Source organism: Astatotilapia calliptera, chromosome 1, assembly GCF_900246225.1.
Source record: "Astatotilapia calliptera chromosome 1, fAstCal1.2, whole genome shotgun sequence".
Lineage (NCBI taxonomy): Eukaryota > Metazoa > Chordata > Actinopteri > Cichliformes > Cichlidae > Astatotilapia > Astatotilapia calliptera.
Window position 1 is genome coordinate 11628852 of NC_039302.1, and position 254708 is coordinate 11883559.

Here is a 254708-nt window from a genome sequence, read left to right on the forward strand (position 1 = left end):
CCCCAAATTTTTTCGAAGGTTCCATATTTCCCTTTTACACTATGCAATATCTTCTCAGGTGTGCAGTAGGACGCTAGCTCATTAATCCAGTGTCTCAGTGTTGGAGCGTTTTCAGATTTCCAATGTAGCAAAATACATTTTTTCACTGCAGTACTCGCAAGTAAAATAAAATATTTCTTATGATAATTCACATTTATAGAACCTGTGTCACCTAGAATCCATAGTTTTGGGTCCAGTTCAATTTGGATCCCCATTACCCTTGAGATTATTTCAATGGCCCGTCTCCAGAACTCTTCTATCACTGGGCAATTCCACAGCATCTCAAACATTTGGGGGAATAATTAGTATCAATTTTATGTAACCTATAAGGGGTGTAATATATCCTATGAAATATATTAAATTGCATTTGCCTGTGATTTGTAGAAATTAACATGGTCTGTGCCTGTTCCAATAAATGGTGCCATTCTACCTCTTCATAGACATAGCCCAGGTCTGTCTCCCATTTTCTTTTTATAGACGCTTTATTATGGTCAGGTAACTTTTCATTGATAATAGTATATATAGAAGATGCTATTCCTTTTATTGACTTCCATGGTTTGGTGCAAAGATGCGTTTCAAGAGGAGTTTCTTTAGGTATCTCGGGGAATAATCCTTTGGATTTCTCTTTGACCCAATCTCTTATTTGTAGGAATTTGAAGAAACTTTGTCCTGGGAGTTTGAATTTTTCCTTTAGTTGTTGAAAGTCAATAAATGTATCATTATTGTATAAGTCGGCAACAGTTCGAATATTTCTGTCCTTCCATCCCCGCAATATTGGGTCAGCAATATGATGAGAGAGATCAGGGTTGCCCCATAAGGGTGTCCTTCTAAGAAATGAGATATTTATTTTCAGAAGTGAGTGGGATTCCTGCCAGGCACAGAAGGTGTTTAATATTATCAAATTGTTTGTGAGCTTGGATAGACATTTTTTTGTACCTAAAAATGGAACATCTTTTAATGGTATGGGGTTCACCTCATGTTGTTCTATTGGAACCCATCGAACCTCACTCCTCTCTGCATGTAGCCAGATCCAAATTGATCGGTACTGGGAGGCAAGATAATAGTTCCTAAAGTTTGGTAACTTAAGTCCTCCCCTTGAATATGGGGCCTGTAGTGAGGAGAGTTTGACTCTTGGATTTTTCTTTTGCCATATGAAAGAAGTTATGAGTTTATTAAGCTCTTTGAAGAAACTTTTAGGAACATTTGTAGGGAGACATTGAAATAAGTAGATAAACTTAGGCAAAGTGTTCATTTTAATAACATTAATTCTCCCTATAAGAGATAATGGAAAATCCATCCATCTCTGAATATTAAGTTTGGTTTGCTCCAACAGTTTGATATAATTTAGTTTGAATATTTGATCCTCGGATTTACCAATTTGTATACCCAAATACGTAAATCCATTATTACACCACTGTAATGGGTCAGTAAGAGCTCTAATACGGTTATCTTGTATATTTAATAACATAATCTCACTTTTGGTATAGTTTAACTTGTATCCTGAGGCTGCACTGTATTCTTTAAGACACTTCATTAAAGAGGGAATTGATTTAAGAGGGTCCGTTATATACAGTAGGAGGTCATCTGCGTATAGAGAAAGTTTACGTTCACTTGTGCCAAATTTGATTCCAGATATTAGTACGGATGGCAACTGCTAGTGGTTCGATCGCAATCGCGAAGAGCAAGGGGGAGCTTGGACAACCTTGTCTGCAACCTCTAGTTTAAGAGAAAGTGCCTGAGAGCACATTATTTGTTATGATATTGGCTCTGGGGGCATTAAAAAGTGTCCTAACATAGCGGGTGAACTTTTCTCCAAAGCCCATGGCTTCCATTGCCTGAAATAGAAAGTTTGGCTCAATCCTGTCAAATGCTTTATTAGCGTCCATGGAGATTATTAGCAGTGGGTCTTGGTTTTTTTGAGCAGTGTTCAGTATATGGAGCAAACGCCGCACATTATCTGCTCCATGTCTGTTTTTAATGAAGCCTGTTTGGTCGGTATTTATTATCTTAGGCATAATGTCCTCCAATCTGAGTGCAATTATTTTAGATAATATTTTAAAATCTGCATTTAAGAGGCTGAGGGGTCTGTAAGAGTCACATCTCTGTTTGTCCTTGCCCGGTTTTGGCAGTAATGTGATTGTTGCAATTTCCAATGATTCTGGTAATTTATTTTTTTCTAAAGCTTCTTTAATCATATTTGTAAGTGGTGTCAATAATTTATTAGAAAAAGCCTAATAATCAACTGGGAATCCATCTGGTCCAGGGGTCTTATTATTTTGTAAACACTTGAGGGCTCGAAGAACCTCCATCTCAGATATATCTGCATCAAGCAGTTCTTTGTCCTCATTATGTAATTTAGGAAGGGTTATTCCATCTATAAATCTTTTTGCAGCAGTACTGTCGATCCCTTGCTCCTTATACAGATCTTCATAGAACCGTTTAAACTCGGCATTTATGAGTGCTGATTCATCAAGAAGTTTATCATCTTCCGTTAATATTGTCCGTATAAATTTATCAGATGTTTCTTTCTTAATTTGCCAGGCCAGTAGTTTACTTGTTTTGTTTCCAAATTCGTATTAGTGATATCTAGTTCTGGCCATGGCTGCTTCTGCTCTGCTGGTGCATAAATTATCATATTGCAACCTTGTTTTTGTTAATATATTGAGGTATTCTTCCTTTTTGGTAGCAATATATTCCTGCTCCAAGTTTTTAATGTCTATCTCCAATTTAGTTATCTTCTCTCTAACCTTTTTAACCTTATTGGCACCGTATGACATAACCATACCTCTCATATAGGCTTTGAGAGCTTCCCAAATATTGGCATGTGAAGAGGAGTTTGAATTGGCATCTAGGAAAATTTCAATATTAGTGTTCATATATGAAATAAAATCAGAGTCTCCTAGCATATAATTTTTAAACCTCCACCTGTGGGTTGCACTTTGCGACATATTGGTAGCCCAGGAAAGTTTAATGGGATTATGGTCTGAAAAAGTAGTTGCTAAGTAGGAGCAATCTATCACTGTTGCCGTCATATTTTGTGGTACAAGAAACATATCAATTCTAGAGTGTGTATTATGTACTGGTGAAAAAAAGGAGAAGTCCCTCTGGCCTGGATGAAGGTTTCGCCTCACATCAATTATGCCTATATCCTTCATACCTTGGTTCAGTGCTGTTGCTGCCTTGGATAGTGAAGCTGTTTTGGGTGAGGACCGATCCAAAGAGGGATTTAGGACCAAATTAAAGTCTCCACCCACAATATACTGGCCCTCAATTGTAGCCACTTTCATTATTAAGTTGTTAAAGAATAAAGGGTCGTCGTAGTTGGGCCCATATATATTTATCAAAGTTATCTTATTTCTATTTATTTCACAAGCTACAAGTAAGAATCTGCCATTTTTGTCCTTTTCAACTGAATTTAGTTGAAAGTTCAGGTGTTTATTAATAAGCAGGGTGACTCCTCTTGCTTTGGAAGTATATGACGAGTAAAAAACATTGCCTACCCAATCTCTTCGTAATTTTAAATGTTCAGCGTCTGTGAGGTGACTCTCCTGGATAAAAGCGACATCTACACGCTGCCTCTTTAAGTATGTCAGCATTTTTTCCCTCTTAATAGGTGAATTAATCCCTCTAATATTCCAAGATATACAAGTTAGATTACCCTTAATTTAAGTTTTTTTTTTAATATGAATGTCTTGGACAGGTACGTGTCATGGTATTCAACTCTGGGGATTTCTGAACACATTCCTGCTTTTCTGAGTTTCGATGTGGTGAAGCTCTGTCCATGGGTATAATAGTAAGATACAGCCTAGACCAGGGAGCTATCTGAACAGTTGCGTAAGTATGAGTAAAATTTTTGGTAAGAGACCATACATAACCCCAAAACGTTAAAATAAAAACCTGCCTCATAAAACCCCTATAACAAAACCACATTAGGTAGGTAATTCAGCTAAACAATAGTGGTGGCCCAGGCAGCTGTTAAGGTTGAAACTTTAGCCACTCTTGGTGAGATATTTACAGCAAAGTACTAAATTTTTACAGTCGGATACAGAACATAACTGTGTAAGGGACAAATAAACTGGTTGATCAAGATGTAATCACACTCATCCAGTAGGGGGTTGATATCATGATCATAAATGCACACAAAATCTGTACTTTTATGAATTCGTACACATTATTTTAACTGAGAAACGAGCAAATATTTATATTAGTTATCAAATACTGGATTACTATAAATCATATCTCCAATTCGTCTGAAAAGTGGAGGATGGAGAGTTTCTATGTCAATGCTTGATGTTATAGTCTTTAACAGTGGAGGGCTTCTCATCTGAGAGTACAAGAGTGAATTGCTTTGTTGAAATCCAATTAGATCACTTTAGTCTACTCACTCGGAAGATCTTTCAGATAACGTTGTGCTTCAGCAGGAGTGGGGAAAATTTTGATAGATCCCTGGTGCCTGATGCGAAGTTGCGCTGGGTACATCAGAGCATATTCAATCTCCTTCTCTCGCAGCCTCTGTTTCACGTCATGGAACTCGTCTCTTCTGCGTTGCAGGTCTACGCTGTAATCCGGGAAAAAAGATATTTTCTTATTCTCATACGTCATCTCTCCCCTACTTCTAGCCAGTCGGAGGACTTTCTCTTTGCCTCTGAAGTTCAGAAACTTAGCAATGAGGGGCCGTGGTCTGTCAGACTTCTTCCTGACGTGGTGTACTCTTTCAAGGGTAATGTGTGAGGTGAAGTTATCATTCCCCAGGATTTATGGTATAAATTTCTCCAAAAATCCCACAGCGTCGCAGCCTTCTGCTTGCTCAGGGATGTTCAGTATCCTCAGGTTGGACCTTCTACTGCAGTTCTCCAAGTCGTCAATTTTGTCTTTGAGTTGCATTGTCAATTTCTCCATTTTATCGACACGGTTGTGTGCATCTTTAATGTCGTCTTCGTTTGCGCTCACTCGCGCCTCCATCTCCTCAACCTGCTCGGAAAGCGCATTAAGAGAGGATTCAATTTTCGTCAGGGTTGCTTGTATATCGGCCGTTTTTTTGTCAATATGTTTCGTGAGGTCCTCTTTAGTTTCCTTGATAGCATTGAGTAATTTGCTAATTGGCAATTCCTCCTCCCCATCCACCATATTTCTTGTTGCCAATGTGTGCAGGTGTCCTGAAGTTTTAGCCGTTTTCTTTCGTTTTGAGTGTCGCAAATTATAACTTGCCATACAGAAGTTTCCTTAGTAACTTTGCCTCTTGCTATGGTCCGGAATTGTATGAGGGCAAGTCAGGATAAAGATAGATTCCTGGGCCTACCGCAGGGAGCTCACGAATACACGTCTACTCTCGTCCGCTGTCAGCCATCTCCCTCCGCCCCGTTTCCTGGTTCTTGAGAGGTACAGATCCTGGATGGAGGGCAGGGGGGCGCCGATGATTCTTTCTGCTGCCCGTACAGTCCGCTGCAGTCTGCTCTTGTCCTGTTTAGTGGCTGCACCATACCAGACTGTGATGGAGGAGCACAGGACAGACTCGGGTAGCTGGTGACACACTGAGCTGAGAGAGTTTTGAAGAGAGAAGTTCAGGCACGATGGTGTTAAAAGCCGAACTAAAGTCCACAAACAGGACCCTGGCATAAGTTCCCGGGGGGTCGAGGTGTTACAGGATGTAATGCAGCCCCATGTTCACTGCCGACCTGTTTGCCCAGTAGGCAAACTGCAGAGAGTCCAACTGGTGGCCTGTAATATCCTTCAGATGGGCTAACACCAGTCGTTCGAAGGATTTCATGACCACAGACGTCAAGGCGACAGGTCTGTAGTCATTCAGTCTTGTGATGGTGGGTTTCTTGGGAACAGGGATGATGGTGGAGCGTTTGAAGCAGGAGGGAATTTCACACAGCTCCAGGGATCTGTTGAAGATGCGAGTAAAGATGGGAGCCAGCTGTTCACCACAGGTTATGAGGCAGGAGGGTGAGGTGTCTGGTCCGGGGGCTTTCCTGGGCTTCTGTTTCTGAAATAGTCGGCTCACATCCTCAGTGTGTATTCTGAGTTTCAGGGAGAAGGAAAGGGGGATGAGAGGTGTGATGGAGGTCGTTGAGTCTGGATTGGAGAGGGTGGTGGTGGTCGTTGAGTCTGGAATGGGGAGGGTGAAGGGGGGAGAGGTGGAAGGTGTGTTGGTGGTCAATGTCTGAAGCAATGTCTCTGGGGAGGGGAGGGTGAGGCGTGGGAGTCTGTCCATCTTAAACCTGCAGTAGAAAGTGTTTAACTCGTTGGCCAGGTCTTTGTTTACTTCAACAGTGGGTGGGGGGTGTCTGTAACTGGTGATTTCCTGCAGGCCCCTCCACACTGACAAAGGGTTGTTGGCTGAGAGCCGTTCTTCCAGCTTCTGGGAGTAGCTCTGGGTCAGTGTGATCCTGGCTTGCTTGTACAGGGCCCTGTCACCACTTCTGTAGGCGTCCTCCTTGGCCTTACGAAGATGTTGGAGTTTAGGAGTGAACCACGGTTTATTGTTGTTGTATGTGCAAAAGGTCTTAGTTGGCACACACATGTCTTCACAAAAACTGATGTATGTCATATGTTCTAATGTTAGCCGATTTGGCTTTTGCATTTCTTGATGAAGTGGACCGACTTAAATATTTGTCCATAGCTCAACCCTTGATGACGCACATGTATTTACATGCCACTAGTTTGAGAGCCACTGACCTAAAGGACACATCCAGATGTCAAAGGATTAAGAAGATTGTAATAAAACACAAGTTGAAGAGTTGTGAATGATACATATCTATATATCTTCTCTTCATTTCAATTCTTATTACGAGTTAAAGAGGACAGATGTTCTGATTTTACTCGTATACGTCACATAATGACTCAGTGCAAAGTTTTTGTTATTGTTAGAGTGAGTTAAGTTACCTTTAAATCCCAAATGGACCTGAGAAAGGTGATGATGGTGACATTCTAAAGACACTTCTGGAACGTGGTCGGAATGTCTGTCAAAAAACTGCACAAACGCTAATGTCAAGGAAGAACACTGATCAGGTAATTTATACTGGTATTTATTTAAACTACTTAGCACCGTTACAATAAGCTAACATTGTCTTTACTCCAGTTTTTGCTGCCGCTGCTAATAAGGAATGAGGGATTTCTGTGTATGTTGATTTACTCACTTATGTGGTTGTAAATCCAGCGTGGCAGAGCAGAGAATGAGGCCTCTTTGTCTCCTGCCTTCTCATTGGCTGACCTCCACTCCCGGTCCCTCCGCCCCCAATCCCCTATAACCCCGACCACCCTTCAGTTACAAGTTTTGCAACACATTCCTCGCAAACAGTGTTGCAAAAGTATCAGTCTATCAGTCAACACATTTGTGAATATTTTTTTCTGTAACTACATTTAAAACACATGTGCAGTGTGTAGAGAAGAATATGTACAGGTGGAAATTTCAAAGTACACGTTCACATTTTTTCTACAAATTGTTCCTTTTTATTCTACAACTTCTCATATTTTGCAACAATACTTTCATACATTCCCAGCTTCTGTAACCAGTGGGTGCAGTGTGGTCGGCACCAGCTCTGCTGCCCTCTGAAGGTTTCTCCAGCAGCTCAAAAGCACTTACCCTCCACCTGCAGAAGAGTGAACTGTATGTCTTCCTCTGCCGTAACAAACACAGCCCCCCCTCCTACGCCACTGGAAACTTCCACTGCTCCTAAACTCCTCTGACGAGCCCAAAACCAGCACAAAGTGTACCTCACATCCACACAATAATTCACCTATTGATTGATAAGCAGTTTACTTCAGCACACAGTCAACCAACACAGTCACCAAATAACAGTGTTGGCGATATGGGATTTACTCATATAAAAATCATTAAAAACAAGAAAGTATTTCAGACTAAACAGTTGAAATATAAAAAAATGAAATGCATGCCATTATATGTTTGTATATCCACAATGTAAATGTTGTTTGTCATAAATCAACACTAATGTTTTTGAGACTGACAATAAAAAAATCAGCGCTGAACTCGTTTAAAGCCTGAGTCTTCCTTCTGCAATGCAGTTGAATAACTCCTGAGTCATGGGTATGTAGCCCTTATTGTCTTCCAGGTAAAACAGAGGATCCTTGATGAGAGCAGGGTTAAAACCTTCCTCTGCCAGCTTCACCTTCATCTGCTTAAAGGTGCTCGTCACTACCAATGCATTCTGCCAGAGAAAAATGAAATGGTTACGGGATTATTGCTAAGATGTATGCAGATATATCTTAATGTGATCATTCATTGAACTTTATTTACCTGTATGCGAACGAAGCGTGGTCTTGCGTAGCTGGGCAAGTAGTTTTTGACATGCTGATATAAAGCTTTGCCATCAAAGTCCATATTTTCTTTCAGTTTCAGCGCTGCCATTCCAATTCTTCCCTCGTGTCCTATTCAGTGAAGGTCAAAGTAAAAAGAAGAAAAAATACCCTCAGAATCCAGACATTAATCCAAACATTCAGAGTTTTTCCTCAGTATGTCAGAAATATGCGATTAATCTCAGAATTCCAAGAAAAAACTTCTGAATTCTGAGTTTTTTTCTTAGAATTCTGGAAAAAAAAGATGTTTGTAATATTTATGAGACATACATCACAATAATCTTGCTTTTAGTGTCATTATTACCTGGCACCTTCACACCATAGACATTAGCCTCTTCAACAAAGTCAACTGCGAGCAGGTGGTCAGCCACCTCCGTGGTTGCCACATTTTCTCCTTTCCACCTGTAACAGATATAATACCACAATGTCTGTAATTCTGAAATGATATATCTCAAAATAAGGGTTTTAATGCTTTACTTATTTTTTTAAATCTAGCTTCACAGACAGTGTTACATCTATGTCAGTTTTTTATTGCAGAATAAAGTGTTTCATGTCTACTTTAAGGCAAAAACACTCTCTGGTACTCCTTGTCCTGACCTTTCACCCAGATTGTCAAATTCATTTATTATGTTTCACAGACCTGAAAGTGTCTCCAATGCGGTCTTGAAAGAAGAGAAATCCCTCGTCGTCAATCTTTAGAAGGTCGCCACTGTTAAAGTACATGTCGCCCTTCTCGATCACATCTCTTAGCTTCTTCTTGTCTGTCTGCTGCTTGTCCTTGGCATAGCCACTGAAGGGTGTTCTTTTTCCAATCTTTGCCACAAGCAGACCAGTTTCTCCTGCGAGTAAAAGTAACAGCATACGTTTAAGTAGTAGCTTAAAAGTCAAGACGGCACTTTAGGAAACAGGCTCACCTCTTGGGACTTCAATACAAAATCCTCTAGAGTCTCTGACTGGCTCCTCTTTTTCTGTGTCAAACCTTATGAGGGCATATTTGCATGCCATCTGAAACAGTTTACAGATACATTGAAGAGAAAAAGGAGTTAGTCATATAATTTGCATATACTATATAGGCTGTATACACCAGCAAACATTTGAAAAAAACAAAAACAAGAAAAGTCATGTGAAAAAGAAATTTCACCCACTCTTCACTTCAAAGATTTTATGCATCAAGACAAAATAAAATATATTAATCTGGTTTGGAATAGGTTTTACAATCAAGTAAATACAACATCAGACGAGTAACAACACACAAGATGTTGCATTGTCATTATCTTTTTAACAAAGATTCAGCCAAAATGCGGAAGCAGTGTGTGGAAAAAGGAAGCAGACATTTCTGCAGTTTGCTGGTCTGGAGCACTTAAGTGTTGTGTTAACAGGATGCCATTAGGAAAGACATCAGCAGTGATCTTATAGAAGCAATTTTGGTTGCACATCAGTCTGGGAAGGGTTACAAGGCAACTTCCCAAAAATCGGAAATCCATCATTCTGCAGTAAGAAGATTATTCACAAGTGGCAAAAGATCAAAACAGTTTTCAGTCTTCCCAGGAGTAGACGTTTAAGTAAAATCACCTCAAGCTCAGACTTAATGTTTAGAGCAACTACAGAAAAAAAAAAGTTGGAATGGCCAAGTCAAAATCCAGACCTGAACTTCACTGAAATGATGTGATTGGACCCTAATAGATCAATGCATAAATGAATGCTCCCAAACCTCAACAGCCTAGAATGACGTTGTAAAAAAGAGTGGACTAATTATCTTTAGAATTGAAAGAGGGTGTGCTTTCTTTTTCACATGGTTATATCTCCCAATCTACATCTTACTTTGTAGAGAAAATGTTCTCTGCCCATAGCTCCAATTTTCCCACCATAGTTGATAAAGCCAACATTCCCTTCAGTTGCTCCGTAGCATTCACGGATACAAATGTTCCCAAATCGCTCCAGGAACTCAACCCAGGTGTCTTCCCTTATTCCGTTCCCTACGGCCAGTCGGACCTTATGATCCTTGTCATTGTCTCTCTAAAAGAAGGCCAAAGGAGAGGTGAGAACATAAACAATGACCATAAGAAACAATGCTCCTGACTGAAGCAGGTTGGTAGAAATCATTAAAACAGTTTGAGCTTCTAATGCATATCCCAATATCGTCATTACTAAATTATGACCTTAAACTCGTCAAAGGAGCTTGCAAAGAAAAGCGTCTGGACTTCTTTAAGTTACTTGAAGACGTTTCACCTCTCATCCGAGAAGCTTCTTCAGTTCTTCTCGGATGAGAGGTGAAACGTCTTCAAGCAACTTAAAGAAGTCCAGACGCTTTTCTTTGCAAGCTCCTTTGACTACGATGACCTGGATGACTGAGAACCTTCACAGACACCTTAAACTTGTGTTTACCTTCGGTGTGTTGCAGAGGTAGCGCATGACCTCGCCTATGTACTGGATGACAGTCACATTGTACTTTCTACAGTCATTCCAAAAGTTGGAGGCAGAGAACTTGCTTCTCAAAACAACAGTGGTGCCTAAAAATGGAAAGATACAGAGTTCAGCAAATATGCCGCTTCATGCTAAGAGTTCAGTGTTGTAAACTCTGCAAGGCGAACTTTAGGACTTCAAAGTACAAACAATGGAAGCGGGTGTAGTTTGAGGTCATGTATATGTTGGTTTAACCTGCAATAAATTCAGGTGAAATCTTGATTTGTGGTTTTATTTTTTGGTAATATTTTATGTGTTACCTTTTTCTATAGCTCCACAAAGTCCCATAAGAAAGCCAGCAGTGTGGTACAGAGGCAGATATATGTAGACAATATCGTCTGAGCGCACACCAGCAAAGGTCAGGGCAAAAGCTGGCATCCATACCCTCTCATGGTTAATCACAGCTGCTTTTGGAAGCCCTATAAGAGCAGATGTAGTACAGTTTTATTGTCATCCTTTTACTCAACCTCTGCATGATAATTGTATGAACATAGATTAGAAGTCAAGGCCAGATAAGCCCTCGAGGTTACCTGTGGTTCCTGATGTGTAGATGTACACCGCAGGACTCTTGATGTTAATGCTGGCCCTGAGCTGACGGGACAGGGGCTCGTCTGACTCCATCTGAATTTTGTCAGAGAGGCTTTCGATGCCGTCCACATGACAGTGCTCACGGAGGATAAACACAAGGATACCCTGCTGCTTCAAAGTGGGCAGCACCTCCTCTATTGCTCCTTGAAGGTCTGAGAGCCAGGGAGGTAAAAAGAAAAGAGGTGCTGATCAGTCATTACAGGGTTACATAAATGTGTGTTTAATAAACAGTCGATCTATTTGATGGTGAAATTAATAAGATATACCCATGCAACTTTAGTGCAGTCCAAACCTCCCAGATTAAAAAAAAATAGTCAGAGATACAAAAAGATCTTTTTAAATGAATTAGACAATATGATCACGTGATATTAAAAAACGAAAGATATGCGCACGTTTAAAGTTAATTTCATTAAAACAAACCCCAACAGCTTACTGCAGTATTTACGCAGCTTACCAGCGCCAGCGATCAGGACTTTGGCTTCACAGCAGGAGAAACAGTGCAGCAGGGATTTGGATCTTATGTTGACGTTGAGGAAGGACGCTGTGCATCCCAGCTTGGACAGTGCGAGCCACATCCATACAAACCACGGCTCGTTGCCCAAGAAGAGGGCTACCGTGTCCCCCTGCTTGAGGTGGGCATGCGTTAACAGAGCCCTGGCCACTTTGTTGCTTTCTCTGTCGGCTTGGCTGTACGTGTAGGAGCTTTCCTCGTAAACTATGAACTTCTTATGCGGATGCTCCGCCACTTTGTCTAGAAAACGATCTAAAATACTGTAAAACTTTTTCTTGATTCTACTCATGCGTATACCGACATAAATGGAAATAAATGTGTATGTTAAATCTTTCAAAAAATAAGGATTCCGGAAGTAAATCAGTAAGGGCAAGACTGCCAACGCGGTGCACAAAATATATGCAAGCATTTTTGTTTTTTAAAAAAGACGAATATGTCAGACCTGCTGCTGGATTCATACATCACCTTTCAACGGACTCCAGCCCTTGGATCATTTCCGTTTACGCCTCCTGAACTTTGAACGAGTTTGAGAGTTCGAGGGGTTAAAATGGGACGACACCCCCCTTTGCCTGCTGTGATTTGTGAGTCTCTTTCTTAACGTTTTTCCTTTTTCTTTCTTTTTTTCTTCTTCTTTTTTTGGCTGGGGAGGAATCACATGAACTCGATGTAGCAGTAGTAAAGTATTTAAAAAAAACTGAGGAATAGAATTTTTAAATACATATTTTTCTTAATTTTATAGATAGATAGATAGATAGATAGATAGATAGATATCAACTGACCTCGGCACACCTGCACCAGGGTAAACCTCCGCCTACCGTAGTCCTGCTTTACATGTGAAAATAGAGCAACAGGACCGCTGAGTCTTTGACTTTATTTATTTTCTGCTGTGTTTCACTTGCATCTATTTGAAAGACTGAGTGTAAACACAAAAAATATTTTATTTTATGTGCTGGAATGTGCAGAAAATAGGTTTAAATGTTAAACTAATTTATTCAAGTCAGAGAATGTTGCATATAATTAAATTTTTGCTTGATGCATAAAGTTAAAAGATTAAAACTAATAAAACAAGTTAAAAAAAAGAGACTTTTCCATTTGATTACATTTTGTATGAGGGATTATGTAGAAAAAGTAGAATTGGGCTGAAAGATCTATCGCTTTATCACCTCTTCAGGTTGTAAATCGTGTTTTTAAAAAGTAACTAAGTAATTAATTACTTTTGAAAATAAGTAATCAGTAAAGTAATGGGATTACTTTTTTGGGGAAGTAATCAGTAATTAGTTACTGATTACTTTTTTCAAGTAACTTGACCAACACTGGTAGCAAGCGAGCTAAGCACAGGGATGCATGTACCGTTTGCACAGTGTGGTGAACGAGGGAAAAAAGGTGGTCAAAGTATTAGAGCAATCCATCTTTAAAACATCTAAATGGGGCAAATTATAATTTTCTTTCAATTTTAAAATAAAAAAGATGCTGTTGATGTCATCCAGGGAAGGACGGACGTTGTTTTGCTGTGCTGTATTTTAATGTGAAGTGTACATATTTATTTTTTATATTGCATGCATTGGTTATATTTTTGTGCAGTGTTTTATTTAGTTTGCATGTTTTAGTTGCCGGCTAATTGTCCTGGAGAGACTCCGCCTTTTCCCCCGTTTTTACTAATTGGACACACCTGAGAGAAAAGAAAAGGTAATTTACAGAGTGCTCAAGGACACATAAGAGGTTTGGAGCCGGTGTTCAACGCAAATGGAACACGGAGAATGCGAGACAGACAGAGGAAAGACACAGACGATCAGAGGGGAGAGCGAGAGACGATCAGAGAGTAGAGATGATCAGATGGAGCAGACGACCAGCGACTGGGAAGAGAGATTACCAGCGACTGGAAAGGGGAAACGATCAGAGGAAAAAAGGCAGATGACCAGCGACTAGGGACGCGTAGCGGCAGTCTGGTGGCTATAACGACAAGAGCCAGCTCGTGCACTGCGGGAGAACAGAAGCAGTGAGACCGCGGTGCCGATTGCAGTTTGAGGAAGCGGCGGGCGGAGTTGAGAGCTCTGCCCACCCGGGTAAGTCTTTGACTTATCCTTTTTATAAAGTAAACTGCCAAAGGAATGGTGACTGCCGCCCCCTCCCTTTCTTCAGTGCACCAGGACGTGGAATGCGGGGAGGAAGGCGAGGACTCCGCTGGGTTTCCCTCTTTTAATACTACGCTGGACCTCTTAGTTTTCTGTGACTTTTAGGCCGTGGTGGATTCCACTGGACTTTTAATGTTGTGTGTTATTGATTTTTATTGTGTCTTCCCTTGGCCAAGGTTGTTTTAATTCATTTTATATTTTTAACTATTTAAATATAATAAATTATATTTTTAATTCTACAGTTTTTGTATCGTGTGCTTTTCCCTCGGCGGCTCCACTGCTCTGCCCGCTTTGAGGAAGGTTTCCTTCCTTTTAAAAAACACAAACCATCTTGGAAGCATAATCAGCCTTTCCGCTCCGTTACATTATCATTTCAAATAATAATTTTATAGGATGATATCAAGCATTTTAAGTAGAGATAGTGTTCTTCACAAACTAGCTGGTGTTATCTGTTAATAAGCCAATAAAATGCATTATCAAAATAACCCTATGACTTTCAAACTGGGGCAGCACGGTGGCACGGTGGTTAGCACTGTTGCCGCACAGCAAGAAGGTCCTGAGTTCAATTCCACCATCAGGCCGGGGTCTTTCTGTGTGGAGTTTGCATGTTCTCCCCGTGTTTGCGTGGGTTCTCTCCGGGTACTCCGGCTTCCTCCCACCGTCCAAAGACATGCAGCTTGTGGGGATAGGTTAATTGATTAATCCAAATTGTCACTAGGTGTGAATGTGAGTGTGAATGGTTGTCTGTCCCTGTGTGTTGGCCCTGCGACAGACTGGCGACCTGTCCAGGGTGTACCCTGCCTTTCGCCCTATGACAGCTGGGATAGGCTCCAGCGCCCCCCCCGCGACCCTGAAAAGGATAAGCGGAAGCGGATGGATGGATGGACTTTCAAACTGTTAGAATTCACTTTTTACTTAACATGTTTTATTTCATAGTAGTGGAGAAGTCCAGTGATATCTGATCAGGTCACAGTCTTACAAATTGCTCTCCGATGCATCCATCGGAGTATGAGTGTGTGTGAATGCTACTTAGAAAGCGCTTAGAACAATGTGCTTGTGTGAATGGGTGTGAATGCACAAGTTGTGTAAAGCGCTTTGAGTGCTCAGAAGAGTAGAAAAGCGACCAGTCCAGTCCATCTGCCCACCCCTATCTACCATTAGGCTGTGGTTGTGATTCCCAGTCAGATCGTACAGTCCACTATGATGGTAGATTTGCTCCATCTGTGCCTTTGTATTTCTTCAGTATTCTCACTGTTTTTCACTACAGCACACAGACACACACCATGTTCACTCACCTGAAGGGTTTACCAGTTCAGCCTCATGGCTCTTCCAGGTCCCAGCCGGTATTGTGCCTAAACACCTCAGCCTTACAATTATCTGCAGAACTCAGTACCAACTGAAAGTTCAATGGCCTGGTCATTCTTCACCTAGTCTGCACACCAGCATATTCCCTCTCCGGATGTAAGATGAGTCCATCTCCGTGAACAAACTAACACTGTTTCCTTTTCCGAGATTCTCAGTTCCTCTCAGCACTTTCTAAATAAACACTTGCATCTCACACACTGTTGCCTGAGTGTGCTTTCTGGGTTTAGAAAACGAGTAAACATGATATTGTCAGGGAACTCCCGAGTTCCTGAAAACATTGGTTCTATTCTAATGGTGCTCCACCAAATGCAAACTTCCACCCATGATTCAAATGGAATACCAAGTTGATGCATAAACAATAGGGATTTTTGAAACCTGGGCCAGGTATAGAACGTGTAAAGTGTAAACATCGGAAAACATGCTTATGTGCACTGTTATTTAACAATATCTGTTAATTACTGGTCAATCTAATGGCTTTACAGGGAATGCTACTGTCGTAACTCAAAGAAAGGTGTCAGGAAGGCTCCTTGTCTGAACCATGTTACTTTTAGTGTGTGTGGCAGATGTTGGATAACACCTTTGTCAGTATGAAGCCTGTAAAACTCTCGATGACTCTGGCTCGGATCAAAGTAATCAGATTGTCAGATTATAAATGTGACCTTGAGCTTCAGCACAGTGTCCATGAGAACCCATTAGGTGATTAATGTGAGCAAGTTTGGTTAAATTCTGACCACTAGTTGTGATATTTGTGATTCTTGTGAACTACAAATGGACAGACAGTTAGATGCCTCACCACAGCTCGTTTTGCTGGATGAGCTGAAAGTGTAACACCCCTTTCAACACTTTCAAGCTCGGGACTATCTGATCTCCATGAGTTGCACTCCAGTGCTTCCAAAAGTAACATGAACAGTGGAATAATTATGGTCTTGTTTTTCTGCAATTTTCACACTTGGCAAAGACAGGTAGGTCAAGTGGGTTTTGTCCAGTGGCTGCCAAATAATGAGCTGAAAACATTAACAGAGGATTTACATCAAAGATTCCTGTGCGGCTCTCCAGCCACCTTCCTTTAACACAACCAACTGATCATAAAAACATAAAAGCAGATAAGGCAGAAAAAAACATTACACAACAGTTACACAGTAATAAAGCATTGGCTGCTTTTTCACCCATCCTGTCCTTGAAAATGGTACTTCTCCATTTTCAGAAAAAATGTGCAGAAATGCATGTATGTGTATAGACAACCTCCCTCCTTCCCTCCCCCACATTTAGTCTGGTGCTGATTTTCATGATTTGGTAAACCCAAGCCACATTTTGTGGCTGAAAGTGAGGATAACCCAGGATCTGTGGTTCCCACACAGTCAGGAAAGGGAGTAAATTCTAGATGTTGAAGTTAATTTACTGACTGCTGATTTGCTACTCTGTTTCAACCACACTGAGGAGTGAAGCTCAGGCAGTGTTTGTCTCCACCTAGTGACTGTTCCACGTCACATGTCACATCTGAAATTTTTGTAGTGAGCAAAATCAGAGCAAGCACAAGCACGAAAACTGCTTCTGGCTTAACTTTAATTCTGAAGAAAGCAACGCACATTTACAGTTACTGACACATTATTATAAAATGCATTAATATCATTCCCCTTAATATATAATTTTGTAAGTATTAAATGATCATGAGGTACTCATCACTTGAAGAAAAGCAAATAATTCTTGTGAAGTACATAAAAAACAAGTATGAAATAAAGTATGTAAACTACACCGTCTATCCATAGTGTTTCTTCACCACAATTGTCGTACCATAACACATGAACACAACACTGAAAAAAAAGTACATGCATAAACAGAAGTCAGCGTGCGAGTAAATACACATTTATAGTGTGACAAACCCCGCCCCTTGTACACAGAGTCCCACGTGCTGCCTTAAAAAATGTGATTTAACCAACTAGAGCATTATTGAAAAGTGTGTGTTTCTTCCCTGAGCTGGAAGTTAATTCATTAAAAATACCAATTACCCAAAAAGCTTGCACATCTGGTGAAAACTGAGAGCCCGCTCATAGTTTCGTGCTTCCTGATATGATGGCATGATAGATCTGAGCTGTCAGTGGTACGTAGCTCTTGGCATTATCATCAAGGATGTAAAGAGGGTCCTGGATACGTCCTGGATCAAATCCCATCTCCACTAATTTTACCTTCATCTGTTTGAAAGTCCCAGTTACTTCCACAGTGCTCTACACAGAAAGAAATCATCAATATTGGATCAATGATTACTCTGTTTCTTTTCAAAAATTAAAATATGCCTGGTGTTTCATCCTAAACTGAAACAGAAAATTAAATTACCTGCATCCTTATAAAGCGAGGACGTGCATATGAGGGCAGGCAGCTGACCACATGGTTGTATATTTTACGTCCGTCAAACTGGACTTCTTTCTTCAGAGTGACAGCTGCCATCCCTATCCGCCCCTCATGGCCTACATAGCAAAACAAAGGTGGTGATGATATTCTTATAGAAATCATGGTGAGCTGAAAAAATACAGAGAAAGTAACAATCACCTGGCACTTGGACTCCGTAAACGTTGGCTTCTTTGAGACAATCACAGATCGTCAAGATGTCAGACACCTCGGTCGTGGCAACATTCTCACCTTTCCACCTGTGGGCTCACACAAGTTGCAACTTCATGTCTATTGCAGGGCTCTTTTTACCAGAGGCGAAACTAAAATGTGCAAGTTCATCCATGTAGAAAAAAAAGTCCTGACAAGTATTGTGAACAAACCTTCTCAACAAGTAAATGTCCTATAAAACAATTACTGTACCAATTGTAAATCTGCTGTCAACACAAAACTGCTGTATTACTGTTAGCGGTCGGGTTGTGTAATTAAAATAAACACAAAAAAAAGAAATCTAGTTTGAAAAGAGTGCTGTGTAAGAATCATGGGTTGTGTTTTCACAGCAAAAGGCTGATTATAAAACACGTAACCAGGATAATAAATTGTTTCGTTTCAACTTTTTTCCTTTTTAAATAAACATCATTTGCAGCATTCATATTCATATATACTGTGGGGGGAAATAATTAATCGATGCCATGCTGAATTTGTAAGTTTGCTCTATTACAAAAAAAACATCAGTCTCTAATCTTTAATGTTAGTTTGAGCTTCATGTAGAGAGACAAAATGTAAACAAAAAAGCAACAACAACAAAAAACACATTACATAATAGTTAGAAATTGATTTGAACATCATTGAGTGAACACACTGATTCTATCAATTCCACATACGCCTGATCTCAACTCGTTCTATGCGTGTGAGCACACTAGCCCAGAGAATCTAATTCTTCCATTTAAACCTGTCCACCACCATGAGCAAAACTGAAGAACTGTTAAATGACATCTTGGACAAGGACATCATTCAGACCTGCACAGAGCTGGTATGGGCTACAAGACCATTAGCAAGACGCTTGGTGAGAAGGTGACAACTGCTGCTGCAATTATTCAGAAATGGAAGAAACATGAAATGATCATCTGTCGTCCTTGATTTGCAGCACCATGCAAGATTATGCCTTGTGGGATGAGGACGGTCCTGAGAAAGGTGGAGGATTAGTCCAAAACTGCACAGGAGGAGCTTCTTAATGATCTGAAGACATCTGGGAACACAGTCACACACTGCACCATAATAGACTGACATCCTACAGTGCCCGCTCAAGAAGGCACATGTACAGGACCATTTTAAGTTTTCCAGTAAACAATGACTAAATGACTAGGAGAAGGCTTGGGTGAATGTTCTGTGAGCCGATAAAACCAATATTGAACTCTTTGGCATGAACTTGACCAGTTATGTTTGACGGAAGAGAAACACTGAATCTGAGCCAAAGAACACCATCCCCACAGTCAAGCAGGGAAGGTGGATACATTATGCTTTAGGACAGTTTTGCTGCTAACTTCACCACACTGAAGGGCAAATGTACAGGGCCATGTGCCACAAAATCTAGATCTCATCATCCATGAAACATCTCACTGTAGGTTGGCAACTAGGGTTACTCCACCAAATACTAAAGCCCAATTTAGACTTTTGCAGGAAAAGTACATCGTAATTTATGACGTAATCAGAAACCCTACAAGCTGAAGACTGCAGGTGCACGCCAGGTTACATGGAAGGTTATGGCATTATGACGTAGACTACGTGCTGAAGCATAACTCAGGCATAAGGCATGCTTTGCTTGGGGATGAAATACTTATTCACTTAATGACATGAAAATCAATTTTTACCTTTTTTTTTTTTTCCCTAAATAGTTGCCTGGTATTCTGGTTTCTCCATTAAAATGAAAATACCATGAAAAAATTGAGACTCTTCTATTTCTCTTTTTTTTTTTCTTCTTTTAAACGAGCCAACTTAACAAATTTAGCAAAGAATCAAATAATTATTTCACTCACTGTGTCTAATAAAGCCCGTTAGAATTAAGCATTTTATACTTTTAGCAGTGGAAAGTCAGCCACCTCTTCAGGTTTCATCCATTTGTTGAAGTCTCATTTGTAATTAAATAATAAGGCTAATGCTTCAGCATGAACCTGAAAATTAGTTCTGTAAACAAAAATAATTTTCCAAATGAAATCATGGTGGGTTCAGTACCTGAATGTGTCACCTACTCGATCCTGGAAGTAAATAAAGTTATCTTTGTCGATCCTCATCAGGTCTCCCGTGTTGAAATAAAGATCGCCCTTCTTGAGAACATTGTGAAGTCTCTTCCGCTCAGTTTGTTCTTCATTCTGCGCGTAGCCAGAAAATGGGGCCAAGTTTGTAATCTTTGACACCAGCAGTCCTGGTTCACCTTTAAAAAAGAAAAGTGAAGAAGATGCACGTAACTTGCAGAGAGTTTGTGTCTGCTGGGACAGAGTCCAGGTTCCATTGCGGATGAATTAATGGATGGATGTGCCATTCGAAAGAAGAACTGCAGTTATTCTTTACCTTTGCGCGACTCAATGCAGAGGCCGTTAGCATCTCGTACTGGCTCATCTCGCTCTGTGTCATACTTAACAAGGGTATAAGGGAACAGCTTCTACAGGACGAACATGATAATATGTGTTCAATACAATATTAAACCAACATAAAAAGTACTATCTACGCACATAATATCTCTTTTTGCAATAAAGAAAATACTTTCAATAGTTCATAAAATCAAGATAATTTATAACACGTGCTAATCTGTCAGGTTTGCTTGCACGCTTTTCAAAGATTAATTATTTTAATAGACAATCTGTTAAATATTTAGTAAATCTGAAAACGTTCCATACATATAACATTAAAGAATGATTGCTGTTGGGATTTTTTTTTACCTGATGAAAAAAGTGGACTCGTCCAATAGCTCCAATTTTCCCCACGTAGTTCAAAAATCCCACATTTCCTTCAGTGGAGGCGTAAAACTCTCGAATCTGAATGTTCCCAAAGCGGTTAAGAAACTCTTTCCATATCTCTGCCCTGATGCCGTTGCCAATGGCCAGTCTTACTTTGTGGTCCTTGTCATTGTCTTTCTGTAGTTTGAAATAAGAAATAAAGAATGTGAGTCTTTTTGCAAGCACAGTAGAAATACATAGTGTCCAATTCAAGAAAACATCCAAAATACAAGAAGCTATCCATGAGCTTAGTTAATTTGTTTTTAAAGTTGCCATTTCGGATAATAATAATGGATTGGATTTCTATAGCGCTTTTCAAGGCACCCAAAGCGCTTTACAATGCCACTATTCATTCACTCTCACATTCACACATTGATGGAGGCAGCTACGGTTGTAGCCACAGCTGCCCTGGGGCAGACTGACAGAAGCGAGGCTGCCATATCGCGCCATCAGCCCCTCTGGCCAACACCAGTAGGCTGTAGGTGAAGTGTCTTGCCCAAGGACACAACGACCAGGACAGAGAGCCCCCTGAGCCACGGTCGCCCCCCACGGGTAAGATAACAACTAGCCGAGAAATGTGTGTATCCATGGGCACTCAGCAAATCGCCATCTTTGATGATCTTTCGCCCTTAATACAAAAAGATAAATACACCATGTATGTATCAACCACAGAGCAGCACTAGTACCAGCTCACTCTAAAACAAAAGAAACTAATCAAAAACATTTTTAAGGGCTTTTAGAATAGAAATGAAGACTGCACACTTTATGAGCACACTGATGTCTTGTATTAAAAAGACATCAGACATCTAATAAGCCCTTTAATTCCTAATCTCTAAGTATGTGAGAATCCGACTCACAACAAAAAAATTTCAGTTGGATTCAACAGTACTCGGCACTTTAAGTACTGTACATGTAATTTCTAAGAAATATCATTTGCTGAAATAAAATTGACCCTTAAATTAGATACAAGAAGATTCGGTATGCAAAGTTACTTGATATGGCCGTCTTAAGTAAAGGCCAGCATCTATTCCTAGAGGTGACCAGATAAAGACAAACCACCTCATCGGGCTCGTGCAGGGTCACGCAGTAAAATGAGACTGTGCCTCATGTGATGCAACTGGATACTCTGAATGGCATACACGACTGTTTACAGTAGATCTAAATAAATACAAATACATATTGAAAATATCAGAAACACATGCAGTTAGTGGTGATATTTTAAACAACAGCTTGATTCTTGTTCTGCAGTTCAGAACCCCGCAGATACTGGCGCAGAAACCTGGAACCCGATAGTTGAGATTTAACGATTTCTATTTTGGTAAGCCAGCTGTGCTGAGCTTTGGGAATGTACAGATTTGGAAAGTTATCTCTGACTGGATAGGCCTCAGCAGCAACTTGCTGCAACTAGTTCCCAGTATTCTGCCTCTGCAGCTGTCTTGAAGAGCAAGTTTTACAGTATCTGAGAGAGACGAGGCGTGGTGCCCGTAAGCATCCCAGCCAGCGACTCCTGCGAGTTTATTTGAGCTGCAGACGCTAGAATGATTGCAAATGTGACTTTCAGCAGCAGATATTGAAGTTATTGCATCAAATATAAATGTTAAAAGCAGGTACAGTCCAGATAAATGCTGTCCAAGATAATATTACTTTAAAGGCCTTATCTATTCACGTTTCAACACCCCTGAGTACGAAGAAGTCCACCTTAAATCCCTCATAAGGTTTCAGTTAAGAAGCCGAGTTCTGCCACTTTCAGCGATCACATTATCAAAACAGTGCTGCGAAGGCTTTTCTACAACACGGGAGAAACTGGAATACAGTACTATGCAAAAGTCTCGAGCTACCCCTCATTTTTGTATAGTTTGTTTGGACGTTGGCTGCTTTTTCTACTTATTTTCAGGCCAGTCCTCATACCTGACCATTTTCTCTTTTTTTCCTTTTGTTTGTTTTTCTTTTGGTTTTTTTGTTGACATAGGAATCATTCAAGCATAAAAGGACACCTAACACGAGGGATGAAGCAGTATCATCTCTACACAGAGTAGACAAAACAACCTAACTAATAACTTCTAACTTTAGGTACTTTGTTACTCGCAGTCTGTCAAAAAAACAAACAAAAACAAAACACAGTTTGTTCCCATTTATTTAGTTGAACCAAAACGGGATTCCCAAAGAGCTATTAGCTAAAATCTTGGCATATCTGAGGATGGTGTGCAGTGTGTTCTTAAAAAAAAAAATCTGAGGGAACTGGACAAATGAAGGTCAACAGAACTATCTGAAAATGATGCCCATGAGAAACAAGAAAGAAAATCCACCAAAAAACCTAACATGGGACCTACCTGTCAAAAGTTTGGACACGCCTTCTCATTTAATGTTTTTTCTTTATTTTTACTACTTTCTACATTGTAGCTACTTAATGAGGACATCAAATATATGAAGGAAGATATATGGAATTATATAGCAAAGAAATAATTGATACATAACTCTAAATATGTCTTATATTTTAGATTCCCTCTGCTTTGATGACAGCAGTGCCTCACCCAGGAGGCGCCCAGGGGGCATCCTTGTCAGATGCCCGAACCACCTCAGCTGGCTCCTTTCGATGTGGAGCAGCAGCTGCTCTACTCTGAGCCCCTCCCGGATGGCCGAACTTCTCACCCTATCTCTAAGGGAGAGGCCAGCCACCCTTCGGAGGAAGCTCATTTCTGCCGCTTGTATCCGCGATCTCGTTCTTTCGGTCACTACCCACAGCTCGTGGCCATAGGTGAGGGTAGGGACGTAGATCGACCGGTAAATCGAGAGCTTCGCTTTTACACTCAGCTCCCTCTTCACCACGACGGACCGGAGCAGCGTCTGCATTACTGCAGTTGCAGCCCCAATCCGTCTGTCGATCTCCGGCTCCCTTCTCCCATCACTCGCGAACAAGACCCCGAGATACTCCTCCACTTGGGGCATGAACTCATCCCCGACCCGGAGTGGGCACTCCACCCTTTTCCAGCTGAGAACCATGGCCTCAGATTTGGAGGTGCTGATCCTCATTCCCGCTGCTTCACACTCGGCTGCGAACCCTTCCAGTGCGAGCTGGAGGCCCTCACCCGATGAAGCCAACAGAAAATCATCACCGCAAAAATCAGAAATACACCTATTCAGCAGCACCTAATCATTTTGGTGGCTTGAGACTTTTGCACAGGAAGAAAACAAAAACGATCACAAGGACTCTGTCTGTGTCCTAGTTACACAATACTGTAAGTCTTCAAAATGCTTTGACTGCAAACGCACGGTTACATTCTAACTGTTACAAGTGGGCGCCTATTAGAATCATTTTACCTTTGGTGCACAACAGAGGTAACGCATCACCTCTCCAATGTACTGGATAACAGTCACGTTGTGTTTCCTGCAGTCATCCCAGAACTGAGAGGCAGAAAACTTCCTCTTCAGAATTATAGTTGATCCTTCAAGACAGAAATTTACATTATTACACTTGAATAAATAAATGCATGCATATGCAAATTCATCTAGAAATGAGAGGCAATTAAGTCATTATGGAAATAGTGACTCCATCTAATCCAATAGGATTAAATTCAGTGCCGCATAACTGCGTGTGCTAAATAACAAAACAGTGACTGCCCGGGGCAGTGCTGAATCTTTACTAATAAGTGTGCAACGTGGCTGCTTAGTCAAACATATAAGAGCTTTGTGAACTTTAGCCTATTTAGGAAAAAAAGCTGTTTCATAGGATCTGTTCAGATTACAGGTTCACAGTGACAAAAGACTCTTTCACTTGGATTCTACCAGGGTAACAAGAAAGAGAGATGGCGCAGGGAGATCACTTCTATTTCAGTAGAAATTAGTTCACTTATACTTTTATATATTTTTTTTTTTTTTTGCTGTGTACTCTCAGCTCACGTGAGGAGCTTTCATGGATCTGCATGATCTTCAGGGAGCGCAGTCAGTGTCTACTTGTGGTTCAAGAGAAATCAACTGCTTGTGATGATGCATTTGTTTTAGCTAATCCATTTGGGATTTGGGTGGTTTATTTAGCTTTACAGTACAAGTAAGAGAATGTTCTTAATCACTTAATCCATGGATTAAAACTATAAAACCATCAGACATGGAGACAAAGATTCTACTGTGTGTCAGTACTTTATGGCAGCAATGTGAACCTGAATCTGACGAAAAACTGTCCATTACATTTATGCACTAAGTTTGTGTGAAGGCCTACTCTAATTATAGATGAATCCAATCATTTTTGTACAATAAAACCAGGTTTTGCTTCATTTTTCTTGATTTTAACATACAAAATGCCTTACCTGCAACCAGTTTTCTTGCAAACCCCTGACAGCATAGGAATTTCCTGAGGTCAATAATAGAAGTGACGTTGACCTCTGTACATAGCAGATGTCTCTGTTGTTTGACAAACTCTGAAATGTATGTAACTAAACAGCGCTTGTTATCTCAGTAGAGGATGAACCCAGCTCTCACAAAGTCTTATTTTTAACTTTAACTCACAGCTACTGCTCAGTCACCTCACCTGTCTCAATCGTGCCAATGAACCCAACAACAAATCCAGCTGTGTGATACAGAGGAAGGTTGAGATAGAAGACATCACTAGATACCACCCCGTTTGATGACAACACAGCCAGAGCTGTTAAGATGCGGTTCTGGTTGACCACAGCTGCCTTAGGAAGACCTACAGAAACACAACAAGCCGCAAAATTCTGAAACTGAACGACACTTTTAATGGGATCAACAGGACAAAGTCCTGCCACGTACCTGTGGTTCCAGAAGTGTAAATATAAACTGCAGGACTTTTGAATGTGATGTGTGACCTGAAGGATCGAGGGATGGGGTCATCCGATGCCTTCTCGACTTCATCAGAGAAGCTCTGGATTCCAGGCGTGTCACTGTTTTTGGACATCAGGAGGACAGTGACACCCTGCTCTATCAGGGAGGGCAGCACGTCTTCCACGGCCTCCTTTAGTTCTGGAAAGGCACATAAAGCACATTCATAAGGCAAAGCAGGACAAGCAAAGCAGTGTCGTGCAATAATGCAAACTTTGGTATCGATCTGATTCCAAGCAAACACAGGGCCAGTAATCCTGATACCAATACTGATATCAACTTTTAATTTAGCAAATTTTGAACAAATTTCAATGGTTCTAATTTTCACAATAATAAGTTAACACAACAAAACAGACCTTTCAGCTTTCCACGTGTTTTGAAACTGGGTTTTTTTTTTAGCCCTGGACTGTAAACATGCCTGTCTCTAAAGCATTTCAAGTCAGCTTCTGTTTAAAAGTGCTGTAGGTTACAAATAAAATAGCCAGGTTTTACAGCACATTGGATGTATATTTTTCTTCATTTCACATAATTCAGGGCTGAAGTGGATAGAAACAAAGCATCAATCCTATTGCACTAGTATCGATCAGAGACCAATATCAGCGTTGGTATCAGTACTATTAATATATGAATTGATCTCACCTCTACTGCAAAGCCTTGTTGGAGGCAAGGAAAACCAAGCCAACTCCACAAGTTCAAAGTTACAGCTAGGTTTAATCAAAATCTGTACTGAATACCTAATTATGTGGATCAAAAGATAAAAGGTTGGTTTACACTATTTGAGCTTCTGAAAAAGCAGAAATAAAAAAAAACAACAACAACAAAAACAGCTTTGAAGCAAGCACATGGAGGCATACCTGCGGCTGCTATCAACACTTTAGCCTTGCAGCAATTAAAGCAGTGCAACAAAGACTTGGTGCGGATGTTATGATTGAGGAGAGCTACAGGGGAGCCCAGTTTAGCCAAAGCCAGCCAGGTAAACAAGAAGGTGGGTTCGTTCCCCATAAAAAGCGCGACGGTGTCGCCACCTTTATACCCAGCGTGAGACTGTAGCGCGTTTGCAATTTTGTTACTCCTCTTATCCGTGCAAGCGTATGTGTAGCTTTCATTTTCAAACACTATGAACGTGTTGTCAGGATGCGCCTCGGTCTGCTCCAAAAAACGGTCCAAAACAAAGAAGAGAGGTCTCCTTCTGCGCCTCGCTACAAACTTTACCAAAATACGCACTAGATCCCCGAAATACACGATGTCCATCCAGACATAGGGGGAAAAGGTTTTGAGTGCAAACGGTATGATGAGCAGACTTGCTAAAATGATTGAAATATAGATTTCCATCGTGACCTCTCTCTCTCTTTTTAAAGCTTGGACAGAAAAATGTGAAGCCCTGCTGCAAAATGGGGAGTGTTGCAGATGAGGGTTTTGCTGAGTGGGGCGGAGCGTTTGTTTCAAAGAATGCGAAGATTCATAAGAAAAACAAGTACTTGGAATCACGTCAGTGAGAGCGGCAGCAGCAGCTACTGTAAGAGACGCCAATGAAACGCGCGAAGTAGGACGTGCTCTCTAGATTGTAGCTGACAGACAACTGACAGCAACTTTTGGAGAATAACAAAGTCTTATGGGCGTTTCTAACGAGGCATGTGAGGGGTGAAGTGGGTACGTGCTACACAACATAACATCTTGTTTGAGCGGATGGTGTTCACTGGGTAGATGTCAAGTTTAAGGTTTGTATCCTGACTGAAGCTTCATCATTAGTCAAGGAGTCAAATAAAGTTATACCACTTGTTTATATAGCCTTCAGTTTGGTGGTTAAACTCGAGTTATCAATGAAGGCTTAAGCGCCATCCATGGAGTCACATGATGAATGTACGCCCACCAGCAAATATCTAATCAGCCAATCACGTGGCTGCAATTCAGTGCATTTAGGCATATAGACAGCTGAAGTTCAAGCTCAGAATCAGCATAGTGAAGAAAAGTAATGTGTCATGATTGTTGGTGTCAAATAGGCTGATCTGAGTATTTCAGAAGTTGCCGATTTACTGAGATTTCCCCATGCAACTCTCTATAGGGTTTACACCAATAGTTCAAAAAGATGAACTACATAATGAGTTCTCTGGCCCAAAATACCTTACCCTTGTCAAAGGTCAGACAAAACTTTCCAGACTGCTTCATGCTGATCGTAAGGCAACAGGAAATCAAACAAACTCTTATTACAACCAAAGTACGCAGAATAATACATCTGAATGCACAACACATTGAATCTTGAAGCAGATGGGTTACAGCAGCAGAAGTCAGCAGAGACTGGAGTGATGTTCCCTGGTCCGATGAGTGCTGCTGCAGTCAATCTGTAGGATCAGAATTTAGATTAAATGAAATAAAAGCATGGATCTTGCCTGTATCAACAGTTCAGGCTGGTGGTGTTATGGTATGGGATATGTATCATGGATGTGTAGCTGACAAATCTGCAGCAACTATGTCACGCTATCATGTCAACATGGATGAGGATATCTCAGGAATGTTTCCAGCACCTTCGTTTATGTCACGAAGAATTAAGTTAGTTCTGAAGGCAAAAAAGGGGGTTCAGCCTTTTACTATCAAAATGGACCTAATAAAGTGGCCAGTGAGTATATGAGTGACACAATCCTTGTTCTGCTCACAGAATATTGGGTCATTCCATCTCAAATCAACACAGGACTTCTCCTTCGCCATCTCTGATTCATGGCAATGTTTGAACATTTATATGTCATGAAAAACCAGCTTTTATGCTGGATTGAGCATAAAAGCTGCACCAAAACACAAAGTATCTGTTTCTCCCCGTATATGGTCTAAACCAAAAACTCAAAATTCTGAAATTTCCAGGTGGTACTCCTAACTGAAAAAAAAAATTGTAATTTTTGTAAATACATGCATTAATTTCCCAACAATCCTCCATACTTCAGAAACAATACAAGTATAAATTACTCCTGTATTTGGTTGAACTTCCAGTCCAGGTGACTACGTCCTTTTTTATTACAGCCTGTGACAGGAACACTCATTTACTGCTCATTGATAAAAGAAAAACGTTTGGGGAACGACTAGTCTAGTCTTTTATAGTTGCTGTATTATTATAAAATTAGGTATATTGCTTATCTGAATCTTTATCTTATGTGACCTGATATTTGATACTTTGTTAATCTTTGCCTCTGGTCCTGTGGCCAACATGCTGCATGCTAATGGTTGCATATTCATACAAAAATACTCACACACATGCACATAAAGTTTAAACACTCAGCTCTCTGTCGGTCTGTGTTGTAACTGTTGTGGATTTTTCTTTATTTAGTCTGAACATTTTTGCAAACTGTTGTAAAATTCCTGCAGGTGGCGCTCTTTTCTTTTTTGGCATTCAAATTTCATTCATTGTCATCAGTCTGCTGCTGCTGAAGCTTTCACTTTCCAGCATCTTGTTTAAGATAGAAAAATATAAAAGAGAACTGGGTAGGGAATAACTCTACTTTCCCCCTAACTTCATAAACATCATAAACATTGAAATCACAACTGAATATTAAATAATGTTCACACTCTTATGCTGCTGGTTACTCTTATTTGGCTCTATTGTGCAGATTTGTGAACATGTAAAAGATGAGTAAAGATTTTAAGGGAAATGTTTTCATGCCAAAGAAGATGTTAAAAAATATTTTTAATAACTTATATGACATTTATTTATTTCATTGGCATCTTTAATGATAAAAAGTACCCTAAGCCCTAATAACTAATGGAATTTTTGCCTTTTGAAACTTGTTTTCCAAAGTTTTCATGGGCTCATCATCATCATCATCAGTCATGGGAGATGAAAAAATGGCAACACATTAGAAACTGTTTACAGTTTGCCTAAACGTCAACCTCAACCCTCGACCTCAGAGGATTACAGTTTGTTTAAATAGGGTATTCAAAATATGTTCCCCAAGATGACTTTCTTGAAGAAGAACTTTGGTAAAACTCAATCCAGTCATTGTTTAGTTAGGCTGGCTACAGTCTGCAGTCGTCTTTTTATCACAATCATATCAATTTATCTGCACAGAGAAAATGTGGATTGATATTAAGGATTGCTACATTTTTAAGGAGTCTGGTAAAGAAACATTTCTGTATACTTTTGGCAACTAAACCAAAGTCCTGTTCTGAAGTTTGTCGAGGTGGGGTGTTTACTGGAGGAGTTCAAAGATACAGACAGTATGTACAATAGCAATCAATGATGGGATTATGTGTACATGAAGGTACCAAGGTCAGACAGACATCTGACAACCACAAAGGGGTAATGAGGTCAGGGAAAAAGAAAAAGAAATACTTGATTGGTATGTATTACGCTAGTGTGCGGGCTGGTCTGTCCAAAGGTACAAAAGCCTTCTAAAGATAACCGGCATGCTTTAAAAAGACCATACTGAGGTTCCTGAGTTTGTACGTGCTAGACTACCTCTCCTTTACCATAAGGCAGACTTCAGGGACTCGCTGTACTTTGTACACCAGCTGTGTATTTATCTGCTTCGTTCAGTGCTTTCCCTCACCTTTTTGATAATGAATGCATGAATGGAGCCTGACATGCCAATGCATTTCTAATACCTTGTCACAAAATTGTCTGTGACTTTTTTAGACTGGTAGATGATGCTGTCTCAAAGGGATAGAGGGGATTGGGGTGGGTATCTGAAGGCATCATCTTAGCATATCCTTTGGGCATCAGCCAGAGATTTTCTTTTTTTTTTAGAGAGCGAGGTAATATCCGGGGTCACTGAGGTCTCCAGGTTGTGAAACTCATGTGAGCACAGTCCAGGGAAGCATGTGGTGACCCAGCCAACCTCTTTGATTATGCCATCTCCTGTTTTCACACTTTTAGGAGCTTTGTGAATGACTGATTGATACTGATCTCAACAGGCATCTTGCAATTTTATTGCTTTTATAGACAGGAGTGTACGTGCGTTTGCGTCACGATCCTGGGTCTTTTGACCCAGCGTTTTGAGTTTTAGTTTATGTTTAAGCCCTTCAGGTTTTCTAAGTTCATTTTTTATCACGCCTAGGTTGTTCTAGTTCTTTGTTATTAGATTCCCCTTGTGTCTTCCACCCCTGTTAAGTCTCCCTTGCCCTTCGTGTGTTTCATGTCTCTGTCTTACGTTGTCAAGTTCAGGTTGTCATGTCTGCGTCTTATGTTTCCTGTTTTATTTTGAAGAGGTCTTGTGTTCCTTTGTTCATCGTGTCTAATGTTACTCTTCCACTGGGACGTCGTTATGTTCATGTGTGTCAGCTGTTTACCCCATGTGTTCCCACTTCTCTCATTAGCCTCCTGTGTGTATTTAGTCTGTGTGTTCTCATTCAGTCTTTGTCGGATCGTCTGTGTTGTTCTCATGCCAAGTCCTGCGTTCAGGTTTTCATATATATGCGCTCATTATCATTGCCATGTTTAGAGTTTTGTTTTTCTGTTTGCCAGGGTTTTTCATAGTTCGTGCTTCCTTTCTAGTTTACCCAGTTTAGGTTATTGCTTAGTTTGCATTGTTTTTGCCCTTTTATTTTGTACTGTTCTGTCTGCCTTAATAAACAGCTCATCATCAGTTAAGTTTGAGTTTTAGAATGTCTGCACCTGGGTCCACTATTCACACTCCACGCAGTTAGAGTCCGAACCGCAAAAGAAGCGCGTGTTCTCGGAAAAGTTGCAGGGGGTAAGCTGGCTTCAAACAAATGATGTGGTGCAGAATATGCCTTGAAAATCCCACTCTAGCGGACAAAAACAGTGCCTTTTATATGTACGCAAACGCGCGTTGCAACTTCTTATCTGGTGCGCGTCTTTTATTTGGACAGCGAATGCGCACCTGCGGCCCACTTATGTGCACCCCTGTTTATAGAGCATGCGCGACAAACTTAATCCTCTTAGCCGCTAAGAGTAGGACTGCTCTCAAGAGCTGGCAACAACGTACTAGTTTCACTTTGTTTAATTTAAAACACTTTTCACTATTCGTGCCTTTATTTTGTAATTGGAACAATAAGCGGGGTTAAAGGATCTTTAAAAGGAGAATCATTTTAACCCTCGTTTAATAGCTGAATAAAATCTTAAATCAGTGGTGGGCTGCTTGCTTTATTTGTTTTTTGAGGCATTGTGTGCCGAAGCAAAGAAGATGCACCCCACTGCACTGCAGTACCAAAAATCGTTTTCATTTCTTTTTTAAAATCATAATAATGCTCACACATGAGAATCTATATTTTTACAGATAACAAGTTTGCATCATGCACAAACCCGCTACAAGCCTGTAGTCAAAATAGCGCTTTTCAGATGTTCGCGGAAACTTTTAACGGCGCTGGTCCACCTGATAAGAATGTGCTGGCGTAAGGGATTGTGTTTCAGAAACGCGTTTTTCCTCAAGTCACGTTGCCCCACAACACAAAAGCGACCAATGGCCTAAGAGGCACGTAGTCCCACAGCTATAAAGTTGGCTTTGAGCTGAGGAGTCTTCATTCATGAGCATACTGAGAAGTGGATCCTGCGCTGCCGTTTGATTCCACTGACACACTCACTATTACGTTGGACAATGCTGCGAGTAAGATGCCTGAGAGGAGGTAGCAGGGGGGCCGAGGCTGCCCATCTGATCGGAGCAATGGTTGGTATTACGGTGGTTTAATGTCTTCTGTGTCTTTCTCTCGCGCTCGCTCACTCTCTCTTTTCTCTTAAGCAGCGTTTTTGTTATAAAGCACAAGTCAGTCAAAGCGAATAAACTGTGAAAATATGATTAAATTTGGCATTTCTCTTCACATCTGCCGCTGCACTTCATTGCTTTGTTCATTTGTTATTTGTCTAATTAACACTAGAAGCGCCGAAGCAGTCATAATGACCCCGTTTGGAGGAGACTGTGTTGCAGAAATGAAGCTGAGGGGATTTTTTTTTTTTTTTTTAAATCCAGTGCATAAATCGTAATTGCACCGATTATTTCCAAGAAATCTTCCTCCAGTGACTGGCGTGATTTTCTTAACTGCTGACAAAGCTTTTTTTCTGGTTGCCTGAGTGACAGTGAACAGCTGTTTGGCACAGATGCGCTCTCAAACTCAGTGACACTGAAGCTGTTCCCGAGCCAGCGGAGGCCACACTGTAGAGGCTATCGGTGGAGATAAGGCTTCTTAATAAAACGTGTACTTTGGCACCAAACCAATCAACCTCACGGAAGCTTTTTCGCTTTGAAACCAAGGAGCCTGAATGTGTTATCGGTTAACACACAGATCAGCCGCTTTCTACGCGAGCTGGGGGCATTGAAATAAAAATAAAAATAAACACACCACTAAATAGGAACTTCATGTAGACCGATCTGTTACTGCACATAGTGTAAATATGTACTGAACTGATCCAAAAGGGGAAAACAAGATCTATTAAATCCAAAGATTTTATGCAAAAGTACATGAAATTTTTGTTCAGCAAAATATATATATACAAAAAAAAATCTTAATGTGTTTTCACTTCCATCAGCTTGGCCGGGCATTGAACGGATGGGTGCAGAAGACCCTGCAAAGCACTTCAAGTGCAGCAGCTGCACAGCCACAGCATGTAGTTGAAGAGGAACATGTTACTGAGCCGGTTCCTCAGGAATGCCCAGTCTGCAGCTACAATGAATGGGACCCTCTGGAGGAGGTGATTGTGGGGCGAGCTGAAAATGCCCACGTGCCTCCCTTCACTGTGGAAGTGAAAGTAAGCAATGCTGTCAGAAGATGCTTTGACTCAAAGCATCCTTGTCATTTCTCTCAGCTGTCAGATTGACTCCATGTTGTTATGCTACAAACCTCTCATCAGGCTAACACATATGAGAAGTACTGGCCCTTCTACCAGAAGTATGGGGGCTGGTCTTTTCCTGCGGACCACTTGAAAAAAGCAGTTGCTGAGATCGAAGAAATGTGCAATATTCTGCGTCACGAGGGCGTCGTTGTGAAGAGACCAGAACCCGTCGACTGGTCTGTGGAATACAAAACACCAGACTTCACCTCATCAGGTAAAAAGACAGAAATATGTGTGTGACAAATATGTGTGACATAAAGGTGTTAATGCATCACACTGCAGTTTATAAATGAGTCATTGTAAAGTAATTCTCTGCTGTTGACCCTCTTGTAGGAATGTATGCGGCCATGCCCAGAGACATCCTTTTAGTGGTGGGAAACGAGATCATCGAGGCTCCTATGGCGTGGAGGGCTCGTTTCTTTGAGTACCGAGCCTACAGACCTTTAATCAAGGAGTACTTCAGAAAAGGTGCAAAGTGGACCACTGCTCCTAAACCAACCATGGCCGACGATCTGTATGATCAGGTGAGGCCTTAGTTTGGGAGCTATAACATAGCCAGGTGGTCATTTCTCAAGGCAAGGACTTAAGTCAAAGTTGCATTAACACCTAAACAGCTTGTCTATGTTCTTTATAGCAAACCAAACCTCTTTGCATCAACTTTTTTATTGCTTTGTACATGATAGTGTGACAGCAGGCTATTCCTATATCTCAAAACGGGTGTAAATCCTTTTTATGTGTGCCTTTCAGGATTATCCCATCCGCACAGTGGAAGACAGGCACAAATTAGCTGCTCAGGGGAAGTTTGTGACCACGGAGCACGAGCCCTGCTTCGATGCTGCTGACTTTATTCGAGCTGGGACGGACCTCTTTGTTCAGAGGAGCCAGGTATGAAGGATATTTTGCTTATTTTATGACATCCTATGGGTGATATCTTCTGCTGAAATGGTAGTAAAATGCACAATAAACCCCCACACACGCATATATAGATCTCTCTTTTATCCATTGCACTTACAGAAAAAAAGAATGTTTCTCTGAATATGAATGTGAAGCTTGGATAAGCTCCTGAAACCTCTCCTTTCACACTGCTTTTTATTCAGGTTACAAACTACATGGGAATTGAGTGGATGCGCCGTCATCTGGCACCAACCTACAAGGTCCACATAATCTCCTTCAAAGACCCTAACCCCATGCACATTGATGCCACGTTTAACATCATCGGGCCAGGACTCGTGCTGTCAAACCCTGATCGCCCATGTCGCCAGGTACTGAAGTGCTGTGCTGCCCTCTTCTGGGTACACTTGTACACACCACCACCACCACAGAGTGGCCCAAACTTACCAGTGCTCTTTGTCTTTTCCCTCAGGTAGACATGTTCAAGAAGGCTGGCTGGACAGTTGTAAAACCACCAATACCTTTGATTCCCGATGGTGGGTACTCAAAGTAAAAATTATTTTCTTTCACTCACAAAAAAAAAGATGATATTTAGATTTATTTTTTTTTACTGAAAAAAACCCCACTCTCTTGCTGAGCAGACCACCCACTGTGGATGTCCTCCAAATGGCTGTCCATGAATGTCCTGATGCTGGATGAGAAGCGTGTCATGGTTGACGCCAATGAAACCAGCATTCAGAAAATGTTTGAGAACCTCGGTGAGCCTCTATAAGCACCCCCCACCTTCACCACCTTATTTATTTTTAGTAAACTCAATTTCAGCAAAAAATAAGAAAAAATGCTCCATAACTGTGTGTGTGTGTTTAAATGCAGGTATCAAGACCATAAAGGTGAACATTCGCCATGCCAACTCCTTGGGTGGTGGCTTCCACTGCTGGACAACTGATGTCCGCCGCCGTGGTACCCTGCAGTCCTACTTTCACTAGCCTTGCCAGAAACAGGCAGTTTTATTGAGCTTTGAATATAAAGCCTCAGTCCGGAATCACTGCAATAATCCATTTTTTATTATCAGTCAGTTTTAACCCATCAGTCAACAAAGGCTGAAACTTTCCTAAACAAAAAGGCGATCTTTAAACCTATCTTTTTCTAAATGTGTATTCAGGTGTCGCCTGCTGAAACTCAAAGTTTTAATTCTTTAAACTGGCAAAAACAAATGATGGATAATAATAACGAAGACAGGTGGCACCGAAGCCTTTACCGGATTGTGTCTTTATATAGTAAACGAATATTTATGGATTGTTTTGATTTGACATTGCTGCACATCACAGTGCCTTTGCAGACAGCTTTGTTTGGAGACAATTAGAATATACACTGTAAAAAAGAAAAAGTTGAGAAAACTTAAAATTTCAAGGCAACATGATGCAAGAGATTTTTGAGTTTTCTCAACTTCTGCCAACTGTAGTTGACTTAACTAATATTTTCATGTTCTGCCAACTTGGATCTACTTGTTCACCTAATTAGGATAATCCTGTAAGTCTAACAAAGAAATTCTGGTTTCAATGCCATGTATTTCTGCCTTCACCAAACAAAGATATTCCTGTTGAATTAACATACAATCATTCCCTCCAAGGCCATGTATTCCTAAATTCACCAAACACAGATATTCTTGTTGAATAATCATACAATTCTTACTTCAGTGAGTTGAAAATTTACCAATATTAATAAAGAAAAATGTATGCTGTTATCGTACTTGAAAAAACACTCAAACAGATATTGAATAAAACAAAGCACAACTGAATGTTATGTAAAAACGTATTTATTTTTTTCAACAGTGCTTTCAGTATATTTCAGAAGGTCATGGGCAGTGGGGTGAATTTCTGTAAAAAAGCAAACAAACAGAAAAAAACGTGTTGCCAGTTTCTTTAGGGTGCTTTGAGCACCCCAGCAGAGACATTAAAATTCCAGAGTCCAGAAAAAAAGAAAAGTGTCCAGCAGCTTAGTCATTCACGTTCACACCCTGGCTGTCCTGTAAAAGCTTAACTTAACTATTGCACACTAAATAGGGTAGTGCAACAAACAATTGCCTTTGTACCCAGACATTGACATTTTACATGGGCTCACTATGATGAACTACAGAAGTCAAAAATTATTAGAAATGTTACCATCAATGAACAGTGAACTATCAGGTAAAATGAACGATTATATAGAGGGAAATGGGTTGAACTACTGGGTTTTGTTTTGTTTTTTTACATGACTCTACAATGCACTTGAACATGTTTAAGAACAAGTTAAACTCATGTCTGGCTTCCCCGTTAACAGTCACAGCAAAAGCTTTGTTTTTAGAGACCTTATGCGCTGTGAGCATCGAGAGCCACCGAGTTCAAAAAAGATGCCCTGAATTGCTTCAAAGGTAAACTCATCTGCTTTGGATAATCAATGTTGAGGGCATACAGAAGGCCAAAGAGGTATGCCAAGGCAGTAGAGAGGTCTGGAATGTTATGTAGCACGATGTCCCCTTCCAACACAACAGCATGTTCTCGCACAGACGTATCGGCATCGTCATCTTGCAGGATGGTGAGGATGGCAACTGATGCACCGTTCAACACTGGTTCCAAAATGTCAGTGTCCTGAAGAGAAGAAAAGTAAAATATGAATTATTGAAAGCTAAGAAAAATTAAAGACAAAATACATTTCTAAAGATCTTAACTTTAACCTCTATACCATGATGCTCATTTGACTCATGGAGGTTTTAAAAAGAAAAAGCTTATTTTCCTTTAATTAACGGCACAATATCTTTCACCAACCAACCCTGTGATGAGTTTTGTACAAAAATATTTTCTGCTGTTGAACACCCGCTAACAATGCCCAGGTGCTCCTCAGCAGAAAAAAAAGCAGCGAGAGTTATGACAACTGCAATCCTCACCATAAAATTATCTGGACTGCACTGAGGAAGTGTACATTTCCATTTTGGATTAAATCATCTTTTAAAAACATCTCATAGCAACTAGTTTTTCTTGCTTTACTTTTTTGTACTTACTAAGCACTTCAGGAAAACCTGTGTTGCATCCTCTCCGAGGAAAATGGGCAGGCCTCTCAGTGCTGCTGTCTTTCGGTGGGACACAATGTCAGATGTCTAAAGAGCATTCAGTGGAAAACAAGCATTTAAATTAGTATAGTAACGTGGTGTACCTACACACAATGCAAAATCAGAACTCTTATAGTAATGAAAATAAAATACAGATCAGGCCCAGCAACATGTAAAACTTAAAAAAACAAAACACCATTTTAACAATTTTACTTTCTTTTTACAAATTAAATAAAATACCGCCAAATAAAAACAAAGTAATGACTGATTACATTCATTTCCATTGATGTGTTTTGGCTGAAGCCAACATTTTTTTCTGTTATGACAAAGGTATACTCTCTTCTAAAAATGTCAGGTAAAGGAGCACTTACCTGTTCATCAAGTTTATCCAAGATGTCTTCCATCTCCTCACCAAGAGCTCCCTTCTTAGACCGGTATAGTTTCAGCAGGCCAGGCACAAATTTGTCCAGGGATGCATTGAACGTCCCCAGGAGGTCTTTGCTTGTGATCCGATGAAATTCTTCAGATATCTAAACAAGACAATAACCAAAATATTGCCATTTATTCAGCACAGAAAATTTCTGGGTAGCTGCCTTGTACAGTCTGCACCATGTTATATGCCTGACTGTGTTATCAACCGCAAAACCTACTTCAAAAATCTCTCATGAATACACATTTTGCACAGGAATAGAAACACCCTCCACAAAAAACAGTATCAATATGCAAATATATATTATGTTCACACTGAAATGTGGAATTTTTGTGGATTTTTACTATTGAGTGTGACCTTAAGAGGTGTGATCGTAATGCTCCAGGTGTTTTAAATACACATACAAAGTCTGTGTGAATGCATGGCCAATGTGCACCTTGTCCGTGATGAAGGCGGAAATGTTTCAAAAGAGTCTCTTGACTGGAGCTTGTGAATTTGCAAAATCGGCACTGCATGAACTCCACCCCTGAAACACAAGAGACATAGTCAATTTTGCCAAAAGCACTTTTGCAATGGGATAAAACATCCATATCTAACACACAGAAGGAATCCATAGATGCAGGAGCTGAATACATCAACAAGCCAAAACCAGAGACATCATGAAAAAAATATGTAAGGAATCATATTAACTTACATATGACCACTTGTCTACTATATCAAGTATATGATTGATAACATACATGACATGTAACATAAATGCAAGCTTGAATTCAAACATTTTTTTGTTACTATGATAAAAAAATGCAATAACTATAGAAAAATTTATACTATCTGTAACACAGTATACATCAACAACACACAATCATTCCTTTACTATTGTCTCCTTCCCCATTATGTAAAAAGCTCTGAAAATGTAGCAATCTTATAATACAGAGCATGAAGTACAACTTTAATTTGCGTGTGACATTAACTTACAGTACATTAGGCAATCTTACACCAGCTGACAAACTGTCAAGTCAGCTTTAAACATTACTTTAAAGTAACAGTGCTGCACCGGATAAACGGTGACTATTGAAAAAGTGAAAAAACAATATTAGACAAATATTAGACAATATGCAAGTTACTTATATCACTGTCATATAATTGGCGCACATATCCTACACCGACCCATGAAAGAGTCTCCATGACAACGCGTGCTTGGCCCAGTTTGTTGTCAAGGTTAACATAACGTTTTCATGCAAAGATAACATTGAAACTGGTTACAAAACGGGTAATAAGCTAATAAGTTTTACCATGGCAGAAGTGCTGTAAAAAGCCGGTGTGAGATACCGTCATTTAGTGATGTCTGTCTGAATTTCAGAGTGTTTAACATTAAACATTACTTTTTGTGCTGGCCACTACTCTGAGCTAAAACCTTTTTTTTTTTTAAATATTAAACTTTATTAAGAAACAGTATACAGAACATGTATACAATCAGAACAAAATTAACATATGCCAGGGGGTGTAATACAAAGAATTACATACATTCAAATAATTTGTAATTACTACAAATGGTAATAGTTTTCATAGCCTTTTTGTTAAGTGATCCACTAATCAATTTTATGTAACATAAAACATCATTATAGTAATGTTTAAAATTAGGTTTTTTGTTACTGTATTTGCATTTGTGAAAATAAAATTTAGCTAAGATAACTAATAAGTTTATTATAAAGTAAACATCTTCTTGTTTTTGCCTTCGAAAGAAACAAAATACAACATTTTCCCATTTCACAGTAAAGTCATTATAGAGATGTCCAGCAATGAATCTACTGAAGTCTTTCTCTGAGCTAAAGCCTTCAGAGGCTGCTTGTAGCCCGATTACGACACAGCGGCGCGACGAAGGCTGCCCAAATTCATAGTGGACTCCTCTAAATGCGTCCGAGAAATACGTCCTCCTTATAATAAGCATCTCTTAAAATGTTTGCAATATTGAAACATTTCAATATAATGTAGAAAAAAAACGAGAGAAAAAAGTTACGGATCGGACTCCCCGATCCTTATTGCGCATGTGCAAATTCTATCTGTGGAATTAGTTTTAATATTACTCTTTCTGGGTCACAAAATAAACTTTTAAGATATTTTCAGGCGTTAATGTAGCTGTGTAAATTGCTAATATCTGTTCAGTTTATTAAGACAACATATACTTGCAAAAGTGCTCCGACGCTTTCGGAGACGTCTGTTACCCACCAGCTCGATAGCTAGCCAGGGGGGGGGGGGGGGGGGGGGGGGGGTCAATTAAGTCACTTAGATAACTTAAAAATGCTATAGTTGGCCTTTTTCAGTGTTTTACTAGTTCCATCCTCCCGGGTCCTCAGGAGGATGCAGCCTAGGCGCTTGTAGAAAATCTTAATAACACATGTAGTTAGCTTACCTGCTAGGGTAAATGGTCGGCAGCTCCAGCACCTGTCCAAAACTGCAGAAGTGAAAATCCTCAATGGTCGAAAAATTGCATTTTACATCCAAATCTAGCCACGATGGTTCAAATTTTCTTAGGAGGTTTTTAGTCTAGAACACATGGTAAACCACTATCACACAGCTCAGGTCTGCTCAGGCTCAGTTGAAAGTCCGTTTGGTTTAGTTCAAACTTGTTCAGACCACATGTGCCAGTCATCTACGGGGTTTCCCACTGGTTCCCAACTTGACTCAGAAACTCTGCTCAAAAGTTGATAATCTTTGTTATGCTGTCTAGAAAATCTTAGTTAGGACAACAATGAAAGAAATTTGTTGGGTAGACAAGCTTTTTTAGGTTGTAAATGGAAAGTTTTATTTCTAAGTCAGTTTAATTTAAAAACTTTAGTGAAATCAACAATTGCTAGTTATCGTTTTTACAGTGTACTGGATAATCTCAATAGCAAAAAAATGAACATCACTTGAATCAGTGATCTCAATAATAACTGCATTTCTGGCCTGGCTGTTGTGAAGTTGAAGTTTTTATGGCTTTTACATCAAACGCCAAAGCTTTGAGGACAAGGTACAATTTGGTATGTGAATGTCATCAGACTAGGGCACAGGAGGAGGGAAGCCTCCTCATGAAACCTCAAAACCACAATCCTACCTTTTTCAAAAAGAAGAAACCAAAACATTTTTTTATTTAAATAAATGTACACAACTTTTACGTAGGTCATTAAAAAATATTAACTTCAGTTTATTGAAAGAGGGGAAAAATGTTCTGTTTATATTTTCCATATTCTTTATTGGATTTTCCCAACAATTCCCAAATGCATGAAAGTATGTGATCCATATCAGATTTTGTATACCTTTTTCCTCTGCTGTTTTCTCCTATTGCAAATCTGGGCCAGCTATATGCTAGTAGTCATTCTCACTAAAACTGCTTGGCTGCTTTTTGTGTCTTCAGGATGGAAGATGTTTTCTTGTGAAGATTTCTGTTTTTTTATTCCTTTGCCGCTGACAGGGTGGGATGTAAGGCATTAGCCTGTCTTGATATTTATTGTGAAACAATAAATTAAAGGGACATTGTGGCTCAGCAGAGGAATGCTAGTGGTGTTTTGTAATGTGCAATGTTAATAAATTAAAGCAAGTTGTGTGACACAGCTGTGATTCTGTATTTGTGTTTCCATCCATCCATCCATCCATCCATCCATCCATCATGAGGGTACAGTCTGTCACAGGGCTAACACAGAGAGCTGGACAACCATTCGCTCTCACATAAGATAAAAAAAAAGATATTTTATTAGTCCCACACGTGGGAAATTTGTTTTGTCACAGCAGGAAGTGGACAGTGCAAAAGTTATATAGCAAAAATTAGAATACAATAAGAATAAAATACTGTACAGAATAGAATAGAATAAAAATAAAATAAAATACTATATACAGTAGAATAAAATAGAATAAAATATACAATAGGATAAAAATAGAATACAAATTCTATTTACACCTGAGTAAAAATACAACTTCACACCTGCAGTTTAGATAATAACAAATTAAGATAACTTGAGCATATTTTTTGGACTGTGGGAGAAAAATCCCACGCAGGCACAGGGAGAGCATGCAAACTCCATTTTAATTATACATTATATTTTATTTGATATACCGGTACCTCCGATTATAAACTGGAGAGTATTGCAGTATTGCATATCTTAATCAACCGTCCACTGCACCAGTGTCAAGAGCCCATGCTGTAAAAGCTGACTGGTATTTTGGTAATACAAGTTAAAGATGCCTCACTGCAAATAAAAGTTCTGCAAAAAATCTTTTTACATAAGTGAATTTATAGGACTATTCTCAGCATGGAGTACTCCTTGTACCGTACTATGGGTCCCTTTTACATGTTCACCACGGATTAATGTGTTAGCGGCTTTAATGCCATCAGGGTCCTGAACGATGTTACAAAACACACAAGCAGTTTAAAAAGTGCTCTTGTGTTTTGAGTTGAAACTTTAACCGGTTAGATTCTCAAACATAGTTGGAGCATAAAGTGACTTAAAACTGAAAACTCCAAAAACAAACTTTTAACTGTACTGTAGTTACATGCAGTACTGTAGTTACATGCAGTACTGGAGCACATGCGTACTTTGTTACTGCTGATATCACACATTAGCTTGAGCAAAGAGGGCCACTAAGGGTAACACAAACCCGTGAACCTGGGACCCCTTCATCTGTTTGATAAATGGCACCGCAGTTTCCAGTGCATGTGGCACCACATTTACTGTAACACCTTTAAGTCTGTAAACATTAACCAGGCTGATTTGTCAGTGAGTGGAACATTGCATAATATATTATTATGTAAACCTGACTACTGCCAATAGAAACTACTGTAAAGGAAAAAAACATGATAATATCTGCTTTAGTCATTTATTCATTTACCTTAATTTAAAAGGCAGAATCTTGGAATATAACCATGAGCATGTTAGATTAACATTGTAGTTTGTGGACATTGGCACTGTCTTCTGTTAACTGCAGTTTTGTCTTTTAATATTGCATAAACTTTGTAATTAACTCATTCCTTTCTTTTATTCTTTTTTCGCTCGGGTTCAAATAAAAAGCCGGTGTTTTAAAATGTGTTCACCTCTCCGCGCTCTTCTTATGGGACTGAACAATGCTGTTACTGTGTAAGAAGTTTTAGATCTTAGCTAAATGGATACCACTGCATGCAAAGTAGAACAAGTCATGAATTAAATATGTAATGGCCAATTTCAGCAAATGAAATTGTTTTCCTCAGCATGCAAGATATTTAAGGCATTACTTTTACACTGAGAAGATGACATAGTGACAAAGAACATCAGGTGCTTGGCTCTAACAGCCTGCGGCAGCAGGATCACATTTCCAGGTCGTCAACTGCTGTTCGTGATTAAAACACCCTCACTTTCAATCTAAGTACATTTATTACTCTCGAACTTTAAGACTGTTCAGTCTTTGTTTCAGCACGGCATGTGCAGCCTTTACCATGTCTGTGCTCTTCCCACCTCGTGCAAGATGGCAGGACCACCTCAATCTGAAGTCATTTGATGCTGACCCTGAACACCATTAAAGATCTTCAAGTAATCTCCTTTGATGTTTGGCAGTTGCTGTAATTGTGCTGTTAGGAGGCTAAATCCTCAATTTCCTCAATCTAGTTAACATTTTTAGGAACCGCTGCGTTTGACAACAAAGACAAGACAAAAAACAGTTTGTTTACCATCCACAGACATATCCTGACCATGTCCAGCTTTCTGACTTTACTAATTTGTCAATCATGTTGGATTCGTAACTGATTCACCTTTGTCTCAATGTGGTTTGGATCAAACTATCAGGCTGGACCTGGTGCCTGTGGTGAGACACACACATATTTTATAACAGGAGAGGTTTACTTCGAGCCAAGTCACTTCTCTATGCAGCTGCTCAACTGTGTGTCTTTTTTTCTGATCCTATGTAGACCCGTGCAGATGGGCTGCTTGTTTGTACAGCTGCCTAATTGAGCAACAGTGCAGCTGCCACTGCAACTGTCTCCAAACAGGAGAATTGATTGGGATGTTGTAATGATCAGGCTTCACTGTAAGCAGGAGCACAACACTCACCTCCTCAATTCCTCTTATCTGAGGACGAGTTTAGGCTCAGAAACAACCGGCTGCTCAGTTTATACTCGTCAAATACATAAAGCAGTGAAAATGTAAGATATCTCAGGAGCATGGGGGGGGGGGGGGGTATCCACAGTGGTGTAAATAGTACAAAATATCAGGAATATATGACATATTCTAATGGTCTCTGGTCCATCAGGATAGATATAAGTATTAACACTATTACATCTGAACAGCGACTTTAAAGTAAAATGTGAGAAAAAAGTGGTCTTAAATAACACAGGGAGGCAGCAAATCTCATGTCACTTGAGTGGTGGTTTAAGCGTCTTGTCTCTGCCGATAGCAGGTTTAACAGGTTAAAGTACTTTTTTGCATTTGCATCACCATAAATACTATGCATAACTCTTACTTATAATGGATGGCAACACTGCAGAGGTCAGGCTGAGTAAAAAGTAACTTTTTCAGGTGGCCGTGCACGCTCAGGAAAACACGCACACACATCGATTACATGCTTCTAAGGTGTCTGCAGACTGGAGAAAGTCTAAAAAGGTCAAAACTCCAGCAACACGTAGTAGTGGTGTATTGGACAACCTTATTGTGAAAGCATTTAATCAGGCTCACATGACACGTTACCCGATGAAGACAAGAGGAAAGATGAAAACCAAAACAACAGCATTGCAAGGAAACCCACTTCTGTGGCAGCCAGCACAGCTTTTTTTTTCAATGTGTTTTCAGCTCTGAGGGGCCCTTATTTGTCTAATGCACAAACCGAGAAGGTTGTAAAGCTTGCTAAGAAGGTTGCATACTCTCCTGTTTTCACCTTTTTAGTTAACTTTACCTTCTTTTAACTTTTTCTCATCATCCGATGGCCCCGACACAACCAAACACTAATGCGTGGATGAACATGTTAATATAGAGAATTATACCCAATTTCACGTGTGAATGACAAATGTGACCATGAGAAGCTGAAGCACTTTAGGAGCAGCCCTTGGTTGCACAGTCTAAATATAGGCTCAAGGTTGCACATGAAAAGAAGTCAAAACAATGTCTTAAAGCGCTCGCACCAGTGAACCGGCTGTAAGTACATAAGCATGTTGTTCAGTGAGCCTGATTATGTGTTTCGTCAGGCCGTGTCCATTTTTGGGGGACGTAAATGAAGTCCCCCATAATGTAAATCATTAAGCCATGGTTCAGGATGCCAGCTGTGATCGCTCTGCGTTTTCTTTTATATAGGAAGTTGGTTTGCTTGATATGCTGGAGAATTTATAAAATGGACTATAAAGAACAGGATTCATTCAGAAAACTGTCCTTAACCTGGAGAAGAAAAGATTTTTTGCTTTAAAGGTGTGCTTTAACAACTTCTTTCACTTTCACCACAAAGATTCTGCGAGTACAACACGTGAAGACAATAAATGATAAAGCAGTTTTCTCAGCATCTGAACATCCTGAGACGCAGCCGCCGAGCTGTCTCAGAATCACCTGAGGCATGATGCAGCTGAGCATTATTCCTCTGCCTTTTTAATATTATTGCCTGATAATATTCATGCTTTGTTTGGAAACTTGCATGGGTCAAAACGTAACCAGTTTCATTTAAATGCTTATTTTACAGGAGCTGCCAGTAGAGAGCAACAGAGCGCACTTTCCAATCTCTAGACAACCAAAAGATCCCTAAAAATGTTTCACTTGTGGTAAAAAGTTGGCCAACTGAAATACGTTATCTAAATATTTGGGCTACACTCCCAAAGTGACATAATAACTGGTCTGGAGAGATTCTCACTTCCTATTCTGATTTGATGTCCTAAAAACTAAAATAGTTTGTTAAGAAAACATGAACATTATCCTGGAAAATTAATCATTTTGGCGCCTCCTAGTGGAAGAATCGTGGAATAAATCTTTAGAGTCAAACGCACAGCCTTTCAGCAGATATCAGGCACTTACACAAAGTAATGTCGAGCATGAAATCAGTTGCAGTAAACCCATATGGCCCAAGTGGAGCAATTCTCAGTTCTTATTTAACATCTTTTACACACTTTACAAAGCCTCCAAAAAGTAACCTCTGCAAGGCTACACTTCCCATTTGAAATGATAAATGTTATGTCATAATAATCAAATCACTGACATGACTGGGCAGAAATTCATTTTCATTCATCGGTATTCTAGACCAACTTTAAACTTATCTCGAAAGATAAACATAAATGTCAGACTATGTTTTTAACATATTTTTTTTTAGCCTGTTTTCTTTTGCTTACAGGAGCCGCCTCTAATGTTATGGTGTGTTGTCGCTTTAGTGTCGTCACTGTGAGATAAATCATTGCTTGAGGGGCGTGTAAGTATGTAATGCCGTTATGAAAACTAATGAAATGAATTATGAAATAAAATTTCACAACAATTTTGCTAGCTGGTCTATTATTCAGAAACCGGTGATTGATTTAAGTGATTATTAACTCTGTGTTATTGTTGTTGTTTTAATTTACTTAATGCACCTTAGTGTCTCAATCCTTGAATATAACATGGATATATCAGTTTTAAAAAGCTGCAAAATATCAATAAGGTTAGAGTAACAGAGGTTTCCTTGGTGTTACTGCCTGACTCGCTGGCCACTTCATTAGGTACACTTGTTCAAGTGCTTGTTAATGAAAATATGTAATCAGCCAATCTCTTGGCAGCAAATCAGTTCCCCCAGGCATGCAGACATGGTCATGATAACATGCTTAAGTACAAACTGAGAATCAAAATGAGGAAGAGAGGTTATTTAAGTGACTGAATGTGGCATGGTAGAGAAACTGTTGATCTGCTGGGATTTTCCCACAAGGCCATCTACACATCTACATGGTCTTAAAAAGAGAGAAAAAAATGCCTTGTTGATCCCAGAGGTCAGAGGAGAATGGCCAGACTGTTTTGTACAGACAGGAACAAGAAAATAAGCAATCGTTTCAGTCGAGGTACGCAGAAGAGCATCTCTGAACATGCAGCACCTCAAACCTTGAAGCAGATGGGCTACAGCAGCAGAAGACCACATCGGCCTCTTCTGTCAGATGAAAACAGTAAACTGAAGCTACGAACTGGACAACTGAAGATTGGAAAAATGTTGCCTGGTCTGATGGCATTGTGGTGGTGGTGTAATGGTGTCGGGGATTGCTGCTTGCCACACCTTGGCCCTGTTAGTAACATATAGCGCCATTTTTACTGTATAGCCAGTATTATACACCACCATGTTCTGATGGCTGCTTCCAGCAGGATAACACACCATGTCGCCAAGCTCAAATCATCTCGTTTCTTAAATATGACAAGGAGTTCTCTGCGCTCAAACGGCCTCCACAGTCACCAGATCTCAATCAGCAGCAACCGTGAGATGCTATCATGCTAATGTGGACTAATATTTCTGAGGAATGTTTTCAGCACTTTGTTAAATCTGTAGCATGAAGAATGAAAGCACCTCTGACGTGAAGAATGAAAGCACCTCTGACCCCAAAAGGGAGCTGTGGTATTAGCAAGGTGTGCCTAATAAAGTGGCCAGTGAGTGTGCTACCACGCTGAATGGAATCACATGATGTCTAAGATGAGTTAACTCGACAGATATAAAATGCAAAAAGGAATTTTGCTCCTTGAGCAACGCACAGTCGCTGACAACCTCAGGACTTTAGCATGTAGACAAAACACGCAGTTTAACAGTGAAGCAAACGTAAAGAAATGACAGCCTCACTGTCCTACGATGTCCCGGCTAAAGCATGTGGCAGCACAAAGTACAATGGTGATAACTGAGAGCCAAACATGCATAAATAAGAGAAGTGTAAATAAGGTAAAGTAAACATGTCATCTCTTCATGAATAATGCAGCCACTGTTACTGACAGCTTATAAAGAACTGAGCATGATCTGTCACCGGATTCATTTATGTGCTCTCATCTGTCAAATCTCTGACATAGATTTATATAACACTTACATTCTTCACATTGCTTTTTTTTCTCCTTTTTTTATTGAGGCTGTAAACCATTTGAGGCTGGGTTTTGTTTGTGGGCCATGCCTTAAGGAAACTGAGCAAACTCTTATAATATGCTGCACAAAAAAAAAAGCTCCAAAAAGCAATTGATGGTTTTAATATTGAATCTGTGATAGAGTGCAATACAGCCATGTTCTAGCATTATAGCATTTTGTGGCTCTGGGACAGCTTTTAGCCTGTTGAAGCTCACTGTCATCAAAGGCAACACAGACACAGACTGAACTATGTTAAAGGGGAACGCTGCCAATTTTACACATAGAACGCAATTTACTTGTCATGGGGAGGACTATTATGAGTATGTGTCAGGGCCTTTCCTAAGGCTAAGAAAACACGTGTGAAGCCAAGTTTATCTGAGAGTATTTTTTAATAAAGTCTGCAGTCGGCACACTCAAAGGCACCCAGTTTAAATGATGGGTGTGTATAGGGAAATGTTTCTACTGAAAGGATGCTATTGGTGGTTTATAGGAAATGTCTTCTTCTTATGATGTACTGCGAGCCCACCAACTTAGCACAACTGCTAATACTTTTATTGTCTGCATCTTGCTCATTTTCAGCTGAACAGTGTCAGTTCATTGGACTCTGGCTACTGCCCTCCTTCTTATTCTTCACGTGCACCAAATCTCCACTGAAACATTTGTTATTTAGAGCAGCACATCTCGTCTAAATTTAGCTATCCACTTATAAACACTGCACATAAGTAAACAATGATTTTTCTTCTTCTTTTTTGCAGGCCCTCCGTCTGAAGCAAGAGGTTGTCAGTGGTGATTAAATGCAAAGAAACTAAATATAAAAATGTTTCAGCTTTTGAGGACAGACTAACACACTGACAGCTCTTCCTCCTCATTCTTCTTCCTCTTTTAGTTATCATTTTCATGCAGATGGCAGAAACGTTCCTTTAATACTGCTGTAGTAGTTACTAGAAATGGTGAGTATTTGTTCAATCACAGAAGAACGTATATTTGCACTTTCTTAAAAGATGTCTTCACTCTTTTACTGACGAACTTCAGCAAGAGTTTGATGTAAAAGCCGGCAATGAGATATATTCATTCAATCATCCAATCACCTGAAAAGTGATTTTTGAAAGTGCCACTTTTTATTGTACATGTTCCATATTTATCCATCTGTCCATGTACCCATTTAAAGTTCTGATGCTGGTCGATAAAGCTCTGAATGGTTTAGGACCAAAATACATCAATGACCTCCTGACCCAGTATGAACCTTCCAGATCCCTCAGGTCATCTGGATCCGGTCTTTTATCAGTTCCCAGAGTCAGAACCAGACACGGAGAAGCTGCATTCAGCTTTTATGCTCCTTATATCTGGAACAAACTCCCAGAAAGCCTCAGATCAGCTGAAACACTCAGTTTATTTAAATCCAGGTTGAAGACTCACCTGTTCTCAGCTGCATTTGAATAAAGCACCAAATCCACACTTTTAAGCTTAAATTTCAAAACTTACATTTAACTACTGATTTTATCTACTGTTCTGATTTTATCTGTTTTGATTTTATATACTGTTTTGTTTGTTTGTTTGTTTGTTTGTTTGTTTGTTTGTTTGTTAATTAGTTAGTTAGTTTATTTGCTTGTTTTAATCAATTTTAAATCATGCTTTTTATTTGTTCTTGTTTCTAATGTCTCTGTAAAGCACTTTGAATCACCTTGTTGAATTGTGCTATACAAATAAACTTGCCTTGCCTTGCCTTGCCTTAAGAGTATTTTCGGACATATTTGTGCTGCTAGCAGTAGGTTGCCTCCAGTTCAAAAAGAAACTAAAGTACAACAAAAGATAAATAAATAAATCTAAACATACCACAGACTGGAAGCGCTGAAAGTCGTCACCAGAAGCACAAAGACGATCAGATAGTTCAAAGGGCAAGAAGCGGGACTATGAATACACAAAGGGGTTGATTAGATAAAAGACACATGTAACAAGCAAAGCTGAAGGGAAAAACACAAAGGCAGGAAGTAAAACAATATGGATGAAAGATGAGGGAATTTCAAAATAAAAGAGAAAGGCTAAACCTTGAAACTGAGACAAAATTAGTTTAAACATATGCTATGATAAAACTGAGTCAGAACACGTAAATAATAATAAAAAGGGTGTAAAGAACTCTGTACTCTGGATTAACAGTAAGGCTGTGCGGATTCTATAAGAAGCCCCTAGCTGCTCATCTCTCTGATGAAGAGCACCCAGCATGCACTGAGGTCTGTTTTTGGCCAGCTGTACGTTCAGAGCTGTTCAAAAGCTGAAGTCAAAGCTTATGACACAAGGCAGACTGTTTACTGTTTTATATCATACCCTTATTCAGTAGCTGAATAATGATGAAAAACATTAAACATCATGGGTTTATGCTATTATTAGGATTTGCAGGGGAAACATAGGAAAGGGGCTTGTCTGCTAATTAAAAGGTCGATAGTTTGATCCCCGTCTTCTTTAGCCTATGTTTCACAGTATCCTTGGGTAAGATACTGTATCACGAGTTGCCCCCAGTGCATCTGATATCCCTGTCTTAGTGTTAGTTACCAACATTGTAACTGACCAGTGACATTGTCTTAGCATTTGGTTAGCATCAGCCAAGAGGTTAGCTAATGCTCTCAAAAAATGATCACTAGCAAACCAGATTATATATATATATATATATATATTTTTTTTTTTTTTTTGTTGAGTGTATATATATATATATATATATACACTCAACAAAAATATAAACGCAACACCTTTGTTACTGCTCCCATTCCCCATGGGATGGACGTAGAGACCTAAAATTCATTCCAGATACACAATATAACCATCCCTCCCAAACAGTGGTCACAAATCAGTCCAAATGTGTGGTAGTGGGCACATCTGCAATATTGAGATAATCCATCCCACCTCACAGGTGTGCCACATCAGGATGCTGATCTGACATCATGAGTAGTGCACAGGTGTACCTCAGACTGCCCACAACAAAAGGCCACCCTGGAATGTGCAGTTTTTTTGCGCTATTGGGGGTCTGGGGACCCAGAACCGGTCAGTATCTGGTGTGACCACCATTTGCCTCATGCAGTGCAACACATTGTCGCATGGAGTCTATCAGATTGTCAATTGTGGCCTGTGGAATGTTGGTCCACTCCACTTCAATGGCTGTGCGAGGTAGTTGGATATTCGTGGGAACTGGTACACGCTGTCGTATACGCCGGTCAAGCACATCCCGAACATGCTCAATGGGTGACATGTCCGGTGAGTATGCTGGCCATGCAAGAACTGGGACATTCTCAGCTGCCATCTGCCCTGAACAATGTGAACCATGATTCATCCGTGAAGCGCACACCTCTCCAACGTGCCAGACGCCATCGAATGTGAGCATTTGCCCACACAAGTCTGTTACGGCGACGAGCTGGAGTCAGGTCAAGACCCCGATGAGGACGACGGGCATGCAGTTGAGCGTCCCTGAGACGGTTTCTGACAGTTTGTGCAGAAATTGTTTGGTTGTGCAAACCAATTGTTCCAGCAGCTGTCTGGGTGGCTGGTCTCAGACGATCTTGGAGGTGAACCTGCTGGATGTGGAGGTCCTGGGCTGGTGTGGTTACACGAGGTCTGCGGTTGTGAGGCCGGTTGGATGTGCTGCCACATTCTCTGAAACGCCTGTGGAAACGGCTTATGGTTGAGAAATGAACATTCAATGCACGGGCGACAGATCTGGTTGACATTCCTGCTGTCAGCATACCAGTTGCACGCTCCCTCATTGCTTGTGGCATCTGTGGCATTTTGCTGTGAGACAAAACTGCACATTCCAGGGTGGCCTTTTGTTGTGGGCAGTCTGAGGTACACCTGTGCACTACTCATGATGTCAGATCAGCATCCTGATGTGGCACACCTGTGAGGTGGGATGGATTATCTCAATATGGCAGATGTGCCCACTACCACACATTTGGACTGATTTGTGACCACTGTTTGGGAGGGATGGTTATATTGTGTATCTGGAATGAATTTTAGGTCTCTACGTCCATCCCATGGGGAATGGGAGCAGTAACAAAGGTGTTGCGTTTATATTTTTGTTGAGTGTATATATATATATATATATATATATATATATATATATATATATATATATATGGGTGTTTTATATATATATAAAACACCCAGCACGCCCCTGCGGGCGGTTTATCCTTCAAGCTCAGGTCCTCTACCAGAGGCCTGGGAGCTTGAGGGTCCTGCGCAGTATCTTAGCTGTTCCCAGGACTGCGCTCTTCTGGACAGAGATCTCCGATGTTGTTCCCGGGATCTGCTGGAGCCACTCGCCTAGCTTGGGAGTCACCGCACCTAGTGCTCCGATTACCACGGGGACCACCGTTACCTTCACCCTCCACGTCCTCTCGAGCTCTTCTCTGAGCCCTTGGTATTTCTCCAGCTTCTCGTGTTCCTTCTTCCTGATATTGCTGTCATTCGGAACCGCTACATCGATCACTACGGCCGTCTTCTTCTGTTTGTCTACCACCACTATGTCCGGTTGGTTAGCCACCACCATTTTGTCCGTCTGTATCTGGAAGTCCCACAGGATCTTAGCTCGGTCATTCTCCACCACCCTTGGGGGCATCTCCCATTTTGACCTCGGGACTTCCAGGTTATACTCGGCACAGATGTTCCTGTACGCTATGCCGGCCACTTGGTTATGGCGTTCCATGTATGCCTTGCCTGCTAGCATCTTGCACCCTGCTGTTATGTGCTGGATTGTCTCTGGGGCATCTTTACACAGCCTGCACCTGGGGTCTTGCCTGGTGTGATAGACCCCAGCCTCTATGGATCTTGTGCTCAGAGCTTGTTCTTGTGCTGCCATGATTAGTGCCTCTGTGCTGTCTTTCAGTCCAGCTTTGTCCAGCCACTGGTAGGATTTCTGGATATCAGCCACCTCCTCTATCTGCCGGTGGTACATACCGTGCAGGGGCCTGTCCTTCCATGATGGTTCCTCGTCTCCCTCCTCTTTCTTGGGTTTCTGCTGCCTGAGGTATTCACTGAGCACTCAGTCAGTTGGGGCCATCTTCCCAATGTATTCTTGGATGTTCGTTGTCTCATCCTGGACTGTGGTGCTGACACTCACCAGTCCCCGACCCCCTTCCTTCCGCTTAGCGTACAGCCTCAGGGTGCTGGACTTGGGGTGAAACCCTCCATGCATGGTAAGGAGCTTTCTTGTCTTTATGTCAGTGGCTTCTATCTCCTCCTTTGGCCAGCCTATTACCCCAGCAGGGTACCTGATCACGGGCAGGGCGTACGTGTTGATGGCCCGGATCTTGTTCTTACCATTCAGCTGACTCCTCAGGACTTGCCTGACCCTCTGCAGGTACTTGGTGGTTGCAGCTTTTCTAGCGGCCTCTTCATGGTTCCCATTCGCCTGCGGGATCCCCATGTACTTGTAACTGTCCTCTATGTCTGCAATGTTGCCTTCTGGTAGTTCAGTCCCCTCAGTTCTGACTACCTTCCCTCTCTTTGTTACCATCCGGCTACACTTCTCCAGTCCGAACGACATTCCAATGTCATTGCTGTATAGCCTGGTAGTGTGGATCAGTGAATCGATGTCTCGTTCACTCTTGGCATACAGCTTGATGTCATCCATGTACAGGAGGTGGCTGACAACTGCTCCGTTCCGTAGTCGGTATCCGTAGCCAGTCTTGTTAATGATCTCACTGAGGGGGTTCAGGCCTATGCAGAACAGCAGTGGGGACAGAGCATCTCCTTGGTAGATCCCGCACTTGATGGTGACTTGTGCTATGGGCTTGGAGTTGGCCTCTAGTGTTGTACGCCACATCCCCATTGAGTTCCTGATGAAGGCTCTTAGGGTCCCATTGATCTTGTACAATTCTAGGCATTCCAGTATCCAGCTGTGGGGCATTGAGTCATAGGCCTTCTTGTAATCAATCCAGGCAGTGCACAGGTTGGTCAGTCTGGTCTTGCAGTCTCGGCTGACTGTTCTGTCTACCAGTAGCTGGTGTTTTGCGCCTCTGGTATTCTTGCCAATTCCTTTCTGTGTCCCGCTCATGTATTGACCCATGTGCCTGTTCATCTTAGCCGATATGATGCCTGACAGGAGCTTCCATGTAGTACTGAGGCAGGTTATATATATATATATATATATATATTTTTTTTTTTTTTAATAAAGAAAACACGTAAATACTCCCCCTCCCACACACACACACCCCACACACACTGCAAAGTTATGACATCACAACAACATGATTGGTCAGTAAAGTTGCGATGTTGATCCTGGACCAACATTATTATGATGATGTAGGAACAAAGCCAACACGAGGGCATCAGATACACCATGTCGGCAACATAATTAGGCATCGAAAAAAGCACTTTGGTGAATGAAATGCTAAAATTGAGTAGAAAAAGTCCTACACAAGTACCAGACCATATTATGGTCATGATATTCTTGTGTCGGGTGCCTTTAAGTACTTGAGTATTTTAAAGTTATCTAATAGAAATATTAAAGAAGGAATACACACAAAGCCTAAGAGACAGAAGAGGGAATGATTTGAAAGCCATTAGAAATCTGACTCTTCAGACCAACGGGCACAGTCACTACAATATATGACCTGTTGCAAATACACATTTCCATGCAGAGCATTGCAATTTTGCTGCTTTTCTGAATTCAAAGGAACTAGGCCACGCTCAGTGGGAGGTCGTGGGGTCACTGGCCTTTCGCGCTAACCTGAGGTATTGTTCTCTTTGAGGTTTCAGGATGAAGCAGACATTTGTTGCATTTTTTTTGTTTTTGTTTTTTAGTCCCTAAATATGCTTTGTGGAGTGCTGCGGAGTTAGTGAAGCTTGCCAAAGAGGTGAGCGAATGAGTTTCACAAAATAAAACAGCTCATCAGGAACAAACATTGCCAAAAGTGTAAAATGTGAGAATAAAAGAATAAATATAAAAACATATTTGGATTTTTTTTTTAAGCAACGCAATAAATTCTTTAAAGTTGTGATAGTTGGTCTTACTTTTTAAAAAATTATTATAAACTATGTGGCACAATGTGTATCATATTAACCAAAAATGTAAAAAAATCGCCCCATGGTCGCTTAACATTTCATTATCAGCAACAACGTCAGTGTGATAATCTCTCATTACAGAGCCTTTTAATGGATTTAGATATACATTAGTGTGTTTTGTGTGTGTTTTCAGACATATTTGCATAGACTTCAACTTCATTATGTGCATTCAAGCGTTTTCCTGTGTATTAAAAATTGTAAATGTGTTTTCCCAGAGTCAGCAGGGCGACATACTCATCCACAGCCACAGTATCTGCGGTTTGCATGTGCTACGTGCTTTGAATAAAGAAATGAAATAAATAAATAAATAAATAAATAAAGGTAAGGCTACCTGCAGCCAGCTCAGCGTTGGTTGGCCAGGGCTCTTTTTTCCTCTTTTCAAAGTTCCCACAGAAAGCAGAGGACCGCCCAGCGGCGCCGAGCGCGCCTCTGATTGGCTGCGCGCAGCTCATTTGCATTAACGTCAGTAAAGGCTGTAGGTCAATCCTTGCGGGTGCTTTTATTGGATGTGCCGCTGTCAAGCAGTGCTGAAGAATTGGAAGGGCAAACGCCAGAAAAGGCAGAGAAAAGACAAACATTAAATCAGCATTATGTAGCTCGATCTTGCCTTACTTCCGCTCTCGACAACCTCAAATAATCCTGCCGTGCCCGATTTCGGATCTGAAACTTGTGGACACGGAGCGGTCCTTTTTTTTTTTTTTTTTGGGGGGGGGGGAAGATTTTTTCTCTCTCTCTCCCTCTCTGTGTCTCTCTCTCAGAGCGATCGCATTCTCCAGAGGTGGTACCTCACAACATTACTCTCTGACAGCCTTTACATCCTTTTTTCTTCTCTCCCTCCTCCTCCAGAATGACAGAAAATCGCGGAGCCTGCTAACACTCTTTACTGCACCCGGGTTTGGAGCTCTTATATCAGTCGGATCATCCTCAGCCGGCCAGCGGATGCCTGAATGGAGATTGCGAGCCATTCACCAAGATTTCTCCGCGTCCTAAAATTGGTGATTTGGGGCTTATAAATGGAGTGTTGTGTCGGGCAGTATGCTTCACGAAGCTTGTTTGACACCGGAGCCACTGGCCAGAATAACGCTCTGCAGTGTGAATATTTCAGCCTGTTGATGATGAACCGCTCAGGACTGGAGCAAAGTGTCGTGAGAACCGGTTTATGGGCCCGTGTCTTGAGCTGAAGTGGGCAACCGGATTGTTGAAGAGAAGGAGAGGAGAGGACAGGGGGGGGAGAGAGAGAGAAGGCATCGTTTTTGATGGCTCCGAGGTGGTGGAGGACGACTACACATGAAACCTTGGCCGCAAAAAATGGATAAAACTATTGCATGAAAGCTGGCCGGGGAGGGGGGAACTGCATGGTGTGTCTTAGGCCTACTTGATAACACTGAAGTTGAAGGGGGGAGGGGGGGGGAGAGAAAAATGAGAAAATGATGATGTGGTACGAGGAAGGCGAGAAGAGGAGCCGGAGTGAGGGATAATAATAATAAAAAATAAAATAAATCGTCCATGGGGATCTCAGCAGCGGAAGAATAACGGAATCCAAGTTTTCGAGGACAAGACAGCTGCTTTGATTGAAGCTCTCCAATTAACTTCATGTGAAAAACAGAGGGAGGAAATCAGCTTCCTGGTCGGGGGTGGGGGTTAGAAAAATATATTATTCATGCCTTGTGTTAGAGCAATTGCAGAACCGGCTTTGCTGTGGCCTAGATGATATTTACATATATATTTATATATATGTAGCCTATATTTAAACAACAAAGAAAAAGTATGAACCTTAGGAGGAAGAGTGGACTTTAAGATTATAAAAAGAGGGCGAATGACACTCTTGTAGCCTCAAAGTAAAGCACTTGCGCAAAAAGGAAAAAAAAAAAAGGCTGAAGTGGGTTGAAGCATGGGCTGTGCTTCAAGTATTCATATCTCTGATAGGGTGGTCTACCACAGTGGAAAAGAGTCCGAGGATTCCCACTCACCCCAGCAGACTAATACCACTCAGCATCAAGGAAATCCTGCCTCTGGACTACCCCTAAAACCCCCTAGCTGCAAGGTGAGGGACTCTACATTCATTTACATTTACACAGACACAGATCCACTATGTATGCATGTGTGTATCTATGTGTGTGAGAGAGTCAGTTGCTTGTGTATATGCATGTCTAAAGCTGTTCAACAAAAAACCTCTGCTCTATAAACTACAGTCTATTTACTTAAAAAAGGTTATTGAATAGAAATATTAAAGAAGGAATACACACAAATCCATGGAGACGGGAGAGGGGATGACTCCAAAGCCATTAGAAATCTGACTCTTCAGACCAACAGGCACAGTCACTACAATATATGACCTGTTGCAAATACACATTTCCATGCAGGGCATTGCAATTTTGCTGCTTTTCTGAATTCAGAGGAAATAGGCCACGCTCAGTGGAAGGTCGTAGGGTCGAAAGCCCTTCGCGCTACCCTGAGGTGTTGTTCTCTTTGAGGTTTCAGGATGACGCAAATATTTGTTGCACTCTTTTGTGTGTGTGTGTGTGTGTGAGTCCTTAAATATCTACTCTGTGAAGTGCTGGACTTGACAGATCTAAAAAATCTACGCACAAGGCAGCAACATGTGTTGTCAAACGTGCTTCTTTCAGCTGTTTTCAGCTGACTTAGCTCTGGCCTCTGTTTCACCTTTCCACCAGTTATGCTTTTCAGTAGGATGTCCTCTCTTGCGAAATCTTATTGCTGTCTAAACTTCATGCACAAAAACCTACACAAACAGCTATCAGTACCCACTTTGACCGTGCAGAGGGATCTTTGCGCTACAAGTGGGGAAAGTGGGTAATGAGAAGGATGGCGGTAGGATTACACCAGAAAGTCTCTCATTGAAAGTGCTTCATCACTGGCAAAAAAAAGTAACAGTCCCATTTGTGTATTGGACCAATAATAATTACACTAAATATAACAAAACAGGCCGTGCCTGCTTCCACTCAGGGACTAAATAGGTGTTTCTAATCAGGATGATTGTTTTTGGCCTTTTTGTTGTGTAAGAGATTACACATGCACATAACAATTTCTGTTATTCAGATTAAGACGTGCGTTTTGGGGTCAGATAGGTGTAACTCTCTGCAGCAAACTGAAACATAAAGATCCATTTTTTTTATGTTTTTGTGCTGGTTAAAAGCGTAATCTCGTCAGCATAAAAACTTGAGCAATATAGCGTTGGGAGCTGTCATCGTGTCTCTGAAGAGTCCATTGGTGGCACATTTATGATGCAGTCAAAGCTGGTCTGTACTGTATTGTTTTGGTGTAGATCTGCAGGCGTCTGTAAGCACAAAGCGTTGGTTTAAAGAAGAAGAAGGTGGGATGTTGTGAATTTAGTAGTGCAGCAGTGTATCTGTGTGTTTATGGGAAAGTGTGCGCTTGTCCGACAGGCCGCGGGCTATCTGAGGGCCTCTGTCAAGCTGAATTTTGTGGCCAAATGTCACCCCAGGATGCAGTGAGAAGTCTGTGTGACAGATGCCCCCACGTCAAAACGCCCACTGTGACTCTGATTGAATTAGTTCCCTGATTGAGTTAGACTAATGGTATACAAATCTTCTTGTGCTGGAAATGTTAATTCCTGCTCTGTAAGGTGTCATTGCCGAGATCCGCCGCGCATTTTCTGAGAGAGCGGCCGGATTTATTTTTACCACAATGGACAGAAAAAGTATTTTTATGGTTGCTTTTCATTAAGAACCACACATGCGTTAGCTCGCCATGATGCATTCAAGCCTCGGGAATCCACACCACTTCTGATTGTTGTAGCTTTTTTCTTTTTTTTTTAAAGGGGGGGGAGTCTCTTAAAAAAAAAAAAAAGACCAATAACAGACACCTGCAGCACTTTGATTTAATAAAGCAGTTTTTCAGGCAATATCATTGAAAAGCACTCATTTCTTGCATTTCATTCAGAAAATATTTGGAAGAATAGACCTAATGAGCAAGAAAGCATTTACACTGTAAAATAGATCCCTGAGATGATGAATGTTTCATATCATTTCATGTGACACAGCCCTATTTTATTTATTTTTTTATAAGTACATTGGATTGACATATAAATCACTACAATTTAATGTCAAATACTTCTTCTGTTTTATTATTATATGTTCTGGGCTTCGGCTTTGAATCACTGTGATTCTGAACAGAACACACGCATTCGTGCCCTGAAGGATAATAATATTCTTTCAAATAAACACACAACTGGCAGTAAGTACAGCAGTGTACACGTTTAGCTCATTGCAAAACTGTGTTAGGCAAATGTGAAATCTGCGCTGTACCTCTGCTTACTTTGTTTTATATCTACATATGAGTGAGGGAGGCAGGATCAGAACATGTGCAGGCATCTACAGCGTGAGAAGGACTCAATAGAAGTTTGGGAGTGTGATGTGAGTTATTGTCAAGGGTACGTTACCATCTGGGCTGCTCTAGTGATGATAAGGCTCAAGTACAAGGTCCTGTGATAGTAGGCTGTGTGTGTGTGTGTGTGTGTGTTGGCCTAAACAGAGAGAAAGAGAGGCCTTAGCCAAACACAACATCATTTATCTGGCCTTGATTTTTCCAGTCTGATTGCCCCCCACATAAGGAAATCAAGTAGCCCCCACTCCCAGATCAGCAAATGTAAAATCAGCTTCACGGTTACCTCTTAGTATGAATGAAAAAGGGCAGTAAAGGGTGCTAAGCTTACAAGTGTGTGGAAAGCAATGCCATCTTGCTTACTGCCTGATTCCAGCCTCTGCGTGCATTAGCATAAGTGGTATCACTCAGGCTATACCTCAGACTCCCCCCTCGTCATTTAACCCTCCCATCCCCGCGGGCGACCGGGCACATGAGGTTTTCTTTCCTGTCGGCTGAGAAACATTTAACTGCTGCTTATCTGAAACACCAACCTGATCCACCGCCGACCTGAGCACACTGTCTGCATTTGTCAGTATTCGCTCCTGTCGTTTCCGTGCGAGCTCTCTATGGCCAAGTTTGTGTGTGTTTAGTCCAAGTTGAGAGTCATTGGGTAATTTATTCCAGAGGAGGGCAAAGGCTTCGCATGGTGATGAATTAATCCACTGTGCTTTTTCTGCTGCCTGAGAGGAAAGAGACTGATATGGGCTCCTTCTCTCTGTCTTTCATTTTGGCTATCAGACATGGACCTTTTTTTTTTTTTCTTTTTTTTTTAAATTATATACCTTTTACTTCTTAGGTGATACTCTTCAAATTCTCTCTGACTGCCTTCATTGCCACAATCGCACACGACTGAATGCACAATAGTTGCTGGTCTCCCTCTGAGCAGCCTCAGAAGCATCTATGTTCAGTTGACTTCAGCATTCACGCTGTTTTCTTTGTCTTTACAGCTGCTGTATGGATCAAATGATGGATTGTGTTTATCCGTGTCTATCAAAGATGTCATGCGTATATGTACAGTGGTCTTTTATAGCCCAGAGCATGGCACTCCCCCCTGGCGTGCTGCCACAGCTGGCCGTTTGAATCCCACTGGGGCAAAGTTCCTGTGCTATAAAGCATTATTTAAACAAACAAAAACAAAACAAACTCGGTGATCAGTTAGATTTAGAGGTGCTGGTAAATGGGTTTGGTTACATCTGGACAGAGTTGGATGAGCAGTTTCTCCCTGTTTCCAGTCCCTGTGTCAAGATAAGCCAACCAGCCTGTGACCGTAGTTTCACATTTAACTGACCGATATGAAACTGAGCTCTTGGCAGGCGAGGACGCATACGTATTTCCCCCACATGTCAAGCTAACGTTTCTTTTTCTGCAGTAATTTTTCTTTTAAACTTTGGCATGAAAAAGGAAAATTGCAAGCTTCTTTAATAAGTTTATTTTATCTTTTATTCAAACAAAATGTCAGCTGCAGTGTCCCTGTGTTTCCCTTCCTGTCTGGAGTGCCTGCAAGGGCAGTAAGGGGGCAGCAAGGGGGGGATTTTTTTTTTTTTTTGGTTTTTTTGCTATGTCATTTATCTCCACTAGCACATGAGCAGAAGGAGCTCAGAGGAGGCAAGATGGGGCACATGGCACAACCACACTCCTCTGGTTGATATATAGGGCGCTCTAGTGCTTATCAACCATGTTTGCATAGCGTTAGATATCCAAGAGTTCAGGGCCAAATGTACTACAGTATTCATACATTTTAATTCCCACAACCACTCTGTTCTTGAACATTAAGCAGCTCACAACACTTCATATAGTGTCACCTTGAGTGTTAAATTAAATTAAGATAAAATGATAAATCTCTTTGTCACCTAAGGTGTAGCTACAGTGGGTCTCTTCATCTCACAGGACTTCCTTACTTGTGGGGTGTATACCGGGTTACGTGTACTTGTGAAACAGACCCTCCCATTGTTTTTCTTGTTTTGTTGTTTTTTTTTAAACTGGTCTTAACAAGCAAGGCCACATTCAAAGCTTGTTCTGCTCCCCCTCCAGGTTTAGAATTTAGTATCATAAGGTCGGCATGTGACAGTTTCATGAGATTACTGAAATGGTATTCTTCCAAAACGAGGCGCTACAAGTGTTTATGTTGCTGCAGCGCTCTCTGTTCGCTCTTCCAGGAGCTCACAGGAATGTAGCTGTGAGTGGGCCCTGGTCCGCTGGTGGCCTTTCATGCTCTTCCTTGAATGCGCCTCTCCCAGCTTCTGGGCTTTCTAAGGTCTGAGCATCTGCTCTGGCTATGCAGTCATGCCACTTGTTCTCCAAGCATCCAGACTTTTAGGCCTGGCTGGGCTGGAAACAGATTATTTTAGGATTGCTTTGGTCTGTTGACTGTTTAGGTGTCAACTATCACTGATGTCATTTGTCCTGATCGGTCGATCATATTTATTCATGGGGATGGAGCAGAATGAGGCGTCATCATTTCTTTTTCACTTCACACTTAACTTTCCAATATTCGTAGTGCAGCAGAATCACAGTTATTTGACAATAATTGCGCGGTCAGACAAGGGTGTGGGGAAACAAATTGATGCAGTATATTTTGCGTGGCAATATCACATTGATACACGTAAATCAAATATACCGGTAGATATTTATTAAGGAAATTAAAATACTCTGGGAATACTATGAACAACAGGGCTTATCTTATGTGTCATCATCCTGAGATGTTGTTAGCCGAGCAAATTTTGATCAAATCGGCTCTGTCGAAAAACTATCCAACACTGGAAACACTTAGCTTGACAAAACTACTTCCTAACTCAGAGAAAGTTAACGGCTCCATCACACGAGTAGAAATGGGACAGCAGCCTGTTTGCATCTACAAAAAAAAAAATCGGTGACTGTCTGTTTATTGCGTTGAATTTTTTTTTTCACATTCCGCAACCATGGTTGTCCGCAGATTGAGGGTGTTGTGCACTCATGACTGCTTTTGAGTCCAAGGCTATTGCTCATCTGGCCTGGTATGAGGCAACCTTTCTGCAAAACAGTTGCAATCTGACTTGGACTGACTGCAGTCACTCTCAGAGAGATTGTTGAAGGTGTGCAAATAATTGTTGTTTAATTTTTAAATGCAGGCAGGTTTCCAACATCCTTCCATCAGAATCAGTTTTTATCAGTGAGCACAACTCGAAAGGACTTCCGGTAGCTGGTTGTCTTCTGGATATATTTTTATTGAACAGGAAGGCTGCTGAGCACAAATATGATAGTTCAATTTGAATTTCTGCTAAATTTCTCTTTGTAAATTTTTGTCTATGTAGATGGGCAATAAATGGAAGATTTCTGACCATTTACACTGCAAATCACCAATTTGACCCCATTCAGTTGCAGACTGATATCGGACTGCTAGCAGACTGACTTTGTCATGTGGCAGAAGTTCCATCAGGATTTAGCGACAATGTTAATATGCCTGGCAATTTAATTTTGCAGCAAAGACAAAAAAAAAAGCAGAAGTGAGATAATGTTATCTTATTGGATAAAACTGATAATGACCAACTATAGTATACGTTATTGTAAAATGTTAAAAATCACAATAATGTGATATTCTCAGTGAAGTACACTCCCGCCTGTACATAAAATAGCAGTATACTGAATGCACAAAGTATCTATGCTCGTCCTCACTGAGGCATGGCAGGGCAGGTGAAATAGTTTCTGCATGTTGTGGCAAACGTGAGCCTAATGATTGGAGTGCTGCATTTTAACTTGTGACACATTTTCAAACAGAAAACCATTTACAAGGATTTAAAGGACAGGTTTGACACTTTAGAAACCTCTAGCGGCGCCCTTAAAGGTTACAAATTAACACATTATACGCTGTTTGCTTATTTGATTCAAAACCAAAGGGTCAAACCTGTGAGCTGTGGTTCTGTGGACTGTGTGATGGAGTATTTCTTGGCTTTGATCATTGACACAACTTTACCATTTATTTGAAATGCAACATGTTAACTGTTGAGCTTTAGAGGGGCGGCCAGAAGACGGGCTACTTCTGGCTAGAGCCTGTCTTTATGTTATGTTAGACTAAATAGCTGTTTGTGAGAGGACTGATTACAGCCATCAACAGCTAGTCCATAAAGATTCCTTAAAAAGTCACAGTATTAGAAATGCTCTTCTGTATATTTAAGGTTCTGCGCCATCTCTCTTCTTTAACCTTATCTTGCCTAGTTTATTTGTTGGCTTGGTAGTATTATCACCATTTTCTGCTTAGACCACCTTTTTTTGTTTTTTTTTCTTCATGTGAATGAATGTTTAGGATACTACACTACTGTCACATGTGACCCTCTATATTACACATTAATCTCTTGAAGTCCCACTCCCACACCTATGAGCGATTATGAAAAGCACATAGTGTAAAAACACAGCATCATTGTTCTTCCAAAGGAAAAGTTCACCCCAGTGTCATCAGTCTTGGACAGCGTCCGTGTCCACAGGAGTGAATCTGCTCTGGAATGGAGCCTTTCGTAGTGATTGTGTCCTGATGTAACCACACACAGCACATCATCTTAACAAAGCTAACAGCCATGTTAATAGCAACTGGTTACTGGAGTACTTTGGACATTTTCACGCTTTATCACACCGCTGTCTTCGCTGCCAGAATATACTGAAGAAACTGAAGGAATGTTGCCTGTTGGAAGGTTTCCTTCTGGGGAAGGATATACAAAGCACCAAAAATTATTAGATTTAGTGTTGAATTGTAAACCTGATGGGTATTTTATTGCAAAAACCTGGCAATTGATATAAAAATAATTTTACAATCAAAGTGCTCCAGAGGCACTGATTTCTTTCTGCTGCCTTTTTTCACTAAATAATTGCTGAGCTGACTAGCTTTAAGGCAAAAAGGCCTTCAGCTTATTGTAAACACACAAGACACTCATTCACCTGCTGTGCACCCCATTAAAGTAGCGCTGCTCTCCTCCTCCTTTGTTTAAAGGGACATTAACTCTGATGCAGAGCTCTCTGGAGTCTATTCTGTCTTTTGCTCTTGAGATGCACTGTACCCTCAGTTGAAATAGCCCTAACAGTGTCGGTGGGGCAGAGTGTAGATGGTGCACATTGTTTTTGCAGTGTCCATTGCGTGCTTGTAACAACACATGTAGGCTGGTGCAGAAATTCAGTCAGAACGCCCGACTAACTTTTTGATTTTTATAGGCAAGTTCAAATCATCTCTTTTGACTAACTGATCCCGTCAAAGTCTTACTTGATTGTAACAGAGCTGTAGTAATCCAAACCGTTCGACCGTGACATGCAAATAAAATTTGTAGCTAAGTTTCAAAAACATGGAGTGAGCCAGTCACTATTGGTTAGCTCCACCGTAACACCCCCACCCCAGAGAAATTCAAGTTTAAGTTGTGGAAACTTTGATATGTCAAAACTGCCTTTTCTTCCTAAAGGTCAAGATGAATATACCCAAATATTAAAGTAATTTTTCCATTCTGATTCTCCTATCGAGTTGATCTAATTTTGCATGTCAGAGAAGGACACTTTGGCACAACCTTTGCTAGAACACTTGACAGTGGTTTTATGCTTCATATTATTTTGCTTTGAGGTGATAAGGTTGATTCAAGATAGACTGTATTACTCCAGGCGCATACCAGTTCGGTTTCATAAAAACAGCGTTTGAAAACAGTCACTGAAACTACCTCTAAGACTGCCTGTTGGACACTTTAGGAGAGTAGAAAATGATTCAGTGGAAACTATGAAAGGACACACCCTAATAAAGTCATTGATGACAGTGGAGCATGTTTGCATGGTTCTAATAGGAGTGACACAAGTGAAACATTCCTGCGTGATGTTCACAAGAACCCGTGCCATTTATCATACCTGTTGCACCTGCCTAATGACATTCCTCCACAGACTGCCTGTATTACTGTGTGCATTGCAACAAGAACAGCTGCTTATAGTTGTGAAATATTGTTCTAGATATTTCTGCTTCAACAAAGTCAGGAAGGTTGAAGAGCTGCAAGGCTGCCTTTCTACCTTAAGTAGCAACAATCTGTGTACAAGAAACCAATTTCTGCTTAACGTGTAGGGAAGAATAATCAGTCACATAAAGTTAAGAGAGATTTTGTGTTACCTTTTTGACTGGTTACCTAACAATATTGCGTCACATCACTCATTACCTACTATCAGGCATCTTGGGTGCGTAGGAAAATGGCAAGCCCTAGAAATACCTGCTAATCGCTAGAAAGAATTTTCTCTGTACACATGTGTTGTCTTAAACAGTTTCTGTTTAATGATACGATGCATTTGCAAATAAATTTATTTATTTATTTATTTACCAGCAATATTGGATGAGGTGAAATGGGTTTTGTGCAGAATGCACTTTCAAGATGGAAAAGGGTGTATTAGATGTACTAAATCCTCTCTAAATGTAAATGACATCATGACATGCTGGAGATTAAATTGCAATCTCCAGTTCTCCATTTAAATCAGTATTGAGCGTATGTAAGTATAAACATTTTAAAATCTTTCCTTTTATAATGGCCTCCTAAAGAAAGCAGTTGAAACGCCAGCGTTAGTACGCAAGAAGAAAAAACCTGCTCAGGTTTCAGTGATACAAGCAGCTGAAAGGTGCAGTGAAATATCTGACATCCACCAGAACTGATTAGGTCTGAATTTTGAGAATTAACCAGTTGAAAGTGTTTCCAGGGATGTGGTCATAAAACCATCAGTGTAACTTTGTACTAAACATTGGGGGGGTCAATATCTCTGTCTAAATAAATAAATCTGGGTAAATTCCCAGATGATTAAACATGCAACTATTTTGCTGGTAATACCTGAAATGAGTAAAGAAAATCAACAGCCTATTTATGCAAGATAATTCATAATTTTATTGGGGGGGTTATATTGGTGGGGTCTGATTATTGAGGGGGTCATAACCCCTCTAACCCCCCTGGAAATTACGCCCCTGCGTGAAACCCAAATAATTTAGACTTTTATTAGGAGTAAAGCTTCTTTTAATTGTCCTTACAGTGGTAATTAAAATATGCACAAAGGGAAACGTGATTTCTAAAATAATTCAATAACAATATTAGTTTTCTTCAGACGGGAAGTTGCTGTCGGTCTAGTTAAACTTTTTTCCCCATTTCTGTATTTGCATATTTTCTAAGGGTACACTGGGCCGCATGTCTTTGTGTTTCTTACAAACTCCCTTTAATGTTTCTGTTGGCGTGCAGTCATCCTTATTCAGCGTTTCGTGTCTCTGTGTGTATGTTTGTCTGTGATTCCAGTATAGTTTGTGTGCCAAGCCCCAGCCCGTGTCGCTCACTAATCCCTCATGCAACAGTGACATCAGTGGTCCTGTTTTAGCAGGCGAAGAAGACGGAGGGGGGTCTGGTGATTATCTAATGCTCTCCCAGCTATCTGAGGAGCCCAGGAGAACCACTTCTGATATTTTTACTAACATATAAGCTGTTTTGGAGGGCTAGAGTCAGGCAGAGTTACAGACGGAGCAGGAGTGCATTTTTTTTTTCAAATTCTAATCCGCTCTTTAGGCCATGGGGCCGGTGTGGTAATTAAGATTGCACTGTTGGGTATGGATCTGGCACGAAAGTTACTGTACACTAATGATTCCCGATTCTTATTTGTGGTGCCTGTTGTTTGGACTTGTGGTCATGTATTTGGCTGGACTCAGAAGGAGGGGGGGCTGACTGCTATGGAAAGGTTCCCGATAAGATTACAGCACGCTGTAGTGTCGCTGGACCGGGCAGCGTCCAACTTAGACTGTCCTTCTGCTTCACTGGCCTTTGGCTTTACCTGGACTGAGAGGGAGGAATAAAAATAACACACACCTGATCAATAGTCACACATGGTTCACAGTAAAGATAACACACTGATGACAGGTGCTGTAAGTAGAGGATTTACAGTTGATAAATGATAGTGGGGGTGAAAGGAAAAACGTGTAATAAAATTGAGGGGTTATTTAGAAAGAGTAGATGTGAACATAAGGGAAGGTAAAACAGGCCTGCGGTGTAGTTGTACTAATGTTGAAGTAGGCCACTGGAAGAAGGGGAGGTTTTGGTTGCCCCAGAGCCCTGGATAGCTTAGGATTGACCAGGTCTTACAGGGATTTCATGGTAATCTGGATAAGGACAGAAATACCTTGAAGGTGAACGCAGGAGAAAGTGCTCAGCTTCTTGTGGGTCTGTCTTTAATTAATTGTCACGCACTGGTGGTAGATATACAAAAACACAATATTTAACATGTTTGGAAAACATTAACAGGAGTTGTGCAGTTTGAAAGAAGCAGTTATTTATGAGGCAGGGAAGGTGTAATCAAATATGCCATTGTGTGAGATATGGTGTTTTACAACCTGAAATATTTCAAGTACTGAAGTTTTGTTTTGTTTTTTAAAAAAAGTATTATTATTTTTAAATATCTCCTATATAAATAAATGACCACGTTCACTCTTTGATCTTATACACTTTCTCCTCTTTAGTTTGTCGATGCTGCCTTTAAAGATCAGAACTTTTTAAAGTTGGATTGTGCTTGTGGTTCTGTAGGATCCTAAAAAAAACAGATGGTGTGTGGTTATAGTGTGAGCACACTTTGAACTTACGTGTATTCGGGTGATTTGAAATGATGGAACATGATTGGAAAATGGACATATTTAGAAAAGTCCAGCCACAGGAGATGCATAAAAGTCGACCTGTGTCGATGTGATCTGTCTTTGCTGGCATGCAGTAGTATAGTAAACATCCATGAGAAGTGTTTCTCTCCAAGTTTCATGAATGCGACTCTTTTCTGCTCCTCATACAACCCTCATCACTTGGCCTGACGGAATGAGCTGCTGCTCAGCCAAGCCTCAGTTACTCTCCTTGGAGCTGTGTTGCACAGATCACATACAAACTGTGATGGATACAGCGAATGCATGCATGCAGGCAGTCCTGGGCATGTCGTGAAATGAGGGAATGCAGCATTCACTTTGACTTTGCAAAGACACTGTAAATGACAGACATCGCACTAGACCAGCAGTTCACACAACCCCGGTGGGTTCTGGGAAATCTGAAGCATTGCTTGCTAACACCAGTTAGAAACAGGGACAGGTCACCAAGGATGCAGTAACCTATCCGTTTTCTGCAAACTCTGTATTTTTAAACCACAGACGTCACTCAAAGGCGTTTGGGACTGAATTCCAGGACAAGTTCAGTCTCTTGTGTGTTTCTCAGTGTCTTCCCTTTGTGTGCGTGTCTGTGTGCACATTCCCGTATGCTTGAGTTTCCGCACTATCTGGTGAGGTAGGAGAGATTTCACTGCAGACAGAATAAAGGTCAGGGTGTATTCTGAAAGCACCCGCTCGAAAAACAATGAATGTGTGTGCGTGTGTGATTAGAAGTTTCAGTTTTTTTGGACAGCACGTGTAAGCAGTAATTCACAACACTGCAGGAAAAGCATTTCAGGTGTCAGGTTTTTAAAACTTGACGTCAAGCAGCATTTTCAGAATTTATTTAGACCACAGTCTTTAAATTCATGCCATCATGAATTCCCTCCACAGAGCAAATACTTACCTTTACTTACTGTAAATGTACCAAAGAAATTATCTAGCTGCTGCTAGCTTCCTTAGCTAACACTACAGATCAGGAAGAAAAGCTATTCTCACTCTCTCCTGTCAAATTATTCAACTGAGTAATTTCACCACTTTTTAATAAGATGGTAGCAACGGGGGAAATACTGAAGTGGACAAGGGTACAAAATTTCGAGTATTTGAAGGGGTGTGAAAAAATCTGTTTTGTATTGTGATTGCTGCATAACAGAAGTGATGCTCTGACAGATATGATGCTAGATGGCAAATTATTGACATAAAATATGGGAAGAGTGGCCCTAATATGTAGGAGGTGTGCACGAGGAATGTCATAACACCAGAAATGTAGTCGTTTGTATCAATATCATTAGAACTACATGACTGTCCCTCCCAATACTAAGGGATTTATCTCACGTACTTAAACATAAAATACTTTATTATAAATTCCATTATTACTTTACTCCTTTATTATTAAATAGTATTACGATGGACAGGATTAGATCATTTTAAACTGGGGGGGTCATTTCAAACATGTAAATCTAAAAAATAATAACATTTATGGGAAAGTAATAGCCCAGTAGTTCGCAGCCGAGTGTGAAGCAGCGGGAATGAGGATCAGCACCTCCAAATCTGAGGCCATGGTTCTCAGCCGGAAAAGGGTGGAGTGCCCACTCCGGGTCGGGGATGAGTTCCTGCCCCAAGTGGAGGAGTTCAAGTATCTCGGGGTCTTGTTCGCGAGTGATGGGAGAAGGGAGCCGGAGATCGACAGACGGATTGGGGCTGCAGCTGCAGTAATGCGGACAAAGCGGATGAAAATGGATGGATGGATGGATGGATGGATGGGAAAGTAATTTTAAGTAAATGAAAAAATTACTAGAATGGTGGTCGCAGACCGCTTATTTAAAATCTTAACCATTATATTTTGTTGACAGGACGCAGACTAAATTGTGAGGATGCTTGCTGGGTAACCTATTGATGCTCCTTTGAGATATAAGGTTAGCTACATGATGTGAGTTTAAGCACTTGTATAACATTAACAGCTGCTAGCATCTGAACTTACAGAAAATAGTTGATTTCACAACAGCAGTGTCAGCTGTCTCAAACAAAATGGTAACATTTAGGAAGGATAATACTGTGATGTCAAACTGAAACTCCTTCACCCCTTTGAACAGGTCTGGATGCCGGTCTTTCAGGTGTGTCGCTGAATTAGAAACATTCCTCCCTTGGTCTGAAAAGCATAATAGCATTTTTTTTAATATCGCTTTTTTGGAAATCGCTAATCAGTCAATTCATCTCCCTTCTCATCAATGAGTCAGGGTGGCATCTTCCACATGTATGCTCCATTACATTTAAATCATGAGTCGGATTCAGAGATGGAAGCCACGTCATTCTCGAGCTGACGCAGTTCCAGTAGTAAAAACAGAATATCAAGAAATACAAGATCTATTTTACTCCTAGCTAGGTAGAGCCATTCATCGGTCACTAGCAGTCCAATGCAATGGTCATTTCTGTGTATGGCTTATTTAATGAGTCACACATGCACAAAAGCACAGGTTCCAGGTTTTACAGTTTTATGGGCACTGTGACACCCTTGTGACACAGTGTGACCTTTCAAAGTTGGAAATCAAAGCTTCTGCTTCAAATGGAAGGCAGCAGTTGTTTTTCCTTTGCTTGTGGTTATTTAGCATGTAAGGATAGATTAGACCACTTGTAGGCTTAAGCTGCACCCTTAATATCCAGAAGAGTTGCAACCTTGGCTCATATGCTTCCTGTTATACTATACGCTGTTATCATAATTGTCGACTCTGACAGTGATGTGGTGACCAGAGCTGTGGATTACTGTCGATTAGACTTGTAGTCAAGACCGCCTAAACCAAGACAATACCAAGACCAGAGGGTATCGGGAACAAGACCAAGACCAAAGTCGAGACGAGACCGAGACAAAAAAAGTCTTTAAACTGCAGCCAGATGCTGCTTCGTTTGCGGATGTCAGGCATATTTATGTGTTTTTGCGATGCACTCGCACAGCCCTCCTCACCGCTGTCTACTACTACTCTACTACTCACTTACTGAGAGGACAGACGCACGCTCCACTTGACTGTTGCGTCTCTTACCCTCTCTGTTTTTCACATAATGATATTATCCTATATCCTCGCATGTGATTGGCCACAATGTGGAGGGATTGGAGCATAGCTGAGCCACTATGTGAGAGCTGAGCAGCGAAAGGAAATTAAGTGAGGAGCCGGCTCTCGCTCAATGGGAGTCGACTCTTCTGATTCACTACAAAGCACTCTCTAAGCACGGCTCTTAGAGCTGATGCTTTTGCGCAGGACACATTATGGAACGTTACTTTGTGTGTCATACTGCTGGCTCCAAATCTCCTGACCACTATGTCGATCTGAGACAGCAAGACCGAGACAGCGAGACCAAGACAAGACCAAGACCACGTAAAAGTGGTCTCGAGACATCCAACTCTACTGTTGATATTTGGTGACTTGTAGCAATCACGATTCAATAACCGTTGGTGAGGAAAGGCAGTATTCTCTGAGAGAGAATCATTTGAGGGTTTCTCTGGGGTCCTGACCCAAGACATCGGCAGCTTCATTTGGGTTCTGTGGATCAGGCCTATCCCTTGAGTACTTAAAGATCCTGAGAGTTTGGAGGCTGGGTAAAAGTTGTAGTTGCTAAGTTGTCTTTAGCTCGTCTGGCCAAAAAAGACAGTGAAGTCATACCTGCCCACAATTCACAAGAACAGCTAATCTCCCTGTTGTATTGATCATCTAATGGGTCATCACCCAAATTCTGCAAAATTGTGGTTTTGCAGTCTGTGAATTGTGATAGATTGTGAGGCAAATAAGCTGCTACGTCACTGAAGCTCTGGTTTAATGTGGTGCAGATCACTGAGCAGCCACTGGGAAGGCCACTGAGATGGAGGGTGCGCTTGGCCTGCAGTAACATTTAGGTTGATGTCAAAGTAACATCCATATCAACCCAAGGATCCAAGATTTCCCAGCAGAACTTTGCATTTTAATGAGAATATCAATGTAATTTACTTGGTCCACCAGTGATTTTAACATCATGTCGTGTTTTTAATTTGCATATCTACTCTAAGGGTACAATTCTATTGTTAGCTTAACCACAAGCTTCTGTAATTTGTCTTTTTCTCATTTTTTATAATCTTGAATGTAATGGTACTCACACAGTGGTATTCAAACAGTGACCTCATTTCCAGAGCCTTAAATGATATCTAGTTTTTAAGATTTATGGGGTCCTTAGGAACTTTTTTGTAAAGCTCTTTGTGAGTTGCACATAATTTCACAAAGATATCTTCACTATTTTGGATAGTTGGAGACCATCTCTTATCACTTAATATGAGATTTTGATTATTTTAGGAAAATAAGATGGTGTAATTAAGATTTTTAAACAGTTTGCAGTTGAAAGAACTACATTAATCTGTTTATGATAACCTATTAAAGTAATGAATTTTTTTTTTTTTTAAATGGAAAGATGTTTAATAGTTACCCGTTTGTCCAAATAGCATGGTTTGACTTGCATTACATCTCACTGTGATGTAAATGTGAACCCTTTTTTTTTTCTCTGTTTTTCTTTATTTTCCTGCAAACAGATTTATTCTTAAAATTCACCAAGAGCCAATTAATGAATACTAATTATTAGTTGGAGGATGACCTTAAATTGGTTTCCATTCAAAGGTAGGAATAGTGAGAACTATCATCAGTTTCGTAGCCAGGCTAGAGAAGAATTAAAAAAAGAGAGATAAAAAAATTAATCGGTTAATGTAAAATTTATATTCATTCACTGTGGCAGCTTATTCTGCCCTGTCATGAACACATAACTGAACAATTTGCATAGTAAATGCAAGATGCTTGCATTGTTAATCTCAACATTGCATGTGAGTCACACCGTCATATATCTAAAGAATGGAAAGAAAATTAGTTGAATGTGATTATTCATTTCATGTGTGTGTGTGTGTGTGTGTGTGTGTGTGTGTGTGTGTGTGTGTGTGTGTGTGTGTGTGTGTGTGTGTGTGTGTGTGTGTGTGTGTACTTTGCTGGACATAGTTTTTGTTTCAGGCAATTGGTCTTTCCTCCGTGTGTGTTCTGCCAGACTGAGAAAGAGACAGAGAGAAAGCATGGATGTTCTGGGACAAACCGATCCACAGTGGCCTAGTTTCCCTCACTCATGCCAGCGACTCAACTAAAGTCTTCTGCCTGGCTGACTGTGGGGTTGGTCACTGTGGATAAAACATGTGGACAGAGCCAGAATACACATTGGCGTAGTTATTTTTCAGAAAGGATGGACTGTAATTACATTAGCACATTAATTGCATTTGTGATTTTATTATTTGTCCTTTTTTATCTTATTCAGTGGTTATTTTATTACTTTTTGAGCATAATAAGGCAATGAAGGACCTGATGGATGAATTGAAAAATTCATTTGTCTTTTATTTGAGATGTAATGTCGGATTAAGCTAGACTGATTTCCAAAATGCTTTTAACACACGATTTTATCCTAGAGTGCAAAGGGATGGATCCATGTGCCATAAATAAGGCAACAAAAGAATTCACACTGTGGACAGTTTTTATCTGTTAACCTCTGCATGTACAAAAAGTATTTGCCTCCTTCTTAATTTCTATGAAATATGTCACACTCAACTGTTTCAGATCATACAACAATTTTTTTTAGACAATGATAACCTGAGTAAATATAAATATAAATATAAAATGCATTTATAAATTTTGATTTCATTTATTATGGGGGGGGGGGGTTTACCAAATTCCCCTGGGTTTACGTGAAAAGTAATCGTGCCCATGAATCATGAATTAACTGATTAACCTCTAAGAGCTCATCGACTCAAAACAACATCTAAAGAACTTCAAAAGCATACCAGCAAACCCACCTCTGAATGTCTCAATAAAAGCAAGTTCTGCAAAGAAGAGTGGGACAAAATTCCTCCAACGTGATGTGAAAGACTCACTGCCAGTTATCGCAAACGCTTGACTGCAGTTCTTTCTGCCAAGGGCAGAACCACCAGTTATCAGGTTTTGGGGGGTAGTTACTTTTTCACACAGGGCCAGGTAGGTTTGGATAAATTTGAAAACATTACTTAAAAATGCGTTTTGCATTTACTTGGGTTACATTTGTCTAATATTAAAATTTGTTTGCTCTGAAATTTTTAAGTGTGACAAATGTGCAAAACACCAAAAAATTGGGACGGGAGCAATTTTTTCTTTTTTTGTTTTCACTGCACTGTAGATGAAGACACTATGTTTTCAGAAAAATTAAAGAAAGAGTGGAAGTTATAATATCATACCAGTACTGAAGGCTTTTGACGAATTTTGAAGATTATATATCATAATTTTCTTTTTCTTTTTTTTTCTCCACCACGGTGTGTTTCCCAGTTTTCTGAAGTACTATAGGTGCAGCTTGTTGTGGAAGTTTATTGTTTATGGCTGTGGTTGTGTATTCAGGTTTGTTGGTTGTGAGAAAAGCATTGATGAGTCATCTGACACTTTTCTGATCTGTCGTTTGTAGTTTGTTCACAAGGCGCCAATTTGGCTACGAACACTCACGCAGTACTCCCCGAGCTGCAGTGAAACTGTAAAAAAAGTGCAACACAAGACCGTTTGTCTTCAAAGTAAAGGTTTTTACTTTACAATGTTTTGGGTGCAGCAGAACTTTTACTTTGAAAGCATTTCTCTAATTTTGTACGCTCATAAACAATCAAAAGGAGGTTTTTGGTCCAGTACCCTTTTTGCAACTGATTTCAGCTATCAAGCACTCATCAAACAGCTGGAGATTACACGTTTGCGGTTGCTGACCGGTATTTAGACCTGTGTGACTGATAGGCCTCAGATGTCTTATCAGTGGGAACTATATGGATGGATACTGTTAAAGTACACGAATAAGTAAAGCTATTAATTTGCCTAACATGTCAGTCTCAAGAAAGTCTTTGAAATAGTCACAAAATAAGTGAATTTGTGTTCATGGAGACCAATTACACTGAGCCACACACTGAAGGCATTAGGTGAATTTCTCATAAAATTTTATATGACAGCTTGTGAAATAGTGATGAAACTGTATCTATTCATTACTGAAAAATAATACGAATTGTACCACTTTTATTTTGACAGCGTAACAAAGTGTGGAGCAGGAGACAGGATGTGGTGATAAATCACTCATTATTTATTTAAGAGACCCTAGTTACCTTAGATTGGTCGACCACCATTCTTAATAAAGGATATGCTGCTGGAATGAGATAAACTAATGTGTTTTACGCCCTTTTCCTTAAGACCAGGCTGGTTGTTATTACATATTTTGTGCATTGGTACTTTACTTAAAGAGATTTCGATTTAGTTCAGCTGAATTTGTTAAAGGTTTTAAATATCGGCTTGGTAGTCGATTCATCTCAGCTGGATATGGTCACAAGTTTGAAACTTCTCTGTTACTCTTGGTTTCGGGGCAGATCTATAGGCAGTGGCCACACATGAAAGTGAATTATTCTCTTTGAGGTAACACACCCAGCATGGGCAGCTAGCAATACTATCTGAGTGGCTCAGCATGTGGTGAGGTTGATGTGTCAGGCGGTGCCATTTAGCCCATCACTTAGCTGAGTGTGTGTCAGGGTTGGTGTGTCCGACTGTGTGTCTGTCTGGTACATAGTGTGCATCCACACCTGTGGCTGGGACTGCTGCCCTTAATCAGTCCTAATCAAGTACATTGATTCATCTCCATTTGATTCACACTTTTAGACAGGAACATGCACGTACACATACACAAACACACGCATGACACCCCACCACTGGTTGTGAGGCCCAACACTTCTAAGGAAGAAATCTGATCTCATCCTATGTTACTGTGCCATCAGCTAGGCATATCATATTCTACTTAACCACATGTAGAGAAGTTTTTAAAAGGAATAAACTCCTGAACTGATGAAGTGGTTTGAGGGAGCAGTGAAACGAAGAGAGAGTGTTAGCTGCACGTTAACTGGAGAGGGCTTGTCAAAGCGAAGGATCTGGAGAATATGGAGTAGCCGTTTTTCTAAGAAGTACGAGCAGGGCAGGCATCCCAAGATTCCCTGCATCCTGGTCCCAGCTCTGGGGTGGAGGAAGCTGTTTACTCTTTCTACAGTATCTCTCACTGCTGACGTCGGCGCACCGAACAATGTCATCCAATTTCCTGTTTTTCACTTTAGTGGAAAGCCACTCTCCCAGTGTGTATGGTCTAGTCTGTGTGAGTGTGTGTGTGTGTGTGTGTGTCTGAGACAGAAGAGCTGGTGGTCTGGAGGAGAGGAGGAGGAGATCTATAGGGCCGGATACACTGGAAGCAGGATATAGGGTCAGAAGCAGCCCCACTACGTAAATACATTAGGTGTATCAAAAGAAAGTGGCAGCAGGACTTGCCTTGTGCAATAGCTAGATTCTTGTAATATTTCAAGATCACAATCATGAGAGGGTCCATGCCAGGCTTCATGCTATGCTCTGGTAGGCACTCGGTGAGATAAGTTGGTGAGCTATTAGGAACTACTGGCCAATAGGGTTAGCCATGTGTTACATATTATGAGACAGATGGTTTATCTAATCATGTGATGGATATTCTGTTTTATACCCATCATGACCACCTACAGGTTCTTTTTTTAGCTCTGGTAAAACAACAGCTTCCTGTGGTTTCACTTTGTAGTCCATTAAATGCTATTAAATCAGGAAATGTGTAGGTTTTCACATTAAAAGAATCAGTAAATATGTGTGACTGTGAAAATTGTTTGCTCATTGGCTAACAACTTATAGCATGGATGATCCTCATTTTTAGTGCGACCAAGATTGTCAAAATAAGTATGATTTTATTTATTTTACCTTTTACCAAGAACCTGAGCCCATAAACTCATCAGGAAATGTTTGGCACAAGTTGAGACAGAAAGCCAGTTTTCCGTAGATTTCTTTAAGCAACCACAGCTACAGCCATCTGGTGGTCTTCAGATAAAATATAAGTTTAAGGCACTTATGCGTTTCTCTTTATGCTATGGCATAATTTTTCAGACCCTACTTTTATATACCTATGACTTCAAAGCTTCAAAACAGGATTTCGGGTGCCAGTGGGTGAAATCATGGTAGCTGAGTAGCTGTCTATGGTTGACAGCTGAACGGTTATTAAAACAACTCACAGTAGGTGCTTGTGTATACACTGATCTGAAGTCAGTTTGAAAGGATTTGGGTATAAATGGTCACAGTGGTGGGGTGGTTTTTGAAAATGTGTTTTATTCATTGTATATTTTCTTGCAATGTAGGTTTACCCATAGATTAAAACAAAGAAAAAATCAGGGGTACTGCAGACTGTCTTAAATACTTCTCTAGATGACTGCAGATGCCTAGTAGCTGTCATGTTTGGTCATATTGGCCCAAACGAACAAAAAGGTGTGATATCACACGATATAACTTTCTTTGAAGTGGCCAGCCTGCAAAATGGCCTCTCAGTGAATGAAAAAACAGACGCAGTTCTGTGAATTTTAGTGAAAAATTTTTTTAGGAACTTGTCAAAGTGGGTTAGAGGGCCTGAAGATTCCAAGTTCACCATGTGCCAACTGGTGTGTTGTAATTTGATTTTGCTCATGCTCGTATATCGACATAATGTGACCCGGGCTGAGTGTATCAGATTTTGGCCATGATGTTACTGATCTACATTAATTCAGCATCTGTACTGAGCTGCTTTAGTCACTGTGTGCTGCTGACTCAGTGTTTGGTACCACTGCGTGTCTGGCTGAAAAATTACTCCAATAACTTTACAGATTGCCATACATACTGAAAATATTGAGGGATAAGATTTGATCATGGTGCTTAAAACTAAAATAACGGCTTATTTATGTGTTTATTTAGTTGTGGTTTATACTTCAATAAAGCACAAATCGTGACAGCTTTCAAGGATAGGTAAAGAATAGGTAAACCCATTACCTATTCTTTAATATAACATCCCTTATTTAATGCTTACCCAGTGTAAATCCTAAATAGAATTTTCTCAGATTACTGCAAAATAATTACTTATTGGTAATTAAAATAACCCGCCAGCTTTTTAAAAAATATTCTCTAACATTTGATTATAATGAAAACTTTTTTATATTAATAAACAATATTTATGTGAAAGAAACACTTGAACCATTCACTTAGGTTTTGTTTTTTTTGTCTAATAACTGTGTCTCTGAATCAGTCAGCAGGAATTTGTATTAAGATTTGTAGAGAGATGACATGATAATATCATCATGAAGGCCCCGTGTACACATGCATGCATGCGCGCACACACATGCAGGCACAGACTCTGACACAAACACAGATTTCCCAGTGTGACTGGTATAACGTGGCAGCATATAGGGCGGGACATTGCTTACCTGGGTGCGCACACTGTGTCTGTACTGCCAGGCTGCCTGGCCTATATGCTCACTCACTTCCCCTGTTTTGTTTGCTCCTGGTTGAGGGCCAACATGATGTTTGCGGGATGCAAATGCTTGTCTGAATGATTCATTGCAGTGTGTGCGTTTGTGTACTGTACAGGAGAAGTATGTTGCCTGAAGAGGCTGGCAGACTGGTTCAGGTGTGTGTGTGTGTGCGTGTGTGAGAGAGAGAGAGAGACAGACAAGGGCTGGCTTTGTGAGTTACACAATCTCAGCTGCAGTTGTATTTGTTGTATCATTGTCAATTGAAGACAAGTCTCTCCGGGATGGTGAGACTCTGGTGTGTTACTGCTTGTGCTACGCCTCAGCTAGCTGGATACTTTATAGCCAAATGCTACACACTAAATGAGTTGTATATAGTACTGTATGATTTATTGAAAGATAGCATATGAGGCAGAAATTTAGTTTGTACAATTCTTATGAGATTGAAAGTCAGCCTGAACTCTCTTAGGGAGCTTTCTTGTCATTTCTCTAAGTAGTTGTCAGGAATAGTTCTCCACACTTTCTGAAGGACATTCAAAGCTCTTCTTTGGATGTTGGCTGCCTTTTGTTCTCTTGTCTGTCAAGATGATCCCACACTGCTTCAATAATGTTGAGGTCCGCGCCCTGGGGAGGCCAATCCATGACTGACAGTGTTAAATTGTATTTTTCTATCCAGGTATACTTTTACTGTATTGGCAGTGTTTTAGGGATCAGTGTCATGCTGAAAAGTTAAAATGTTGCCAATCAAAAGCTTTCCATATACTATTGGGTGTTGGATCAAAATCTGAATGTTCTTCATTCATAATTCAATCAGTTTTGACAAAATCTCCAACACCACTGACTGAAATGTGGCCTCAAACTATATTTACAGTGTACACTCATGTACTGTTATTCCTCTCTCCTGACATGCTGATGTCAATTTGAACCAAAAATTTCTAATGTGGATTCACCACTCTATAAGAACTGTTGGCACTTATTTTCAGTTCTTGTGTAATTTGGCATACCTGAGACTTTTCAGACTCCATGTTTCCCTTCCTTGAGAATTACTTCTTGACAGCCATCCCTCCACTGAGACCATTTCTGATGAGACTTGTCCAGTTTCCTCTTTTACAGCTATAATACACACCATGTTTTCAGCTAATCACTCACTTGTTGTTGAAAAATTGTATTTTATGGCTGTCAAATTTTTGACAGATTCAACTAAAGGAATGGGAACAAATTATGTATATTATTTCTAACCTAGGTTGCCTGTTATGTGTAGACCCAGCACTGCTTTATTGCTTGAGTTAGATGCCTTTTTAATGATTGAATAATTCATAGACCAGTGCTAAACTGCTTCAAAAACAAAAAAAACCATTCCCCTGAAAATGGTCAGGTACAAAGACTGGACTGGAAATAAGTGAAAAAGCTGCTAGTGTCCAAAGAAAAACTTTGAAAGACCTTCAGAAAGTCTGGAGAACTGTTGCTCGAGACCACTTTTAAAAAATTACAAGAAAATCTGGCTTCTTAAAAACAAAATGTAAAGAAATGAGGGGTAATTTTTGCGCTGTACTGTGTACTTTACATAAGATAAGATAAGATAAGATAACCTTTATTAGTCCCACACGTGGGAAATTTGTTTTGTCACAGCAGGAAGTGGACAGTGCAAAAGTTATGAGGCAAAAATTAGAATACAATAAGAATAAATACAGTACACAACTGTACAGAATAGAATAAAATAAAATACTATATACAGTAGAATAAAATAAAAATAAATATACAATAAGATAAAAATAGAATACAAATACAAATACTATATACAACTGAGTAAAAATACAACGATGACAGAAAGGATTATTGCACTTAGTATTATTGCATATGTATGGATGTGTGTGCTTGATCAGTTAAAGTCTTTATTATGGAGTCTGACAGCAGTGGGGAGGAAAGACCTGCGAAATCTCTCCGTCCCACACCGTGGGTGCCGCAGTCTCCCACTGAAGGAGCTGCTCAGTGCATGCATGCATCTCGGTGTCATTTACCCAGCTGCAATCAAAACAAGAGAGAGAGTTCTGGTTCATTCTCATGGCAAAATGAAATGATTGAAGCAGAAGATGTTATTTGCTCTGGCATGAGGGCAAAGAAATCTAGCAACAAAATAAACTAGATGTTGTTGAGCTAAACCCTTCTAGAAGAGCATGGGTTTATGATGTTTCTATATGACTGTGCAAAAAATGTAGCTGGACACTTCTTTATGTGTGCGCATACCACATCAGGCTATTTTGCTACCAGATCCTAGTTCATGTGAAAGATCAGATGATCACAGAGCATCACAGAGCTTGTAGCCTTTCTGGTCCCATACTTCTTGTTTGTGGTCAGCTACAACAAACAGCCTAGTGTCATGATGATGTCAGTTTGGCTACAACCCAGGGCTAATCAGCTTCCCCCCCTCTTTGTTGTTTCATGGAGCTTTCAGAAGGCTTACAATTTAGCAAGAAGTGATTTACTGCAGCCCAGCACACTCTGAAATTCCTCTCTGTATTCCTCCTCACATGTGTAGATTGTTTACGGAGAAGAGGAATTCTAGAGGGATGGCGGTCCGCAAGGGGCTTGGTTGCTATGGTTACTAACCCCTGAGCTGGGTTCCATTTAGCAGGAAGGAAGCTAAATTATTTGCAGACAGAAATGAGAAAGCTCATGTAAGGAAAGTGTAATGAGTGAAAAACCTGTCAGTGTGATATTTGCCCTTTAAAAAAAAGTTCTTTCAAGTCTCCTGTTTAGGAGAAATTGGATGACTAAATTTCAAACATTTGTTTTAATTGAGTTGGTGATGAGAGAAGTATGCAGGTATGTAATACCAATTATATAGAAACACAATACAAGGTTATGCAATTTAAAATTTTAGAGTGCAAAAAGGTTTTGCACTCCAAATTTTGCAAATCTTTTTTTTTTCTTTTAAAAAGTATCTTGATTATTAATTAAGAAAAATCAAAATTGGTTAAAAGATATAGTGTGAATGTTAAAGAGGGTTAGAGGTAGTGTTATATTTCTAGTTGAACAGAAGTAAAATGTAGCGTCAACTGAAAATATTACTTGAGAAAATACTTGTTTATATTTCACTGCTGTCTTTAATGAGATGTCAGATAAGTACATTTCAACATGTTGCCATATCTGTTATATTTAATAGCTCATACTTTAATACCTTTTAGAAATTTTGTTAGATTTCCTTATAAAAATTTTAAACTGATGAGAATGTGTTTCAGAAAAATGAGTTACTGTTGTTTTGTTTTTTTAAACAGGCTAAGCTCCTGATCTGTTGTTTTCATATGAAACAGTATCAGTGAATGATTTATTTATTTTTTATTCATGAGCAAAATATAAGTGAAATCACCATTTAGGATCACTTGCAGTGTATTTCTTTGTCTGTGAATCAATAAACAATAATATTTACATATAATATGTGATACATTCCTTTGGCATTACAGCAATTTTTTTTTTCTTGGTTAAGTATGCATGGTCAGCTTGTAACAATGAATATAGTTATTTATGTCAGTGCTTTCCTGCAATATTAAGGCCAGAAGAAAAGATAAAGGTGTGACATTTTGCTTAACTTTCTTATTTCTGGGAAATTACTGGGATCTATGGAACCATTTTAAACTGAATGAGTGAAATGCTTTTTTTCTGATATTCTTCTAATGCCTGTATTCTTTTTGTTATCTTTCAGACCACATTAACAGAGGTGCAATTCGGACCAATGAAGTTATTTAAAGACCCACTTCAGGTATCGTAAAACAATAACTAACATGACTGTGCTTGAGTGTTTGAAGGCCTTCCGCGAACAACACGAGTGCTCCAGGAAAATATTCATGTCCATTCATTAAGAAGCTTTTAGCTAAGTTGTAAAGCAAAACTTGGTGTGACTGTGAATATTTGGTGGAGTTGTTTTTTGCATTTTAGTATTTAAAAACTTTTGCTTGGAGTTTGGTGGAAATTCTTAAAGACCCCACAGCATGTCCCATGCAAAGATTCGAAAAGAGGAGAGATGGGCATTAAAACTGTTAATGGGCCTATTGTGTGCAGTACACCCCTGGGTTGTCAAGGCAACAAGGCCAAACATTTGTGACGAAGAGCATACCATAATGAACAATGCACATTATGGAACAGCTGCACAGAGGGTCCATGGACCGGTTTCATCGCTGCCGACATTCTCAGATGTTCAGTGGGTCATTATACAGTTCGTGTGCGTTCCCTCGCCATATGTCGCTGCTGTTGTATAAAACCTCAGAAACGTCAAGCTTTCAGCCATTTACGCAGTGTGGTGTGGTCTTTTTGTTTGTTTTTGTTTCTTCAGGGGTTTTGACATTTATTTTATTGTTTTTATTAGATTTGTTTAAGCAGAAATAAGAATTTACTGTCGTTCTACCCAGTAGAACATACACGGATTATGAAAAGAGGATAAAGTGAAGTGGCTGCAGAAATGCCTTAAAACTGCATTTTTGCTAGTAGCTAGCAGGGGGCAACTCATCTGGTCCCAAAAAGTAATTGTCCAGTTGTATAGAAGGTTTTACAGTCGCATGATGTATATCTGTCCGCCATCTTGGACGTATGACAGTGTAGGATCTCCAGCCACATGGGCCTAGAGACTGATCGTGACCCCCTGATGGCGGAAAGCTAGGGAATAATTTATGTTTGCCAGCTGGCGAAGAACCACCTATGATTGCTTTGGTTGCTAGCATGTTGCAATAGTTTGCATGGAAGACACTGATTTGTCTGCAAACACTTGCCAACTACTCTTCAGGCATTAGTGAAACTGAAAAGTGTGACACAAACCTTGAAACATGTTTGCTGCAGTGCTGAGGCACTGTTTTTAATGTGAAGGCAAACATTTCCCATTTCGGGTTTCTATTTTTTGCTACTGCTCTGCTAGTGGTTAGCAAGTGTTTGCAAATAAGTCTGCATTTCTTATGCAAACTACAGGTGATCACAGAAATCTGCTAACAGCCAAAGCAATAAGATTGAGGTTTTTGGTGCTGCACCTAAGGTGCAACTAAGTTTACCTAGCAACATTTAAGGAAACCCCTGTAACTGTTGGTTGCAATGATGCCATGCAGGAAATCTCTATAAGAAAGCGCTCAAATGTATTGATGAAATAATGAAATGATATTCTCAGTTGCTAGTAAATCATGGCTCTGCATACAAAAGAATACAAGGTTAAGCTATGTATGCTTTAGGGTGTGGCTACAAGATCAGAGTGAACCTGCATTGTCCCCAGGCTTCTTAGTCAGAGTCACCCTGTGCTTGTCACACCCTCTTTTAAAAGGCCAAAATGGAGATGACTAAAGGACTCATGTCGAAGCCTCAGACATACCGCATGAATGATAATAGACTAGTTGCACAGCTGGGGCATAGCATGTAACATGGTGCATTTTTACAAAAATAAAATTGCAACAAATTCTCATAACAGTGATGGTTTGAAGGTGCTGGATATATTAGAAGTCGTGCATTGTAATGACACATATAAGTGCACAGACTGCTTCATTGTCTGATGCGCTCCACAGTGACCACAGTAGGAAAGCGAGGTAGAGAGATATCCCCTTCCTGTTTTTGTCACTCACAGCTGATCCTGTCATTCCCTCCTCCTCTCTGCTCCTCCTCTTTTCTCGCGGTCCACAGGATCTGGCCGGGCCCTCTGTTTTCAACAATGATGTTTTCTAGACTGAGTGATCAGACTCTGCCAAACCGCTCACTACCCCCTTCAAACTATTTTTTCCCCTCTGGATGTCATTGTCTGTCTGCTACTTTCTCTTTCTGGTACATCTGACTCTTTGGAGCATGAGCAGGGTATCCTGATTTTCAGAAAAAATTTTTCTTTAAATGTCCTTTAAGATTATAGATTTTATTTTTCCCTATCAGCTGTAACTGGTTTTGTTATTATAAGCAAGGCATATCTGTCTAGGCCCAGGAAGAATCCCCTAAGCAGACCTTATCGTGGCCTATATTGCCCCGTTCTTCCAGCTCTGCAGGAATGTTGACTTTTCTACCAACATCCCAATGTGGAATTCTGATCTAATTCCCTGTGCGTACCGAACATAGCTCTAGGATTCAGAGGTGATGTATTTATGACCCGGACACTTAATGCCGCTTGTAGGAAAAATGCTCACATGAGAAATATGGCTTGGATTGGCAACACCTCTCTCAGACATAAGGACTCAGTGCTTCGAGCCTGAGGCTATGTTTTGCTACTTAAATAATGCCATGCCAATTGTCAGCATGAATGAGAAAGACAACTGTCCAAACAGCCAATCCTCTATCCCCTCATTGTGTGGAGGACAGAGCTTCTACTTTTCTCAGCAAAATCAGGTCTTTGTATCCTAACTCAACCTTACAGGTGTGATGCAAACTTAAAACTGCAGAACAAGCTTTCTTTTCTTTACGTTCACACTGCTCCCTGCCAACAGTTGGAGATGACGTCTGTTTGAGAGGGTGACTCATGAATCTACTCTTAGTGCGGCACTGCTCTTGGAGGCAGGCCTAATGCTCTGGTCCAGTATTTGCGCATGTAATGGGGTTATTTGAAAGTACGGTGGCAGAGAGAGAGAGAGCCTATTCTCAGGTTTGACGATAGCAGCAGCAGCTCGTTGGGCCACAGCCTTGGCAGACTGGTGGAGGGGCCCACAGCCAGTGAAGGCCACCGGGATTAATTGTGCTATAGCTCATGGCAGCAGACAAGAAAATCTCATGCATCTGAGTACAAGCTGATCAATCAGGGCCTACCCACTGGAGACCTGAGGTCACACTGCAGGCTGATTGTGGTCATTTGCATGTGTCATTCAAATGTGACAGTGATGTTTTGACAATTCGGATCCCAAATCCCTGTAGCCATTTTTATTTTTTTATTTTTTTGCTACAGAACTGATGATATAGGGCCAGGGTACATCATTTGTGATTAATCTAATTTCCTTAATGGAATCACAACTTCATGACGATTTGCACGGGACTTCTCCAGGGTTGTGCAATAAATCTTTTCAGATTCCTTTTAATAATGCAGCTACTCTGTAGTTGTCACACATCCAACCAGTAGAGCATAATTTCATAGACTCACTTTGTTAAAAAAAAAAAAAAAAAAAAGACTGATTATATGAATCAACAGAATCATTATCACAATTCTTTAGGTCAGATGTTTGAGTGCCACAGTAGATTTAGTCCATAGACTTTATATAATGGTATTGTCCTAATTACTCCCTTACTATTTGGATAATATCAATTACTAGTAAAAAAAAACAAAACCCAAAAAACCCCAATAATATTTGAATCCATCATGGCGTCACTCAATGGTTTTTGAAGTTCTGTTCCAAAACCTTGAGGGTGGCACTATGGCTGGCACCACCTTACTTTTAGAACCAGGACTGACAGCCACTTCTCGGTCCTTAATGTTTCGTAAATATAAGCCACGATGAATTTTACACAGCAGAGATGTTTAATAAGTGTCCGGCACTTTAATGTAGACTTATCATTTACCCACCGAAGGTTGCCACTTGCGTGCTTTTGTCTTTGTTGTCCATGCTAGCAAACAGAGTGTAAAATCTGTTTGCATACATCATTTCTTACTTAGGAGACTCTTTTAATGTGTTCGTTTTTACCCCTCCTCATTTATTATTACACTGGAATATTAACTGTGGTACTATTAGATGTCTTTTATATTACCATATGTGCTTACCCGTGTCTCTTTTGCAGGTACTTTTAGTTTTTGCCAAAGAGGATAGTCAGAGTAATGGCTTCTGCTGGGCATGCGAGAAGGCCAACTTCAGGTGCAGCATGGCGCGAACGCCGGAGTCGGCTCTTGAATGCTTCTTGGAGAAGCATCATGACCTCGTCATCATTGACCACAGACATTCCAGACACTTTGACGCTGAAGCACTATGCCGGTAAGCAAGCTCTCCCATCATCTGTTTCTTTGAGTGATGCGGTGTAGTGATCTGCAGCTTTGTTTTGTCCAGTATACCCGCACAGCTCTTTGCAGATGGTCAAGTATCTATTCCTCTTGCCATTTCTTTTTTTTATTTTTTAAAGCTAGATGTCATTTAGCATTATTGGTGATATGAACATTGATACTTTTAAGCTGAGCTATCAGTGATTGACCAGTCAGGAGTTGAGTTTGCATTCAAATATCACTACCTCGTAAACTGTGACCATTTGTTCGGGCCATTACTTACTGAGCCACTGACTTATTGCTATTTTAGCTGTTTATACCCAGTTTCCACTAGCTTCACATCATTTACACCTCTTTTTTTTAATCAACTTTTTCCATTACTTTTTTGCAGACTGTTTAGACATGCTTTGTAAATTGTTTTTATGCACTCTAGATCGTAGGACCGAGATAAAGTTGTGCATATAAATTTACTTAATCACGCTGTGATTTTTGTTTTAACCAGCACAGCTGAAGTGAATTTGTTAGTGGCTGTCCTCTAAGGGCTGTGACTGAACAATTATGGAACTACTTTTCATGTGTTACAGTGCATTTGGTACAGCACTGGTGATTATGACTCTATGTGGGGGTAAATGGCCAGCTCACTTTGGGTTCCCCGGCTACCACTGCGTGCTACCTAGTGGAGTCATGTCACTGAGAAATGAGCAGTGACTGCCTATACCACTCTCTATCTTTAGCCTCTGCTCAAACCAAAAACACATTGACAAACATTCATTTGCCCTGCCCAGCGTGTATGTTAACCCTATTCATTTTGGCCAATCCATATGTTCGGTGTACACGGGAACTAAAGGGCCTTTATGACCACTGGCTGGGGAAAACCACAGGCGGATGAGTGGCCCTGTACACTGCATTCTTTCAGAGGCCTCTGCCCGCTCATAGAGCTCCACCAGTGGGCTCTGCCTGCCTGCGAGAATCGGAGCGTGAAAAACTGAAAAATACATTGATTTGATGCCATGGGCTTTTCCACCAGCCTGCTTACCAGCTAAAAGGCTCCCTCTGTTTACATTCAGGTCAATTAGAGCAGTAAACTCTTCAGAAAACACTGTGATAGTCGCCGTTGTGAAAAGGTATGTAATCTCTTTCTTCCTTTTCGTCACTGTTTGAAATGATTGAGAATGCTTGGCTTGGAGCAGGTCCGTGTAACCCTCTGATGTTCTTTAAACAACTGTTTGTCTTGTCGATGTTTCGATGCTTACACGTGCTCTCCTTTTAAGGCCAGACAGAGAGGAAGCCTCTGTGATGCCACTGATCAATGCTGGCTTTAATAGGGTGAGTGACTCTGTCTTTAAATGTGTGTCTTCTACCAAATGCGTGCGTATTGATGTACTGATGCGTTTTAATCTATCGGTATATAAGGCCGGAGTCCAGATTTGGACTGTGCATGAATTGCAAGTGGGATTTCTTTTTTTGCCTTTTACCTGTGTTGCTCTGACTCTCAGAGATATGTGGAAAATGCCAATATGATGGCCTGCTACAATGAGCTGCTACAGTTGGAGCATGGAGAGGTGCGGGCACAGTTCAAATTGAGGTGAGTCACGCCATATCGGTGTGATGTCCTGTGCTGTAGTTAAATACACAGTGCCCTTATTTAAATGCTCATGCACTGAGAGCAAGGCATCGGAAAGAACATGCTGACTTTCAATCCCAGTTTTAACTCCTGCTACATTTTTCTTGAAAGTTGGTAAATGTTAAGCTACTTTTGCATTTCTTAACAATAATTCTGGTGCTGTTGTGTCTCTACACAAGGGCTGGCAATGCTATTTTCACAGCTCTAGAACAAAGCCAAGAGGCCATAGAGATCACTTCTGAAGATCAAGTTATTCAGGTGGGCTTTTGATAAACTTTTGCTTCTAGCTCAATTTTTGTCTCTCTCTCTCTCTTTTCCTGAACTTCCCTTCCGGTTTCTTCCTTTCACAATCTCTCCTGTTTAAGATCCTGTTTTCATTCCTGTCATCTGAATGACCCATAATACTATAGCCTGTGTTCTCATATTTACATATACAGTAGTATGTGTAGTATGTGCGAAGGTCTCGAGCTACCCCTCATTTGTTTATATTTTAATTCCAAGAATCCAGACTTTCTTGTATTTTTTTTAAGTGCTCTTGAGCAGTAATTCTCCAGGGTTTTTGAAAGTTGTGGATACACATACTGGACAACTCAACATCTAAAAAATTGAAATTATGTCTATAGGAACTTTGTTACTTGCAGCCTGTTGCAAAAAATAGATAATTTGTTCCAGTTTCTTTAAATTAATCTATGAAAAATGCTAAAGATTACATCATTTGACAGACATATTATTTTTGCACTAACAGGGTGATTCCCAAAGACCTATAAACCAAAGATTTGGCTTACCTTGGCATGGTGTGCAGTGTTTCCTTAGAAAAGTTGAGGAAACTCAATAAGTAGAGGAGAAAGAAAGAGGAAGGCCTAAAAGAAAAGGCTACAGCAGATGGACAGTATCTAAAGGTCATGTCCTTTAGAAAAGGCAAAGACGAAATCTATTTTTCAAGGGGGTAATAATAAGTCATAAATAAACCTATTATAATTATGATTATAAAAGGCCATTCTTAAAGGAGGGAAATGGGAGGGAAAAAAATTAACCAAGAACTGGACTGAAAATCAGTGTTTATAGAGTGATCAATCAAATTTTGACATCTTTGATTCATTTTAATTAATGATTTAATCACTGAGCACAGCCTTGATTTTATGTTTTTAACTGAAACTTGGTTGGACCAAAGTAACAGTGGAGCTGTTCTCATCGAGACGACCCCTCCTAACTACAGTTTTATCAGTGAGGTCAGGGCGAGCAGGAGAGGAGGAGGGGTTGCTGTCTTATTTAATGAATCATTTCAATGTAAGCAGCTATCTCCTGGAATTTTTCAGTCTTTTGAATATGTGGCTTTACAGCTGAAGGCCCCATCCAAAGTTGTGTTTCTTAATGTTTACAGGCCTCCCAAATACTGCACAGACTTTTTTAATGACCTTAGTGAACTGCTGTCTGTGATCTGTGTTGATTTTGACTGTGTAATTATTGTTGGGGATTTTAACATTCATGTGGACAACCCTCAGGACAAAGGGACTAAAGACCTGAGTAACACTCTGGGCAACTTTGGGCTGACTCAGCATGTAACAGAGGCCACACATAATAGAGGACACACTCTTGACCTACTGATCTCCAAAGGCCTGAGCATTTCAAAGGTTACTGTGTCTGATGTGGGCCTGTCTGATCATTACTGTGTTTTCTTTGAAAGTAAAATCTCAGCCCACACAAATATATCAACAACAGTGATCACAAAACGGTGTATAACTGAACACAGTAGTGCAATTTTTAACCAGGTCTTCCCATTAACACCTGACCTGCCCAGAGGATCAGTCAATGAGCTCGTCAATAGCTTCAATGCTAACATGTTAAATGTAATGGACACTATTGCTCCCATTAAGGTGAAGGTTATCTCTGGAAGGAAAAAGTCTCCATGGAGAAACTCCACACTGGTGAAAAATGAAAAAAGAGAGTGTAGGAAAGCTGAGCGCAGATGGAGAAAAACAAACCTCCAGGTTCATTATGACATTTATAAAGAGAAACTTCACAATTATAATTTACAACTGAGGAATGCAAGGAGGTCCTACTTCTCTGACATCATCACTAAAAACAGCCATAATGCTCGGGTCTTATTTTCTACAGTTGACAGGCTAACAAACCCTCCTGTGTCAGTGGCAGCTGAACTTCATTCGACCATGGCCTGCAATGACTTTGCCAAATTCTTCACTGAAAAAATCCAAAAAATTAGACAAGCAATTGGTACATCAACAGCAGATCCAGGATATGTACCGTGTCCACCAAAAAACTGTTTAAACACCATGAAACAGTTTCAACCTATTAACAGCAAAGACCTGGAGGACATCTTAGGTCAACTGAACTCCTCCTCCTGCTGTTTAGATGTCCTGCCAACAAGTTTTTTCAAAAAGGTCTCAAAGACTTTAGAGTCAGACCTGTTACAGATCGTCAACTTTTCTTTATTATCAGGTGTGTTTCCAGAATCACTAAAAACTGCTGTAATCAAACCTATACTGAAAAAGGACAATCTTGACAAGACACAAATGAACAACTACAGGCCGATCTCAAATCTCCCGTTTTTAAGTAAGATCATTGAAAAAGCAGTTTCTCAACAGCTCAGTTACTTCTTAAAACAGAATAATTGCTACGATGCCTTCCAGTCAGGTTTTAGACAGAACCACAGCACTGAAACCGCTCTGACCAAAGTGTTTAATGACATATGTCTGAATACAGACAGTGGAAAAATGTCAGTCTTAGTTTTACTGGATCTCAGTGCAGCATTTGATACAGTTGACCACAACATATTACTCAAACGACTGGAGAACTGGACAGGTCTTTCAGGAACTGTACTAAACTGGTTCAAAACATACGTAGAAAACAGGAAATACTTTGTATCAATAGGTAACTTCACATCTGAGCAGACAAGTATCACATGTGGAGTTCCCCAAGGTTCCATCTTGGGACCCCTTCTGTTTAACATCTACAACAAAATAAACTATCACAGCTATGCAGATGACACACAAATATATATCACAATGTCACCAGGAGACCGAGGCCCTGTACAGGCTCTTGGTAAATGCATTGAGGAAATCAATGACTGGTTGTGCCACAATTTTCTCCAGCTAAACAAAAACAAAACTGAGGTAATAGTCTTTGGCGCCAAAGAAAAACGATTACAGGTCACCAGAGAACTTCAAGCTATACATCTAAAAACCACAAACCAGGCGAGAAATTTGGGTGTAGTGATGGATGCAGACCTAAACTTAGAAAAACACATTAAGACAATAACAAAGTCAGCTTACTATCACCTCAAGAATATATCAAGGATAAAAGATCTGATGTCTCAACAGGACCTGGAAAAACTAGTCCATGCATTCATCTTTAGTAGGCTTGATTACTGTAACAGCATCTTTACAGGTCTACCTAAAAAATCAGTCAGACAACTACAGCTCATTCAGAACTCTGCTGCTCGAGTCCTCACTAAGACCAAAAAAGTGGACCACATCAGTCCAGCTCTGAGGTCCTTACACTGGCTGCCTGTCCGTCAGAGGATAGACTTTAAAGTTCTGATGCTGGCCTATAAAGCTCTGAATGGTTTAGGACCAAAATACATCAATGACCTCCTGACCCAGTATGAACCATCCAGATCCCTCAGGTCATCTGGATCCGGTCTTTTATCAGTTCCCAGAGTCAGAACCAGACACGGAGAAGCTGCATTCAGCTTTTATGCTCCTTATATCTGGAACAAACTCCCAGAAAGCCTCAGATCAGCTGAAACACTCAGTTTATTTAAATCCAGGTTGAAGACTCACCTGTTCTCAGCTGCATTTGAATAAAGCACCAAATCCACACTTTAAGCTTAAATTTCAAAACTTACATTTAACTACTGATTTTATCTACTGTTCTGATTTTATCTGTTTTGATTTTATATACTGTTGTTTGTTGTTTGTTTGTTAATTAGTTAGTTTATTTGCTTGTTTTAATCAATTTTAAATCATGCTTTTTATTTGTTCTTGTTTCTAATGTCTCTGTAAAGCACTTTGAATCACCTTGTTGTTGAATTGTGCTATACAAATAAACTTGCCTTGCCTTGCCTTGCCTTAAGAGTTCAGATTGTGTTGAAGGATAAAAGGTGGTCATACCAAATATTGACTTTCAGCCTCATTAGAACTGTATAAACTCTGTTTTTCCCTTTATATACTGTGTTTCCATGTATGTTTGCACAGGTTTCAATAAATTGCTCCACCTGTTTCACTTTTTTCCTGGCAAAATATAAAGAAATTGGGGTTGCTCAAGACTTTTGTATCTTGTATCAGTAGAGGTAGTGGTCTTAACTCATGGTCCATCTTTTAAACAGCAGACAACAGTCTCTTGTTGCCTCTCCTTGACAGTATGTGAATCCTGCCTACGAGTCCATTATGGGCTACCAACAAGGCGAGCTAATAGGGAAGGAAATAATAGAAGTGCCTAAAAGTGAGAAGAATAAGCCTGATCTCCTTGAAACGATAAACTCCTGCATACGCAAAGGAAAGGTAAAGTGCATTTATCAAATCGTTTTATCGTTCGCATCTCACATTTCAGGTCATACACATTTTTTTTAAATGTAGTTTACTTCATCACAGACTTAATTTCATCAGGCAATATGTGAGGAGCTTTATTTCTGATTGGTTATACATATACAGTTTTGGCATGTCATGTGTGTGCTGTAAGTCTGCACCACCGGTCATCCAGTACCTCCGTTTCATGTGCATAAGAGCAGCGGTTGATGCCTGTGCTGTAATCTCACTACACAGAGAGCGAAGGTCAGTCGCAGACAGGCTAACAGCAGGAAGGGTCTTTTCAAGCTACTAAGGTAGTCTGTGTGGGGGGGTGACATGAAACAAGAGCACTGGACTCCAGGAGCGTGCCCCTTCCCCATTAAAGCAAGTGGCTGCCATCTGACATACACTGACCCACCTCCCCCCCTAATCTGCAGCGCAAACACCAACCGAGCTCCACACCTATTTATCGGATGTTTTCAAGTCTTATATTTTCAGTTTTTGTGATAAATGGTTAAATAATTGGTCACATGACTTATTTTTATGTTTTCCAGGAATGGCAGGGGATCTACTATGCCAAAAAGAAGAATGGAGACAGCATTCAGCAAAATGTGAAGATCACACCTGTAATTGGGCAGGGAGGGTGAGTGGATGTTTTGGAAATCTTGCTCCTGTAGTCTGATTTAATGTAAATGACCTGTTCAGCAACAGAATGATTACACTGTAATGATTATTGAGTTTAGGTTTCTCTTTTGTGTTAATATGCTTTTGTCTTTCACAGAAAAATCAGACACTATGTGTCTATCAACAGGCCTTTAAATGATAATAATAAGGTGAGATGTGTTTCTAGTTGTTAATGAAGAATGATGTGAGCTTTTTGCTTTTCATCATGTTGCTTTTCCACTCTGTCCATGCAGACTGATAAATCCAGTGAACGTGTGCAGGCAGAGTCTCAGACAGGTGAGGTCCATTAAATGCTGACCATATCCTCTGTTCAGTTAAAATTTGTGCCAGAAGTCACACAAGGTTCGAAGATTTGATGGCCAAGCTGCTGGTCATTAGAAAGATCAACATACAGTGCTTTTTTTTTTTTTTTTTTTTTTTTTTTTATAAGAATACATGCATTTGGGAGTTTTGTGAAGTCTTACTTTGGAAATATTTTAGCAAATATATTGCACCATGCCAGCAAAAATTATTGCTTTCTATAATCACAACCCAAACTTTAAACCTTAGATTAACAGAGTGTGCAGTCCTGCTTTATCTAGCTGAGAAATATCTCACGAGGAATGATTGTTTACCTTGAAAAGGTCATTCATATTTTCACTTTCTCTCAACTGGACTATTGTTCCTCGTTGTATTGTGGACTGAAGTGTAAGGCCAATTCACAGCTGCAACCGATATCAAAATGCAGCAGCTTGACTTCTGACAGGCAAACAAAACGGGGATCATATCGTTCCTGTGCTGGCGTCACCAGCTCACTGCGAAAAATTGATTTTGAAAATCTTCCTTCTTGTCTGGGAAGCCTTACAGCTACAAGTAAAAGTTGGTGAACTCTTTCAGATTACTGGAAAGTGCAAGTGACATTTAGCATACAGACAAATGGGGGGAAAGTTCCTACTGTTGATAAATTCAAATAAAATTCAATGATAATTAATGAAATAAACAAACAAGAGGGTGTTATCCAAAAGCACTTTCTGTGTAGCTAAAACATGATGAGATCTTTTCCCCTGATAGACTACTGTTGATCTAAAACAGTTTACAACCCCATCAACAAGCTACACCATTTTCTTCATTGCCTTAAAAACACACACTTCTTTTTTCTGTTGTTATTTCAATTATATTTGCATGTTTGAAATAAAATTATATCTTTTTTTAAAATGGATAAAAGTACAGATTTCTACATACTGAGAAATTTCTTCCTCTAACCAAAGATCAGTCATATTCCTGCCACATCTCAATTTTGTCTGCCTGCATTTGCTAATGAAAGGTGTTTTCTTCTCCCCAGACATACAATCCAGTAAGCACAAAGACCGGAGGAAAGGCTCTCTGGATGTAAGATCCACAACATCTCGAGGGAGCGATGGTGAGCGTGAAAGGAGACAGATGATGGAAACTCTGGGCGTTTCGTGTCAGCTTATGAAACATTCCCTATTGTCTGTTTACATCAATTGTTGATTGGATACACACACAAACACACTAATTAGAAAGTGGTTGGGGAAAACTGCTGCCTACCTAACTTGTGCTTGAACTACACAACTTTCACAGTTTGCTGAAAATCAATGTGATTTTTTTTTTTCTCTCTTCTTCTTCCAGGGAGCTCACAGCGAAGGCACTCGTCAATGGCTCGTATCCACTCCATGACTATAGAGGCTCCCATCACTAAGGTGGGTACATTTCCTTCCTTGTCCCTGTCAGCCTCCATCATATGATTAGCACTTTGTTTTGATGTTTTGGATCTCATGACTGAACTCTTGGATTATAAAAATTGCCTTGACTGCCATGAGCACTTTTCGAAGAGCTACCAGCACTGAGTGTAGAGGTCACACACACTATGTTAAGAGTAGACAAGCTGATAAAATACCAGATTTTATGCACAAGACACTAAAACATGTTGGACGGGAATGACCTGCACTTTTACTGGTTTATGCCGTTTGCAGGCTGGATAGTCGGAACAGAAAAAGTCCCCAGGGATGGGTCATATGACACACTGCTGTTCCTCTGCTGTATCATTTGACTGTGTAGTCAGTCCCTGTAGGCGTCATCCTCACCAGAATAAAGCGCTGATAGAACTGCGGGTACTGTGTGTGTTTATATGTGTGTATAAGCGAATTAACTGGAACTTCTGTTCTTGCACATGTTTGCTGACCTCGCCCATAGGTGCCCATTGCTAAAGCCGCCTCAACCTTCTGAGTAGAAATGAAAATATCTCTGCTTTTGAACTCCTATTTAAATACTAATTTACTTAAAGAAACATTTTGATATTGTACTGTTATTAGTTACTGAGCAGGAGCAGGTCATACAGACATATGAAAAAGGAAGTACAACCTTGACAGAGGGTGTACTATGTATCAGGAGATAAAGAATTATCTGTTCCTCAGCAGGTTTTGAAATTTGGTAAACACAACCCCAGATGGAAAACAAAACGTGACATATTAGATGGTAGCAGTATTTATTTAACAAAAACTAAGCCAAAATGCAGAAGGTTGCATGTGAAAAACAAAACAAAAGAAAACCTACATGCATGCTTACTTCTTACACAGGAAGATTGAAGTCCCAGTTTTGGCGGTTTACTGGTCTGGAGCATTCAGGTGTGCCAAAGATGAAAGACATCCGCAGTGATTGTAGAGAAGCAATTGTTGCTGCTGTGACGCTACATTGTGTATTATAGCTAGAGGAGTGCGCTGGTAATCTGCGAAACTGATGTTTGTTTGGTTTTTATTGTTTTTATTTTTTACAGAGGATCCATTTACTTTTCACAAATAAACAAAATTTGTACATTTCCAATGAGTCATCTAGCTGTATTTGTGACCCTTTTTTCTTTCCAATTTACACGTGTGTATGCCTGAAACTACAAGGGACAGAGCCTTTTTAGTCTGGCCCCAGAGGCTTTCAAATGGCCCAAATAAAGTGATGCTAGTTTAATGTGCATTGTTTGAAACACACTTTTATTGGAGAATTTATGATTATTTTGAAAGAATTTCTTTATTTTATTTGTACTTGGTTCAACGTACATGTCATTAATAATCATCATGTTTACAGGGGGACTTTTTACCTCTCCTGTATATACTACATCATAATAATAATAATAATGCGATGATAATACTTACAATATTTCATTACACAGGTAATCAACATCATTAATGCAGCACAGGAAAGCAGTCCTATGCCTGTTGCTGAGGCCTTGGATCGGGTACTGGAGATTCTAAGGACCACTGAGCTCTACTCTCCACAGCTGGGAACCAAGGATGAAGATCCCCACACAAATGACCTTGTAGGCGGGCTGATGACGGTAAGTCGCAGATCCTTTAAGAAGTTTGAAACAACCCGTTTCCTCCATCTGCCAATGAATCAGTTCCTATATGACGACTCTTGAATAGCCAGGATGCCTGCACTATGAATGCCCACGATGTGGTAACGTAAAAGCAAGCATTTTGGGAACGTCCTTGAATGTGGCCCTCGTATTTTTGCAAATATATCAATTCGTATTTTGGGAGACTGTAAGAGAGCAGGAGGCAAAAAGCGACTCACAGACAGCAATGGTGAAGAACAGAAGTAGAAAGAGTGCCAAGTTGGCAGTCTTGGCAACAACTCCAGAGGAAGTGTTAGATTGTCCTTTGTGCTCCTGTAGGCTGGAGAGGAAAGCCCACCCCACCCTTTCTTTCTCCCCCCGCTCCCTCCCTCCCTCTCTCTCTCTCTCTCTCGCTGCACACATGAACCTTTTCCTCTCGACTCCACAGGCCTGGAAACATCCTGTTCTTTGGATCCGATGAATAAGCATGGCTTTACTTATATATGTCCACTGCGGAAACACAAAAGCATAGAGGTGTTGGTCCTTCGCCAGAAAGATTTATTCTGCATAGGTGATAAAGCTAATGGAATCCGAAAACCATGAGGTGTCTGTGATTAGAAGATTATTTATACACAATCGTACTGGTTTATGAGGTGCCTAGCTGAATTTCTGCTTTGCTGAAATGATAGGTGTCCAGTTTGTTACGGTGAACGGGATGCTGGCTCTGAACTTAAACCGCCCAGTGAACATTAAGAGAGGAGCTGTCATTTTTCTGGGTGAAGAAGTCTTAAAATAGCCAGCATGTAGCAGAGGCAACGCCACCATGAGACAATGCGGGGGTCAAAGATGAGCCAGTCTCCTCTTCCTTTTTCACTTGTGAAGTAAACATTTCACTGTGTGACACACACCCATGGACTCACCAACACCCAGTAGATATATCTAGCATGGGAATGACTGGATGATAGAAGTCAGTAATTTTCATTGCTGGCGAGTTGGAGAAAGAACTTGAAAGTTGATGTACATAATGTTATAGATGAATTCTTTTGTGTTGTTTTTTTTTAAATTATTATTTTCCATCAATGTGTCGATCGTGCCTTTGTCGGCCATGCTGACTTTGGCTGACTTGGGAAATTTGAAATATAGTTGAGCAGAGACAGACCAACTGCTACAAAGTGATGGGCAACAGGTGAACGGCTTTATATGTAGATAGGGCTCAAGGTGCTATGGCGACTCAGGCTTTGCTTTGAGTTGCATGGCTGTCCTGTTAACGAGCAGGGAAAGCCAGCTGATCCGCATTGTGTCCAAAATGTCATGGCGGTCCATTCAAGAGCTATTTATAATATTTGTAAATTACCTTTCAAATTCTTAACACACAGTGTGTTCAGCACAGCTGGTACAAATCACAGTCCTAGCAGAGCCGGATCATTACGCTTCTCACCACGTGTTTGATTATTTGGGTGATGAAGTGTTACCCCACTGATAAGCTCCATTTGCTATCACAGCATGCATCAATGCCCAGAGGAAGACAAATGTCATGATGAAATCATTCGATGCAGATTATCTGACCTGCGAACATAACTTATCACAGTGTTATTTCTGACTCGGTCAGTTCAGAAATATGTTTCTCTTTTGACTGCGTATTGGTGTCATTAATAAGCTCAATTTGGCCATGTCATCCCTCTTTGTGCGAGTGGGGAAAGTGGTGCGAACTGTCGGCTTAACATGGCCTTTAAAACATTGTGTCACCGCAGCACAGATGGAAGAACACTCATAAAGGCAGGAACAACAGGTCTATTTCTACATTTGTCATTTTTTCTTCTTTCTTTTTTGCACTTCCTTAAAGAGCTGTTGAGACCAATCCAAAATCCAACCACCTGCTTCTTATTTAAATCACATTAAATGCAGGTGATAGCTGACGTTCATCTTTTGAACATGGGTTACTGGGACTGCTGTTTTGGTTTAATGATTTACTGGCTCTTTAACTACCAAATTAAAATGACTCATAGGTTGTGTGTAGATAATATTACATTTTTAATTTTTTTTTTATTATTTATATTTACTATTGGCATGGAGATTCCTCCTGACTTGTGGCTCATTCATGTCATTCATGCTGTTTTGTGAGTCGCTTAAAAACATCTGTGATGGCTGAATCCAGATGTTCAGGCTGATCTGGCACAGATTTCTTTAAAGTCCGAGCGCGCGCGCGTGTGTGTGTGTGTGTGTGTGTGTGTGTGTGTGTGTGTGTGTGTGTGTGTGTGTGTGTGTTCGTTCCAAATGGCTTAATTTTCAAAGATAACTTTTATATAACATCTAATGCAAGCGTAAACTCAGAGCATCCTAAGAGTTTCACTCTCCAGATAATTTTGACAGTACGCCGCAGCATTTATTATAGAGGTGATGCTGGTGCTCCTGACAATGAGCTGAAGTCTTCAAGTTGCGCTCTGAAGAAAGCTAAAGGATGGATTTATTCATTCTGTGCATGCATTTTTTCAACTCTTTCTCTCCACCTGCAATCCCTAAAGCTCTTTGTTTCTGGTTTTCAGGATGGTTTACGCAGGTTGTCAGGAAATGAATACATCTTTTCCACCAAACGTGAGTTTACAAAATGCATAATGCAATTGTGACACAGAGTACAGATTTTTCATTACATTTTCTTTCCAGCTTGGGTGTATATTATATATTTTTGTACATTTTGTGTATTTTGTATCTTATATTGTTCAACTGCCTGAATCTCTAAAAAAAAACAAAAAAAAAAACAACAACATCCAGTTCCCTTCTTCCCTTTCCTCTTCATTTGAATTCCTCCTTTGTCATGTCTTCCTTTTCCTCACAGAGCCCCACCATCTCCCCAGTCACCTGACAACTCCTCTGTCGTTAAGCGACATCCCCCCTCGAATTGCCCAGACCATGGAGAATGAGGACTCTTGGGACTTTGACATTTTCAACTTGGAGGCGGCGACCCTGAAACGGTGAGGCTGAACCTGTTTAATGCTGCAGGATTGATTTGTGTGTTTTTTGGGGGGGGGGGAATAAAAAGAAGACTCGCGATGACAGCTTGTGTTAAAGTTTCATGTTCAATCATCCCACAGGCCTCTGACCTACTTGGGCCTGAAGATCTTCTCCCGCTTTGGGGTCTGTGAGTTCCTAAACTGCCCTGAAGCCACTTTGCGCTCCTGGCTACAAGTCATTGAAGCGAACTACCACTCGAGTAACTCCTACCACAACTCTACCCATGCAGCTGATGTCCTGCATGCAACGGCCTATTTTCTCTGCAAAGAGAGGGTCAAGGTAAATTAATAATGTTAGTTTTAAAAAGTATATTACAAATTAAGCTCATATTTCCTAATTACTTGTATCATTTAGAATTAAAAACAATGTTCACTTGTGGTTTATTTGAATGATCTTCGGTCAGAACCAGATGCTATAGATGGATAAAATAGTTTTTTAAAGCTTCAGCAGCCTGCCCTACTTTTGTTTGCAAGAGTTCACCATTTCTGATTTTTGGACCCAGACCTCTACAAGTAACTAAATGCTGGAAGGTAACACAGTCAGACAGAAGTCTCAGCACGGTCTTGGGTGTCACTTGTCTTGTCTGAGTCTACTTTATCCTAAAAAGTCTTGGTTTTGTCCATGTGTGTCAGTAGCTCAGTAACTGTTGGGTGATGTGCAGTGGCTAAAGCTGCTTACCAAACAGTCTATTTCTGAACTCAGTGCAGTGATCTTTCATTGGCTTAGCCCATAAACTGTGAAGTTATATCACCATGGTTAATAAATCCCTTGAAATCTGCAGGGTTAGCAGGTTTAAAATCTGTTATGTACTGTTGTATAGCATACTCTTTAAATGTGTTAAATATACCTCAAATCAAAAGTAGAACAAAGCTTAAAAAAAAAAAAACAACCCAAAAACCAAGTGCTTTAAAGACTAAATGATTTTTGTTTTCTGGCTAGCATTAGACATGAAATGTGTATTGATAAAAGAATAGTGCAAAAGTCTTGAGCCACTCCTCGTTTCTTTCTGTTATGCTTCCAAGGAGTCAGACTTTCTTGTGTTATTATTTTTATCATTATTATTTTATTTATATTTTTACAGCAGCCATATTTTACTCCATTTAACACTGACCTTTGAATCAGCTCAGCATAAAAATGCATCTAGCTTAAGCAATGAACCAGCATTGTGTCCACACGTAACAGACAAGTCAGCAAGCAGTCTGTCACAAAAACAATATTTTTTCCCACTTTTTCAGTCGAATCTATGAAAAATATCAAAGATAACTCAGTTTGATGGACATATAGCTTTTCCTCACCAACACGATGATTCCCAAAGAACTGTTTGCTGAAATGTTCTTAAAAAATGTGAGGAAATTGGACAAATGGGAGGCAAAAGAAGAAATGACAGCCCTAAAAACACTATATAGATGAACAGTTTTTGAAAGTCATGTCTTTAGGAAAGAGGAACCAATCCAGCAAACGATCTGAGATATAAATCTGAATCCTCAGTTGATTCATTTCCTGCTCACTGAAGTCTCATCGGAAATGGTCTCAGTGGAAGGGTGGCTGTCAAGAAAGCTTTTCCTAAGGAAGGGAAACGGGAAGAAAATTACACCAGAACTGAAATGAAAATCAGTGACCACAGGTCTTAATAAATGATGAATCCAAATTGGAAAATTTTGGTTCAAATTGTTGTTGTGTGTACGGAGGAGGTCAGGAGAGAGGTACAACAATGAGTGTGAGCAGCCATCTATAAAACACGGTGGAGGTTCTCTGATGGTTTGGGGCTGAATCTCAACAAATGTTGTTGGGAATATAAAACTGATGGAATTATAAAATCTGAAAATGCTTTCAGATCTTCTATGCAAAACCAGCTGGAAACATTGGCTTCATCTTTAGCACACTGCCAGTGCAGTAAAAGCAAACCTGGGTAGAAGAACGCACAGTGGAACAATATCAGTCATGGATTGGACTCCCCAGACCCCAGATCTCAACATTGTTAAAGCAGTGTGGGATCATCTTGACAGAGAACTGAACAAAGATGGGAATGTTTGTTATATAAATGTTATAATAGTAGAAGGTTATACTGTGCCAACTGTTAGTATAACTTATCATTCACCTGATAACGGTTAGGCTATTCAAATGCCAACCTTTAACTTCATTGGCTTCTACCAACAGCAAAGTCTGGATCCCATTGATGAGGTGGCCGCCCTGATTGCTGCTACCGTGCACGATGTGGACCACCCAGGCCGTACCAACAGCTTCCTTTGCAATGCAGGAAGCGAGCTGGCCATCCTCTATAATGACACAGCTGTACTAGAGAGTCACCATGCCGCACTGGCCTTCCAGATCACCACGAGAGATGATAAGTGCAACATCTTCAAAAACATAGAAAGGTAGGAGATTTATGATGTGGCCGTCTGTGCGCTTGCTTTTACTGCCAGCAGCTCTGTAAAACACCACAAGTTCCCCAAACATAAATGTATTAGGTGTCCAGACTTTAAGCTTTTTCCCTAATAACTGAGTTAAGAGGAGGAATTTTTAGGATGTAGCTACATTTGAAGCCTCAAGGCCTAAATTAGTTATCGTTTAGACAGCTTGATGTCTAGTATAATCTGCTGTCACTGTGTGCTCAAAGGACTAATATTTGCCACACAGCCTTTGCTTGCACAGAGTTGGAAAACTGATTACTAAATTTCTATTTTGGGATTAATTATTTATTTCAGTTTAAGTGAATTTGCTGACTTTTGATCAGATAAACCATGATTCCAGGTATTTTATTTTACTTTTTTTTTTTCTTTTTTTTTTGCACGCTCTACAAAATCTTTAGATTTTGCAACATGCAAGGTCAGGCTCATTATATTTAACATATGGAAGCACTTTGAGACACGCACATGATCTGAAGTATCATAGGACTTAAGTCTCCTTATGCACTGATGAAAGTGATACTGTGTGTTTGTGTGTGCTGACAGCAGCAGGGTAGTAATGTGATTTGAGTCCCAAAACAGAATAGCTCACATTTGCTGGTCCCCTCCAAGGGGGAAGGTGAACAAAGCATTCATTCATGGCCACTGTCACTGTAGTGAAGGGGAAAACTGTTCACACGGGTTTCCAGGCTATTTACCACACTGTCATCTCACTCTCTGTTTTCACTTCTCCCCGTCTTTCTCTCCCTTACCCACGTGATTTCTGTCAACACTTTCTCTCAAGGAATGAATATCGAACATTACGACAGGCCATCATTGACATGGTGCTCGCAACTGAGATGACCAAACACTTTGAGCATGTCAACAAGTTTGTCAACAGCATCAACAAACCACTGGCTGCTCTGGAGGAGAATGGGGTGAGAATGAAACTGGAACACTCTTAAATGATTTTTAATATAGATTTCATACCTGTGAGGAAATATAATTTCCCTTTTTTCCCCTTTCCCCCCTAAATAAACCAGATAATGATACACCAACAGTAAGCGAGCCACAGTGTCTTAAGGGCTTAGGGAGATGATGATACTGGTGTTTGCTGTGGTACAGATGTCTTTGTGGGGGGAGAGTTTTGCAACTTGCTACCATCTTTCTCATCCCTGTGTGGAATGCTCAACACAGACATTTAAAAGCTGTATTGCTTTTTTAAGTGTAGGATTTTTAGAGGGCTTGTGCGTTTGTGTCTGATGTAAAATGTGATGAAGGTCAGGTTTGGTTAATAAAAGAGTGCCTTGAGGGAAAAACATAATATCGTTTGACTGTAAGACAAAACACAAAGATCGGGAATAAAATAACTCTGCTAGGGGAAACGGATCTTCTTCTGCAGGTTGGTTTAACATTACTCTCAGTGAATTCAGTCTTGTAACATAAAGTACAACCCATATGTTGTGACTTCATGAAGATTGCTGTGCTCATTTACATGGAAGTGTAACGCATAATTAAACGTCTAGAAGACTAAACCCTATCAGCTGCCAGGGCTGCTCTTTGTAAAGACATATCAGGTTATTCGTGAAGTAGTACACTTGTAAGGTGCTGTTGATTTTAACTAAAAACTTGAATTTGAGTTTATTTTCTGGTAAATGTTTGCTTTTTCTTTTCTTCTTTCCTTATATACAGGGAAACAACGATGAGGAATCTGTCAAAAGCGTCTTGACATCCCCCGAGAATCGCATCCTTGTCAAGCGGATGCTGATTAAATGTGCAGACATATCCAATCCATGTAGGCCTCAGGAGCTCTGTATAGAATGGGCTGGACGAATCTCAGAGGAGTATTTTGCACAGGTGATTAGAAGGGGCAAAAAATAACATGGTGTTGAATGCGTGTGGAAATGGATCCAGCAGGAAGCAGCTGTAATGTGTTTACTGGGATTGATGACTCCTTGCGCTCTTATCTCTGATGCAGACTGACGAGGAGAAGAGACAAGGTCTACCGGTGGTCATGCCTGTGTTTGACAGAAACACTTGTAGCATCCCAAAGTCCCAGATTTCCTTCATAGACTACTTCATTACAGACATGTTTGATGCATGGGACGGTAAGTCTGCACAGCATGACATAAAAAGTACTTTTATATCTATATTTGTGTCAATTCCTATGCATGCACAGGACCAATATTCGTAGGAGGTTCAGTTATTCGCTGTAATGTGATTAGGTGGCATTTGTCTTTCACTGCCATAATAAAATTCTCAGTGTTATTAGATCACAGCAAGCATACTCGGTGTTTGGTGCCATCAAACATGGCCTTTTGTTGCCTTGTAAAGAAATTAATCCAAAGGCTCATACTGTAGGCAGATACACTATAGATGTTATCATCCTGGTAAGCTTGCTAGTGTTGTCTAGCTTGGATGGATTGGCACGCCCGTAGACTGTTAGGGAGCATCGCATGCACATAGATGTCTTCTAATTAGTGCTAACTCACAAATAAAATAGTCCTACATTTTCACACAGCCATGTTATTATCAGATAATCATTAAAAAAAATGCTGCAAAAGGCACCGAAACCACAAACACAGTTGAGAGGACTAGTTCAGTGACTTCACTTGGTGACACAGCTTGCATTGGCTGCTGTAGCAGTAGCCGTGCTCTATATCTGCTTGTATACCAAGAGGTTATTCACTTGGGGTGGGCTGTGATGCTTCAGTTGTTTAGAACCACTCTCAAGTGGCAATTAGGTTGCTCTAAAGTCCAATCGTGCTCTTTTCTCCGTGTCAAAGCCGACAGCTGACACACCATTGGGGGCAGAGGAGGTTACTAATTCTCCATAATGTGCCCCAAACATACAGGGGACAAAAAAATGGAGTTTATTCCTCACTTTCTGTAATGGTAAATTATTACTTATAAAGTGCTTTTCTACAAGCCTCATTCACCCTGTCATAAAAGCACTTTTTTTTCCCCTCCACCTAAGTGCATTCATGCATACACTCACACTCCAGTGCATGCATCAGGGGCAACTTTGAGTTCAGTATCTTGCCCGAGGATGCTTTGACGTTCAGAGAAAAGTAAATGGTAAATGGCCTGTATTTGTATAGCGCTTTTCTAGTCCCTAAGGACCCCAAAAAGTAGCCGGGGAATCGATCCACCGACCTTCCGACTGGTTTACGACTCGCGCTATCTAATTAAAGTTAGTGCCGACATACAACGCTAACTGATTTATCCCCCTGTAATTAGTTAGCATGCATGTGAGTGGAGGGATGACAGCTGAAGAGCCAAAATGGTGGATTACGTCAGTATTATGGTTTCATTCTCTTTTCTGTTTTTTTTCCTGTGTGCCCGTGCACACACACACACGTCTGTATTGCAAGTATTGGTTATTTGTGCAGAAATGACATGAAACTATAGCGAGGCAGATTCAGTTTATTATGACTCTCATAATAATAATAATATTAATTTGATCCATCACTTTTATTGGGTATTCGGCCATTGGTAGAACCAAAGTGGCCGTCGGAGGAACAGCAGTTTTTGTCACGTTCCGCTGTCTTCATTTTTCAGCACCAGATGCTGCTGCTTGTTTTTATACTGTGACAGTGAGATAGAGATGTTTATTAAATATAAATGTGTCGTACTATCTTTGAAACAAAATGTAATCTTTAAGCCTCATCTTGATCTTGCTTTTTCTTCTCCCCAGCTTTTGCAGACCTCCCCAATCTTATGCAGCACTTGGACAACAACTTCAAGTATTGGAAAGGCCTGGATGAGAGGAAGCTGCACAGCCTGCGACCACCTCCCGAGTAGGTGCTGCAGTGTTTGTGCCCTGGGACTCTGTAATCTGAGGCAGACCTCCTCTCTCTCTCTTGGCTGGGGGGGGTCTCTCTCCCTGCCAGCCCAGCCAGCCAAGGGGCTTCCTCGCCTTCACTCTCCTGCTTCCGTAGCACACCGAGCGTCCACATGTCCGTCCATACAGAGAACCACAGAAGGACTTCCTTCCTGACAGGCAGTTGCAGCTGTAATGCTGCGGGCTTTACGAGCCTGTCGTACGCGAACTGTGACAAACAGACACGGACACGCAGCATCCTTACGAACTTCTTGTGCCTCTCAGGCAATCACAGTGTAGCTGGTCAAGTGACATGACTGAAAGAGGGTCGTTAGCGGTCTTCTGGCGAAGCACCCGTCCCTCCCCGATCGCCACGTGGGCACTCCTGTCTGCCTGTGAAGTTGTTGTTTGAGTAAAAACTGCTTGTTTACTGAAAAGACTCGATGGAAGCGTGGTCTGGATGAAAAAATGTATCTTTTCAAACCAGGCTGTGAAATCACTTTTGACCTCCATTCCTGTGCTCGCAGCAAGGCAGGACTGCTCTTTCAACCCCCTGGAGGTCACACCATGAAAGAACACTCCACTGCTTTCCTTTGTTTTGTTTGTTTGTTTGTTTTTGTTTTTGTTTTGGGGCAATATTCACACGTGTCCGAGAGAAACCCAACCAAGTTGACACATAGCTGTCTTAGTAGACATGTGAGAGGAGATGCTTTCTTTATGGGTTGGGGGCGGTGGACCTTTCTCTTAGGCCACCGCTGAGAGACAAAAACCTCAACATCACAATCGTAGGTATCTAACTGCAGATGATTTGGTGTGTACATTTTTCTTAAGATGTTCCATATTTTCTACATAAAAATTCCTAAATGAATTAGTTGACGAGAACAAAATGAATTTATGAAGAGCGAGAAAAGCCAAAGCTAATGAAGACAAATACTACTATAACTCTCGAAAATTCACAATTATTATTCATATGAAGCATTACCATATTAAACTTTTTTTTTAAATTTTTTTTTTATCAAAAGTACAGTACCAGTTTGAATGAACACTTTTGTATTGCACTGTAAACAATATTAGAAATGTCTACGTCTCAGTGATTTGTCCAGGGATGGGATGTTGCATTGGAGAATAAGCTGTTATTGTTGATCATCGGGAGTTTGCGCGTGTGTGTGTGTGTGTGTGTGTGTGTGTGTGTGTGTGTGTGTGTGTGTGCGCGCGCATGCGCGTGTGGGTGTGTTTTGGTTGTTGCTGCGAGTGCGTGGGTGTATTCATTGCTGCAACAATCCCTTGCTCTTGGTTTAATGCTGTAAACCGCTCGACATTTGACAACAGCAGAAATATGTGAAAACATTTTGGACTTGAAAAATTTTGTCTCCCAGAAATTTTTGTATCTGGTTTATCCTACTGAAAAGACTGCCTTATTTTATACAATATTTATACAGTACATCCCACTGTGCAACTGCAACAGACATCTGGAGTTTTTATTATGACATAGTCAGAAGGTTATGTTCAAGGAAATCTCAATATTTTTATAGACAATGAATTTTACACTGGATTTGCAGCAAAAGAGATCAACCATTATAGCTATCTGAATACTTTTGAATGGGATGGTCACGCAGAGCATGTATACAGAGAACTAAATGGTTAAGAAGGATGTGGATCGCAGAGTTGTCTATCACTGTCTTTAAGCAGTCTCCTGGAGGCCACCTTGTATTGATTTTCTTTTTTCTTCTTCTTCTTCTTTGTTTTTGGATCAAACATCATTCTATTTTGGCCACTTGTCCAACATCCTTCTGCACAGACCCAGGGAACAGCTTTTTGTTCAAGGTTGGATTCAGATTAGGATACTAATATATGTTAAAGATTGTCGCTTATTAAGAATATTTCCTCTTTAAACAGTATATTAAATGCCATAACAGCTAAGCAAATGGTGGTTAACAAGATGCGCTGACCACGATTATCGTTGTTTCTCTCAAATGACAGAAATGTACACGCAATCAGGGGATTTGTTTGTTCCTTCTGATACACATTGGTCTGAAGGCACGGGAAAAAAAAATTAGAAACTATTCAATGAAAAATAAAATAATGTCAATTATATATTTAATGTCTATGATTCAATGCCTTTTTTCTTTTTGACTTGCTCATTTATTTCATGCCTGCAGTAAGACTCTGTGTCTGCCTCTTCAGGTTACTTCCATTAGTTTATTCTTTTCTTTTGACTTAATTTAAATAAAAGGTTTTCAACATTTTGTGAAGCATCTCAAACTACATGGCAGCCGGATAACACCCCGTGTGACACACTTCAATATAGTATAAAATAGTGAAAAAACAAACACAGTAACATGTGACTGAGGCTACTTTTTTCTGTAGCACTTTCTTTTTAATCTACAAACCTCGAGGAAAAATAAGACACGTGTAAGATTCTTATTTTCATTTTCTTTTTGATCCTCCCACATATGGTTAAAACGGGACTTTTTAACTCTGGTTCAAAGTACATACTCCTTAATTATTTTTTTAAGCTGCTTCATTGAGGTATTGGAGAAAGAACACGGTCTTGCTGGTTGGTAGGAAATGGAAAATAAACAACAGTCTTCAGTGTTTACATCACTTAGCCGACCCATATATCCACCACAACCTCCTCCCTTCAAGGTTTTATGGAACGCCAGGACTGCCATAATGAATTAATTAAATACACCATTAAATAATTAATTAAATGTGTCAATAATTAATTAAAATTGGAATTAATTAATTAAATAAATAGTTATGACACATGTAATTAATTAATTATTGACACATTTAATTAATTATTTATGTATTTCACATTTTAATTAATTATTGACACATTTAATTAATTAATTATTGACACATTTAATTAATTATTTATGTATTTCACATTTTAATTAATTATTGACACATTTAATTAATTATTGACACATTTAATTAATTATTTAATGATATATTTATTTATTTCATTTTGGCAGTCCCGGCGCCTGGCTCTCGTCATGAAATAATTTTATCTGTCAGCCTCACCCATCAAACTCAGGGGGCGGGGTTAACGCTGCCCATGCAGCTTCTCTAACATTTGATTGGTTGCCGTGCAAAGTAAGTCAAAACAGGTCGATCCTAGATAATCGATTGCTTGTGTAGACTTGGGGCAGCCAGTTATCCCAGAATGCAGATCAAATCACAGGCAGCAATGGTGGTGGTGTAGTTTTAAAATACCCCGTTTTTCTGTCACCAGCTACACTTTTAACAGTGTTTTAGCCGCGAATGTCGCGCCGTATGTCTGGTCAGGTTGTCAACATAGAACATGCTTGCAAAAGTGCTCAGATGTTTTCAGAGATTTCACTAGCTCTGCTAACAATTAGCATGCAGAGCGCACCGAGGGGGTACATTAACCGGTTTGTTTACATATTCCACTCTCCGTGTTCCACATGTTGCATTCGCAGATTCTCATTTTCACCGAACGATCGTCTCTTTCCGCCTGGTCTTGTGTCTCTGTGCTTCTGTAACATAAAGAACGAGCTGACATTTTTCTCACGAAACCAGCGATCAGCTCAACAGACCCTCAGTTTACCTGCATGCATCCTCCTCCTCATCTGTCAGCTGTTTAACACCTGCTGCTAATTCAAGAAACACGCCTAAGTTACCTGGTGATAGTCACAGTTTAACTGGGCAGGCGGTGCTCGATATAAAGCAATGTCAGCGCATTTTTCTGCACAAGATAAGTAAATATAGTGTTTTCCCCGAGCGCAGAGCTGCTGGAGCTCGTTTCCTTACAGAGCACTTTATAGGCGAACAGCTTCATCAGCGGCTGATGTCCAATCACACAGCTTTCAAACCTCAGCTGAGTTTTAGCTCTCAGTGGTTAAACGCTGGACTTCATTCACTCAGGTTCTGTCTGTCGGGTCACGTTTACTTCGCTGTTTTATTTACAACTGAGCAAATCGGTTTGGCTGAGGTTAAAGTTACGTTTCATAACTGCATAGTTTCACAGACGTTTAATGGTTCACTGGCACATGTGTTAGACTGAACTATCATCTAAATATCATCTGTTTTTTAATAGTTATTCAACTGTATTCTAAGCACCAGCTGTCTGTTAGAATGTGATTCTTTTTCTCTCTCTGTTGGCAGAGGTATAAAAATGCGCAGGAAAATCTGACGTGCATGGCGAACTTCACCAACGATATTTAGGGAGGAATAAACACACATCAAACATAAATGAACCATTTGTCTGTCTCCATAATTGAGAGAATTTTCTCTTCTTATATCAACACTCTCTCTCTCTCTCTCTTTTTTTTTTTTGCTTTTTCGGTCATGTTATGTTTACCTGTCAAAGGCTTGTTACAAACTATGAAACACATTGTGCAGACTTCTGGATGTTAGAAGAAAACGAATACTGCTCATGAATGAGACTAAAGGCAGGAAGGTGTCCTTTAAAACTAAACATGTTAATAGGACCTCCCTGTTTATATCATAGTTTATGATACAGCACGTGTATTTCAGTAATAGCCTGCTGAGGCCACTATACGTGCTGGCCTCATATCAAATGTGAAGGCAGACTGAGTCTATGTTTGACGTTTGTTTATATCTAATCTTCCTTTTCAAACATTTAAACAGCAGCGAGTCTGCAGCTGAGGGAATACAAATTCAAATTGTCGGAACAGGTTTGCTCGTTTCTTGGATTCATTTGGTGATTTATTAAATGTATAACTGTAATTCTAATCTGCTGCTGAGTCTCTTACACTTTTCTTTATGCTGTATATTTTCACGTCTCTGGAATAGTTGGCAGTTAGATAGTCAGCTGGGAAACTCATGGAGCTGAGGATATCGTGGATATGCTGACCTCGCTGCGTGGTGTACAGAGCGAGGTCAGCATGATTAATATTCACAATAAAAATATTAGCCGAACATCATGAAGTCTGTATGTGTTTCATAGTGTCGAACAACCTTTGTACAGTTAAAGCCAGCAGTTACTACATGACGGAAACACCAACGTTATCTCTTTTATGTGTTTATACACAGGTCACGCTGATTACTGAACAAAAACCCAAAGATCAGATGTTAAACAGATTTGCTCTCTCTCCTCCTTAAACATTGTGGCATGAATAAGGCACGGCGGGACCACAGAGCGACGTTCAGAGCCAACTTTATTTGATTCACATCACACCACACCACCACCAACCCCTGAGTCCCCGTGTTTTAACACGGCGGGCGTGATTGCGGATGCCGTGCAGGTGCGTCCGCACGGCCCCGCAGACCACGCCCCACCACATACCCCCATCGCCCGATTGAGGCCGGGGAGTGATCCGGCCAAACCTACTCCCCCCCGCGACCTGGGGCGAGACTCGGCCCCTACACATCGGCGCCCCAGCCCCCGACCAAGCGACGGGGAAGCGTCCGTTCTGGTGGCCGCCCGCGCATCCAGCGGCAACGGCGAAGCTGGTCCGGAGGTCGGCCGCGTAGCAAGCGGACACGGCCCCACCGGCATGGCCGTGTGCTCCTGCACACAGGCGGCTGGGCAGACGCCAGGCGCGCAGAATCGACTGGTGGCAGCGAGGCTGGACTAGCCAGCCCGCCGATCCCCGGCCTAGCGGGGCTGTCCCGCTCCTCTGCCTCCAACTCCGGCTGCACAGGCTGCCCTGGAGCAGGGACCTCCGTCTCCCCGCACAGCTGCTCCGCCACCGCCTCCGCCACTCCCGTTTGGAGCGGCTCCCCGCACTGCGCCTCCGCCCCCAGCAGGCACCGCCCCTCGCCCCCCTCCGGGTGGAGCGACTCCTCTGCCTCCGGCAGGTGTAGACCCTCGCCCGCCTCGTCCTCGGCCTCCGATTGGAGCGGCTCCTCCACCGCTCCCGGCAGGAGCAGCCCTTCACCCGGCTGCTGCTCCTCCTCCTCCGGCAGGCTCGGACCCCCGCGTGGCTCGTCCACCACCTCCGGCTGCCGAGGTGACCCACACGGCTCCTCCACTGTCCTCGAGACACACTTGTGGGGGTGGCGCCCAGGCCCAGAGCAGCGCTGCCAGCTCTGCCATCTTCCCCAGGTGGCGTTCGCTCTCCTGCCGCAGCTCCTCCTGTTGGCGACGCACCTCCGCCGCCTGCTTCCGCTGGGTGGCCGCTATTTCGGCCACCATCTCGGCCAGCTCTTTCCTTTCCTGGCTCTGGTAGGTACCCGCCATGCCGCCTCCTGGGTTTCGGCACCAATGTGGCATGAATAAGGCACGGCGGGACCACAGAGCGACGTTCAGAGCCAACTTTATTTGATTCACATCACACCACACCACCACCAACCCCTCAGTCCCCGTGTTTTAACACGGCGGGCGTGATTGCGGATGCCGTGCAGGTGCGTCCGCACGGCCCCGCAGACCACGCCCCACCACAACATGTTTTTAATGTTAGTTATAATTCAGAATTGGCGACTGAAACACGTAGGACACATAAGAACATCAGGAAATAAAACACCGATAAATATAACCTCAGTAAAAGAAGTCAGCGGGGGTTACTACAGCTGTGTACCGGGGCCTGCGCTTTGTCGGTGGGATTGCTTGCGAGGCGAGCGGGTCTATCCCACGCTTTGCCGTGAGACTGGGACGACATCTCCGAAATCATCGAAACACTTTTGCAAAGAGGCTGTATCTTGACAAACCGACCAGACACATGAAGATTAAACCACTACATTCTCGGCTAAAAAAATATTAAAACGGTATTTGGTAACACACAAACAGGGTTTTTCAAAGCTCAGTTCTGTTAGCTTCCACATGCCGGTTGTTGTGTGCTAGAAACAATGGCCACCAGGCCAAAGCAATGGTTTTGACTCGATCAGCGTTAACCCCGCCCCCTGAGTTTGATGGGTGAGGCTGACAGATAAAATTATTTCATGATGAGAGCCAGGCGTCAGGACTGCCAAAATGAAATAAATAAATATATCATTAAATAATTAATTAAATGTGTCAATAATTAATTAAATGTGTCAATAATTAATTAAATGTGTCAATAATTAATTAAAATGTGAAATACATAAATAATTAATTAAATATGTCAATAATTAATTAATTAAATGTGTCAATAATTAATTAAAATGTGAAATACATAAATAATTAATTAAATGTGTCAATAATTAATTAATTACATATATCATAACTATTTATTTAATTAATTAATTCCAATTTTAATTAATTATTGCCACATTTAATTAATTATTTAATGGTGTATTTAATTAATTCATTATGGCAGTCCTGGCGTTCCATAAGGTTTTGCCTTTTTACAGACAATGTAGTTCAACTTCCAACTTCTTTCCCAGCACATGGGAGTCAATAAGTCACACTGCTGCTGCTAGAGATCCTTGTCAGCTAAATATAAACACGGGTCATTTAAAGTTCATCCTCTTCCTCTTTAACAGTGTTACAAACTGTTAATTTCTATAGAAACTGCTCATAACACACACTTAATCCATGCTGTTTGTGTGCACAGGTGAATATGTGTGGGATGGGGTTGTTTTTTTTTGTTTTTTTTTTTGGCTACATTGAACATAGTCTCCAAGTCCTTAAAGGAAATGCATGAAGGCTGCCAGTTCTTACTGTCTGTGCCTAAAGTACAGTTATACTAGCTGTCTGTTTAACAAAACTGACCCATATATAGCCTGTCTGACGGATGTATTGCCTGGTTACTATATACAGGCACTAAACATTGAGCTGCAGGTACAAGCATACACATAACAATGACAGGACGGTTTGTGCATGGTAATATTGGCAGCAGAAATATGGCACTAAATTTTCATAATGTCTCTCTTGTAGACACAATAAGGTACGCAACGCGAGCAAATGCGGAACTGTACAAAAAGACAGACATGTTGTATTTGATGCTTTCGGCCTGAGATTGCATGCAAAATGGGAAAATAAGCGCTTTGTGTTCACGCTGTCCTTGGTTTAAGATGCTGGGGGGAGAAAAAAATTAACTTTTTAATGTGTTTCTTTTCTTTTACTTTATTTTAAATCAACAGGCTAGCATAACGCTACGTTAACCAGGTGAGCCTTGATTTGTTATGAAGCGTACTGAAAGTGAGAGAGACTCTTCCAGAACACGAGGACAGCTCCGCTTCCGCCAAGTCAGACTTTGCGACAAGTCGTCAGAAGAAATCGCCGGAGCAGGAGAGAAAGAAGACCGATGGCTAAGGCCGTGTAGCTTTTGTACTGTATCCGAAAACTAGTATCAATTTACTATCTATTTAGTGGAGTTGTGCTATGTCTTCAGGAATGACGGGGCAAACACCGTGAGTGTCTGTTTAGTTTGTTAGAACTGAGTAGTCGTTACACAAGCTAACGCCACACTGCAGAGTTCACCGAACAGTAAGCTAGTGTTTGTTAGCTTAATCTGCTAACTGCCAGCACTACCATGGCCTGTTAGTAAAAGTTAGATTGCAGGGTGTTATTTGACGCTAAAAAAAATTCAACAACATACATGGGTTACTCTGAGCTTATGTGTTCAGTGTACACCAAAATTATATTTTATTGGAAAAACTCGTGAAACCGTATCGTAACTTGATAGCTAGCTAGCTTAGCTCTCGGCGTCTGATAGCTTAGCAATGACTAACGCCGTCTTATTTGCTAATATGTTAGCTAACAGCTTCTACCGTTACCAGAATCCACAGATTTTACACACGAAAGATTGTTAAAACATTGAAATGCACCGGTATGACAGATGTCTAGTAACGCGGAATACGATTGGCTAAAATAAACAGCTATTCACCACGTTTACTGTTTAGCATCATCAGCGAAGTGTTAGGCAATTTGTCTTGTGATACCACAATGTATTAGTGTACGGTATCTAAACAGATCGTTATAGCACAGACAAAATGTTGTGCCGATACTTTAAATTCCAATGACTGGTTTGGACAGTGGTAATATGGGTGCTCATGTAGTATTTCTCAGGCTGTCCTTAGGTTAAAATACCTAGTCCCCTTTTATTTGACGTCACGGAGTTGTTTTTTGTTTATATTTATTTTAGGCAAATAATAATAATAACTTTATTTGCGTAACACGTGTCAAAACAAAGTATTTCCCAAGACATAATGGAAAACATTTAGGAAGAAATAAAGATGAAAAAGCATTAGGTATAGGAATACTGTCAATAAATAATTTGATAAACTTGGATTGTTATAGTATTATAGTTATAGTATGTTATATGTTATAGTATATCTTTTTTTCAGGTGCCTAACCAGCCGTTGGGATAAGCCAGCCCAGCCTAAACAGAGTGTAGACATACAGCAGCAGAAGAGCAGTGAAAATGCAGCCCACCCTATCTCATTGTCAGGAGTCGTTTCTGGACCAAACAGCACAGTTTCCCAGGCACCAGAAACGGGAGGAAAATCTCCTCAGGGAGGAGTTGAAATGGCTGCAGCAATGGCTGCTAAAATAAATGCTATGTTGATGGCAAAAGGAAAGCTGTTGACTCCTCCACCATTACTTGCAAAGGTGTGCAGTTAGAGAGCTGCTTTGAATAACTGTATCATGTATGTTTTTGTCGTTATTAATGGAGTTTAAGTTTTCTGTGTTATTTCATATATTTTAGACTCCTCCAAGTGTGCCTGTGCCAGCTGTTACAGAAGAGATGGTGGTCACTGAAGTCGACATAAATGATGTACCACTCAACTGCAGGGACCTTCTTACTAAAGGCAAAACACAGGAGGAGGTTGGTGGAAAGTGACCATAGCAGTGTTCCATTTAACACTTTTGTCACACTTTAAGAACTTTTAAAACAAGTTGTCTCTTAAAATATCTTTTTTTTTTTTTTTCTTTTTTAAAATCTTCTTTTACCTTTTTCAGATTCGACAGTTTAGTGGAGCCATCGTTTCAACAAAAGGTCATTTCATGACAGAAACTGAAAAGGGAATAGCAGCAGGGTATGTGTTTCAAGTCTTAATACTTTGTTTCTGCAAAAGTAGACCCCCCCCCCCCCCCTTCCCACCCATTTGCATATTGTGTCTTAAGAAAATCTACATTAATTATTTACTAGAATAGTGAAGTTCATCTAATAAAAGTAAACAGACAAACCTGAATTAATGAGTTTTGCAGTGATAAAGAGTGTAAAATGTTGTCCATGACCGATTTTCTTTCCTTTAGACAAAGACCTTTGTATTTGCACGTTCAGGGAAAGACCCAAGAACAAGTCAACAGTAAGTAGCACATTTTATTGGCTTAATATGCTGAGGCTGACATCATCTAATGTAATTCACAAATGTCACAGCATGTAACAATTGATGTGGCAGATGCTCAAATATTGGTCACTTTTCTTTGCAACAGAGGCTGTAATCAGGATAAAGGAGATCATCTCTGAGGATGTGATGAGGACCTCAGCAGCCTCGGGGGGACAGCAGGTGCCTGTAATTCCACCGCTCACTCTCTACCCTCAGCCGCCTCGACCTGTCGTTCCTTCTACTGTGCCACGGATGCCCAATACCACTTCAGTGCCAGCCCAGGGTCATCGACCAGCAGCTCCTCATTTAGGGGTAGGCAGATGATTAAAAAATAAAGTCAAATTTGTGTGAACTCATCAAACCCTAAATATCAACAACTTGATCTTTAATTTTGTTATTTATGTCTCCTTAAGTATTGGACAAAGACAGATAAGCTGTACATTGTAACCAAAGGTTCAAGACTAACAGTGCTTAGTGAGAAAGATTCTGTAGTCAGGCAGTAAACTGAGGGACACACAGTAGTAGGATTGTTTATTTGGGTGTATAACAATGCTACATTACTCAAAACCTAAGATAAAGTTAGGGTTATGAAATATAAAATTAATTATGCAGACTAGGTTATTGGGAGTGGAGGTAAAGAAAGTGAAGCAAGTGGAGACTATGTTGCTTTCACTGATACCTGCCTCCAAAATTAAGGAGCAGAGAGAACGTCCCTGGTCTACAGTGAAAAGCCTTGGATTACTGCATCTGCTTACAAAGCACTTCTGCCTAATGTCAAGCATGATTTCACTAAACAGCCATAAGGTACATGGTATTGGTAAGGTAACCATGTCTTTATTTCTCTTCAGAGTTTTGTGCACACAAAGATTTTTGTGGGTCTGGACCAAGCGTTGCCTTCATTCAATGTGAAAGAAAAGGTTGAGGGTCCAGCAGGTTCGTACCTGAGTCACATCCAGACAGAGACGGGAGCTCGAGTCTTCCTCAGAGGAAAAGGTTCTGGCTACATAGAACAAGCATCGAAACGAGAGTCCTTTGAACCTCTTTATGTCTACATCAGGTATGTTCATTCTAATTGGAAGAGTCGTTAAATGACATATACACACATTCAGTATGTGCTGTGTGGTTTCAGTGTTAGAGCCCTGCTTGCAGATGAATGGTCGTTTGCTGCATGGCTTTTGCTAGTTTTACTAACCTGATGAACGCTGCGCATCTGCAGCATGTGCTAAATGGTTCAGGTGTAGGCCAGAGTTGTGTCTCTTCAGACCATTGATGTGGGAGAGATCCAGAGGCACAGAATTCATCCAAGGAGATTTCTGCTTTTTGAAAAGACAAAACTTTCTGTAGAAACTGGAAAAACAGTTTTAATGACGTAAATCCTGTAAATTACCTTTCCTATTGCTATTCCAACAGTCTAGCAGCTTATTTTTGTTTTTTCTTTGCCAGTGAGTTGAGCTAGCACGTATTAAGCACAAGTTTTAAAGGTTATGGCACAGTGTTGGCTTCACAGTTGGTCTATGTAATGATAATATGTGGCTTTAGTCCTTTACTAAGTCTGTTACATCCTGTTTAACAATGGACCTTTGTTACAGCCACCCAAATGCAGCTGGATTGGAATCGGCAAAGAAACTCACAGAGAGTCTCCTGGAAACCGTAAGTACACACTGTTATCACTGTATTTGTGTCAGAGGGGATTTGTATTGCATGAAAGTCTTACAGGAGGTGTAAGAAAGTGAAGCTACTAAAGCGTATAGTTTTCACTGATACCCACCTCCAAAAGTGAAAGTGGTAGTGTGAACCACCTGATCTCCAGAGATAGGTTTTGAGTGCTCTGCACCTACCCACAAAACTTTCTGATTATGGAGCTGCAGTTTTGTCTGGTTCATTACATCATTTTAATGTTTCTTTCATTCTTTAGGTGAGAGCTGAGCATGCACGTATGGTGTCGATATACACAGCCACGGGCTCGACACAGTGTGAGTATTCTTCTTAAGTCTTGTAACTAAACAGGCAAATTCCAACAGGGTGACCAAATGTAAGGTACTGACTAACTTCGTTCTCCTTGTGGTAATTAATCCTCCCGTGACGTCTTTAGTGGCTCAGCAATTGCTTGAAATAGTAGGTCACAGTTGTCAAAACACCCTGTTATTGATCCATGTGATATGTGCTATTAACTCAGGGTTCTATACTTTCATTTCAGCATACGCAGTACATGGATTTCCACCTAATAGCAATTACTCTAGCCAGGGGTCCTGGTATAACTACCCAGCAAATGGGTATGCTGGCGGCTATTCAGCGTATCCAGGAGCCACTGGTTATTGGAGTAAGGCAAATGGTCCCCCAAGTCATTCTAACTTGTCGACAAACCCTCCATCTTCTCAGGCAATGGTTCAGTATCCGGTGTGTCCTAGGAAACCGCATCCCTATCTTGTTCAGGTAATTATAAAAGTCTAAAGCTGCCACTACTTAAAGTTCCCATTTATTAGTCAGCTGATTTAGAGTGCTACATTTTTAATTGCTTGTTGGAAGAGCCATCAAAAACTGTGACATCATATAGCTAAAACCACTGAATAGATTAATCAGTTTCCAGTTTCAGTGCAAGTTTACACTAGAAGTGCAATAAGACATGAAAGTCATCGAGGTCTTTAGGAGGAGTTTTAGTTCTCTTAAAGTCCTGTGGCAGCATCAATGTGTATGTGTTGGTTTTGCCCTACCCAAGGATCCAAGCAGCAGTGAGACAGTGGAGCCTGAAGGATCTTTAAATACCCCCCCTGACTCAGGAAGTCCCAAGCATCAATTCCAGGAGGGGGCTAAGGATGAAAAGGTTAGCTGAAAAGTAACATCTGTACATATCACTAATAGATAATTCTGCCCATTTTAACATGACCATTACTCACCGATAAACCTGTCTGAATTGCAGCTGATTAGTCCATCTGGTTTTAAACAGAGAAGCTTCAGGCATCACTGCTAAACAACCAACATTGGACAGAATTACACATAATTATAGCTCATGAAATTATTGTATGAAAATATTAGTTTCAGTTTGTTCAGCATAAATACTGACCGTCTCTTTTGCTTTCTGTTTTCCCAGTTAGTTGTTTACCAAATTACACAAGTGTTTAAGCTGAAAGTTATTGTCTGTAATACAAATGGCCATCAAACGGAGCTAAGCAGTGTTTTTTGATCACAGACATTAGTTTCATCTGTATCACTGTGTTAATTTAAAAAAAAAAAAAAAAAAAGATTAATACGGGGAGGGGATCTGTGACTTCTGCCATTGCTATTTGTGTTTTCGGATTTTCAATGGTGTCAGAAATATAGGCAATCACTATTGTGCTAATAAAACACCAGCAGTTCCACTCTACATGTGCATGATCATTTAGAGCCCATGCTGGAAAAAGTGTGTGTTAAAATTAGGGGTGCAACAATACTCGGATCGATATTGAACTGTTCGATACAGTGCTTTCGGTTCGGTACGCATATGTATCGAACAATACAAAATTTTTCATTTATTTTATCAACTTTACTTCTGACGATGCTGTCTGTGTTGAGCGCTCAGTGGATCTGCACTCAACAGTGCAGCCTAGGCAGAGTAGTCGAACGCAGATTCACTGAGCGCAGGGCAAGCTAGTGAGACAGAAGTTAAGCTGTCGTTGCAACATGGCAAATTGAACCTCCCCCACCCTCATTCAGATCTGGCGTTTGGAACTATTTTGGTTTTCATGTGACGTATGACCCTGAAGGTCAGCACGTCATGGACAAAAGTAAAACAGTATGTTGGATGTGCCACGCAATGCTCAATTACATGGTGGGAACTAGTGTGTTAGCGCAGTTAGCTCGTTAACGTGTTGGCCGTCCAGCCCCATGCACGGGGCGATCCACGGTAGCTCGTTAACGGAGATTTGCGGTGTTGTGGAGTTAACGTCATTTCAACGAGATTAACGCTGACAGCACTAGTGGGGAACACAACGAATATGACTGCACATTTACTCCGACATCATCCTAGTGCAAAGACAAGTGGAAGCAGACAAAAACAACAAGCACGCATGCTACAAACTTTACCCTAGACAGCTGTTAGCACATGATTCTCCTTATGGGGACCTGATATGTTTAATATGCTGCTGAGGGTATAGCCCAGAAGAAGTGTATAGTACAGCTTTTATTTTGGAAAGAGCCATTTCTCTGTAATAAACTCTCTTTTCCAAAGATGAGTGATTTCTCAATCAGATAAAAAAAATTTTTTATTACTTTGTTGTTTCAGCAACATTAAATTTAAAAACTGTACTTTTGAGTTAAAATATATATTTATAATTTTAATAAATGACAAATTAAAAAGGCATGAACAATTATTTTTTTTTGTATTGAAAAAATATCGAACCGTGACACCAAAGTATCGAACCGAACCGTGAATTTTGTGTATCGTTGCACCCCTAGTTAAAGTATGTCCTATTATAGGCCAAACTCGAAACTTACGTTTTTATCAAAAATTTTAGAGAAAGCAGTCTGTCTTCAAATACAGGCTTACTTAGTTGCAAATAATATTACTGACAAATACCAGTCTGACTTTAAGCCACACCATAGCACTGAAATGGCCCTTCTAAGAGTCTATAATGATCTTCTTGTATTTGCTGACTCTAGTCGCCCTGCCGTTTTAGTTTTATTGGATCTGTCTTCACCCTTTCACATGGTTGATCATAATATACTCTTGAGGAGGCTAGAGCATGTTGTAGGCATCAAGGGTTCTGCCCTTAACTGGTTTAATTCTTACCTCACAGATAGATCCTTCTCTGTTGTGATGGGAGGATACTCTTCCTCTGTTGCCCCTCTCTGTTGTGGTGTGCCCCAGGGGTCTGTATTGGGCCCTCTATTATTCTCTTTGTGTATGCTACCCTTGGGCTCCATATTTGAAAAATACAATATTTCTTATCACTTTTACACTGATGACATTCAAATCTATCGTCAACTGACTGATGATTTGAACTCCCTGTACGATTGCCTGAGAGAGGTTAAAGATTGGCTGTCAGATAATTCTCTCATTTTAAATGAGAAAAAAACTGAAGTTACGGTGTTCGACAGCCATATTCCTTGAGACCAGCTTGTTGCCCTGCTGGGGCCCCTAGCTAACTGTCTCTCTGATTCTATGCGTAACCTGGGTGTCTATTTGGATAGCTCCTTTAAGCTTGATAAGCAAGTATCATCTGTAGTTAAATCTGTTTTTGGTTTTTTTTTGTTTTGTTTTTTTTCCAACTGCGCCAGATTTCTAAAGCTAAGCATTATATACCACACAGGGACCTGGAAAAACTTATCCACGCTTTTGTGACCTCCAGGTTAGATTACTGTAATTCTCTCTACTGTTCTCTCTTCAAAGGCTGCGACTCGTTCAGAATGCTGCGGCTCGCCTTCTTACTGGAACTAGAAAATTTGACCCTATTACTCCGGGTCTTGTTGAGCTACACTGCTTACCAATCAAATATCGCATTGAGCTTAAAATCTTGCTACTCACTTTTAAAATCCTGAATAACATTGCGCCCGGCTACCTCACTGACCTCCTCAATCTGTACACTCCTTGTCGTGCATTAAGATCATCAGGTCAATTACTCCTGGCCCAACCTAAGTTTAGACTGAAGACCATAGGCGATCATGCCTTTGCTTCAGCTGAACAAAACCTTTGGAATAGCCTCCCTGCTTCTATTCGAGCCATGGACTCTATCCAATCCTTTAAATCAAGATTAAAAGCATATCTATTTGACTTGGCTTTCCTGACCAGTTAATACCCTTTTAAATCTTTTAAATTTTACACTTTTAAATCTTTTAAGTTTTATTAAATTTATTATTTTATTATTAATTTTACTGCTGTTTTTGTCTTCTTAGCAGATTTTGTATTTATCTAACTCTTCTGGTCTGTTAGTGCCTCTATGCTGCCTGTGCTTGTGCCCGATTTGTACCCTGTTATTGACTTATGCTGACTCTCCATATTACTGTGAAGCACTTTGGTGTGCCTTCGGGTTTTTAAATGTGCTATATAAATAAAATTGTATTGTACTAACAACATGTTCCAATTAGGAAGATAACATTAGATTACTGTTCAGTAAAGATGTGAAAAGTACAACAGGTTTGTTTTGGGGGTTTTTTGTTTTTGTTTGATTGCATTTGGCCACAACTTTGGCTTGGATGAAAATCTGATCATGTTTTATCAGTGCTCAGTTCAAAAACAAACTTTATTGAAGCTGTAGTGCCTATTATCTCCCATCAAAAGCACTTTGGGTTGTAATTTATAAGCAGATTTCTCTCTAGTTGCTCCCTACTATAGATCTGCCTTTAAATTCAGATATTTTAAAATAGAATATTAAAGATTTTAATGCCTTAGTCCATGCAAGAGGTCTGTGTTATACAGCGGGGGAAATATTAATTTGATCCCCTGCTTGAATTTGTTAGCTGGCTCACTTAGAAACTGCATAAAAGTTCTGAAATGATTTACATGTAGATGAGTGAAATGAATATTTGATCTCAAAGTATAGTTTGACAGTAGTAAGATGTGTCTTTGTAGTTTGTCACCATGTTTGCACTGTTGTTTGGTCTTGCTCATGATGGTGGACAGGTTTAAATTGAAGTAACTGGACAGGTTTGCTTGATACACATAATGAGTTGAATGAGATCAGGAGTAATTATTTGTCATCTCTGTGCCACACAGCCTATCTGTGGGATCCGGGTTTTATGGGATAGTCTATTGAATAGTTTTTTTTTTTTCCTGGTTTCTCTCCATTACATTGGAACTACCATAAAAATTAGCAACTGTTCATTTCTTTGTAAGTGAGCAAACTTGCTGGATCTTGTTGCAGCCTTAGCTGAGTATCAAAATAACTTGAAGCAAATGGGAAGCTCTGAGTGTCTTCCAAGGTTTTCACATGCTAAAATAATTTTCTTTTGAGACAAGCTTTTTCTTTTGAAAATTTGTAAAAAGGCTTGAATGTTCTGTCTTTTTAGCCCTACGCCATCTCTCCAGAGGGTCCAACTCATCAGGAGTCCACCCTTCCTGCACCCAGTGTTGGCGAGGAGAAAGAAGTAGAAAGGTCTGCTCATAGATCATTGTTTTTCCCTTGTTCTTCATGAGTCTTGTGTAGCGTAGATATTCATATTTTTCTCTGTTCAGGTTTCTGATGCCTCCCCCGCCACCTCCCTGCGTGGCTCCCGCCGCTGTTGCACGCAAAAGGCCAAGAGATGCCGTGACGGATGATCCAGCGAGTCTGCCCAGCAGCACCGCGTCATTGGGTATGCTGTTCTTTATTTCCTAATACTCTGAGAGCCTGAGTACTCAGATATTTCTTCTGTGGTGTTGTCTGTTACATGAAATGGCATCTCCCCCCCGTGGAGCAATGGGGGAGGAGTGGAGACCTGTGTGAAACCTTCCGCTGGTGAAACTCACTAACATGCTCTTCTTGTATATGTTTTTTGTCTTTCCCTTGTTTTCTCTCTCAACATGTGTCCCTGGACCTGCCTGTTATGGATGTGTGATCTGCTGCCGTTTCATTTGATATCTTCCCTCCCCCTGGCTGTGGATCAAACGAACTCAAAAACCACCGCTAATATGGGGCTCCTCAATGGGTTTCCTTTTTGTTTTCTTCTCCTGCTTTGTCTACTCCCCTTCTCTTTTCTCTTTTTCTCTTGCTCATATCTCCCACCTTTCTTCTACTTCTCTCTCTCTCTCCATTTTTCTTTTTTTCCTTTATTGTGCTCTTGCAGGTGTTCAAGACGAGGTGTGCGAGAAGAAGCCTAAAGTGTTCAGTGATACATCAGGGTTAGTGCCCTATGGAGGGGATTCCTCCGATGAAGAGGAGGAGAGGAGCCGTAGCAGTAAGACAGATAACTCATAACCTCTGCCCCGTCCCATCCCCACTGTCCAGGACATTCATAGACCACATTCAGTAGATCAGCAAGTTTCACAAACTCAAACCGCATCAAAGGAAAAGTCCACCCTTGTATCATACACTGTTCTGGCATGTTACACCACATTTACTACAAAGACAAATATATTTGCTGACAACTGCCTTCGCACAAAGCAGGGGAGAGTCCTTTTTATTCTTCCGTTTTTCAGAACAGATGCATTTTTAATTTTAAGCTCTGTCAGGATCTTGGAGACAGTTCTTTGAAAGTTTGTGTACCCCTTTTACTATTGACATACCTTTTAGATCAGGTAGCCAACCTTCAAAGCCCATCGGTCTTCATACAGCATTCGTAACATGCTTTTTAAAAAAGGACACATGTGGAAATAGAAGGTTTTTTTTGGGGGGGAGTAAAGTAAGGGGGGGGGCATATTCAAACTTTCTGCTGCCTATGTAGAAAATGTAAATATAGAAGTCTAGATGCGAACTATTTCAGCGTCAGTGTGGATTTATGTTAAAATGTCACACCTCTTTGGGCTACATTTGTGGGTTTTTTATTTTCATTTTATTTTTTTATGAAATAGTGATCTGATTGCAAATTCAAACACATCATCATTAGCCACTTTATACAGTGTGTGGAAGTATTCTGGGTGGACTTTCCTTCTACATATGTGAATATAGTTGTATTATAATTTCAATTGGTTTTTTTCCCCCTTTCATTTTTTTTCTCAAATGCATTTTTTTTTTTTTTTTGGTGGGAGCGCAAAGAAAAGACAGCTCCTTATTTCCCCCTTTGGACTTAAACACTCAAGTCTGCTGCAGTCACAGGTGGTTTAAATATTGTACAATTTAGTGAAACCTTTTCTTATCTTGGAAAATGGTGTATGCCTGTTCCCATGGAATACTATAATAAAAACATTTGAAAGCAGTGTGTTGTCTTTAGTGAGAAAGTTCAGTTTTTAATGGAGATTGGCGTTACAAACATTGGTTTTGTTCGATGTCACCGAGCTCTTTGGTAAGTATTAAAGTCGATAATTGTTTTGTCCTTGTTGCCTGGGTTTTTATTTCTTCTTGATACTTCTGATGTCAGATGAATGTGTATTCAGGAGCTTCTATGCTGTTGTGTACAGTAAGCGCTCCCGGGTTGTCCAGGCTAAAGCAGGGGTGGACGTAATTTTGGAAGTGACAGTGGAAGGTGTGCAGATGTTGTTCCAGATTTACGTTAAAGAAAGACAGAGTCCCTCTGTCGTAGTCGAGTGCCACTCCAATCCGTACGGGGTTCACAGTGATCCTCAAGTCAGGACTCCAGCCGTTGTGCAGAAACTCGTATTTATGCCTAACAAAGGGAGAAGCATTATTATTGAGTGTGTCAAAAAGCAATTTTATTCATACTGTTGATGATTTTCCCGCTCTGTCAGCCATTAGGAAAGCAGATGCTGAATAATGAGCCAACAGCAGGATTTCAAATGGCTGCAGCTTAAAGAAAATGAAAAATGTGCTTGTTAAATTGTGCGTAGGCAGAATCAACAAGAAGATGTCCACAATGGGAGCCATATTCAGGGCTCGTGTGATATGCTGCTGCGAATGACTCGCTAAATGTGATAATTCATCTGTCCTGCTTTGTTCCAAGAAGAGTTGCCATAGAAACTATTATAAAGTAACAGATATTTAGCTGTGGGCTTTTCTCCCTTCAATGGGCTTAGTTTCACACAGAACGGATGCATTTTTTTTTTTTTTTTTTTTTTTTGCTTAGGAAAGGGAAAATTTCTGAATGCTAAAAATAAAGTCTTGGCCCAGTTTCTGAGAACTGCAATAGTAGGCCCTCAGAGGATCCGCATGTTAATTCTGCTATCAGATTGGTGGAAAAGTCTGCATCTATTAGGTCTGTGGAGTCCTGTGAAAATGTCTGCTTCTTTTCAGGGAACAAGTATATTTAAGAAAAATGACTGAGCAGAAAACCAAAGCTACTACAGCACTTGTCTTGAAAACACGCAGACGCTGTTCAAACTGAGATGATTAAGATGAAATATATGGGGACTTTGTTACAGCAATCTGATACAAGTATTTTGCGGTTCAGCAGTTGTGCTTTTGTATATTTGCTAAACCGTTGTTCACAGGCATAGTTTACCTATAGGATCCCTGGTGTGCAGTTATTTTGGAGGAGTACTAATGTGTAAAGAGTACTGACAGGACATCACAGGGTGTTCAGCAGTGAAGCTGATGAAAGAACCCTGGCTGGTACTGACTGCTACCTGGATGGACTCAGGATGTGTCTCATACACCACGAGGTACTGTTGGCCCCAAGATACGAGTTCCTCTCTGTGTCCTCATAGGCAACTCCGATCCGGAACTCTGTCCCATCATCCACCTCAACTTCCCAGTAATGCCTTCCTCGCACTGGAATCAGATCCCCAAGGACAGCTACACATCTGTAAAGACACTGACATTTAAACATCTGCAAGTGTATAGAGTCATCTTTATAAGTCAAGGTTCCCATTATTCGCACCTGGTAAAGGTGTTGTCATCTAAGGCCATGGCACTTATGGGAAGTTCTTCATCTCCATAAAAGATTGTGAAGCCATCTTCAGAGATGGACAGGCAAGGATGGGCAGTGTCCTCCAGGAGATAGAAAAACGTACCTGCACAGGTAAATGGGTGTTTGATTGCAAAGACTGCCTGAATCCATGTATGTAGTAAGAAGGTATATTTATTTAAGCTACGGCTTAAACACAGGACATCAGATTGATTTATTCTAATCGTGCAACCTCTGTTTAAACAAGGCTAACAATAAATAAACTTATATGCTCTTTCTAAGCGAAAGGAGTCTCAAACATGATGGGGATGATCAACAAGTAGATGCTTAAAGTTACAAACAGACATAACTGTTCTGCTTTAAACGATAAGGTCCATACCGCCTATGAGTGAGCCAAAAACATAATGAAAACGCTGATCCCAATTGTTTCTCACCTGTCGTGGTGATAGAAATTGGTTCACTCCTGTCACTGGGCCCTCCGATGTTGACCGCTCTCACAGAGATGAGGTAACGTTGTCCTGGCTGCAGCTGGATCAGACACTGACAGGTGGGCACTGCTACAATAGACCTGGGGTTGTAATTGAGACATGAGGGTCACGCGTCTTCCTTTAAATATATAGTAAATGCAGAACACTGATCACTTTGTGAACTGTATTTTATTGTGTATGGTTACCAAAACATAAATCACTGAAAGATCACCTTGAAATTCTGGTGGTTAAACAGAAACTTATATTTGTATATACTCATAATTGAACATTTTCTTTAAGTCTAGCTTGAAAAAAAAAATCATAATAAAAAGAGAGTTTACTGCACAGATAAATGTTTAAAGTGTTCTCCAGAGCGACTGGATAAGAAATGAAAATGACCCCAAATGTGGGCACAGCATTCTAGCTGAGACCAACAGCACTGCAAGGGCTGAAGCTAAGAATAGATTTTCTAGGACAGAGTGCATCTTGATTCAGCAGCTCTATATCCATGGGACCTCAAAAAAACAAAACTTCCCAGGCAAGCACTAACACCAGCTTGTTTATTTTGAAGCAAAAGCCTTATCAAAGGAAAAAGCCAGTGGAGCCTAATATCACGGAGTACTGCGTCTTTGAAGCTCTGCGTTTCCAGCCAAGCGCTTCTATTTTTACCGAGCTATTTTAACTTTAACTCTAGGCGTGGCCTTTTCAAAGTGACAGATTTCAAGGAGAGGGCACGGTTAAATTTTGAGCTTGCCAAATCGGTCTCGTTAATAACACCTCTTACTCGGTAATGCTGCTCTCTGTGCCGTCTGCACCCATCTCCCTGAGCTCCACCGTGTAGGAGTCTACGGGGTTGGTGTTTCCTGACTCCCAGCGGATCAGAGCAGCCTCTGGACAGCTACTGCACTCCCTCTGCTTAATCACTGGAGGTGATGGCACTAGGGGAGAGAGGATTTAGACTTTTATTCCCACCAACACACCACTTTGGAGTGATTGCAAAGCTGAGGAAAGTGGCAGAACTATTATTATTTTAAACTGCCACAAGTTTAAGAACTCCTCACGTAGTTGGAGAGTGACATTTGTTACCCGTCATGTATAAGGCCTTCTCGCTGGCTGGGCTGATGCCTGTGGTATTGGTAGCCGTCACCCAGAGCTCGTACTGAGCATTGGGCAGCAAATCTGCAACAGTGCAGTGCGTCTCCTTCAACGTTACCTTGCTCACTTAAATAAAAAACAAAAAGATGAGCACACCTTTAGATCGCAATATTTTCAGGGAGATCAGTAGATACAAGTTGAGCAGCAGATGGTGACATTATCATGCAGTGCACATCTGCAGGGAGCGTCTCTGGTTTATACCCTGCGGTGTGAAGGTGCTGTCTGCTGGTGTATCCTCCAGCACCGGCCTGTAGTAAAGCTCGTAGTACTCCACTGTGTCATCAGAGAACAAGCTCCAGCACACGCGCAGGGATGTCTGAGTGGCAGAGTTGGGCATCTGGGGATTGATTACTGGGGCAGATGGAGCTGGGGGTTGTTTGATAGAGATTCACTGTAAATTCAGCACAGTTATCAAGAAGTCTTTTTAAAGTACAAAAATCTAAATGTTAAGACAGCTCTGTTCTGGTTGAAGCTCAACACTGACACCTCTGTGTGATTCCTATTATTAGGATTCTCATTTTCAGTGACGCAAGACACGGCGTGTTGCTAGATTTGCATTTTTCAAGTGACAGAGAAGGAGGCGGAAAGTGAACCAGAGGAGGCGATTTGTAGATTCAGACCTGGAACAACGTTGATCGAGTCCATCATGGTTTTGACATCCGACAGGTCAGCGAGCGGTGTGTTGAATTCAAGACATGTAGACAGCGTGAGGTCAACCTCGTCTTTGGCAAACTCCTCGATTCTAGTGTGGTACAGAACAAAAAAAAGCCCTGATTTTAAAAAACGTGCAGTGCGTTATCAGGCTAATGTTCAAAATTTGACCATAAAATAAATACTTTACGTGCTTTTCATCAAGCATGCAAGCATGTTTTGTACAGTGGATGGAGTTTGTTCAGCAGAGTTGTGTCTGTGGGTTGTGCCCATGAATGAATATGAATGATTGAAGTCTGAAGAAACAAGACATATTATCAGTTTAACAGCATTTGTCGCAAGTCAGCCAACACAACCATATTGAGATGCCGTCCCACAGCAGCGTGTGACCAAGCTGGTGACCAGCATGAGGAGGAGGTGCCAGGCTGTTGTGGCTGTGTGTGGATCTTCCACGTGCTACTCAGGGCCCTGTTTGTTAAATGAATTAATTGTTTCTTCAGACTTTAATCATCCAGTCCAATAAACTACACCAAACAAGAGTCAGTAGCAGAATAAGCTGACTGGTATTGGAAGAGGAAATTTGGCAAGTGTTTCACGGGCGCGACCCACATACTCAACTCTGCTGCTCAGCCCACAAATGCATTTTCCCTAATAAATGTGGCTACATTTAAGGGGAAATAAACAGGCTTTCCAACGTATAGGTCTATTGGCAGGAAGCAACCTTACAAAAATAAATAAATAAATAAAATAATTGACCAAATACAAATTTCTTTACTTTTTGTGCTAGGTTCAAGGTTCTTTTTTTGTTTTTATTTGCTAAGTTCAGTAAGTGGACCTTCAACTGGGATTTTAAAATATATCAAGTTAAATAAAACTAAAGTCTGAAACTAAAGGGAAGACAAATCTCACATGTTATTGATGCTCGATCTCTTAATATCACACCTGCAGTGTCACACTGTGCAGACTCACTGTGCAGCCTCATGCTTACCTTTTAATTGTGGGCATAACTGTCTGTCAATAAAATCCAAAGAAGTAATTTCAATAGCAAAATAAATAAATGAATAAATGCTAATCAATGCTTCATATCCACAATTGCATTAGCTGGCCATGTTTTATTTATTTATTTATTTTTGGGGCCATCTGCAAATATGATCCAGTGGAGTCATTTATCACCTTCAAAAGAAGCCTCTTGTCCTGGCTGCGGTAGACCTCCTGCGCTGTCTCGATGAGCTCCTTGGAGGCATCGAGTGCCTGACCACAGGCCAGCAGCTGACCGTACAGGGCTTCCAGCTTACTCTTCTTCTCCTCCTCCAACCTTGCCGCGCTCTCATCCTGTCGCTGAGACAGTGTCTGCAGCACGTCATTGTAGTGCTGCTCCAAGTGCTGCTCTTGACGGCCAAAATTCTCCTGTACGTGCAATAATATGAGAGAGTTAGAGTGTAACACATTTGTTTTACAGGAAAGAACAAATTAAAAAAACAACAATTTGATGTAATAAAATGGGCTTGTGATGACTTTATTACTGTCTATGAGTAAAAAAAAAAAGGAAAAAAGCATCTCTGCATATTCATATGATAATAAAACAGTAACGTTATGTCAAAACAAAGGAGATCAGACTAGACGTTTGAGTAGTACCTCCACTGTAAGGAAGATCTCTTCCAGATGACCAGCAAAGCTCTCCATCTCTGCAACCTTCTCTTGCAGCTGATCGCGAATCAAGATGATCTCCCCCTGAAAGCAGTCATAACGCAAGCTTGAGCTCTTTTCACATTTAATTCAAACCTGCAACACAGACTACAATGAGGGGTAACAGTTAAGAGTTTATGTTGCTGTTTACTATGAGTGTATCTTAATCAGATGTTTCCCCTCACTCAGCTATTTATTTTACTCTTCTGTATTGTGTTGGCATTCTCTCAGAGAAGTGATTAAATGCAATGAGACGACTGTGGCTGAACATAGGTAGTTAGTTAGTGTCCTCACCTCAGTTTCTCCCTCCTTAAAAGCATCCTCCTCACCATCACTTCCATCTTCTGCTGCAGTGGGAGATGGAGGTGAGCCTACATTGTAGGTCTCCATAGCAGTAGACTCTCTGCTTAACTCCTGGAGCTCGGCTTCCTCTGCAATTACACCCAGCCTGCCTCCTCTGATCTCATACAAGTCCATGATGACAAGGACTCAGGCGAGGACTGAGGCTTAAGTATCTGTTAGTGTCCTGAAACTGCATCGGAGGAGAATTTAACAAAGCAGAACTGCTATAGTGAGCAAGCAGCTGATAACAAATTTACCTGAAAATTTAAGGGAGCCGTTTGGTTCTTAGACAGCCTTTTCAGGCCAGCAGCAGTATCCGGCAGGACAGCAGTGACAGAAATAGATGGGACTGTGTTTGCTCACATTTCACAGGCATGCCAAACATCTACACAGGAAGTTCGTTATTAATGAAATAGATTCATTAAACGTGGTCGAAAGTCTGCAGAGGTCTGAGATATGCTGACATTGTAAAGGAACAACAACTAAAAGTTAAATGCTTTAATTTTTAGGATTTGGAAATCCCCGAACATGTGATTTAAAGGTCAAAGTTAAAGGCAGTACCAGAGGCTTATGGTGCATTCAAGGTTCCGCGTAAACTTTAGTTTAAGACATATCAAACGCATTGGATTAGACATTTCTGTAATGGGACCCGCCTGCTCTTAGTGACCCAGTCTAGGTTTTTCGTGGTTACCATTCTTTGTCAAAACAGCGTATTCTTTAAAAGGTAGATATCTGTGTTAGTAAAACCGTTAGCTCATATTGACCGATAACTTCCGGGGCTGGTGAAGGCAACTGACGTCACACAAATGGCGGACGTTGTAAACAGAGCCAGCAGCTTCTCGGCCAGGGTGAAATATCTCTTTTTAAGATGAACAGCATAGAGTGTGAGCGGCTAGACAGTCTGGAGGGGTGGGTGGCCGTTAAAAGCAACATATTTGAGGAAGATGAGGCCTTTAAACTGGGCTTCATCGTACAGTGGAACGTTATCGAGTGTAAGTTCGCCGTCACCTGCCATAACCGGACGTTACAGCGGCAGAAGCGCAAATCCGAGCCTGCCGCCGACGACCCTCAGATGAGCTGGGCAGGACTCTTCTCCGTCAGCGATCTGAAGCACGTCCACCAGCAGTTCACCTGCGTGGCCGACGTCCTGGGAGGCTGCTTCCCGGATTTGACGGAGTTTGAAGAGGGCAACATTTGGGACTTGCTCTTCCTGAATAGGAGATCAGGTCCAGACAATGACGAGGAGAAGGACTATGACACCCCGTGTAGGAAACTCGAGAAGTATTTCAGCACCGCTATTGACCTCTGCGGACGGAAGATCGTTCTCGACACCTTGTTCGCACAGGATGACCGAGATGTCGAGGAGTACTTTGAGAATTTACAGGAGTTCAAAAAGAAAAGCTTGCAGGAGGAGATGTCAAGGGCCAAGGGTCACCTGAGACAGGTGAGGCGTAGAGGTGGGCGGATCGATCTACTATCGATACCAACGCGATAGGACTGAGACTGTTTTTGTTCCCTAAGTGCAGTATGCCCACTGGATTTTGTTAAATAAATGTGCACATTTACATTCCAGGTCTCCAGAAAATCAGTTTCCAAACACCTTGTGTTAATTAATTAATTAATTAATTAATGTGGAAAGTAAAAATCACAGTGATTTAGTGGTCATTAAAATGTGTTCAGAATGTGTAAATTAATGATGAATCAATCAGTAATCATGGTAAACTGTTCTCCCCTTTGTAATCTACATTTTATAGGGCAAAAGTATTGGCATCGGTATCAGCAACACTGGCCCTGTATCTGTTTGGTGCCCCATCTATGATAGAAGTCTTACAACACCTTAGAAACATGAGTCCCTGAAGTCTGAAGTCTGAGAAAGACTGCATGCTCTCTAATCCCAAGAAGTTTAAAGGTCTAGTCTGCCATATTAGCACCTCTAAGTGGTGGTGTGAGCCTAAATCAGGTCTACCATGACACAGCAAACCACAGCTGCTGTTCCAGCCAAGGCTCTAGATGTTGCAACACCACCAGCACTAGTCTTTGTTTGCTGCTTCAACCTGCAATCTGACCCTTTAGCTCTGTTTAGTTTGTTTCACATGCAAATGGAAGTAAAAGCAGTCAAATGACAGCCAATAGACCAATGAAGCATTTGAAGAGCATAATACGTCAGCTTGACATCAAAACAGAAATCTAGTTCCATTCGAGATCCACTGGAGATCGCTGGAATGCATGCCTCCAAGCTTATCATGTCCTTTTATCAAAATAATGTGGTCTGAGTTATGGTAGCTGAGTTTTTACATGCCCACACTGTACCTGTTTCCACAGACATCATGATGTAGCTCGCTGAGCTGAAAATGTGCTTGTTGTGCTGGTTTGTTTCCTTACACAGATGTAAGGTTCTGATCAAGAATTGGTCACAGAAACAACGAGCAAGTGGACCTGTAAGAAAAACTGTTGATGGCACCGCTACGAGTAGAATAAATGTATCAGAATCTGTACTCGGTGCCGGTATTATGTCTACATAAACCACTGTTACGGTTCTGCTGTAAATGATACCTTTATGACATCTTATCCAGCTTTTGCTTATGCTGTCTCAGATGCAGGTTTGTGGTGCTGCGTTGATTGTTTTTAATGGCTAAAGCAAACATTGTTCCCATTGTATGCTGGAAGATGTCAGGGCATAGATAACACTTGATTTTCCAACTATTTACATATTTTGAAGCCAAGCGATTTAACATTTTCTTAACCAAGATCTCACTCTCCAAAAAAAAAAAGTCTCAGTTCCAAATATTTCATCACTCTCACATAAAATGTTTTTTAATACCTGAATTTGTTTGACTTCAGCGGTCAACACCGCAGAACCAGGTCCAAGAATCCCCGTGGTGTTCAACCACTAACCTCATCTTGAAGTGTCTTCACAAGTCTACCTTCAGCCCACCCAAGTTGTATTCTGAAAGGCCTAGTTATCGACTCTTGTGTTAGCTGGCACGGGTTGGATTGGTTCATTCTGAGTATGAAAAGTCATACAGAGCAAAACTAAGCTGTGTGCTCAGGGTAAACCCAGATCATGGTGTTTAAGTTTTTTTTGTCTCCACAGCTGCTACAAAGTCACAGCGGTGCTGACAGGATGGTCATGCTGCTCAGCATCTACGAGGAAGAAGACGAGGCCTACCAGGACCTGGCGACTGTCGCCACGACTTTCTTCCAGTACCTGCTTCAGCCTTTCAGGGACATGAGAGAGCTGGCCTGCCTTTACAAGATGGACATCCTTGTAAATACACACGTTGTCAGAATGTTTTACACGATTATATGCAGGGGATGTACTTAGTGTTAATATCAGAAATTTAAGATTTTGATGAAAATAAAAAAAGGGAGGATTTTACAATACTGTGCAAAAGTCTTGAGCCACCCCCTCATTTCTTTATATTTTGCTAGGAAAATGTGAAATATTGCAGTGATTTATCAAAACATATAAACATAGCTAAAATATACAGTATGTGAGGCAAAAACAGAGATTGACTTTTAAGCTTGTTAGAATTGTACAAAGTTTCTTCAACACAGCCTGAACAATCTCGTAATTTCTTTAAGTAGTCTTCAGGAATAATTCTCCAGGCTTCTTTAAGGACATTCAAAACTTTTCTTTGGATGTTTGCTGCCTTTTGTTCTGTTGTCTGTCAAGCTGATCCCGCACTGCTTCAGTAAAGTTGAGGTCCAGGCTCTGGGGAGGCCAGTCTGTGACTGATGGTGTTTTATTATGTGTTTCTCTATCCAGGTATACTTTTACTGCACTCACAGTTTGTTTGGGATCATTGTTATGATGAGAAATGAAGGCGTTGCCAATTAGGTGCTTTCTTGATAACATGGACCAAAATGTGATGGTACTTTTCTGTGTTCATAATTCCAGCAGTTTTGACAACGCCCCTGAATGAAACGTAGCCCCAAACCACGATGGAGCCTCCACTGTGTTTTATAGATGGCTGTAAACACTCACTGACAGTGATTTGAACCAAAAATGTCAAATTTGGGTTCATCACTCCATAAGATCTGTTGTCAGTGATTTGTCAGTCTAGTTCTTATGTAGTTTGGCACACCTCAGCCTTTTCTCCCTGTTTCCCTTCCTTAAGAATCGCTTCTTAACTTCGTTGACCAGTAGACGGATCAACTAAAACATCACAAGGATCTCTCAGATCCTGTGTCAGGACTTTGCTGGATGTATTCCTGTTTCTTAAAGACATGACTTCCACATGCTGTTTACCTGCTGTAGACAGATTTTAGACCTGCCACTTCTTCTTTTGTCCTCCACTTACCCAGTCTTTTTAAGGACACACTGTACATGATGCTGAGCTGCTGCTAAGTCTTCAGCTAATAGCACAGTGAATAAAATGTTTTTTTTACTAAGTTGTCTCTTCTGTGTAAACACTGGTCCATGCTTCAGTAATTCATGCGGCATTGTTAGGTGTCTTCTCTAAGTCTGACTCCTTGGAAGCACATAAAGAAATGAGAGTTGGCTCAAGACTTTTGCACAGCACTGACCGATACGTCCTTTAGTGATCACATAAAGGTCTCTTTCACTCTTAACTGGTTCATTCGTTATTGCTGAGCCACACACAGCACTCATGAATAGACTGACCTGTTGCATCACTATGTCCAGTGTGGTTCTCAAACTCTGTGATGTAGGTTAAAGAACATTATTTTTTAAAGGGAATTTTTAGCCTTTATTTTGATAGGACAGTAAAGAGTATCAGGAAATTGGGGAGAAAGCAAGGGGAATGACATGTAAAAAGTGAGCGTGGTGTAGGGAAAATATTTATGTCCACTTAGAGGGAAAAGAGAGGTCAGAATTTGTTTTTACACTCATCCAAATATGAATAAAGCTCCCATGAATGCACAGTTAATACATACTTCTTACGGACAGGTAAGCCCTTGAGTAAAGACCGTTTTGCTTGCTGTGGTTGTCTGCAGAAGTCTTTGGAGTTTGAGGAACTGGGTCCTAAGAGAATTGCAGCTCTGGAAAAAGAGGCGGAGGAGTGGAGAAAAAAAGCAGAGGATGCAGTCGCCTCGATTCAGGACATCACTGTCACCTACTTTGCACAGACTTCAAAGGCTCTGGCTGGTATAAGTTGCTGTGTTTATATCTGCGTGGATGTTTCGGTTAATTATGAAATGTGTAAATGATCAAAACCTCCAAAAAGATTGTTTTCAGAGGAAATGGTTTTAAAAGAAAAGCCTCCATGATTACGCTATGGGATTCATTTCACACTTGTAAGGAAAAAATTATAACCGTTATATATATATGACAGCTCCTTGTGCACATTTCCAGGTATGGTGAAACAGATGGAGGAGGATAAGTGTCGTTTTGGACCCGCTGCCTGGGCGTCAGCGGCTCCCAGGCTGGAAAAACTCCGTTTCCTATTGGCCAAAGAAACCCTGCAGCACATGAGAGCCACCGAGATGTGCCTCAGCCGCAAGAAAGACAGCATCAAGGAGAGGGTGCGTGTCCATTTTATCTTTCGTTCTTTCTTTTTTTCCATTAGTATCAGCTGCTTTTCCAGTGGTTCTGTAATGACTCAGCACATTCGGTAACATCTTACTAGAGTGTGGTGCAGTTGTAAGACTTTCATTATCATTCATGTCTTTATTTCCGTGCCAAGGCCAACGCTGCTTTTGTAGTGGTTGTAAGTCAGTAGAGATGTGACACGGTGCCTACTCGCTCTCATGTATCATTCACTCGGTACTCCAGTCTGATGTGAGTCTGTGGCTGCTCTGTTCCTTTTGATCTATTTATAAAGCTTCTCTGAAAACATAGAGAATCCCCTCAATACACCCCCATCCCGATCACAAAAAACCCCCTCCACGCATGAATAAGTGAGTGTGTCTGGGTGCATATATGCATACTCAAAATATGCCAGCTACACACAAATGTGTGACTGCACCAGGAGGATGTTTCTCATGTCAGGATCACGGCATTTTTCGGGATGGTATGGCACCGGATCACTTGCTGCTTCACGGGGGTCATGCTGTGCGTTTGAGCTCTTGAAAAGAGCAAGGAGAACAACCGCAACACCTTTACCTTCACACGGCTGCATTCCCATCCCATTAAGCTTTTTAAATAATAAAAAAAAAAAGTCAGGTTTGAGGACGCTGGTGTCATCCGTCACTGTGAAATCAACCCGAGCCTTTACATCTGCAGCTGTGTGCGAGTGTTCATAACGAGATCAGCGAGCTACACCTACGCAAACTCTTGCGCTGGTGGCAACACAGCTCGGTGACTCTTTAGAGCGTGCCAGTATGCCTGCGGGTATCCCAGATGTTTGCGTGAGTGTACCGCTTCAGTCTCTGTGGCAGCTGTGTCATATTCCAGCAGTGTGTGTATTTGTGTTCGACATAATTAAGAGCATTTTAAGGCTGTATTTTGAATGCTTTGAATGCAAAAGCTCATGCATGGCACATGCTGCAGGTAGCTGCTGGTTTCAGCTCATTTCATCACAGCATGAAAGCTTGCAGAGATTAAACTGTCTTCAGACAGGCAGTTCATCACAAATGCTTAATTTTTTATGTCAGATTTATCTTGTGTGTGTGTGTGTGTGTGTGTGTGTGTGTGTGTGTGTGTGTGTGTGTGTGTGTGTGTGTGTGTGTGTGTGTGTGTGTGTTTGCCAGTAGCGTGGCTGAAAGCAAAGCCTATTTTGATCATAATGTTCAAGGACAGGTAGCGAGCTGTCAAAAAGTAGCACTTGCCTCACAAAGTATTCACTGTATATATACAAACGACTGTTTTTTGTTTTTTTTTCTCCCCACAAACGACCGCTATGATCCTTTCAGCGGGGCTGATGTAACATTTTTCTGTCGTTGCCTTGCAGCTGGAGAACCTCTCCGTGAGAGCCCAAGGCCAGAGGGCCGATTTAAGGTCTGCGTTTGAGGACGGCCAGAAGCAGGACACTGTGGACCAGCTGGAACTGCAGTTCTACGAAACCCAGCTAGAACTCTACGACGCCAAGTTTGAAATCCTGAAAAATGAAGAGCAGCTCCTGGTGGCTCAGATAGACACCCTGAGACGACAGATTAAAGGTATCCTCACATTTACATAGCTGTGCTGTACAGCAGATTTATTTTGGGTATATATACACGTGTTTTGCAAAAGTCTTGAGCCTCCACGGTGACAGAGTTTCTTGTTTTTGAAGCAGTCTTGAGCAACCAGGCTTTCTGAAGGTCTTCCTTCTAGGACCTGGCGTCCACATATGTGGACATCACATTTTGAGTTGTCTAGACCAAAATACTGAATTTTGCTCTACAAGGGCCTGATATCCACTTACGAGGGCATTATACTGCCACTGTACTATCGAAATTTTAAACAAATATATTCATATTAGGATAGAATTTTTCCAATATTCTAAACGCATCTTACGATATATCCCAACACTACAATTCCCACAGCGCTGATTCAGCACCCTTCAGACTCTGTGTCAGTTATGATTAAAATGACACATTACACAATGCCCCCCTCCCCGCTGCATTATAATGTGTTGGATTGTCAGGCAGTGTGTTGTGGAAAAGAGGTGCCTTCTGGGAAATGCTGTATTTTGTTCGTGTAAATGTTTCTCTAATTGTTCCTCGCGGGAGGGGGCATGTTTGCTTCCAAGGTGTTTGCGTGTGCATCTTGCTGTCTGTGTCTGTGGTGACTTTGGCTGTGGGCATATTTACCTTTACAGCTCTCAGGTGTAGTTTCCTAGCTAAGAAACAGCAGCGCGCCCTCTGTCATTTGTTATTCGTGAACATAAAGTTGGAGGACTGAGGAAGATATGATGTTCTGTAAATAAGGAGAAAGCTACTGCAATGCAAATACTGCAATTAGTGCAGTTGCCAAGGAGACCCAGAACGTTTCATAAGCAGCTGAGGAGATGCTTTTATAATTTAGCAGTAATTTTACCAACGTTAAGCCGCTTACTCTTAATCAGATGTAAGTTTGCTACCTAAACAGGAAGTAAACAGATTTCTTAACTTCACGTAAGCTGCATAACTACAGTTGGCACAAAAGTAACCTTGGCACTACCTGTGACAACTACCTGTGCTGCTCGTGAGCAGTGGGCATGACACTGGTTATTTAGGTTGTCTGATGGGATGCGACAGCTGACGTACAGCTGGAGAGGATGCCATATAAACAGAAGACATGTAGGAGTGACTGGGCTGCGTTTGTGTTTCAGAGCTGAAGGAGGAGGTGGTGTACTACGATGTGTGCGAGGATCCGGAGGAGTTGCAGAGCATGGTCCACACAGGTATTCATCAACCAGACCCTCCAGCTGTCAGTCAGCTCAAAAGACGCCTACAGACCCTGGAAACCAAGAGGGGCAACATCTGTGCCCGCCGAGCTTACCTGCGTAACAAAAAGGTGTGTGCGAGTGCTGCTGACATGAAATCATTTCATATTCTGTGGTCCTTTCAAGCGTTTTGGGGGTTTTTTGTCCAAGGAAAAATGTATCGATCCTTCAAAGGCACATCTCCGCCTGCCTCGTGTGCCAAATGCTGGGTTTTTAAAATGTTTTTACTACATTGGTTTATTTTTAGCTGACATAGTAATTGAAGCACTTGGCATGTTTTCCTCTTTTGTTGGCTGCTTGCTTATTTGATTTTAAAAAAAGTATTACTCAGAGCAAAAAAAATGGCAAAGGCAGCCTGGTTAAAGACTCTCGATGGGAGGGAATGCAGTTAAAAAAATAGGGGCATTGGAAAATTACAAATAACGGCCTCCAAATAAAATCCGGATGTGTTGCAGTTGCATTTTCTCAAAGTTTTTTAACCGTTTGCTCAGACAGTCGCTAATTTCTGACAGACTAAAATGTATTTTCGAGCGATTAAGTGATATGTTTTGTCTCTCTTTAGGATCAGTGCACAGATGCACATGAGCAGAAGCACCTGGTGGAAAAACAGAGCTCCATAGTCTTCAACCAGCATCACCAGGTCCACCTCGTAAGTCAGCCAGGTTGTTGGAGCCGCAAATGAAAGCCGCTGTTTCTCTCCTGTGCCTCTCAGTGTCTCCCTCTGTTGTCTGCAGAAACGAGAGAAGAAGAAGGAGGAGGAGCAGAGGAGGAAAGAGTGGGTGGACAAGGAGCGGGAGAAAACTCTGAGCCGATTACGATCCTTCAGAGAGGTCAGGCGCTCTCACTCGTTCTGCTCTGCCTTCGCCTGCAGCTCTCTCCGAGTTAATAAAACCCGGGGGGACGCTGCATCGTACCCTCTTAATGTAATAGTTCACCTCAAAAATAAAAGCTCAGTTATTAGCCACTCGACCCCTCGCGTCGGAGGAAGTCCTGATGACGGCGTGCTGTGGCTGTGGACGGGCTTGTTAGTAATGAGCTGTCTTACACCAGAGCTTCAAACTGTGCGTGGACGACTGCTCTTTGTTGGCTTCTAACTTCAGTGACCCAGTGATATTTTCAGTGTGACAGTCAGACTCTGTTTTAACTTTAAATATAAATATAACTAATGACATTTCTATCAGCTTCTCCTTTACAGTGTGCTGACTGCTAAAAAAGACTTAGACGCTACCTTAAACTAGCATGCTAGCGATGCCATTGTCAACACCTAATCAAGAATGCCATTAGTATTCAGCTGAAGCAACCTCAGTGCTGCTAGAATAGCTACGAGCCCAGGAAGAGAGCCCTGCATCAGTAATAATGACTGGGTAATGATGATGACTACATCATTTGGCGGCACAGTGGTGCAGTGGCTGGCATTGCGTCGCCTCACAGCGAGAAAAAGGCCGAGCGGGCGATTAAGGATTCAAACCTCCTGGGGTTATCCGTCTTCCTCCAGCAGTCCAAAGACATGCATGTTAGATTAACTGATGATTCTAAATCGGTAGATGCAGCGCTCATGTGCACAGGATGAATATGTATGAAAAAGAAGATGGGGGCTTGTAGTTTAAAGCACTTTGAGTGGTCAGAAACTACTAGAAATCATTCCATTGATTCATGTGACTGAATGAATGGTCCTGCTTTAAAACAAAACACTGGCCTGCATTTGTATAGCGCTTTTCTAGTCCATAGGACCCCAAAGCGCTTTACACTACATTCAGTCATTCACCCATTCACACACACATTCACACACTGGTGATGGCAAGCTACATTGTAGCCACAGCTGCCCTGGGGCGCACTGACAGAGGCGAGGCTGCCGGACACAGGCGCCACCAGGCCCTCTGACCACCACCAGTAGGCAAACATGTGGTTAGTATCTTGCCCAAGGATATTTGGCATGCAGCCAGGAGGCAGCCTGGGATCGAACCACCGACCTTCTGATTAGTGGCTGACCTGCTCTGCCACCTGAGCTACAGCCACCCCACATTAACGCTCTCTTGGTATTGTTTTAATGCCTCCATAGTGTAGTGGTTAACAAATGTGCATGGTTAGCAAAAGGTTGCTGGCTCAATTCCAGGTGGAGACTCACATCCCATTTGTGGTTGTGTCAGGGCGTCATGGCAACCAGATGTAACAATGATGTTGGATCTCGGTGGTCAAAGGTCACTACGAAACAAGTTTTTGGCCCCAGGAAATTCTCTCTCTGCAACACACGCAGAAAGTCCAACACTGTGATGTCGTTCCACCTGCACACAAATACACCCACAAGATTTCAGACGGCTGATTCTTGTGTTTAAAATCACTCCCTTGTGTCCTCTTGTTCATGAGGGTCTACATGCTCTGCTCACTGTTGACAGTACATCTGTATATTCCATAGTGAGCAGGAAAATCAAACCAATTATTATGTATTTCAGTCGAAATTGGTCCTTTTTAAGCCAGAACTGAGAAGCCTTTGTGGTGAGACTATTTTGTTTAAACCAGGGGTGTCATCATAAGGCCCGAGGGCCAGAATCGTCCTGCCAAAGACTGTAATGTGGCCCATTGGACAGCTTTGGAAAATATGAAGGAGAACTAACTAATAAACTAATAAAGACCTCCACTATAGCCATTTATACAGACTCTAAGGCAAATAAGAAATAGATGAATGTATCTGCTAAGAAAATCTGTAAAAAAAAAAAAAGACATTCAATTAACAAAAAATGTTCTGTTTTCTAATCACAGGACAGTTTGCACTAACAGATGTTTTCATTGAATTTTACACATTTATTTCTCATATTTTTATCCCATTATATATCATTTAAGCCTATGGAGTCATGCTGCCAGTTTTCTTTCATTTATTTACAGTAGTATTTCTTAATTATGTAGAAAAACTGACGCACCCCCGAAATTACACTTAGTTTTCTTATACATGAGAAATGAAATGTGTAGTTTAACCTTACATTGACAGAAAGTGGAGGTCCAGCCTACTTAGGATCAAAGTATGTGGCCAACATTATAAAACAAGTTTGACATCCCTGATTTAAACGATCAGCTTTTACGTCCGTGCTTAACTGTGCGGGGCTTTGATGCACATCTGCCGCCACTTTTTAAAATCTCATGTAGATGCCTGTTTAAAACAAAACATTAATGCATGAGCTTCAGCTGATGGTTTTTTTTTTTCTTCTTCTTTTTTTTTTTCCCAGAAGCGACCGGGCCAGTACATCCTGAAAGCGCCCCAGTCCAGGCCTTCGCCGTCTTCTCCAGAAAGCCTGTGCCCCTCGCAGCCGATGTCCATCATCAGCCTCAGCCCTGCTCCCTCTTCTCAAGGACCCCCTCCCTCCATCCGACCCGCACCAAGGCGCAAGAAACCAGCCAAAAAGCAGCAGCTGAAAGACATGCCTGTCCAAATCTACGCTGCGCCACCTCCTCCAACGGCCATCCCCCCCCCCCCAACAGCCCCACCCCCTCCTCCTCCTCCTCCACCACCACCACCACCACCACCGCCACTGTCACTGCTGCCTCCCCCCCGAGTGTCGCCCTCATCAGAGGATGCCCCGATGCCTCTGAGTGAAAAAGACGGCCCTCCATTTCCAGCCAAGAACACGCTCAAACAAAATATAGGTGAGGGTGAAATACGTGCAGTATCATTCAGATCTTCATGTCCAACAAAACCAACGAAGAATAAAAGAATGGAGCAGGATACGTGATTTTTGTTTGGCTGCTGGGAAGGTTGTGTGTGTGTCTGCACATAGTGTTCTGTCCTAAATTCTTAACTTCTCTCACAGGGCCAGAGGAGGCATTTTACCTGCAGTAGTGGTCCTGGTTATATACGCTGTCTGCTCCAAGGAGACTCTAACGTCCAGCAGAGCTTCTTTTTCATAAGATCATGTGAAACGGAGCACACTCAACAAAACTGTTTCAATAATGTTTCTTACAGCGAGCTAAGAACCAGCTCATCAGCAGTGTAGCTTCTTCCCCTACACTTTAACAGTGTTTCTCCTTTAACTTTGGTATTTTTGTAGGAACCATGGACGAAGTGTTGGCTTCGCTACAGCGTGGACAGATTAAGCTTCGAAAGGTCCCCGCGGCCAGCACGCCGAGCCCCACTGGGGACGCAAGGAGCAGTCTGATGTCTGCCATCCGACAGGGAGTCACCCTGAAGAAGGTGAGATGTTGATACGTTGATCGGCTAGCTTACTGCAGAACGATTGCATCACCGCATGTGTCACTTGGTAAAAATGTGATGACAGTTGGTTATTCACCTGTGGGGAAAAAAAGCCAGTGTGGCTCAGTTTGTGTCAACCCCCCCCCCCCAAAAAAAACCTTCCAAATATCAAATATCAGTCTTTACTAAAGAATTAATCTGCATGTGAAAATGCTACCTAACAAATGCACAATTTATTTGTGTTTGTGTAATATGCGATCATCGGTGTTTAGGTAAATGTGACACGAGTTTCATTTTCACTAAGGACCACCGGTATTTTTGCTATGAGCCGTTTGCTGTGGACGTGGATCACATAAATTAAACCTCGTTTGTTCTCAGTGTACAATATTTCTTTTTACTGACCGACTATTAATGGTGAAGAACACATTCGTGAGGTAGTTAAGCTATAGGAGCTGTCACAAAAAGCCGTTCACGTCCTAATTTTTGATAGGAGACATGCTGTATGGGAACTTTGAGTGCACTCTTGTGCACAACAAACAGCTCCCCCGTGTGGATTCTTTTTTAGCGCAGCAAAGGAGTGAATTATTGAACAGTGCTAGTAAATTTAAAATTGGGTATTTTGCTTCTAATTTTAAACAAATGGTCGATGAAGCTGTTCACAGGTTGTGCGTGTAAATTCCTTTTTTATTTTATGAGAATGCAGACGTCTCCTTTATAAGCCCAGAAAGTTGATTTTGTGGATGATGTTAGCCAAGTGACCTCTTCAGCGCTTCACCCACTGCAAACAGAATCAACTTTCACAAGTATACATGCAACATACTTTAGGCTCTTCCCTTATTTCCCGAGGAGCCACCACAGCGGATGGAGCCACATATTTGATTTGGCACAGATTTTAGACCACACGCCCTTCCTGATGCAATCCTTCCATTTATCCAGGCTTGGGTCCAGCACAGGGAGTACACTCGCTTGTGACCCCCTGAGGCTGGATCTGTGTCTCCTTCTGGTCTCGACCCAGGGATCTTTCACATATTAGACAAATGTGCTAAACTGCTGCACCGTGGAGCCACAGTTATGCATACGTAAAAACCTATGCTATAACAGACTAGAATACATTTAGCTGTTCTAGTTCCAGGGTCGGGTGTTATCCCAACGGGGTCATTGCTATGTAGCTCTCTACTATAATGTTATTAGCTACTTTTTTGGTACTGATTACAGATTTCACAGCAGGCGCTAACTTAAAATGTGAACTGTATTTCTTTGCCGTTGCGTAGGTGGTTCCTGCACGAGCAGAAGTCCCGAGCGGCGGAGACAACGAGCTGGAGCGCAGCATCAAGGCCGCCATGATGAGGATGAAGAAGGTGGCGGCTGATTCGGATGAGGACGACAGAGGGGACGAAGAGGGACGCAGTGCAGACTGGGATAGCTGAGAATGCGTGCGCACTCACGCCGATGAAGCTGCCGTCTTATGTTAGCTCCTCTCAGTCTTCCTCACAGTTATGAGCTTCAGCTCATTGTTGCCAATTTCCATCGGAAAACAAGAAGAAAAAAAAAAAGCTGCTTGTTTGACAAGAACAGGATTACGCCTCCTCAGACTTAAACGTTGCAGTTTGTTGAAGTTGTTGCACATTTAATCCCTTTTGTGTGTGTGTGTGTATGTGTGTGTGCTTTTGTTTTGTAGCCCTGAAACGCTGTAATACATCCAACACTGCAACTAACTAGCGAGCGGCAGAATCAGGACTTACTCTCCTCTAAAACACTTTCCAATTTTCAGAAATCCCAGTGAGAGCGAATGAGCCGCTTTGTTTTTAACGCTCCTCTAATTATTGAATTTCTCCCAAATCTGTGCCCGAAGGCCTTTTGTGACAGTGTCACACAGCAGGGGGGGAGTGGGGTGGGAGCTTGTGCTGCGGGCGGTGAAGACAACACTACGCAAATTGTCGTTTCGCTCGCACCACTCGGTCTGATCTCATCATTTTGAATGTAATTAAATTTGAACAATTGTTTATTTAACCTAACCCCAGTAAGGCTACAGCCACGTGAAGGCAGCGCTGTTAATCATTCAAAGCCTGCGTGTCTGAAGTCTTTGTCGCTGTTTGCGTTGCAGGCCGTTTCACGCTGCCCGCAATTTTCCCCTTCTCATGTCAGAATTTTGGGACCGCTTTAGGATTAATCAAAGGGCACTTTCGAAGTGAAATACACAAAGACAAATTGAGAATATTAGGCTTTAATTTAAGTAATGGATTAAAAAAAAAAACATCGCAAATCGCTGTGTGATCTAAAGAAAAGGAAAACGGGGGAAAGGTTCCTGTTGTTTAAGGCAAATTGACCTTTCAACCTGTGACAGCACATTGCTTTGTTTTGGGGTGTTTTCCCTCCTCAATCTTTACAAGTGTTCCTTACCTGAACCTGTCAAACAGTTAAACTGTGTGATAGCAGCATTAAATGCTTTACAGGATGAATTCAATTTTAGTTTTATGAGTTAATGATGTTCGAGGCCAACACCTGCATTGCTGTGTTTTAATAATAAACTAGGAGGCATCAGGTCGTCATCAAACGTTGGCGTTCCTTTTTCCCTCCACTTTCATTCAAATACATTCATCTGAGCTCTTTGCCACTTGCTTTGCTCACGCTGGTCCCCGATCTCCAAAGTCTTACCTGTGCCCAGGCCCTCATTCTTTAAACAAAGTCACATCAGACCTGCACCGGTGAACCCCTGGCGAGTGGGCTTTGGTGGATGAAGCCCACAGTGATGAGTCACGAAGTAATGTCCATCCTGGCAGCGCTCGCTCTCACACATCGGTCTCCTGCAGTGACAGCTCAGACATCCCCAGCCAGCTGCGATTGAGTTTATTCAGCTCTGCGTACTTAAGAGAAGCCACCGTTTTTGCGGGGCTGCTGTCAGTCTGTGTGCAATCTGTTTGCAACATCCACGCGATTCAGGTGGAGACGGGTCACGCACCTCGGGGTGGGAGGGAAGGCGCACACGGGGGTATTTAGACGAACACCTCCATCCAGTATAAACAGAAATTTCAGCAGCCTGTTACTATGGCAACAAGAAGTGTCAGCGGTAGTGGCCTGCAGTGCCATATCGCTCTCTTGCTCGCTCTCTCGCTCACATGTACAGAGCAGCATAGTCTCTTGATGTTTCACCAACTCGCCCACTTGTCACCAGTCACACAATGAGAGCTGAGAGTCAGACAGCGATGACAGCAGAGAGAACGAGAGGCCGTTTTTGCTCTACCAGAATCGATTGGGAGCGAGGCTGAAAGTTGAGGAGCAGAAGTACAATTTTTTTTTCAAATTGGTATTTAAGCCCTAATTGTGTGTAATGAGATCCAGAGTTGAAACTTTAAAGCAGTGCTGACATTTAGCAGATCATTATCAGTATGTGTGTCAGATATATGGTCAAAATGGCGACCTGCTGGTGGCGCCAAACAAAAAGACTTAAGGGTGACTTAGGTGAGAAGGGTTCATCCTAAGGTGGGCATGAATATCTACCCAGATTTCCTGCTTTCATGGCGGTCCATTGTGTAGTTTGTTACTCTGGCTGACAGTGTTCAGGTGTTCAGTAAGGCTGCAAACAGTCTGGGAACCTATCTGCTGACCTCAAGGACATTCATGTGTATTCATGTGACATTAATTAAAAAATAAATTGTTCATAAAATTAGTAAAATAGTAAAAAATGTTCACCACACCATTTTTTTGTTTAACTTAATATACATTTGCTGACCACTTTGTTGGGTACACCTGTTCAACTTCTCATTATTACAAATACTGTATCTAATTGGCCAGTCGCATGGTAGCAGCTCAAAGCCTTTAGACATCCAGACATGACCAGGTCGGCCTGGTGAAGTTCACCCTGAGCCTCAGAATGAAGAAGAAAGTGACTTTGAAAGTAGCACTCTTGTACGGCCATCTCTCGGGTTTACAGAGGATGGTGTTAAAAAAAGACAAAGTGCTGAAATCATGAGCGACAGTTCTCTTGGCAAAAATGCCTCAGCAGCTGAAGACCACACCAGGCGCAACAACTACCAGCTGAGAACAGAAACGGAGGCTACAGTTCACACAGGGTCACTAAAACTTGACGACAGGAAATTAGAAAAATGTTGCTTGTTCCGATGAGTCTCGATTTCTGCAGCAAAATTCTCATGGAGTCCGAATTTAACAAACGTGGAAAAAGAGATTCACCTTGCCTCCTATCAGTGGGTCAAGGTAGTGGTGTAAATCCCTCAGTACCAGATGAATATTGTGTACCCATCTTCTGATGGCTACTTCTAGCAAGATAATGTGCCATATCAATAAGCGCAAATCATCTCAAACTGTTTTTTTGAACAAAATGAGTTTACTGTGCCCGAATGGCCTCCACAGTCACCAGATTTTGCTCCAGCAGAGCACCGTTGGGATGTTGTGGAACATCATGGATGTGCAGCCGGCAAATCTGTGTGATGGTGTCAACTCAATATGCAGCAAAATATCTGAGGACTGTTTCCAGTACCTTGTTGAATCGGTTCCATGAAGAATGAAGTCAGTTTTGAAGGTCCAACCTGGTAACGTGTCTGTTACGGTGTTTCCACAGCTGTCTGAACTTTACTAAACTCTGAACCAAAAACAATTCTAAAAATGAGGAGTCTCCATATCGGAGTCTCTCATTTAAATAATGTCATTGTTGGTTGATATTCAGTTGTAGCAGTTTTCTCTTTTTTGAATCACTCAAATGTCTTTGGATTCTGCACTGTTGGCTGCACAAAAGACGTCTTTTCAAAACGTCTCAGATTTGACTTTTTTTTCCTTTTACATTTCATATAATAAACAAAGTGATTCATCAAAAAAGTCCGAGTAATTTGCAGTGAAAATCATAGCTGCATTCCTACAGCAGTTAATTTCCAATTGACTGAATTAATTGGTCAATTATCCCATCATTTTAACACTAAATTGGTGCTTAAACTGCGTATTGATTAATTTCCCCCTTGTAAACCAGCTGATCTCTGAAGGTGAAAACAAATTAGACTCTAAATGGGAGTCCAGTTTCCAAGGGTCTGATTGTTTTTTTTTCTTGTTTTTTTAAATCAACCAAGTAAAACTGGTACATCCCTCAGTCCATCATTCACACAGTTATTTACACAAGAAAAATAAAAGTCAGTAGGATTAAGTTACCAAGGCAACCTGTCCTCTGATCCACTACTGCAGTTATTTTCTCTGAGCTCGGAGGACGTTTTAAGGTGTTTTCCATCAGTCCTCAAACCAGCTTTTATCTTTATGTGCTTTATTTGTTCTAATCTCAGAAATTGATACATCATTGACTGATTGAATCCCACCTCATCTGCTTTGCTTATGCGTGGATTACAGCTATATTTAGTGGTATGTAAATCGTGCGGTGGCGGAGCTTCTGTGCTCGACGGGACTCAGCTCTGGCACTGTAGGTTCATTCCACCTCCTCTGTGCTTCTCGTCCAGGAAAAATGCCTAAAGACTTATAAAATGTCAGGCAGCGTGTTTGTAAGCTTTTCTTTTTTCTTTTTTTTAAAGTTTCCTACACAGAACCCACAGCACTAATATGCAGCTAAGTAGGTATTAGGGAAACTTCCCATCTTCTCTCTGTGGAGCCCTTTCCATAAAATGTATCCCCCTACAGAAAAGACACTAACTCAGCAGTGTAATTAAACTAAATTTTACCAATTGTCAGTTCTATTGTACAATATTGAACAGGAATCACAAAAGTGCACAAGAGGCATCGGTTCAAAAGGAAGGATCATACATCGTGTTATCCAGATTCAGGTGAGTTACAAACAGGAGGGCAAAACAGAAAGAGAAAAAAGCGAGAAAAAAAAAATCCCTTCATTCGATATCTCAACTTTAAGACAAGATTGAAACTGATGAAAAATAAAAACTTAGTACCGGTATTACAGAGTAAATATGTCACTACAACATGTGCCTTTGATTTCAAATGGAGCAAGTTTCAAGATGGACTTCCTAGAAGCAGCTGTGGCACCATCCTGAAAACCTCCTGACTTCTTTAATATGTTATCGTACACCTGTGGAGACATTAGGTTAAGGTTGATTTACTTCTTACGTTCTAGAAATGGTCGTTGTAGAGAGGCACCAAAAATAAATAAATGCATAAAACATCCCTCTCCCCTTGCAAAAAAACAAAACAAAACAACATTTTGACAAGTTTTTAGTGAAAAGCCCCATGCCATCTAAAGTGAAGTACACTTTCACATCATCCACCCATCGAGCAGCACCGAGTCCCCTCACCCAAAAATAACCACCACCATAACAAAAACTGAGTGTGTAGGAAGCACATCGAGAGCCTTGGAGACATCTTTGTTCTGCAAATGAGCAATACTACTGCGCGCACACACAAAGTCCTTTAAACACTACACTCATGGCTATACGGGGTTCCCAATATTATTCTGGCTGTTCTGGAAGGAAAGCTCCCGGGAAAAGTTTTTTCCTTCTTTAATCTAATCAAAAAAGTGTTTACATAAAAGAGAGTTGATAAAGTCAGCTGAGGGCTCTTATTTTTAATTTATTTATTTATTTTTAAACATGGCTTTCATCATTTACGTTTCTCATCTCATTAACATCCTCGGGGTGTGCATGCTTGTCTCCTTTTTCATCTCAGTTTATTAGCAAGAATTTTAATGCATCTTCAGGTTTCCTCAACAAGAAAAAAGAAAAGTTGTTATTATGGTGATGGTCATCGATTGGCCAGTTCTCCTCACCAGGTAGGTTTAAGCTCACCTGGAGGCACTTTGTGTCACGGCCATTTGTCACATATGTGCATATAATCTAATAAGTACAAACTGTCTTCCAACACACCTGAGATAGAAGAGAGGCAACAGCGAGGACAGCCTGTACAAAGATTTCATCTTTAATTCTCGAGCGGGACACAAAGATTAACACCAATTATTACTTGAGTGATGCTGAGCAGCATTGTCTCTGTTGTTCATTTTAGCCCTTTAAGTCCCCTCCTCTACTCTAAGCTCAGACTTCCTTGTGCAGAAGTGCTGCCTTCAGGAAAAAAAACAAAACAGAAGAAAGACAGATGGACAGAATCTAAGAACCCACCACCGGCTTTTTAAACCTGTTTTTCCCCCACAGAAACGGTTAAGTAAGCTCAAAGTGTGACTCTTGATTTAGTTTTGCAATGCCAGCACACGAAATCGAGCCATTTGGTGGAGTGCACTGGCCTTCCTCCCTCCTTTTAGTCTGCCAGTCTCTCTCTCCCTCTCTCAAAAACATCTTTCTCACAAGGTAGTGTTTATTAGAAGCCAAAGCTGAATTGTGTCTGTGTGGACGTCACCTTGGGGGAATAGGTGCCACACAGTTTCTGCCCTGTAGTGAATCCTTCGTACCTGACCTCCGACCCTTTTAGCTCAGTGCTACTTTTCCTCAGTTATCAGCACCCAGCTTAGACAGCCCCTGCCTGAACTCTTGCAGCTCATCTAGCTTTCCATCTAGAACATCCATCAACTTCTTCAGCTCGATCTTCATGTTTCCTTGCTTTTGTCGGCTGTCGTCTATGTCCAGCTGAAGACCCTCTATTCTCCCCTCCAGCTCCTTGTTTCTTGTCTCTGCAGCCTGTGGAAAGATGTCGGGAAAACATTAACGTTAACATTTGATGTATCAGCACAGCTGGTTTGTTGTGTGTGTTTGAGCTGAAATGAGCAAGAGCTTTTTCACTTGCAGTAACAAACAAAAGCCTTCCCATGTTGCATGTGCAGCTACACAAAGAGAGAGATCCACTTGCTGTAGGTTGGGACGGGAAAACATTTATGTGAAAGAAACGTGTTTGCATATGTGAATGGGACATGAAAGTGAATCTTTCAGACTAACAGGCAACACGAGTGACATGTTAATAATGCTGAAGATAGCAATGAAGGGAGGGATTTAAAATAGGAGTGCTAAAAGGGTGTTGCGCCTGCATGACTATGTTCCAGCTGACTCCTGAAACCTGATCTCCATGAGGGCTGTCATCTTTAAATAGAGGGCAGCCGTAACCACAAACACAGGGGTAGAATAGGTAGACTTTTTTTTTTTTTTTTTAAAAAGCATCAACTCTGCACCAGCAAAGATAATTTTTTACAGCATTTCTGTCTAAATTGAGTCAAATTCAGCTTTAGGCTCCATAGTTGGACAAAAGGTATTGGAGAAACCCCATCGTCTATGCCTCTTCTCAGTTTGGATAACTGGTTAGATAAACTCCGGCTTGAGCCATTTTTGCTGTCTTTCACCCAGCTGGCTGCTGCAGAGACAAACCATGCCGTCGAGCGTTGTAAAGCACAAGAACTTCAGGCATGCCACTGTTGGTTTTATTCATCACTCCATGCCCAGATTGAAATGGCAGCACATGCACTGACAGCTTGGACGATAAAAATCCCGATCTGAGTCAGTCAGCACAGGGCGACATGAGCGTCAGTATCAATGCAGCTCATGTCAGACTTGGCACTAACAGGACACACGGTGATCCAAAGAGCCTGGCTCTTCTAGTTCTACAGAAAGTCTGATATTATTCAGCGAGGAGTCAGCTTTGAAGAACAGGTGCCCTTTGTTACAAAGAAGACGTGAGGCTTCTCACAGGCACAACCCACACACCTACAGAAATGTTATAAGAGCTGATCATTAAAGCTTTGAGCAGAACTCTCAAACTACTTCAGCTGTTTTTATAGCAAAAACAGATCAAATCTGCACCAGCAGGAAACTAATAAGCTGTGACAGAGACATATCTCTGTTCCACTGAAGAGGGAGAAAAAAAAAGAAAAAAAAGAACCCTTTTCAAAGAGGCAATAATCCTCTCTGCGTTGTACTGGGGACGGACCTTTATTATTAGATACAGTAACGACGACAATGTGCGTTAGTGAGACACGTGATAGGAATGTTGTGTCACCAGCCCTCAGGCAGAATGATGAATAGCAACTCTTATTGTCTACCTTCATCTGAAAGCGCTGCTTACGCCTCAGAGCCCGAGTGTTAGCTCGCTGTGATAGCCATTGTGTCCTCACGTGTGTGTTAGGTCTAGACAACTCTCAGCCTGGTCTCTGTACTCTGCAGTAAATCACACCTGAGGGGGGGTAAAAACTAGGGCTTGTGCCGGGTGCTTTTGAACGTACCTGCAGTTTCGAAGTGATGCTCTCACACTCCGACATGAGCTGAGGGATTATCTCTGCCTGCTTCCTCAAGTTCTCCAGCTCCTGGGAATAATGTTAATAATAAAAAAATGTAAAATCCAGCGATTCCGATGTCAGTCAGGGTCTTAGGAACAATCTAAGTTATTTAGCTGAAGGACCTTTGAAATTTAAAATAAATCATTCTTAATTGCTTTTTTGTATAAAAGTATGTAGATAGACTGACAAGAACAGCACCCAGATAAAACGGGACATTTAAGCCAGTAATTAACTGCTTGCCAAGAAAAGAAGAAAAAAAAAGTGTGATGCCCAGCATAAACCCTGGAACATAATTACAGTCATGATTTTATGTCAGTGTTAATTAAGGTGCACCATCCTTTGTAAATAAGCCAACCAGGAAAAATGAAAAAAGGTCAAAGTGGTACAAAGAAGGCAAAAAGGACATCAAGATCAAGAGATAGCCTTGTGATCATGCCTCCGTCTCCTTCTCAGGTAAACATCTCAGTTACTGCTCTGAAAACCTCCTCCCTGCTTTAAGCAAAACACTATGCGGCTTCATGGCATCTGTTACCGCTTCGAGCACATTTTCGCCAAGTAATAATTGCTTGAGTCTTTGTAGTTACCTGCAGCGGCTTTGTTCTGTTAGTTCACTGCTGGCCAGCACAGGGGTCACAGCAGTCAACTCTTAATAATTCATAGGCACACTTTTAAGTTTAAGTTTGAGGCGATGAGGATGTGGATTTCTAGACAGGGAGGGGGTGAGTCACTGTGCAGGTGAGCCTCTGTGGGCCGCCTGCGGCAGCAATGTTGTGCACACAAGGAGACTTTCTCTGCAGACCCCATGGTCGGTGTTCACAGCGTTATGGAGGATACACAAGAAAGGCAAAGCCGAGCTCCCAAAGGATGCCATTCTTTGCTCATCATCTTTCAAATTCAGCTCCAGCTCTTTGAACTACTTCCCTTCCTCTTGTTGTGTAAAATATATACCGCCTTCGAAGGAATGATTTATACGTTCTATTAATACTCTGGCCGCCATGTGGTAAACTAGAATATCCCAGACACTCTTTACCTCAGGCGATCTGAATGGGACACAGTAAAGCTGTTATTGCCACTGAATTGAAAGAGAGGGCATTGCACTATATGAGACAGATGCACAGATGACCCCAAACCAGAAGTATATAAAAATGCATACATATCCTACTTATGGTTTTCACACGTTACTGATTGCGTCTCCCTTTCTTGGCATCGACAGGGAGACGCAGTCGCTGATGAAAAGGGCAGCAAGACTCTTAGATTGGCAGAAGTCAGTTCTAATTTGTCTGCGGTCAGAAAACGGCATCTAACCAGCAATAAGCAAAGGTTAAAATGCCGCGTGGTCGCACAGAGTTCATCCTCATTAGAAAGAACAGCGCCATTAGGCCGTGCTGAGCTGACAGTCGGCTAGTTTGGATTATGGATGATTAATGTAGGAGACACAAGGTGGTTTCTTTCAGGTTTGACTAGAGTGGATTAATTTTTAATTTTTTTAACAGTACAAAAAAACCCAAAACAGTTTGATCAATCAAATTGAGACAACGGGGCAATATAAAGAGCTGTCTGGGATTAAAATTGGAAAAAAATAAAAAAATAAAATAAAAATAAATCCACACAAAACCCAAAGCAGAATCTAACATTTCCTATTGAGGCCTAATCACTTCCTCGGGGAAATAAAAAGGCACTAGAACTAGTTTGTAAAACAAACTCTCCATTGCAGCTCTGCAGACCGACCATTGTGATGCACGTCTCACCTGCTCCTTGTCCTGTAGCTCAGCCTCCAGCTCCTTTACCCTCACGGTCAGCTGGGCGTTTTTCTGTCTCTCTTGATTGGCTTCATTGCACTGGGCTTCTAGTTCAGCAATCTAAAATACAGAGGGGGGGGGGGGGGGAGGAGGGGGAGGGGGGGGGGAGTTAAAAGAAAAATTAGGCATTTTTCTTAAGCTAATCAGATTTTTTTTAACATATTCCTCCTTGTTAAGCGGAAGCCTGGATTTGTTGTAGAGTATAATGGCAATTTCAAAACTGATACCAACAATTAAAAAAAGGAAGGGTTAGAGAATAACACTGGTACCACACCAGCCCAGCTGCAGAAACAGCCCACGTTGATTATGAAACTAAAATGATTCTATTTTTAGCAGACTGAGACTGCAGGCAACACAGAAGGCTAATGAAATGTACAGTACCTACAGTGTTTTGCTCTGTACAGATTTTGACCAAACCCGTGGCAGAGAACTCTGTGTGTGCAGTTTGTGATAGAGTTTTCTTCTTTTAAAGCAGCGGAAACGGTTTATCAAACCTGTCACTTTTTCCTCAATCAATGGGCTAGTCTACATTGTTCAACTTCCCCGTAGGAGTGCATGAGTGTATTACCTTGTTCCTGAGCGTGTCACTCTCCTCCTTGCAGGCACTAAGCTGTTTCTTCCAGCTCTCTACATTAGCTGAAGACTCCTGCAGTGCATCCACCAGCCTGGCATTATTTTCTCTTAAAGTCTGAAGCTCTGTTTCCCACTTCTTGGCGTTGGTGTTGCTGTCAGACAGGAGCGACAGAAAGAGATCCAGCAGGAGAGTTATTAATGGAAGTAAAATTTTATTTCAACCACTCCGTTTTGAAAAGCTTGTGAGTGCCAACACGGAACATATTTCTACAAACTCCTTCCAGACACATCTACTTAATTAGTATTGCTGCACATTACGCTGTTGAGAGATGTTTAGACCACAATAAAAAAAAGAAACAAAAATTTAAGCTAGAAGTAGATAAAATTCCCCCAAAATCCAACAAACTGGCACCAGCATGTGATTTGTTATCTTTCATATCACAGTGAGTGTATTCCTATCTTATCGATAAGGATGGGGAGATATGTGATGTATATTTAGTATGCATCACTGTCCCCACTTCCTTATGCATGGCTGGGTTGAAGTGTTTTGCTCTATCATCAAATGTGGACAGACTGGCATCGCAGCATTCTGCAGTCCTCTGCTGTTTCACTGCTGTGACACTCTCCAACAAAAACAAAATCCAACAGTTCTGTGAATGCATGGGAAAATGCACACAGAGAGACAATTTTACATCCAGAAGCTAGAGATATTTAGATGCCCTTATATGAAGTGAAGCGCTTCCTTCAGCAACTGTTTCATATCAGTGTTGTATTAAATTCTCAATTATGACTTTTTGATTTTGTAGGTTTGTTTATTAGGATAATTCCTGAAAAGAGCTCTGCAATCAAAATTTGGACTTTATTAGTTTACCAAAGGAATTTTAATAAGTGAACTGGTCAAGATAACCTCAGATTCTTTACAGTGCTCCCTTTGTATACAAAGGGAGCACTGTAGAGTGACATTTATGCAGTGTGGTTGTTGTTCTCAGCTGGTGCTTTGAGAAAAAAAAAAAAACATTAAAAAGAAACAAAACAAGTCAGAAAATAATAATCCATGCATTTACTTTAGTTTTTTATAATTATTTTATAGTTTCATCTTAACGATTTAGCACAAGTACAAACATTTGTTACAAAGCAAACATACAGTGGGGCAAAAAAGTATTTAGTCAGCCACCGATTGTGCAAGTTCCCCCACCTAAAATGATGACAGAGGTCAGTAATTTGCACCAGAGGTACACTTCAACTGTGAGAGACAGAATGTGAAAAAAAAATCCATGAATTCACATGGTAGGATTTGTAAAGAATTTATTCGTAAATCAGGGTGGAAAATAAGTATTTGGTCAATAACAAAAATACAACTCAATACTTTGTAACATAACCTTTGTTGGCAATAACAGAGGTCAAACGTTTACTATAGGTCTTTACCAGGTTTGCACACACAGTAGCTGGTATTTTGGCCCATTCCTCCATGCAGATCTTCTCGAGAGCAGTGATGTTTTGGGGCTGTCGCCGAGCAACACGGACTTTCAACTCCCGCCACAGATTTTCTATGGGGTTGAGGTCTGGAGACTGGCTAGGCCACTCCAGGACTTTCAAATGCTTCTTACGGAGCCACTCCTTTGTTGCCCGGGCGGTGTGTTTTGGATCATTGTCATGTTGGAAGACCCAGCCTCGTTTCATCTTCAAAGTTCTCACTGATGGAAGGAGGTTTTGGCTCAAAATCTCACGATACATGGCCCCATTCATTCTGTCCTTAACACGGATCAGTCGTCCTGTCCCCTTGGCAGAAAAACAGCCCCATAGCATGATGTTTCCATCCCCATGCTTCACAGTAGGTATGGTGTTCTTGTGATGCAACTCAGTATTCTTCTTCCTCCAAACACGACGAGTTGAGTTTATACCAAAAAGTTCTACTTTGGTTTCATCTGACCACATGACATTCTCCCAATCCTCTGCTGTATCATCCATGTGCTCTCTGGCAAACTTCAGACGGGCCTGGACATGCACTGGCTTCAGCAGCGGAACACGTCTGGCACTGCGGGATTTGATTCCCTGCCGTTGTAGTGTGTTATTGATGGTGACCTTTGTTACTTTGGTCCCAGCTCTCTGCAGGTCATTCACCAGGTCCCCCCGTGTGGTTCTGGGATCTTTGCTCACCGTTCTCATGATCATTTTGACCCCACGGGATGAGATCTTGCGTGGAGCCCCAGATCGAGGGAGATTATCAGTGGTCTTGTATGTCTTCCATTTTCTGATGATTGCTCCCACAGTTGATTTTTTCACACCAAGCTGCTTGCCTATTGTAGATTCACTCTTCCCAGTCTGGTGCAGGTCTACAATACTTTTCCTGGTGTCCTTCGAAAGCTCTTTGGTCTTGGCCATGGCGGAGTTTGGAGTCTGACTGTTTGAGGCTGTGGACAGGTGTCTTTTATACAGATGATGAGTTCAAACAGGTGCCATTCATACAGGTAACGAGTGGGGGACAGAAAAGCTTCTTACAGAAGACGTTACAGGTCTGTGAGAGCCAGAGATTTTCCTTGTTTGAGGTGACCAAATACTTATTTTCCACCCTAATTTACGAATAAATTCTTTACAAATCCTACCATGTGAATTCATGAATTTTTTTTTCACATTCTGTCTCTCACAGTTGAAGTGTACCTCTGGTGCAAATTACTGACCTCTGTCATCATTTTAAGTGGGGGAACTTGCACAATCGGTGGCTGACTAAATACTTTTTTTGCCCCACTGTATATGCCAAGAACGGCACCGCTATAGTTCAGCTGGTTAGGCAGGTTAAGCAGGAAAGGCTGCAGTGGCCTTTGTGTAATTAGTACCAACTTGCAGTGACTTTTTCAACTTTGTCAGTTTCTTTCTAGGGAAATTAATGAGAACTACAAGATCTGTAAAAATGAATTGTTATCCACACCACTCATGCAAATGTTAATGTAGTTCTTACTTTTTTTAGGGGTCTGTTGCTGCCAGTAAAAATTTGCAATCCCCTCCAGTCCACCCGCACATCTGGATCAAATAAATCCAATATGATATGGGATTTCATTTTATTATTATTTTTTCCCCCAATTTCCTCACTGTGGTTTTAATTGACTCTGATGGCCCGGGGCCCAGGGTCATTTTAATCTCATCTGGAATCACATCTGGCATTTCATGCAATTACCAATTTGTACACTCTACATCTGGATTATAAAGCCCAAATAACCAAACGGTGGACTGGAGGAGCATCACTCTTTGGATTATATGCTTTCTGAGCCCTTTTGGAGTCATTACTGCTTTAAGTAACAGCAATAAAATAAAGAGAGAGAACATACGAGCACAGTTTAATATGCATGAGTGTGATCAAGAGCTGATATGATCTGGATTGGGTTTACACACTTGCATGCTTGTAATATAGTAGTTTATATGTATAATATAATAAATATTGAGCAAGCTGTTCGATTGGACGAGTGTCATGCCATAATTATGCAGTACCTGTCTCACTGAAGTGTGTCCAATCTGCTTATTTTACATTCAAACAGCCAGATTTCAAACACCTGTGTGGTTTCTGTTTGATGCCACAGGAAAAGTTTATACAGCACTTGCATCAGCAGCAGCAGCTGCAGGCCAAGCAGTGTGTGAATTTTTATTACTTTTTATTTATTTGGTTGTGATGAAACAGTTGCAGAGAAGTAAAATCAGTTATAAAGTATGTGTTTTAGTTGGTTTGCATCATCACACAGTATGAAAGTTCTTGTTTGAACCAGCTGTTTCCAATTCGATTTTTCTATTTTTATTCTTTTTTTAAAAACTGAAAAAAGAAAATTGTTGGAAAATGTGTTTTCATTTGGTGAATACAAATTTAAATATAAGCACTTTGATGCAGCCCGGGATGTGAATCTTGAGACTGATATTTAGTAGATTTGAAACAGGATTTAATCACATATGATTTCACATTAAGTTGATGAAATAAAAATCTTACCTCTGCTCTACTGCACTCTTGAGACGTTCATTCTCACTCTGTAGGAGAGCAGCCTCCGGACCGACGTGAGAGATTTTCTCATCATCTGTCCCATTAATGCTGGATGCCTGGTTGGTTGAGGGTGTATCACGACCAGATTCCGACTGAGAAATTGAGGGAAACTTTTGTTTCAAAGCAGGTTTTAAGGAGGCCTGTGGTTAACATGCAGCCACCTAAAAGGGTCTCATGGGTTAAAAGACAGAACTCTATCTCAGAAATCCTGCTCTCTGAAAAAGGGCCCTAGGCTTCTTTTGGCAAAACACCCTGAAGACGTCAGCTATGACAGCCAAGGGTTGAGGGTAAATGCTTGCCAGTATCTATCATGTCATATGGGCCAGAAGCTTTGTGTGCTTCAGGGCTGATCCTTAGCACCTGGAGCCAGAGCGAGTAGAAAGCAGGCATGTTAGTTGTGGGTGACTGTGGCATGAACCACTAACTATCATTATCATTTATGTAGATCTGAGCAAATTTACTGTCACTGTTTATAGCTTCCTTATCCTCTAAGTTACTATTGTGCCTGCAAGGTAGTAAGGACGATCTTTGACCTCTTATTCATGACGGCTCACACTACTCCACGATTCCGTTGTAATATTTAAACACGAGATCCATTAATATTTGAACATATTTACATACATAATTATGCCAGAAGCCATTTCTAAACACAGAAAGTGTATCATTTGGTGTTTGTGAAATCATTTCTCATTTTCTCTGTGGCCCTGTAAGCTTTCTGGAAGCCAACACACTGACTGTAGATGAAACGGGTGGAAAGCCAAGGAGATGAAATGAATCAGACTTTCATACGGCACAGAGATATTATTTACCTGGGAGTGATTACTCAATGTCTCCACCTTCTCTTGAGATTTGTCCCTTGCTAGCTTAGCCTGTTCTTTTACCTCCTGGAACTTCTCAGCAAACTGAAAGTACAAGAAGATATGTCAGGAAGCTGTGGTTATTAGTGGCAAGGCGAGGTTCATTTTTAAACATTATCTAAGGATGGTGAGGATCCGCGATACCCTTAAATATATATCTGATCGTTCCAGTTCTCTACCAATTTTAACTGATAACAAAGCTGCACTTTTCCACACTTTGATTTTACCACAGATTCTACTACTATTACTACTACTATTAATAATAATAATAATAATACTAATAATAATAATAATGATACATCAACAACTACAATAACATTAATAATAAAGAAAAGCTAACCATTTAAAAAAAAACCCAAAAAAAACCAAAACACAGATTCAGTTTAAGCCCTTCAACCTCCAAAGCATGATCCCCTCTTGAAAACAGTTAAGAGCCCCTGATCATAATGTCAGAGAGGCTGACCGTTAGAATAAGGGCTCAGCAGGTTAACTATACAACATTTTAAATTGATTCTGTGATTCTGGATTTTACTTTGAACCAGCAAAGAGAATCAACGAAAGGGGAAATGAGCCATCCATCAGCTTTATGAAGGATCTGCTACAAAAACCTCTCACCTTTGTGAGCTGCTGCTCTGAAGCGAAGCCCAATCCAAACACTGTGTTGGCCCTGCTGTCGGCCCACTGGCCAAACTTCTGTGATGTCTTGGTGAACGTCATGTTGGGTGTGATTGTGCTGTTGATGATGACCTGTTGGGAAATAACACATAGATTTTCTAAGCCTATAAGAGACCATACTGTTATCAATACCGAGTACAGTTAGAGTCATGTGTAATCCTCCCAGCATAGTTCTCAGGTCTTTCTGACACTCCTCATAAAAATAACTGATGTTGGATTTCAGCAGTACAGAGGTTGGAAAATTATGCGTCTCATTCAGCCAAGACATATTACAGAAGCTGTTCCAGCAGCTGCATTCACATAATAAATAGGCCCACCAATTTAATAAAGGACAATCCTCTATTGTAGCTCCATTCACACCAGACTACACCTGTAATATGCTGATGGCTGTATGCCAGTGCCCACACACGGCATATTGGATCATTTTAAAAGAAATAATAAATCATATAAAAAGCAGATTTATAAGCATGTCTCTGAAATATATAGCAGTTATGTGTTCACAGCTTAAAGAGTACTAATCTTTGATTATTGTTAAACCAGAGGGCATACAAGGTTTCCACATTTATAATTTAGGATGCTGAATAGCAAACACTTTGTCAACCCAGAGTTTTAAAGTTTCGACATTGTCGCGTGAATCAAACGTACCATTTTTAATACACTCCAATAACCTGTGTGGGACATTCATGTGTTTCCTTAATGTTTAAAGGGTCACAACAGAAGATGGATTTGCACCTTTGATTCGGCAAAGATTTCACACAGGATGACCTTCCTGATGGAACACTACCATTTATCCAGGATTAATTATCCTAAAGCTTATTAACATCAGGTTTGGTTAAGGATTTATCATACACCAGCAATCAGGTTGAGCTATTTGCAAAAGTCTTTATTGCATATTCAGCTCCACGCAAAAGACCTCCACTACTTTGTGATACTGATTTAAATAAAATAGTTGCAGACCGCTGCCTCTCTCAACTCACTCGTTTCATTCCCCAGTTACAAATAAAGTTTTGTTCACTAAATAATTTACATGCAAATGTAAAAAGCACACACAAATGGAAAAACACTGACTGCTGACCCGCTAACCTCTAAGCAGTTGAAGTACAGTCTCTATATTTGCCATGGTATCCATTCACCTGTTGTAGCCATGCCGCAACTCAGATGCCAGAAAACATCTGCTGCAGTCTAAAATTGTAACGGGTGCATGTGTCAGTGAAGAAAGCAACACGTGTCTAAACACCATGTCAGCCTGACTTCACCGATTTGTATATCGCATCACAGTTCATATTAGGGCTGGGCCATATTATACCGTTCACGGTAATACCGGTATAATGTTAGGCAACGATAGGAAAATGAAATATCGCGATAGAATGGGAGTAAAACGCGCATGCGCAGTGCCTTTGTTTTCATACGCACATGGCCGATTGTTGAGTGAAACAGATGAACCAGAATTGGTTTGTAAAAATGGTGCAACTTCAGTGATGTGGAACTGGTTTGGTGTTTGTCCGTCAGATACACGACAAAGCACATTTTTTTGCAGAACATGCAAGCGGCCGTTGTTATTGTCATATTTGTCGGACTAAGATGCTCTTAAATCTGGGAGTAATCTGGGTCCTAAACTCCGTATACTTCAGGTCAAACAACACTGCAGCATCACTTAGAGTTAAAAACTGTCTAAATTCTTTCATCTTTAATAAAACGATCAGCATTGCTGCTTTACCAGGTGTAACTATAAAGTTTAACTTCCAGGCATCCATGAAAACAAAAGTTATTACATTTAACGGAGTTAGAAGTTAGCAGGAAGCTAGCGGAAGTTAGCTCGCTAGTTTCGCTAGTTACCTAAGCATGATATAGCATGTTCTGACGGAGAGATTTCTGAAAAAAATCAAACGTGCAGCTCTGCTATCACTTCCAACATAAATGAAGACAGGAAACTAAACAGCAGTGACGTTTGTAGGGTTACTGAAGTTGGGCTAGCTGGTATATAATGATGTGCTACGTGATCGCTAGCGACACAGCTATGTTAGCATAACATAAACAGTGAAGCTGGAGGACGAACACTAACACTTTTCCACTTATAAAAGTTAACGTGAAGGTTCTTCATGGTTAGAGACAAATGCAATCGCATGGCAGGATACTGTAAACGGACCAAACTTCAGTCAGGAGAACAACTGAGATAATCCATCCACAATATGAGGTTAGTCATTAATATACTGCAACAACATGGGAATAGAGCAGCTGCCAGAGAATTCAACATTAATGAATCAATGGTACAGAAGTGGAGGAAGCAAGAAGAATGAGTTTAATAAAGTTTGATTTATCTGACTGCTTTGTTTCGCTTAATGTGCCTTATAATCCCGTGCACCTTATGGTCCGAAAAATGCGTACTGCACACTGCAGTTTAATGTTGCAAAGCACTTCTTTTTAACTTCAGTGGATATTATACATGGTTATGCTCAGGATATGTCAGCCCATTTCTACTGTAAATGCCTTTTGGTTAAACTTTCAGCAAGGAATTTGCATTTGCACTGTTACATTTTTATAAAGCTTTAATGTACATAAAAACCAGCTTCTTGTTTAAGTGAAAATAAATGGAAGGTTGTCTTTTTGCGCTAGTAATGTTGTGGAGTTGTATTTTGTCTCGCATCAATTATATCGTCGGTTATATCGTTATCGCAAATTTTCAAATATATATCGTGATAAATATTTTTGGCCATATCGCCCTGCTCTAGTTCATATAGACAACTCTGATCCTCTGTGATGCTAGATGTGCATGTAAACACAAGCAGCTTTGATTTATTGCTGCATGCACACAAACCCAGTCTCACTACAGAGATATAACAGAACTTAAAACCAGCACACGCAAATTATCCCAACGATTAAGAAACAATAGAAGACAGTCTAATGGCAGAGCAGCCCTTGTTTCATAGCAACATGGCTCTGAATACAGGATCTGAGGATTTAAACTGCTGACAGACTCGTGTCCCATTCTACGCCCCCACTGTCTCCCTCTCCATCTTTTTAGTGGCTGAGGTGTTAAAACTCTTTATACCACATCATTACTGGACACAGCGAGCCAAAAAGCAGAGGAGCCTGAGCGAGCGGAATAAGGATCATTAGTACGCAATTAATGTTTGTCCTCTATTTAGATCAATGCTAATGGCGCCTAGGGAGAAAGATCACAACAGGTGAACAAAAAAAAAGAAAAAAGAAAAAAAGACGACCATCAGGCAACACAGCTAAAGATTACAACTGCAATCTTTGATGCAGGCATCATTCCCACATCAAGGGTTTATAAGGAGACTGGCAATTTACCAAGGCACTGCTAATCTGATCTTAAAAATCATCACTCTTTCAGAGGCTTCTTCAAAACAAAGGTGACCCAATTTCCCCTGAAGTGGAACCTGGGTAAAGCCTGAACAACACTCCTACGTCTCATCTCTAGCAGTGAAGTGAATATTTAACAGGGCTCATAACTCTGGCTCAAAGAGAAGTGTTAAGATAAGATGAAACTTTAATGATCATTGTGGAAAAAGTGGAGTGCTGCTGCGGAATAAAGCGAAAAAAGGAAGGAGTTAGGTAAACACGCAGTAAATGTCTGCAACCAGCGGCGTATAAAATGTGAATTTCCTTTGGAATAATAATCCTCTCTTTTTTATCTCGTGTGTGATGAATGCTTTCAGATAATTCTCAAAATAATTAGGAGAAATTCTGTTTGTTTTGTTTTTTTAAGAGGTAGAAAATTTTTTTTCACTAAATTTAATTTTATTAAACAAAAACATAATGCAAGATAACTCTTGCTATAAGATTTGAAACACAGCATGATGACGTTTATACCACTGAAGCTACACACTACAGGTACAAAGACCTGAACGCAGTCAGTGCTTCTCAAACATTTTACTCCCCGCTAAGTTTTCTTAAAAAATTCATTACCATAAAATTATTTCATAATTAAACGTACAATCGGCATGTGGACTCTTAAATTGCGAGTAATCGGCAGTTCTCTGGGTGAAAATGTAGACTGCTTTGAGGTGAAGACAATATCAATAACCACTTGTTCTAATCAAGGTAAGCAAAAAAACATCTGTGAAAGTACAACAAATCGACCCTTGAAGCAGATGGGCTACAGACTACACCGGATACCACTACTGTCAGCCAAGAATAGGAAACTGAGGCTATAATTTGCTTGGCCTCAGCAAAGTTGGACAATAGATCGATAAATGTCACCTAACCTGATGAGTCTTGACTTCCGCTTCAACGTTCAGATGGTAGGGTGAGAATTTGGTGTAAACATGAAAGCCATCCAGCCTTGGTTCAGGTTGCTGGTGGTTGTGTAATTGTGTGGTGACATATCAACAGATCTTAAACCCACAGAACTTTTGGGATGTCCTGGAACAGGAGATTATCATCACCTGCAGCCTAGGAATCTGCAGCAATTGCATGATGAGGCATTTCTGAAGGCAAGAGGGATTTATTTCTCCCCGTTTTTTTTTTTGTTTTTTTTTTTAAAACCAAAACAACAAAGCAATGTCAAACTATTCCATTATTTTCTGCCATCTTGAATACATCTCATTGCTGTTTTATACTATATATTAATAAAGAAAAACACTGAGACTAATTAAACTACATACCTGTAACTTTATACCTACTGAACTAAAAGTATCTGCAGAGAAAGGCTCAGTCATTGCATTTACAGTATCATCTGTAATGTAACATGGGATACAAAGTTACCCCCACGAGACCTGTGACTGTATGTTTGGCACGCATATGTAAACGACCCAGTGAGCAAGCCAATGAGAGAGTGGGAGGGTGTGACGGAGGAAAGGGAGGGGGTGCAGAGTGACGCTGGCAGCTGTGTGGATGGTGAGCCGGGCTGTGGATCAAGTGGCACAGGAGGCACAGAGTGAAGCTCGGCAAGCTAATGGCCTGAGGGTCAGCTGGAAACTCAGAGACAGCCAGGAGGTTATAAGGGAAAGCTTCCTCGGCCGATTAGGTGTCTGCAGAGTGCACAGAATCTGCAGAGTCAGTGATTAGGAAAGGAGATGTAGAACATGAGAGATCAGTTATCAAGCACCAAATACCAGATGACTTTTTCATGGTTGGAAAAAAAAAAAAAAAAAAAAAACACCAGCTGAAGTTATCTACTGATAATTAGGACGAACAGGAAGGAATCTTTTTTTCTTAAAAGGACATACAAAAAAATAAAAATCTGAATTATGGTGACAAATGCGCAGTGAGGATAGTCATTATGATGCTGTGGTATATCTGAAACACAGCCAATGATAGGTGAGACAAAGTCTGCCATGTCCTGTCATTAAACCAGAAAGCAAAGTGGAAAAATTGCGATTGCTCATCAGGTAGAGGTGTGATGCAGATGAAAAAATGTTCAGTATTTCTGTATGTCTGCCAACTGCTTTAATGTCCTGATGCATTTCATCTCACCATATATTAAGAACTGCAAAAAAACAAAACACTGTTCCTCGGTGGTGATGACGCAAGTTTGGTTACCTAACACCACTTTTAACTCAACTTAGCAGAATGTATTTTTTTTTTTTACAGTTTTTGTGTGAATTATATTTGTTTTGTACATCTGCTGATGTTTATGACGCAGAAAGTTGAATTAATAAGTCTGCTAGTTCAACATCCCGAATGTAGCTTTTGATCTCTGAGAAAGCCAAGACCTTCACAAGGTCTTTGCAGACCTATAAATCCAGGTGTTGCCTGAATAGAGGGTGTATTTGTACCTTGAGTCACAATAAATACAACACTTCTGTGTATTTATGCTTCAAGTCTTGACAGTTGTCTGATGAAGTGCAGCTTTTTAACTGGCAAAAGTTCAAATGCGTGCTTTTAGATTTATTTATTTTTTTATATGTTTCCTGTCCTCGTTTGTTTCCCCTGTTGAAAGAGTCACTGATCTGCAGCTTTGTTTACAATACAGAATTTGCTGATGCTGGGACTTCACACTATAAAAGGTTGGTGCAACTGTGTCATAATCCTTATGGATAATTGTGCTGGGACTGATAACAGCCCAGTGCATTCTCTCTGATGACAGCTGGGCATACAGCACAATATCCAATCGACTAGCTTGACGTACCAGACACTGAAAGGTGGAGTGTGCATATCCCCTAGATCCCCAGGTTTATCGGGGAGGGTGTTAGTTTTTTGTTTTCTTGTTCTTGGATGGAAACAAACATTTATGGCTCACAACTTCAAAAAAAAAGGAAAATTAAAAAAAAAAAAAAAACAAAAAAAAAAACTTAGTGTACTCTTTATGAGCAGATTGATGATAACAGGAAAACTTGACTTTTTGATAGTTTGATACAAACTATGCTGTTTAGGCAAGACCAAAACAACTTTAAAAAGAATGAATAAACCTGATCATCTTGTTTATGTTCCAGCACAATTAACCCTTATTTTTCCACTTTCACAAACAACATGTCACTGGTAGCACTGTAGAATACTTAGCACTTAATAAAATAATTATTTCAGAACCTTCAGGTTTTGGAAATTTTTTTACTCCTTTCTTCCTTGGTATGGGCAAAGCAGCTGAATGCCAACATTTCCCAGCACATTAATGAGCTCTGGCTAGGTAGCAGAATATATATTTGTTTGACAGTTTTGTATTTAACAGTCAAAAGTGACGATTGACAGGAACAGCGAAGAGAAAGGAGGGTATGCCATGCAATGAAGATTGCCCTGGCTTAACAGACATTGTAATGAGCAGACAAAGTGAATGAATACAATGAAATTACTAAATTACACAAGCATTTGATGAATAAAAAGCTCATTTGAATTCTTATTACTGGCGGAGACATGTCTTTTAGCCTACAAGCCAAACTCATAAGCTCATGAGCTTTAACGTTAGTGCTAGAAACTGGCTGTGCCAAAAAAAAAAAAAAGAAAAAAAAAGAAGAAGAAGATACTTAATGAAGTGTCAGAAAGATAAATCTAAAAAGAACTGAGTGTTTTAGGCATTACCTCACAAAGTTATCATACTGGGAATTATTTATAAAGTACAGCTAGATGTGTCCTCACTGTGTTGTCACAGCACTTGGTACATCGTTGCATGAGAAGCACGATGCAGGCTGAGCGACAGTCAAAAGTGCTGATGCGCTCCTCTACTTGCCATATCATCATCAGCCAGTTGCCCAGACATCATAGGTGGATGAATACAAGCTGATGGTCTGTCATAGTTAGTGCGTGCAACAGCACAGAATTCTTCTAGACAGACCTGTCTCCCTTGCAGCAACTGTGCAAACTAGAAACTATATTTAACATCTATTTGACATGACTCAACGTTTCTTCGCTTTTGGTTACTTTGCTCATATCGACATCACTTTGACTCACTTAAATTAAATGGATAGGAGGATAAAATTAAAATCAGCAGGAGTCTGCTCCTTTTAAATTGCGATAACATTTGAGAAATTCCTTTTCCCTGTACCTCGCGTACAGCGGTTCCCTGCAGAGATTTTATGACACATAATGTTCTGTTAAGGTTACAGAGGAGGGAGGAGGAGGAGGACAACAACAAAGATGACAGGAGAGGGAGAGAAGAGAGAGAGCACTCATGGCCTTGAGGAAATAGAGGACAAAATATTGATGCTTTTAGACATGAATAAATAATAGTCCCATTATCTTTCTCACAAATAAAACAGACATGAAGTAGTAGATATAGTTTATCTTTAGTAATCTATTGTCAGCTGTTGTCATCCCTGCAGATCCATAAGTGCTGGCTGATGACATAACACATTAAAGTCTTGCCTCTGTAGCTGTAGGAAGAAAGCTTTCAATGCTTTGAAGCTAGCAGAGCTTGACTCAACAATGCTTTGCTGGAGAAGAGAACCGATGCTTCTTTTACTTAAAATTGTGCTGTGAGGCTTAAACTGCCCAGAAAAGTGAGTTACAATTCTAAGAATGAACACAAGCTCTTTACAGTAGAGCCAGATGGTCAAAAACATACAAAAAGAAAAAACAAAAACAACAAAAAAACATGCTTTGCACTAAGAAGACAGCAGGACATGCTTGCTGTGCAAAAAACTCAACACCGATATGCTGACTTCCTGTGAGAAAGCCACTCATCGCCTGCTGGTAATCTTAACTCCTCAATCCTTTCACCGAAGCAGAGAATTGAAACTATCAACCAATCCAAACATCTGTCAACACACCCACCCTAAAGTGGCTCTGCAGGTAAACTATGTGATTTAAGACTCTGAAATGTGGTTGCCTAACAGTGTCAACAGAGGAATATCGCTGTCCTGAGGCTCCTCTAGCTTTCTACACAGACAGAAAACTGATCGCCATGGAAACGCATAATGTACTTTTTCAGCAAGCAGAGGAAGACTGTGTGAATATGGGATGTAGACAAATTCAAGTGGTGTCCATCATCACTTGTATTATTTAATCTTAGCACTATGCTCACAACTACAAAAAAAAAAATCACTATAACACAAGCAAAAGTTGACACTTTCCCCCTGCAGTGTGGCCAGTCTTTAAAAACTCTACCACCCTCAGAGTATGACGACTGTTGGCTTTTTGTTGATGACATGAAATTACAGATAATTGAGTTTAATTGTGACTCCACAGGTCGGCAGCTCTTTGATACTCTTGTTAATCTATTAGAGGGGAAGATTGCTAATATTTCAACTTACATGGCAGTTATTCAAGTTAATGTTATGATTAACATATTTGTTTTGCAAAGCTCCATGTCTGGAAACAGTTTAACTAGGCAGAAGATCCTAGGTAAGCACAGAAATCATCAATGTGTGTCCCATATTCATATTTTTATGTGCTGTGTGTGCTTTTAAATACATTAAATCCATGGAAACAGCTGGCAAATAAAAATGCAGAGCTCACACTTTTTTTTCCTCCCTTAATTGGACAGTCAACACGAACATTTTTATTTTATGAACTGTAACACTGCATTAATTTTAAAAAATATTTTATTAGATGTATGTTTATACAGTTAATGGAAAGTACAACTGTTTAATGGGCAATTCTGAATTTTAAGGTCTCCAATTAACATTGCTATAACAAGTATACACAGTTTAAACTGTAGCAGTACCAAATGCAGCGACAGTATAGAAAGTCTGTTTCAATGTAGTCTATTTATTACATTTAAACTACAGCCAACCTTTACATGACCTCATTTCCACAGGCTCAAAAGTAATTGGACAAACTAAAATAACTTTGAAAAGTCTTTAACATGGTGATGAAAATCCTTTGCAGTCAATGATTACCTGAAGTCTAGAACCCATGCTCGTCACCACATGCTGTGTATGCGCTCTGCCAGGTCTCGACTCTCACTTGTTTGTGGGTGTCTCTGCCTTCAGTTTTGTCTTCAGTAACTCCAAAGTGTGCTCTGATGGTCTGAGATCAGGTGACCAACGTGCACATTGAAAAATATCAAATTTCTTTCCCTTGAGAAACTCTTGGGTTGCTTTCACTGTATGCTTTGGGCCATTATCCTTGTGTACTGTGAAGCACCGTGGGATCAGTTTTGATCTGAGCAGAGAGTACAGCCATGTACACTACAGAGTTCATCCTGCTACTTCTATCAGCAGTCAGATAATTACTAAATACTGCTGAACCAGTTCCACTGGCAGCCATACATGCCCATACTATAACAGTGTGTTTGACAGAATAAGTGTTGTGCGTCAGATCATGTTTCTCTCCTTACCTCATAGATTTCCCTTCCTATCATTCGGGTACGGGTTAAACGCGTCTTCATCTGTCTAAAGATTTTTATTTCAGAATTACGCCAACACGTTTGGAGATCTTCCAGCGAGGTCTAATCTGGTTTCTTTCAGTTGCATCAACAACTCTCACATAGACAGTTCCAGTGAACTGAATGCAAGTTCAATACTTGAATCAACTCCAGAATGCTTAATTTGTCATGGAATAAATGGTGAACAAGCCTGACAAGACATGAAACAACTTGTCAGTCAACTGTTACTTTTGAAACTCTGAAAATGGGGGACTGTGCATAAAATGACTCTAATTACTGAACAGCTAATGCAATGGTTTTGTCAAACCCCTTTTTTAAGCTAAAAGTCTGTACTTCAATCACATCTTGATCATTTGATCATTAAAATCCACCGTGGTGATGCACAGAGACAAACCTAGAAAAACTGTGTCACTGTCTGACACTTATGGACCTAACTGCAGGTGTCAGCCAGTCCGGTTAGACAGTTATTTCAGCTTAGCACTACATGAGTAGACTAAACTTTGACGCTTTCCCCATAAAGATGAAGTTTGACCTCAAGCCTCCTGTTACTAGGGCTGCTCCCAGTAAGTAGGCTTTCAAGGTGTAAAGAGTTAATCATACAACAATTCTAACTGCTAAATATTGTGACCTCAAATAGAGCTGATGTCATCTTTTTCTTTGTCATTGTGCAATAAATTTAATATCAAATTATTCAGACAAACGCAGAGGAGTTGCAGGAAACCTTAAACATTGCCATGTTGGACTAACGCTAATCAGTGAGAGCAGCAAATGCAATACTGACATGCTTGGCAGCACCTTTTGTTCAATACTATTAAGTGTTTCTCTCGTTCCATGTCTCCCGAGGGCAGTTATTGATATTGATATTGTTACACAAAGATACAGAATATGCACACACATACCTTGGTTCCATCGACACTGATAATGCGGTAGCTGTTACGCGTGCTGTCATAAAAATAGGAGACAGTGACAGCCTGCTTGCTGGCAGGAACCCAGTTCTTCTTGGTAGTTGGGTCGATTTGGAAGACATGGGCCCTGGTGGTGTAGATCGGCTGCTCCCTGAAGAGCAGAAGACAGAGCAGAGGGACGATATTAGAGGGCGATTGAGATAAGACACAACATGGAACTACAGCTCAAGATAACATCCACTGATAAACGAGCCAAATCTCTCTCACACACAACACACACAAACAGAGCTATAGGGTGAATAAAAGCTTTATCACATAAAGTCTGCAGAGACTGTGTGCTTTGTGTTCAGAAATGCAGAGTCCTGAGAGTCTTAGTGTGGACAGGCAGGTGATAATGTAACACAAACCCTTAATTCTCATGGCAACCCAAAGCCATTAGCACATTAACACCCCCCTTCCCTCTCATAGGTGTCAGTAACACACTAGATGTTTGGACTGTGCACTTTTATGTGTTTAGAGAAAGATTTTTCTAGTGCACCACAGTCAGATAATTGACTTTTCTCACACCAGCTGCCTACTACTGGATGCAATGTTAATCTAACCAAGTGATCACATTGTCAAAACAGTTTTTACACTAAACATGCACAGTGCTAATGGCAACATGTCACTCTGATAATGCACATAATGCTTGCCCATTTTCTTAGTATGTTATTATCATGTCACATTTGCAATTACCCACATCCAAAAGCAGTTTTTGTTTTGTTGAACAGTTTATATATTGCACAGCACAAGGCACTGAATTAAACATCAGTTGGATTAATTCCTAATTATGATTTTGCATACATTTGCCATCATCATGAGTCATCTTTTATAATCAAAGAAAACTGCTTTGTATTACTTCGCTTAGCTTGAATGGTAGCACGTTATCCATAAAACACCGATATTAAACCTGTAAACTAATGGGGATTCTTAGGATTTATCGGCAAACGACTGTACTGGGAAACATCGGTAAAATGGATTCCACTCATTACGGGAATTATAAGTAGATAAAAGCTCTGCTGAGCCCGTCTCTGACTCATTTCAGTGTCCACTTTTAGAAAGTATTCACAAGCTGATTCAAGTTAAGCTTTTGTCCAGCCCAGTTTTACTGCCACGTCTCTGTCATTATACTCAAGCAGTTCTCTCTCCCTTTTCAATCTCTTACAGCCTCATTATAGTTTAATCATTTTTAAGTGAAAAGGTGAAACCACACTCGACTTAAAAAAAATAAAATAATAAAATGTATAAAACCCAAGTCAGCAATAAATGTGATGGAGAAAAGTTCAAAATCATGTCATCTATCCGTGGGAGTGAAGTAATCTGCCTCTCAGCCATGAGCTGCACACCGCCCTTGTGATTCAGAAGAGCATCAGCATGAGGAGCAGGATCAAGGCGGCTGTTAAACTTGAATGACCGCAGACTAAATACAAATGCTCCTCCTCTCAATGACATCCACAGACACACCTTTATGATTCCGATGACAGTCCTGCTGTTACCTGGAAACATAGCCTGACTCAGTAAGACAAGAAGTGGATTTTCAGCTTTCACAGCTTTTAACAGAGGAGAAAAAGAAGAGAAAAAAACCCTAACCTTTTGCAAATAATTTGAACCCCACGCTGAAATAAAAACAGTACAAAGAAAACACATGAAATAAAACCAAAATTGATGGCCTGTATTTGTATAGCGCTTTACTTAGTCCCTAAGGACCCCAAAGCGCTTTACACTACATTCAGTCATTCACCCATTCACACACTGGTGATGGCAAGCTACATTGTAGCCACAGTTACCCTGGGGCGCGCTGACAGAGGCGAGGCTACCGGACACTGGCGCCACCGGGCCCTCTGACCACCACCAGTAGGCAACGGGTGAAGTGTCTTGCCCAAGGACACAACGGCCGAGACTGTCCGAGCCGGGGCTCGAACCGGCAACCTTCCGATTACAAGACGAACTGCCAACTCTTGAGCCAGAAACTGTCATTTAAATGTTCATCTATTACTTAATATTTTGGTGTAGTATGAATGACCCAGAGGTTTTTAAATCAGTACGGTAAGATGTAAAAATGTAAAAACTTTAAAACTAGTTAAAAGTCCAAAATGTATGCCCCTTTTCACATTTTCCAAAGTCTTTGGCGGGCCAATTCTGGGCCCCAGACCGTATGTTTGACACTCCCCGATTTAAAGAATGCAGACACTGAGTGATCTTCAGGTGACACTGTATTAAAATAGACATGACTCTGTAAATCAATTAAATTTCAAGCCATTGTGATCGCTGGGTTCAGTAAAAAGAACACATCGGTATCTACTACACTATTACACAGTTTCAAAGCTTGTGGTTAAAAATAAATAAATATAAAAAAAAAAAAAAAAAAACTCCATTTGAAAGCAGACCATCCATTTTTAGTGTTTCAAGGCAACTATGCAGAAACCTAAGACTGAAAGAGCACTGCCGCTAGAAGCAAAAAAGTAATAAAAAACAGTCTGCCTTCTCTTTAATGATAGTGCTTTAAAAGGACTGGACTCAGGAGGGTTAAAATTTCCACTGGAGGTTCTCATTTCAAAAGGCGAGTGCAGGTGGTTGAAATACTCCTCTATAACGTTCCAAGAGTGAGGAATAATTAAGTGGAGTGGCTGAGATGAGAGGGATCATAGGACACCTCAAGAACTTAATAATGGATACAAGCTGAAGAATGTGGGGAGACAGATTCAAAGTACTTGTTGGAAATCAAAATGTGAATTAAAAAATACTTTCAGAGACAAAATATAGATTAGAAAGATGCCACTGCTTGGTACAAATAACTTGACTGTTGTCAATGCTTTGTTATTCTGATTGCAGTATATTTTAGTAGCTTGTTCTGAGCACATACTGATCATTTTGTTATCCTTTCTTTAATTCCAAGGGCCCTCCAACCACCTCCAACTGGCACCAAAAGTGCTTCTGTCCCACAAGGCACAGTCAAATGCATTGTGAAAACTGTGCCTTCACAGAGGAGTGAAATGCAATGAACCGTGCAAACATGCATAACACACTCATGAACAATCCTTCCTCAAAGGCATCCAAAACATTGCAAATGGTTATAGAAACAGAAAGTGACATAAGTAATTGTGTCAAGAAGGGGGATAAAGCCTCTGGGGAAAAAATAAAAACAAATCTACAGCTGATCATCAGTTGTATGAAATGGGTGTTCTTGTGACTGTCGCTTTAGGAAAATAAAGAAAATGTTGGATTGCAGCCCCCCCTCAGTGCTGACATCGGGGAGTAAGTGGGCTTTCACATGCTGTTCAGCCATCTGAAGAGCACTTCAGTGGAAGCATATTGATGCCTTGAGTAGTGAGCTACAGTACAAGCACAGCACAGTGCAGTTCGTTCCCACGTTCCTGGAAAACAGGGAGAACAAAATGTTTGCTGGTATTACATGTATTTTGCTGCGGTCCATAGTGTGTCGGACCCACACATTTACACAAGCCCATACTGTAGATTCTAGTCTTTTGTTTTGGATTTCACCTTCAATTCTCCATCTAAAGCTAAGACCTGGCTAAAATGCACTAAACGCTGAACTCTAATCAGAATCAGAATCAGAATACTTTATTGATCCCTGGGGGAAATTATTTTTTGTTACAGTGCTCCATTTTAAACCAACATTAAGACAAGACAGACAATACGCTAACTAAGAATAGTACAATATATACATATATATACATACATACATAAGTCACTTATAAATAAATAGTTGGAAAAGAAACATGTGTAGTTGTAGCAGCAAACAGTGTGTAATGACTGCAACGATAGTAAAACAGCCCTTTTGAGTCAGAAATTTGGATGCTGTGATGTATGAACAGCCCTCAAGGATGATCTGTATGTTACGCCATATCTTAAGCCAACATCAAATTCCAGGGCAGAAAAATTAAGTTGTCATTTCCTCAAATGGGCACTTCAGGATATCTCTAAAAGCCACTCCACCCCCACAGAATCCCAGGTTAAAATACTCAACTTTACAGCCGAAACGTGTCTCTTCAGGCTGTCTGTTTTTCTGTCTCTATAGTAAATCCACCTGTTTGTGACCACTGCACAGAGTGAATTTATTTTTAAAAACACATCAGTTTAAATTGTGTTGAGGCTTCGTGGGACTGGCAGCATTGAGTCACATGCGGATTTCTCTTAATCAGTGTCAGGTAGTAAAAGACAAAAAGGAGTCAGCTGTTAGTTTTTCTGGTTAGTAGATTTAATATAGTGTTTTTGCTAGCTTAAATTAGCATCTCCTCTTAATATCAAAATGAGTAGAGTTGAATCCCGATAACTAGTCTAGCTAGCCAGCACAAGCTTTAGCTCACCCAAACACAGTCATGGCCAGTTTGAAGAAAAATGATCAAAATACCACCATTTCCATCTTATAAGCATCTATAAGAGTCATTCTGTCCTCTGATAATTAGTGATGATTTAATGATAATTTTATTCTCTGTAAAATCCCAAATGTGCGTCTAAAACATTGTTTACATATCACTTATCTGCCTCCACAAAATCTTATCACTTGGACTTGGACTTTTATGGCACTTTTCTACTCTGAGCACTCAAAGCACTTTTTATTACAAGCTGTATTCACCCAATCACACATTCATTCAAACAAGACTAGACTTTGTCTAGCATTCACAATCTTATGGACGCATCAGGGAAAACTTAAATTCAATATCTTGCCCAAACCAAACTGGAGCAGTTGGGATTGAACCACCACAGCAACAGAACCACACAATTTTTTCTACTGCATTATATTTTCTTTGTTATAACCCTTTTTACTGTTTCATTACATTCATTTTCTTGGGCTGGTATCTTCCTTCCTTAAACATATGTAATGGTTCTGAGCTAGATACACTGGTACAGCTGCTGTAATGTGATGCCAACAAATCAATTTTGAACATTTTAAGCACGGGGATGTGCTTAGGAAAATTAATCAAAATCATCTGTTTTTTTTTTGTTTTTTTAATTTAAAAATCTGAACAAACAATTTTTCATGCTGAGAAGCGTACACATGTTTGATTAACAGGGTACAGATGGTCCCATTGTTGTTGCAAAGCTTCACTGCAACGGGCAAAGTGACATGTCTCATGGACAGAAATACTTTAATGCACTGTTATGAATTGCCGGTGAAAATAATGTCAGACAGACAAGCTGGCAGGCAGCACATATTCATGAGCTAATAAAGCTTTTACTTCCATTGGGATTATGGTTCTCACAGAAATGAAAGCCTAATAAATTCACTGTCCCCTTTAAGCCTAATCTCGGTCTTCATCTGCTTTGGGAACAACAAAACCCATTATACAGATCACTGTTGTCGCTTTACATAGCCACACGCGCTGACCTTTGCAGTGCCAGTGTCTCGAGCCAGCTCAGACTGGCAAGGGAAGGAGGAGTGAAAGGCCGCTGCTGAACACATGGATGCACTCACACAACTGTTTAATGGATTTGTCTGATCTGCTTTTCTCAGATAAAAAGCATTAGGTTGATTGATTTTACTAGATATAAAAAAATAAATGAGGAAAAAAAGAAAAGAAAAAAAGACGACAACATTTGGGACTATGACCACTGGATACTTTGTCCCGCTGCCTGTCAGGCGTTCTCTGTCCCCATCTGGTGCTTTGAATAATTTACAGGTGTGTGTGTGTGTGTTTCTATGTGGGGGTGCAGGTCTGAGTTAGACTGCACTGTCTATGCTTACATACACCTACATACGCACCTCAGGACTGTACACACTGATAACGCAGCAATCGTGTTTGTTGTGTACCAGCAATAAGATTTAAAGTGAGCTGACAGACAGATCCGTCTACTCAGAGTACCCCACCTATAAATACATGCATTTTTAACCCTTTCACACATAGTGGTCACTAGAGTAGACAGCTATTCAAAGGCTGTTTTCTTGTATCAGCCTTTCACAGAGTCAGTGTTGATGGTATACTTGCACATAAACCACTACATTGGACACTGATGTGTCACTCCATACCCTGCCACCCACTCCAAAAGGTGATGTTGTCCACGTAAGTGGACAAGTAAAAAAAACACTCTTTGAAAAGTACATTTTTAAAAAAATGAAGCTCAAAAAACTATTTTTTCATGCCTAAGGTGAATAAAAATCCTGATTGAGATTAGGGCTGGGCCATATTATACCGTTCACGGTAATACCGGTATAATGTTAGGCAACGATAGGAAAATGAAATATCGCGATAGAATGGGAGTAAAACGCGCATGCGCAGTGCCTTTGTTTTCATACGCACATGGCCGATTGTTGAGTGAAACAGATGAACCAGAATTGGTTTGTAAAAATGGTGCAACTTCAGTGATGTGGAACTGGTTTGGTGTTTGTCCGTCAGATACACGACAAAGCACATTTTTTTGCAGAACATGCAAGCGGCCGTTGTTATTGTCATATTTGTCGGACTAAGATGCTCTTAAATCTGGGAGTAATCTGGGTCCTAAACTCCGTATGTTTCAGGTCAAACAACACTGCAGCATCACTTAGAGTTAAAAACTGTCTAAATTCTTTCATCTTTAATAAAACGATCAGCATTGCTGCTTTACCAGGTGTAACTATAAAGTTTAACTTCCAGGCATCCATGAAAACAAAAGTTATTACATTTAACGGAGTTAGAAGTTAGCAGGAAGCTAGCGGAAGTTAGCTCGCTAGTTTCGCTAGTTACCTAAGCATGATATAGCATGTTCTGACGGAGAGATTTCTGAAAAAAATCTTTTTGTCTTTTTGCGCTAGTAATGTTGTGGAGTTGTATTTTGTCTCGCATCAATTATATCGTCGGTTATATCGTTATCGCAAATTTTCAAATATATATCGTGATAAATATTTTTGGCCATATCGCCCTGCTCTAATTGAGATTGTCATAATTCATGCATGAAAGGGTTAAAAACAATCTTGCCTTGAGAGTAATAACTCACAAAAACTTATAACTTAGGTAGGTAGCGATTAGTCTAACACCATACACAGCTAAGAAGGATTATCATGCAGCTTAAAAAAGACATTTTAAGATGATACAGGATGGCATGGTGTTCTGAGAGGAAGTGTGAATAAACAGCAGACAGCTTCTATCTTTGAACAGGAGCCTGGGATGGTGATTTTCATGCAAGCGCTTGCAGTCACTTTGCACTTGTGTGCTGCTACATCTGTGCAGATCAGGCATGTTTTTCTTTCAGTAACAAAGACAAACAGCTTTGTCCAGATTCCTGAGTATAGGAATCCACTCCGGGCTTACCGCACCCACAGACAAACTTTGCTCATCGAGCTCTCGGTCTGATAGAGGATTTAGAAATCTGAGGTTAAACGCTAAAGCATTTAACGTCACTCAAACAGGCTTTGAAACTGGTTTAACAGAAATCTGCTGCGTCAGCAGCTTCAGCTATGCGAACTGCATTCTTTACATCCCTACAGAAAGTTAATGTGTCTCACTAAACACAAGGAAGCTCGTATCACTGCAGTAAACCTGTGTGACAGTTTAACCTCACAAGGTGGTAATGTTTGAAAATTAAATGTGGAGCCAAGGGTGGTTATGTAAAAACATATTTGGGTAATTTTTCACATCTTAAAAAAAGAAAGGTTGATCACTTGTGACAGTAAGGCCCGATTCTTTAGAAAGTTCAGTGTCATTTTTTCTAGCCTGCAGTACCGTTACAAAGGTGTCAGATCGCTCACTAAATAGGTTAGAGAGATGGCATCGCCACACGCTATCTGGGTTTGCACCATGTCTCGGGCATTAAATGTGCAAGATAGAGCTGGGCGATATGAGATTTTTTCATATCACGATATGTTTTTTTCATTTCAGGCGATAACGATATCTATCACGATATAAGCCAAATAACTATATTTGTAAGATTTAAATGTGCCGTTGCTCACAAGTAAATTGTGAAATAATCAGCAGCTTGTTTTTATTTAAATATTTATTTCCCATAATAAGTTCAACAGGGTAGATGTACTTAAGGAACATGAGACTTTTTCAGATAAATAAAGGCAAATATTGCAAACTACACAAAAGGCAGCCGCTAAAGCGTTTAAGTTTCAAAATAGAACAAACAAAACAGACTAAATTGTCAATTCCACTTAGAAACAAAATATTAATTCTAAAAATAAATCTTAGTTTGTTTTACAGAAGAACAGACAAAACTGACTAACTTTTGTCAATATCAAATAAACTGAGAACTAAAAGGAAATTCTCAATCTCTCCTTGTTGTATAGCTTAGCTTTTCAAACAGTTTTAACAGTTACTTTAGTCTGACAAAAGCCGAATGACGAATTAGCGCTTCCAGTCAGAGACTGAGGCTACGTCCACACGTACACGGGTATTTTTGAAAATGGAGATTTTCCATTTTCGTTTAAAAAAATAATCCCGTCCACACATAAAGGCAGAAATGAAGGAAAACGCTGCTATGAACATGCCAAAGCAGCAGGTGGCGCTAGATTCCTAACCGTGCCTAAATGTTGGCCAATCAGAAGTCTAGAAGCCTCGGTGGGAAAAAGTAAACAAAGCTGGGGCATAGAAGCAGAACCGAGTCGTATGTGTGGACGGACAGTAACTGTGTGTATATGTAAGCATTTAAACACTGCAGAGAGTAGAATTAACAGTAACAGTATTGTAGAAATTCATTTCACCGAAACAATAACGTGGCGCAGTGTGACGCATGCACCAGTTTATTGTATTTCCAGACTTGCTTTCGGCACAATTTACAGTGCACGCTACTCTGTTTTTTATCAGACTTGAAATAGCCGAAATACCGTCACACTACGGAACTTCTATGGCTCTTCCGTTTGACAATCTCTCCGGCATTGGAACCATCATCTGTTTTCTCTTCGGTCACGCTCGGTTGATTTTTCTAGTCGGCACACTCATTTCCTCCATTACGCGCTGGCTCCATTACCCGCTGGCTGCTTCCCAAACAAACACACTGCGGCTTGGCACTTGTGCTGTACGTAACAAGTCACGCGACGTGACGCTGCGGCTGTGATTGGTTCGGCTCTGCGCTACTTGATTTGGATTGGCTGACCTTTTTTTTTTTTTTTTTTTTTTTTTTTTGAGGACAAGAGCGGCGAGGTCTATCGCGATAGCTTAATTTCTCTATCAGTAAAAGTTATATCGCGATACATATCGTTATCGTTCTATCGCCCAGCTCTAGTGCAAGAGATGAATAAAGTAGTCACTTTTACATGGGTGCAATTCCAGAGGCATAACAATATGTTTGAGAATAGTAACCTATAATATAAGATAACCTCTTTAGTCTCTTTGCCAGTGAGACTTCATATTTCATTCCTTTTGAATCCTCTAGAGACTGGACCACATTATGCTCAGCTGCCTGATGTGAACACAAACTGTGCAACCATCTCACTAATAAAAAGAAACATCCAACATTAGGAAGTCAAACTATTTTTTTGGTCTTTTACTCCATTATTATTTTATTTTTTTATTCCTTTAGAGACAATTTCACCACAGTGAAAGTTTTCTTGATGAAACGGGCACTAAAGCAGGACAATCAGCAGGCTACCCCAGTTACTTAAGCTCATTATATCACTCATAGAGTAAGTATAAAGTGCTGTCCTTGTCCCTATGTGGTCTGAAAAAAAATATATATATGCAGATTTCGCTGCCTGCTCGAAGAACTTTAGTGACAAATGGGGCATTATTCACTTGTCAAATATCCACGGTAAAGTTGCAGAAACACTCACTGGGAGCAGTTATCCTTCCTCACTTTCTCTGCTGGTCCTGTCAGTAGCACTCCACATTACAAGAGGCTTTAGAGTGTAGCACAGTAACAAAAGGACATCTTTTCCCATATGAAAAAAAAAAACTGTGTCACAAGGTGTACTGTTCAAATGTGGCAACATGAATATGGAAAATTAGAAATGAGTGTATTAATTTGCTAAGCATAAAACACTAGAAATCATCAACTTGGATTCTCATTATCCTTTTTTTGCATGTTAGGTGAGCACCGCTGAGGCATGGTGTTATATTTTATCTGCGGGTCCTGATGGAGAGCGGCGCCGCCTTATTAGCGAGAACGGCGTGTTGTCTGTGTGAATGAGCAAAGTAAGCAGCGGAGGAAATTCTCTCTGGGTTCATTACTACTAAACCACCTGGGCTTTCCCTGCAACAAACACTTTGCTCAACTAATGATGTCAACAGGTCAAAGGAGGCCACTGTATATATATATACTGTATGCAATAACAGACTTCAAGGTCTAGTTAGCAGAGAACTACAGCTCTATATTATGCTTTCATTTTCTTTCTCCTGACATTTACAAAACAGGAGCATGATGTCTCAGCTTAAAACCACTCGCATTAAGTCACTGTTAAAGGTTATTTTATGGCATCTCTTCTGCACTACACTATCCAGTGCAGGAAGAAACAACCGTTAGGAGGGAAGAGCAAAATAAGCCCAAATTCAACACTACTGCTCATAAACTGACTAATTACAAGCATTTCTATTTTACTAAAAAAAAAATTCCCGTATTACCAGAATTTCCAATCTCTATAAAGCTATAGTAAAATTTTGATATACATGAGAGATACTATTTAACTCCCGTGCCTATTGTAACTCAGTACTGCAATACGGTATCCACAATTAGGCATACAACGTTTGATGCGTCGCGAGGCAATTATCCAAACATACATCAAGACATTTGTGCAACTGAAGAGTAGTAAATGCTGCTGTTATGCTACTTGGTTTGTTTACTAGCATTAAAATCAGTTAATTACGGTAGCTCTCTTGCTTTAATACACAGTCCACCTTTGTCAGGGAAATTAGTTCAGTCCACCTACATATTCAATAGAAGTATCTATAATTGGCTCCATGCTATCGACGATTGATGATCTCAAGATAAAACACTTGTTAATATTTTGTCCCACTCCTTCCACAGATCATGATCAGGCTCTGAGGGCCGAAACATTATAACTTTAGTAATCGGGCTGTTTCTCATTTTGGCAAATTGGAAAAACAGCTGGAAAAATAGTAAAATAATCTTTACATATTGCTTTAATGCAGGATATTTTAATTTTGTAGAAAACATTCTGTCTTAGGCATGACTGTGGTAAACTTTGTTTTATTCATTTTACCAATGACCTTCATAATCAATGCCAGGTCTGGCATCACTGAGTGTCCCATGCAACACAGGCAGCAGGCCAGAATCAAACAAGCCACCACAGCAGGTCTCCCTCCACCACACTGAGGCAGCAGGACACAGAGCCCAACGTAATGTGAGCGCTCCAAGGAAAAGGAAGTGAGGAAGTCTCCACAGAAGAACAGCATGGCAGCAGATGGCCTCCTAGGCTTCAACCATCTGGTGATGAGACGTCCAATCCACCATCAGCCTGTCCCCTTTCATTTACACATGATTCTTTAACAGTAAGACCTGCTCCTATTCCCCAACTGCACCTCTACAGCCATCCCCTCCAGCCTTCGGACACAGATGGAGAACATAGCCTCAGATTAAGCTTACAGTCCACTCTCCTGTCAGGGCAGCCAAAGGACCCACTGTCACGTCACATGTCACAGAGCCTAATCAATGAGTGTTAAACCTTTATATGCCATTCTCTGGCCAGCCAGGAGATTATCATCTATCCCTGTGTTAGGCCTGCTCCCAGCATGGCTTACTTTAAATAGCAATATGCTGATTGCATTGCTGTCTGTGTGGCTGCCTATTCAGTAGGGGCTTTCAGGCAATCTAGGCTTTATGTTGGAATAATTCCAGAGATGCAGCCCTTAAGCTGCAAAACTGTACTTAGAAACAGAATTCTCATCGCTTTCTTTCCCAGTGCTACCGTCTGAATTTCCTCCCCCTCTCCAATTCACCAGTCTTTAATTACATAGGCTTGATTTATTCTTTTTTAGGACATGCCGCACATGACGTACACATACAAATGCACACATACAATGCTACAATTTGGACCAATATGTAACAGTATATACTCAATAAATCGTGTGGAAATGGCATGAACAACAAAAAGTGTCTCAGGGTCAAGAGGGTACTGATAGATCATTTGCTCAAAGAAATATGGTAATAAAGGGACACGTAAAGATAGAAATCGAGGGCGTTAATGTGTGTGTTGTCTGACTTATAGTTAATCTATAACTTCATTTAGGAGACAGGAGCTTCAGGGACAAAGACACACACACACACACACACACACGACAAATGATCTACAGCTCCCTCCACCAAACACAGACTCATTCTTATCTGTTGATTTGCTGCTTCGTGCAAAACACATTGCATCATTAGCAGGTGTGCTCAGGTAGTAATATATACACTGCAGAATTAGCAACACATCTGCTAATTATTGGAAGGCGAACAAAAGAATTCCCCTCCCCTTTCTTTAATTTAGTCCAGTTACTTCAAGGTTTAAGATGTGATAGGCATTGTTTTTTGGGTCTTGTTTTACACAAACACACAAGAAAACTGCAGATTCATCAGTAATCTCCATCATTCAGTTGCAGCGTAATGAGCAACAATCATTAAGTTATTTCTTAAGGAGAAAGTTTCCAGTTTCAGTTCTCACATTTGATTCGCTATTACTATTATTATTAAATATTTTGTTTGCCTTCTATGAGAGTAAATTTCATTAGTTGTGATTTGGACTCCTGGTCAGACAATCTAACACAGTCACAACATGCTGATTCAATCACTGCTGTAATAGCTGCTGATTCAAATGCATCAAAGCAACAATACTGAATCAAGTGTAGGAGATTGGATTTATCAGCCTTCCATAGTTTTGATTTTTCACTGCTGCTCAGGTATTGCAAAAAGGAATTTTAAGATTTTTTTTTATTTTTTTTTATACAAGCAACATTTGATTACCCCGAAACTAATTGGAATGACAAAGGCAGCCAATGTAGTTTCAAGGAAGTCCTGTGGGATAAAATTTCATAGAAGCCATTTGTGCCCTCCTTCTTAAAAAGGTATTTAGCTGACAAGTGACACCACTGCTTAGCACTGAGTGAACATAGAAAAGAAAAAGGGAACTTTTGTGCCTGTGAGTAGGTGGGAACTCCTGCTTTGGCCTGGCTGCCATGCTTGTCACAGATCCACTGCATGGGTCAGTTTCATGACACAACACAGCTGAGTCCTTTGAAACCGGCTGGGTGAGTACACCAAACTGGCGAAAGGAAGTCAGGACTGTTGAACTGGTTTCTTACGCATTAAAATACTGAGGAAAAGCAATCACTTTGGTATGGGGTGGTACTCATTACATAATTGAGCATTTATGCAGCTAGTGATTCACGCCTCACATCATAGTTTCCATAAATCCAAGTTTTGTGTGTTACAAGTGGAAGAATTCCTAAAATAAATAAATGAATAAATAAGTGATCTAGAATGAGGTTTAAGTCTGAAAAGTTTTCCCTTTTTTGTGTGAAATTAAATACAATCCAGCTGCTTGGAAAGCATAGACAGGGATATATGTAGATGTGCAGAAAGAGGGAGAGATGGTGATTGCATAACTGTGGCAGTGAGCCACAGAATCAACATTCATACCACAGTATAGAGGCAAAATACTGTACGGTACCATGTAAAACTACTGTGGGAGTACACGCCACTACTTCCAGTACTGTGGACAACACACATACGTACAAATACACACTTCCACAAGTACCACCATCTCTCCTCATTAGTGGGCAGTGTTGACTCTGACACCTCCATATCATAACCCTCTCCAAACCATATTCCTATCCTGAAGAAAAGGAAGAAGCGGAGCACTCAAGAATGATCCTTTTGAAATTCTGCTCATAAATAAAACATAAATCCATAATTATAAATATGGCATCAACCCCCCACCGCACACACACATATACACACATCTGAATAGTCTCACTGACAGTCCAGCAAGAGTCACCTCATTAATTTCCCCACATTGCAACACAATCTGGCAATAAAACAGAGGTGATCTTCTCACAACCTGGCGCTTGAAATCAGCGATATTTAGAATTAAATGTATTTGAGGGCTGACAGGTGAAACGGGCAGCTCTGGGGGCATATTTGCCGTCTTTTCGCCGCACAAACACATTTTTAGTCAGCGCAGGTGTCATGAGAGGCGCTCTGAAGGGCAGCGCTTTCTGGATTACTCACCCCATTGCCGCGGACTTGAGGAACAACTCCTTATTTTTTTCTTTAATCTGAAGGTTATGTATTGGCTGGGTTGAGAGGAAAAATAATGTTTCAAAAGCGCAGTCCGTAGATGATTAGCGGTCCAAAGAGTTCATAACCCCGTGTGCCAGCTCCGAACAAGTCCTCTTGCCGCTGAGAGACAGCTGAGATATGGGGGAGAGAGAGAGCAGTTCTTCGCAAACTCGACTCACCGGGCTGTCAAGCTCAGTCTCACAGAAGCCCGTTCAATTCAGGAAGTTTTTTCCTCCTCTCCTCCTTTGTTTTTCCTGTTCACATGGGCGGGTGTGAATCCCACCTTGGCGTGGCTTCTCCCTCGCCGCCTTCAAACAATCGGCGCTGGTGAGTTAAGTTAATGTTTGCATTTCGCTGCTCTACGCTGAGCTTCTTCCTCCACAACGGGCTGTTTCATATCAACGGCAGCAGCAGCGACACGGGGCGGCTTCCACCTGCTTTCTCCTTTCAGCCACCCACTGTTTCCTAAACCTGTCATATCTGTGGTGGCGTCTGCGGTTTTAGATGGACTTTCAGGCCAGACTGGAGTTTTTTAGTCATAAACAAAATAAAAATAAAATAATTTTCAGTTAAACCCGACGGTTTTTTAAATAAAAAATAAAAATCTGATGCACTTACATGTTTCCATTCACTGTGCTGGCTTCCACCAGTTTGCCCTTTCTCCCAAATTAAGCGGAATAACTGTTAGAGCAAACTTCGCTACGCCACTTATTAGCATGTAATTGTGTCAATTAATAGGTCTTGAATCTTTTCATAATGGTTGTTGGACTTTTTTCTTCTATCCCCTAACTGCCAGGTAACGTTCATTAATCTCTGGCAGGTGCGCGCGCTCCCAGAACCGTTAAAATTTGTAGAGGTTTGTTCCGGGGGGGAAGGATTTCAGCGACGTACGACACTGAAATTTCAGAAGTGGAAAGTGTCGCTAAAGCTAACGACGTACTTGTCACATTAAGGTATTTTTTCAAAGCCAGAGATGTAACTGTTTTTAATCTAGTTTTATTTTTCGTTGTTTATATGTTGGATAACTACTATTACTGTCCAGAATAGTTATCTTATTGGGAACACGCGGTTTAGCAAGACCAACAGGGAATACAAACACGACGCCGCGATAGCAGCTTTTCTGTGATATTAAGTATTTCAATAATTTGTGTGCTCACAGAATGACCGAAACTGCGGAAACCCAGCAGAACTACGAGGAGATGTTCGCACACAGGTTCTCCTCGGAGGATCAGGAGTACCAGGAGTACTTAAACCGTCCTGCAGACCGCCCTCCCATCGTGGAGGACTGGAGGAGTCGTGGGGGAGGAAACCAGAGAGGCAGAGATAACCGGTAGGGCTGCTTATTGAGTTCATTTTGTCATTGCGAAACTGCTAACGATTGAGAGAAGCGATAATGATAGAAACACCGCTGTAATGTAGGTGATAAGCGTTAGAAAATATTAAGGAGAATTCCCCTAACCATCGTGTAGCTGGGATAAGGAATGAGAGATTCTGTTTAGATGCTCTGAACCAGTAAAGAAGAATGCAAAAGACTTCTCATTAAGTAAGGCAGTTTTCCACTGAAAAATGACAGCAAGATAGTCAGAGGGGTGAAACTGTCCTTAAAGATCAGTATTCCACTATACCATTGATCTGGACAGTGTACTATGAAGTACGTTCGAGATACCGCTGATATATTTTGAAAGGCATGGCACTGGCAGCATCTACCCAGTCGCAAGCCCCCCCAACCAACCAACCAACCACACAGGACTCCAATGATCTGTGTGACTGTGAACCAACACAGACTCATTTATTCTGCCCTTCACCCAGGACCAGTTTGCAACTTGGAGCAAATTACTTGAGACAGCACACAAACTCCTCCCCTGTTATAAGGTGGTGATTTGTGGAGTGGTGAAAAAGAACTTCCTCCATCCTGAGAGAGAGGATGAAAGCTCGATCATTCAGGTGGTGCACAGAATAAAGCCGCTACTTTCACACGTATCAAAAGGAGCCAGTTGTGGTGATTCAACCATCTGACTAGTTTCCCTCCTAGGTGAGGTGTTTAGAGCATGTCCTACAGAGGAGTTTCCAGGGCCAACCCAGGACAAGTAATTTCTTTAGTCATTTCAAGACTTTGTCTCTCAGCTGGCTTGGGAACACCTTAGTGTCGCAGCACAAGGGCTAGAGGAGGTGACTTAAAAAAAGGGAGGTCTGGGCATATCTGTTTAAACTCCTCCAGGAGCCACAAAAGAATGCTGATGAAAATGAGGGCTCTGTAAATTATAAGTCTGCTGTAACGAATACATCTGATGGATTACAATTGTTATGCAATGAAATTAATGTAGTGTCTGTAAGATGGTTTTAGTTTCGTTTGTAATTCAGATGCAAGCTTTGTCTGTGAGCAAATTTGATGTAAGGTTCATAAATGTGTTGTGTGACCCCATTAATAATTGTGTACTGAAATTCTCCAATATTTGTAGAAAATGGCACACACACAAAAATCAAGGAATAAGGCTAGATCTCAAAATCTGTGTTTTATGCTCTTAAGAAAACTTGGCCCCAGTACAGTCTGCCCACAGAGGTCAGAGGGATCTTCCAGGAATGTTGACGCTATTTTCCAGAGAACCGATTAATCCATAGGTGGTAATTTTGGACCTGTTAATATCTAATCTGGAGCATAGCCTGCAGGTTAGGTTGGTAGAATAAGTTGCCATGGCGATGTACCCCAGTAAGAAGTGAACTGCCTTCATAAAACTGAAATCCCAGCATTAACACGGAAGTTTCTGGAGGAGTTTCCTGGTATTTTTACCTTCTTGTAAATGAGAAATCTATTTTTAAATTGTGATGAGAGATTAGAGAAACCCAGTAAGCACGACTCACAATACCATAGTAGTTTATGAGGACAACTTAAGCTAATGTCTATCAATCACTGCCTGTTGTTTGTTAATTTTATGTCATCATCAAGGTACCATGACCGTGGTCACAGAGGACGTGGATGGGGAGGAGACCGCGGTTGGAGACGAGATGATCGTGGACAGCAACATTGGCACGACAGAAACCGAGACAGAGAGCGAGACCGAGACAGAGACCGGCACTGGGGTCATGGAAGTGGGTCTTATTCAGGGCGGCCAAGCTCCAACCAGGGATACGTCTCCCATCAGAGACCACATCATGATCGCTACTGATCTCTTTTGTAATCTCTCAGGTGTTACAAGTGTTTAAAGTATTTGTAGTCTTTCAGCTCACATTGTAGTACTATATGCAGGAGTGTGCAACTAATATTTCTTGCAGTGATTCAAGATGAGCAATGTATAAACAAAAAAAGTCTTTTGTGTTTATCATTTTATTTTTGATGCACTGATTTTTACTCTCCAAATTAAAATTCCTGGCAGGTAAATGGGACTGTGTGAATCTGCTGGACTTCCACTTAGCCCCCCCCCCCCCTCGTCATACCTAACCACAGTAATGTTTTCCCATGTTATTTCACACTGCTCAGCCCTGTTGTCATATTTGGATGTCTTAACAGGAGATAGATTTGCAGTATTCTGCAGTGGAGCTCACACTGACACTGAAAATGACTGTTTCTCTCGGGTTTGTGGGCTGCCGTATAATTTCATTAGCACATTATTGCTCTGAAATTTCACAGGAGCATTGTTTTGTTTATTTTCTGCTACTGTTTTATATGCTTTGGTATAAAATTGTGTGGTACAGTGTTGTAACAAACACTAAACCAGAATTTGCAGCGAAAACGTGTAAGCAACACAGCTTCAGTTTTCTGTGTCAGAATGTTATGCAAGGACATGTAGACTTAAGAACTAATCTGCTGTCAATAAACTAAATTTAAAAAAACAAACAAGAGATTTCTGGAGGGGGGGGTTGAGTTATGTAGTTTGATATTTTTATTTTTTTTTAATAAAGAGTCTTGTTCCCAGCAGAAACAGTTGCTAATAATTTATTGGAGATAATTTATAGGGATGTGTCTAAAAGTTCAAAAATTGATAAGATCAGATATTGGCCTTTGGTCTGTTTGCATTAAACATATTTCATTTTTCTACCGTATGCTATTTTGTTATTTTCTTTCTTTCATTTAGTCGCACTAAGCTGATTCAGGTTGTAACACCAAAGAATCACTGACCTTGTGTTACATACCATATAAATAGTAGTTTTTCATAATGTGTGTGTGTGTGTGTGTGTGTGTATACACGCACACACCCGTTCAGCTATCTTAGTGAGGACCATCTTGTTCTTTTTTCCTGAGGTAGTTGTGTTGTAGCTTGGACTTATGTTTTGGGTCATTATCTTGCTGTGGGATGAACCCATAACCAACTAGGTGCATACCACAGGGCATTGCATGGTGCTGCAAAATGATATGGTAGCAGTTTTGGTTCAGGGTGCCTCTCACTTCGTACAAGTGACTGACCCTGGATCCAGCAAAACAGCCCCAGGCCATCACACGTCATTCTCCATGTTTGACAGTTGATGCAACACACATCCTTTCTCCTACCCGACAGCATACAAAGATCCTGCATGATGACCCAAAGATTTCACATTTTGATTCATCAGTCCTTAATACCATCTTCCAGTCTTCAATAGTCCAACGGACAATCAAATCTTTTTATCAGTTCTGAAACAAATGAGCAACCCAGTGTAGGATAATCAGAAAGTAATGGGTTCATGCTTCATGCTGGGTTCATGACCTTTGTTAAAGATTAGCTCACATTTTAACACTAAATAAGCAAAACCTTACTGCAAAATTCCTCAATAAGTGGTCCAGGCTTATATCTTTATTGTATTCAAACACATTTCAAAATAACCCAATCAGTATATTCCAGGAATTTTGATTTTGGGACCACTGTGAATTTGCTAAACCAATATTGAGATGGCTTTGGACACATTAGCCGTCTCTCCAGCGAAGCAGCAAGCAAATCGCCGCACTGTTTCATCACTGCCTGGATTCAGTTCTGTGCTTTCTATTTATGGACCTGGTAAAGACAGGGTTAACAGTTCATTTGAACTTCAGCAGTGCAATCAGCTGTGATGATAAGCGAGGGAGGGAGGAAGGAGGTTAGGCCGTAAGTGCGTGGGGGATGTGCTGAAACTGGCACACTGTGGAGAACGCTGCCATCACCACTGTAATCAGTTTAGATTAGAGAGTTGTCACCCGAGACTGCTGTGTCTTCACAGCACAGCGATGTCTTGTGCAGAGTAGATCAGTAAGTAAAGTAGGGGTTTATTTACAGAGAAATATCTAAAAATTCCAGACTTGTGTTTACGTGGCACAGGGAAGGAGTGTAGATATTCCCATCTTTCACGGTCATTTCACTTTCTTTGTTATCAGTGCTTTGGCAAATCATAAAAGTATAATCTGAGGAGAGTTTACAAATCAAGGTCAGCAGATTTATATGCAGTATTATAAAGAGAAACCCAAAACATCACCACCCAGCAAGCACTTGGCAAACAGTGGGCAGTAAGAAACTTCAGTCATAACTAAATTCAGGCTGGGCGGCCGGCTGTCTTGACCATTTGGGGTGAGCGGAGAGAGAAAGGATGAGCGCTGAAAAACAATAAACACTGAGCAGATTGGTGGTGCCAGTAAACAAAAGATCAGGAACACACAGCTCCAGAACCAGATGCACAGGCTCTGGAAAGAGAGGGGACAATGCAAAAACTATCCAAAGTGAATGACCTGCAATAGTCGTCAATCAAATTAATTTACATTGAACGAGAAGAGAGCAAAGCCAAGATGATAGGTGCACTGTGGGAGGTCCCACAAAAGAAGGGCCTATAGCATCATAAAAAAGGATTTTTCAGGGAACCACCTCTTATTATAGGTTTTCATCAAAAAGGAAAGTTTTAAGCCTACATGGAAACACAGTATATATGACAAAAACATTATATTGAATTATATGCAATATTATAAAGAGAAACCCACCCACACTCAGCAAGCACTTGGCAAACAGTGGGGAGTATGAAACTTCAGACAGAACTAAATTCAGGCAGCAGCTGGCTCCCTTGACCATTTCGGAAGGTCGAAACAGAGTTTTCACAATTTCAATAATCTTGAAAGTGTTAAAGCATGGGTGTCAAACATAAGGCCCAGTTGCCAAAATTTAGCTCTCCAGAGACTCCAGTTTGGCCCACTGTACAGCTTTGAAAATGAAAGGAGCATACAACACATATAGCTCATTAATTGATGTACTTTGTAAACTGGTACTACTGAAGTTTACTATGGTCACAGTGAACAAACACTTCCCAGTGTCTCAAGTTATTACAAGAGTAAGCTAAAGTCATATTTCTTATGGTTTGTCCCTGCTAATAGCACGACTCTCTGGATGGCATTGCTGGCAAAGACTCTATAAGGACCCACACAGTGTTGTTCACTCTGTCATCAGTCTGGATGGATAGTGCCTGCATTTTATAGAGGATATATGATACAGAATTTGGTGTTTTCCCCTGACATTTCCTTCTCTAACACTAATGATAGTTTTTGCTTTTCATGGATTGTCAAAAAAGTGGGTCTTCGTGCTCGAATCCTGCTTTGAATGTGTTTAGCTTATGTAGTATAGAATTTGGTGCTGATATTAACACATCACATCAGAAGGACTGCCTGTCAGATTGAGATGAACTGACATCCCCTTTGAAATCCTCAGAAACTAGACTCAACATAAAGTTCACACAGCTAGAAAGATTAATCCAAAGGTCAGCATGTTAATCCGGTCCTTTGTGTGACACAGAGTGTTGACTGTACTATCCCTTAGCCAACACATTCATTGCACTCATCTCTTAATGCAGCATAAAGCATCTGGTTAAGCAGTTTTTGCCACATTAAGAAAATAAATGTGCTGCTTACTGTTATTTCTTTGAGTACCAGGTGGAGACCTTTTGAATCCCCCTCTAATCAATCCCATCATGTTTTAATTGCAATTATTACGCTGGTAATGCATGATGAGACTTGGAGATTGTAAGAAAAGGAAAACAATAGAGAGAGCCACAGTGAGGGACCGACAAGAATATGCCCTCGGTGTGGTCTGCCGGGCTGTCAGGCTTCATGTGGCCTGTTTGTGACGATGCAATGTGACAGCAATGGAGACAGTGCGCTGGGGGCCATGTCCTTGATGATGAACTCATCCACTACAATCATCACTCTGCCCCCCCTCCTCTTGGAAGAGCATGCACACATGCGCTTGTGCGCACAATACACTACAGCCTCCCCGGAAACACGCACAAACAGGCAGGATCCCCCAGCCCCCGGAGCACTCGGCGACCTACATCTGGTGTTGGAGAGTGCAGGGGCTAAGGTTGGTCCGGGCCAGCCAGCCCCCAGCAGACAGTGCAGAGTGTTCGTGTAGCGAGTAGCGTGTGTAAATGGCAAAGCGCTCCTGCTCTGCTCTTTTGTGTTGAAATGAATGCCTCCAGCATTCAAACAACACTGTGCACAAGTGTACCTTGTGTGCACGAGCACACGTGCAGCTAGAAGCCACGTGATCATATATGCACTTAATTAACAATTAAGAATAGGTCGCAAAGTGAGGTTTGAATGCACCCTGGTGCTTTGCTCATCCGAATGCACACTCTGTAACTTAATCATGCAGCTGCCCAGGTCATCCATGTGAAGACGGTGGACTGTGGTGCAGAGGAGCGCTTGTTAGTCTGATTATATCAGGTGGTACTCTAGTGGCACACATAGACAGCTCTAGGAATACTTGGTGGAAGAAGCATTCAGACCTGATCCTTTACTAACCTGGTGAGAGATGTATTCAGTAGTGGATGTGAAACATAACAAGAAGCAGCTTTGGTGCCACTTTTTGCAAGCAACCATAGGCCAAAAAGGCTTCTCATGAATTAAAAGCTGATGCTGTTATTATCAAATTCAGCATATGTAGTAGAAAGCCCAAATTGTAAATTCCCATGTTATAAATAAAATGCAGGTCATGAAAATTCAATGTATTTCTTCTCTCATGGGAATACAGACAGAAATGGCTTTTCTCTTGTTACCAAAGATGGCTCCATCTTCCAAAACCTTAGATGCTCCGCTCAGTCCATCTGTGTCTTCCTCATGCAAACCAGTGATTGGCCGAGGGACAGGCTGACACACAGAACTACACCGAAAGCCTTTTCATTGCAGTAAAGATGCTGGTTTGTAATTGATGTTGATCAAAAATGCAACATCTGAGCCATCTGTTTTTCTTGTCTCATTCAGGGTAAGGACATTCTCAGATTCAGCAGTCTGCGAAATGGGAACGATTTTCCCTCATTCTTCAACCTGCCCTGTGCTTACTGCCGTCTAGGCTGCAATTACCCTTCAAGATGACAACCATCAGCGTCCTACAGAGCAGCACATCGAACCACTGCTGATAATTTACATTGTTGAATATTAATAAAAGTCAGATTCAAGAGGGAAAGGTGCAGATTTTTTGTGAATAGAGAAAATGTCCCTTTGTTTAAAACCAGTTGCCCAAACAGCTAAATGTAGGAAATATGCCTTTGTTTATCCTTTTCCTGATTGACTGTGAATGAAATACTTATAAAATGAGTCAAAATTTTAAAAGCACATGGTAGAAATGCACAGTTATAAATAAATAAATAAATATGGATTTATTTTATCGAGCTACTTCAGTCTCTGATTCTTGGTGTTGTGCATGCTGCTGCACTCCATCATTTTAGCTACGTAAATAAAAGGGTGCCATCTTTATTCTTATGAGTGACACTCTTAATTTTCCTCCACTGTTGAATATGCAAAGGGAAAAAAACTTAACATAAAATTTCAAGAAAAATCTGATGATGAAGGCGACAAGTCCGAAATGAAGGCATGAATGGTGGAGATGCCACAATGAATTTGTGAAATTGAGAGTTTTGTGTACATTTTTTACTTTCAGTACTCACTGTTAGAACTAACTGATTTTTTTTTAGCACCACAAGTGAAGGCACATGCCTATGACAGTTTTTTTTTCTTCCACTTTCATCAATAAGTCAAACATTTGGCTTAATAGCTCCAATATTTGTGAGGTACCCTCTAAATGATGTAAATGTTTGGGTTGGTCTGGGACTTACAAACTTGAATTGTTGAGAAAAAATTCTGCAAAAAAAACTTTTAAAAAGTTAAATTTTGAGATAATAACCAAAAATATTTGAATTACAAATAGCAAAACAATTGTATCTATTTCTGTTAAGTGAAAAAAAAAAAAACCACGCCCTATAATGTAAATTTCAAAATAAATGAAATGTTGATTTTAATTTTTATAACAGTTTTTATATAAAAATCATAAATTGGGCTGTTGTGTGTCATTTCGGTTTCTCCTTTCCTCTTCAGCATCTCTCTATGAGGAGTGCACGGCCTGATCGCTCTACTGTCACTCTAATCGCACAGACATGTATTCTCCATCAAATTCAGAGTTCTTTAAAACGTGCACTGCGTACAGTATAATAGAATATGAAGTGAGAGGCATCGCAATTTAGCAGGATCAGTTCAGTGATGCTCACCACACAGTCATATGTCAGCAAGCACTTGGCAAGCAGTGGGGAGTATGAAACTTCAGGCAGAACTAAATTCAGGCAGCAGCCGGCTGTCTTGACCATTTCGGAAGGTCGAGTTTACATTTTATATATATATATATATATATATATATATATATATATATATATATATATATATATATATATATATATATATATATAAAATTAATTATCCAACTGTCTCACAACACTGGAATACAAATTACATAACTCCCACCAGCTGGACAAGTAGGTGAACACAAACACACTCACACACTATCCATTCTGCTTGCAGGTTAAGTCGTGATGGACACACACACACACACACACACACACACACACACACACACACACACACACACACACACACACACACAGAAAGCTGGATCTTGACGAGAATATTTAAATAAATGTAGGTGCTAAGATGCAGTACACTGACAAACAAGGATAGGCTGCACATGCAATAAAGCTAAAATCCAGGATGAGTGACTGAGTGGGGACCTGGACTGACCCAGGTAACATTTTAGGATCAGCATCTAAATGTAGCCTTAAAAATGACTTTGTGTGGTTTCAGTTAATCAACACAATTGTCAAGACACAATAGGAGTAAACAAATCACTGAACTGAATTTCCTTTAGGGAAATCCAAAAAGATCCTAGGGACTATTGCCACAAATGTGAAAACAAAGGTGTGTAAAACCCCTTGTATTTTGTGTGTAGAGAAAGCTGCGTGAAGTCTGGGAAATTGGCTCAACTGATGTAGTCTAAAAATTGCTTGGTGTAACACTTACCACACTCAGCTTTTGACCAAAAGAAAAATATTTCAGGTTTTCCTGATTCAGTTTTGACACTGATGTGATTTTTGCTGTTGTTGCTTTGTGTCTTCAGATAAAGACAGGAGTGTGTGCATCCTTTAGGTGTGTTATATTACCACAATTACATCTGGGTACATAATGTAAATGACAAATACACACTGTAACCACAGACACATCATACACATATGATGCATGTCTTTGGCAAACACAAAAATGTGTTTTTATAAAAATGCTAAAAACCAGAAAAGAGAGTAAAGACCTTGCTTCACTTCACTTCCTTCACAACAGAAGAACCACATGCAGGTAATACTACCTGCTCATATGTCAGCATCATTTTTTGGTACTGTGAGAGTTTTGCTGCACAACATTTTTTGCAGCGACACTAATTAGAGGAACCATTTCTAGGCTGAGTACTAAAAGTGGGGTTCCTGATTATAATCATGCTTCAGCACCACATAAACCATTTAGTCCTGTACAGTCAGTGTCATTTGTTGTCAAAAAACAGCAGAGAGAAAAATCCCCTCTCCTGTCATCAGTGTTCATGTTCAGGCTCACTCTGTGAAAGACGGCTCATTCATCTGCCATCTAACCAGCCTCACACCACCCACACATCTAGAAAGACAAGCGCACACATCAGAGAAACCACAAATCCCTGTCATGGATTTGTAATCTAATAAGTGCAAGAAATCATCCTTGTGACCGAGTTATTCCCAATAAGCTCCATGTTTGCCTGTTTGTGGCAGACGTAACAGGAAGCCTTTATTAAGTTCTTTGAAGACTTTAAAATATATTTTTTAACAAAGTACAGGTAAAAATTAGAGGACTGGTAGTGCTGTGGACTATCTGTCCTCCTGGTTCTTGAGTGTTTTGTGTCGTGGGTGGTGAAAAAAAGAAAAAAAAAAAAGCTGCCTCAAACTGATTTTCTTGGTTCTTTCTCTTATGAGGGCCGTCTAAGTGGGCAGGCAGCAGAAGCTCTCAGGTCCCGGTGACTCACCTGACAGCCTTCGTGGATCACTCTCCTCGTCAAAGCCCACTCACAGCCATCTAAAGTGGCCTTGTTTGTACTGCCTGTTTCATATGAATGTGCACATTATGCAATTAAAGAGCACTTCATCTTTTGAGCTGTAGACGCAGCTTTCAGAGGACAGCCTTCTTTTCACTGGCAGAGTAAGAACAGAGCACATCCAGCAAAGAATAATTGGGCATTATTGAGATGTGCGTCAGGATTAAGGACGACACTGTAACCACGACGCCGATTACTTCCCTTGATCGTCTCACAACCCCCTCCTCTAATCTGTTTTGTAGTATCTGAATGCATGTAGAGGATTTGGCATCACCTAGTGACACAAAGAGGAATGATATAAACTGTACATAAATATTTACCACAGCGTTTGGAACAGGAAAAAAAAAAAAACTCACCTTTTAAGCCATATTAAAAAAAACCAAAACATTTATTTCCCCATAAAACTGGAACGTTTATTTTGTTGTTGCTGGTTTTTTTTCCGTCTTCTTTTTTCATTTTAACTCTAAGCAAACATGAAGTCATAAATAACAGCATGTACCACTGGCAATGTTACACAACATACACACACGGAGCGTGATTATAATGCCAAAACAAAGTACTTGAACAGACACATGTTGAATACATGATAAACAGTGCACAATAAAAAAAATAATAAAAAATGTAAATATTGTACTTTGGATAAATGCATCAGCAAAACAGATTGTAACTGTCTGCAGTCTGACGTGTAGCTCAGATTCACATGTTAACAAACAGACAGCTCTCAGGCCTGTCTCCAGGATGTGTCTGTATTTAGATCATTCATAGCCGATGATACACTTTGTCCCCCGAAAAGCTTCTTTTCTTCTTTTTTTTGACAACAGAGCTGTGATTTTTCCACAACTCAGGCTGTTTCCACATTGCTGATCATGCCTGTACACCAACATCGTATAGACAAATACACACATACAGCGCACACACACACACACACACACACACTCGTTATTCCATAGGCTCGTGAGGCACTAAGAACAGTCCAGTCTTCCCAGCAGTCCGAGGTCTCCTTGTTTCAGTGTACCTGAATGACACTGCAGCGAGTTCAGCTGTAGTAGATGATTTCTGGTATCTGCCCGTCCTCCACGGATGTGCCGTTGTTATTTCCAGGTGAACTAAAAAAGAAAAATGTTGTCTTGGCCCCCGATGCCAATTCCTGGGTCACTTTCTTTAACCCTTTAGTGCCATAATGCGAGTCGGGGCCCTGAGTTATAAAATTAAAAAGACAGACGTTAAATTAAGCTCATTTTCAATCATTCCTTCAATTCAGTTTTCAAATACAGTGACCTCGGGCTGACCTTTAAGGTGGCGCACGCAGTGTAGCTGACGTTGGGTAGGATTTCCACGGGCTCTTTGAACATCACTCGGAACGTGTTTGCTGTGCCATCGCAGCTGAAACCTGTCTCGTTCTGTCCCAGTGTGATGCGTTTGTCGCTCTCTATGATCTACAGAGGAACAGGAGAAAGTCTTCACTGAATGTACAACAACTAAATCAACTTTTTACACAGCTGGCAGCATCAGTGTCACATCTGTTTACTGGTGGATTTCTGTAGCTGTAACAAACGTGGAAGCCCCCTGAAATAAACTGTTACACAGCACATATTCAGCTATGTCTCTTCTTACTGGGGACTAAAGTTAACAGGCACAGAGACCAGCCTGTGACCGCTAAACTGCTGAATTCAGTCGTCGATCGTTTTCGCCTGTGTGACTGGGGTTTTGGTTTAGTTTAGATGAGCAGCAGCGATAGGAGGGATCACACGCATAAAGGGCCCCAGGCTATACTTTGAAATGCAGGGATGATGCAAATCTTGGACCTTTACATCACAGATTGTAATCAGAACATCTACCGAGCACTGTAAGAACCTGGGCTGTTCACTGGTGTACAGAAGCTTCTGTTAGACTTTTTAACAAATACAGGGAACTGAACAAGTCAGTTGGCATTTGATGGCGCATTTTTAGTAAAATAACTGAAAGGCAAACACGTGTCAGGGCTTGGTGTTTGACAGAGATAAAAGGTCAGCTACTGAACACTCGCTTTTAGCAATCGCAGTATCTTCAGCCATGTTTTATCTTAAAGCTTGTGTTCAAGCAGGAAACAGAGAAAACCGTCATATAAAGAGGAATTATAAATTACACAATAAAAGAGAGTGAGGTTACCATAAAGCAGATCTAGACAGCACACCCTTTTTTGGTATCTTTATTGCATATTTTGGAAAGGATATTACTACTGTGTTCAGATTTTTAATTTCCCCACTTACCGGTATTTTTTTAACATTATTTCAGCTTTTTTCATAAAAGCAATGTTTTTATCTTTATTGCCAATGTGTGAGCGGACTGTAACGTTACTTAAAAAATAAGATCTTTTCCAGCTCTGGGTTACCTCCAGCAGCCTGTGCAGTAACCTTAATGTGAGGGACTCGGATGAGTTGCCCGCTCCTTAACGCCTTGCCTTTGTCTCTTTCTTCCATTCCTCTACAGCACCAACACTGAGCAATACTGGCTATTTTAGATTGGAAATGGAGTCCACTAATTTCTAATGTATGCTTTCCTTCCTGCTAATGGTACTGCTAGCAAAATCTGATGTGACTGGAAACACTAGCTAGCTAGATTGACTCTACAGCTAAGAGGATTAATAACAGTAACTAATGTATTATGTGTGTATTATATAAAACGATGCTTTTTTTTGCCTGTAATTATAGAATAAAAGCTTTGATGCATAAATAACCGTAATAAATAACAGGAAGACCCAAGGGTAATGTCAGGGTTCAGTTACCTTACTATAAATATTATACTGGTATAAGGAAGTGAGGCATACAGATTATACACTGGTGTCTCGCTTGCTTTCACACTGAAGAACATTATTCTGAAATTGTCCCACAATTTGTAGATTTGCAGTTTTTTGCAAAACAGTGAAACTCTGCCTCTCATGTTACTGAACTCAGTAGCGCTTACTTTTCCATTCTTTTGTTTCCCTTGTCCCAATTTTTTTGACAGGTGTTGCTGCCATCAAATTCAGAAGGAGCTGATGTTTTTCATTCAGTGGTAAAAATTTCTTATTTTAAACATGTGACATTTTTCTCTGTTTTTCTGTGAATAAATTACATGTTTATGAGATTTGCACTGTATCCTGTTTTTGTTTACATTTCACTCTCCATCCCAATTTCTTTGGACATGACACACAGTATACAAAGCTGCAGGACAGTCTTATGTATATCTCATCATTATTTTGGCCAATGCTAGCTCTTAGTTTGAGCATATGCTGTATGCTCATGCAAGCTACAGAGACCTGGCTGCAGTTTAGTTAAAAGCCTTGAGGAATAATTTGGGGGATTTTACACACTGAGCACTTAACTTATAGTTTAAAGCTAAGATATATTAAGTGAGGATTGATGCTTGTGTTACCACAACTCTGTATTTTAGAAAAGGTTGTTTTTCTTGTGTTTTTTTTTTTTTAATTCACTTTAATATTTCAAAGTTGTTGTTTTGTTTTTTACTTGCTGGCAATAATATAAAAATGAAATGACACTGAGTTCTACTAAAAAGTTATAAACCCACTCATCAGCAGTGTAAGTATTTTTTCTTGAACCTCATTATGTCTCCGTGCCAGAAGTTACCTGTATGTTGACCTGATAGTCAGTGGGTCCATGTATGGAACCATACAAGCCAAAACCCACTATGGATATTCTTCTGTTAACATTGAATCTGCAGAGAGAGAAAGAGATGGAAAGAAAATGAGAAAAATCAAGTGTTAATAATTAAAAAACAAAAAAAACAACCATCAAGCCTCCGCTCACCTGATCCTGTCGCTGGTACCACTGTACCCCCATCGACTCTCAACCTGCTGGAATCTATTAATGCTGCACTCCTCCCCCCTGAGGCAGCAGCGAGGCCTGTCGATGTAGTCGACCCGCGGTTTGGGGTTTACTGTAAAGTGTAAAAACAGATTTACCACCTCCCGATCGAACAATATTCCAGACTGGGCAGGCCCTGTTGCACAAGAAAGAATATCAAACTGGTTTCTGTGGTTTGAGTTATACATGAGGAACATGATGGATATGCTTAGTGATGGCTGAACTGGTAAGAAGAGTGTTGCAAACATCACAGCATTGCAAATAAACTCATATTTCTGTGATTCACTTACCGGCAGCAAACTCCTCAACAGTCATGAGCGGGAAGCGGATGAGCGGGAGGGCTTTCCCCAGAACCTTCTGTTTGTTCTCCGCGGTCAGAGGAAGCTGTTGCCTGTAACACTCAGCCTCCGCCCAGCGGACCACCGCTCCAAACAGACGGTTCTCCCTGATGCTTAGTGTGTCTCTTTCAAGCACCGCGCAAAGAGTGTCTACACATGCAAATACACAGAAGTCTTAATATTTAACAAGTCGCATGCAAACCGTGGACAAGAAAACACCTGATCATAAACGCTCACATACCAAGGTCAATATCTGTAAATCCCTCTGCATTTATTGCATCTGCTGTGCTTTTGTCGATGGTGTCTAAGCAGAGACTGGCGAGCTGAGGCTCATCAAATAACCTGGCCTGTAACAAGACCACAAAAGTATCCATGTAAGTGTCGATTCTGGTCATTTATCTTGAACGCAGCAAAGGAGGGTATCGAATTTACCCCCAAACACGTTAGAACAAGCAAAAACAAAACTGAAAGTTTAATGCAAACACTAAAACAATCCAAGTTGGGTGGAACCTCATAATGCTAATAAATAAATCTCCCAAACCACCACTGCTAATAAAGAAAACACTGCTCAGAATATGGTTGCTTTAGCTTATTTACAGTATTGTTTATAGTTTTGTTCTAGTTGCTGCTGAGACCTTTTCTACCCCCCAATCAGATTCAGTAGCAGCCTGAGGGCACAGCAGCCAGCCACTGAACAGAATGCTGAACCCAAACAAACGGCAGCATAAACCAAAAATAGAACAGCTAATGTTGTAAAAGTCCTGCCAGCGATGGCTGGGAGGTGGTCTGGTGCTGACACACACACACACACACACACTTAAAAGAAATACAGTTTATCTCTAACTGTAAGAGCTGCTGTTGAACAGACGGTAAGAGCAATGCCAGATTTTCATTAGATTTTTTTTAACATATTGCCTGGAAAATGCATTAAAAAAAAATACACATAGCTGATATTAAAACCCTATTCATGCCCGCCATTAAAGAAATCTGACTCTTTGTAGACTACATAAATCTGACTATTTATATCTAGTGCCATCGAGGATGGTTCAAAACCAAGCAAGTTAACTTGCAGAATTAAAAGGAATATTTCAACATTAAAAATTTCACAAACCGAAAGTACAATCCAGGCCATCTGGATCTCTCAGTTTTAACGTAAAGGATGCACTATAGTCGAGGAGAGTGAAAGTAACCTGAGTGAGAAGCATAAATGCGTTGTCAGCTCTGAGATGTTTGGTGAGGAACTCCACGCAGTGCCCCTCCAGAGCAGGGACCGCATACTTCTTAGCCGTGTACAGAGTCGTCATCACCGTCTCGGGACCAATGTGGACCTCGTCAGAATAGAGGAACCTGTAGAGAGGAAACAGGCACCAGAACAAAGGGAACAATTACATTTTCATAGTTATTCTACGTAAATTCTTAATATTTGTAGGCCATGCTAAGATGGAGGTGCCTCAACATTTTGAGTTACAAGGAACAAGTTCATACAAACATCACTACTCATTTGGCATAAACTGAAATGGTCCTCTAGATAATCACAACAGTTCTTTACTCATTATTAGCTTGAATCACCAGACACCCTGAGATACGATACTATCACAATATTTCCCTCATGATTTGCTATAATTGTAATTTTTACCATTTTGCAATAAGCTGAGTATTTCAATAACATATACAGTTATTTATTACCTAAATATATCATCAAAGTATATATTTTATCCAATAACATAAAGTTATGTGCTTCAGTTATTTTTCTGTTGCAAAATGAGATTGTCAAGCATAACAACAATGTCACTAAAATCATCCATCAATGTTGCCCTTCTGTGATTGAATGGGGTCAAGTTGGCAATTATATACTTTGTCCAGCTGAGTGTGTCCATCATTTGTGGTGATAGTTGTGTTTTTTTTTTTCAGTTGAGCCCATTTATTGCTTGGCTAGCATTATTTTCTCCTGCACCACCATCCTAAATCAGAATCAGAATTATAATTTAGGATGGTGGTGCAGGAGATAAGCCCTCTTCTTAGTAGAGTAGTATTACAGGGTGTTTTCATGTACTTATTATTTATCTGTTTATTTTCATTCATCTAATAAAATATCGATATTTGGTGTCCCTGCGTCGATACAATATCGTGAAACTGTACTGTATCGCTATACCCTCCCCCACCCACCCCTTCTAATTATTAGTTTCTTAGCAGTTCGTATTTGAGTTTTTACCTTTCAAATTCTTTAATTTGAAAGAAAAGGTCTGAAGGTCACTTTGCTGTGAGACCTCTAAAATCAGGAAGTCAAATTAATAAGTGATAAACTGTTTTTAATAGAGTAGGTTAGAGCGAGGTTTCGTATTTTTCATTAGGGTTAAACATGAGAAATCCCCTAAAAACAATATGGTGGGCCACATAAGCGCCTTGACTTTGATTAACTTTTAAATGCTGTTTTTAATGTTTATGTACACTTTGATCATGAGGTATGCATGAGGTTTTTACCACCCGGAAATAGTGTGGTACTAGGTGGTCTCGAATGCAGGCAGGGCTTGGGGTTCACCTGTCCTACCTGAGCAGCGCGAGGAAGGCGGCCGGCTCCACATCAGGCAGCTCGATTTCAGCAGAGGTCGTGGCCATCCCACCGTTAAACATGGCATCAAAAACGGCACTGCCAGCGGCCAGGACGAACTTATGGGCCGGTATCCTCTGGGCCTGTCTTCCTTTCCCGACTATGAACCTGACGTCGCTGAGAAGCTCGTTGTTGAAGAGGAAGGCGAAGCGCTCCTTTAGGGACCTCTTCGTCGCCTGCCAGTTGTACATGGGCTCCCGGTGAAGGCCGAGGACGGGCGGGGAGCCGGACGGGGTAGGAGCGGAGGCTGGGACGTTGGAGAGCGCTGCTGGTGCTCCGCAATGAGCCGAGTTGGATGCTGCCTCCTGACCGTCATGGTTTGACGGCAATCCGCCACCACTGCTCCCGGTCGCCATAACGACACACTGTTTTTCAGTGTACTTTCACAGAAACGGCCTCGTTATTGACACGCAGACACGCACTCGCCGTAATGTTTTTGTTGTTATTCATTTACGTGGTATCCATCGCAGCAGACGCCATCACTCATCACTAGCTACCTGCTAGCTACAGAGTCTCCGGAAGTGGCGTGGGTATACTTCCTCCAAAATATTTTTTTTTGTCCTGAAACTTTATTGTTCACTTCTAGATAAAAAAAAAAAAACGAACAAAGAAAAAACTTGAACAGTGTCTTAACATACAGATTTTTTTCCTTCTTTTTATCTATATGACCGTTTTGGGCACAATACAATCGGCAAATATGTTAAATAGAATAGAATTAAAATAATAAAATTCTTATTAAAAGCAGCATTTACATTCAAACGTGGACGGACGTGTGAGCAAGAGGCACTACACTCTATTTTTTAATTTTTTAAATATTTTTTGATCATTACACAATTGGCGCATTAATTCAAACTTAAAATGTAAACAAATAAATAAATACATGTGTAATTTATAAAAAACAAATAATAAGCCATTAAAATTTTATTTATAAAGGTCAGGCATCAATTGTAAACTTTTTATCAGATATTAGCTGCTGTATTCTATAATTTTTAAAACCCTTTTTTAATTATTAAACATAAAGTTAAAAATTGTCCCTCGTACTAAATACTCATTCAGTATTTATTGGCAAATATTTGCTTGAATACCCTATTCACTATAGTTATTCAAACAATTACAAAGCATATAGATCAACCCTCTGTGAACTAAGAGAATCATTTATGATTACTTTATTATAAATGTTATGCCAAAAGGGTTGAAATTGGAGTAATATGGCTGAAGGGGTATCTTACTTTTATTTGTAGCTCATGACATAAATGACATAAATAAATACTCAGGACCACCAAAATACTGATTAATAATATTTTATATGCGTTTAACACATGTTTGTAATACTTGTTCTATATGCATGGTAACAGTGTTACAAATCGGTGCTACGATTAGTGTTTTCTTAGAAAAAAGATGCAGCTGTGAATTGCAATAGACTGTGAATTAATAAATGCAGGTGTACTAATAAAGAAATAAAACGCTGAAATGTAATTGTCTTCTTTTGGCTAGTGAAACACTTAACCCAGTCAGAAAAGATTAGAAAATGCTAAATATGTCAAAGAAGACTGACGTTTTGTCGACCAGTGGTAGCTATCAACACATGGATGAAAGTGCCACTTCATCTTTGTCATGTTGTCTCATGGTCTCACTGCTTGTCTATTCTTTTGTCAGGTCGAATAGGTTTCAGTAACAGGACTGTTAGATTCTTCTTTAAAATATGTCAATGTTTAATAAATTGGTTTAAAAATCACAAGAGACGCTACAAAACAAAATGATGGATTTATAACTTATTTTAAATCGTATATTTGACATGTATTTGGTTTTCAAGAAACTAGCCAAAGTGAAAAATGCAATTTAGGTTTTCTCAAGAATAATATCTTTGGATACTTGTTTTCAACAACTGGGTTTAAATTTAGTCTCAGAACAAAAGTAATTTACACACCAAATGTATGTTTTAGTATGTTGTGCTTTTTTTTTTGTTTTATCCACTTTTCTTTATTTTCCTATTAAAAACCTCCTCATCCTTGCTTGACGTTTTCCAGTTGACCGCGGGGTGTCAGTGTCTCTTCGTTAAAAACAAACACACAAACAAACAAAACCGGTTTTTTCACAGATGGTATAATATATATTTTTGTTAAGCACAGTGAAGCTGCCCGAGAAAAAACATCTTAATTTTTCATTTAGGACGAATATAAAGTTGTGGCGTCCCTGTCCTATTTTGTTATTTTGTAATTTTTTGTATTTTTCATGGACTATCATATAAATTCATTTGCACAGCCTCTATATGTATTATTTTACTATTCCCTCCAGCTTAGTATTTGGATGTATAGAATAATATGAATGAATGAAAAAAATCGCCACTTCCATCAAATCAGAGATAAAAAAAAAAAGCAAAAAAAAGTTTCAAAAAGAAGAAGAAGAGAAAGGCACGAGAATTGTTAATTTACTACATTAAGTTCTGCAGAAAGTCGGGTTTTTTTTTACGTTTCTTTCCAGGTGAGGGCCCGCCCCCACCATCTGAAAGCTGAAGCTCGTTTGAGTGTAGTGCATGTGTAGGTAAACAGAGAAAGAGAGAGAGGAGAGCAGGCAGACAGACCAGACAAGATTGAGCATGCATGCGGGAGCCGAGCTCAAAGTTTCTTCTTTTTTTTTCCGGCAACACTCTGACTTTCCTCCCATCCTGTGAAATGTGACTCGCAAGCTAAGCATGAACATTTTCTGGGGCTGATTTGTTTAATTTAAGATTTTAAGTTCTCGCTCAGACAAATCGCTCGGTGCGCAATGAGCGCGTCTGCGGGAACGGGAGTGTTCCTGCTCTCCCTGATGTCTATCCCCATCTGCTATTTATTCAATTCTCTCATTTACAGCAACAGGTACGTGGAAACTGGTTCACATATTAACTGTTGGAATTCCGACTTCCACCATCAGCAGCGAGGAGTAGCTACTCTGAGAATCATTTATCTGCTTTTTTTTCCCCATGCAGTGCTGAAGCTTTCTTCTTCGCTTGGTGCACAACAGTTCTTATTCTGGCCATTTCAGCTCGTTTTATGCTTAAAAAGAAGGCTCCAGTAGATCCACTTTTTTATGGTAGGATTTCTCAAATGCACGTTTCTTGCTTTGACCAACAGCGACCGAGGGAAGTGTTCATTACAGATCAAAGCTCGAGTTAGGACTTTCTGCATATTGTACCTATAAAAACCTGTTGCAGTATTTAGAAAGCAGTGATTTTTAAAGCAGCACGTAATGTTTGCAAGTTGTCCTGTCTTTAATTAGAAATTAATATATCAAATATACATCTGTGAAGTGTATGCAGTGCATGCATTCCTCAGTGTGGTGAATCTGATCATTGGACTGGAGCAAGACAACATCATTGATGGATTTGTGACATTTTACCTCAAAGAGGCAAGTGTTGCTCTATTGTGTCCAGATTATGAATGCCCCCACTTCCTCACAGTTTTACTGATAAATCTACATCGTGTTTCAGGCAGATCCACATGTCAACACAGCACATGGGCACATGATATCGTACTGGGATGGCTGCGTGCACTATCTCATGTATCTGCTTATGATTGCTGCAATAACTTGGGGGTAAGAGCTGTCTTGTTTCCAAGGTTATTCACCACAGCTGCATCACTAAGTAAGGAAAATATTTGCCACTTAATCCCATCCATATTATACTGTTTGATAAGATAAGCTTGATAATGTATCTATATACCTAATTCTTTGAAACTACAATATGATCATCTGGCTTTGTTACATGGTTTGGGCAGGGACAATTACAGAGCTATTGGACTCTACTGGGTGGGATCTTTTCTCATGCGTGCAATGGTCTACATTCTTGGGAATGCTGTCGGTAAGTACACTAAAAATAATGGGATGCTTTTAGATAGCCTGTGTAGGGTAACCCACATTCCCCCCCCCCCCCCCCCCCAACAACACACACACACACACACACACACACACACACACACACACACACACACACACACACAGACTTTTATATCCCGTTTGCTTACAGGGATTTAAACTAGATCATTTCTGATCTAGTTTTTCCCCTCATTTTTCCCCAGGAAAGTATGGGACTCACGTTGGCCCTCTCTTCATCCTCCATTTGTTGTACATCTCAGTGTCAGTGTGGGCTTGCTTCCGCATCTTTTGTCAGCCTTCTGCACGAGACGTTGAGCTATCAGTAAGAACCTGACCGCCGCCGCTCTCACAGAGAAAACACCTACTTTTATTGCCCTTAGTCTAATCCATCAGTGAGTCCGTCTCAGGTGTCTGTGAGATTATTCTGACGAGTAATTACCACCACAGAAACAGTGCAAAAAAAATGTATGGGCACATTTCTCTGAGTCATTATAAGTTAGGCAAATATGTCTTTGATAGTAGATATATTTAAACATAACTGAAGTTTAAACAGATGCCCATTTATTGGTGACATTTCTTTCTGAAGGGCAGCACAGTGGCAAGGTGGTTAGCACTGCTGCCGCACAACATCAGCATCAGGCTGGGGTCTTTCTGTGTGGAGTTTGCATGTTCTCCCTCCGGGTACTCCGGCTTCCTCCCACAGTCCAAAGGCATGCAGTTTGTGGGGATAGGTTAATTTGTTAATCCAAATTGCCCATAGGTGTGACTGTGGGAGTGAATGTGAGCGCGAATGGTGTCTGTCTCTGTGTGTTAGCCCTGCGACAGACTGGCGACCTGTCCAGGGTGTACCCCGCCTCTGTGAAATAACTGCGATCTACCTTATATCCACAAGGTAAGGGTTAAAGTGTCTTATCTGCTGGAAACACATCCATACTTTGCATCTGCAAATGTTAGTGTTGCTGTTGTGTTCTCAGGACATCGAGGAGGCTCACAGGGCAGGCTTGCTCCGCAGACCTGTGGACTTGGTATTCATCATCTACCTCATTCCAGCGCTGGCTTTCTGTGTGTTCAGAGGCCTGGTAAGAAACCTCATGGTGATCGGCTTGCCCAGCTCTAGATTACTTTCTTAGCGTTGGGTGTCTCTCACATATCAAACTGTTATGTTATGTGTTCGAGGTTGTTCTTGACTGTTCCAGCAAATGGTGCCAAGACTACACACAACAGTATGAACCATACCTCAAAGACCCTTCAGCCTACCCTAAAGTACAGGTAACACGGTGACAGTAAACACTCCAAAAACGTCACTCTAATGCTGTAATGTTAAGCCACATATCTAAAAAAGTAAACTGTGTCTCTGTTTGACAGATGCTGGTGAGCATGCTGTATTCTGGGCCCTACTACATCATTACTCTGTATGGGCTGTTGGTCCCAGGATGTGACTGGATGCCAGACCTTACTCTTGTACACTCAGGAGCATTGGCACAGGTACTGTTGATCTCCGTATACAATGAGGGGCCCCTCACAAGTTAGAAACACCTAACGTCTCTAACTTGTTCCGAATATCTGGAAACCAAATGTGTAAGTGATGAAAGGGTTGCCAGGTTTTAAAAATGAAAGTCATGTGAAAGAGTCGTTTACAGTCTTTTGTTTTCCCACATGACATCATAGATCCGGGTAGATTATGTAATGTTACACAGAGACTGAGAGCCGGCTTCTGGCCAGTTCGGTAAACTTTCTCCTCTGTAGTGATTGCAAGTTGGTCTTTGTTTAGTGTACTCTTCAGAGCTGACAGACTCCAGTGGCTCTATTTACATCTAAAGATGGAAAGGGAAGAGTTGTGGGAGCGGCTATCGCGCTGATCACATCTCCACTGCACAATGCAGCCATTGTGTTTGAGCTGCAGGCTGGCGCGTCACTCATCGGCAGGATAAGGGCAGAAGCTGACTTCAGACCAAGAGGAATGGTGGTATTGGTGGTATTCACTTAAATGTCAGCTGTTCAGCCAGGATATAAATAGGAAGGTTGATCCTTTGGCAGCCTTGGTTGCTATGAAACATGTCATGTGTCAGCAGCTTTCTACGAAAAGGTAAATGACAGAAGTGTATTAGATTGAAAATCATATGAGGATCAGTGGTGGTGCCAGAATGCAGGCATCGTCAGTCCAGTAAAGGAATAATTCACTCCAAAACAGCTGTTACTTTGTTTTTGTATGCTTCAAATGGGTTTCCTGTGTAAGCCCTTCTTGCTCTGTTATTGTAGATAGATCATTGCTTCCAGCAAGAAAATGTGGGCTTTAGCATCACAAGATTTCCTATAAGATTTATGACTTTGAACTGATGTTTAATTTACTAATACATGATAATAAGACAATAATGTGCCCAAATGTCTCACTATCCCAGACCACTGAGATTCTGTGGGACAAAACAACAACTAAAAATCTTAGTTATTATAGTTTTTTATTTTCTATTATTTTCTGTTTTGATTTTTTTTTAAAAATTCAGTTTAGTTTCAGTTAGGATATTTCTGCTATATTCTTATTTTATTTTTGTTAGTTTTCCAACTTCACAAAACAATTGCAGTTATTTTAATATTTGGTTTTTATTTCTGTTAACTAACATTTTTCTACTTTTGGTTTTTAGTTTGGTTTTAGTTAACTATATTAACCCTGGTGCTGACATCTAATTCTATCTTGTTTTCTAAAATTCATAATTCTTTTTGAATTCTTTTGAATATTCATTTTTTTTACATCATGAGCTCAAAATATTGTTAAAAATGTAAGAGATATTTAAGACCAAGATACACGGTATGGACAAACGTATTGGGCAGCACCTTTTAGTGACTGAATTCAGGTGTTTCGTTCAGTATTGAGCTGTGCAGCCACCCTTTATAAACATTTGTGTAAGAATGGGTCCTTCTAAACAGCTCACTGAATTTGAGTGCAGCAAGTCAGTGTCTGAAATTTCTTCCCTTCTAGATAGATATTGCTTTGGGGCTTGTGTTTCTGGCCTGTACACTTTAGTTCCAGTGGAGGGGACTCTTAAAGTTTCAGGTTACAAAGACATTTTTGACTATTAACAGTTTAGGGAAGGGCCTTTTTCTTTCCCAGCATCTCTGTGCACCATGCCATAAAGCAAGGCCCATGAAGGTTTGGTCAAATAAGTAGAGTGGAAGAACTTGACTTGACACAGCCCTGACCTTAACCCCATTTACCACCTTTGGGATCAACCAGAATGGAGGTTGTGAGCCGACCCCTCTTGTCCAACATCAGTGTCAGGCCTTGCAAATGCCCTTCTGGGTGAAAGGGCAAATATTTCTACAGGCACCGTTCAAAATCTTGTAGAAAGCCAGAAGAGTGGAAGCTATAGCTGTAAACAGGGACCAACTCCATAGTAATGTCTATGAATTCACAGTGGGATGTCAAACAAGCTCCTGCAGATGTAATATGTAGGTGATCTTTGTCCATATAGTGGTTATATAAGAATCTTGGTGAACATACCAGCTGTGAAGCACATGCTTATTATCCCTCTCTGCTGCGTTTCACAGGCCCAGTTCTCCCACATCGGTGCATCTCTTCACACACGGACACCGTTTTCATACAGAGTACCTGTGGACAGCCAGCCTGTCTTCTTGCTGGTCAATGTGCTGTACATGCTGGTGCCTCAGGCTCTGTGCTACCGCTGCTGCACACAGCCCGCCTTCTTCCTCAGGACAGCGCCAGAGAAGAAAAATGAATGACAGACTGTCGGGGGGACAGAGAGAGTGCCACAGATGCCAAAGATGCCTAAAATAAAGGCCCGAAGAACTCGCAAATTCCTGCTGTGTTTGCAGTTATTAGCGGTTGCTATTTTAGAGAGGAAACTGCCACCTGTAAACTTCATGGGGTTATGTGGAGGTGCTAGAAATGGACAAAAATGGAAATTGTGCCATCTACTGTTTTTGATCTGCCGCTTTTTATTGAAAATCTCTGTGTGTAAAGCAGCAGCATCCACATAAGGCACACACAATGTTACACTGCAGGCAATGGTGCGTTAGAGTTGTGTAACAGATTGATATGACTCACAATAGTCATTGTTTGGTATAAAAACAAAACTGTCGTTTGTTGCTGAGATTTCTGCACAGTGCCTACTTGGCAAATAAATTAATGTGACTGTGCCTTTCACAGTATTTATTAGCTAATAGCAATTTTTTTAAAATTTCTTTTAACTTTTTGTTTTTTTATTCAGTGTGGTTTCAGTCAGTTTGCAGAGTGGGTTCCCTTGATTCAGTTTAGTTTTAATTGTCTGAAAATGATTAGTTTAAGTTTGGTTTTTAGTAGTTTCCTTGTTAGTCTGAGTTTCCTCAATTACATTTTAATTATTATTGTATGCCAGGGGCAAAATTTAGGAAAATCCTTACAGCTAATGCAATGAAATCTGTAACAAACTAACAAATACTAAACTTAAGGATATTTTCTATTAATTTTTTTCTTTTCCAAGTTCACAAAATCATTTAATTTCATTTTTTTGGTCTAGTTTTTATTTTTATTTTGTTAACTAAAATGGGGTTTGTTTGTTGTTGTTGTTGTTTTTAACATCTAGTTCTAATTCACAAGCACTGTCTCCCTGCATTAAACAGTTACATCCGTTATATCTGACACCACCACCATCCCACTTTTAGGCGCTCTCTAGCCCTCATACAATTCTGCTTTCATCTTAATGGGATTAATTGTGATGAAGAAAAGCATAGCACTGAAATGAAATAATAGTTATGGAAAAAATAATAGAAATCTAAACCTGCCCTTGTACTGCCATTGCACCGCCTCTTTATTTCATCCTTTGCGTCTTTTATAATCCTCTTGTGTGCTACATGCTGTGTTATTATATTTGGCCTGTATTTTGTTATTTGTTAATCAAGATGCTCTATAAAATGATCTCTGATGATAGTTAATAAAGTTGTAGACAGACTTTTTTTGTACACAGACTTAAAAAAATAGATTATACTGAATAGAGAGCAGACCTTTTATTCCCTTTTAAAAATCAAAGTATTTAGTTTAAACCAGAGGGGAGTTTTGTTTTCAGTATTAAGTAAGAAGGTGGAGAAGTTGTGAGTGGAGAAAGTGGGGTTAGCCCCCAGTTCCACAGGATAGCCATAGCACCATGGTTTAGTCTTAGACCAAAACCTCATTTAAGGATTTAGGAAAACAAAAGAGCAAAAGCTAATTTAGCTTTTTCTAAGGTGGTAGAGGAGAGATGAAGACTCAGTTGGTAATAGATGTGTAGCACAGTTAAGCTTAGATAACTGACCGAGGGGTTTTCTGTGCACAAGGCAGAATTTATAGCTATGGTATGGGTGCTGCAGTGGGTGGAGGAGGTCAGATTGTGGAAATTGCACATGTGAAGAAATGGAAACTGTTAAGCATGTTTTGATGGACTGCTCCAGCTATTTTATTGAGACAAATATTATAAACATTAAGACTTTTCTCCTAAAACCAGTAATCGACTTGTATCATTAGGAAGTTTTAAAGGTTTTTTTTAATCTAAAGTTCTGCACCCAAATGGACTACTCGTAAGGATTTAATCCTTGATGTACATTTAGGAAGTACCTGAGGAGGGCAGCAATACGCCTGTGTTCCGTCCTGCCTGCCGGAATTCCACAAAGAAGAAGATAAAGAAGGCAAAACAACTCCGCATGTAGCTAACATTTACAATAAACATTTTTTTAGTTGTGCCTCTAGCTTGACAAATTATTCCACCTGGGAAATATTTCGTATAAGCAGAGAAGATTTTCTCTAATGTTTCTAATTACATGCTGGCGAGGACAAACAACGCGGGCAGAATTACACTGGGCAGCTAGGGTTAGCCAAAGAAGCTAACCAGCTAGCTCCCATTAGCTGCAATGGCAGCGTCCACTCCTCCAGTGATTTCAGCTCCTGTATTAAGGTCTGTGTTTCTTTGTAGGTCTTTTGAACGTATTTATGTAATGATTTTGAGACACGTAGACAACAGTGGCTTCTGCATGCATTTAAAGTGTTGTTAAATAAACGCCGTAATCGTACAAATTTAGCCTTAGGTTAGATACATTTTTATGAGTCTGGTGGTACTAAAGAAACCGATTTGAATGCCTGAGCCTTTTCTTTGCAGATAGTGAGATTTTTTTTTAGTATTGGGAAAGGCAGAAGGTGGTGTAATATGGCTAACTGAAGCAAATGGCACATGAAGTCTGTCTTCTTCAGAAGCACCAGTGATGGGAAGAGTTCAGTGATCATTATGTGTGACAGGGCACAGGGTCTGCTGTGAACACTGGCTTTTATTGTTTAAGGTGCACTCTCTTGTAAGAGCTGTGCAAGCCCCGGCTTAGTCTCCCATCATCTGCTCCTCTGTTGTGATTATTGTTTTCAATCTCTTTCACTTCAGTCAGAAGCAACGCAGGGCTGCTCTGAGGAAAGAGAGGAGGAAACGGAAACGCCAGGCTCTCGCCCACGCTAGAGAACGAGGTATGTGATAGATGTATGAGTCCAGGTTGTGTTGTTCTCATTTGTCTAGTTGCGGTTGTTAAGCAAATTCTTCACCACCATTTCTCTGTTACAGATTTAAAAAATGGAGCAAGCCCTACTCCTGGAGAAGAAGACGAAGTAAATGAAGACGGTGAGGATGACGATGTTGCAGAGGAAGAAAGGTAGGGCCATACTGACGCTGCTCTGAAGCTGCTCATTCATTGATAGCAGCATAGACCATTTTGCTGCACATGCTGGATGTGTTTGATTTTGTATTTATTTACCTTTAGACAGCATCTTCATGAAGAGTGGCTGGAAAGAGAGCGGATTGCCCAAGAGGAGTTCAGACTGCGTTTGGAGAAGGAGGAAACAGCAAGGAAAAGAAAAGAGGAGGAGGAGGTATAGGGATGGGAATTGACAGGAATTTAGCGTTACTTATTCCGTTATCAATATCAATTATGGATTTAATTCCTTATCGATTCTCTAATCAATTCTCATTGAGTTAGAGAATAAAATGTAGTACAGATGTAGCTAAAGGTATATGAGAGAGCCTCTGAGTCAGTCTCACTCTGGCAGACCTCGTCAACTAAATGTTAATACGAGATGGAGATTATTCATACAGTATGGCGCTAACATATTACAATCAACATGATCTGGAGAAGTTTTATGTTGCTTGTGCCGTAAGTTTCCCCTCGAGAGTCGCCACCGTCGCTAAGCAGCGTACCAAAGACATTACAGTAGTGCAAATTAACTGTGTGGTCAAATGTTTGAGCATGTTGGAGGCACTTCTCCCCTTTGTTATGATCAAAGCTCTGCACGTGTGCCTGATCTTGCTTGTTTCATTCAGTCATTATTCTGGTGAACATGACCAGTTTAGTCTAGCTCAGTCCAGCGCACAGCATCCTGCTGCTGTAAATATTGACTGGAGATCCCAGCAAATCCATTGTTCTGTTTGAGTAATGGCTTTTACAAACTGCAGTTCAGATCAGAATTTTACTGAGCATTTTTAATTATTTACATTTAAAAACACATTATATTTCATTTCGCTTTTGTATGGGATAAATGCCCAGTACAGCTGACTGGATAAAGACAGTCCAGGCATGATGGCCATACCAGCTTGATTTAAAAGAGCTGCATTTGTGGTGAAATGGAAAAAAGCAATTCATGGCACCAAAATAAATGGAAATGACAGCACAGTGGAATCAGTGGAAATGATTTGCAATAAGAATTCCAAATAACTGTCTTTATGTCTTTTTGTGTCTGTAGCGGATGATAAAGGAGGAATGGGAAGCGCAACAGAGGCGAGAACAAGAAGAAAAAGAGCAGAAGCAGCAGGAGAAGCAAGACAGAGAGGTGATATGGGCTCCAGGAGGATAGAAACAAAAAAGACATATATATCCTCTTCTCCATAATCTTGAGAGCTAATGAACCGGCTTAATGTCTCACCCACTGATTGTTTCTTTTGTAACGTGTTTGTGCAACTTTTCCTTGACTGAACCATTTTACTCCTTAACTGAGATACACTCAAAGAGAAAACCCTCAGCTCTCACAACAAGGATGTATCTTTTATATTGTGTGAAAGCTGTGAAATCGCTCCACTAGTGTTGAAAGGATACCTCCCATTAACAACTTTTTTTGTGCCTCTCAGTCTCTGTGAACGTGGTCTTAACCCACAGAAAACAGATATGCTGCAGTTATATTGACTTCTACACATTTTCACCAGCCGTGTCTTTACACCATTTGTAGGAGGCTGTTCAGAAAATGTTGGATGAAGCTGAAAATCAGGTATTCACACACACAAACACGAGTAAAAACTGTCTGTCTTAGCCACAAACCCCCCAAAGTATCATATAGTACATATATACTACTGGTATTTGTCTTTTAATGGGACTTAACTTGAATCAGTTAAATAAAGTTCAGTTAAATGCCACTAACAGTGGAAATTCTCCCAAGCCATCATGACTTCAGAAATAAACTTTGAAAATAAATGAGACGCAGAATGATAGTAACTCATTTCCAGTATATTGTATTTTGTATATGTGCAGATTAGCAGGAAGTAGGGCTGTTCGATATAACGATACATATCGGATGACGATATAAAAACGTCTATCGTTTCATTTTACGCTGTCGTTTGTTTCGTGGTGTCGCAAAATAAACTGTTTACGGCAATATCTTTTCATCGTTTTGATGGTCACTGTAGTGGCTATAACTTCTTAAAGTTCTCTCTTTCTCTTATATTTAATATAACCACACTACAGACGGACAAGCGACCTGTCTGCTTGTTTATTTTCCACATAAACCTTTCACAATAAAGCTCAAGATCCTGTTGAGACTTTTCAAAATAAACAGAATCAGGTGAAAGAGTATGCAGAGTATTTGCAGATGAGAAGCAAAAAAGAGCCGTCAGGTGCTAAAAAATAAACCTTAGACTCAAACTTTAGAACAGGCTTTTCCCCGCAGCACACTGTGTAATAAATATTTACAAAGAAAACGGCGGCTGTTACAACTTATGTCTAAAAATGTATAGTTTCATTACTAAACTAACTAAACAGCACTAAAACACTCGACTCCAGGTACACAACGCCCAGCTGGAAACACTTCACGCAAGTCGAGCTGCCCGAGATTCACAGAATTTACAGAAAATGTAAAATTTTTGTGATTTATATCGTTATCGGACGATAGATGTCTTATATGGGGATATGACATTTTGGTCATATCGCACAGCCCTAGCAGTAAGACTTGTAGTTACTTCTCAGGAAATGGAAAATATATTTCTTTATTTTAAAAAAAATTGCTTTTCTATCAAATCATCAGGGAGTGTGATAATTTTTTCTTTTTCTGTTTAACCAAATATAGAGATTTGGAACAGACCTGGTTTAATGACAAAATATTATTTTAATATTGTTAAATGTTAGTGTTTGTATTGGCTGTGTACAAATAAAAGCTTTAGGCCTTGTTGTCCAATGTTTTTAAACTCAGCCAGATACTTTCATTTGAGCCTACTGTTCATTTTGATGACTTTTCATGGGCTTTTCTGTCACAAGGTTGGCCTTAAATTTTACTCAAAGTGGTATTTAGAAGCTCTGAAGTTTTTTATTTCACTTGTTTATACCTAGAGACGCATTTTAATTCTTTCAATTCAGTTTACTCTAACTAGTGTGACGGCACTTTGGTGTCATTGCAAACATCTCTAAATCTAATAAAAGACTGAAAACTAAGACAGTTTAAATATTGCTCATGGCCTGTCTTACAGCTGGATAATGGTGGCCCGTGGATGAACCCTGAGGCTCCTGTGACAGTGAACTCTGAGAACTTTGGAACGGAGCGTGACGTAGCCAACTGTCCGTTCTTCCTCAAGACTGGAGCGTGTCGATTTGGAGACAGGTACTGATGGGTTTTGGTTTCTTCTGAGTTGTTGATAATAATAATTATAACCATAATAATAATAATAATACATTTCTTTTTAGGTGTCTTTCAAAACACTCAAGGTTACCTCACCCAGAAGAGTTAAGAACAATAGGAATAGACAAAAAATCCTATAAAATTAAGAGCAAAGTTGCAATCAGAGTGAATAAACTAGTTTAAAGAGGTGCGTTTTGACATGCCACTGATATGCCCTTGAAAAGAAAGCGTCCTGGCATGGATGACCCCCAGACTCTTAATCTGAGGCGAGGGAGAAACTAAGGAGTTGTCAACAGGGAATGAATAGCTGTTACGTTTGGACAGTGAGAAGAACCTCTGTTTTATCACTGTAGTTTGAGAAGGTTGCAGTAGAACCAGGATTTAATTTCCTGGAGGCAAACACAGAGGGCAGTGAGTGGGAGGTGCTGGTAGTTTGGCATGTGGGTAGAGCTGGGTGTCATTGGGATAACAATGGAAACCGATTTATGGAAGATTTGACCAAGAGGAAGGAGATGAGAAAAAAAAAGGCGGCTCAGGACAGATACCTGGGAGACTCCAGTAATAACTGGAAATTGATGGAATTTGAATTTTTCAGTTGAATGAACGGAGTGCGTCCAGTGATTTCAATAGGAGCTAGTCTGTCAAGAAGAATGTTATGTTAGGTTAAATTACACGATGACACTAAAGTGGCCTTTCCCCACGTATTTGAATGTCTTCTCTCTATGAATCCAGATGTTCTCGAAAACATACGTATCCTGAAACCAGTCCAACGCTGATGATCCGCGGAATGTTTAGAACGTTCGGTATGGAAGAGTCGCGCCGTGATGACTATGACATCGATGCTTGTTTGGAGCACAGCGAGGAGGAGATGCAGGAGTCCTTCCTCGAGTTCTACCACGATGTTCTGCCAGAGTTCAAGAGCGTCGGCAAAGTGTTGCAGTTTAAGGTGAGATGACATCAAGAAGCTTTCCTCCCGTCATCCTGTCTGTGTTGTAAAACAGACTCACTTATTCCCCTTAAAAACATTTATAGATTTCACCTATTCCTCTCCTCTAATAGGTCAGCTGTAACTATGAACCACACCTGAGAGGAAACGTTTATGTTCAGTTTGACACGTAAGAAGTCACTCAGCCACTTCCCGTCTCTTTGCAATTGAAGTAACACTTCAGAGAAAACACATCATTCTTTGACTTGTCTCTCCAGAGAGGAGCAATGCAAAGATGCCTTCATCAAATTCAATGGGAGGTGGTATGCAGGCCGGCAGCTTCACTGTGAGATATCACCTGTTACACGGTGGAAGAATGCCATATGTGGTGAGCTACTTTTTAATGCTGACGGCATGCAGTTTCACTTGAAGACATTCCCACAGTGTTTAGCTTGTTTGTTTATCTTCTTAGGATTGTTTGACAGACACAAGTGCCCTAAAGGGAAGCACTGCAACTTTCTGCATGTATTTCGAAACCCTGGGAATGAATTCTGGGAGGCTGACAGGGACCTGCACATGTCCCCTGACCGCAGTGTAAGGGGCAGTCACAGAGACGGGTGGCATTCGAGCCGATCATGGAGGCAGCGTCATTACAGCAGGAGCCCGGTGAGATCGGAGAGATCTGAAAGGAGACGAGACGAAGACAGGCGAAGGAGCAGGAGCAGAGAGAGGAGGCCGTCATACCACAACAGAGAGGACACACGGTCGTCCAGATCCAGACACAGTGACTGGTGGAAAGACAGGCGAAGGAGCAGGAGTAGAGGCAGGTCAAGGAGCAGAAGTAGAGATGACGAGCAAGACAGGCGGAGAAACAGAAGTAGGGACAGAGAGAAGGAGCATAGGGGTAGAGATCAAGAGAGAAACGGTAGAGGCACGAATGACGTCGCTCACATGGGAACGAGAGAAAAGTCGAGAAGTAAAGAAAGAAGCCCCAAGTCACCTGATAAAAGTAAGAAAAAGTCTAATGATGACAGCAGCACACATCGTCGCCACAAACACTCCAAAAAGAGCAAGAAGAAGAGCAAGAAGAAGAGCAAGAAGAAAAGCCATTTGCCTGAAGAGACAGCTTCATCTGGAGAGTCAGAAAAAGAGGAGTCAGGGGAGGAGACGGTGGAAAACCTTTCAACATCAAGTCCCGGTGGAGAGAGAAATGAGATGGAGCGAACGCAGAAAAACAGTGAAAGTGAATAGTCCGAGGAAATGTGAGGTGACCTCACTGAAAATATGCTCTTTTTGTAGCGCACATTTTAAAATCTACAAATCAGATTTTCCTAAAAATAACTTCTAGAAATTTGTGCACACTGAGATACATCTCCGCCTTACCGATCTGGATTTTAAATGAATAAAAAGGGATGCATTGCAGTTTGTGAGTCCTGAGATCACTGTATTCTGATGCGTTAATCCAGTTTAAAATGCAATGATTTTAATGTAGTCAACATTGGCACTTGTCAACACCTTTTGTGTACATATGTGAATATTTTCAAGATGCTCATTGTGGCACTACATGTTACGTAAAAATATAAAAACAAAAAAACCCTTGCTTTTTGAATACATTTATTTTTAATATCTTTCAAATATAAGAAAAATGTGTTGTCAGTGTTTAATACAAAAACTGATTTCTTTTGCACAAATCAAAGTTTGATAATACGAGTGTTCAACGACAACAGTTTTGATCTTGATAAGAAAAAAAGACTTCCATACAGTTTGAGATGAGTAACTATTTAGAAGTTGTTTCCTTGCACATTACAATGATATACCTGATATCTGCAGTTCATGTTTTTATGTTCCCACTCCATGAAGAAAGTCATGATCAACATGTCTGGGTAGACTGGAGTAATTCCATAATACTGGTTTATTGTAGCCAAATAATTCCCACATCCAGTGACATCAACCTGCAGTTATAAATCCCTTTTTTCTGCTGTTTTAGCCTCCTATAGACACCACTGAGAAGGTAAAACACAGTGTTCTTTGGTCATATGTTAGTCGTTAAGAGTAAGCCAGAGCTATATAATACACAAAATAGTGGTTTTATTTGGGTCACTATCCTAACCTAATTCAGCACTAAGGGAGGAACTGGACCTAAGATATACTTTCAGAGGCTTTTACAAACCTCAGTGTTTTTTTTTTGTTTGTTTTTTTTGTAAGGACAATAAGTCGATGGTCAAAAACACTACAGAAATACAGTATAGCAAACGTGACACTAGTTACACAGAAACCACCCACATATAGCAAACAATTAGTCTGGAAATGTGAATATGAAATGATTCATTTGAAGAGAAGAATCACAGAAAATAAACCTGTATTAAGTGTTAACACAGACACAATGATTATTAAATGTGTAATTTTAGTTACTGGGTTCAGTTTAGCCATGAATAAGTGATTGTAACAGTGTCTGTGTTTCCCTTAACAGCACTGGCCCCAGCTGGTGGCTTTGATGCATTACCATTACATATGAGCATGCAACATAGGAACTGGTTATTTGTTCACTCATTCAGTCCAACCCTTGTACCTGAACATTTTCAGATGAATATGTTTTGTTTTTTTTAACTTGTTATGCCACTTAACACTGGCTGTGAGACAATGAGGCATAAAAAGGTATCATGGGATGAACCAGCATCATCTCTACACGTGTAAAAAAAAAAAAAAAAAAAACTATGCAAAGGACCAATTTCAAATTTTATCTTTAAGCACTAGGAGCCTGTAACCCCGTAAAAAAACCCAAACACCATTTTTCGCCATTTCTTCAGTTGAATCTCAAAAATGTCAGAAATAACAGTCTGAAGTACAGAAAACTGCACTTTTGCAGCAACAAGTCAATTCCCAAAGAGCTGTTATCTTGGCGTAGTGTGCAGTGGAGCCTTAAAACTGAGGAAACTGGACAAAACGATCTACAGCACCATCTGAAGAAGAGCTTTAAATGTCCTTTCAGAACTATTCCTGAACACTAGTTTCTTGCACAGCTGATTTAAGAGAGTTCAGGCTGCAGACTCAAGATGATTAGACCAAACAGAATTTTTCAGGCTGTATTTCCACATATGTTTTTACATGTTTCAATAAACCACTGCACCCATATTCAATTTTCCTAGCAAAGCATAAAGAATCGAGGGGTAGTTCAAGATTTTTTGCAGTGCTGTATTTTCATGATTCTTTGCTATGTGATGGTAAAACATGAGAAGCACCAGCTGCAGCCACAACACCTTAACAAGCACTTGAGGCCAAACATGTACAGCTCTGCAGTGGGTGATGATGGATTATCTAATGGTGCTGGAGTTCATGTCAGTGCTACATTGTTCTCTGTGGAGTTTTAAGTTAAGGGAGTGAAGTACGCCAAGTGCTGCTGAATACAGTGAGGGAGCTTGCACATAGGGAACACATCAGAACCACAGTTGGCACTACACTGAAAGGACAATACAGGATAGTACAGTACATAGATGGTGACCACACTCACACACACACACAACACTGACACGGTAAACAGGAGAGGACTTAGTCGACACACGGAGGTGAGAATCAAACAAGGCAGAAACACGTTGATCTATGTCAGCCCAATCTCTTCTAAAACGCTCCGTGGTGCCTCAGCCTCCTGCAGAAGAAGACAGACAAGTGCTCTTTAAAGCTGTTATGTCAGGTTCTTTAAGTACCTCTTACAAAACATAATTAATAGTGCATGAGTCATAATTACTAGCTGCTGAATCTAAGATGGGAACAGAGGGGCTTTACAGTGAGTTACAGGCATGCACAGCCAGTCCTGTTATAACAATAGTGCTGCATGCTTTGCTTTAAATAAATCAAAGAGCACTGAATCTGTCCACTGGAAACAGCCACCTAGGCAGAACGTTCTTTAGTGCACTGGCACAAGAGATAGAAAGAGGTATTAATCAAGTCCTGCAGCCTAAGAATAAACATGATAGCAGGTGCAGGTGAGTGTAAGGTGGAGAAAGCCAGCCTTCTGTTTGGATCAACACTTGAATTGTTGAGTAAAATTAATTCTATTTTCACAAAGTCAGTGCTCCAGCAACCAACAGAAAGTTACTGAATTTTGGCAATGTTTCATTTTGAAAGGATTTATGTCTGTTTTTGTTTCAGCTTATCACATGTGAAGAACTGCTAGCTTTCCTTGTCTTACTTGGCAGTAAAGATAACACCTTTAGATTTTTGAAGAAAACAAAAAATCCCCCACAAAAACCAAACAAACATGATAGGTTTATCAACACTTCGTCATTGCAACCCCCTGTTCATAGTTACAGGTCAAATGGATTTATTTATCTGCTGAAGAAGAACGGAGCGTACCTCCTGCAACAGGTCAGCCTGCTCGATGGCCTTCAGCACATTCTTCTTGGATGTTTCCTGGGCCTCTCCGCCCAGCAGGAACTCATCCAGGATGAAGTAAGCCTTCTCAAAGTTGAAGATGATATCCAGCTCGCACACCTGAGAGTCCACAAAACAACAAATAGCAGCAGATCAGAGGAGACACTGTCCCTACTAAAAATCCTTGCAGTAACATTTTAACAGATTTCCCCTTCTGATACCATCGATCAGCATGTTATGTGCGTGATGTTGACACGACTTACGCTGCCAAAATATTTGTCCAGCAGCTCCACGTATCTGTGGATGATCTCGAGTGTGATCAGCTCATTATCCTGATCCTCGACGGCACAGCAGAAATACAGGCTTGCGTATCTAGTACACGAAGAAAGAAGATATGCAAAGCATCAATATTTGTGACATCAGCAGTATTAAGGAATGCATTAAGACTGTTAAGTGTATATTTGGTAATAAAAGTCAGTCACAAAAAAAAGAAAGAAGCATAGACACCAAGCTAAAATGTCTAATGTCTGGTCCAGAATGTGATAGAAAGAGCATGCAGCGATATCACAACCCAGCAAGTGTCTGCAGGGCATTTAAAAATGGGCAGGAAGTTAATGCTGAGATAATACACTCACAATCTTTTCTTTTGATACACCTGTTCAAATGCTCCGTCATGCAAATATTTGATCAGACAATCACATGTTATGAATACAACACATTTAGGCCTGTGTATTGAACTGCATGTGTGTGTATAATACTGCACTATCATGTGGCTGAACTGTTTGTTTGTTTTGCCTTGATAAAGTGGACATTTACATTACTTATGAGTCATATGTTCATGACAAATCAGGCAATCGCCCCATCTACTCTGATTTTTGGCAGTTATTATTTGAAAAGAAGGTGTTTTTGGCTTCCACGACACACCAGAAGGTGAGCTCTAGATGCCAGAAATCTCAGTGCCTGACAAAATAATCACTGAATCACCAGCTCCCATTAACCACCCCAACAAACCACCACAGATTTACCAGTGATGCAACGAACCAAACGTTAACACATCCTACTGATAAGATCATACCCTGACCTAAAGAAATTACACAACAGTCGGAGTGAAGCTTATCTGGGCCATTTACAAGTTAAACATAAATGCCTGAAGTCAACGATCCTCTTCCTAATGGCTTTTGAAGGTTTCAACCACACCACAGTCATCATGAATTCGGGAACTGAAACTACGCAGTTCTCTTCCTTATAAACGTCTGTTGTCATGTGAACAGTGTTTTATACAAGTTAAAACACCTTTCCACGAGCCAACTCCATCTGCTGCTGAGACGCAAACTGAAACAATGAAAAAAAACTAGTATGTGCACCTGGAAACTGGCACTTCACAAGTACCAGCCCTTATTATATTGCTAACAAGGAGGGACAACCATTCAGGAGCCGTCAGACGAGAGCCATTTTGGCCTGACATGAACAGTACACTTGATCAGCTATGATACAGCGAGCAGGAACGCACTGAGTCCACATATCAGGTACCACTGTTTCACCCTGGAAGAACTGTCCCCATCCCACATGTGCCAATATGGACATCTCTTGGCAAAGCACTCAATCCTGACTTCCCTAATGAATTTCTACTTCAGTTTATTTAAGTCACAAATATTCACGCCGAATTTACTTTTTTTCCCCTGTTTATTTAAGTCACAACTTGTAGTGCACGGATTACTGCTTCAAAATATGGCAACAGGTAGTCTGGTGCTGCTTGAGGCAGCAGGGGAGAAGCGGGAGGGAGTCTAATTAACACAGGTAATTAATGTTGGGAATTACTCTCTCTCCTTTAGGTGTAGTGTGTTGGAATCCACAACCTAAGGGAAGAAGCACTGGAAGGGAGTGGGAGTTTGCTCCCACCAGTTGGGATTTAGAGGAGCACGCATCTTGCTTTAATTCCTCTCACTACTCTCCTCCCTCCTGAGGAGAACCGACGACTGGCACACTAAAAAACAAAATCCCAATAAATAATTTTTTTGACCATTTCTCAACTCAAGTGAACCAATACAAGTTACTTTGTAGAAAACAAATGTTGGTGCTAATAAGCATTACTTAATCTTTAAGGGCAATATTGTGCTGTTGCATTTGAGGATCTGATCTACTCTTACCTACTGCACCAAAAGCTGAGTGCAAATGCCACTTGTGATAGAAAGGGAGAGCGTGCAGCTGTATCACAACTTGCATTATACACCTACCTTTTGTACACAATCTTCAGGTCTCGCCACTCCAAGAAGCTGCACATTTTGGGCTTCCTGGCCAGTATAGTCTGGACCAGATCCCTGGAGATCTTCTTTCTCTCCTTGTCTGACAGAGGAACATACCACTTCTGCAGCCGCAGCTTTCCCTGCCGGCTGAACAGCAGCATGAACTGCATCTGCGGGAGGAAGTCCAGTTATACAAGAGTGAGATAAACACCGACTGAAGGAGTTATTTGACGATGAGAGAGAAAGATGAGGAGAAATTAAAATAGCTAGAGGGGGTGCAATCAGCAAGCCTGTGGCAACTACTGAATAACACGTTGGCATGGTATGAAACTTTGAATAACCCAGTTGACTTAGTCACAACAATAAGGAGAGACGTCCAAACAGGAAATACACACATTCTTGACAATGATAACACGACCGCCTAGCCGCCCGTTAAGAATGTGTCCAACTTGAAATATTTTACGTTGAAGAGGTTTTAATACAAAGTTGCATTAGCTAATATCAGCTAATCTTAATTGACGGCCACATAATAACCTCAACAACGCGTCTCGTGTCATTTGCGCCCCATCCTGCGAAGGGTTATCTAGCTAAAGCATGCACAAGAAGTAAACACCAGTCTTTACCTTCGACCAAAACGTGAAGATAATCACTCGGATGACTGCTAACTTCACTATGTCCCAGCGAAATACACAAAAAAAAAACGAGTGAAGAAGCTGCTTCTGTGTATCTGCGGTTTAGCCCCTCACCCAGCTTGTTGCTAAACTAGCTAGCGGGTAGTGGTCGATGGTAAGCAGCGATTGAGACGGCTGCGCTGTGATTGGTTTAAAAAGCCACAGCTCTGAAATTTGATTGGATTAAAGATTCCGTTATTCGTTATGTTATTACAAGGAAACAGCAATGGCTGCCTGTGTGTGTAAAGTTACCACTCAGTCAAATTTACTTCTTGTTCAGTAAAGAGCGTATATTAATCCAAGTAACTGTTTTCACGATATATATGACCCAACTCTAAACATAGTTGCGATTCGGTGTAATTTTTACATTTTTGATGATTTCTTTGAAATTTTCTTTTTCCAGGGTTTAATGATTGTACGGCGTGCATCTTTTATTACTTTAAAAAACTAGAACTGGTGCACAAGTTTTAATTTATTTTGAATTTCTCAATTCCACACAAGGTGGAAAGTATACATACATGTTCACATACATACTTACACCCCCACTAATATCTGGTTATCCATTTGCCAGTTGCAGCTTGACCAGATGCGTTTGGTTGCCATTAACAAGCTTCAACAATGCGGCATTATTTTGGCTCGATATTTGAACACTCTTCTCGGCTGAAATAGTGGAGTTAATTTAAATTGGTTGGTTTCCTGTCACGGATCCAGCTTTTAAGCATAGTCCACAAATTTTCAAAAGGGTTGAAGTCACAGCTTTGGGAAGGCCGCTCTAAAAGGATAATGTTAGCTTGCATTATTAATTTCAAAACCAGTTTTTATGTGTGTTTGGGTAATTGTCCTGTTGGAATACCCAGTTGTGTCTAGCTGTTGATTTCATTATCTGTGACTACGTCCTCATTTTAGTTTTGACAGCATTTCTAATAGATAATGGCAGATGGCTTGAGCATGAATTGAGGCTGCAGTTTGGGGAACTGTTTTGCCTCAGAGGGAACTAGTGGTGGCTCCTGAGCCACGCAGATCTCCATGTACTAATGACAAGTATAAATTGAAAATGGAAGGGAGGGTCAGGCACACAAAATGCAGCTTGTAGTGTCTGGGGGTCATATTTAGACAGAGATCCAGAAGGGAGGTGTATGGAGATGTGGTCCCAGTCCTGAAATTCAGATAAATTTATCTCCAATTGAGGTGAAGTTGACAAAGTTGGAAGTAGTCCTTCTTCATTATTCCAAAATAGCTTTAGAGTATGATGCTACCACCACCATGCTTGACAGTTGGAGCAGTTTTCTGTAAAACATGTTCGAAAGGGGTTCAAATCCATCATCTGTCTCGGTCTTTCTATGTGGAGTTTGCATGTTATCCTGGTGTTTGCGTGATATGCTGGTTTGCAAATTAGTGGCTTAAGTTGATAAGTTATTCTAAATTGCCTACAGGTGTTATATGTGTGTGAATGGTTTTCTGTCTCTGTGTATCAGATGGGTGAGCTGTCCAGGGTGTACTCCACCTTGCCTTGTGGCAGATGGGATAGACTCCAGTCCCCCCAGAAAATCCAAAATCATTATGAACTTGTACACCCAATTCTTGTTTTTTCTTTTTCTTTTTCTTTTTTAACAGCCATTAGAGACATACGCTATGCAATCATTCCTGGAAAAACAACTTTTTATGATTTGAAGAAATCATAAAAAGCCTCAAATTACCATGACATCTTTTGACCACATATTTTTATGCATTTAACTATGTATATTTCAATTAAATGGTACTTTTAACTGTTCTTTACTTTCCCTGATTTTGAAATCAAGATATACTGGAGATACATTTACTTGAGTACTGGACTAAAATACTGAATCTGCACTACAGCACAGTAATATAGTCCTGGTATACATAAATAATAAACAACAAGGGAAGTTTATGTCTGTTTGTGTTTTTTTCTGCTGGTATATCTTTCTCAGATTATACGTAAAAAGTCGTCTATACTGTCAACATTTACAAAATACACCAACTGTATATTCTTTACAGTGATGATGACTTTAAGGACAAAGAACAATGCATGAATTACATTTTAAGCAATGTGCAAAAGTACAGTTCTGTGGTACTCAACGAGTGTTTTTATTTAATGCTGCTTTAAAATCGAGGGAAATAAAGGGAAACTCTAGCTGAATGCATTTTAATAGCTAGATACTTAAACTATTTACATTTTGTATATAAAATATAAACCCCCCAAAACCCAACAGTACATGTAATAAATCTATTGTTTGTGATACGAGCCATATAAACTAGCAGGATACTCGGTCAGTTTTCCCCATTTCTAAATAAAGTGAATACGCGGCTTAAAGCCTTGGAGTGGAAGGAACGAAAGTGATCTGGCGCCCCCTGTCGTCGAGCAGGGAAACAACAAGAACATAATGTATTTTTCTTTTACAGATTGGATGTACAGCCGCTCACAGACGTTTCTGCCCTCCAGCCTCTCTGTGTTTGTGAGACCTCACGTCCTGTCTTCTGCGAGCCCTGACTCGTCTTATCAGGCGCTTTGACCGGGCCGTGTGGTCCTGTGTGCCTGAAAATTCATGCTGCAAGCTTAATGTTACGTGTTGATATCGTCAAAAAAACAGCTGGATGCTACCCGGCTAGCGAGCGCTAGCAGAGCAGCCTCTGCGGGGATCGAGTCGGCGAAACAGGAGTGGGAGGATGGGTCGCTGCCTGGTAAGACAGCCTACCTAATTTATTAAGCGAGAGCCGGTGGTGTTCGAAGCTTCGTTTACAAAGAAGTAAATGCCGAGCTTTAAGCGGTCGCTGAGACTTAAACTGTCGTTTTGTGTGCAGTGATCAGAGAGGATGAGGAGTCGCAGTAACTCAGGAGTGCGGCTGGACGGCTATGCCCGGCTGGTCCAGGAGACTATCCTGTGCCATCAGGTGAGTTCAGACATGCACCAGAGACGAGGCAGCGCAGTAAAGCTGGAGCACTTCCGCAAAGGTGGAGTGGAGTAAGGGCCCCTTTTTGCGCAATGTTACTGAGAAACGTTTGAATGAAGCAATAATTCAAGATCTAAATGTGGAAGCACTTATTTCAAAATGAAGTATGTTGCATACTGTGATTACAGTTACTGATGCGTTACTACCCGTGTACTAGTTTAGATGTTGCAGAATGTACGTGGTTGTATATGAAATACTTTCATACATTATTTCAGACACTATAGTCCATTTGAACGTTTAAGTCATGTAAACTTTAAACGAGACAACACCAGGACCCAGTGTTATGGATTTCAGTTATGCACATATCCTTGATTTCTCCTTCAGAAGCATTCTAGGTATGGACATGTTTTGCAGCCCATATAGGTTAGAGTTCAGCCAAAAGTGAGCTGCACAGAAATAAACAAAGTGTGGGCAAAGTTCAGGCACTGGAACAGGCTTAGGACTGGAAAGCTATGTACTGTTATCTCCTGGCTCTTGAGCTCACATTGAGGCACCATCAACAGCTGTCTATGCTAAACTGTGACCCAGAGAGTACTCAGCTGATAGGAAACAGCATCAGCTTTCCAGGCATAGCATATACTGATATGTCGGGGTATATGTTTAGTGAGAGAGGAGGGGGTGACACACTGATGTCTCAGGCTCCTCCAAATATAAACTGCAACTGCTGTATTATTGTTATTGGGCACACATGAACTTTCAGTAACTTTCAGTCAAAGGACTTTGATACTTTTTAACAATTTCAGTTTGAATTGTAATCAGTGGGACCATGCTTTCATTCATTTTCAGCTCTGCTCATAGGAGATCACAGTAACACATATAAGAATAATAGCTATGAATCTGTGATAGCCAAAGAAGAATCACGCCTCGTCGACTTAAAGTGTGTATTGGGTCCTGTCTGTGCGTTGTAATCGTTGGTGGAGTGTTCAGCAGCTAGCTAAAAAGCTGCAGCTGTGTGTCTTGTCGTGGATCTTTCACACATGGATTATAGAAAAAAGCTCCTGCTCCTTCAAGCTTGACCAAAATTTGCACCAGCCCACATGGATAAATCAAATACTCTCTGGAGAAAAATGTTATGGTCAGATGAGACAAACATTGAGCTGTTTGGAAGAGTAAAGCTGAGGCTTTCAAACCTAAGAACACTTTACAAACTGTCAAGCATGGTGGTGGTAGCATCATGCTCTGTAGCTGTAATGCTGCTTATGATACTGGTACATTGCACAAAGTGGATGGAATAATGAAGGATGACTATCTTCAAATTCTTCAGCTTCACGTCAGATCAACAGCTAGAAAGTTGAAACTTGGACGCAGTTGGGTTTTCCAACGGGACAATGATCCCAAACACACCAGAATTGGTTTTGGAATGGAGCTTCTGTAAAGGCCTTCCCAAAGCCCTGACCTCAGAAATGTTAAAGATTTGTGTTTGTGGTACAATCATTCAACTCTCAAAAAACAAAACAAAACAAAACCCTAAATCACAATTATGATCACATTCAGGCTCATGATGAGTGCAGGTAAACTATTGACCACAACTGTATCCTTCACACCACCCCTGTCTTTACTATTAGTTAACATGTCACATGTGTCTTGGTTTCAGAATCCAGTGACAGGACTTCTTCCTGCCAGTGCGCAGAAGAAGGATGCCTGGGTGAGGGATAATGTTTACAGTGTCCTGGCGGTGTGGGGGCTGGGAATGGCCTACCGGAAGAATGCAGACCGCGATGAAGACAAGGCCAAAGCTTATGAACTGGAGCAGGTGTGTTTGCAACATAAATAGAGCGAGTGAAAAAGGGGCCTGTGCATTCTTTCAGTTATGACGGGTTAAATATTTGAGGATAGCAATACTTAGTAAAACTTTAATGAATGTGGGCTGTAGTTAAGCTAAAGTATCACATTAGCTCAACATAAAATATTGTTTTACTCTTAAATAGCTTAAAGTGAAAGTGAATATAAAAGAATCACATTTGTTTTGGTCAGCACTGCGATCATAACGTTTTAGTAGGCTTTAGAAAGAAGAGGATTAAAGAAAGAGGAAAGGATTATTTCATTCTGACATAACATAGTGCACATGCTGAACATGCACAGGCTTTCACCCATACATACGTACATAGTGCATGTACTGAGTGCCATCAATCAACAAGTAGCACTCTGCCCCTAATTATAGAGTAAGGTGTTATAATGTCTAACTTTAAAATCAGGCCAGCACTGATAAAAGTTTCTGATTAAGATTCATTAAACGAATTGCTAAAAATTATCTAATGTGTATGAAAAAAAACCCAATTCATAGTTCTGTTAGAATTTTTTAAGTACATTTTTAGCTCTTGTAACTTTGAGTCAGTGTTTAATAGTCCAAGCTGATAAATTTGCTAACCTGTTTGATAGAATACAGCACATTGCAAAAGTCTCGAGCCCCCCTCCACGGGTTCTTGTGGGAAATGTGAGAATAAATACACAGAGCTACAAGAGATGATTGTAACTGTTTCCTTTCCAGCTTGCTAGAAATAGAAAGTAAATTGCATCACGGTGAGATTTTTGCCGTTTACTGATAGAGCTGTTTTTGTTTGCTGGCAGAGTGTGGTGAAACTGATGCAGGGGCTTCTGCAGTGCATGATGAGACAGGTAAGATATACCCTGGGTTTGAGTATTGGACTGCTGGGCAAACAAAACAAACAACTTGATGACGTCGCTTTGTACTGTGGAATTATTGACGTTGCTGATTAGCTTATGAAGAAACTCATTATAAACTTAGCTAAAGCTATAGACAAAAAACAATGAGTCTTTGGTCATGTGTTTCCAGGTGGCCAAGGTGGAGAAGTTCAAACACACCCAGAGTACAAAAGATTGCTTGCATGCCAAATATGATACTCCCACTTGTGCCACAGTGGTCAGAGATGATCAGTGGGGTCATCTCCAGGTGGACGCCACCTCGATTTACCTGCTGATGCTGGCACAGATGACAGCCTCAGGTACAATAGTGATGCAGACTGCTTTTTTTATGTATATATATAATTTTTGCCTTTTCTTTGCCTTGGTGTTGTAACATCATGTTATTAAAGAATGAGTTTTCCTTTGTTCAAACAGAACTGAACATAGTTGTTATCTTATCCCGCAGGTCTTCGTATCATTTCCAACCTGGACGAGGTAGCCTTCATCCAAAACTTGGTCTTCTACATAGAGGCTGCCTACAAAGTAGCGGTGGGTAATGTTTTTTAGAGGTCTTGTTTGGGTATGTGGTGTCTGGAGGGTGACATATGAGTAGTTAAATGAAAAGACACAGAATAAAAGCTGCTCCCAAAGTATGTGCATGTCGAGTCTTCTACTGTAACACGTCCAGATGTTTGGAAACACTTCTGGGTTTTGGACTGACTTCAGAGGAGTGTAACCACAGGTTTTTGAAACAATGAATGAAAGAATTATTAGTAAAAAGTCAGAGGTTTGTTTGTTTGTTTGTTTTGTTTCTGTTATCATAGTTTAATGATAAATTAGTGGAATAGGCTTTTCAGTGCCATGATGAGTTTCAGTACTGGAGAGTTGCTATAAAGAAATGAAGCCATGACCATTTTTACCACTGCAGGACTATGGAATGTGGGAACGAGGTGACAAGACTAACCAGGGCATTCCTGAGCTCAATGCCAGCTCTGTAGGAATGGCTAAGGTACAAAGGATATGTGATATTTAATAATTATCAGCATTTATGATACACTGTACTGTCCATTCATGGATATAGGGATTCATCTGCATATGCACGTTGCAGGCAGCGCTTGAAGCTATAGATGAGCTGGATCTGTTTGGTGCTCATGGAGGGCCAAAGTCAGTAATCCATGTGTTGCCTGATGAAGTCGAACACTGTCAGGTATCATTTTTAATTAGCCTTTAGCTATGGTAGCATCACCTCTGTTTGTCTTTCTTGTATTCAGCGTGCTGTTTTTCCCCTTCAGTCTATTCTGTGCTCCATGCTGCCAAGAGCTTCAACTTCAAAGGAAATAGATGCTGGTCTTCTGTCCATTACTTCTTTCCCTGCGTTTGCTGTGGAGGATGCTGACCTGGTGGCCGTGACGAAGTCAGAGATCATAAGCAAACTGCAGGTGAAGTCAAAGCATAAACAAGCTGGACATTTCTGCCAAGGAAAAGTATATTGTTTGGTATTTTGACCTGCGCTCTTTAAATTCTACTCTTTGCTTTATTTCAGGGTCGCTATGGCTGCTGTCGCTTTATCAGGGACGGATATCGTTGTCCCAAAGAGGTGATATATTCTAGTATTAAGGCTCATGGGACATGTAAATGCATTACAGCAGCGAAACCAGGGAGGAGGTGCTCTTTTTTAGTGAAGAGTATAGATGTCTATGTTTTTTTGCAGGAAAGCTTATGTAAGCTCCTGATCTTTCTCTCTAGGATCCATCTCGGCTGCATTATGATCCTGCTGAGCTCAAGCTATTTGAGAATATTGAGTGTGAGTGGCCTGTGTTTTGGACTTACCTCATCCTGGATGGTATTTTTGCTGGTGATCAAGTTCAGGTAAAGCAACCAAAGACACTGGTTCATATGCACTTTCTGCTGTACTCACACAATCATTGAGTCACTTTGGATATGGCTTTTTTAACAATAACAACAAATTTGCTTTTGTACAGGTGCAAGAGTACCGTGAAGCACTGGAGGGTGTTTTAATCAGAGGGAAGAATGGCATTAAGTTGGTGCCTGAACTTTATTCTGTTCCTCCTGACAAGGTATCCTAGACTCACGGAGAGCACAAGATACAGTTAGTGCAGTTAGTACCTCTGTACACCACCATAGTATGGGTTATATTTTAAAATGAATGTGTGTTTTAAGAGTATTAACAAAAGTATTGCATTAGCTATGTAGGAATTACAGCCATTTTTAAACATGGTCCCACATTTTGACAGATATACAGTGGGGCAAAAAAGTATTTAGTCAGCCACCGATTGTGCAAGTTCCCCCACCTAAAATGATGACAGAGGTCAGTAATTTGCACCAGAGGTACACTTCAACTGTGAGAGACAGAATGTGAAAAACAAATCCATGAATCCACATGGTAGGATTTGTAAAGAATTTATTCGTAAATCAGGGTGGAAAATAAGTATTTGGTCAATAACAAAAATACAACTCAATACTGTGTAACATAACCTTTGTTGGCAATAACAGAGGTCAAACGTTTACTATAGGTCTTTACCAGGTTTGCACACACAGTAGCTGGTATTTTGGCCCATTCCTCCATGCAGATCTTCTCAAGAGCAGTGATGTTTTGGGGCTGTCGCCGAGCAACACGGACTTTCAACTCCGCCACAGATTTTCTATGGGGTTGAGGTCTGGAGACTGGCTAGGCCACTCCAGGACTTTCAAATGCTTCTTACGGAGCCACTCCTTTGTTGCCCGGGCGGTGTGTTTTGGATCATTGTCATGTTGGAAGACCCAGCCTCGTTTCATCTTCAAAGTTCTCACTGATGGAAGGAGGTTTTGGCTCAAAATCTCACGATACATGGCCCCATTCATTCTGTCCTTAACACGGATCAGTCGTCCTGTCCCCTTGGCAGAAAAACAGCCCCATAGCATGATGTTTCCACCCCCATGCTTCACAGTAGGTATGGTGTTCTTGTGATGCAACTCAGTATTCTTCTTCCTCCAAACACGACGAGTTGAGTTTATACCAAAAAGTTCTACTCTGGTTTCATCTGACCACATGACATTCTCCCAATCCTCTGCTGTATCATCCATGTGCTCTCTGGCAAACTTCAGACGGGCCTGGACATGCGCTGGCTTCAGCAGCGGAACACGTCTGGCACTGCGGGATTTGATTCCCTGCCGTTGTAGTGTGTTACTGATGGTGACCTTTGTTACTTTGGTCCCAGCTCTCTGCAGGTCATTCACCAGGTCCCCCCGTGTGGTTCTGGGATCTTTGCTCACCGTTCTCATGATCATTTTGACCCCACGGGATGAGATCTTGCGTGGAGCCCCAGATCGAGGGAGATTATCAGTGGTCTTGTATGTCTTCCATTTTCTGATGATTGCTCCCACAGTTGATTTTTTTCACACCAAGCTGCTTGCCTATTGTAGATTCACTCTTCCCAGTCTGGTGCAGGTCTACAATACTTTTCCTGGTGTCCTTCGAAAGCTCTTTGGTCTTGGCCATGGCGGAGTTTGGAGTCTGACTGTTTGAGGCTGTGGACAGGTGTCTTTTATACAGATGATGAGTTCAAACAGGTGCCATTCATACAGGTAACGAGTGGAGGACAGAAAAGCTTCTTACCGAAGACGTTACAGGTCTGTGAGAGCCAGAGATTTTCATTGTTTGAGGTGACCAAATACTTATTTTCCACCCTAATTTACGAATAAATTCTTTACAAATCCTACCATGTGAATTCATGGATTTTTTTTTTCACATTCTGTCTCTCACAGTTGAAGTGTACCTCTGGTGCAAATTACTGACCTCTGTCATCATTTTAAGTGGGGGAACTTGCACAATCGGTGGCTGACTAAATACTTTTTTGCCCCACTGTATGCACCCGTTCTCATAGTAAGGGCTACATTATTGTGTCATGGTCTGACCTAATCCACCTTTCATTGCTTTGTTTTGTTAGACCAGTAATTTTTTAAAGCGGTCTTGAGCAGTAATTCTCTAAGCTTTCTGAAGATCTTTCGAAGTTTGTCTTTGGTCATTGGCATCCTCTTTTTCAGTCCAGTCCTCATACCTGACCATTTTCAGAGAAATGCTTTTTATGGTTTGTTGTTACTGACCTGTGAATTGTTCTGGCATAAAAAGGCAAATAACTCAAGGGATGAACCTGTGTTGTATCAACACATAACAGACAACTTGGCAAAAAAAAAGAAAGATAAATTATATCTTGAAGCATTTTGTTACTATCTGGGGAGGACGAAAGAAGCTTTTTTTTGTCTACTACATTTCTTTGGCATATATTTCAATTAAATCACTGCACCTATTTCCCATTTTCCTAGTGAAATATACAAAATGATGGGGGACTCAAGATTGTGCTGTAAATTAGTCTAAAGAAACTTAATCAAAGATACAAAATTGAGTCTTTCATGAAGAATACTTTTAAAATGTCTGTTGTAATATGACACATATGCCATAGGAGCAGCTTTTACATGTGCAATGCTATTGTAGTGTATTATTTTATATTTTTTCAGTATCAAGTTTAACCATAATTCGTTGCATTGTCCTCTAAAAATCAAAAGGTAAAAAAATGGTTGTGCCAAAAAAATGTTTTATTTATTATTTATATATTTACTATTTGTTCTATATAGTTTGTAGAAGTCATTAAACTTTGTTTAATGACAAATTTTAGACAAGTGGAAAAATTAGCTAACTAATGATGGTTTAGCGCTAATTAGGGAACATTAGCATACTAGCATTTGCTAATTAGCTAATTGCTGCGGTTAATACTCTTTTCCCTGTTTTTTGTCATCATCTATATTCTATAAAGTTGTAGTTTTGTTCACCTAAGGGTTATTTTTGCTAATTTTACTCATACATTGTCAGTCTGTTGGGTAGAAATATTAGCTCCAGACTCTGTCTGCTCCCTGCTGTTCTGTTTACCTGTTGTGATAAAGACAGGGACTGTTTCAGTGTATATATCTGTTTATTAAGATACCAAAAAAATATGTACCTCTTGCAGGTTGAGGAGGAGTATAGCAATCCTCACTCAGTAGACAGGGTAGCCATGGGTCAGCTGCCACACATGTGGGGACAGTCACTCTACATCTTGGGGTGCCTTCTGGCTGAGGTAGGTCCTGAGCTACACACTAGCTTAAATGTTAGCTAGCCACAAGGCAACTGTTTGTTATCATTGTGTGTATGGCAGACAAATTGGGAATAATGCAGTATTCTAACAGACATTCAATACACAAAAACCACCTCACTTTTTATACGTATAAGCATTCAACGAATGTTATAAATCTTCTGCTTCGTCTTGCCTTTTCTTTTCGGATTAAGGGTTTTTTAGCACCAGGAGAGATAGATCCGCTCAACAGGAGATTCTCTACAAGCTTCAAACCAGATGTTGTGGTACAAGGTTGGTGATTAATTTGTAGGAAACTGATATGGGCTGAGAGTTAAAGTCTGGTACATTAAGCAAGATATTAACTAAACACTGCTTTGAAAATAGAGGGACTTTCAGCTTCAGTAACCAATGTCACATTTCTGAAATTAGTCATTTCTGATGTTCTAAAGTCAGCATATTTTTGTACACACCAATGCACCATTGTGCACACCAATTCATGCAAGCACTTTTTTATGCTTAAATGCTTTTTATCTAACACTCCAATAAATGCATCGGAGAGCAACTTGGGTTTAGTAACTTGCCCCAGGATATTTGGCATCCAGACTGGAGCAGCCAGATATTGAACTACCAACATTTTAATATATTTTAAAAATCTTTAAATATCTAAATTGCTTTTTATATGTTTGTTTGTTTTTAGTTTGTGTTCTAGCAGAGTCGGAGGAGATCCAGGAGTTGTTAAGAGATCTGGGGATCGAGGTACAAACGATGGCAGAAGTTCTGCCCATCAGGGTCATGCCAGCTCGCATCCTGAGCCATGTCTATGTTAGACTGGGTAAACGAGCACTCTTTTCCTTACAGTGTACACCTGTGCATGTGTGTTCATATTAAAATAAATAAGAGTACCATCTGGTGTCTCTGCCACAGGGAACAGCAAGAAACTGAGTCTGAGTGGGCGGCCGTACAGACACATTGGTGTCCTGGGAACATCCAAATTCTACGAGATCCGAAATCGCTCTTACATATTCACCCCTCAGGTAAAACTAGGGCATGTTGTGACCTTGTTATGTTAGCCACATTAACATTAATAATTGAACAATAAATATTTGAATTTCTATATTTCTGCTTGGCCCCCCCTTTGTTCAGTTTCTGGATCAGCACCATTTCTATCTGGCTCTGGACAACCAGATGATTGTGGAGATGTTACGGACCGAACTGGCCTATCTCTCTTGTTGCTGGAGGATGACAGGGCGGCCCACGCTCACATTCCCAATCACCCGTAGCATGCTGGGTAATAACCAAAGCATATCAGTCTGTAATTGTTCTACATAATATAATTAATAATGTACTGTATTTTTAAGCTAATATAAAAAATAAACTTAGATGTTTAGACTGCATGTTCAAACAGGAGATGTCACTGCTGAACACATGAACTGTGAGTAGCTCCTAATTTTTTACCTGATGAATGTCCATCTTTTTTCTGTCTAGATGAAGATGGAGAAACAATTGATTCATGTATCCTGTCAACTCTAAGGAAACTACAGGATGGCTATTTTGCTGGAGCGAGGTTTGTTTCCCTCTATAGCTTAAAACAACAGATGATGTGACTTTTGTATAAAGTTTGTGGCTGACCACTACAGGGTGCAGATGTCAGACGTCTCCAGTGTCCAGACCACTTCTTTTCACACTCGTCTCAGCTTCCTGGATGAAGAGAATGATGACATATTGCTTGAGGATGGAGGCGATGATGATGATGGATATGGAGAGGAGTATAATATCTGTCGTCCCTCGGGTAATTACTTATTGTCCAAGACTGTACAGCAGTTGTGTGGCACAATTAATTTGTCCTGTTTGTAAACATGGTTCAATTCGATTTAACTCTAGATGACTCAGAAGATGTATTTGACCAGTACCTCACCCAGCTCCTTCACAGCACCACTACCAAGTGCCATCTTCCTCCCATCCAGAGGGGGCAGCACCATGTCTTCAGTCCAGAACATACCACAAGAGACATCCTGTCTTTTATGGCGCAGGTCCAGGGCCTGAACGTTCCCAGTGAGTTTCTCAACAATGTAATGACCATGCTAGTTTTCATGCTAGTGCAGATACACTAACCATAGTGTGTATTTAAAAGATGGATGTGGTCACCACAATGCCACCAATTGTTTTGTGAAGCCTTGTCTTGAGCGTTTTGGTTGTTTTGTTTATTTGAGACAAGCACAGTGTCAGTGTGACTGAAAATGTTTGCTGAGGTCACACATTAAGCAAGGACTTTCACCCCCTGCTGGCCATTAGAAGGACAGGCAGGTTTATGGCACTCGAGCACTGGCTTCACCCTCCTATCACAGCCATCTTTTATAAGGAGTCTGTAATGATATAATAAGACTGATGTTAGATTTTTTTGACATCAAAGTAACAAATCTTGTTAAAACACTAAGCCATTGTCAAGCCTGTCAAACCTGCACAGGTCTGGTCTACCTCCTGAACCCAAGGGACGAGTCATCACAGTGCAAGCTGTTACTGCAGTAAAAACTGTGATTGAAGGAATTTTCTAATAATAATCCAGTAATAAGCAAAGGTCCCTGTTTAACAGCAAAGCAGAGACCTTAAAAGGCATTTTTTTGTAATAAGCTGCCAGTGTGTTAAAAAGCAGAGACTCTCTTTTTAATGCTCCGTTTTAATGACACGTATTTTCAGAGTCTTCCATGTATCTGCCTGTGACTCCGGTCAAGAGCAAACATCGCAAATCTCTCAACCTTCTTGATGTTCCTCATCCTCAGCACGGCCCACAGGCGAAACAGCACAAGGTAGGCACAGCACATCCTTCCACCAGCAAACTCACTTCTCTCATGACGTCAGTATTGCTATGAGTACATTTGTCTAACCCTGGCACTTTTCCTTTACTAGTCACACTCTGCTGCTGATCTTCATCTGCCGCGAGACTCTCAGGGCAACACAGACTTTGAAGCATTGGTCAGGCAGCTAAAAGAATGCCCCACTCTTCAGGACCAGGCTGACATCCTCTACATTCTCTATGTGATGAAGTATGATTATCAAGACAAAAGTAGAGCAAACGTTTGATTAAAAAATGCTGCTTTTGTAATTGCCCATCGTGTGTTTTTGTTCTCTTGAGCAGAGGAGCTGATTGGCTGGTGGAGTTGTCAGGTCCTGGGCAGGGTGGGGTCAGTGTGCGATCACTGTTGGAGGAGCTGTACGTAGAAGCCGGAGCCTGTAAAGAGTGGGGGCTCATTAGGTACATCTCTGGAATACTGCGCAAGAGGGTGGAGGTCCTCGCTGAGGTCAGTGTCTTAGGAAAAAGGTGGCTTAGCACCTGGTTGGAGATTATTTTAAACAAAGTGTGTCAGCAACTTGCAGCAGAGATTATGTGCTTGACTTGGACACCTAAGTAGTAAGACAGCACTACCACCAACAGCATGATGATGCCATTCCACATGTAGCCACAAATTGACCTTACAAACATATATCATAAATCATGTATACTTATATATTCAGTCTTTATCCATGTCATTGGTATCTTCCATGTGGATCAGTCACTGTGATCAGATATCTGGACTTGTTCTGATCCAGTGTTGTTGAATCATTGCTGACTGTTTGTTGACCTACCCTATTCCTCCTGCAACAAACAGCTTCAGTCACTCACTCATGCTACAAGTAAGATTTAGGAAGTTCCTAATAGGTGTGTTTTGAACAGGATCAACAGTGTCCATGGCCATTTATTAATAATTCATTCCACATGTATTTGTCCTTTCTGCAGGCCTGCACAGATCTGATTTCCCATCACAAGCAGCTGACTGTAGGTCTACCTCCTCAACCCAGGGAAAGAGTGATCACAGTGTAAGCTGTTATTGCAGTAAAACAGTGTGGCTGAAGAAATCTTCCAATAATAATCCAAGGTCTCTGTCCTGATTCTTTTCAGCCCTCTTCCGCCAGATGAGTTAAACAACCTCATCTACGAAGCCAGTGGTCAGGACATCAGTGTAGCAGTGGTCACTCAGGTAAATCAGTCACCGTTTGGACTGACTGATAATTTTTTCACACACCAATCTTACAGCCTTGAACTGTGTGTGTCTGTCATGTAGGAAATCATGGTGTATCTAGCCATGTATGTGCGCTCCCAGCCCGCTCTGTTCGGGGACATGCTCAGACTCAGGATAGGACTCATCATGCAAGTGATGGCCACTGAGTTAGCTCGCAGCCTGCACTGTTCTGGTAGGAAAAAACACCCAAACACAACGTACACATGCACATGCACGCATAACCGAGTGGTTGAGCAAAGGAATTAAGTCTGCAGAGTGTGCAATATGAAAAGCTTGAAATGTCTTTGTAGGGGAGGAGGCGTCAGAGAGTTTGATGAGCCTGAGTCCATTTGGCATGAAGAACCTACTGCATCACATCCTCAGTGGCAAAGAATTTGGGGTGGAGAGAAGCAGTGAGTTTTGTTGTTCCCTATGCATCCATCCCTCATCCCTCAGGAACAGCTGAACACCTTTGTAATAATCATGGTCATATATTTTGTTGCTCTCACACAGAGTCTATGTATTCTACACCAGATCAGGAACCTTGTTACTTAAAATGATTAATCAGGAAAAAATTTATTTGACTTCCCCTTAAACAATCCTGAATCTTTGATCTGTGACTCCTGTTTTTTTTCCCATCAGTGCGCCCAATCCAGTCTGCAGCCACTAGCCCTGCGATATCCATCCATGAACTAGGTCACACAGGAGCTACAAAGACTGAACGCACAGGAATACACAAGCTAAAGAGTGAGATAAAACAGGTGGGAATAATAGGACATAGAATTCTAAGTATTGTAATTTAAGTATATATATTTAATCTGCTTCAAGTGCCTTTTTATCTATCTATCTATCTATCTATCTATCTATCTATCTATCTATCTATCTATCTATCTATCTATCTATCTATCTATCTATCTATCTATCTATCTATCTATCTATCTATCTATCTGTGAATATAATGACACTGTTCTTCTCTTTTTGCAGCTGGATGACTCTCGCCCTACAAGTGTGGGTTGGCTTTAATAATATCTAGCATGTGACTTTTTCTGACCTTGGTCTAAATGACTAAATCAGTCTAAATCCATAGCTGGAGTGACTCTCATCCCATCCCATGACAGTAGGAGAACAAGACTTGGACTTCAGATAACTTTTCTGCAGTTTGATGAACCAGTCCAGACCTTCATTAAGCTGTTTTCCCCCCACCCCCATAACCCATCTTGTTATAGCATTTGGTCATGGATTGGCATGGTTTGTTTGTTAAAGGATTTCTGTTGTGATCAGCCCTGTCCAGCTATCGTTTTGCTTACAGCAGTCTTTCTCGTGTGCTGATTTTCGCAGCTCTGTTGTCATTTTTACTCATGCCCTTGCTCTGTGTGGCTCCAGCGCCATCATATTTGCAGTGCGACAGCCGTGTGAACCATCTCAAACTGTTCTCTGTCATCTGTCATCCATATCCATGTGTAGATCTTCAGTGGCGGTTTTTCCTTGAGTAGCAATGTCACATCGCCTCGCTCTACGGTAAACCATTTCACCTCGCCTGCTTCATGTCACCTTATTTGTTTTAAGGTTGCAATAGGAAGTATGTGTAGACCAAGCAAACTCCATTCGGATTTCATAGTTTATGTAGATATCTTACAGTTTACTCGTGGCTTTACCTATTTAAGGATGAGGATGCTGTTATTTTGTAATCTATTATTATTAACAATGGTTTTAATGAGAAAGCAAGCGCTCACAAATGTACCCAACTAACAAGTATAGTGTGTTAGAGCTCAATTGATAACTTTCATCTATTTATAAATGATGAAACAGTACATATCAAGACAAGATTCCAATTCTTTGCATTATGTTAAAAACAACGTTAACATAACGTTTTTATTTGATCTCATATCAGCACGGGCTCTACTGTGGCCGAAGCCTGGGGTAGCTTGTGATCATAAATCTCTGGGTCTGGGAGACGTCTGCATTTATAATAGCTTGGCAAAAATAACCCTGGGTGTGTTTATCATAATGAAGCAATGTGGCAGCTGTTGCAACATTATACTGTATCATTTCTGGTTGGAAGATAATTAGTAAAGGCACAAGCTATATCAGGCTGTTACTACGGCTACAACACTAGTTAGTAAGCTCTTTAGAGTATTTATCATTAACACCAATAATATAATAATAGCAGCCTTGTCCTTCAGCATATATACTAAAGTGCTTTTTTGCCAAGTTTGATGGAGTGTCAGTATGCATGGATAACTGCATGAAAGGTGGAAAAGCTGTCATTTCGTGGTCTGGTGAGCTAAAAAAAAAAAAGTGCTCCAATATTTCAACCTTTTTTACATGTTTTGGCTCGCCACAGCGGTGCAGTAGCCCTTCCACTCCCAGTGGAATGCTGTCCCCGGTGAGCACTTGTCCAGGAGACGGCCAGCTGCACTGGGAGGAGAGGCAAGGCCAGTGGCTGAGGAGACGCAGGCTAGATGGTGCCATCAACAGAGTACCTATGGGTTTCTACCAAAAGGTGTGGAAGATCCTGCAGAAGTGCCACGGTCTGTCCATCGACGGATACGTGTTACCCTCTTCTACCACAAGAGAGGTAGATACTCGCAGACCTGCTGCAGATTTGGACTTCCTGCATATGTGTGTGTTTAAATTCTGTGTTTTCTGTTTAGATGACAGCAGGAGAGATTAAGTTTGCAGTGCAGGTTGAATCTGTGCTGAACCACGTCCCTCAGCCAGAGTACCGGCAGCTGCTAGTGGAGACGGTGATGGTTGTGGGCCTGATAGCGGACGTAGACGTGGACAACATCGGCGGCATCATCCACGTGGATCGCGTCTTGCATTTGGCCAATGACCTTTTCCTCAGTGACCAGGTACTAACAGAGAAAGGTTTTTGGTCTGTTGCAAGTATTCGTTCACTGAGCTTCACTCTGCGTTACCTCTTCATCTTTAGAAATCCCACGGCGCCAGTGAGTATTTCCTTGAGAAGGACCCAGCAACCGGAATCTGCAACTTTTTCTACGACAGCGCTCCTAGTGGTAGCTATGGCACCATGACCTATCTCTCCAAAGCAGCAGTCACTTACGTCCAGGACTTCCTGCCAAGTTCCAGCTGCCTGATGCAGTGAATGGGCAGACTGGTGTGTTTTACTAACAGACTCTATAAACACCCGAAGAGGCATGTTTCATAAAACTAACTTTTATCACCTCATACTGTTCATGCGGTGCTTGTAAGTATACTCTTTAATAAGCTGTGTAGCGCTCATATAACTGTTCTAACATCGTAGCCTTAGCTGCCAGTGCAGACCTCTGTATTTCAGTTTATTTCGTCTTTGTGAGTCTAGACCGTAAACCTATTTATTTTGTGAACGTGCTGCTCAGACGTATGTTTATGACATTTACAATCTTACTCTGTTGTCTGTCTTGTAATTTATCGTATGTTACAGTTCTATTCAGGCTCAGCATTTACCAGAGGAATGTCAATCATATGTGCACTACTTATTCCTCATAAATCAATTTCTGCTGTTATTCTCTATTTTTTACTTAGTAACATCGTAATTTATTGTTCTGCTGTAATTAATGAGATAATTCCCCAGATATGTGGGAAAAACAAGTAAAATATACAACTTGTGCCACAGATTAGCTTTTCACTCACACATGACCACGTTCATAACAACACATGTATTTATTTTTAAGTGTGATAGTTTCCATGTTCTTTATTATTTTGTTTTCATTGCAGCCAATTATGTTTTAGTACTAACAATACTCTGTTTGGGAACAGTTTTTTAAAAATCTGTGTTGTGTGTGTATAAAGATAAAAATCAGTCTATTTCTGCAAATCTCCAGGGTTATGCTACTGATATGTCTGGTCAACTTTACCTCAACATATACTAAAGGTTTGTTCATTTAGTGTGAAATAAAGAAAGAAAAAAAAGCTTTCATGTGTCTTTTTTAATATGCACATCCATTTTCCTGTTTCACAGAAAGGACTGCAATGTAGTAATTAATTTACAGCAAAAGTAAGTTAACGACTACCCAACAGGTGGAAGTTGGCCAGGTGTTTTCCTTGGCATAGACTAGCAGTGGGTGTCTAGTCTGTTTTCCCAGCTGCTGAAATGATAGTAGGCCTCTTTTTGCTGACATTTTTATCTGCAATAGTAGCGCAGTAGAGTAACCACATGTGCAGTTAATGATGGCTCAGTGTCACTATTAGGGTGTCAGTTCTGTATAACAGAAGAACTGATATAACTAAAAAAAAACTACATTAAAGATTAAGGGAGACTTATTGTGCTAATTTCCAACTCTATAAAAATCCTCATGGACTACTAGATCATGATTACATGATTCACGTTTGACAGTAATTCTTTGTACTGAACTTTGGTGCAACCCGTGCACATTCACTCTCTATAACAAGCTTCTATATCACCCTCCAAGTCAACTTCCTTTTGAGCAACTTCTCTTAGCAAACAGGTTTGAACAGCGCCTCGAGGCAACTGTTGTTGTGATTTGGCGTTATATAAATAAAATTGAATTGAACAGCAAGGGAGTGTAGCTGCTGATGCATTTTGGCATCATAAAGATCTAAGACTCAAAGTGTGCATGTCCAGAACTATATCCATTTTCCAAAACAGTCCCATCTTTTATTAGAGACTTACAAAATTGTCCTAGTCATATGCAGGCCCGATTTGAATATAAGACATAAGTCAGACCATCTCAGACCTACTAAGTTTGTTATTTTGCAGCTTTTAACCTTTTACTGGGAACTTGAAATGCTTGCACACGGCAAATTTCACAACCCTAGAGAGTTACTGGAGGATATTACAAGACTGTTACCTTTTATCTTTCCTAAAAAAAAAAAGGTCATTGTTAAGATGCAAATCAAGGAACTGTTTACGATTCCTTGCCAGATAAAGCATTAATTGAAAATATAAATATTGTATTACAAATTGCTATATTCATATAGCTATTTTCTTAAAGTTGCAAAGTGCTTCATAACTGAAATTTTGTAAAGCATTAAAAAAACAAGAAAAAGTTAAAAACATTTGTTAAAAAAAAAAAAATCTATTTGATTCAAATAAAAAATAAAATAAAAACTAAAAACATTACCAGGATGTTGTTGTTCAGACAGGGGCTAAAATCCTGAGATGTGATAAAAACAAAACAAAAAAACAAACAAACATTGGGATTTGAATAACATTTGTGCAAAATGTTAACTCACTGCAGCTCGTGGACATTTCTGACTGTTTGCAAAAACTCACGAGCAAAAAAACAAATCCACCTATACCCAACCTCATACCGGTGTAATGACATAATTTCCCCGAAAGATGGCAGCATAACAGTGCTACTGTGATGTAAAGGTTTTCGCTAACTGCTACCAGAGACTGGTCTGATAAGCACCGGTCTGATAAGCACACTACAAATCCCATGTCACTGGTATCTGAAAAGATCTATGGCCTGTGTCCCTGTTCTTCTTCACCAACATTAGCTTTTTTGTGTGTTGTTTGCTTCTAAAATGCAGTTGAACGCTGCTCTGTCGACACAGTTGTGCTGCTTTCAAATACTGTGTGTAAAATCTGTCAAATTACCGTGGTGCGTTCAAGCGCTCTCCTTTTACCATATAACTGCTTCAAATTTAAGCAAGTATGATAATAATAATTTATTATAATTATAATTATGATGATAAAAATACACACTCCTTATTTTTTCTATAATTATAGTTGTTGGAATTGATATTTCTTATATTGTCATTTGTGCTAAAATATATAGATATATAATCATTGCCTTTATGTGTCCTAATATGGCTATCATTATGAAGAAAAGGCCGGACAGTCAGAGGATTTATTTTCAACCATCTAACATTTCCTTTATCTGTGTCTGTGCTGACAAAATGTGCTTTCTTTATTTAGAGTGCAGCTTAGTGCAGAGACGAGCTATGTTACATTTGGAATGGACCATGTTCTGTTTCTTGAGGTGCAAGACTTCACACCTTTAAATGTTCATTTGAGATATGACCTATTGCAAGTCCCTGTTTTTATGTTTAGCAAGACGCTTATGTCTGCTTTTCTGCATACCTCATACACACAGTTTAAGTTCATTGAAAGGTCATATGTGTATGTATGGTATGGCTGGAAACACACACACACACATACATACATGCACCTACACACACAGAATACAGACACTGATGTTGTTCAGATATGACTGCTTAAGAATGTCACGTGTATTTGTAATTGCATATTCATGAATGATTGCTTGTTGACAATAAAAAGGGCTGTAGCGAAGGAATCAGTCAAAGTTGGCTAAGGACAGGTGAAGGCCTGGGCTGACTTCCCTCGCGAGCCACAAAGACAACAGAGCTCTGTCTTGACTTGTTTTGTCGTGCAGTTATTGAGTGTCTCGTTTTCCAGCGGGGTTTGTGTCTAGATAAACCCAACAATAGTTATTTAGAACAACTAGTAAATGAAGAGAAAATGTGTGTATACAACTGATGCCAAATCAGTTTCTAGCGTACTCTCCATCTCTGGACTCTGGTGGAGACAAGAATACATTTAACTAAACATCTTATAGTTTTGGACAAATAATTTAGGGACCTCCCACTGGACACTTATATTTTACAATTTAAGAAATAATAATAAAAAAATCATCAAATCATACTGATTACTTAACAGCGCTCATATAACTTTTACATAGTATTATAGTGTGCCAAGGTGACATTTAACGAATACATAACCAATGTTCCCTCTAATTTTTTATGTGTCTGAGCGAACACACAAACTCCCTGAGCGATCCCGTGGACCACTGTGAGCGACAGCAGATGCGTGTGTAGCTGTTGCTGTTCTGAGAGTCTATTGTGCAAGTGGTGTGATATGCCCATGTAGAAAGGACGGCACTGCAACGCTGGACTTGCCCTTACTCTGGGCTCCCTCTTTATTCTGGCAACTGGTACAAAGAAAACAGCACACAGTCTTCATTAACAATCTGCAAAGCAACTGCAACATTCAGTTCACCAGCTTGGGAGTTTTTTTCCTTTTTCCTTTTCCAAACATAACACTTAACAAATGACTAAGATATATTTATACAACACAACATCAACAAAATCTTTATTTTAAAAGTTCTAGCTGAAACCAAACTTGTGATCGTATAGTAGCAATATTATTTATTTATTTTTCTCCTTTTTCCTAACCAACAACAACAATAACATATAAAAACAGCTTTTCTATTATAAAACAATCATCATTGTTCATCATTTTTTTTCCTATACAACAGCATCAATTAAAACTTATACTTAACAGCGCCCACCTGGTACAAAGAAAACAGCACACAGTCTTCATTAACAATCTGCAAAGCAACTGCAACATTCAGTTCTGTTAAAAAGAATTAGAACAATCACAATCTCATAGAGAAGCATTAGAGCTGAGTGCAAGTCAAAAAGCACCCGACTAGCTAACGAGTATTAGCTTAGCATGCTAACTAAAAATGCTACTCGTGAATAAAGTTACTACCCATGCATCAAAATGCCTGTAACTTTCGGGATACATGCTAGTACTGCTTACAATCAAAATACATGTTGACAATTACCACTATGAGGGTGTTTTCATTAATACAATTACAAAATTGACAACAGTATCGCTCACTAGCACCTACCACCAGCTTGGGAGTTTTTTTCCTTTGCTGAGGCATGCGCTGTGCAGCAATTTGGAACCTTAACAGTTGCAGTTGCTGTGTTTGTCCACCAGGTGGCTCCAACTATTCACAAAGCACATCAATTTTGAGGAAATTCATTAAGCTATTTTCTAACTCTGTTACATCCACCCCCGCAGAATTTCACTCAAAATTAAAGATGCACAACCCACAGCATCCACCAAAATCAACAAAACAAAAGAGAAACCCAAAAGAAAACAGACCCGACATGGTTATATAGACACACCAACTCAAGAAGTATCCCCAAAAGGATGAAGCAGAATGAGCGGCGCCAACTCACTACCAGCTCCTGGATGCAGGATGCCGTCTACACCCCACACAAACCATGCCCCACAGAAAAAGAAATGTCCCCGCATCGGGACCGAAGTTCAAACATGGTGGTGCAATGGAAAACCAGAATGGAACAAAGAATACACCAAACTGGAAACCACAATGTAGAAAATAAAAAAAACTTACTGAAAAGCCTGACGTAATGACTTAGAGACTTTGCCAATCATCTGACTTGCATCATTAACAACCTCTTGAGTGGACATTACATAGAGCAACCGATTGACTGGTTTGACAATGCGTCCAAAACGAGATCTGACTGGTTGTACATCGCCAGGACCAGAGTGGGTGGAAGGCGTGAGTTGTCTGTTCCCTCCCTGACTGATAGTCGAGGGGGCCGATAAGCAGTCTCGTTCAGAGGTCACTGAACCGGCTTGATGGTGCAAATCACTCACACTCTCAGGCTCATCAGCCATGCTCAAAACATGACCAGAGGGCTCAGCGCCCTCGCAGCTGTCCGAACGTGCAGCCGACAATTTGTCAACCCATTGCCGAGTTCTGTTCACAGAATCTCCACTCTCTGAGAAAGACAGCAATCCCGTCGCATCCATGGCATCGCCAGATCCAGCTTCAGAAGAAGACTGAAAGGTGCGATCTGCGTGACTGTCCACGTCCACAGGCAAGAAGTTAACAAGCATCAACAGGTTACGGTGCACAACCCTCTCCTGTCCAGTGATAGGATTCTTGATCACATATGTGTGAGTAGCAGGTTTCACACCAACGACAGTGTATATGGTGGACTCCCACCTGTCTGCTGTTTTTCGCTTCCCTTTCTCACGTCTGTTGGAAACCAGGACTCTATCACCCGTAGCGATCAAGTTCCCCTTCACACGGCGGTTATAGAGCTCAGCCTGACGTCTCTGTTCTTTGTCAACATGTCCTTGAGCAATAGCCATTGCCTCTTGAAGATCCTTTGTCAGGGACACCACGTAGCTATCATAACAACCGATTTCAGGATCTTTCAGTATGTTTTTGAACAACACATCAACTGGAAGACGGGGGACCCTACCAAACATGAGATAGAAAGGAGCGTAACCTGTTGTCTCATGCACAGTACAGTTATACATGAATGTCAGGGTCTGGAGGCGCCGGGGCCAGTCGTGTTTCGCATCAGGAGGGAGGGCACGAATCATGTTGCCCAGTGTCCTGTTAAAACGTTCCACACTACCGTTGCCCATTGGATGGTACGGCGTCGTCCGAGACTTCTTCACACCAGCAACCCTGAGCAATTCGGCAACCAGCTGACTTTCGAATGATGCGCCCTGGTCAGAATGGACCCTCTCTGGGAATCCATAAATGCAGAAATACTTGTCCCAGAGTTGCTTCGCAACCTGTTTAGCAGACTGATCTCGGCAAGGGAAGGCCTGGGCCATCCTAGTAAAATGGTCTGTCACTACCAGCACATCAACAGGTTTCTTGTTAGAATCCTCCGCAGTCCAAAAATCAATGCACACAATTTCCAAAGGTGCAGATGTCTTGATACTCTCCAGGGGTGCCCTCCCCTCAGGATCAGCTGCCTTACCAATGACACACCGCTGGCATTGTCGCACATAATCCTTCACATCTCTGTCAATGTGCGGCCAAAAGAACCTCTGGCGGGCCAGACACAAGCTCCTAAACTGCCCCTGGTGGCCAGCATTGTCATGTGTGCCCTGGAGGACCTCGGGTTTAAGGGCATCAGGAACAACAAATTGGTATCTCTTCTTCTTGGAGACCTGATCCCTAGATACTCTGTAAAGGACACCATTACACATCGTCAGTTTGTCCCAGTGTTTAAGGTACCTAATGACCATGGCACACTCACTGGATCTTTCCCTCCGGGAAGGTCGACGGCCACGTTCCACAAAGTACAGCACTCTGGAGAGGACAGGATCCCTCAACTGCCCCTCACGAAGCTCACCCTCAGAGAACACAGGTTGAGCATCTGTTGCAGGGAGAAGTAGCTGTGGAAGCTGTTGGAGGATGTCAACAGCACGCGTTCTGGCACCCGACTCCCAAAGGGTATGTGTCTCAAAGATGGCAGAGACCTCTTCTTTAGTCAAGGACTGGTTCTTAGCATGCACCGACACATTAGGCTCCTCCTCGACCTGGCCATCGAAGAGATGTCGACTGGAGTTCGACTGTCGAAATGCCTCCTGTACTGAGCCAACAGAGATGGGAAGAGCTTCTCCAACTAGGTTGCTATAGGGACAGCAGAGCAACCTCTCTCCGACAGCCAACTTCACAAACGGTCGACGGCTTAGTGCATCTGCGACAATGTTCTTAGAACCAGGGACATATTTGATATCAAACTCGTAAGATGCCAGCTTCGCCACCCACCGCTGCTCACAGGCGTCCAGATGAGGTTTAGTCATAATGTGTGTAAGTGGATTATTATCAGTCCACACCGTGAAGGCATGTCCCTTGAGCCAGTGGCTGAACTTGTCACACACAGACCATTTCAACGCAAGGAATTCAAGGCGATGAGCAGGGTACTTACGCTGGGCACGGGAAAGGGATTTACTGGCAAATGCAACTGGTCTAGCCACAAAATCACCTTCCTGAACTTGTGAAAGAACTGCTCCCAGCCCATCCAAGGAGGCGTCGGTGGACAAGACAAAAGGGCGAGCAAAGTCAGGATGGGCCAAAACTACTGAGGACACCAAAGCAGCCTTCAGATCCTCAAATGACTGTTGATGATCGTGTGTCCAGTCAGTAGGTGTCAGCTTCCGAGATTGCATAGCACGGCTCACACGTGCCCGCCCCTTGCGCTTCTGCTTCTGGCCAGACAGAAGGTCAAAGAGGGGCCTTGCCAAGGCAGAGCAATTGGGCACAAAATGCTGGTAATAGTTCACCATCCCCAGAAATGATCTGACACGGGACTGTGACGGGGTGATCCCATCAGGCTCCATTAGGTCCACAATGGTCATATTGCTGACAGCCTCGACCTTAGCAGGATCTGTGGACACACCAGACTCATTAATGATGTGCCCGAGGAATTTCACCGTCCTCCTGAGAAGCCAGCACTTCTTTGGGGCCAATTTCAGGTTGTGTTGGCGAAGTCGGCTGAAAACCATTTCCAATCTCTCCAAAGCCAACTGCTCAGATGGTGCAAAGACCAACAGGTCATCAAGGTAGCACAGCAGGCTGAGGAAATTTTGATCGCCAAAAATGCAGGTCATCATTCTCATGAAGCTGGCTGGGCTGTTGCACAAACCCTGAGGGAGGCGGTTATACTCGTACAAACCCATGGGTGTTGTGAATGCAGAGTATTTGCGATCCTCCTCATGTAGCGGCATGTTATAGAAGCCAGAAGTCAAGTCCATCGTGCTAAAAAACGCATTGCCACCAAGGGCTGCCAAGCAATCAGCTTGATGTGGCAGGGGATGAGCGTCCTTTAGCGTCCGCCTGTTGAGCCATCGAAAATCGGTGCACACTCGCAAGTCGCCATTTCTCTTCCACACAAGGACAAGAGGTGAGCCAAACTCGCTAGTAGACTTCCTGATTATGTCTCTCTCCTCCATCTCGTTAAGAACCTGGCGGAGCTTGTGGTATTCGGCAGGAGGCACACGCCTGTAGGGGAGACGAAATGGCCTGTCATCTGTCAGTCGAATCCTGTGTACAAAGCCCTTAGCCTCACCACAGTCCAGATGATGGCGAGAAAAGACATCTTGATAATTGACCACAAGGTCAGCCAACTTTTCTTGCCAGTCCGATGACACATCACAGGATTTCAGGTCCAGGTCACCCAGGCCAACACGGTCCAGCCTCTCCTGTACAGTACCAACATCCACTGTGGGTACAGATGTCCCAGTGGGCTCTGTACGAGTAGACTGTTGACTGAGCTCTGGAACCTCCATATCCTCCAATGCAAGGCAGGTGTAGACATCAGCAAGCTTGGCATTCCTCCGCAGAATAACAGGGTTGTCTGTGACATTAAGGAGCTTGAGTGGGACCCACCTGTCTCCCCAGAGAGGAGTCACCACTCTAGCGACCATGATGCCCCTGGGTGCAGAGCGAGAGGTGGTTGGCTCAGTAACTACAGTAGAGCCGGGAGATATCTTAACATCTTTCGGAAGTTTCCCCCATACAAGAAACTCACTGTTACCTGGCAGGGTGACAGCCCTGTTGCACCTGACTGTGCCCACTTTGTCTGGTATCTCAGTACCAGACCAGCGTTCCAGGCCAGCAAGCAGAGAGAGGAACTGTTCAAGTTCCTGATGCCCTGAACGCGACATCGAAATTGCCTCCCAGTAGCTTGCATCTTTCTTGAACTGACGGATTAAATGTCTGATGACATTCGAGCCAACTATTAAGTCATCTTGTTGATTCTCAACAACAAAGGTTGGAACCAAGATACGACACCCATACACTTCCATGTCAAGCTCCACCACTGATTTAGGCTTCACTCGTACACCACCACAGCCAACAAAAACAACAGTGGACGCCCCCTGATTTCTCAAATCAATAGCACCAGCAGCAGCAAGCCTCTGCAGCGCTACTTCACTCAAAGAACAGGCCATTGAACCACTATCCAACATAGCACCAAGGGATGACTTGCCTCCGATTGTAACAGGAGTGTAGAACAGGCTGTCACTGCTGCTGATTCTCTGTGTGTCCTGAAAAATAACTCTCTCAGACTTGTCTAAGTCCTTTACATTGTCATACAGTTCTGCTGCATCATGTGTGTGGGAGTGTTCTTCATGACCTGTACAGCCTCCCTCAAAGCACAGGTCGTCTAGTTTCCCTGGGCATTGTCACCCGTAGAGGCCCCATTGGCACACGAGCGACGTGTGTGACCGGGCTGAAAGCATGTGAAACAGAGTCGGGCAAAGCGGCAATGGGACTGTGTAGTGTGGTCCTCCTTATTACAGACCTGACAGCTCCTGCCATTGAACAAAGGGGCCCGATTCTGTACTCGTCTGCCACCCTGCCGTGAGGGGGAATGTCCATCCCCAGCCTTCGCTTTATTCAACAGCTCCCTGAGCATCGACATCATCTCACCAAGCACAGCATTGTCGCTGGGCTGCTGACTGTGGGGGAACTGCTGCTCAGGAGCAGGGAGGGCAGACTGCTTCTGGTAATGCAGGGGAATAGTCTGGCATCTATTCTGAGTTGAGGTCGTCGGATTCCGTTCCCCATCCTGTGACAATAGAGGAGGGACAGTGGGACAGCTTGGAGCAAGAAACATCTGCTGCGTCTGGGACAAGAGAGGAGAGGGTGAGACAGAGGGTCCTACCCCAGGTGACGGGGGTGACGTAGGAAGCGCGTCAACACCAGAAGACTTCCTGTCATCGTTATTCAAGAGCTCAACACGCGTGTCATCACGAATTAGCGCTGCTGCATGGGCCTCAACCACGCGCACTCTCACAGAAGACACCCTCTCGCGCCGATACTCATCTATCCTCTCCTGAATCTCCTTGCACGTCCACTCATGTATCTGTTTGTACTTAAACACAGATGCGAGCTCAGGATCTGGGCAGTGTTTCACAAACATTTTAGCGATCTCACCACCAATGTCCTCCATTCGCCTGCCTTGACGCTTCAAACCTTCCTCAGCCATATCAGCAGCCTTGTTGAGGCGTATCCAGTAATCAACAGGATTCTCCCTGTGAGAAGGCAGAGTTGAGTAGAAGTCCTGCAGGGGTAGGCAAGAGGAAGTGCTGCTGAAGTACCTTATCAGCATGTTGAATATGACATCAGGGGCGCAGGAAGTAATAAGCGCAGGATCACTTCTCAAGCCTATCTTAACTACATCCCTGGCCTTCCCCATTAGCCTCCCCATCACCTCCTCTGTCTGCAACGACACATCAAGACTCTGCTTCCTGATGTATGATTTCATCAACTCAACCCATTCAGTCACTGTGTACTTGTCTGTACCATCACCCCTGAAAATGACAGGTTCCCTGTCGGATTTTACAATAACACTGAATTGAGTGTTTTCACTAGGTGTATTCGTATCGCCACCCGAATGTGAAGTCTGGTTATGTGAGTGAGCATTATTTCGGTCGACATCACCAACAGCTCCACTAGACATAAGTCTGGCCGCAATAGATTCACCTATCTGTGAACCAAGTTGAAAGATCATGTCACTAAACTGGTTTAATGTGTCATTCCCATCACCGGGAGTGGAGTGACGTGCTTCGCCCCGCAAAAATTGCCCCACGGGAGACTCATCCGGATCTAAATCCGACCCAAAGGCTCCAACCCTCCCAGGCAACACAGGTGAAGCTCCCTCATCCCTCCCAACTGACCCATGTGACAGTAAATGAGCACGTGCTGCACCTCTACCCCACCCAACAGAGGAGAGAACATTTTCACATATATCACTCAGCTGGAATTTGCTTGCCATATTAGCATATAAACAGAAAAAAAAAGGAAAAGCAAGAAAAACAAACCAAAACAAAACGTAGACAATAACAAATATTCAGAGTTGCAGGTGTCAGCACAAGCAGTCCGGAGAGAGTCCCATCAAATCAAAGAACAAACAGTCCAGTACCTCAACGTAATTCACAGTCCAAGACGAGCAAAGGATGAATCTTTAAGCACAATACACTGCAACCTGGGTTGGAGATCTGCATCAAGTTGATCTCAAATCACAGAGTCACGGCACCAATGTAGCTGTTGCTGTTCTGAGAGTCTATTGTGCAAGTGGTGTGATATGCCCATGTAGAAAGGACGGCACTGCAACGCTGGACTTGCCCTTACTCTGGGCTCCCTCTTTATTCTGGCAACTGGTACAAAGAAAACAGCACACAGTCTTCATTAACAATCTGCAAAGCAACTGCAACATTCAGTTCACCAGCTTGGGAGTTTTTTTCCTTTTTCCTTTTCCAACATAACACTTAACAAATGACTAAGATATATTTATACAACCAAACATCAACAAAATCTTTATTTTTAAAAGTTCTAGCTGAAACCAAACTTGTGATCGTATAGTAGCAATATTATTTTATTTTTCTCCTTTTTCCTAACCAACAACAACAATAACATATAAAAACAGCTTTTCTATTATAAAACAATCATCATTGTTCATCATTTTTTCCCTATACAAC

General features: G+C 40.9%; 14 protein-coding genes across 25 annotated transcripts; 8 read left to right on the forward strand and 6 right to left on the reverse strand.

Annotated features, from left to right (window-relative positions):
* Positions 1 to 7784: 7784 nt before the first annotated feature.
* On the reverse strand, positions 7785 to 12712 carry LOC113020161 (very long-chain acyl-CoA synthetase-like). Of its 4 annotated transcripts, none has more exons than XM_026163911.1 (12): positions 12700 to 12712; positions 12386 to 12560; positions 11864 to 12032; positions 11352 to 11561; positions 11082 to 11240; positions 10744 to 10868; positions 10180 to 10374; positions 9273 to 9363; positions 8999 to 9197; positions 8663 to 8760; positions 8300 to 8430; positions 7785 to 8210 (listed from the first exon to the last, which is right to left on the reverse strand). In XM_026163911.1, the coding sequence occupies exons 3-12, from the start codon at positions 11982 to 11984 to the stop codon at positions 8037 to 8039; spliced, it is 1503 nt and encodes a 500-aa protein (XP_026019696.1). In that variant the 5' UTR covers positions 11985 to 12032; positions 12386 to 12560; positions 12700 to 12712; the 3' UTR covers positions 7785 to 8036. The 4 variants fall into 4 exon arrangements, with proteins under 4 accessions (XP_026019696.1, XP_026019705.1, XP_026019677.1 ...); XM_026163920.1 differs by having other exon boundaries at positions 12363 to 12560; XM_026163892.1 differs by having other exon boundaries at positions 11864 to 12560.
* Positions 12713 to 17258: 4546 nt separating this feature from the next.
* On the reverse strand, positions 17259 to 27218 carry LOC113020177 (very long-chain acyl-CoA synthetase-like). The gene is made up of 10 exons (XM_026163933.1): positions 26480 to 27218; positions 25557 to 25766; positions 25315 to 25473; positions 24111 to 24235; positions 20736 to 20930; positions 20368 to 20458; positions 20032 to 20230; positions 17962 to 18059; positions 17749 to 17879; positions 17259 to 17639 (listed from the first exon to the last, which is right to left on the reverse strand). Exons 1-10 carry the CDS (start codon positions 26955 to 26957, stop codon positions 17463 to 17465), a joined length of 1863 nt encoding a protein of 620 aa, XP_026019718.1. The 5' UTR covers positions 26958 to 27218; the 3' UTR covers positions 17259 to 17462.
* A 4810-nt stretch (positions 27219 to 32028) lies between these two features.
* gatm (glycine amidinotransferase (L-arginine:glycine amidinotransferase)) lies at positions 32029 to 36050 on the forward strand. Its single transcript, XM_026163942.1, has 9 exons — positions 32029 to 32233; positions 33091 to 33309; positions 33412 to 33607; positions 33727 to 33917; positions 34141 to 34278; positions 34491 to 34655; positions 34757 to 34820; positions 34926 to 35042; positions 35158 to 36050. Exons 1-9 carry the CDS (start codon positions 32165 to 32167, stop codon positions 35268 to 35270), a joined length of 1272 nt encoding a protein of 423 aa, XP_026019727.1. The 5' UTR covers positions 32029 to 32164; the 3' UTR covers positions 35271 to 36050.
* A 19293-nt stretch (positions 36051 to 55343) lies between these two features.
* On the forward strand, positions 55344 to 107708 carry pde8a (phosphodiesterase 8A). Its single transcript, XM_026163964.1, has 22 exons — positions 55344 to 56916; positions 81969 to 82025; positions 85979 to 86169; positions 87242 to 87298; positions 87446 to 87500; positions 87671 to 87759; positions 87978 to 88056; positions 92178 to 92318; positions 92879 to 92967; positions 93106 to 93157; positions 93242 to 93284; positions 94330 to 94407; positions 94638 to 94708; positions 96169 to 96333; positions 98877 to 98925; positions 99167 to 99302; positions 99423 to 99621; positions 101500 to 101717; positions 102532 to 102664; positions 103419 to 103583; positions 103705 to 103834; positions 105424 to 107708. Exons 1-22 carry the CDS (start codon positions 56764 to 56766, stop codon positions 105528 to 105530), a joined length of 2457 nt encoding a protein of 818 aa, XP_026019749.1. The 5' UTR covers positions 55344 to 56763; the 3' UTR covers positions 105531 to 107708.
* Positions 107709 to 113540: 5832 nt separating this feature from the next.
* Positions 113541 to 124539, forward strand: LOC113020227 (KH homology domain-containing protein 4-like). The gene is made up of 14 exons (XM_026164008.1): positions 113541 to 113811; positions 114748 to 115012; positions 115110 to 115229; positions 115364 to 115440; positions 115661 to 115713; positions 115841 to 116046; positions 116583 to 116791; positions 117324 to 117384; positions 117650 to 117707; positions 117932 to 118167; positions 118451 to 118555; positions 122716 to 122801; positions 122882 to 123000; positions 123472 to 124539. The coding sequence occupies exons 1-14, from the start codon at positions 113783 to 113785 to the stop codon at positions 123600 to 123602; spliced, it is 1755 nt and encodes a 584-aa protein (XP_026019793.1). The 5' UTR covers positions 113541 to 113782; the 3' UTR covers positions 123603 to 124539.
* A 5-nt stretch (positions 124540 to 124544) lies between these two features.
* On the reverse strand, positions 124545 to 130959 carry fsd2 (fibronectin type III and SPRY domain containing 2). The gene is made up of 13 exons (XM_026163994.1): positions 130703 to 130959; positions 130398 to 130635; positions 130053 to 130148; positions 129591 to 129824; positions 129406 to 129428; positions 128387 to 128508; positions 127968 to 128132; positions 127698 to 127832; positions 127396 to 127549; positions 126579 to 126712; positions 126118 to 126250; positions 125864 to 126040; positions 124545 to 124947 (listed from the first exon to the last, which is right to left on the reverse strand). The coding sequence occupies exons 2-13, from the start codon at positions 130578 to 130580 to the stop codon at positions 124698 to 124700; spliced, it is 1806 nt and encodes a 601-aa protein (XP_026019779.1). The 5' UTR covers positions 130581 to 130635; positions 130703 to 130959; the 3' UTR covers positions 124545 to 124697.
* A 273-nt stretch (positions 130960 to 131232) lies between these two features.
* Positions 131233 to 146316, forward strand: whamm (WASP homolog associated with actin, golgi membranes and microtubules). 2 transcript variants are annotated; one of them, XM_026163974.1, is made up of 11 exons: positions 131233 to 131889; positions 133540 to 133713; positions 135405 to 135555; positions 135763 to 135932; positions 137300 to 137507; positions 138641 to 138825; positions 139317 to 139403; positions 139489 to 139584; positions 141973 to 142390; positions 142792 to 142934; positions 144206 to 146316. In XM_026163974.1, exons 1-11 carry the CDS (start codon positions 131314 to 131316, stop codon positions 144359 to 144361), a joined length of 2364 nt encoding a protein of 787 aa, XP_026019759.1. In that variant the 5' UTR covers positions 131233 to 131313; the 3' UTR covers positions 144362 to 146316. The 2 variants fall into 2 exon arrangements, with proteins under 2 accessions (XP_026019759.1, XP_026019768.1); XM_026163983.1 differs by lacking the exon at positions 144206 to 146316 and having other exon boundaries at positions 142555 to 142859.
* A 2269-nt stretch (positions 146317 to 148585) lies between these two features.
* Positions 148586 to 185649, reverse strand: homer2 (homer scaffold protein 2). Of its 3 annotated transcripts, XM_026164026.1 has the most exons (10): positions 184791 to 184844; positions 170649 to 170805; positions 159966 to 160097; positions 159303 to 159395; positions 158443 to 158585; positions 154468 to 154624; positions 153849 to 153959; positions 152047 to 152127; positions 150292 to 150517; positions 148586 to 148965 (listed from the first exon to the last, which is right to left on the reverse strand). In XM_026164026.1, the coding sequence occupies exons 1-9, from the start codon at positions 184793 to 184795 to the stop codon at positions 150329 to 150331; spliced, it is 1068 nt and encodes a 355-aa protein (XP_026019811.1). In that variant the 5' UTR covers positions 184796 to 184844; the 3' UTR covers positions 148586 to 148965; positions 150292 to 150328. The 3 variants fall into 3 exon arrangements, with proteins under 3 accessions (XP_026019811.1, XP_026019820.1, XP_026019802.1); XM_026164035.1 differs by lacking the exon at positions 184791 to 184844 and adding an exon at positions 185460 to 185649 and having other exon boundaries at positions 148586 to 150517; XM_026164017.1 differs by having other exon boundaries at positions 148586 to 150517.
* LOC113020251 (RNMT-activating mRNA cap methylating subunit) lies at positions 185106 to 188758 on the forward strand. Of its 2 annotated transcripts, none has more exons than XM_026164056.1 (3): positions 185106 to 185168; positions 186001 to 186171; positions 187786 to 188758. In XM_026164056.1, exons 2-3 carry the CDS (start codon positions 186002 to 186004, stop codon positions 188003 to 188005), a joined length of 390 nt encoding a protein of 129 aa, XP_026019841.1. In that variant the 5' UTR covers positions 185106 to 185168; position 186001; the 3' UTR covers positions 188006 to 188758. The 2 variants fall into 2 exon arrangements, with proteins under 2 accessions (XP_026019841.1, XP_026019832.1); XM_026164047.1 differs by lacking the exon at positions 185106 to 185168 and adding an exon at positions 185711 to 185794.
* A 7842-nt stretch (positions 188759 to 196600) lies between these two features.
* LOC113020260 (BTB/POZ domain-containing protein 1) lies at positions 196601 to 203518 on the reverse strand. Of its 2 annotated transcripts, none has more exons than XM_026164076.1 (8): positions 202918 to 203518; positions 201560 to 201716; positions 200611 to 200716; positions 200322 to 200519; positions 199975 to 200104; positions 199795 to 199882; positions 197479 to 197625; positions 196601 to 197384 (listed from the first exon to the last, which is right to left on the reverse strand). In XM_026164076.1, exons 1-8 carry the CDS (start codon positions 203331 to 203333, stop codon positions 197226 to 197228), a joined length of 1401 nt encoding a protein of 466 aa, XP_026019861.1. In that variant the 5' UTR covers positions 203334 to 203518; the 3' UTR covers positions 196601 to 197225. The 2 variants fall into 2 exon arrangements, with proteins under 2 accessions (XP_026019861.1, XP_026019852.1); XM_026164067.1 differs by having other exon boundaries at positions 199975 to 200167.
* Positions 203519 to 205433: 1915 nt separating this feature from the next.
* LOC113020273 (transmembrane 6 superfamily member 1) lies at positions 205434 to 210981 on the forward strand. The gene is made up of 10 exons (XM_026164087.1): positions 205434 to 205835; positions 205946 to 206049; positions 206267 to 206364; positions 206447 to 206550; positions 206733 to 206815; positions 207033 to 207151; positions 207804 to 207908; positions 208006 to 208098; positions 208195 to 208314; positions 210373 to 210981. The coding sequence occupies exons 1-10, from the start codon at positions 205744 to 205746 to the stop codon at positions 210562 to 210564; spliced, it is 1110 nt and encodes a 369-aa protein (XP_026019872.1). The 5' UTR covers positions 205434 to 205743; the 3' UTR covers positions 210565 to 210981.
* Positions 210982 to 212407: 1426 nt separating this feature from the next.
* zrsr2 (zinc finger (CCCH type), RNA-binding motif and serine/arginine rich 2) lies at positions 212408 to 219050 on the forward strand. Its single transcript, XM_026164099.1, has 11 exons — positions 212408 to 212747; positions 213222 to 213301; positions 213396 to 213483; positions 213592 to 213700; positions 214568 to 214654; positions 215048 to 215086; positions 216555 to 216685; positions 217436 to 217649; positions 217763 to 217818; positions 217907 to 218016; positions 218101 to 219050. The coding sequence occupies exons 1-11, from the start codon at positions 212704 to 212706 to the stop codon at positions 218877 to 218879; spliced, it is 1737 nt and encodes a 578-aa protein (XP_026019884.1). The 5' UTR covers positions 212408 to 212703; the 3' UTR covers positions 218880 to 219050.
* Positions 219051 to 219506: 456 nt separating this feature from the next.
* On the reverse strand, positions 219507 to 225045 carry LOC113020288 (AP-1 complex subunit sigma-2-like). The gene is made up of 5 exons (XM_026164112.1): positions 224863 to 225045; positions 224231 to 224409; positions 222260 to 222368; positions 221979 to 222116; positions 219507 to 221271 (listed from the first exon to the last, which is right to left on the reverse strand). The coding sequence occupies exons 2-5, from the start codon at positions 224407 to 224409 to the stop codon at positions 221224 to 221226; spliced, it is 474 nt and encodes a 157-aa protein (XP_026019897.1). The 5' UTR covers positions 224863 to 225045; the 3' UTR covers positions 219507 to 221223.
* Positions 225046 to 227303: 2258 nt separating this feature from the next.
* Positions 227304 to 243583, forward strand: LOC113020294 (phosphorylase kinase, alpha 2 (liver)). Of its 4 annotated transcripts, XM_026164125.1 has the most exons (33): positions 227307 to 227610; positions 227731 to 227820; positions 229475 to 229633; positions 230449 to 230496; positions 230675 to 230843; positions 230990 to 231072; positions 231452 to 231532; positions 231632 to 231730; positions 231816 to 231962; positions 232067 to 232120; positions 232270 to 232392; positions 232506 to 232601; positions 235527 to 235634; positions 235844 to 235922; positions 236329 to 236463; positions 236556 to 236665; positions 236775 to 236919; positions 237117 to 237195; positions 237269 to 237420; positions 237513 to 237683; positions 238326 to 238435; positions 238536 to 238672; positions 238765 to 238927; positions 239404 to 239483; positions 239566 to 239644; positions 239729 to 239858; positions 239977 to 240078; positions 240308 to 240426; positions 240650 to 240673; positions 241130 to 241183; positions 242010 to 242243; positions 242320 to 242520; positions 242601 to 243583. In XM_026164125.1, exons 2-33 carry the CDS (start codon positions 227743 to 227745, stop codon positions 242772 to 242774), a joined length of 3723 nt encoding a protein of 1240 aa, XP_026019910.1. In that variant the 5' UTR covers positions 227307 to 227610; positions 227731 to 227742; the 3' UTR covers positions 242775 to 243583. The 4 variants fall into 4 exon arrangements, with proteins under 4 accessions (XP_026019939.1, XP_026019910.1, XP_026019928.1 ...); XM_026164143.1 differs by lacking the exon at positions 241130 to 241183; XM_026164135.1 differs by lacking the exon at positions 240650 to 240673.
* Positions 243584 to 254708: the final 11125 nt, after the last annotated feature.

What these genes read in the sequence shown, in the direction of transcription:
- LOC113020161 (XM_026163892.1), bottom strand. Translation starts at nt 12,329, where the DNA reads ATGCTTGCATATATTTTGTGCACCGCGTTGGCAGTCTTGCCCTTACTG. An exon ending in CGCATTGGAGACACTTTCAG is followed by an intron (nt 8,761 to 8,998) that starts GTCTGTGAAACA and finishes TATCTGTTACAG; the next exon opens with GTGGAAAGGAGAAAATGTGG. An exon ending in CTATGGTGTGAAGGTGCCAG is followed by an intron (nt 8,431 to 8,662) that starts GTAATAATGACA and finishes TTCACTGAATAG; the next exon opens with GACACGAGGGAAGAATTGGA.
- LOC113020177 (XM_026163933.1), bottom strand. Translation starts at nt 26,957, where the DNA reads ATGGAAATCTATATTTCAATCATTTTAGCAAGTCTGCTCATCATACCG. An exon ending in TTACACTTCTGGAACCACAG is followed by an intron (nt 25,474 to 25,556) that starts GTACGTGGCAGG and finishes GTGTTTCTGTAG; the next exon opens with GTCTTCCTAAGGCAGCTGTG. An exon ending in CATTGGCACGATTGAGACAG is followed by an intron (nt 24,236 to 25,314) that starts GTGAGGTGACTG and finishes TCTGTCTTGAAG; the next exon opens with GATCAACTATAATTCTGAAG.
- gatm (XM_026163942.1), top strand. Translation starts at nt 32,165, where the DNA reads ATGCTGCGAGTAAGATGCCTGAGAGGAGGTAGCAGGGGGGCCGAGGCT. An exon ending in CCCATCTGATCGGAGCAATG is followed by an intron (nt 32,234 to 33,090) that starts GTTGGTATTACG and finishes CACTTCCATCAG; the next exon opens with CTTGGCCGGGCATTGAACGG. An exon ending in CCTTCACTGTGGAAGTGAAA is followed by an intron (nt 33,310 to 33,411) that starts GTAAGCAATGCT and finishes ACCTCTCATCAG; the next exon opens with GCTAACACATATGAGAAGTA.
- pde8a (XM_026163964.1), top strand. Translation starts at nt 56,764, where the DNA reads ATGGGCTGTGCTTCAAGTATTCATATCTCTGATAGGGTGGTCTACCAC. An exon ending in CGGGCACAGTTCAAATTGAG is followed by an intron (nt 87,760 to 87,977) that starts GTGAGTCACGCC and finishes TCTCTACACAAG; the next exon opens with GGCTGGCAATGCTATTTTCA. An exon ending in CAGAGGAGTATTTTGCACAG is followed by an intron (nt 103,584 to 103,704) that starts GTGATTAGAAGG and finishes TCTCTGATGCAG; the next exon opens with ACTGACGAGGAGAAGAGACA.
- LOC113020227 (XM_026164008.1), top strand. Translation starts at nt 113,783, where the DNA reads ATGTCTTCAGGAATGACGGGGCAAACACC. An exon ending in GAAAAGGGAATAGCAGCAGG is followed by an intron (nt 115,441 to 115,660) that starts GTATGTGTTTCA and finishes TCTTTCCTTTAG; the next exon opens with ACAAAGACCTTTGTATTTGC. An exon ending in CAGAGAGTCTCCTGGAAACC is followed by an intron (nt 117,385 to 117,649) that starts GTAAGTACACAC and finishes TTCATTCTTTAG; the next exon opens with GTGAGAGCTGAGCATGCACG.
- fsd2 (XM_026163994.1), bottom strand. Translation starts at nt 130,580, where the DNA reads ATGGACTTGTATGAGATCAGAGGAGGCAGGCTGGGTGTAATTGCAGAG. An exon ending in CAGCACCTTCACACCGCAGG is followed by an intron (nt 127,833 to 127,967) that starts GTATAAACCAGA and finishes TTTTTATTTAAG; the next exon opens with TGAGCAAGGTAACGTTGAAG. An exon ending in CACATCCTGAGTCCATCCAG is followed by an intron (nt 124,948 to 125,863) that starts GTAGCAGTCAGT and finishes TCCCTTTGTTAG; the next exon opens with GCATAAATACGAGTTTCTGC.
- whamm (XM_026163974.1), top strand. Translation starts at nt 131,314, where the DNA reads ATGAACAGCATAGAGTGTGAGCGGCTAGACAGTCTGGAGGGGTGGGTG. An exon ending in GATTACGATCCTTCAGAGAG is followed by an intron (nt 139,585 to 141,972) that starts GTCAGGCGCTCT and finishes TTTTTTTCCCAG; the next exon opens with AAGCGACCGGGCCAGTACAT. An exon ending in CACGCTCAAACAAAATATAG is followed by an intron (nt 142,391 to 142,791) that starts GTGAGGGTGAAA and finishes GTATTTTTGTAG; the next exon opens with GAACCATGGACGAAGTGTTG.
- homer2 (XM_026164026.1), bottom strand. An exon ending in TCAGTGTCGATGGAACCAAG is followed by an intron (nt 160,098 to 170,648) that starts GTATGTGTGTGC and finishes ATTTCCCAACAG; the next exon opens with GTCATCATCAACAGCACAAT. An exon ending in AGCTACAGGACAAGGAGCAG is followed by an intron (nt 152,128 to 153,848) that starts GTGAGACGTGCA and finishes CATTATTCCCAG; the next exon opens with GAGCTGGAGAACTTGAGGAA.
- LOC113020251 (XM_026164056.1), top strand. Translation starts at nt 186,002, where the DNA reads ATGACCGAAACTGCGGAAACCCAGCAGAACTACGAGGAGATGTTCGCA. An exon ending in CAGAGAGGCAGAGATAACCG is followed by an intron (nt 186,172 to 187,785) that starts GTAGGGCTGCTT and finishes GTCATCATCAAG; the next exon opens with GTACCATGACCGTGGTCACA.
- LOC113020260 (XM_026164067.1), bottom strand. Translation starts at nt 203,333, where the DNA reads ATGGCGACCGGGAGCAGTGGTGGCGGATTGCCGTCAAACCATGACGGT. An exon ending in CATTTATGCTTCTCACTCAG is followed by an intron (nt 200,717 to 201,559) that starts GTTACTTTCACT and finishes GTCTTGTTACAG; the next exon opens with GCCAGGTTATTTGATGAGCC. An exon ending in TGTTGAGGAGTTTGCTGCCG is followed by an intron (nt 200,168 to 200,321) that starts GTAAGTGAATCA and finishes CTTGTGCAACAG; the next exon opens with GGCCTGCCCAGTCTGGAATA.
- LOC113020273 (XM_026164087.1), top strand. Translation starts at nt 205,744, where the DNA reads ATGAGCGCGTCTGCGGGAACGGGAGTGTTCCTGCTCTCCCTGATGTCT. An exon ending in TCTCTCATTTACAGCAACAG is followed by an intron (nt 205,836 to 205,945) that starts GTACGTGGAAAC and finishes TTCCCCATGCAG; the next exon opens with TGCTGAAGCTTTCTTCTTCG. An exon ending in CACGAGACGTTGAGCTATCA is followed by an intron (nt 207,152 to 207,803) that starts GTAAGAACCTGA and finishes TTGTGTTCTCAG; the next exon opens with GACATCGAGGAGGCTCACAG.
- zrsr2 (XM_026164099.1), top strand. Translation starts at nt 212,704, where the DNA reads ATGGCAGCGTCCACTCCTCCAGTGATTTCAGCTCCTGTATTAAG. An exon ending in ATTTCAGCTCCTGTATTAAG is followed by an intron (nt 212,748 to 213,221) that starts GTCTGTGTTTCT and finishes CTTTCACTTCAG; the next exon opens with TCAGAAGCAACGCAGGGCTG. An exon ending in GATGTTGCAGAGGAAGAAAG is followed by an intron (nt 213,484 to 213,591) that starts GTAGGGCCATAC and finishes ATTTACCTTTAG; the next exon opens with ACAGCATCTTCATGAAGAGT.
- LOC113020288 (XM_026164112.1), bottom strand. Translation starts at nt 224,409, where the DNA reads ATGCAGTTCATGCTGCTGTTCAGCCGGCAGGGAAAGCTGCGGCTGCAG. An exon ending in CTGAAGATTGTGTACAAAAG is followed by an intron (nt 222,369 to 224,230) that starts GTAGGTGTATAA and finishes TTCGTGTACTAG; the next exon opens with ATACGCAAGCCTGTATTTCT. An exon ending in AGGCTGACCTGTTGCAGGAG is followed by an intron (nt 221,272 to 221,978) that starts GTACGCTCCGTT and finishes CTTCTTCTGCAG; the next exon opens with GAGGCTGAGGCACCACGGAG.
- LOC113020294 (XM_026164125.1), top strand. Translation starts at nt 227,743, where the DNA reads ATGAGGAGTCGCAGTAACTCAGGAGTGCGGCTGGACGGCTATGCCCGG. An exon ending in AGGCTGCCTACAAAGTAGCG is followed by an intron (nt 231,073 to 231,451) that starts GTGGGTAATGTT and finishes TTACCACTGCAG; the next exon opens with GACTATGGAATGTGGGAACG. An exon ending in TACATTCTCTATGTGATGAA is followed by an intron (nt 238,673 to 238,764) that starts GTATGATTATCA and finishes TCTCTTGAGCAG; the next exon opens with AGGAGCTGATTGGCTGGTGG.